General features: G+C 42.3%; 2 protein-coding genes and 1 long non-coding RNA gene across 4 annotated transcripts in view; 2 read left to right on the plus strand and 1 right to left on the minus strand.

Moving 5' to 3' along the window:
* The first annotated feature begins 25,874 nt into the window (after positions 1-25,874).
* On the plus strand, positions 25,875-208,032 carry LOC126335807 (odorant receptor Or2-like). The gene is made up of 7 exons (XM_049999271.1): positions 25,875-26,135; positions 68,430-68,699; positions 98,300-98,496; positions 130,395-130,494; positions 137,165-137,269; positions 170,337-170,492; positions 207,976-208,032. Exons 1-7 carry the CDS (start codon positions 25,875-25,877, stop codon positions 208,030-208,032), a joined length of 1,146 nt encoding a protein of 381 aa, XP_049855228.1.
* Positions 208,033-213,509: 5,477 nt separating this feature from the next.
* Positions 213,510-259,311, minus strand: LOC126323876 (uncharacterized). Its single transcript, XR_007559742.1, has 3 exons — positions 259,251-259,311; positions 259,087-259,138; positions 213,510-213,708 (listed from the first exon to the last, which is right to left on the minus strand). It is a non-coding gene; the product is annotated as an uncharacterized LOC126323876 (long non-coding RNA).
* Positions 259,312-259,400: 89 nt separating this feature from the next.
* The window catches only part of LOC126323887 (nipped-B-like protein A), a 486,440-nt gene continuing 457,482 nt past the window's right edge, over positions 259,401-288,358 (plus strand). For both annotated transcript variants that reach the window (XM_049994805.1, XM_049994812.1), the window contains exons 1-2: positions 259,401-259,602; positions 280,304-280,483. In XM_049994805.1, the coding sequence (XP_049850762.1) occupies positions 280,336-280,483 (148 nt within the window). In that variant the 5' untranslated portion in view covers positions 259,401-259,602; positions 280,304-280,335. The remainder of the gene's footprint in view (positions 259,603-280,303; positions 280,484-288,358) is intronic.

Consider the following 288,358-nt stretch of genomic DNA (forward strand, 5'->3'; position numbering starts at 1 on the left):
TACGTAACAAACGCTATGAAGCAAATTAAGCTAAGAAGAAACACAAAGGAGCCCTATCTAGGGCCTTAAGCTATTTGGTAGACAGTGTGACACCATTTGCACACAATCACAAAGAAACATTGCTTTAATTTAAAAAATTAAACTTACGACTCATCGGGAATGTTAAAATTATTTAAGCTAAGAATAAACGCCGTGGAGAACTATCTAACGCCAAGAGCTATGTGAAAGGCTGTTTGATACCATGTGGGTGCGATTAGATGAAAACTACGGGCTCCTTTATTAAAATTACATTCACAAATCATTGGAAAAGATTTCAAAACGTTATGTAAGCCAATATCGACTATAAGCTGTACATTTGATTATAGAAATTAGAATCGCAAAGGATCGGAAATGATGTTACAGCATCATTTAAGCAAAACTAATTCAGGAAATGTGATGAACCTCCAAACAGCCTTGGCCAGTCTTAGGTTACTGACAAATCTAGACCCACGCGGTCACACCTTATCCCAGCAGCAGGGCTCACTCAAGCTGGTCTGGCACCAGCCATCCCCAGGAACAGAATTTCCCCTTTTCACAGACAACAGATACCCCCACCCCACACTCGTCCCCCCCTCCTCCCACAAGTTTCCTGCCGAAGAGCCAACGGTTCACGTAAACTACGTGACCCAGTACCTACACCCCCCCCCCCCCCAATTAAAGCTGCTTGATTTCTCTGTCCAGCGAACTCCCGTTGTGTTCTTCATTGAGACAGAGATATCGAGTTTATACGCTTTGCAAATTGGGGGGGATTATGAAATTTGCTGGCCGAGTTCAACAACTATGGTCGACAAAATTAGTTCACTTCCTTGTCCGGCTTTCTTTCTTTGATGTGTTTGAATCCAGAATCCTGAGTCTGGTACTTTTATTTCATATTTTATCACACATGATAACCACACCAAAAACAACACACTCTCTCTACACGCATTCTATGCACAATACTAACCAAACACTATTGGATCCCTCAGCACAAGACGCGATTCAGCACCACATCCACAGTTATTATAATCACAGTGATCGGTTTACATTAGATAAGCCTCGAATGACTTGTGTGAAACTGAATTTCTGAGTGCTGCAAGTGGCTGACTAGAATCATAAATACAACTGCTTTCTGAATTGTAATAGCGTAGTGCAGTAGATAGTGTATAAACGAGACATGCGAAAGACTGTAGCTTCGAATCCGGTTAGCAGCAGTGAATTATTTTTCTAAATGTAATTAAAAGACTTTGATTATTACTTTTATTCAATTAACTGGTTTAAACGTAATTTTTTTTTATTTCTAATACTTTTCTGCGTCAATTTCATCATTACGTTGATTGTTTATTTGCTCTTATTTTTTTCTTCCTATTATTTTTTTTTTCATTGGAATCTTTCAGTATTGCCTATAATCAGCAACCGTGTCTCAACCATGGCTGCCCATTGGTTGGTAACTTGGCAACACATGTAGCCAGTCGTAGGGTAGTTTCAGGTAATTAATGACAGCGAGAAATTACAGTTTGCTTTTACCGCTCAAACTGGAATTTTTCTATCTGGAGTTTTCTCGTAGAGACTACCCTTAAACGCCATAAATAAAGTAAGCGTGATTTTAGTTCTGCCGCAGAATGCTAATCAGATGGTTCAAATGGCTCTGAGCACTGTGCAACTTAACTTCTGAGGTCATCAGTCGCCTAGAACTTAGAACTAATTAAACCTAACTAATCTGAGGACATAAAACACATCCATGCTCGAGGCAGGATTCGAACCCGCGACCGTAGCGGTCGCTCCGTTCCCGACTGCAGCGCCTAGATCCGCACGGCCACTCCGGCCCGCAGAATGCTAATCACCGTTTCCTCGGTGTACATCACGAAGGTGTGTTTAGGTTAGGAGATGCGTTTACATTCAGTGCTAGAAAACGTGCCGTCTGCCGCAGTTCAGGCATTGGTCACTTGAAGTAAGCTGTCAACAGAGCGCCTACCATTTCCATCATATCTCACGGCGGTCGCTACCAACCTTGCTCCATCTTACACATTAACAGCATTTGTGAAGCGACTAGCCGTGTTTGTGTGTCGCCTATAACCGAGCAGTAGCCGGTAGTGGATGTGGAAACACTGTAGCAGCAAGTAACGAACGTCTGTTATCAAGTAATTTTAATCGGACTATAGTATTGCAGTTAATAGCAAAGAAAGAGCAGGGAAAACACACCTTCAACCTAAAGACGTTTCTCTCCATATTTCTCATATTTTACTCTTTTAAAGAAAAGTGAGACTTCTTATCTTTCTACTTAATAAAAGAGTTGGCTCAAAATTCAGCCGATACTTTTCACTTTGAGTTGACCATTAGAGGTATACTGTCAGTCTCTATAGTGAACCCAAGCTGCACTGTACCGTTCTCGATTAGAGACACAGAGCTATCTGCAAACTGCACTGAGATACGTAGGTTTAATTTTACTTCTGTAAAACCGGTGACTGCATGTAGTGGATTCCTGTGGTCAAAGACATGTTGGGAGAGGAAATTCTGCTAAAAATGAATAAATAACTGCAAATATCACAGATATGAGATTAGTGCAAAACTATTTTTGAACATTTAAAATGGATATACTCCACTCACTGTCCACTAAAATGCTTAGGACGAATCCTTGACTCCAAACGTAATTGATTTCCCTTGCATCAAAAAATAAAAAGCCTGATCAGGCAAACATTAGGAGCAAGCATTCCTATCGTACAAAACCCTAATACACTACTGGCCATTAAAATGGCTACACAACGAAGATGACGTGCTACAGACGAGAAATTTAACCGACATGAAGAAGATGCTGTGATATGCAAATGATTAGCTTTTCAGAGCATTCACACGAGGTTGGCGCCGGTGGCGACACCTACAACGTGCTGACACGAGGAAAGTTTCTAACCGATTTCTCATACACAATCAACAACTGAACGGCGTTGCCTGGTGGAACGTTGTTGTGATGTGGAGGAGAAAAGCGTACCATCACGTTTCCGACTTTGATAAAGGTCGGATTGTAGCCTATCGCGATTGCGGTTTATGGTATGGCGACATTGCTGCTCGCGTTGGTCGAGATCAAATGACTGTTAGCAGAATATGGAATCGGTGGGTTCAGGAGGCATCCCAATGGCCTCGTATCACTAGCAGTCGAGATGACAGGCATCTTATCCGCATGGCAGTAACGGATCGTGCAGCCACGTCTAGATCCTCGAGCCAACAGATGGGGACGTTTGCAAGACAACAACCATCTGCACGAACAGTTCGACGACGTTTGCAGCAACATGGAGACCATGGCTGCGGTTACCCATGACGCTGCATCACAGACAGGAGCGCCTGCGATGGTGTACTCAGCAACGAACTTGGGTACATGAATGGCAAAACGTCATTTTTTCGGATGAATCCAGGTTCTGTTCACAGCATCATGATGGTCGCATCCGTGTTTCGCGACATCTCGGTGAACGCACATTGGAAGCGTGTATTAGTCATCGCCATACTGGCGTACCACCCGACATAATGGTATGGGGTGCCATTGGTTACACGCCGGTCACCTCTTGTTCGCATTGACAGCACTTTGAACAGTGGACGTTACATTTCAGATGTATTACGACCCGTGGCTCTACCCTTCATTCGATCCTTGCGAAACCCTACATTTCAGCAGGATAATGCACAACATGTTGTAGGTCGTGTACGGGTCTTTCTGGATACAGAAAGTGTTCGACTGCTGCCCTGGCCAGCACATTCTCCAGATCTCTCACCAATTGAAAACGTCTGGTCAATGGTGTCCGAGCAACTGGCTCGTCACAACACGGCAGTGACTACTCTTGATGAACTGTGGTATCGTGTTGAAGCTGCGTGGGCAGCTGTACCTGTACACGCCATCCAAGCTCTGTTTGACTCAATGCCCAGGAGTATCAAGGCCGTTATTATGGCCAGTGGTGGTTGTTCTGGGTACTGATTTCTCAGGATCTATGCACCCAAATTGCGTGAAAATGTAATCACAGGTCCGCAGCGCGTGGTCGTGCGGTACGTTCTCGCTTTCCACGCCCGGGTTCTCGGGTTCGATTCCCGGCGGGGTCAGAGATTTTCTCTGCCTCGTGATGACTAGGTGTGGTGTGCTGTTCTTAGGTTAGTTAGGTTTAAGTAGTTCTAGGGGACTGATGACCATAGATGTTAAGTCCCATAGTGCTCAGAGCCATTTGAACCATTTTTTTGTAATCACATGTCAGTTCTAGTATAATATACACTCCTGGAAATGGAAAAAAGAACACATTGACACCGGTGTGTCAGACCCACCATACTTGCTCCGGACACTGCGAGAGGGCTGTACAAGCAATGATCACACGCACGGCACAGCGGACACACCAGGAACCGCGGTGTTGGCCGTCGAATGGCGCTAGCTGCGCAGCATTTGTGCACCGCCGCCGTCAGTGTCAGCCAGTTTGCCGTGGCATACGGAGCTCCATCGCAGTCTTTAACACTGGTAGCATGCCACGACAGCGTGGACGTGAACCGTATGTGCAGTTGACGGACTTTGAGCGAGGGCGTATAGTGGGCATGCGGGAGGCCGGGTGGACGTACCACCGAATTGCTCCACAATACATCGATGTTGTCGCCAGTGGTCGGCAGGAGTGTATTTTTCCAATGAATACCCGTTTATCATCTGCATTTCTTCTTGGTGTAGCAATTTTAATGGCCATTAGTGTACATCCCTAAGGCACATGAATTTCCTCACCCCCAAAAATTCACTTTTTATTATTTTTGTCCAGGTATTCTACTGCACCTAGTGAGGTTCTGCGGATTTTCTTGGTGGTTGGTTACTTATTGTCCTTCACAGTGTGGGCTGCTTTGTGAGCTTTATCACCTTTGTTGCCTATACATTGTTTCACAGCTTGTGCTTGCAGTTTAACTAAGGCCCTGTTGCAAGTCAAGTGGTAACCCTGGAATGCGGCCAAGATAAGTTAAATATAGTTCACCACTAAGCCAACGGCCTTGGCGCAGTAGTAACACCGGTTTCAGTCAGATTACCGAAGTTAAGCGCTGTCGGCTTGGGCTACCACTTGGATGGGTGACCATCCGGTCTGCAGAGCGCTGTTAGCACGCGGGGTGCACTCAGCCCTTGTGAGGAAAACTGAGGAGCTACTTGACTGAGAAGTGGCGGATCGGTCTCGTAAACTGACATACGGCCGGGAGAGCGGTGTGCTGACCACATGCCCCTCCATATCCGCATCTAGTGACGCCTATGAGCTGAGGATGATACGGCGGCCAGTGGGTCTTCATGGCTTGTTCGGGAGGAGATATGTTAAGCTAACTTAGTTCACTACTACACAGAATGGTTTTGCTGTTCTTTGTGTCTACGTCAGAGCAGCAACTCATCTTTCTTGATCATATATTATCAATTGGTAGTACCTAAATGCTGTAATGACATATACACATCAAAAAGAGGTCTGCATTACCACGGTTCCCAGAACTCCTGAAGATAGACGTCGATTGTGGATATTGTATGACAGACGCAGTCCCTTTGACTGTTCATGGATGTCACTAAACCCGCCCAAAGATATAAACAACCATGCATGAGCACCTCCTATTAGACGGAGGGGGTCCGACAGCCGATCAGTTCGTCATTCCACCAGGAAGGAGGCACACGGCTCGTGTTCTCTGTAGTTATACCATGCCTAGACGGTCAATACCGCGGTTCGATCGTGTTCGCATTGTTACTTTGTGCTAGGAAGGGCTCTCAACAAGGGATGTGAACCAAAGCTATGTTGTTCGGTCGTAGAGGAGATACAGAGAGACAGTAACTGTCGATGACATGCCTATCTCAGGCCGCCCAAGGGCTACTACTGCACTGAATGACCGCTATCTACGGAGTATGGCTCGGAGGAACCCTGACAGCAACGCCATCATATTGAATAATGCTTTTCGTGCAACCACAGGTCGTCGTGTTACGACTCCTACTGTGCGCAGTAGGCTGAATGATGCGCAACTTTACTCCCAACGTCCATGGCAATGTCCATCTTTGCAACTAAGACACTATGCAGCGTGGTGCAGATGGGCCCAACAACATGCCGAATGGAATGCTCAAGATTGGCATCACGTTCTCTTCACTGATGAGTGTCGTATATACCTTCAACCAGACAATTGTTGGAGACGTGTTTGGAGGCAACCCAGTCAGGCTGGACGCCTTGACATACTGTCCAGCAAGTGCAGCAAGGTGGAGGTTCTCTGCTGTTTTGGGGTGGCGTTATGTGGGCCGACGTACACCGCTGGTGGTCATGGAAGGCTCCGTAACGGCTGAACGGTACGTGAATGCTATCCTCCGACCGATAGTGCAACCATATCGGCAGCATATTGGCGAGGCATTCGTCTTCATGGACGACAATTCGCGCCTCCATCTTGCACATCTTGTGTATGGCTTCCTCCAGGATAACGACATCGCTCGACTAGAGTGGCCATCATGTTCTCCAGACATGAACCTATCGAACATGCCTAGGATAGATTGAAAAGGACTGTTTATGGACGACGTGACCCATCAACCACTCTTAGGGATCCACGGCGAATAATCGCCGAGGAGTGGAACAATGTGGACCAACAGTGCCTGGATGAAATTGTGAATAGTACGCCACGACGAATACAGGCATGCATCAATTCAAGAGGACGTGCTGCTGGGTATTAGAGGCATCGGTGTGACAGCAATCTGAACCACCATCTCTGAAGGTCTCTCTGTATAGTGGTACAAGTGCAATATGTGGTGTTCATGAGCAATAACAAGGGTGGAAATGATGTTTATGTTGATCTCTATTCCAATTTTCTGCACATGTTCCGGAACGCTCGGAACCGTGAGGATGCAAAACTTTTTTTGATGTTTGTATTTTTCGTATCATGAGGTACAGTTAACATCAATTTACACATAAACAAATTTATCACTACTTACTGGCAAAAACAACTTAGAATTAGTACCACATGCCAAGGAACTTGTACTTAACTGCATGATTTTAAACTGAGGCAGTTGGCAATTGCCTTCTTAAACATGGCTCTCCCTTTAATAGGACTCTTAAATTTTTGAAATTTATTATCGCTTCATCTGTTCATTGTGCTAATAATTTATAATTAAGGATTCATTATTTCGCACCATAGTATGTACCATATGTTTCTCTATTCATTCTCGAGGAATTTGTGGGTAGGGTCTGGGGGGGGGGGGGGGGGGGGGGGGGGGGGGCTTGTAGTGACAGGAGAGCGGGAGATGGTAAACGAGACTACCATTCTGCAATGACTCCTTCGACGGCAAATACACTTCGTCTGTGTTGGAATGTGTTTCGTAAGGGGTATAGGTTGACAGAGCGCCCCCCCCCCCTCCCCCCCCCCTTTTCAGTCACTCCTCCCTGATGCCAGACCAGCCAAGGATTGTAGTTTTCTTGCAAACAGTTGCCATTTTGTTATCTTACACCATATATCTAAACAACCGTGTCTCTTCCCTCCCCCCCCCCCCCCCTCTCCGCTCCCTACCTTGTCCGCTCCCTACCTTGCCCTGAATGGAATGCACCCTCCCTCAGTTTCACGCACTCATCCTCTCCGTAATCTCTCTGAATGGTAATTAGGTCACGTCCCTCTAACATACCATAAAATTCAATCTAATATCTACCAAACAGTAGATCTCATTCTCCACATCAGATCACGACCCTTCTAATTACTTCCCTATTACAGTTAATTAAATATGAGATCATACATACCATATCATGCAGTACAGACTACATGCTGGGGTGGAAGTAAATGTTTACCCGTATCTAAGCTCCTATTATGGGAACTAGGAGGTTTTAACTTCTACAGTGTTGATTCCCATTCAGGAAGTAGTATGAGAGTGAAAGATGCAGTTTACTGCCAAGACATTCCAGTACTTGACATAAAAATTAAGTCTGGAAACAAGTAAGGGTTAAGAGCATGCACTTACAATGTTTATTTATTTATTTTTTGTGCTTAACAGCGTTGTGGGACATTGCTGTGGATACTTTTGTACATGGTGAACTTTTGCAAAATACACTGTTGTCCAAAATTAAAGCCACAAATGGAAATTTTGCAAGATTTCGCTTATTTTACTACAAAACAATATAAACAGGCGATAGCAAAGTAGAAAAAAACTTAAATAATACAGAACGTAAACAACTGCAATGCACGTAACAGTAGATGAAAATGTTCTTCGTCTTTTCCAACTTAACAGATTTGCACACACATTGTGACAACTGGTTAATGTGCTCATTATGGGTTGTGTCTACCTCTGGCAGCGATACAGCCCTGACAATAACGAAGCATGCTGTGAATAACGTCATCAATGTCATGTTGAGGCAATAACGCCCATTCCTCCACCAAAGCTGGAGAGTGGTTGGTGGATGTTGACGTGATGCAGCCCATCTCCCTAGTGCAACCCAAACATGCTCTACGGAATTCAAATCGGAAGAGCGAGCAGGCTGCTCCATGGGTATACTATCTTCCATTTCCAATAAAACATCAACCACTCTCGTTCTGCATGAGGGCGAGCACTATCGTCTACCAATACGAAGTCTGGACGCAAGCACCTCGCAACTATCGTACCTGAGGCCCAAGGCCTCGTCATGGTACCTGACAGCAGTTAACCCTTTCCAATTTATCCGTAAATTTTAAGAAAAGGTGTTCGAGCGGTTAACATAACCCATGCTCCTCGATTCTGATGTTCAGGTCTCGAAATCGTGTTCCACATTCCCTTCAGATGCGAATCCGTCGAGAATCACACTCCAGACCGAATCGGAATTCATCTATCAAAACAACATTTGCTCACTCTTCGACTGTCCACGTGGCATGTTGACAACTCCACTCTAATCTTTCCCTTCTGCGAAGAAGCGTCAGAGGCACACATACAGCAGGTCTCCAACAATAAAGGCCACTCTGCCGAAGCTTTCTCTACACCGTTTGCCTCGATACATGTCCAGTGCACGCTGCGTGGTCCGGTGCCATTTGCTGTGCAGTACTAAGGAGGGATCGTCGTGCCTTACAGCCAAATAATGGTCCTCTCTTTCTGATTTCAGTCGTGGTCGGCACTGCCCTGGCCTTCGGGATACAGTTGTGGTCTCTATAAACTGTCGCCATATCCAAGAAGCAACAGAACGATTCGCTTTAAGCCATGGGGCCATATGAGTTTGCGACTGTCCTACTTCCATTCTTCTTATGGCCCACCAGCGCAGAGACTTTGGTAAGTGTCTTCTCTGTACCTTACAGCCCGTCTGTGACTGTCCACAGCGACTGTGCATGTGGGACAACCCAACAACCAACAAACACTACTCCGTTTGATAGGTTCCCTGACGTCATCGCTGACGTTGTTTTCCGTTGACCGTGAAGAATACGGTCGTACGGACATATTTTGACAGTTTGCATGAGTATATCATGAATCAAACACAGGACGGGGAAACAGCTGTTTGTTGCTTTAATTTTGGTCACCAGTATATGTGTGCTACACTGATTGGTTGAAAACATTTTCCATCAGGCTATCTTATACTGTGATCGATTGGAAAAATATTCTTCACCATCTTTGATTTTTAAATTTCCCATCATTGCCATCTTAATTTTTTAAATTTCGCACAGTCTTGACGAAATCGTGCCTTCAAGGTTCTTGATGTCAATGAACCTGACATGTAGGCTATCTTTGCTAGAACTTACACTTTCCATGGTCAAGTGTCTGCCATCTTGGGTTGTGATGTCAGTGTTATTGCATGCTTCAGTACCACATTTAAATTGGACCAGAATCAGTTTAGCATTCCTACCACTAGCCAGTTAATAACGTCAGATATATAGTTCTATTGTAAAACATGTTGGTTATCTCCCCCCGCCCCCTCAAAAAGGTGCTTGGTGATGTGATGAAAGTGCCATCTTTGAACCGCCAGCAATATAGCCTCATTAAGGCCTAAGGGTAACTGTCAACTCTTTGTGTCTTGCCTCTGAACATATTGCTTTTAGTCACATTTTTTTTGTATTCTTATAGAACAAAAATACATGTAATTTAGCCATGGAAATAGCATTCTGACACTTCATTTGAGAATCCACGGTCATGGTTTAGGTGCCAAGTGTATCTTAATGTGTAATTTTTACGATAAATGCAATCTTTCAGTAGCTGATACCCACTGTCAGTTTATGGCACATATATTGCCAACTTCTGGTATTAAAATACAATTTGAGCTGTGAATTCCAATAGCTGATACCTACTGTCAGGTACTGGCACATACACTGTCAGCATCTAGTGTTAAAATATCTAGTGTTAGAATAATGATGGAATTCAGAATGTCTGTCTGTTTGTTTGGGACTGTCAGTTACCATTGCATTGCCTTCTTAGCAATTATTTTAGCCACATATGTTCTGTACTGTTACATAACAGTAATGCAGACAATTTAGATGTGGACATAGCATAATGGCACTTAATGTGAAGATCTGCTGTCATGTTTCAGGTACCAAATTGTACCATAATCAGTAAGTTACATCAGTAGTGCCAATAAGTAAGTCATGTGTGTTTTTTGCTGTTATAGAACAGTTTACACGTGGAAATAACTTGATGATATTTAATTTGAGGGGCTGTTCTGTCTTGCACCATATGTAGTAAAAAGATAGAACTTTACGCATTACCAAATGCACCTTAACCTGTAAATTAGATCATAGCACCAATAAGTGAGTAATTTGGGTTTCAGTGTACAGAAGAAATCTTTAAATATTTTGACAAATAATGCAGAGAATTTATTTTTGGAATGAGGAACAAAAATTGAACATTGCTTGTTGCCAAGAGGAGTACAGAGAACAAGATGGTAGAGTCTTGGGGCACATACTGATTGGCTGTTGCTGTTAAAATACTAGGCCGTGATTGGCTGTTTCGTTTTAATAGCACGTAAAGAATGAGAAATTAAATGTGTGTGTGTGTGTATGTGTGTGTGTGTGTGTGTGTGTGTGTGTGTGTGTTTGTTCTGCTGATGATACTGTGTCAGTTTTCTGCTGCAAAGCACCCTCTGCTTCAGGGCATTAGTACAAGGCACCCTCTGCAACGTAACATCAGCATGGAGTGCCCTCTGACACACACAATTGGTATGAAGTACCCTCTGTCATGCAACGTGGTATGAAGCAACCTCTGTCACGGAACATAGATATGGTACGTCTTCTGCCACGTAACATCAGTAGGCTGCTTCCTCTACCATGAAAAATTTGTATGAAGCAGTCTTTGCCATAAAACTTCGGTATGAAGTAAGCTGTGCCATGCAACATCGCTAGGAAGCGCACTTGTCGAGTACTAAGAACGGTGTGGAGCATTTTATGCCATGCTTTCAAGGTTAATCCGACGGTTTAACGTCACTGAACCCATTTGTTCAATCTAAACCAAAACTTCAAATGTCGCCTTGCCCCTGCATGTAGGTAAACTAGAGATCAAAGGTTACTTTGTGTCCCAAATGTCTGTTGTCCTTCTACTCATAATGTTTGATATTAGCTTATGCTCTACGATCTTGAAAGAGAGTGAACAGGAGATCTGGATCCATATATTGACTTTATACAAGACCAGAACAACCTAAGATTTTCTGATATATCTTTCATGAGGTTCTGACTGCGAAAATTTCTATAGGCTTCTCGCATATTCATTCGTATGGATTTTGAAGTTGAAGGGTCTCTGTTGGATTCCTTTCATGTTAATTTCTTGAATCTGTTGTCATTTACGGCATAAATTCCTCTTCTAAATTTACTGTGGCGTTTCTGACTATCTGCGAGGAGACTGAGAAGTGGAACGTGTTACTTTTACAGATAAACAAGAACGATCTGTCACACTACTACACTTTAAAACACAGTTTATATGCAATTCATGTCACACAGTCTCATACGGAACCTACATCCGCTTTCTTTTATGTACTGTATATGATAAGATACTGTCATCCCCCTTCCCTTCTGTGTGAGAGGATGAATTAACAAGTGTATTTCTAGTTGCATGCTCTGGGTGGTAGCAGACAAGCCTGTCTGCTAGAGAACAGAAGGAAAAACGTCGGAACAGGTAGCTACGCTTTCTAAAAGCAAAGAAGTTTGCATCCTTAGTATTGTCCTGTCCGTCCCTTGTCATGTTGGTATAGGAAGCTGCCTCTCTGGTCACTTCCGGTTTGTATACGGAAGCACCCTTGGTAGGAGCGCAGGTCAGTCTGTCCGCGGCGAGCGTCTGAAGTGGTAAATCTCCGGCTAAGCGCGTGTCTGCTAAATCCGCAGGACAATGGATTTCTTAAGTTCAGCCTAACTGAAAATTTAATCACCTTTATTTCAGGTTTTAGCTCTAAAATATCTAATGTTGCCTTAAATTGCAACGCAGTGTGTTTCGAGTGTCAACTTCAGAATAACTTCCAGTAATTGCTTTGTCACTACTTTGTGAGTAAAGTGGAACCACGTGTTGATCAGTAACTCCAACTAAGATCATCAATCTTAAATGCGAATGTGCGTGAGATTATAACGTCTCGTCTTAACAATATTTTTCCATATAGCAACTTTTCTTTATGTTCAACCCACTTGGGGTGTACTTTGTGAGACCAGTAACACGTGCTTATACAATTGTTTGACCTATCAGGTTAATAGTAAGACGATAGTAACCAGTTCGAGGTTTTTGTTTTGTAAATTGCTTTTCGATCTAATTTATTTTAATTATCAAAATTATTGTGGAGTTGCACTATTTGTGTAAACCAAGTTGACCACGTGAAGCATGCGGTGTAATCATCAAAGTAGCCCTCAGCTATTCTTTTCGGGAAGATTTCACAGAGAGTTAGTATGAATTTAGTATACCAGTGTGTGGTAATTACATGACAGACAGGATTGCGCTATGAACGTAACTTCTTTGGGTGAAAATTGAATCGGTTGGTTGTGGTTAATTTCCTCTCGCATATGTTTCAACGTTCTTCGTGTGTTATTTTATGAATGCAGTGTTGTATGCAGTCTCCCAATCTTGGCTCCATATTTGATGTGTTCCGTAAGATTACAAACTCACATTTTCACAATCCTAAATAAAGCACCAGCTTAGTTATGACTCAAGTTTAATATGCTGAAATTGCAATGATCAATGTTAAAATAAATTTCCAAACATAAACTAATTTATTTCTTTTTATTTAAATTCTTTTATATATATATATATATATATATAACACCGGTTTTCGTATGACTATTAAAAGATTATAATTAATGTTAGTCTGGTTGGGAATTTGGTAAGCTAGACTGGATACCTGGTGAAACAGTTGCGCAGTAATGCAAGGCTAACTTCCTCAGATAGCTCACAGTTTTTAAACCGCTCTATTGTCTATCAGCACCGCTTTACACCTCAAATTAATGCAACAACATTACACAGATGACTCTGAGAAGGGTAAACAAATTTTTTATCCTACAGGTTATATTACATTTTCTTACCCATTTTGATCCAATTTCGTTCCTTCTTTAAGTTACCTTTCGCTTCCAAATCAGTTATTTCGCCTGTGGTGGTTATTCTGGATAAATTTCTCATGAATGGCAAAATTGTGGTCTCCTCTATTCTGTAAAACAGTTTCATCTTAACATATTGAACTTACAACAGACACAAAAGATCCGAATCCTCCTGTAGTTTAAATGACAAATGTTTTTCTTCATCCTTATTACATTAAACCAAGCTTTAATTCGGTCCCATAATCAAAATTATTTAATCTTCCTCTACCTTCAAGAGGGAAATTTCCTCAGTACAAATCATATAGGCTGCAGTGCATCCCGCACCAGCGAAAACAGTAAGCTGTAATGCTCACAGCATCAGCAAAACATATAAATATCTCTTTTCTAGGACAAATATTAACGCAGAATAATTTTTCAGGCTCTGGCTCAACATTAATCAAGACTACAGAAAGGATCCATATTTCTGTTCCATTCTCCATTTGCTGAAAAATTGCTCGTATTTGACTACCACAATAGTATTTCAGGGCCACGTAAATTACACAAACCACAATTCTTCTTTCACCTTGAAGGGAATCAATATACTGACGAAATCCACAGACAGCACTTTACATACTCAGCTATAAAGAACAAAAAAGACATTTATCATCAATATTAACATATCATCCCACATTGGGAAGCCAATGGTTAAACAATCGTATTATTGCATGCTGTTTTCAAGATTCTAAACTTACTCATTCCTTTCTCAGAGTTCTCTTATCTTAAAATATTCATACAGCACGCATACTATAGTAAGAGATCCTCATTTATACTGACAGATATAGAATAGTAATAGGTAGATAGTAGCACTGAAAGCAGAAAATCGGAAACAAGGCTACTAACAGCTGGGGACCTGGGTTTGCCAGACCCATAATACCCAAAGATCGGATATTCCCCTGAGTTTTGCATTAATTCAACATAGATCTTGCTTCTCTCAGGAGCGACTCCTTTCAATTTACACAAAATAAAACCATAAACAGCATTTCACGCGTTCACAAATAAACCTTTTATCTTCACATTTGAACTAACCTAAATCCTAATTGCACAAGAAAAGAAAAAAAAACTAAAAACATCACTTCAATCAATCTCATAGAAACATCTTTATCATTATTTCTACCAACATATTATTCAAAATGCATACGTCACAAATTTAAACTAATCAATTCTTTCTCCTCAACGTCCTCTCTACTTCTCACTGTCCTTTCTACTCATTTACCAGGTCGCTCATTTGTTCCGATTGGGTGCCTTCTGCGCTGATCGTTTGTCATTGTCGGTTTTGTTCATTTCCATTTGCTGGATTATGTCTAGGGTTAGGCGGCCGAATTTCAACATCATGAGGTGCTCCGCCTACAGTCCTATTCCCACCGTATTCATCGTAGTATCGATTCTGGTTGCCGTACCTGTAGCGTTCACGATCTTGTCCACGTCCTCGATCATTTCCGTTGTTCCACCTGTGTTCGCGACTGTTACCCCAGTTTCTATACGGCCGGTCCCGATTACTGTTCCGTTCGCGTTGCGACGACCAGTCACGCCGTTGATTAGTACTACGGCCACGACTGTGATCGCGCTGCTGTGCCCCGTTATAACTTTGTGCCTGATTAGGCGGGCATTCTGCTGTATTTTATTGTAACTCTTGGAGAAATGTCTTAAACGTTTCCACGTCCTCTTTGCATCATCCCGCAAGAATGACGAAAACCGGTGATATATATATATATATATAAAAGAGAATTTAAATAAAAAGAAATAAATCAGTTTATGTTTGGAAATTTATTTTAACATTGATCATTGAAATTTCAGCATATTAAACTTGAGTCATAACTAAGCTGGTGCTTTATTTAGGATTGTGAAAATGCGAGTTTGTAATCTTACGGAACACATCAAATATGGAGCCAAGATTGGGAGACTGCATACAACACTGCATTCATAAAATAACACAAGAAGAACGTTGAAACATATGCGAGAGGAAATTAACCACAACCAACCGATTCAATTTTCACCCAAAGAAGTTACGTTCATAGCGCAATCCTGTCTGTCATGTAATTACCACACACTGGTATACTAAATTCATACTAACTCTCTGTGAAATCTTCCCGAAAAGAATAGCTGAGGGCTACTTTGATGATTACACCGCATGCTTCACGTGGTCAACTTGGTTTACACAAATAGTGCAACTCCACAATAATTTTGATAATTAAAATAAATTAGATCGAAAAGCAATTTACAAAACAAAAACCTCGAACTGGTTACTATCGTCTTACTATTAACCTGATAGGTCAAACAATTGTATAAGCACGTGTTACTGGTCTCACAAAGTACACCCCAAGTGGGTTGAACATAAAGAAAAGTTGCTATATGGAAAAATATTGTTAAGACGAGACGTTATAATCTCACGCACATTCGCATTTAAGATTGATGATCTTAGTTGGAGTTACTGATCAACACGTGGTTCCACTTTACTCACAAAGTAGTGACAAAGCAATTACTGGAAGTTATTCTGAAGTTGACACTCGAAACACACTGCGTTGCAATTTAAGGCAACATTAGATATTTTAGAGCTAAAACCTGAAATAAAGGTGATTAAATTTTCAGTTAGGCTGAACTTAAGAAATCCATTGTCCTGCGGATTTAGCAGACACGCGCTTAGCCGGAGATTTACCACTTCAGACGCTCGCCGCGGACAGACTGACCTGCGCTCCTACCAAGGGTGCTTCCGTATACAAACCGGAAGTGACCAGAGGCAGCTTCCTATACCAACATGACAAGGGACGGACAGGACAATACTAAGGATGCAAACTTCTTTGCTTTTAGAAAGCGTAGCTACCTGTTCCGACGTTTTTCCTTCTGTTCTCTAGCAGACAGGCTTGTCTGCTACCACCCAGAGCATGCAACTAGAAATACACTTGATAATTCATCCTCTCACACAGAAGGGAAGGGGGATGACAGTATCTTATCATATACAGTACATAAAAGAAAGCGGATGTAGGTTCTGTATGAGACTGTGTGACATGAATTGCATATAAACTGTGTTTTAAAGTGTAGTAGTGTGACAGATCGTTCTTGTTTATCTGTAAAAGTAACACGTTCCACTTCTCAGTCTCCTCGCAGATAGTCAGAAACGCCACAGTAAATTTAGAAGAGGAATTTATGCCGTAAATGACAACAGATTCAAGAAATTAACATGAAAGGAATCCAACAGAGACCTTTCAAAGTTGCTTTTAAATTTTCTCAATCAGATTCCTTTTTTAGCAAGAGTTTAATAGTCTCAGTTTTACTACCTTTCTCCGAATGTTACCGTTTATCCAAGTGTAGCCTCTTCCGTCTTTTATTACTCTTTACGTGGAACTTACTTATCTAAGGTGCAGTTTATATATTTTTAAGCTTTAATTACAGTTGTTGACGTTTGTCATATCATTAATTAAATGTTCACAGTTCATCTTTTAAGTAATCTGATAGTAGCTATCAACTTGCAAACCATACTCTCGTGGCTTTCTTAGCGCCCATTGCACCTTCGTGACCGTCGTTCCTGTAATAGCATTATGCTCGCCAATCCCTATCTCGTAAATGACACTTTCGAAAAGATCGTCCCTGTTTATAGCCAGAAGGTCTAAAACATGTTCAGTGTTTGTGGATTGGCAGACTAATGGTCGAATGCAATTATGAGCCAGTGTTTTGAGTATTACTTTGCAAGACTGTCTCTCCATTTCGCTAATAGCATATATATGTTTTCCCATACGATGATGCTCAGATTATACTCACCACCTAATACTATTGTATGCTCGGGAAAATTGAATGGTATCGAGTTTTGGTTATGAATTGGTGTGTCTGGATCTGGTGGTCGTTGGAAACAACCAATTGTTAAACTAAGTCCATCTACCTCAGCTACACTTGTTCATATTAGTTCGCAGTGGGATTCATTTAGACCCTGCTAGATCATTGGTTTCTCTTTGTCTCTTCAAACTCTCCTCCTCTGGAAAGTCTTATCTGTTTCTCATATACTATCTAAAGAAGATGCAATAGATCGGAAAAAGTGGAACTTAAAGATCCAAAGAATACAGATCTGTCACAGAATGTGGGAGAAGTCTGCGCATTTTTGGTGCAAATAGGAGAGTGCAGTTTCCTACCCAAAGCCTTACCTGTACTGTGGTTGCACCACGAGGAGTCCGTTGCCAGAGGGGCGATGGGCACTACGAACGTTTCTGTAGTTAGATTCTCATTACAACCTTTCCTGTTCCCCATGTGTTGTTTGTTGTTGTTGTCTTCAGTCCTGAGTCTGGTTTGATGCAGCTCTCCATGCTACTCTATCCTGTGCAAGCTTCTTCATCTCCCAGTACCTACTGCAACCTACATCCTTCTGAATCTGCTTACTGTATTTATCTCTTGGTCTCCCTCTACGATTTTTACCCTCCACGCTGCCCTCCAATGCTAAATTTGTGATCCCTTGATGCCTCAAAACATGTCCTACAAACCGATCCCTTCTTCTAGTCAAGTTGTGCCAAAAGCTCCTTTTCTCCCCAATTCTATTCAATGCCTCCTCATTAGTTATGTGATCTACCAATCTAATCTTCAGCATTCTCCTGTAGCACCACATTTCGAAAGCTTCTATTCTCTTCTTGTCCAAACTAGTTATCGTCCATGTTTCACTTCCATACATGGCTACACTCCAAACAAATACTTTCAGAAACGACTTCCTGATACATAAATCTATATTCGATGTTAACAAATTTCTCTTCTTCAGAAACGCTTTCCTTGCCATTGCCAGTCTACATTTTATATCCTCTCTACTTCGACCATCATCAGTTATTTTACTTCCTAAATATCAAAACTCCTTTACTACTTTAAGCGTCTCATTTCCTAATCTAATTCCCTTACCATCACCCGATTTATTTTGACTACATTCCATTATCCTCGTTTTGCTTTTGTTGATGTTCATCTTATATCCTCCTTTCAAGACACTGTCCATTCCATTCAACTGCTCTACCAAGTCCTTTGCTGTCTCTGACAGAATTACAATGTCATCGGCGAACCTCAAAGTTTTTACTTCTTCTCCATGAATTTAATTACCTACTCCGAATTTTTCTTTTGTTTCCTTTAGTGCTTGCTCAATATAAAGACTGAATAACATCGGGGAGAGACTACAACCCTGTCTCACTCCCTTCCCAACCACTGCTTCCCTTTCATCCCCCTCAACTCTTATGACTGCCATCTGGTTTCTGTACAAATTGTAAATAGCCTTTCGCTCCCTGTATTTTACCCCTGCCACCTTCAGAATTTGAAATAGAGTATTCCAGTCAACATTGTCAAAAGCTTTCTGTACGTCTACAAATGCTAGAAACGTAGGTTCGCCTTTTCTTAGTATTTCTTCTAAGATAAGTCGTAAGGTCAGTATTGCCTCACGTGTTCCAACATTTCTACGGAATCCAAACTGATCCTCCCCGAGGTCCCCATCTACCAGTTTTTCCATTCGTCTGTAAAGAATTCGTGTTAGTATTTTGCAGCTGTGACTTATTAAACTGATAGTTTGGTAATTTTCACTTCTTTCAGCACCTGCTGTCTTTGGGATTGGAATTATTATATTCTTCTTGAAGTCTGAGGGTATTTCGCCTGTCTCATACATCTTGCTCACAAGCTGGTAGAGTCTTGTCATGACTGGCTCTCCCAAGGTCGTCAGTAGTTCTAATGGAATGTTGTCTACTCCGGGGGCCTTGTTTCGACTCAGGTCTTTCAGTGCTCTGTCAAACTCTTCACGCAGTATCTTATCTCCCATTTCGTCTTCATCTACATCCTCTTCCATTTCCATAATATTGTCCTCAAGTACATCGCCCTTGTATAAACCTGCTATATACTCCTTCCACCTTTCTGCCTTCCCTTCTTTGCTTAGAACTGGGTTGCCATCTGAGCTCTTGATATTCATACACGTGGTTCTCTTCTCTCCAAAGGTCTCTCTAATTTTCCTGTAGGCAGTATCTATCTTACCTCTAGTGAGATAAGCCTCTACATCCTTACATTTGTCCTCTAGCCATCCCTGCTTAGCCATTTTGCACTTCCTGTCGATCTCATTTTTGAAACGTTTGTATTCCTTTTTGCCTGCTTCATTTACTGCATTTTTATATTTTCTCCTTTCATCAATTAAATTCAATATTTCTTCTGTTATCCAAGGATTTCTAGCAGCCCTCGGCTTTTTACCTACTTTATACTCTGCTGCCTTCACTACTTCATCCCTCAGAGCTACCCATTCTTCTTCTACTGTGTTTCTTTCCCCCATTCCTGTCAATTGTTCCCTTATGCTCTCCTTGAAACTCTGTACAACCTCTGGTTCTTTCAGCTTATCCAGTAAAAAATTAAAAACCACCGTTTTGGGATTTGCTCATATTCTTAACTCTGCAGTCTTTCTCATTCAATTTTGAGAAAACTATTCGGTAAAAACACTGTTTTTTATAACTTATAGTCTAATATCATAGCTTGATAATTAAATGAGTCTATTTCACTGTTGACTGTAATTATTGTGATACTTCAAAATTAAGTGAAACACAGCACATGTTTTGAAAAGTTTGCGTAAACCGTGAAGTCACTGGTCAGTCCACGTTTGGTGCATGTTAGGTCATATTCTGCGTTCCAAATTGTGGGTAACAAGCCGAGTTTGTTTTTAACACTGAAAGGAGAGCAATACCTCTTTCATGTCTCGAGTGAATACGTTATATGTACTGCCGTGCCGGAAAAAATAGTACACCTGGAAAGACGACGTCCATTTGGATCTGATGATAGCATACGCCAAATGAGGGATAGGAGCTGTACTGATAGTGATTTCAGCGTCGTCCGCCAACAGATAGCATAGTACCATGTCTACCAGAGCGCCATCTGTGTCTACTTTAATTCGGAATGCTCACAGCCAGAAGGATCAGTGTGATGCAGAAGTGTGAAGCAAGCAGGCAATCATGCCATGGAGACCCGCACGTGTTTCCTAGAGCCAACTGAGCGAGTCTGAAAAGGGTCAAATTGTGACCTTCCGAGTGGCAGAATGGTCCTTCTGGAAAACTGCCATACAAGGTGGACTTTGGAGTCAGTTGTGCTGTAATGCTGGCATCAGTGGTCACATGAACATTCTGAGAAAAAAAATGGTTCAAATGGCTCTAAGCACTATGTGACTTAACATCTGAGGTCACCAGTGCCCTAGACTTAGAACTACTTAAACCTAACTAACCTTAGGACATCAGACACATCCATGCCGTAGACAGGATTCGAACCTGCGACGGTAGCAGCAGCGAGGTTCCGCATTGAAGCGCCTAGAACCGCTCGCCCACAGCGGCCGGCAAGATTCTCACACCCGTAGACAAGTTTCAGGGCGTCCACGCAATACAGACGCCAGCCAGGATCGTCGTATTGTAAGAGCAGCAGTGGCAGATCGTACAGCTACCACAGTTCAGATTCGAGGGCTTGTGAGCCCAGAGGTGTCAGCACGACTACTGCAGCTGGTGGGACTACAGGCACACCTGCAGCCTGTCTTCCATCCACACCAGAGCTTCGACGTGCATGACTGGACTGGTGCCGTCCAATGCTGGATGCAGTGCCGCGATCTCCAACAGTGAAAGCAGATTCTGCTTGAGTTCAAGTGACGATCGTTTGCGCCTACAACCCTGATCTGGAGAGTGCTGTCTCGTAAAGTGGACTCGTCCAAGTCACACTGACCCAAGCTTAGATCTTATGGCCTGGAATACGATAAGCTACGACTCTCGTTCACCTTTGGTGTGTCTGGGGGGTCGCTGACTAGCGCCCAGTACAAGCAAAATGTTGCCAGACCCTTTATTTTGCTGTCCTTCCAACAGGAATGCGACGTGTTGTTCCGACGAGACACTGCCCATGAAACTCAATGTGGTCTGCAATACGTGCAGCTACTTCCCTGGCCATAACAATCTTCAGGCTTATCTCCAATCGAGCACGTGATGGGGCTAGAAGTGACTCTTACAGAACCAAGTGAACAGCTCGCGCAAATGTCGCATAATGTATCCCAGGAGAGTATTCGCCATCTACAAGAGCGATTGGATGCCAGAGTCAGTGTTTCCCTTGCCGCCTGTGGAGGCTAGACCACGTGCTACATCTACATCTACGTGATTACTCTGTTATTCACAATAAAGTGCCTGGAAGAGGGTTCAATGAAGCACCAATATGGGTTTTCAAACATGGGTCGACACATAGTACCTCAGCACCGCTTTTGCTATTGATGTAAATGTAATCGTCTCATAAACTCCATATGCACTTGTAAGTGGGCTGTTTAGGTTCGTATGTTGGTAACGCCACGTAGCGCCCTGTATGAAAATCATTGATGTGCTGTATGCAGTCTGTGGCTGGTTGGCATTGTTGGAATTTCGCTATTGTAGTGTTGGGCAGTTGGATGTGAACAGCGCGTAGTGTTGTGCAGTTGGAGGTGAGCTACCAGCAGTGGTGGATGTGGGGAGAGAGATGGCGCAGTTTTGAGAGCGGACGATCTGGACGTGTGTCCGTCAGGAAAAGGAAATTTGTAAGACTGGATGTCATGAACTGATATACATATATTGACTTTTGAACACTATTAAGGTAAATACATTGTTTGTTCTCCATCAAAATCTTTAATTTGCTAACTATGCCTATCAGTAGTTAGTGCCTTCAGCAGTTAGAATCTTTTATTTAGCTGGCAGTATTGGCGCTCGCTGTATTGCAGGAGTGTAAGTAACGAAGATTTTTGTTAGGTAATTGATTGATGAAAGTTGTAGGTTATTGTTAGTCAGGCCCATTCTTTTGTAGGCATTACTGGAAGTCAGATTGCGTTGCTCTAAAAAAATATTGTGTGTCAGTTTAGTGTTGATCAGAATATGTAAAGACAGAAATGTCTGAGTACGTTCAGTTTTGCTCAGCTGTTTGAAAATCAATTAACGTAGCCGGCCGTGGTGTCCGAGCGGTTCTAGGCGCTTCAGCCCGGAACCGCGCGACTGCTACGGTCGCAGATTCGAATCCTGCCTCGGGCATGGATGTGTGTTAGTTAGGTTTAAGTAGTTCTACGTTCTAGGGGACTGATGACCTCAGATGTTAAGTCCCATAGTGCTCAGAGCCATTTGAACCATTTTTGGAACCAATTAACGTATAAGTTTACGAGCACAGTCGTTCATATTTTTTTTCTAAGGGGATGTTTCACACTGTTGCAACAATAAATATTGAGTGAACTGGGTGCACAAATTTTTTTCCCAGCAGTGTATTTGGAGGTTTCCCGTGTCGAGACATGCATCTACAAGGCATATGCGAGGCTGCTGTGTCTTATTGCTTATCGCATCGTTCCTTTGGGAACGCAAGCGCGTCGTGTGACCTTTACTGCAACTTATCACTTATCGTATCACCCCAGTAGAGCTGCGTCTGATGGGAATAGTGCCTCATGTGCATGTGCAACAAAGCAGTGAAGTTATAACAGTAAAAATCAGCCGTCTCACTGTTTGCTTGATAAGAGGGGCAAAGTTGGCAGGCCGGCCTTAAGTCGTCGCCACACGGACCGTGCATCCGAACGTTAAGCGTTGAACGTGCAGAGTTTCTGACGTTACAGCATGGAATAGCACGCTCGGGAGTCTTTCTGTACGTGCAGAGCAATATCTGGCATGTCAGATATTCTGAGCGTGCGTCTGAGCGTTGACCAATGAGATGGCACAACACCACCTACGTCACACACACGCCGTGTGCCTTCAGTACAGAGTTTTGAGGCGCCATATTGGCATTCATTTCAAGCCTATATGTATATATGCCGTTCCGAACACCAGCAAATTGAGAATCACTGCAAAATCCGTTGTTAACTGTGTGATTCGTTCCAATAAAATAATGAGAAACATCATATTCGTGGCAAAAGAATTATTGTAACTTGCGTATTATGAGAGTAGACTATTTGAAGGCAGTGACACACTGAAGATCCACCCAAAACGCATTGTTATTGGTACAATTTGTTATAATTAAATTTCAGTTAGTAACGTATTTACGATTAAGGTTTTTAGCAAGTGGTAAGATACTATGATTAGAGGCGAAAGGTTTGATGTTGGTTTAGCGTGTAGCCGGCATGGTAGCTCAGCGTGTTCGGTCAGAGGGATAGCAGCCCTCTGTAATACAAAAACTGAGCTAATCGATCAACAACGAACTTCAAACGGATGTCTTACAACGTCCGCCCCGAGCAGATGCAACGAAAGAAAGCGAACAAAACGAGGAAAAAAAAAAAAAAGCGTAATGAATAGCTTCAGCGTCCTACTAAGAGATTTTTTGTTGGGGGTGGTGGTTCGCATCCTGACACAACCAATTTTTTTTGCTAACATTCGCGTTTTTATTAGGTTCTGATACTTTATTATTAGTTAAATATAAGTATAGACTATAATATTTGATGTTACCTAAATACAAATTCACGTTTTTTTGAGGGGTGGCTTTGTTCGATTGGCTTAATCTAAAGGACAGCTTGCGCTACTTGTATAAAGATATTTTGCTCCTTCCTCTTTTACGCTTCGTAATTCACATGTTGCAAAGATTCTGCTACTGGGTAGTAACAGTGATCAAGTAAGACTGACCTTGGGGTTTTACTAAAATGTGGGAATGGTGAAATAATGTTTATATTATGCGGAGAAGTATTCCAAATTTGTTACGCACCGTTTGTAGTGGAACTTTTGTAAGCCTGTGTCCTTATTGATTGGACATGGTTCTCTCCTCTTCGTGGACGATGGAAGAAATGTACTAACGTGGGAATTTTACGCGCGCCCTTTGAGTCAACAGCGTGTTTTACGAACTAGAAACATCCCTCCACTGTCGCTGGAGTGCGTTGCCATCGCGTATACCACGTTGGGGCCCACGTACCGTATGCACAAGTCGCATCGTTCCTGAGCGTTCAGCAGCACGTTGGACTTGGCACGCTCAACGTTAACGTTCGAAAGCACGGTCCGTGTGCTGACGGCTTTAGCGTCAGCGATAGTTGCCACATGTACAATCTATCGCGATAACTCCTCGAGCAGGGTTAACCCTAGGACGACTAAGGGGGGGGGGGGGGGGGGGGTTCGTCGAACCCACAATTTTTTCATGTCCCCTGCTTTTGCCCAAGTAACTTTCATACTACATATTCGCTCTGAGTTATTTTTTGTTGGCTATTTTATGAAACGCTAGTGTCAATATATTTTATAGAAAATTCCTGCTTTGAAAGAAAAAATAAATAAACTTATTACAGGTCCAACAAACCCCCCTCTTAGGCTTCCATGTTATAGAAAATTTCCCTTATTAGGATTTCGTATTTCTCATTTCTATAACAATACAAGTTAGTTTCTTGTTGGTTGATATTCTTGATATTCACAACAATCAGTTTACTTTCAGAGGAAGTGATTGTTGATTTCAGTCAGCTGTTATTTATCTTGTAAACTTGCAGTGAGTTAGTGCAGTTCTCAACACGTAGGCCTCCAGTAACTTTAGTGTCCTACACAGCAAAAACGAAACCAAGTAAAAACTTGCTGATGTTGTCACTGATGCACCAAGATAAAGGCAATGTTGGAGGAGAGAAGAATAAAACCGATATAAATGCATATTATAATTCCACTAAAGGTGGAATTGATACCATTGATCAAATAGTGCGTATGTACACCTGCAAGAGGGGAACAAAGAGATGGCCTCTATCTCTATTTTACTATCTCATCGACATTTGTGCTATCAATGCAACCACCATATTCATCCAGCATCATCCAAGATGGAATGAAAAGAAACACAACAAACGGAAACTTTATCTTCTGCAAGCTGGGATGGAACTAGTGAAATGGCAGGTAGAATAAAGAAGTGCCAATGCAAGAGGGTTATCTAACCAAATTGTTCAATCAATGAAGACTATTCTACAGAATAAAATCAAAGAAGTGACAACAGAAGCACGTCAGCCTCCTGCAGGGAAGGGTCGGGACCATAATTGTGTAAGAAAAGCTGAAACAAGGAAGCAGAAGTACAACAATCTAAGTAAACCAAAACAGTATTGTAGACAGTGTCATAAACATGTGTGTACACACATTCAGAAAAAATTGTGAAGTTTGTCTCTTGCCTTGAAGGTGAGGACTCACAGTAGTCTATTGTATATGAACACATCTGTATTTTGTATTGTAATATGTCAATTTTTTATTCACTCACTGCAATATTTATAACAATTAACAACATTTATAAACCGATGCCGTAGTTAAAATACATAAACCATTTTGAAAGTTGCAATTTTTCGTCAGTGAACTTATTTAATACCTGTGGGCTCGTCGAACCCCCCCCCCCCCCCCCCCCTCTCTTAGGCATCCAAGATAGAAAAAAGGCTTGGGCGTCCTACCTAGGGTTAATACTGTGAGTCGTCCAGCGTGAACTGAGTCCTGTGTTGACAAGTGTTGCAGATGTGCGCCGTGGAGGGAGGGTGTGCGCCGCTGGCGCTGGGACGGGAGGAGTTCCTGCGGCTGAACGTGTGGCTGGTGCGGCTGCTGGGGCTCTGGTGGGAGGGGCGGCCGCCGTGGGCGCGCGCGGCGCTGCTGCTGCTCTGCCTGGCCGCGCTCGTCTCGCTGCAGGCCGCCGAGATGGCCAGCATCGGCCTGGGGGACATCGGCGCACTCACCGAGGTCGGCACCCTCACGCTCGCCTCCGTCAACGTCGGCTTCCAGGTCGGCACTCTCACCTTTCAGTCCAAAAGACTGTCCAGGTAGAGCTGTATCAGCTACAGGAACAAGGAGAGGTTGTGGCACTCTGCTGAGCACCTAGTCTAGTGGCAATACGTCTTGGAGCTTGCGCAAAATGAGGTGGCCCTTATGCAGAAATGCATTTCCATCCCAAACGCCGGTCGAACCCCAACTCTAGGTTCTGAAGAGTGATTCCTTCACTTGTCTGTCGCCTACCGAGCTGCACATCTACATCTACATCCATACTCCGCAAGCCATCTGACGGTGTGTGGCGGAGGGTACCTTGAGTACCTCTATCGGTTCTCCCTTCTATTCCAGTGTCGTACTGTTTGTAGAAAGAAAGATTGTCGGTATGCCTCTGCGTCGGCTCTGATTTTATCCTCATGGTCTCTTCGCGAGATATACGTAGGAGGGAGCAATATACTACTTGACTCCTCGGTGAAGGTATGTTTTCGAAACTTTAACAAAAGCCCGTACCGAGCTACTGAGCGTCTCTCCTGCAGAGTCTTCCACTGGAGTTTATCTATCATCTCCGTAACGCTTTCGCGATTACTAAGTGATCCTGTAACGAAGCGCGCTGCTCTCCGTTGGATCTTCTCTATTTCTTCTATCAACCCTATCTCGTACGGATCCCACATTGCTAACCAGTATTCAAGCAGTGGGCGAACAAGCGTACGGTAGTAATTCTTCATACTTTCCCGGCGATCTGTTGACATCTTGGATATTCGGGAATCCAGCCGGATGTTCGCGTCGTTATCGCACGATATTTCAACAGCGTGCCTCGCTGTCTTCTTCAGGTGCTACCTGAGACTGGTCCTTGGGTCGATCGAGTCCAGTATTTATGCCTGGGAGAAGCTGGGCGTTCCCTAATCGGTCCGCGCCGAGTCGAGTGTTCCATCTGCGGTCCTCGCCCGCCAGACTCGGCTTCAACGGACCCCTCCAGTCGCGGATGTTCCGACTGCCGTCGGCGCCGGTTTTGGCCGTCCTCAACGGTTGTGGTTGTCATTTGAGGTGTGTCAGACCCGATATGAGTTTCGATGTGGTGTCTCTCTTTACACGTGTACCACTGAAGGAGTCACTTGAGCTTATTGGAGAGAAGTTCGATGGGGCTCTCCTTGACCTGTTCAGGCATGTACTGACATCGACATACTTCCTATATGGGGGTCAATTTTATGAACAAACAGAAGGGGTGGCGATGGGTAGCCCTCTATCACCAGTGGTGGCCAACCTATTTATGGAAAGGTTTGAAGAGGAAGCACTCTCTTCAGCCAGATATCAACCCAAGTGCTTTTTTTTAGGTATGTGGATGATACCTTTGTCATCTGGCCCCATGGTAGAAGGAAGTTAGATGAGTTCCTGCTACATCTGAACTCTTGCCATCCGAACATTAATTTCACAATGGAAATGGAGAAGGATGGAATACTTCCATCTTTGGATGTTCTGGTGAAGAGAAAGGGAGATGGCACATTTGGACACAGTGTGTACCGCAAACCTACGCACACTGACTTATACCTTCAAGCCAGCAGTTGCCACCATCCGGCACAGAAGAATGGAGTGCTCAAAACACTGGTCCATAGAGCACAAACTCTGTCAGATCCTGATAGTCTGGCCACAGAAATAGAACACTTACAATCAGTGTTCAGCAGGAATGGGTACTCCTCTAGAGATATCCAGAAGGCACTTCAACCTGCCAACCGGCCAAAGGATCCAGAAGAAGAACCAGAAGAGGCAAAGAAGATGGCATACTTGCCATATGCCGTACCTACCTCTACCAAGATGAGCAGGGTTCTCCAGAAATATGACATCAGGAGCATATTTTGCCCACCCACAAAAATTGGGGCTATGCTGGGGACTGTAAAAGATGACCTGGGGCTACGTAAGCCAGGTATTTACAACATAACATGCCAGTGTGGGATGTCATACATTGGCCAGACCACCAGAACTGTGGACATCAGGTGTAAAGAACACCAGAGACATACCAGACTCAGGCAGGCAACTAAATGAGCCATAGCAGAGCATTGTCTGGAACTTGGTCATTCAATGGATTACAATGACACCAAGATTGTGACACAGACCTCAAGATATTGGGACAGTGTCATTAAAGAAGCAATTGAGGTTAAGGTCACAGACAATCTAATCAACCGTGACTCGGGATACCAAATCAGCACTGCCTGGAATCCAGCGCTTGAGCTTGTGAAAACTCAACGCAGGACACTCCAGGATTCAGCAAGAAATATAAGTGGGGACCGAGGGAACAGCCGTGAGACAAGATGTTGGACATTAGAGACCAGATCTGACACACCCCAGGTCATTAACTCGACTTCAGAAGACGGCCAGGCCGGGCGCGGACGGTGGAGGGAACACCGGCCACCAGAGAGGGACAATGTAGCCGCGTCTGGCGGGCGCGGACCTCAGATGGAACACACGACGCGGCGCGGACCGATTAGGGAGCGCCCAGCACGCAACAGAAGTGGAAACCGTAGTGACAGTCATGAGATAGAGTACCTAACATCTCATATGACACACCTCAAATGACAACCACAACCGTTGAGGACGGCCAAAACCGGCGCCGACGGCAGTCGGAACATCCGCGACTGGAGGGGTCCGTTGAAGCCGAATCTGGCGGGCGAGGACCGCAGATAGAACACTCGACTCGGCGCGGACCGATTAGGGAACGCCCAGCTCCTCCCAGGCATAAATACTGGACTCGATCGACCCAAGGACCAGTCTCAGGTAGCACCTGAAGAAGACAGCGAGGCACGCTGTTGAAATATCGTGCGAGAACGACGCGAACATCCGGCTGCATTCTCGAATATCCAAGATGTCAAGCGTACTGTAACTTACTTCCTTTGTTTTCGGATTGCATTTCCTTAGGATTCTTCCAATGAATCTCAGCCTGGCATTTGCTTCACCGACGATCAGTTTTATATGATCATTCCATTCTAAATCACTCCTAATGCGTACTCCCAGATAATTTATGGAATTAACTGCTTCCACTTGCAGACCTGCTATTTTGTAGCTAAATGATAAGCGATCTATCTTTCTATGCATTCATAGCACATTACACTTTTCTACATTGAGATTGAATTGCCATTCCCTGCACCATGCGTCAATTCGCTGCAGATCCTCCTGCATTTTAGTACAATTGTTACAACCTCACGATACTCCACAGCATCATCTGCAAAAAGCCTCAGTGAACTTCCGATGTCATCCACAAGGTCATTTATGTATATTGTGAATAGCAACGGTCCTACGACACTCCCCTGCGGCACACCTGAAATCACTCTTACTTCGGAAGACTTCTCTCCATTGAGAATGACATGCTGCGTTCTGTTATCTAGGAACTCTTCAATCCAATCACACAATTGGTCTGATAGTCCATATGCTCTTACTTGGTTCATTAAACGACTGTGAGGAACTGTATCGAACGCCTTGCGGAAGTCAAGAAACACGGCATCTACCTGTGAACCCGTGTCTATGGCCGTCTGAGTCTCGTGGACGAATAGCGCGAGCTGGGTCTCACACGACCATCTTTTTCGAAACCCATGCTGATTCCTACAGAGTAGGTTTCTAGTCTCCAAAAAAGTCATTATACTCGAACACAATACGTGTTCCAAAATTCTGCAACTGATCTACGTTAGAGATATAGGTCTATAGTTCTGCACATCTGTTCGACGTCCCTTCTTGAAAACGGGGATGACCTGTGGCCTTTTCCATCCTTTGGAACGCTACGCTCTTCTAGAGACCTACGGTACACCGCTGCAAAAAGGGGGTCAAGTTCCTTCGCGTACTCTGTGTAAAATCGAACTGGTATCCCATCAGGTCCAGCGGCCTTTCCTCTTTTGAGCGATTTTAATTGTTTCTCTATCCCTCTGTCGTCTATTTCGATATCTACCATTTTGTCATCTGTGCGACAATCTAGAGAAGGAACTACAGTGCAGTCTTCCTCTGTGAAACAGAGCACTCTCGTTGAAAGGTTACAGTACTGCCCGAAATAGAAAATTGTACGACAACATACTTTATTGTTCTTGTCAGAACGTTTTTTTAGAATAACACCATTTTATTTAATACACCGAAGCCGGATGCCAATGTAGGAAAGAAGGGTAATTTGTATGTTTAATTATTCAGATGTGCACTTCCTTAAATTAGATCCCTGAATCCAGTTTGCTAATGTTTGTGAGCTGAATGAATGGCTGGTCGTCTGCTGACCACAGTTGCTGAAGGTAGATTACATAATCGTCTTTGAGGTAGTTGTCTGGTCATCAGAGGGCCTGGAATGTGGCTGACCAATACGGTGGCAAGGGCCTCCCTCACTTCTACAGGAGCCGGCCGAAGTGGGCGAGCGGTTCTAGGCGCTTCAATCTGGAACCGCGCGACCGGTGCGGTCGCAGGTTCGAATCCTGCCTCGGGCATGGATGTGTGTGTTGTCCTTAGGTTAGTTAGGTTTAAGTAGTTCTAAGTTCTAGGGGACTGATGACCTCAGCTGTTAAGTCCCATAGTTCTCAGAGCCATTTGAACCATTTTGTAAATCTAAGTAGAAAATAATTAAGATTTCCCTGTGAAGAACTTGAATGAGAGACAAGCACTTCCACGTGGTGAGTATAGTGTGAGTCTCAACCAGACTATGAGACAATAAAAAGAATTAGAAGTGCTTGTCCTAGCATTCAATTGAGGATCCGTGTGTAAAACAAATAAAATACCAAAACTTCTATTATGAGGTACATTCGTGTGACGGCAGCATGATATTCAGATACTCTGAGAGTGAATTAAGATGAGTCAGCTATCTACCCGGCAACTCCATGAGGGTTGCATTGCACAGGGAAATGTGCATAAATCCTCCAGAGTTTGTGGTAGGAAAATTATTACTTCGGTCAGTGACGTGTGAATCTGGGGTGTCTATTGTTTGATGCGGGAAAGTAGATAGAGTAGAAAGCCAAACGTTTTGTTTTTAGAGATGTGTTTTATACTGTCAGTGTGATTTATTATGTGTATTTAATCTGTGTGATTTGCATGAGACAGTAGCGAATTTAGTGGGTCAAGCATGATTTTTCCCAGTATAGCACGAAGGTCAGTAAATTCGTTATGTTGCTAATGAATGAGATTACGAGAGTGTGGGAGAGAATAAATTAGCAAAAGATTCCTTAACAATCCAGAAAGTGCACAGTAGCAATAGACAGAAACATTACGAGAGCATAGAATAGTAAAATGTTTATGTTATATCATGCCCACTGGGTGGAGAATCACTCGTTTTACTGTTGTTTTTAAATGTAATGCAAGAAATTTTGCAACATTAGCATGAAAGAAATTATTGTAATAAAAGAGGACATATATGAGACAAGTAATGGTCTTGATTATTGAGTTGTGGGTAGCCATTTTGTTGAGGTATTTTAACATAACCTCCATTTTCTTGCTGGGTTGTCCATGCTTTGGATAAAATATATACGACAGGAAGGAAATGTGGTCTTGTCAGGGTGGAGTAAATCCATCAGAAATGTGCAATAGCTCTTAGTCAGCTGCGTTATCCATTCCGTTGCATTAAAAAGTAAGGACGAGTTTAAATTATAGCTTAACTGAAAGGCACTAGGGCTCATATTTCAGGCATTGTTGCAGTGGGTATGATAATCATGAAAATATTTCTGATGTGCAAATAATAATTGCACTCGCTTGGCAAGCCACTCATCTAGTAGGCCTGACTATTAGATGCCACAGAATGGGGTAGGAACCTTCCATCGTTAATGTCTCTATACAACACTGACTGATAAAACGTGAAGCACCCAGAGAGGACAGAGCAAACGAAATGGAACTTCAAAGGCTGAGATGTTATTTCAGTGATAATAAAATCGAATCAAATTTACAAAGAACCTGGCAGTGTGGGCCCATTTATCATTATGACGTTGAACCCCATTAGGCCTGTATGGATGCGCTGATTTGGGAACGGTGTTATAAAGCTGTCCCACAGCTGCTCTAACTGATTCTTGATATCCCGTATGCTGTCTCTAGGACGATGTCTGAGCTGGTGCCACATGTGTTCTCTCAATGACATGTGTGAGGATCTTACTGGCCACTGGAGTATTTCAATATAGCGCAGACGATTCACAGAGACATGTGCCACGTGTCGACGAGCATTGATCTGTTGAAAAATGGCAGCAAATGAGAGTTAACGCATGACGATGCAGGGCATCTGTGACTAACCGCTCTGCTGCCATCAGTCACTACCAGCCGTGACCTGAAGCCATAGCAGTGGCTCCGCACACCATGATGCCCGGAGTAACGCTGCTGTGCCTCTCCGAAACGTGGGACCTCTCTGCAGGTCACAACCGTACTCGCTGACGGTTGTCATCTGGGCTGGCGCAGTACTGCGATTAATCGCTGAATACAGTGCGATGCTTCTTGGTCATGGCATCACTCCAAATGCGGCCGTTTTTGTTGCGGAGCTGACTGCAGCCTATGCATGGGGAGGAAATTTCATAATCCAGCCGCTGCTAGTCTCCAGCCAGTGGTGTGAAATGACACAGTATCTTGCAAGGAGTCCTTTATCTGTTCTCAGATAGCAGGCATAGATGTTAAGCCGTTACGATACGCTTGGTGCACAGTACAGCGATCCTCCTTTGTGATAGTCAGAACCTTGACGAAGAGTCTGCCTGCCATCACGTTTCCATGCAGTCCAACATCGGGCCACTGTCATATCCGGGTGCTCCACAAACCTGAATATTGCACGATTCGACGAGCCGGCCAAATAGAGACCCACAACGAGGCCCTTTCAAATAGTGTCAGATGCTGATAACGGTGTCTCACACAAGCGACGGGAACATCCATGTCCTTCACAGTGATCACTCAACATCCGACTCTGTTCTAGCCTCTCATATACCCAACCAGGGCTGGCAGTAAAACTAAATACCAACAACACCAAAGCACCCTGGTGGCCCCTCTACATGTTGCAGAGAATTGCAACTCCAATCATTTAATATTTTCTTCATCTGGCTATCAGCAATAGTGGCATGTTTAGAAAAATAAGTACACAGATCTCTACTGCATTCATTATTTTACCATTACTAACGGTTGCAGTCGTAAAACATTCTATTGGTATGGAAGAATAAACAATAACACTCACATGTTACACAAATTGAGATGTAGAAACACATTTACTGGTATATTCATTGCAATTGCGCACATCTAGCAAATCGAAAATTCGTAAATATGAAGCCAAGCCCCATTCAGTAGCTTTCATACCATGATGACGGTGTGTAATTATAAAGGAATAGGCCATGTATTTTTCAAAATGTAATTCACTTAGCCGCGCGGGATTAGCCGAGCGGTCTATGGCGCTGCAGTCATGGACTGTGCGGCTGATCCCGGCGGAGGTTCGAGTCCTCCCTCGGGCATGGGTGTGTGTGTGTGTTTGTCCTTAAGATAATTTAGGTTACGTAGTGTGTAAGCTTAGGGACTGATGACCTTGGCAATTATGTCCCATAGGATTCCCCACACATTTGAACATTTTTTAAATTCACTTATATACCAGCCGATGGTGTGTATGAGTGTACAAAGTTACGCTGACATACAATGATATCTTCCAGCTGTTTTGTCAGCCAATGAACATGGGATGGCACAACAGTCTTCCCGCAGTTTAGCTCCATGGAAAGTTCTTTATAATCAGGCACGCCTTTAAATTCATGGCGGAAAAGACAAACGGGGAAGCAAACACCTCATTAAAAAGCGTGGAGGATGGGGTGGGGTGGGGGACACAGGAACCACCAGCAATTTCAGTCGTGCAGTAAAGAGAATGGAGCACCTAAAAGTTTTTCCCAAAGCTTCATTACTTAAGCAAGCATGTGAAAGAAGGAGAAGGAAAAGTTGTACACTATCCAGCCACATTAATGCGACAGCCTGCCAAAAGCCTAAGTAACGTCGTGCAGGAAGAGAGTCAATGACTGTACTAGTTATCTTGGCTGTGGATCCATAGTGCGAACAGTCCGATCGAGGTAGTCCCATAGGTCCCATAGGGTTCAAATCAGGGGACTTAAGTGGCCTTGGGAGTACAGTACACGCAGATTGATTCTCTTTGAACCACGAACATACATTGCGTTCTGTGTGACACGTTGTATTGTCCTGCATCTAGGTGTGGACATGGTCACCAAAGATGGACGCATACTTGTGTTGATCCGTTGTGCCTTCCAGAATGACGACATCAGCCAAGGTATGCTGAGAAACATTCACCAGAACATAATGCTCCATCTGGGTTGCAGACCGAGTGAGGTGGCGCAGTGGTTAGCACACTGGACTCGCATTCGAGAGGATGACGTTCAAACCCGCGACGAACCATCCTGACTTATGTTTTCCGTGACTTCTCTAAATCGCTTCAGGCGAATGCCGTGGTGCATGGCCGACTTTCCTCTCAATCTTTCCCTAGACCGATGGGACCGATGACCTCGCTGTTTGGTCCCCTCCCCCTCCCCCAATTCAACAAACCAACCGGGTTACAGGGTTTGCTTTCCGACATTTCACGACGTACACGCCAACGGCCATCTATCCGATGGAGCATAAAACGTGATTCAGCCTGAAACGCCACCTATCACCACTCAGTGGATGTCCAGTTGCGGTACTGGTGTGGGTTGCCTTTGTCGCCGATGAACGTTAGTCACCATGGATGCATCAAACAGTTACGGAGGCCCATACACAGCAATTTCGCTGAACGCATTGTTCGTTGAGGCGACATTGCTGGTAACCGCTTGCTTGGTTCATCTTGGCTGTCAATTGCTGAACAGTTGCACGTCTATTCACCAGTACACGTCTCAGCAGCCGCCGCTCACCTCCGTCATGTATGGCCCGTGGTTGCCTCGCACCGGTTTTGTATAGCACTATTTTGCCAAGAAAATGGTTCAAATGGCTCTGAGCACTATGGGACTCAACATCTTAGGTCATAAGTCCCCTAGAACTTAGAACTACTTAAACCTAACTAACCTAAGGACACCACACACACCCATGTCCGAGGTAGGATTCGAACCTGCGACCGTAGCAGTCCCGCGGTTCCGGACTGCAGCGCCAGAACCGCACGGCCACCGCGGCCGGCTATTTTGCCATGAATGGCATGCAAATAGTTTACGAAGTTAGCCGTTTCGTAAATGCTTCCATCCTTGGTCCGAGGGCCAATGATCATACTCTTTTGGACATAAGACAAATCGTTCCGTTTGCGCTGTACGACATCTGCACTGTTTACCGATTCCCTCCGACAACTTTATAAACACTCCGCTGCTAGTACTGCCACCTCGCCTGTGTGCTTGGTTATTTCACGTTGACGTCGGATATTGGCGGTGGTCAGATTTATGTGACTCGACAGTGTATTTAGATAATGTGCGTAACAGAGAGACTTGCTCTTGAAATCCAGAGAAAACACTTTTGGGGAAGAGTTGGACAACGTACTATTTCCACCCGCATACATCACGCGGATACACCACAATGAGAAAATTCGTGGAATTTGAGCAAATCAGTGGCTTACCGACAATCATTCTTCCCACGCGCCATTGCTAAGTGGAACAGGGAAAGGGGGTTCAGATAGCGGCTGACGCGCGGAGTGGCCTTGCGGTTTTAGGCGCTATGTCACGGGCTGCGCACTCCTCCCGTCAGAGGTTCGAGTCCTCCCTCGGGCATGTTCTCAGCGTAAGACAGTTTAAGTAGTGTGTAAGTCTAGGCACCGATGACCTCAGCAGTTTGGTCGCTTAGGAAGTCACACAGATAGCGGTACGAGAAGTATCCTCCGCCACAGGTCGTTAGTTTGCTTTCGGAGCATGGAGGTAGATGTCATTGAAGCTCAGGTTGTTGTTTGCACATAATATTTGCATGACACATGTCCTCTTTTTTTACATTGCCAGTAGCGTACTATATGTTGCAACGTTCTTGTTTATTCGATTTCCTTCTGACAAATCTGGTGAGACTCGTTATGCTTTGGCTGATGCCTTGTTTATGCGACTATTTTTTTTCAGTACTTCTGTAAGAAACTACTGACTTCGTTGTACATATTTTTCGAATTATTGGTTGACTGGCATAATCTGTTATTCAATCATTTGCAGACTAGCTAATCGTAGCTTACAAATTATGAGAGAGGTATGTTAGTGCCTAGGCTTCAGCTGCCGAATTCCAACTGCGCTACCGTACGGAGGTCGTACACAACAGTACCCCCACCACTGTAATTATTCTCCCTTCTAAAGTGAAGTCTACACACATACAAGTGAAATTATTTGGAGCCCAATCTACTATGATGGGTGCTCAAAATTTTTAATTTTCACCTCAAATTTTTTTTTCTTTTTGCTGCTAGAATTCTGCAGCCTTGGTACACACAGAAATCCCCGCGTCAGAATACCATAGCACGCCACCAAGGGAGCTAATACAACATGACACAGTCTTTGATAATGTAGAGTATAGTATGTAGCAACAATCCATGCACAGTAGATGGAAGTGTATGGCAGCTCTCCACCATCATATCACGCACAAGTGACGGAGCGAGGTGGCGCAGTGATTAGCACACTGGACTCGCATTCGGTAGGACGACGGTTCAATCCCGAATCCGGCCATCCTGATTTAGGTGTTCTGTGATTTCCCTAAATCGCTTCAGGAAAATGCCGGAATGGTTCCTTTGAAAGGGCACGGCCAACTTCCTCCCCCATCCTTCCCTAATCCGATGAGATCGATGACCTAGCTGTTTGGTCTCCTCCCCCAAATCAATCCAACCCAACCAATTGTCCATCGGAATCATTGCAAGTTAGGTAGCGCAGACAGGCTAGTGTGGTCAAATAGTCTGAATGGCGAAGAACGAAGTGGTAGATATCTCTCAGTGAAGAACTGGAAAACGCATGTATAGTGGAGGCTCTGGTGCCAAAAGAACGGAGTATGTTAAACGGGACAATAGCAGTAAAAGTAAAAATCAGCCACAGAACAGTTTTCAGCATCTAGCACCACATTTCTCCGCCCGCTGGGTTCCGCGTTTGATCACACCAATTCATAACAGCACACCGAAGCAAGGCAACAGCGGAAATGTTGCAACTCTATCACGCCAAACCAGAGGACTTCTTCAGTCGTCTGATTACCACGTATGAGTGCTGGGTATATCACTATGATCCCGAGACAAAGGAGCAAATGAAAGAGTGGATACATCTGGAATCATCACCACTGAAAATTTCTAAGACCCAATCATCGTTGGTGATGCGAATAACTTGGGACTACCATAGTGTGGTGATAACAGATAATGATCTTAAGGTGCAAAACATCACAGGAACATGCTTTCGAAATCTTCTAACGAAGTTAGTGAAGGCTGTCAAGACGAAGTGTCGCGAAAAGCTGCCCAAAGGGGTCTTTTTACTTCAGAAGAACGTTCTAGATCATTCCGCAGGGGATACAGTCTAAGACGCTGTTCCACTGGGCTATCAAATTTTGTCTCCACTCCCTCTCCCCCTCCACCCTCCGATCTCCTGCCATGGCTCTCTCCTCATATGAAAAGAAACCATTGGGCGTCACCCATTTCCAGAATGATGACAATGTAATTTTCGAGGAGGAACGTTTTCTGAACAGCCAAATTGCAGACTTTTACAACCAAGGCTTCCGCCAAGTCATCTATCGCCTGGGAAAACATGTCACATGGAAGGGTAAATATGCAGGGAAAGACTAACGGCACCTCCAGTTTTTATGATCACAGCTTGGTTTTTTGGAGGTGTCAATTAAAACTTTATGGCTACCCTTGGTAAGTAGCAGACATAGAGGCAAAGAAGAGCTGTAGAGATTGGAGTATGAAATAATGTTCCCTTTTGAAGATCTCGCCTATTTTTTGCAGCAATTTTTTCCACTTAGTTTCTTCAACTTTTTGACTATTAGTTAGAACTAAATTTGAAGTAACGTGGTCCAACATGCACTCATGTTCAGAAAAAAACAAAACATCTTGGTCGACTAGAGATAGCGCGTTCGTATTCACAAGAGATGTATATTAGCATGTTCCGCAGAAGTGATTAGCAGTTGAACGATATTGGTCCGCGGGTTCAAAGTCAATATCAATATTGCAGGACAACACACCTACCGAAAAAATGTCCTTACAGCGCTCGTTGTCGCTATAAAACGAAGATAACGAATCGTGTGACTTGTGCAGATGTGCAGGATGCCTCGCAAATATATGCACGAACCGTACCGTCAAATCAATGAGTTTGAAAGAGGGCGTATTACTGGATGAGAGAAAGTGTTGCATCCATCCAGGAAACTGCTTCTCGTGTGAGATAAAGTGTTTCGGCAGTGCAGTGGGTGTGTGCAGACTGTGGTTCGCGGAATGCAATAGAACACGGTGAGGTGGGTCAGGTCGCACCACACAGACCACACCCGCCCGTGACGATCGACATATCATCCGAATGGTCCGCAGTTCGTGGCCTAGTGGCTAGTGTTGCTGCTTCTGGATCACAGGGTCCCGGGTTCGATTCTCGGCTGGGTTGGGGATTTTCTGTGCCCGAGGAATGGGTGTTTGTGTTGTCCTCATCATTTCATTATCATCATCATCATCATCATTCGTGACAGTGGCTAGACTGGAGTGTGTAGAAATTGGACTGTATACAAATTGGGACTTTGTACCGGCGCTAACCCATACCGTAATAAACGGCGACCGACTTTCACAGTTTATTACGGCATGAGTTACGGCGCGCCGTCTACTTCGCCTACCTTTGACGAACGTGCATCAGATAGGTTTTTGGAACGAATCCAGGTTCTGTTTGTTTGAAAATGATGGCCGCGTTTTGGTTCGCTGTAGACAGGGGGAATGGCATCACAGTGTCTGCATTCGCACAAGACATTTAGCGCCAGTTCATAGCCTTATGGTGTGGAGTGCTATTAGGTACAACCACAAATCACAGTTGGTGTGTGTCCAGGGCACTGTGACCAGAGTGACCTACGCGAATGCGACCTGAAGTGAAACTCTTTCTGCACAACACGCCAGGTGCCATTTTTCAACAAGACAATTCCTTGGTGTAAGGGGATGTCAGCCACGTGGCCCGCAGCTTGGGGCATTGTTTGGGTTTTCGCGTACTACGCAAAAACTATGTAACTTACGGTGAAGAGCGATGTGACAGTGGATTGTGGTCAGCAATATGCACCTTCTGAAAGTTCGATCTTTATTTTAAGTCACGAGACGGAAAAATTATAGTAACTTGAAAATTGTTTAATATCACGGATACTGAAAGATCAATAAAAATAGTAAATAACAACTTATAGGGATGAGCGAGCGCTCATTAAAAACGTCTCGTCATAGCGGATCGAGTGTCGCAGTCATATGTTAAGATTCATAAATAATTAAGCTCATAAAGAGCAATAAACAAAGTTTGTTGGGAAATTGTTTATAAAATTCAATAGAAAATTCATGACATCATGGCATCACACGTATTTTAAACTAGTTAAGTTATACTATACACTTCATTGTTTGCAAATTATTATTAACATTTCTCGCCAATAATTAATTAATTATTATAGATATGAAGATTTTGAGCAGCGCAATGTGTAGATCGCTATAGATTACGTCTAAAACAGTGCTATATACAGTTCTATGTTAAAGCTTTGCAACACAGATGTAATCAAACAAATTTGCACTAAGTGGCGAAGTTTTGCAAATACTAAAACTTGATTTATGGGCGATAGAATAATCCCAGAAATTAATGCAAAACGCTAGATAACATGTACTTTTCAGCGCGGTTCCGATTGTGTACTTATTTCTGTTGAGAGATGTATGTGTCAAAATTTGTAACCTTAACTGGTGAGATTGGTACTTGCATAACGAAAGGGGGGGGGGGGGGGGGGTTGACATCGGAGCCTATGTAGGTGAGCGGCCATCTTGCCATTTTGACCAGGGGTCAGTCGTTCGGCAGTCGGTGAGGGTGAGGGTGGCGGAGTTGGCCGGTGTGTGGCCCATGTGGTCGTTTGAGTAAGAATTTTTCGCGCCGATTTATTTTGACAAAGAGTATTGCTTAATAGTGCAAGTGTGCAAGCATATATTTGGTGAACTGAAAGTGCTACGATTATTTGTATGAGTACGAGGTTCGGCGTAAGTGAACATGTGGCGATCTGTGATTTCGCGCCAAAACTGTTAGAACAAAGAGGACAGTGGGACATGTGGTTCTGTTCGAGCTGATTGAGTAACTTTCGATTATAGCAGCCTATATTACTGCTATTCGCGGCTCGGAGTCAAATTATTATTAAAGTAAAACTGTAAACCGTCCCACCAGTGCTAATTTCATTGAGTGAAAGAAAAGGACGACGCCTATAAATAGTCATCATTAAAACCTGATTGAACTGTGTAATGGAAAATGATTTTTGTTCCCTGGCATAAAATGTACTCATGCATGAGTGAATATTAATTCAAAAACTATAACTAATGCGCGGGTATGGAACAGTGTGCTAATGCACCAAGTGTGGAAATCATCCCCTGAGACTTACGTAAGAGCCAACATTTGCACTAACATTTTTTAACAAACATTTGTATATGCCTATTCGTGTGAACTCTCCAACCGCACTTACGTTCTGCCCCGTCGCAATATTACAGTCGTACCTCTAGTAGTTCAAGATGTTCTGTTTTTCATGAATACGAGTGCGCTTTGTGAGCAGCACTAATGTAAGATAGGCTCTTCATAAATTATCCTTACAACTTAAGACTTTAATCTTGAAGACTACTGTATATATTAACAATGGCAATCAAAAACTTTCGGCATAAGAATTTACCCTCAGTCAGCCACAGGCCTTGCCAAAGGGAAAAAAAGGAGCGGACAGAGTTTCGGACCATTCTCTTGCCCTTATGGTGGGAGAATCAGTAATGATCAACAGCATGAGGATGCAGAAAGCAATGGACCACTGCATTAAAGACACGTAATTTGTATCCACAAAATAATGTGGCCTATAATTCAAAAAGTGTCGTCATGATCTCTCCGATGGCCAAAGATTTTGTACTAGCCCCGCATTCGGTTCTCTGGGAGGAGACTGTCAAGGAGGAGATGGCCATGAGAAATGGATTGAATTACCAAAGAAAAGACAACGTTCTACGAGTGCGGGCGTGAATGTCGAAAGTTTGATCGAGGTAGGGAAGCTAGAAAACTTGAAAAGGGAAAAGCTGAGGTTCAATCTAGATATAGTGGGGATCAGTGAAGTGAAATGGAAAGAAGACGTGCGTTTCTCGTCAGATGAGTACAGGGTAACAGCAGCAGCAGAAAAGGACTGACTCAGCACATGGAAAAGTGAAAACAACATTCGGTGAAATTAAAAGCAAGGGTGGTAATATTATGAGTGCAACGGTAATTCCATTGTTAAATGCAGAGGAGAGAGCGGATAGGCGGAAACAGTACATTGAAGGCCTCTAAGAGAAGAAAATTTTATGTGATAGAAGAATAAACAAGAGTCCATATAGAAGAGATAGGGGATACAGTATTAGAATGAGAATTTTGAATAGCTTTACAAGACTTAGGATCAAACAAGGTAGAAGGGATGAATAACATTTCATCAGAATTTCTAAAATCATTGAGGGAAATGGCAACACAATGGCTATTGACGTTCTTGTGTAGTGTGTGTAATCCTGGCGACATACCATCTGATCTTCTGAACAATATCATCCACACAATTCCGAATGCTGCAAGACTGACAAGTGTGAAAATTTTCACGCTATCAGCTTAACAGCTCTTGCATCCAAGTTGCTGAAAAGAATAATATACAGAATAATAAAAATTGAGAATTTGTTAGACGACGATCAGTTTGGAGTTAAGAAGGGTAAAATCACGGAAAAGTAAGTTCTGGCGTTGCTTCCGACAGGCAGGACTAAAGAGAAATCAAGACATGGATTTGTCGATGTGGAAAAAGCGTTCGGCAATGTCAAATGGTGCAAGATATTCAAAATTCTGAAAAAATGGGGCTAAGCTTTAGGGAGAAACAGGCAATATGCAATATGTATAACAGCCCAGCCGCAAATCGTTTTCAACATGTTACAAAATGACTCATAAATGTTTGTTTCCTCATTCATGCACATCGATGCGTGTACCCTTAATGGCGCGCATAATCTCTGGTCGAATTTCATTTCTTTCCACGTATGATTCAAGATCGCTACAGTGAAATGTTGAAATGCATTTCGTCTCATCAAGTCCTGTAGGTCTAACCTTTGTCCGACGTACCAATTCCCTTTTTTTTTAAAAAAAAAGAAGAAAGAAACAGGAAAAAGCAGGAAAAAGTCTACTGGCGTGAAGTCAGGGAATCGTGGAGCCTATCGAAGTGGAGCATCTCGTCCAATCCACCTATCCAGAAACTTTTCATATAGAAATTGATGGAAATTTAGGGATCAATGGGGTGGTTCTACATCTTGCTGGAACATGTCATCAGCCTGCAGGTGTTCCAGTTGTGGGACGGCTAACTCTTGTAACATGTCCAGGTAAACGCTGTCATTGACAGCAGACTCGGCGATAAAGAATGAACCAATGATATATTTGTACATCATTGACCTTAGGAGTGAGTGTCTATTTCTATTTTACATGTTACAGGAGGAGATGTGAACTCATTTATGAAAATTTTGATGAACTGATGGGTGTCCCGCCCCGTTTTATGCAGAACACTACCTGTTTCCATAAATAACATACGTCAAGTACAAATAGTTGGTCGGGACGGTGATTGCCCGGTCGGACGTTTCGTTGCACTTGAGTATCGGACGTCTTCTGTATGAACCAGGCCACACACATAGTTTTATTCTATGGCGTCCACATTTTTTCAGTTTTTCAAGTACAGTTATCTGACCAAATTGTGTCACCTGAGGAAGGTTAAAAAACTTTATGAGTTATCTCTCACTCGATGAAAACCATTTGTTAATATGCAGTATAGTTTCAACGATATTAAAGTCTTAATTTGTAATTTATGGACGTCCTGAACTAAGGCCTTCAACCATGTTGCACGCGCTTGCACTGTTGTTGTTTGAATCTGGTTTAAAAAATAGGAGTGAGTTACTGAAAAATGTGATAGTCGGAATTTAATTTAAGGAATAATTTACATTTTTATTCAAATCACAAGGTAATCAACCGGGTGATTCAGAAAGAAAGCACAGATTTCAGTTATTTATTACAGACAAATTATAAAAGAAACACATTCCACACATCCCTGGATGGAGGAAGATTCCAAATTTTGACAAAACTGCGCTGTTTTTTGTTTGTAGCAAACTGGCGACTATACCGCAAGAGAAATCAATCCGTTGTCCAAGGGCATCGTCTATTCCGTCGTCGATTCAGCAAGAAGCCGCCTCTGCACAAGCTGATTTACGACTGGCATTAAAAAAATTCTTGGAAGCTCGTTGCGTGTAAAAGGGAAGAGCACTGATCGGCCACGCACGTTTCATGGAAATGTCGAACGTATCCGAGATGCGTTCACATTGTTCCCTTGAAAGCCCAGAAGACGGGCATGCCGAGAACATCAACTTCCTCAAACAACGGTGCGGCGTGTTCTGAAACGACGCCTGCGTACGAAGCCTTACAAGTTGCTGTTACTGCAGCAATTGTGTCCAGGCGACCATTACACAAGTAACGAATTTTGTGTTTCAGTTCCCCAGGATAAGGCAGAGGACACTTTTTCCGAATGACTCTTCTTTTTGGACGAATCAACGTTTCATCTATTGGGTAAAGTTAACCGTCGTAATGTGAGAATTAAGGAGTCACAAAGTCCTGGCGTCTTTGTCTCAAAGAAGCTCATCGAAATTGATAATGTTTAGTGCTGTTTCTGTTCACAAAGTTTATTATCTTTTCTTTTCTGCATGAGTAACTGTGACAGGAATGCCATATCTGGGCATGCTTCAGAATTGGCTGTTTCCTCAACCTCACAAAACGTCCAATGATTTTATTTTTGTGCATGACGGCGCCCGCTTCACTTTCACCCTGTGGTGCTGCGTTATCTTAACAACACCGTCCACATTGTTGGATAAGAAGAGGTGGACAAGATCTTGTTCATTGCTTTTAGCCTCGTCATTCACCAAACTACATGCCTTGCGAGACTTAAAAGACAGACTCTTTGTCCCATCTAAGGCAGCCAGTCTTCAGAACCTGGTAAGTCGAATTGTTGAAACTGTCTATTCAATAAACAGGGACCTGTTGATTCCTGTGTGGAATGAAATGGACTACTGTTCAGATGTTTCTCGAGCAATGCGTGATGCTTATGTTGAGTGTAGGTCATAGAGTCTGTGCGAACATAAACTTCGAACGTTCCTCTATTCAGTAACATGAGCAATGTGTTTCTATCTTCCGTAGTTTGTTTGTAGTAAACCATTGAAATATTTCTTTCTTTTTGACTCGCCCTGTACATGACCGCTACTGGTTGGTAGGAGCCGGCTTAGTGCGTATCGAGATAGGATCGGCTCCGAGCTGGAGTGTCTTGCGATTGTTTGACAGCCTTGGAAATAGATGTGACGTTGTGGGAAACTTCAGACGAACAAACGCTGAACAAAAACCGTTCTTTATTTATCCGTTAAACTTGAACAGTTACTCGTGTGCGCTCTCGTCTCTGTCGTGGTTTGGGATCGACCCGGGATATTTCGTCTCGTCGCGGAGGGCGAAGAAGGTTTGTTGGTTGGTTGGTCAGGAGGAGGGGCCCAAACAGCGAGGCGATCGGTCCCACTGGATTAGGGAAGGATGGGGAAGGTAGTCAGCCGTGCGCTTTCAAAGGAACCATCCCGGCATTTGCCTGAAGCGATTTAGCGAAATCACGGGAAACCGAAATTAGGATGGCCGGACGCGGGTTTGAAATGCCGCCCTCCCGAATGCTAGTCCAGTGAGCTAACCACTGCGGCACTTCCCTCGGTGGCGAAGAAAGCGGAACAGACAGCCTGTGAGTTACACGTGTTCCTTGGAAAGTGACGTCCTGGCTTGGAGTAGCTGGCAGGTTGGGCACCGAGTCAGTGGTGGCATTTATGGGTCTTGGCACTGATGTGGGTATGGAGTAGCAAGTGGGATTTTCTAACTTTCGGCAGCTCTCAGCGCCACTCAGAGTCTCACACTGGACCAGTGGCTGGATAGGATTGGTGGGAGGTGGCGGATTTCGGCATCATGGAGCTGGGTGGAAGACCATTCTGCACCAGCCATGAGATGGCTGCAGTATTCCAGTTGTGAAGTCTCATGGAGGAGGCAGAATGCACAGCTGCCAAGTGCCAGGACGGTTGGGTAGTATTGATGGTACAAAGCCTGGTAGTGGTGTTGGCAGCTGTGACATAGTTACGGTATGGATACAAGGCTGCGACTGACAGAGGTTACAGAGATTGGGTGCAGCAGCATTGCCCAGCTGATCGATAACTGTGACGGGAGGGACCCTGAATTTTAAATGCAGCTATTCTGCACTCACTGCTTGGACGTGGGTGCCTTTACATGTCATACAGAAATGTCTGGAACACGACCTAGCGAGGTGGCGCAGTGGTTAGCACACTGAACTCGCATTCTGGAGGACGACAGTTCAAACCCATGTCTGTCCATCCTGATTTAGGTTTCCCGTGATTTCCGTAAATCGCTTCACGCAAATGCGGGGATGGTTCGTTTCAAAGGGCACGGCCGAGTTCCTTCTCCATCCTTTCCTAATTTGATGGGGCCTATGACCTCGCTGTTTGGCCCCTCCCCCCAAATCAACTAACCAACCATCTGGAACACGGTCAGCGACCAAAATCTGTCTGTTGTCACGCAGTACTGGGTTGAACTGCAGAATCTTCTTGAAGGTTGGTGAGTGTCCAGGTCATTGACATCTGGAAGTGTGACGACTTGGAACCAACTCGTTGTTGCTGAAGATGCCGAACAAGCAGTGTTGACAGGTAGCAGTCTGTGCTCGGGCTCCAGTGCCCTGTGTAAGGTACTGAGCACAGCTGTGGCCAATCCTGTTCCACTTTCTTCGTCCTAAGAAAAATCCAGCCCTTCGGATTCATGTAGTATATACACTGATACATTTACAGATATTTACGTATTGTGTCCTCCACTTCAATCACGGTGACAATTCCTCCTTCTATTATTTACCTTATTTCACAAGCTCTGAGTCTCTATGTCCCTGTTTGTACTTTCGTCACTTCAGCTCTCGCTTTTAGATTTGTAAGCATCTACATCATGCTACAGCCTGCTATTTGCATGCTAAACTTCTCATTTCCCACATTCTCATATCACTTACATGACATACTTCTAATAACTCGAATACAAATTCATACCCCGCATTTAAGGAAACAACAATACACGGTCTCTGGTGCTAACATCCTCACATCAATAAACGAACATAATACCTCGCACCGTAGTCCTTCTGATAATCGATAAGAAACATCTATATCAAAACTCACAAGTACCTCGCAGTCTGAGAGAATACATGTTGGCCAGTGGCCCTTCATCACTAACTCTCTGATACAATGGACATACTTCCTGGGTCACAACGGCTTTTCATCTACTCTCCTGTGTCCAATATTCACCTTTACCTCTCACTCCAAGAGCCTACGTCCTGGGTCACAGTGGCAATTAAACAACACTTTTGTGCCCATAATACATCACTGAAAAACTTCTCCTAGTACCCAATACGTTCTTCCATAATGTCAAACCTACACAGATCTAATTCTCTGATTTTCTGCTATCAAGTGCACTCTGTCCCAGCACACCTGAGCGGTTGAATTGACGCTATAGGGCCAATGACTCGTCTCACATCCATGTGGTGCGTCTGCTTTGGAAATGCGTCGCGTACTGTAAAGGCAGGATATCAAAACTGTCCGATTTCATTGCGACTGTTGGACCACTCTTTGATTGGTCAGTGCTGAGCAACCACTAGTGAATCTACATTATTACTAAATAAGGTTTGTTGTTGTGACTCTTCAGGTTTTCCCGGCGGATATGTTGTAAATAGTCTTCACGGGTGTGCCGCCGGATGACTTTGTGCAAATCCCAAAATATTTCTTCGGAGCAACTGTCCGATATCATCAGGTGGTTGATCCTGGCTGGTAGCTAGGTACGACTGACAAGATCCGCATGTCGATGCCGCTGTATATAGAGGACGCGCGTGAAGATTGCGCAGGCGCGGAAATCACGCATGCGCAAAAATTTGCAGATAGATGGCGCCAGACGCCAGACGCAGAGCGGCCGCTGTGTTTGCTAACATGCTGCCTGAGCTATGACGGGTCTGTTATCGAAAGCTCTTTGCTTTCTCGTCTTGATTTAACAGCAGCCAATGCAGGGATCCAGGCTGTACTCAATTGAAATCCCGCATCCCTATTCATAAGGTTATCAGCTGTACGTATATGTATTGCCTCCTTAATGACGCAATCCCAGAGAGAGGATGCTGGGGATAAAACTTCCGTCTTTTCATAAATCATGTGATGTCCTGTGTTCAGACAGTGTTTTGCAATTGCCGACTTCTCCGGTTGGCGTAGGCGTGTATGACGCTGATGTTCATCGCAACGTTCTTGTACTGTGCGACATGTCTGACCTATACAGGTGAGTCACCTAACATTACCGCTGGATATATTTCGTAAACCACATCAAATACTGACGAATCGATTCCACAGACCAAACGTGAGGAGAGGGGCTAGTGTAATTGGTCAATACAAACCATAAAAAAATGCACGGAAGTATGTTTTTTAACACAAACCTACGTTTTTTTAAATGGAACCCCGTTAGTTTTGTTAGCACATCTGAACATATAAACAAATACGTAATCAGTGCCATTTGTTGCATTGTAAAATGTTAATTACATCCGGAGATATTGTAACCTAAAGTTGACGCTTGAGTACCACTCCTCCGCTGTTCGATCGTGTGTATCGGAGAGCACCGAATTACGTAGGGATCCAAAGGGAACGGTGATGGACCTTAGGTACAGAAGAGACTGGAACGGCACATTACGTCCACATGGTAACACCTTTTTATTGGTCTTTTTCACTGACGCACATGTACTTTACCATGAGGGTTGAGGTACACGTACACACGTGGTTTCCGTTTTCAATTACCGAGCGGAATAGAGTGTGTCCCGACATGTCAGGCCAATAGATGTTCAATGTGGAGGCCATCATTTGCTGCACACAATTGCAATCTCTGGCGAAATGAATGTCGTACACGCCGCAGCACATCTGGTGTAATGTCGCCGCAGGCTGCCACAATACGTTGTTTCATATCCTCTGGGGTTGTAGGCACATCACGGTACACATTCTCCTTTAACGTACCCCACAGAAAGAAGTCCTGAGGTGTAAGATCAGGAGAACGTGCTGGCCAATTTATGAGTCCTCCACGTCCTATGAAACGCTCGTCGAACATCCTGTCAAGGGCCAGCCTAGTGTTAACTGCGGAATGTGCAGGTGCACCATCATGCTGATACCACATACGTCGACGCGTTTCCAGTGGGACATTTTCGAGCAACGTTGGAAGATTATTCTGTAGAAACGCGATGTATGTTGCAGCTGTTTGGGCCCCTGCAATGAAGTGAGGACCAATGAGGTGGTCGCCAATGATTCCGCACCATACATTTACAGTCCACGGTCGCTGTTGCTCTACCTGTCTGAGCCAGCGAGGATTGTCCACGGATCAATAATGCATGTTCCGTAGATTCGCTGCCCCGTGGTTTGTGAAACCCGCTTCATTGGTAAACAGGTAGAACTGCAACGCATTCCCTGTTAATGCCCATTGACAAAATTGCACTCGATGATGAAAGTCATCACCATGTAATTGCTGATGTAGCGACACATGAAACGGGTGAAAGCGGTGACGATGCAGTATACGCATGACACTACTTTGACTCAGTCCACCGGCTCTCGCAATATTCCGTGTACTCATTTGTGGATTCATGACAACAGCAGCTAACACACCAGCTGCACCCGCTTCTCCTGTGACGGGCCTGTTACGGACCCGTTTGCGTGCTACGACCATACCTGTTGCATACAGTTGGCGGTAGATGTTTTGCAATGTGCGGCACGTTGGATGCTCTCTGTCCGGGTACCGTTCTGCATACACCCTGCAGGCTTCAGCTGCATTTCGTCGACACTCGCCATAGATGAGTATTATCTCCGCCTTTTCAGAGTTCGAATACACCATGGTCACAGTTCCTACAACACTACACTGTCACAGACGTCTGGTAACACGGTGTACTACGTGCGGAGACGAATGCAGAATAACAATAGCAGCAAGCGCTAGATGCGGACACTGCGACGGCTAGACCAAACCACAACAGTGCACAACAGCCACACTCGTAAGCACGGTCGTCATCATAAACATGTCCCTGCAGATGCTGCTCGCCGACCGTGGCCCGTGTTTGTTACAACACGCAACTGTACGTCGGAGGTTTCAAGCGTGACCTGTAGGTTACAATATCTTCGGATGTAATTAACAATTTACAATGCAACAAATGGCACTGATTACGTATTTGTTTATATGTTCAGATGTGCTAACAAAACTAACGTGGTTCCATTTAAAAAAACGTAGGTTTGTGTTAAAAAAACATGCTTGCGTGCATTTTTGTATGATTTGTATTAAACAATTACACTAGCCCCTCTCCTCACGTTCGGTCTGTGGAATCGGTTCGTCAGAATTTGGTGTGGTTTACGAAATACATCCAGCGGTAACGTTAGGTGACTCACCCTGTATATGCCACCTCACAGTGACAAGGAATCTTGTACACACCACGTTTCCTCAGACCGAGATCATCCTTAACCGAACCTAACAGGTTCCTCAGTTTCGCAGATTGTCGGAAAACACACTTGATGTCATATCTTTCGAGGACTCTTCCGTTTCTTGCCGACATGGCACCAAAGTACGGCAAGAAGGCCAAGGTGGTGGGTATCTTCGTATCTTCATTCTGCTCCGTAGATTGTAGTCGCTTGGGCCTGAATGCATTACGTATTTGTCTCTCAGAATAACCGTTTTGACGGAAGACTGTCTTCAACTGTTGCATCTCACTCGGCAGGCTTTCAGAGTCAGACATCACACGCGCTCTATGAACTAGCGTACGTAATGCACTGCCGGATTGTGCTGGATGATGGCAGCTTGTGGCCTGCAAATATAGATCTGTATACGTTGGCTTGCGGTATACGCTGTGTCCCAAGGTTCCGTCTGCTTTCCTTCGTACCAAAACATCAAGAAAAGGTAGAGTGCCATCTTTTCCCACTTCCATAGTCAAGTTAATATTAGGATGGAGCAAATTTAGATGTTGGAGAAACGTAGGTAGAGTATCCAGTCCATGTGGCCACACCACAAACGTATCGTCAACATACGGCAGAAAACAAGATGGTTTGAGAGTGGCTGACTGTAGTGCTTTATCTTCAAAGTCCTCCATAAAATAATTGACCACCACAGGAGCAAGAGGGCTGCCCATGGCGACACCGTCCACTTGTTCAAAATATTGGCCTTGAAATAAGAAGTATGTTGAAGTAAGCACATGTTTAAATAGTGGCACTATATCCTCCTGAAACGTGTTACTAATGAGCTCTAAAGGGTCCTGCAAGGGCACCTTTGTAAGTAAAGACACAACATCGAAACTTACTAACAGATCCGATGATTGCAGTCTAAGAGTTTTCAAGCGACCTATGAAATCCTCAGAGTTGCGAATATGATAGTCGCACGTGCCTACGAGAGGTCCCAATAGTGGCGTCAGATGTTTGGCAACAAAATAAGTAGGTGCTCCAATGTTGCTCACGATAGGGCGCAGAGGCACCCCATTCTTATGGATCTTGGGTAGGCCATAGAGTCTAGGAGGAACTGCAGCTTGTTGAGGTAAACCCTTAGCAACTTGCGCTGGGATCGAGCTCTTCTTGATGAGTTCCAAAGTCTTCCTCTGGATCCTACCCGTCGGATCACTTTTTAATTTACTGTATGCAGGATCGTCGAGTAGTTTGTGCATCTTGCTGTTATATTCTGTGCGTGAGAGGAGAACAGTAGCGTTACCTTTGTCAGCAGGTAAGATGACGATGTCTTGGTCTCTTCTCAGATCTTGTAGTGCAGTTCTTTCAGCTGCGGTAATGTTAAAGCTGGTCTTCTTAGGTGGCGCACGAGTCAGGATGCGGCATGAATCACGCCTAATCTCTTCGGCAGCTTCCTTAGGAAGTTTCAAAACAGCCTCTTCTATTCCACTAATCACGTCTCGGATAGGAATGGTCCCAGGTGTAGGAGCAAAATTCAGACCTTTCTCTAGCAACGAAACTGCAGCGTCGTCAGGTGGCCTTTTCCGTGAGATTAAACACGGTGCGTCTTCTTGGCATGTTTTCTTGCGTTCGGGCTTCGAGTCGATCGTATTTTGACATTTGACGATCCTTGGTTTGCTGTTCAGTCCAATCAGCTAGCGCCCAAGCGGCGCTGTCTACCCAGTTCCAGGATACCGCTGAAAGGTTCGCTGAGATTTTCAGGTGGAGTGATAGTAATCGTCTGGACACCAAGCACAATTCCTGACGTGTATAGCGTACCCTTTTTCTCACAAGTGCTGCACTCGCCCGTCGTTTGATTCTAACGGCAGCATCAGAGTTTATGTGGTGTTTAAATTTAGGGAACGCAGGGATGGTTTGTTTGTGACGGCATCGGCATACACGCCTACGCCGACCGGAGAAGTCGGCAATTGCAGAACACTGTCTGAACACAGAACATCACATGATTTATGAAAAGACGGAAGTCTTATCCCCAGCATCCTCTTTCTGGGATTGCGTCATTAAGGAGGCAATACATATACGTACAGCTGATAACCTTATCAACAGGGATGCGGGATTTCAATTGAGTACAGCCTGGAACCCTGCACTGGCTGCTGTTAAATCACGACTAGAAAACAAAGAGCTTTCGGTAATAGACCCGTCATAACTCTGGCAGCATGTTAGTAAAAACAGCGGCCATACATGGGTTCATTCCATACAAATACTTTCAGAAACGACTTCCTGACACTTAAATATATACTCGATGCAACAAATTTCTCTTCTTTAGAAACGCTTTCCTTGCCATTGCCAATCTACATTTTATATCCTCTCTACTTCTACCATTATCAGTTATTTTGCTCCCCAAATAGCAAAACTCCTTTACTACTTTAAGTGTCTCATTTCCTAATCTAATTCCCTCAGCATCACCCGAATTAATTCGACTATATTCCATTATCCTCGTTTTGCTTCTGTTGATGTTCATCGTATATCCTCCTTTTAAGACACTGTCCAATTCCGTTCAACTGCTCTTCCAAGTCCTTTGCTGTCTCTGACTGAATTACAATGTCATAGGCAAACCTCAAAGTTTTTATTTCTTCTCTGTGGAATTTAATACCTACTCCGATTTTTTTTTTCCTTTACTGCTTGCTCAATATAGAGTTTGAATAACATCAGAGAGAGGCTAAAACCCTGTCTCACTCTCCTCCCAACCACTGCTTCCCTTTCATGCCCCTCGACTCTTATAACTGCCACCTGGTTTCTGTACAAATTGTATAAAGGCTTTCGCTCCCTGTGTTTTACCCCTGCCACCTTTAGAATTTGAAAGAGAATATTCCAGTAAACATTGTCGAAAGCTTTCTCTAAGTCTACAAACGCTGGAAACGTAGCTTTCCCTTACCTTAATCTATTTTCAGCCGGAGAGCCAGTATTGCCTCACGTGTTCCAACATTTCTAAGGAATCCAAACTGATCTTCCCCGAGGTCGGCTTCTACCAGTTTTCTATTCGTCTGTAATGAATTCTTGTTAGTCTATTGCAGCCGTGGCTTATTGAACTGGTAGTTCGGTTATTTTCACATCTGTCAACATCTGTTTTCTTTGGGATTGGAATTATTGTATTCTTCTTGAAGTCTGAGGGTATTTCACCTGTATCATACATCCTGCTCACTAGATAGTAGAATTTTGTTAGGCCTGGCTCTCCCACGGTTGTCACTAGTTCTAATGGAATGTTGTCTATTCCCGGGCCTTGTTTCGACTCTGTTTAACTCTGCACGCAGTATCATATCTCCCATTTCATCTTCATCTAAATCCTCTTCCATTTCCATAATATTGTCCTCAAGTACATAGCCCTTGTATAGACCCTCCATATACTCCTTCCACCTTTCTGCTTTCCCTTCTTTGCTTAGAACTGGGTTTCCATCTGAGCTTCCGATACTCATACATGTGGCTCTCTTTTCCCCAAAGGTCTCTTTAATTTTCCTGTAGGCAGTATCTATCTTACCCCTAGTGTAATAAGCCTCTACATCCTTACATTTGTCCTATAGCCATCCCTGCTTAGCCATTTTGCACTTCCTGTCAGTCTCTTTATGAGACGTTTGTATTTCTTTTTGCCTGCTTCATTTACTGAATTTTTATATTTTCTCCTTTCATCAATTAAATCCAGTTCCCTTATGATCTCTTCGAAACTCTGTACAACCTCTGGTTTAGTCAGTTTATCCAGGTCCCATCTCCTTAAATTCCCACCTTTTTCTAGTTTCTTCAGTTACAATCTACAGTTCATAACCAATAGATTGTGGTTAGAGTCCACATTTGCCCCTGGAAATGTCTTACAATTTCAAACCTGGTTCCTAAATCTCTGTCTTACCATTATATAACCTATCTGATAGCTTGTAGTATCTCCAGGATTCTTCCATGTACGCAACCTTCTTTTATGATTCTTGAACCAAGTGTTAGTTATGATTAATTTATGCTGTGTGAAAAATTCTACCAGATGGCTTCCTCTTTCATTTCTTACCCCCAATCCATATTCACCTACTATGTTTCCTTCTCTCCCTTTTCCTACTCTCAATTACGTCACCCATAACTATTAAATTTTCGTCTCCCTTTACTACCTGAATAATTTCTTTTATCTCCTCATACATTTCATCAATTTCTTCATCATCTGTAGAGCTAGTTGGCATATAAACTTGTACTATTGTAGTGGGCATGGGCTTCGTGTCTTTCTTGGCCACAACAATGCGTTCACTGTACTGTTTATAATAGCTTACCCGCGCCCATATTATTTATTATTAAACCTACTCCTGCATTACCCCTATTTGATTTTGTATTTATAACCCTGTATTCACCTGACCAAAAGTCTTGTTCCTAAATAAGGTAACTTCTAATTATTCACAAGTACCAGGTAATTTAAGTCTAACCTGAAAGTTTCTCTGGCCTGTTACCTAGACTTTAGTATTTACAATACTCATTCTACGTTGCAAAATTCCTATTCCCAAGAAAAACCTACGGCTATTTTGGCCTATACCTAAGTCGTCTCGGTACTCATGGTTTTCCATGGTTAAGGCAGGAGCACTTCCGGCACTGGCTTACGTAATCCTCTTTTTGGTGGTACGCCCGAAAATTACATTATGCGACATGGGACTATGTGATCTGGTAAGTATCCACCAAATATAACTAAGTGAAAAACAGGGATGCAAACGTATACGATAGAGGGATATAAAGATAACACAATATACGAATGCCACCAGTGAAAACCGAAAGTCTTCGCTGTTACTCAAAGATGTTGTAGTCCCAGTTGAATCACCAATGAAGTCTTCTGTCATCAGAATGAAGTGTAACTTCTTCTACGTTCCCAAACTGTGCCACCGCTGCCACCACTTTGTCATGGGCGCAACGTGCAAAGACCGCGACTAGCTGGTGGGAGCCATCTTGGTGTGTGTGGTGGGAGCCATTTTGGTGTGTGTCACGATAGGCTCGTCTCATACCTGGGACGTCCTAGGTTCTTTTGATGTCTTTGGAGACACCTGTGACGTTGTGGGAAGTTGCAGACCAACAAGCACTGAACAAAAACAGTTCTTTGTTAATATATCAAGCCTTAACAGTCACTTGGGTGCACCCTCGACTCTGGCATGCTCTGGCACCAGCTTGTGGTATTTCCTTTTGTAGCAGGAGGCGAGGAAAGCAAACCAAACGATCTGTTGGATAGAGGCGTAGTTCGAGAGATGCCGAACTGAATTTGGCGTAGCTGGCTCTGAGTAGCAAATGGTAGCCACGCACTGGTCTTGGCACTTGAGCATGGGGTAGCCCGCGGCGTTCACAAACTTTCGGCAGGTTGCGGTGCTGCACAGAGTCTAACCCTGGACTAATGGTTGGAGAGCACAGATGAGCGCACGCGGATTCTGGCGGCATGGAGCTGGGTGGCAGCCGATCGTGCCCTGCTCATGACACAGCAGCGGGATCTCGGTGGCGATATCTCGTGGAGGCAGCAGAGTGCACAGCTGCCAAGTGGTTCAGAGCCTGGCAGTGGTGTTGGCGGCTGTGACGTATTTATGCTGTGGCATTAAGGCTTCGACCACCAAAGGCTGGATGCATCAGCATTGCTCAGTTCGTCGACCTCCAAGACGGCCTGTACCCAGGGATTCAAATGCTCCGGCCCTCCACTGACTCGACAGAAGTGGCTGCGTTTCTGTGTGATACAGAAATGTCTGGAACAGGGTCGGTGATTGAGGTCTACCTGTTCTCATGTGGCAATGAGTCGAACTGTAGAAGCTTCTTAAAGGTTGATCAGTTTCCACGCCGTTGACATGAGGAAGTCTGATGGCACAAGAGCGGCTCATTGTTGCTGAAGTTGCTCAAAACGCACGGCGTTGTCCAGCGGCTGTTGGTGTTCGGGTCCCACGCACTGAGCATTACTGTGGTCTATCCCATTAGAATATTACCAAACGGATGAAACACTGCATGATGCGTGGTCTTAGTTGGAGCTTCCTGGGACATACATATTTGAATTTCAGTACTTGATACAAATATTACCGAATCTAAAAATTTAATTTGCTGCGGTAATCTACGTATGAAGAGGTAGGGTGTTAAGGAAAACTATTTAAAACAATAAGTCAAGCATTAAAGGTAGAAACTGGATATAAGTCTGGAGGCAGTGAACTCACGGCGCCCAAGTTACCAAGATTACATTCAGACAGTATTTGAGAATGAGAGCTCTTAGTGAACTCCAACGAACTTAACTCTTCGAGCCTCAGTGGTTCTTTTTTTTTTAAGCACTTAGCATGGACCACCAGTGCCATGAATCAAGGTTCAAAAATGGCTCTGAGCAGTATGGGACTTAACTGCTGCGGTCATCACTCCCCTAGAACTACTTAAACCTAACTAATCTACGGACATCACACACACCATACCCGAGGCACGATTCGAACCTGCGACCGTAGCGGTCGCGCAGTTCCAGACTGTAGCGTCTAGAACCACTAGGACACTCCGGCCGGCAAGAATCTAGGATTTTGTAGCATCGGTGGTCTGTGCTAAAGGCATGGATACTTCAAAACAAAATGAATAAAACTCAGATTTAAGAGAGAAACCTCAGGGGCTCAAAGTGTTAACACAAAATTTAAAAACTTTTTCTCGGTTACATTCCATGCAAAATAACTTTGTGTTGTCACTGTGCCAGGGCATATAACATTAAAATAGAAAAAAACGTAATATCGACATAAAGGTGAATTGAATACCACAGGTTGAAGATGATATGTTCTGTCACTCCTCCGACTTCTGAATTGAATTACTCACCAGGGGACCACCTACAGCTTAACTGAACTCGCAACTATGGTGCAGTTCAGCATTTTTTGCAATGAATATTTGTAGAGGTGAAAGAAATGGTAAGTCACGACTAAATATCTTAGGGACAACTGGGGGTACAATCCGAGACCTTTAGATGTGTAGTCTGGCACTCAGCTATCGAGTGACGTTAAAATACGTTACAAAAACCACTAAAGCAAAAATACACAAGATGTGGTGAATTCCTTTAAGGGGACTACGTACGTCCTATACCTACAGTATTAAATTTTCAATATTGATGTCCCATTATTTCATAACTTTTGAGAGATAGAGATCTGAAATTTTCAGGAAGTATGGTTTCGCTCCTTTTCTGATTACTGAATCAGGATCAGAAGATACAGGCAAATAAATAGTTAGTTATGATTTTTCAAAAATTATGTTCAATTTCTTTTTTAAAAAAGTCCCCCGTTCTTTCTCTACGTAAAAACCGTTACAAGTAGAGATGTTTTGGTGGTTCAGCAGATGCAGTATACTAAGAGGTAACATAGTATAAAATAAGACCTATGTATCTGTAATAGTTCCTGAGATAATGGGTCAAATATTTAAAGTAATGTCATTTCCGGGAAATCAAGTTTAAACATTTTAATTATTAATTCACATATAGAGCCATGCCAGCTCCTAGAAACAGCCAGGCCCATAATCAGCATTATCTGGATCATGTACTTGATCATCCTGCAACCTAGAAGCTTCCGTATTTTCTGCCTCTTGCTTCTTTCGTCATTTCCTCTTCTGCACGCCGCGCTTTCATGATTCTGAGTCGATCCATTTGCTGGAAGGCTTGCAGTGTGTTGGCTCCTGTAGTGATAACAAGTTCCTGTAGTACACTAATTCTTCCCTTATTGCCATCATTAAACATTGCCACAGCATCAAAATACCCAAGCATACAGTTTTCATGCCTTTGGGTTTTGCGTTCGACCGTGGAAACATTTGGAAAGAAGATCAGGACGACCTAACTATCTGTATATTGGTTTAATTACCTCGATCACTGCAGATGGTATTCTGTTTTTGTGCCTAAATTGTTCCTCTTTATCCACTGCAAGAGCTTTGCGGTACTTGCACCGTGAATCAGCACCAGGTGGGCAAAGACCATGTATAGGTAGCCCACACTACTCTTTTCAATCCTTGTAGATCATGTGTGTTGTTCCTTATGGCCATTCCATAATATTGCTGGAGTTCATTAATGATTTTGTCTGCAAGTCTTCCTTGACCATTTAGAGTCTTTCCATCTGGTAAATTCTCTTTTCCTTTCGTCTGCTTCAGTTTTCGAAGGCGTGTTCCCGGTCCGTTTTTGAACGTGGCCCACACATTAAATCTTTAAAATATGCTTTTCACCATAAGGTTGACTTTCCACGACTGGTCTGAAGGCCTTCGAATCACCATCCCCCAAGTACTCAGTGTAGCACACGCCTCTTTCTTGCTGTGTGGTCTGAACATAGAAACAACTGCAGCAGACTCCATATCCCCGTTAGCTCCCTCATAATTCTTGCCACAATTTGTTTTATGACTTTCACTTGTTTCATTGTCAACTGATTTACAATGATGGAAGTATTTAGTTAGCACTTCGATGTCTAAAATTTTACTTCTGTCTACACTAGTGACAGCTGCAACGGCATTTTTATATGTGTGGCCTCTCTTCTGCCATGTACCATCAACTGCCACAGATAAGTCGTCTTATTTAATTCTACTGATTCTTTAGCAGCGGCTTTCATAGAAGCAACAGAAACAGTTTTGACACATTCACCTATTACTTCAGTGTAATTACTTGATCTGGTTGATGCATCTGACAAGTTCAGCGTCACACGTAATACTTGAGCTGCACCTCATTCCACACAAGAATCGGGTCTAGTGAAGCATGGGATACAACCCGTCGGCTTTGACCAATGACGTCAGAATTGGCCAGAGAACATTTATTACACAGTTGAAGGTGCTGACAAGATTGTTCAGAAACAAAGGAATACGAGAGACGAAAAATGTAGTTGACATATATCAAGGCAGGTAGTATTTTCACGTTAAGGATATCGCGTATTTGTATCGTATTATTTCTGTGGAAAATGAAGGGAAAAAATGGATGGGAATATGGGTAGTATAGAATACCTCACGTCACATATATGTGGGTTGTATCTCAAACCTCATTTGAACTGTATTGGTTAACTGCAGTACGGGATACAAATATAGCATTCGTCGATTTCTTCGTTTTCATTAGCATTAATATCCTGTTGTTCAGTTGAACTATATAGGTCAACTGAAGCACAGGAGACAAACTTTACATGTGTTGTACTACCGATGGCAGAAGGAGCTACGTACGTAATATATGTATGCTATACTTCATATATATATATATATATATATATATATATATATATATATATATATATATATATATATATATATATATATACTGCTAACTAAAACGTGGAAATTGACGTACGTTACATTTGCAACCTGTAACTCAGTTGAACTACGCGAAGAGGCAGTAAGATGACACTTATTCAATTTGTACGGGATGCAAATTTTAGTTGTGTCGGGTGTCTCGCCTTTAATATTGCTAGTACAGATTCGAAAAAATCGTACTGATTCTAGTTATGGGAAACGAAAGAAGAACGACAGCTGTGAAATTTCTATTACGTACTGGAGTACACGAAAACATACGTAATGGTGTACTAAAACAATGAAATACGTCAAAATAGTCAAATGCAGTTAAAGGAGAAAATGGAAAACTGAACTTACCACACAGGAACTTCTTAAAGGAACCGAAGCTCGCCTAGAAAGACATCAACAAAAATCACATACCCACATACACAACAAATAAAACATTACACACACAGACACACATACACGCACAGACACACACATTCACCCCCCAACCCCTCATCCTAATGTGAAATTAGCTAACATATTTCGGACGGTACATTTGCCCAACACGTTTAACAAAACATTTAAACGGGTGATATGTTTGGGGGATACTATGCCTCCATGAATATTCGTCTAAGTGACTTTGAAGTGTGGAAATCCAGCGTTTCCCCTTTCCTACAAGAGATTTCACAGTTGACCAGTAAACCTCTATGCTATTTATGCAAGCCCCTGTGGATAATGATCTGAACTCAATATTGTGATTAACTACGAGATGCTGAAACCCCTTTCCCTGAAATCCCCATATGAATAAAAACCATCTGAAATTACAATGGAACCCTCTGCAACGTGATCTTCAATTAAGCTGACCATAACTTCCTTCCTTCGATTGGGTAGTACCTTAAACACTACATCGTCACACTCTTGACCTGAATCTACAGCCCCTCAAACCCATAATCCCACCCGAGGCTCCCCCCTGCTGTACTTACTTTTGCCAAAATGCGACTCGTCAATTTCGACCATAACCCCCCCCCCCCCCCCCCCCAAAACCCCCAACGGCCCACTATATTTCATGTATTCGGCACAAGCCTCGCCACAAAAAGTGTACCAATACACAACTGTAAATTTACCCACACGGCATGCGTGGACACACAGCCAAACAGGATATCTCAAAAACCAACAGTACGTGATTTTCATAATGTGTCTCAAAGCGAGCTTAGATTTTTCGAACCACGTCCCTCGTCTAATGGATCACCACAGCCGATCTTTGCTCAAGCGCCATACGAATAAGTCGTGAGTACGGCGACAAGACACACTTGTGAGGCGCATATGTTTGCCGCACTCACGACATCGAACATACACGGCAACGAGACCACACTTTTGTAAAAAAACGAATCGTGGCCAATTTGTCTACGCCCATAGCCTCTCTCAAATCATCCAGGTTCATCGGAACAGATAAATCCATACCTACAAACGAAAATTAGATACTAAAAACTGTCCTAAAATAAGAAACTAATTGACAAATTACCTCAATGTCTGTAAGAATGAAATTAAGTGCCGAATGAATTGGAAACAAACAATTCTTAAAAAAAAAGCACACGAAGAATATTTTGAGCAATATGTAGCGATCTCTTTTAAAATAACATTCAATTATTTTAATGTACAATGATAGCGCGTATCCGGAACACAGAACTGTTTTATTATCTATGGCTGAAAGTGAAGACATTATAGTCTATGAGTAATGTATGACGTCATTGGTCAAAGCCGACGGGTTGTATCCCCTACTTCACTAGATACCAAGAATCTAAAATTGCTCTCAAACATATCATTCTTGCACTTTTGAGAAGTTGAAAATGACGTAGAGAGCCTGCAAACTTTGCACTGAACAACAAGTTTGTTAGCTAGTCCAGTACTTGCAGATGTGTCCTCAAAGATGCTAATTTGCCCACCACAAACCTTACATGATATAGCATCTTGTAAAACTTGTCCTAACACACTCAAAGCTAATAAAATATAACCTAAACTATTCACATGATCTCCTTTGTCAATAAATAAATCCTCATTGTTTCCAAGTTTTCTCCTCGAACCACTAGTAGGCGTGTCCTTTTCGTGTGTCTGTGAAACATCTATTTCAGGATCAGCACTAGATTGAGATCCAGTCGCATGCTGATTTCCATGGAAACGTCGCTTAACGAACTCTTTCTTTTCGTCATGCTGAAAAGAAGTATTAGAACGTTTTGTAGTACACCAAACCACTATGTTTACAGCTCAACACCTATAAAACACTACACCCACAAAGTAAATCCACAAGATGCATCTACAATACTGTCCTTTCTGTTTACACAGTGCATCCAATCTCTTAACCTTAATTCAAGGAATAAATAGCTGAGAACCACAGCCTTGTAGATTGAATAGTTCCAGAGACAACAAGTCAATGCAGAAAGACCGGATTTTTTTACTCTTGGACTATTAACTTTGAAATGATAAAAAGTACGCTTCCAATTGGAATTAATCGACAAATGACGCATCAAATTATTCAGGAGAGATCAAATATTCTTACGAGATAATAATAAGAAAATGTCACTTTTTGACGAATTTCACCCTCCCAAAAATTAATTTTTTTCTGCATTTCCGATTTCAACCGAATTTTAGAATTATGTCTATCATGTAAAGCTGTAGCGACAATCTTTGAAATCCAAAACTTCTTTGTCGTTTGAGTTTTCAATTTTTAATATTATTTTAATGGTATTTTTGAAAACCAATTTTGGTACTCAGACCTCCATGTTCACCTTTTATATTTTTAATGTACCTTTACATTGTTCAATAGTCCTATCCATTAATTTTATGATAAATTTTATTAATCTACTTTGTTTTTTTTTTTTTCAAGCTTCAATCTCAAATTTTGTTTATTTTTCGGTATATAAAAATGATAATAAAACAGACAATTTACATTTTCGATAACACTAATGCATGGAAGTATGCAAATACCTCAAGACCACTTCCTGCAAAATTTTTATTGAGATTAGCTATTTTTAGGATAAAAAAATTGGCATTGAACCTAGAAAAACAGAGTTACGGGAAACTCGATTTAAAAATTTTATTAAAAATTAACTCCAGTACTAGATAAATACCCGTTTTAATTCACTGTCATCACACGTTTTCTCTGGCTGCTCCTGTAAGGCTTCTTCTTGTATCATCAAGATCAGGGTATCCTGTTTCTTAAATTTTTCCTTCTTCCGGCAGCATGTTGTGGACTGCTTGATCTCCCGTTTTTTCTCTCCACATAAGCAGGGTGATAAAGGAGCGCAGAGACTTCCACTTTCTTCAGTCTTCAAAGATCCCATACTAAACTGAGAAACAGCTCCTACAGCAATTTATCTTTTTTCTTTGGGACACTTGGACCAATGGCGCCGTGGAAACTTTCATTTACATTTGTTGTCTTGAACACTCTAGCAAGTGTCAGTGTGCCTCGGCCCTCCGCTCAGTCCATGTTTAAAATATTTTTTAGATGTTTTTGTAATTGGAATACACCAAATCGTTTTGTGATATTAGAATAAGCACTTGAAAGATGTGAAAGAGTTTTTTTTTTTAAAAAAAGGTTTAAAATTTTTGGGTAGGGTTCCTTTAAGCAATTTACAGTGGTTGTGAATCCATACATACGAGGATCATTTCAAAAATCCTGCACATTGCGTTGGCGTCATCAGGTTGAAATTCATGTCGGTCGTCAGCGAGCTTTTAGGTGTGTCGTTCATATGTTTGCGTGTCGTGAGTAACTCATTTTTAAAACGGAAGCTGAAACCTAGTCACGTCAGATTACACGTAGTCACAGTGACACCAGCATTCCTACATCACAATCGAATCCCTAAGTGGAAGGAACCCAACGGAAATTTACAAGGCTTTGAGAGAGGTGTGACGCAATAGTGTAGTGGATTGCCTCTGCTCGTTTCTATGGAGGTCGGGTAAACACAGAGGACAACCCAAGAAGCGGAAGGTCAGCAACTACAACAACCTACACTTCTCTGGTTACTGTTAATGACATTTCAAGAGACGTTCGGCAAAGACAATGCAGGGACATTGCGTATGAGATCATACTGTCTGTCACTTCACTGTAGAGAACCGTAACCGAAAAGTAAAAGATGAAAAAAGTTATTGTCAGATGGTTTCCGCATGATCTGTGAGAAGAGCAGAAAGCGGGTCGCAAGAGAATCGCAGAAGAATTGCTTCAACGGTACAGAACAGAAGGAGAAAAGTTTCTGAAAAGGAATACCTAGGTACGAGATTTTGAGCCAGAACTGATGTCTCAGTCATCACAGAGGAAAAGTTGCGAGTCTCCACGCAGGAAAACATTCCGACGCCAACAATCAAAAATGAAAATGATGATCTTTGCGTATGACATGAGTGGAGTAACAGCTGCAAATAGTGTGTCCTAAGGTTAGTCTATAACGGGCGCGTACTAGAAGCTGTTTCTGCAAAATGTTACGCTCCTTAAAATTCTTGAAAGAAGGCCTGACTTATTTGCAATTGTTGTTGTCATTTCGTACGATAATGCAAGAGCGCTTACTGCCAAACTAGTGAGAGAAACGCTCGAGAAATATGGATGGGAAATACTTCCCTACCCACCATACAGTCCTGCCTAATATGAACCCACCAAACTTTGATGCGTTTCGCTAATTGAAGGGACAACTCCGTGGAAAATGTTTTGATACAATTGAAGAAGCTTCCAGTGAGATAACGCCAATAACCAGACAGCTCAACAACGAAAGTGCCCTCGCAGGAATGCAGAAGTTGCTAAAACGTTGGGAAGCTTTCATAAGCACGAATGGAGATTGTATTGAAGGTATTTTGTAAACTAAATTGTTTTCTTCAGTTCTACAGTACAGTGTGCAGAACACCTGAAGAGACCCTCGTAAAAAAGTCTAGAGGAGGCTTGTACGGCGTAGAATTACGTGGATATTTGTATCGAACCGGCATTCGGACTGAAGGCCACAGTAACACATGAAGTCTACATCTACATCTACATAAATATCCCGCAATCCACCATACGGTGCGTGGGGAGGGTACCTCATACCACAACTAGCATCTTCTCTCCGTGTTCCACTCCCAAATAGAACGAGGGAAAAATGACAGCCTATGAGCCTCTGTACGAGCCCTAATCTCTCTTATCTTATCTTTGTGGTCTTTCCGCGAAATGTAAGTTGGAGGCAATAAAATTGTACTGCAGTCAGCCTCCAATCCTGGTTGTCTAAATTTCCTCAGTAGCGATTCACGAAAAGAATGCCTCCTTTCCTCTAGAGACTGAAGCATTTCCATAACACTCGCGTGATGATCAAACCTACCAGTAACAAATCTAGCAGCCCGCCTCTGAATTGCTTCTACACTCCTGGAAATTGAAATAAGAACACCGTGAATTCATTGTCCCAAGAAGGGGAAACTTTATTGACACATTCCTGGGGTCGGATACATCACATGATCACGCTGACAGAACCACAGGCACATAGACACAGGCAACGGAGCATGCACACTGTCGGCACTAGTACAGTGTATATCCACCTTTCGCAGCAATGCAGGCTGCTATTCTCCTATGGAGACGATCGTAGAGATGCTGGATGTAGTCCTGTGGAACGGCTTGCCATGCCATTTCCACCTGGTGCCTCAGTTGGACCAACGTTCGTGCTGGACGTGCAGACCGCGTGAGTCGACGCTTCATCCAGTCCCAAACATGCTCAATGGGGGACAGATCTGGAGATCTTGCTGGCCAGGGTAGTTGACTTACACCTTCTAGAGCACGTTGGGTGGCACGGGATACATGCGGACGTGCATTGTCCTGTTGGAACAGCAAGTTCCCTTGCCGGTCTAGGAATGGTAGAACGATGGGTTCGATGACGGTTTGGATGTACCGTGCACTATTCAGTGTCCCCTCGACGATCACCAGAGGTGTACGGCCAGTGTAGGAGATCGCTCCCCTCACCATGATGCCGGGTGTTGGCCCTGTGTGCCACGGTCATATGCAGTCCTGATTGTGGCGCTCACCTGCACGGTGCCAAACACGCATACGACCATCATGGGCACCAAGGCAGAAGCGACTCTCATCGCTGAAGACGACACGTCTCCATTCGTCCCTCGATTCACGCCTGTCGCGACACCACTGGAGGCGGGCTGCACGATGTTGGGGCGTGAACGGAAGACGGCCTAACGGTGTGCGGGACCGTAGCCCAGCTTCATGGAGACGGTTGCGAATGGTCCTCGCCGATACCCCAAGAGCAACAGTGTCCCTAATTTGCTGGGAAGTGGCGGTGCGGTCCCCTACGGCACTGCGTAGGATCCTACGGTCTTGGCGTGCATCCGTGTGTCGCTGCGGTCCGGTCCCAGGTCGACGGGCACGTGCACCTTCCGCCGACCACTGGCGACAACATCGATGTACTGTGGAGACCTCACGCCCCACGTGTTGAGCAATTCGGCGGTACGTCCACCCGGCCTCCCGCATGCCCACTATACGCCCTCGCTCAAAGTCCGTGAACTGCACATACGGTTCACATCCACGCTGTCGCGGCATGCTACCAGTGTTAAAGACTGCGATGGAGCTCCGTATGCCACGGCAAACTGGCCGACACTGACGGCGGCGGTGCACAAATGCTGCGCAGCTAGCGCCATTCGACGGCCAACACCGCGGTTCCTGGTGTGTCCGCTGTGCCGTGCGTGTGATCATTGCTTGTACAGCCCTCTCGCAGTGTCAGGAGCAAGTATGATGGGTCTGACACACCGGTGTCAATGTGTTCTTTTTTCCATTTCCAGGAGTGTATATCCTCCCTCAATCCGACCTGATAGGGATACCAAACGTTCGAGCAGTGCTCAAGAATAGGTCGTATTAGTGTTTCATAAAAGGTCTCCTTTACAGATGAACCACATCTTCTCAAAATTCTACCAATGAACCGAAGACGACCATCCACCTTCCCCACAACTGCCATTACATGCTTGTCCCACTTCATATCGCTCTGCAATGTTACGCCCAAATACTTAATCGACGTGACTGTGTCAAGCGCTACACTACTAATGGAGTATTCAAACATTACAGGATTCTTTTTCCTACTCATCTACATTAATTTACATTTATCTATATTTAGAGTTAGCTGCCATTCTTTACACCAATCACAAATCTTGTCCAAGTTATCTTGTATCCTCCTACAGTCACTCATCGACGACACCTTCCCGTACACCACAGCATCATCATCAATCAGCCCCACATTGCTATCTACCCTATCCAAAAGATCATTTATGTAGATAGAGAACAACAGCGGACCTACCACACTTCCCTGGGGCACTCCAGATGATACCCTCACCTCCGCTGAACACTCACCATCGAGAACAACGTACTGGGTTCTATTACTTAACAAGTCTTCGAGCCACTCACATATTTGGGAACCAATCCCATATGCTCGCACCTTAGTTAGGTGTCTGCAGTGGAGCACCGAGTCAAACGCTATCCGGAAGTCAAGGAATATCCATCCGTCTCACACCCTTCATCCATGGTTCGCAAGATATCATGTGAAAAAAGGGCGAGTTGCGTTTCGCAGGAGCGATGCTTTCTAAAGCCGTGCTGATGCATGTGCAGCAACTTCTCTGTCTCAAGGAAATTCATTATATTCGAACTGAGAATATGTTCGAGAATCCTGCAACAAACCGATGTTAAGGATATTGGTCTGGAATTTTGAGGATCCGTCCTACCCTTCTCATATACAGGCGTCACCTGCGCTTTTTTCCAGTCGCTCGGGACTTTACGTTGGGCAAGAGATTCGCGATAACTGCAAGCTAAGTAAGGAGCCAATGCAGTACGAGGTGCATTCAAGTTCTAAGGCCTCCGATTTTTTTTCTCCGGAATGGAAAGAGATAGAAACATGCGCATTGTCAATACGTCCCAGAGAGGGCAGCATTGTACGGCAGATGGAATTTTACCGCCAGCGGCGAGAATGAGAACTGTTTTAAATACTTAAAATGGCGATGTTTTCCTTACTCGAAAAACGTCCAATCATTCATCTTCTGAATTTGCGTGGTGTGAAACCAATTGAAATTCATCGACAGTTGAAGGAGACATGTGGTGATGGAGTTATGGATGTGTCGAAAGTGCGTTCGTGGGTGCGACAGTTTAATGAAGGCAGAACATCGTGTGACAACAAACCGAAACACTCTCGGGCTCGCAAAAGCCGGTCTGACGACATGATCGAGAAAGTGGAGAGAATTGTTTTGGGGGATCGCCGAATGACTGTTGAACAGATCACCTCCAGAGTTGGCATTTCTGTGAGTTCTGTGCACACAATCCTGCATGGCGACCCGAAAATGTGAAGCGTGTCATCCAGGTGGGCGCCACGAATGCTGCCGGACGACCACATGGCTGTCTGTGTGGTATGTTGCCAAGCAATGTTGACACGCAACGACAGCATGAATGGGACTTTCTTTCGTCGGTTGTGACAATGGATGAGACGTGGATGCCATTTTTCAATCCAGAACCAAAGCGACAGTCAGCTAAATGGAAGCACACACATTCACCGCCACCAAACAAATTTCGGGTAACCACAAGTGCTGAAAAAATGACGGTGTCCATGTTCTGGGACAGCGAGGGCGTAATCCTTACCCATTGCGTTCCAAAGGGCACTACGGTAACAGGTACATCCTACGAAAATGTTTTGAAGAACAAATTCCTTCCTGCACTGCAACAAAAATGTCTGGGAAGGGCTGCGCGTGTGCTGTTTCACCAAGACAACGCACCCGCACATCGAGTTAACGTTACGCAACAGTTTCTTCGTGATAACAACTTTGAAGTGATTCCTCTTGCTCCCTACTCACCTGACCTGGCTCCTAGTGACTTTTGGCTTTTTCCAACAATGAAAGAGACTCTCCGTGGCCGCACATTCACCAGCCGTGCTGCTATTGCCTCAGCGATTTTCCAGTGGTCGAAACAGACTCCTAAAGAAGCCTTCGCCGTTGCCATGGAATCATGGCGTCAGCGTTGTGAGAAATGTGTACGTCTGCAGGGCGATTACGTCGAGAAGTAACGCCAGTTTCATCGATTTCGGGTGAGTAGTTAATTAGAAAAAAATCGGAGGCCTTAGAACTTGAATGCACCTCGTAGAGTACTCTCTGTAAAACCGAATTGGAATCCCATCAGGACCTGGCGATTTATTTATTTTCAACCCATTCAGCTGTTTCACAACCCCAGGGATGTCTATCACTATGTCCTCCATACGGGAATCCGTACGAGACTCAAACGGCGGTATTTTTGTACGATCCTCCTGCGTGAAAGATTTCTCAAAAGCTAAATTCAAAATTTCAGCTTTCGTTTTGCTGTCTTCCGTTGCCAGGCCAGACTGATCAGTGAGTGTCTGGATGGAAGCCTTCGACGTCTCTTGCTGTTTAATCCCAGTGCTGGCACTATGACAATGGGTTGTGCTGTGAGAGTGTAACAGGTGGACGGTGCGCAGGTGGCGTACCTGATGCGCAGCCAGCGGCGTGTGGCGCGCCTGGTTCAGCAGACGCGCGAAGCGTGCGCGCGCCTGGGGGACGGACGCGCCGCGGCGGCCGAGCTGCGCCTGCGCCAACTGACGCTGGGCTGCGTCGCGTGCTGCAGCGGCGTCGGCTGCGTGTGGGCGGCGGGCCCGCTGCTCGCCGACGGCGACGCCCTGCCCTACCGCCTCTGGTCGCCCCTGGACGTCACCGCCGCGCCCGGTTACCACATCACCTACCTCCTCTCGGTCAGTATCTGCCGCACTGCACACGCGCATTCCTACTTGTCGCGTGTAGGGACTCCGTAGTACCAATTCATTCTTGAGAAAAAAACATCTCATCTGACAAAGCACTTAAAATCCTTAGTATAGCTACATCAATGTACCACCAACTGCGACATGGTCGCGTATACAGTGATCCAATACTGTCAAAAGTTTTTTATTATAGTCTTTGATCACAATATCACAGAAAGACCTGAGTCCAAACAAGGCCCCCGGAGTAGACAACATTCCATTGGAAGTACTGACGGCATTGGGAGAGCCAGTCCTGACAAAACTCTACCATCTGGTGAGCAAGATGTATGAAACAGGCGAAATACCCTCAGGCTTCAAGAAGAGTATAATAATTCCAATCCCAAAGAAAGCAGGTGTTGACGGATGTGAAAATTACCGAACCATCAGTTTAATAAGCCACACCTGCAAAATACTAACGCGAATTCTTTACAGAAGAATGGAAAAACTAGTACCAGCCGGCCACGGGGAAGATCAGTTTGGATTCCGTAGAAATGTTGGAACACATGAGGCAATACTGACCCTACGACTCATCGTAGAAGCTAGATTAAAGAAGGGCAAATCTACGTTTCTAGCATGTGTAGACTTAGAGAAAGCTTTTGACAATGTTGACTGGAATACTCTCTTTCAAATTCCGAAGGTGCCAGGGGTAAAATACAGGGAGCGAAAGGCTATTTACAATGTGTACAGAAACCAGATGGCAGTTATAAGAGTCGAGGGGCATGAAAATGAAGCAGTGGTTGGGAAGGGAGTGAGACAGGGTTGTAGCCTATCCCCGATGTTATTCAATCTGTATATTGAGCAAGCAGTAAAGGAAACAAAAGAAAATATCGGAGTAGGTATTAAAATCCATGGAGAAGAAATAAAAACTTTGAGGTTCGCCGGCGACATTGTAATTCTGTCAGAGACAGCAAAGGACTTGGAAGAGCAGTTGAACGGAATGGATAGTGTCTTGAAAGGAGGATATAAAATGAACATCAACAAAAGCAAAACGAGGATAATGGAATGTTGTCGAATTAAGTCGGGTGATGCTGAGGGAATTAGATTAGGAAATGAGACACTTAAAGTAGTAAAGGAGTTTTTCTATTTGGGGAGCAAAGTAAGTGATGATGGTCGTAGTAGAGAGGATATCAAATGTAGACTGGCAATGGCAAGGAAAGCATTTCTGAAGAAGAGAAATTTGTTAACATCGAGTATAGATTTAAGTCTCAGGAAGTCATTTCTGAAAGTATTTGTGCGGAGTGTAGCCATGTATGGAAGTGAAACATGGACGATAAATAGTTTGGATAAGAAGAGACTAGTAGCTTTTGAAATGTGGTGCTACAGAAGAATGCTGAAGATTAGATGGGTAGATCACATAACTAATGAGGAGGTATTGAATAGGATTGGGGAGAAGAGAAGTTTGTGGCAAAACTTGACTAGAAGAAGGGATAGGTTGATAGGACATGTTCTGAGGCATCAAGGGATCACCAATTTAGTATTGGAGGGCTGCGTGGAGGGTAAAAATCGTAGAGGGAGACCAAGAGATGAATACACTAAGCAGATTCAGAAGGATGTAGGTTGCGGTAGGTACTGGCTGGTGAAGAGGCTTGCACAGGATAGAGTAGTATGGAGAGCTGCATCAAACCAGTCTGAGGACTGAAGGCCACAATAACAACAACATCAATCCTTTAGACGATGACCGGTTTCAGTCCGTAATGACCATCCTCAGATCTTTTTTACACCATGTCCTAAAGTGATAAGGCCATAATGGCATCGTCAAAAGCTATATATGTTTTGACGATGCCATTATGGCCTTATCACTTTAGGACATGGCGTAAAAAAGATCTGAGGATGGTCATTACGGACTGAAACCGGTCATCGTCTAAAGAACTGATATTCTGACCAAAGACTGGAATAAAAAAAATTGACATTAGTGTACCTTAAAATTATGGATATGGCAGGTATGAGGGCAATTCCAAGAGTAAGGTCGCCTATTTTTTTTATAAGTACAGAACTCTGTGTGGCAGTTGGTCACACTGTTATGAAGAGTGCTTCACGCGCTGTATGTAAACATGCGCTCGCCGCGCTGAGGCGCTGAGTCTTGGTTTGGCAGCCGTTGAGAATGGAGCTCCCGTTCGATGTTACCGCCAAGTGCGAATTGCGCGCCATTATTCGCTTTTTGAACGCAAAGGGCACTGCGCCGATTGAAATGCATCGCCAATTGACAGAAGTGTATGGTGAGTCTTGCACTGGTGTCAAAAATGTTCGTAAGTGGTGTAGAGAATTTGCAGCTGGTCGGACCGAAATTCACGACGTACAAAGGAGCAGGAGACAGTCAATTTCTGAGGAGACAGTGTTGAAGGTTGAGCAAATCTTGCGAGAAGAGCGGCGGATCACCCTGTATGATCTCTGCACGTTGGTTCCTGAGGTTTCCCAAAGCACCGCTCACAGAATTTCAACGGAAGCATTGAACTACCGGAAGATGTGCGCAAGATGGCTGCCATATATCCTCAGTGCTTCACGCGCTATGTGTAAGCATGCGCACGCCGCGCTGAGGCGCTCAGTCTTGGTGTGGCAGCCGTTGAGAACGGAGCTCCTGCTGGATGCGGCAACGAGTTGATGCTTCCCGCACATTTATTCACCACCTTGCAGTCGAACAGGACAACTTTCTGGACTCAATTGTCACGGGTGACGAAACCTGGGCATTCCACTTTACACCTGAGACCAAGCAACAATCACGCCAGTGGTGGCATCCTTCTTCGCCAAAGCCTCGAAGCTGGCTGCGAGCTGGTATGACATGGGCATACAAAAACTGCCACAGCGTCTACAAAAATGCATCGACAGAAATGGTAATTATATCGAAAAATAGCTAAATGTTCAAGCTCTAAACTGATGTAAACCATTGTAGAAATAAACAGGTCTGTGTACCTATAAAAACATTGGAGACCTTTCGTTTGCGATTACCCTCGTAGGTTCAGATGCAAGGTGATTCAGGCAAGCTATTCACCTAAAAAACGCTGTTCACAAGAATTAGAGGAACACCTGTATGAATGTCAGGTATCTTAAATCTACACTCAGAAACCAAGGAAAATGGTACACCTACCTAACATCGTGAAGGGCCCTCGCTAGCACGCAGAGATGCCGAAACACGACATGGCATGGACTCGACTAATGTCTGAAGTAGTGCTGAAGGGAAATGGCGCCATGAATCTTGAAGAGCTGTCCGTAAATCCGCAAAAGTATGAGGGGATTGATATCTCTCCTGAATAGCAGATTGCAAGGAATCCTCGATATGCACAAAAATGTTCATGTCTGGGGAGTTTGATGGTCAGTGGAAGTGTTTAAACTCACAAGGGTGTTCCTGGAGCCACTCTGTACCAATTCTGGACGTTTGGGGTGTCGCATTGTCCTCCTGGAATTGATCAAGTCCGTCGGAATGCACAATGGAAATGAATGTATGCACGCGATCGGACAGGATGCTTACGTACGTGTCACCTGTCAGAGTCGTATCTGGACGTATCAGGAGTCCTATATGAATCCATCTGCGCACGCCCCACACCATTACAGAGCCTCCACCAGCTTGAACAGTCCCCTGCTGACATGCAGGATCCATGGATTCATGAGATCGTCTGCATATTCGTACTCCGCTCGAGACAATTTGAAACGAGACTCATCAGACGACGCAACATGTTTCCAGTCGTCAACAGTCCAATGTCAGTGTTGATGGACCCAGGCGAAGGAAAAAGCTTCATGTCATGCAGTCATCAAGGGTGCACGGGTGGGATTTCGGCTCCAAATGGACATATAGATGATGTTTCATTGAATGGTTGGCAGCCTGACGCTTTTTGATGGCCCAGAATTGAAATGTGCAGCTATTTGCGGAAGGGCTGCACCACTGTTACGTTGAACGATTCTCTTCAATCGTCATTGATCCCAATTTTGCAGCCGGCCGGAGTGGCTGAGAGGTTCTAGGCGCTACAGTCTGGAACCGCGCGACCGCTACGTCGCAGGTTCGAATCCTGCCTCGGGCATGGATGTGTGTGATGTCCTTAGGTTAGTTAGGTTTAAGTAGTTCTAAGTTCTAGGGAACTAATGACCTCAGATGTTAAGTCCCATAGTGCTCAGAGCCATTTGAAACAATTCTACATCTACATTTATACTCCGTAAGCCACCCAACGGTGTGTGGCGGAGGACACTTTATGTGCCACTGTCATTACCTCCCTTTTCTGTTCCAGTCGCGTACGGTTCGCGGGAAGAACGACTGTCTGAAAGCCTCCGTCCGGGCTCGAATCTCTCTAATTTTACATTCGAGATCTCCTCGGGAGGTATAAGTAGGCGTAAGCAATATATTCGATACCTCATCCAGAAAAGCACCCTCTCGAAACCTGGCGAGCAAGCTACAACGCTATGCAGAGCGCCTCTCTTGCAGAGTCTGCCACTTGAGTTTGCTAAACATCTCCTAACGGTATCACGGTGACGAAACGCGCCGCTCTTCTTTGGATATTCTCTATCTCATCCGTCAACCCGATCTGGTACGGATCCACCAATGATGAGCAATACTCAAGTATAGGTCGAACGAGTGTTTTGTAAGCCACCTCCTTTGTTGATGGACTACATTTTCTAAGGACTCTCCCAATGAATCTCAACTCGGTACCCGTCTTACCAACAATTAATTTTATGTGATCATTTCTCTTCAAATCGTTCCGCACGTATACTCCCAGATATTTTACAGAAGAAACTGCTACCAGTGTTTGTTCTGCAATCATATAATCCTACAGTAAAGGATCCATCTTTCTATGTATTCGCAATACATTACATTTGTCTATGTTAAGGGTCAGTTGCCACTCCCTGCACCAAGTGCCTATCCGTTGCAGATCTTCCTGCATGTCGCTGCAATTTTCTATTGCTGCAACCTCTCTGTATACTACAGCATCATCCGCGAAACGCCGCATGGAACTTCCGACACTATCTACTAGGTCATCTACATACATTGTGAAAAGCAATGGTCCCATAACACTCCCTTGTGGCACGCCAGAGGTTACTTTAACGTCTGTAGACGTCTCTCCATTGATAAGAACATGCTGTGTTCTGTTTGCTAAAAACTCTTCAATCCAGCCACACAGTTGGTCTGATATTCCGTAGGCTCTTACTTTGTTTATCAGGCGACAGTGCGGAACTGTATCGAACGCCTTCCGGAAGTCTAGGAAAATAGCATCTACCTGGGAGCCTGTATCTAATAATTTCTGGGCCTCATGAACAAATAAAGCGAGTTGGGTCACAGACACTCGCCGTTTCCGGAATCCATGTTGATTCCTACAGAGTAGATTCTGAGTTTCCAAAAACGACATGATACGCGAGCAAAAAACATGTTCTAAAATTCTACAACAGATCGACGTCGGAGATATAGGTCTATAGTTTTGCGCATCTACTCGACGACCCTTCTTGAAGACTGGGACTACCTGTGCTCTTTTCCAATTATTCGGAACCTTTCGTTCCTCTATAGACTTGCGGTACACGGCTGTTAGAAGGGGGGCAAGTTCTTTCGCGTACTCTGTGTAGAATCGAATTGGTATCCCGTCAGGTCCAGTGGACTTTCCTCTGTTGACTGATTTCAGTTGCTTTTCTATTCCTTGGACACTTATTTCGATGTCAGCCATTTTTTCGTTTGTGCGAGGATTTAGAGAAGGAACTGCAGTGCGGTCTTCCTCTGTGAAACAGCTTTGGAAAAAGATGTTTAGTATTTTACCTTTACACGTGTCGTCCTCTGTTTCTATGCCATCACCATCCCGGAGTGTTTGGATATGCTGTTTCGAGCCACTTACTGATTTAACGTAAGACCAGAGCTTCCTAGGATTTTCTGTCAAGTCGGTACATAGAATTTTATTTTCGAATTCACTGAACGCTTCACGCATAGCCCTCCTTACTCTGACTTTCACATCGTTTAGCTTCTGTTTGTATGAGAGGTCTTGGCTGCGTTTAAATCTGCTGTGAAGCAATCTTTGCTTTCGCAGTAGTTTCCTGACTTTGTTGTTGAACGACGCGGGGTTTTTCCCGTCCCTCACAGTTTTACTCGGCACGTACCTGTCTAAAACGCATTTTACGATTGCCTTGAACTTTTTCCATAAACACTCAACATTGTCAGTGTCGGAAGAGAAATTTTCGTTTTGATCTGTTAGGTAGTCTGAAATCGGCCTTCTATTACTCTTGCTAAAGAGATAAACCTCCCCCCCTTTTTTGTATTTCTATTAACTTCCATATTAAGGGATGCTACAACGGCCTTATGATCACTGAGTCCCTGCTCTGCACTTACAGAGTCGCAAAGTTCGGGTCTGTTTGTTTTCAGTAGGTCCAAGATGTTATCTCCACGAGTCGGTTCTCTGTTTAATTGCTCGAGGTAATTATCGGATAGTGCACTCAGTATAATGTCACTCGATGCTCTGTCCCTACCACCCGTTCTAAACATCTGAGTGTCCCAGTATATATCTGGTAAACTGAAATCTCCACCTAAGACTATAACATGCTGACAAAATTTATGTGAAATGTATTCCAAATTTTCTCTCAGTTGTTCTGCCACTAATGCTGCTGGGTCTGGAGGTCGGTAAAAGGAGCCAACTATTAACCTAGCTCGGTTGTTGAGTGTAACCTCCACCCATAATAATTCACAGGAACTATCCACTTCTACTTCACTACAGGATAAACTACTACTAATAACGACAAACACGCCACCACCGGTTGCATGCAATCTATCCTTTCTAAACACCGTCTGTGCCTTTGTAAAAATTTCGGCAGAATTTATCTCTGGCTTCAGCCAGCTTTCTGTACCTATAACGATTTCAGCTTCGGTGCCTTCTATCAGCGCTTGAAGTTCCGGTACTTTACCAATGGAGCTTCGAGAGTTTAAAATTACAATACCGATTGCTGCTTGGTCCCCATGTGTCCTGACTTTACCCCGTACCCTTTGAGGCTGTTGGCATTTCTGTACTTGAAACTTCCTGGCAGATTAAAACTGTGTGCCCGACCGAGACTCGAACTCGGGACCTTTGCCTTTCGCGGGCAAGTGCTGCGCACACTCCGCTGCAGAGTGAAAATCTCATTCTGGATTTCTGTACTTGCCCGAGGCTACCTAACCTAAAAAACCGCCCAGTCCACGCCACACAACCCCTGCTACCCGTGTAGCCGCTTGCTGCGTTTAGTGGACCCATGACCTATCCAGCGGAACCCGAAACCCCACCACCCTCTGGCACAAGTCGAGGAATCTGCAGCCCACACGGTCGCAGAACTGTCTCAGCCTCTGATCCAGACCCTCCACTCGGCTCTGTACCAAAGGTCCGCAGTCAGTCCTGTCGACGATGCTGCAGATGGTGAGCTCTGCTTTCATCCCACTGGCGAAACTGGCAGTCTTCACCAAATAAGATAGCCGCCGGAAGCCAGAGAGGATTTCCTCCGATCCTTAGCAACACACATCATTGGTGCCGACATGTGCGACCACCTGCAGATGGTTGCACCCTGTACCCTTCATGACATCCGGAAGGACCCTTTCCTCATCTGGAATGACTCCCCCCGGTATGCACACGGAGGGCACGTTGGTTTTCTTTCCCTCTCTTGCTGCCATATCCCTAAGGGGCCCCATTAAGCGCCAGACGTTGGTGCTCCCAACTACCAGTAAGCCCACCCTCTGCGACCGCTCGGATCTTGCAGACTGAGGGGCAACCTGTGGAACAGATCAAGCAGCCATATCTGGCCATGTCAACCTGAGACAGAGCCTGAAACCGGTTCGTCAGACAAACAGGAGAGGCCTTCCATTCAGTCCTCCGGAATGTCTTTCGCCCCCTGCCACACCTCGAGACGACCTCCCACTCTACCACAGGTACTAAAACGCGATGCTACACTCTCAAATACTATAATACGCCCGAAATTTATGAATTAAACAATGGAAGTACCAAAAACACGCAAAGAAATTAAGAATTAAACTACGTAACAAATAAGTGAGCTAAGAGTATACGACTTGCTGCTGCAGCTGCTTATCCAACGGCGGCAGGTAGAACCCAATCTTGCAGGATCTTTTTCCAGCAACAGCGATGTCGCAGATTTGATGTTTTTCTGGATTCCTGATATTCATGTTACACTCATGAAATGATCGTACGGGAAAGCCCGCACTTCATCGCTACCTTAGAAACGCTGCAACCCATTGCTTGTGCTCTGGCTATAACACCACGTTCAAACTCACTTAAATCTTGATAACGTTGCATTGTAGCAGCAGTAACCGATCTACCAACTGGGATAGACACTTCTTGCTTTATATAGGCATTGCCGACCGCGGCACCCTATTCTACCTGTTTACTTATCTCTGTATTTGAATACGCATACCTGTACCAGTTTCTTTGGCGCTTCAGTGTGTTTTGATACAAGCAGTACCTTGGTCTTACGGCATGGCTTGATATCTTCGTTTTCAATATAGACATCAATTAATATCATTCGCCATTGGCTGTACTATGCATTACATTGTTAGGTGACCCCTCAGAACAAAGTCAATATCGGTGTCCCTGTGTTTTCTAGTGATGTACACAGATGTCATTTGTGGACGTTGTATTCAACCAAGCACATGCAGTGCGACGTCTTAATGCAGGCACGTTGCAACGGCAGTCTGTTTGATCAAAAGAGGATGAACTTCCGGCCGCCTTGTTGCAGATGCCAACGCCACTCGATGTGTCATGTGTAGGTTGTGGACACCGTACAGAGAGACAGGTTGGACAAGGTTGCTGAGGCATTATAACCCCACTTGAAGACCGATATTTGGCCATCTTTGCGTTGTGGCGTCTTGCGGATGCCGCCAGAGAACTGCAAGATGACCTCAGTAGGGACATTGGAGCCGCTGCATTGTGTCTGATCATATTATAATGGACAAGTTATGAGAAAATACCTGGCGACCCAGATTCCCTGTTCGAGTACCCCACTTGACACGACAACATCTTGCATCTCGCCTTCAGTTCTGCCATTCCCATCTAAACTGGCAACTTCGTCACTTGCAAAATATGTTATTAACGGAGCAGTGCAGATATTCTGTGATGCAAGGTGATCGCCGTGTTCGTGTGCGGAGACTCGTGGTGAGCGGTACGAGCCAAATGTTGTCCAGGTGAAACGTCCCCTTTGAAAATTTATAAATGACTGTACTGGTAAACTTTTACATTATTTGATTTTCAAACAGCTGAACAAAACTGAATGTACTCAGACATTTGTCTCTCTCTACTTCTTCTGATCATCACTAAACTGACACACAATATGTTTAACGAAACGCAATCTGACTTTCAATAATCCCTGCAAAAGAATGGCCCTGACTAACAATAACCTATACCTTTCATGAATCACTTACCTCACAAAAATCTTCGTTACTCGAACTACTGCAATACAGCGAGCGCCAATACTGAAAGCTAAATAAATTATTCTAACTACTGAAGGCACTAACTACTGATTGGCATAGTTAGCAAATGAAAGATTTTGATAGAGAACAAACAGTGCGTTTACCTTAATAGTGTTCGAAAGTCATTATATATATATATATATATATATATATATATATATATATATATATATATATATATATATATCAGTTCATGACATCCAGCCTTACAAATTTCCTTTTTCTGACAGGCACACATCATTCGCTCATAATAACCTCTCAAAACTCTGGCATCTCTCTCTCCACATCCACCACTGCTGGTTGCTCACATCCAACTGCGCAACACTATGCGCTGTTCACATCCAACTGCCCAACAGTACAATAGCGAATATTCCAACAATGGAACCAGCCACAGACTGCACACAGAACAGTCAGTGATTCTCATACAGAGCGCTACGTGGCGTTACCAATAAAAAAACCTAAACAGCCTACTTACATAGCCCCCATGCTCCCCACAAAAATTTTTTTACAAATTGTTTAGGTCAGTGGCCAAAACAAATTTGCTATTTTTTTTACACTAATGCTAATAAATATATCAAATGCACACACTTATTAATACACTGTTGGTCGAAAGCAAAAATTGCCCACTGTCCATAAAGACGGTTTTGATCATTCATCACAGTTGTAATTACATTGCACAAAGTCTGATCAGTAAAAGAAAATATACATGGAAGTAGTGGATTTCCATGCAATCTTGAAGAAGTAGTGTTGTCCTTCCAATGGAAAGACAGTGCTAACTCTTGACATGCAGATAGGTAATGGGCCACAACAGAGCAAACCCACAGCAGAGACAGTCGAAGTTTTGATGAATATTGGTAGGTAGGTCATCATAGAGCAGACCCACTGTAGTCCTGGTAGAGATTATGGTATTGGTGGGCCACCAAAGGTGCAGACCCACTGCAGTCCTTATACAGGTAATGATATTGGTGGGCCACCAAAGGAGCAGGCCCGCAGTAGTCCTTGTAGAGATGGCCAGCAGCCATCTGCTACGACTGTGCGGCTGCACAATCGCCATCGAAGGGTCTTGCGAATAATATAACAAATCCATGAACCACCACTTGTGCAATCACAAAAAATTTTCAAAAGTATTTAAAACCAGCAATGCTGTTAACAAGTCCCTTTCTGAATTATCAACACACTTGCCAGCACTAACAGACACTTTTTTCCCTCGCACATTGTGCATATCCTATGACCAACAGAAATGTGTGCACTGAAATGAATCCCAACAAGTTGCTTAACTTGATAAATGGTGTTAATTACAATTTTATGATATGAGAATACAATTACAAGAGTACAGAAAACATCACTAAGGAACATAATAATACAGATATCATTTGCAGTAATACAGGTTTTACAAAAGAATAGGAATAAATATATACATAAGTGTTGCAGGAATTATAACATAAGTAAATAAATACAAAAATGAGAAGAGCTTTCGGAACATTAACTTCACACATGAACATTAAAACAGAACAGAATAAATAATGCCTAAACATCTTTACAAAGTAAATAACATATTATTAATGGAAATTAAATTTGAGGATAACAGTATTCGTAATGTAGCTTAGTATTAGAAAAATTGTACAATATAACTCTTGACATGTGGAATAATCGTGTCTACTGCCAGATGTTTGTGTCGCTCTGGCACAATATTTCGGCCACGTAACTCGTTGCCTTCTTCAGGTGCTACCTGAGACCGCCATATTGGAGATTTTGTGCAGTATTTATGCCCAGAGAGCTCTGGGTGCTCTCTTTGCCGCCCGCACCCGCCTGGCGTTGCTTGTAATGTGTTCTCTCTTCCCCGGTGTTCCCTCGACTTGGTCGCCATCTGTGGCAGCTCTCTGAGGCCCGTCCGGTGTCGGGCGTTCCGTTCGCGGTCCACACCCGCCTGGTGCTGCTCCTCAGGTTTCGGCCCTTCCCTGGTGCTCCCACGGACGTCCGCGCTCGGCTCGTCCATCATCTGCGGTCGTGGCGGCTGTAAGTGGCCCGTCCTGCGTCAGGAGTTGCGTTCGCGGTCCGCACCCGCCTGGTGCTGCTCCTGTGGTGTTACTGCTTCTTGAGGAGCTTCTTGGTTCCTTTCGTTGGAACCTGATAAGCTCCAGACCTGGACTCCACGCCGAGCTGAGCTGGTAACTGCTGTCTCGGTTTATTAGGTTTCTGTGACCTTGATCTCGATGGCCTCCTTTATGACACTGTCCCAAAATCTTGGTGTCTGTGTCACAATTTTGGTGTTGTTGTAGTCCATTGAGTGACCGAGCTTCAGACAGTCCTCCGCTATGGCAGATTCGATTGCCTGTCCACGTCTGGTGTGCCCCTCGTGTTCTTTGCACCTGACATCCACCGTCCCGGTGTGGCCAATGTATGACTTTCCACACTGGCATGGGATGTTGTAAATGCCTGGTTTACATAGCTCCAGATCGTCCTTCAAGCTCCCTAGCATTGTCCCAATTTTGGAGGGTGGGCAGAAGATTCTCTTTATATAATATTTTGAAAGAATTCTGCCGATCTTTGCAGAAATAGGTCCAGCATATGGCAGGTATGCCATCTTATTCGCCTCTTCTGGCTCCTCTTCTGTACCCTGTGGTTGGCTGATAACACGAAGTGCCCTTTGGATGTCTGTGGAGGAGTATCCATTTCTGCTGAACACCAGCTGTAGATGTACTATCTCTGTGGCACGAATTTCCGTATCTGACAGAGCCCGAGCCCTGTGAACTAATGTTTTCAAGACACCATTCTTTTGTTCCGGGTGATGGCAGCTACTGGCTTGAAGGTATAAGTCAGTGTGGGTGGACGTACGATACACGCTGTGCCCCAGAGTGCCATCTGCCTTCCTCTTGACTAGGACATCCAAGAATGGGACCTGTCCATTCTTCTCTAGCTCCATAGTAAATTTTATACTTGGGTGGCATGAATTTAGATGTTCCAAAAAGTCATCTAGCTTCTCCCTGCCATGGGGCCAAATGACAAAATTGTCATCGACATACTTAAGAAAGCACTTGGGTTGGTAAGTGGCTGATGCAAGTGCCTCCTCTTCGTACCTTTCCAGGAAAAGGTTGGCTACCACTGGTGATAAAGAGCTGTCCATTGCCACTCCTTCCATTTGCTTATAAATTTGACCCTTGTAAATTATTCCACATGTCAAGATCTCGCTGGGAAAATCTGAAGAGTTACAACATAACTCTTATCAGATAAACACATAAAGACAGGAAGAACACAAATACGCAAGAGTACACAAACACAAAGCGGAATAACACAGGACAGGGTTTGTTTTCAGTGTAACATTTGGTACTGCAGTCCAACCCAAAACTTCATTCCATAGATCTTTCTTCTTATTTCAACATTTGCTCCCGCAAAAGAAAAATCCTATCTAAACCTGTTGTCCCTGAAGCCTACTGTTTTGTTCATATCCTCTTCCAAAATAATTATTCTTCATTGTACACTATTTGTCTGGCCAAACATTTTTCATATAGCTTCTCAATGCATTTCTTCCAATTCATCACAATTTATTCTCTTATATAGCCTACCCACTCTTAAGCTAACTTAAATCTACTGAGCTCAGATATATATACTAGAGAACTAGGCAATGCAAAACAATTAACACAAACAGCTATGACAAAAAAATGCAAATTGGCAAAGCAAGCAGCAATATATCTAAATTAGCAAAGCAAATGCAACATTACCACTAATATGAGCCAATATGCAGCAACAAGAAAAATAAATCAGTAGTAAATCTGGCTTAATACAATGTAAAATTGAGTAGGACTATGCCTGACAAATGCAATAACTTATACCTAAACATGATAAAGCTCAAGCAGAAAAAATACTACAGTAAAGATAGGAAATGTTTAATACCTATTTCACATCTTAACACATCACGAAAACTTACAGTACCAGACAAGCTACCAAGTCGTTGAAAAAATTACGTATGCCATTCCTGTGAAGGGAAATGTCTATTTGTGCTCCTTTTTTAAAGAAAATAAATCATAAAATTAATATTTACTAGATCTGTAGGCATAAAATATCTATATTAGTACATCTATTAAATTTTATTTTAACCAATGCTGCAGTGCAGCTAGAAACTAGATATTAAACAAAATAAGCAAATATATACATAAAGCAAGACATGAAACGTCATTCACTAACCATATGGCATTTCATGAGGCAAAAAAAATCTCTCAACTAGACAGACAGTAGAGGTAAATGTTTCTCATCATTTCATTAGGCACTTCAGTAAATATAAGAAATTACGAGCTCCAAACGGTGATCATATGTCTTCAAGAATGAGCGTGTTGTATTTGCGATGCTTTCTACAAAGAAATGTCAATAGCGAGGTTAATGGCCTCTTTTTTCTCCACCTCATGGCTTTTTTCCAGGCGACTGTCACGCAGCTGGGCGCCTACAGCACATTACATCAAGATCACTTACCTTTCTTACCGAAATATTTATGACAGCAGTTTCTGCTACAGTGACAGTCTAATATAAAATTTAAAAAATTTCACAGGTTGAAAAATCTCATGAACAGCAATGTTGTGATACATTCATGCATGTACACACATTTCATAACTCTTAAAATACGATTCTTGGTTTCCAACATCCTTTTCACAAATCAGTCCCTAACCACTACTCATTACTCATATGTATAAACACATAATCACATTCCTCATATAGCATCATTTTATTGACCATAACCATATCTCACCAGCATAATTCACATCGTTGTCGTAATAACATCATCATAACAGATCAATCACATCTCAAAATCGTCGCAGTTTCTTTCAATAATTTTGCCGGCCGGAGTGGCCATGCGTTTCTAGGCGCTACAGTCTGGAGCCGAACGACCGCTACTTTCGCAGGTTTGAATCCTGCCTCGGGCATGGATGTGTGTAATGTCCTTAGATTAGTTAGGTTTAATTAGTCCTAAGTTCTAGGCGACTGATGACCTCAGAAGTTACGTCGCATAGTGCTCAGAGCAATTTGAATTTGATTTGATCTTTCAATAATTTGGAAACCTTAACAAAAAATATGCTCTCTGCTTATTTCAATAGTGTCAACTACCTCAAACGTACTTAAAAAATCATGATCTCATACCAAATAAATCATTCAAAACTCTCATAGTATTACAATGGTTCCAAAAAGATATGAACAGTTTACAAAGTACAGACAAATTACAATTTCATAAGTGTGAAGTTATCCAACTATGTAATTACGTAAACATGTGTCACTGACATAGTAAAAATATATATATTTGTTTCTCTGTTAAATAATCAGATAGCTGTGTATTTCTGTGTTAGAGAAATTTGGGACCGATGTGCAAAGTTGTATAAGCAAATACCATATTAGCTAGGGCTCCTTGTACTTGCCACACGCTTAGTACACAAAGTAGGATTGTACCCCCTGAGGATAAATGTAATTATACCCTCAGATGTTGCAGATTACAGTAATGGAATGAAATGTATCACCAAAAACCTTCTTTGTAATTCAAAAATCTTTAAAGATAAATGTTTTATGTACAAAAATTAATAATTCAAATGCGTGTCCTGTAGCGCTAAACTGTGCGTCTTGCTGTAAGATAATGTCTGTCATTACTTGACAGTAAAAATGTGCCAAGTGTCGTAGTTATCGTCCTCCATAAGTAAACTTCTGCAAAAGTCAATGTACTTACCTCTTCATAAACAAAAGTGAAATGCTTTGCATATAGATATCGTAGTTATTAAGCTTATTGTCGTGACCAAGAAAGTACTGTACTGTAACGTATTGTTGAGCTATGGAAAAGGCTGGCTCATTGTAACTATACCATAAAAGTTACTACTAAAACATGTTTTACTTTTCATAAGAACGTAGAAAAACTGTGCAGATGTAAAACAGATACAGCGCAAAAGTAATAATGTAAATTGTGTCGCTAATAAGTAGCATCGTGATATAATCGTGCAGCTGCCAAACAAACCAAATACTAAGTCATCTGTAATCTCACAGAAAGTACTTTAGATCCAGAATGTATTTTCAAGTAAACCAAAATGTTGCATTAAAATCTCATTAGCAGTATATGTTAAAAATGTGTAAGCCTTATAGTCGTTACGTAATCGTGCAACTAACAAGCAAGAATGTAAACACAATAATACTGTGTCGTCTGTTCACTATAAAAATGCATTCGTAATTATTGTCTAAATTAGTTCCCTAGGTTCTTGCCTGGATAGTTGACTTTAAAACCATATTAACAGTTTTAAGTGTGACAAAGCGTCCTAGTAATGTAAAAATTTTATGGCGAAGACCAAGTTAAAAAGCTGATTATCTCCCAATAAACGGTTTTACATATGAATTGTGTTGTAAACCTTTACTCTTCCTAGTTCGCAGAGTTTCAACTTCAACACAATAATCATGTGGTATATGTTGGATTCGGTAAGGTCCACTGTGAATCAGAAAGAATTTGTGACTCAAGTGTATCTTCTTATGTGACAATGAATGAGCTTTAATGAGAACTTTCTTACCAATATATAGTTTCTTTGCATTTGCTTTACCATGTAGTTTTCTCCTTTTCTCTGGAGCAGAATTTATATTTTTAATAGCCAAATCAATTATGTCTTTGTGTTGAAGTTTATGCGTATTCGGAAAAGGTACAATCTCTCAGATTCTGTTTGGTGGTTCTTCATTTTCAGTACAAGAATAGGTGGTAAAGCAGTGGAGTCATGAGGCATTTCATTGAGCACTTTTTGAAATAGGTGTAAATATCTGTCCCAATACTGTTGTTTTCTGTAACAATAAAGTCTGCAAAGCTTATTGATTTCTTTCATAATCAGTTCAGACAGGTTATAATGTGATGATTATAACGATTTTACGATTCCGAAGCATGCGTGACCAAATAGCACATCTGAATTGCGGTCCGTTATCTGAAATGACTTTACTAACGTGTCCAACTTCACATAAGAAATTTTTAACAAATGCGTTGGATACATACCGTCCAGTAGATTTATGTAACGGTGTAAAAGAAACAAATTTTGAAGTAAGTTCAACAGCGACTAAAACGTACGAAAATCCATTCGATGTTCTGACAAGAGGTCGCAGGAGATCAACAGCAGCAAATTTAGAAGGAATGATAGGAAACAACGGAGCACGATCTGAGATGGTAGACAAACTTTTGACAAAGTTTACAAATGGACAAAACTCTTCGAATTCTCTTTTCCATATTGTTAAAATAACAAGTCGTCCAAAGAATATGATAACATTTTCGTTGACCAAAATGTACGTAGCTGACATGAATGGACCAAATGAGCTTATTAACAAAATCGTCAGGAATACAAAGTACCCATAGTTTGTCATCAGCAGTGCAGCGTTTGAAGGGTATGTTGTTTCGAACCAGATAGTAATGCCGAATCTGCATGCCATTTACTTTTGATGTCTTTCCAAATAGGATCCTTATCTCGTTCATAAGCAATGTCTTTTAAAGATGTAGTGATGAAGTTTTCAAAGGCTACTTTCTGAATGTAAAGAATAGCTTCTGTGTTGGTTTTCTCAAGTCCAGCCGGTGCACGTGACAATGCATCCACAACAATGTTCTCCTTGCCTGGAATGTAGACTATTGTGAATTGGAATTCTTGCAGAAACAATGCCCAACGTTTTAATCTGTAATGATTTAATTATGAAGACGTAAGAAATTGTAATGCACGATGATAAGTGTATACTTTTACGTGTTTACCAGAAAGAAAGAAACGGAATTTGTTAAATGCCCGAACGATAGCTAAAACATCTAATTCAATAAGGAATAATTTTTTTCAGATTTTGTTAGCACTCGGCTAGCAAAAGCAATGGTTTTCTGAACAGTAGTGTCATTTTCTATTGCTTCTTGAAATAAATCTGTACTAAGGCAGAAATCTTGTGGCAGATCTGGATGAGCTAGTATTGGCGCTTTAAGTAGCGCTTCTTTCAAAGAACTGAATTCCAATTGTGTCCGTTCGTCCCAGTTCCAAATAGTATTTTTTCCAGTGAGAGAACAAAGTTTTAGTGTAACTAGAATTTGCAGATTCAGAAAACGACGGTAAAAATTTACGAGTCCTAGATAATGCGGACTTGTTTTTTTGTAGATGGAACTGGAATGGCTGTGATTGCTTTTAACTTTTCAGTATCCGGCTGAATGCCTTCAGAAGAAATAATGTGTCCCAAAAACGTCACCTTTGTCCTGCCAAATTCAGACTTTTCCAAGTTAACTGTAATTCCAGATTCTGCAAAAATACGTAACACACTGTTGAGGATGCGATTATGTTGTTCCCATAAGGCTTCTGGTATTAGAATATCGTCCACATATAAGGTGATGTGACGTTTTAAGAACTCAGGTAATATGGAATTTAGCTCAAGAATGAATGCTGCCGAAGAAATGTTCAAACCAAAAGGAAGTTTCCGAAATTGATAACAAACGCCGAAACAATGAAACGCTTTCAAACCAAAAGGAAGTTACTGAAATTGATAACAAACGCCGAAACAATGAAACGCTGTGTATTTTATACATTCTGGATGAAGCTCGATCTGATAAAGGCTGGATCTAAGATCAATAGAAGACACCATTAGAATTTTGCAGTAGTTCTTCCAACGTTTGCGTCCTGTCTATTTCAGGAATGATGATAGTGTTGATTTGTCTCGAATCTAATACAAGCCGGATCGACCCATTTTTCTTCTCAACAATATGTAATGGATTGTTGTATGAGCTTATTGCAGGCTCAATAATGCCCTCGTGAAGCATAGATTGTATTTTTGTTCTAACATGGTCCCTATAATGTGCCGGAATTACGTATGGTCTAACACAAAATTTAGTATGCTCACGAACACTAAATTGGTACTGGAATCCCTTGATTGTTCCTGTTTTGTGAGTAAAAACTGTGGAATGTGCTTGTAAAATCTAAAAAAGGTCCTGCCTATCAGTGCCATTACAATTTTCAATTGTTTGAATTTTATTCTGAATTAACTCGCTAGTACCAAATACGCCGTCGATGTCATCCCCATCAATACTTGCAGAGTGATTGTTAGTGTCAAGTTCCGTCGAAAGTTCCGAACTGTTGTCTAACAACAGGTAAGGCCGATTAATTTCCTCGTCATGGTCCGAGAGCCAATCTTCAAATTTCAAAGCTATTGACTTATCTTCTTTATCCAAACTTATTTCAGCATCGTGAAAGTTTAAGATTGCTTTGTATTCATTCAAAAAGTCTACCCCCAATATAATTTATGTCGACGATACTGGTACTACAAGAAAGTTCATAGTGAGTTTGTGGTTTTGACAAAAGAATTCTAAGTTGGTTTGTTGGCGTACATCTACACTTTTTCCAAATAGTGCACCTTGTAATTTAATCTTACAGAAAGGAAGTGTGGGGCAATAGTTCGATTTATTGCATTTACTAAAAGCTGTTTTACTAATTACTGAAATGGGACTGCCAGAGTCAAGTACTGCCGTAAATTTTACATTTACTATAATGTGAATTACAGGATATGCAATGTTGTTATGCTTTCCGTCGTGTTCTGGAGTAAGACGTCCCTAATGTCTTCCATTTTTACATAATTAATAGCCACGGCAGCTGCGCCGTCAGCTTCGTAAGTACGTTTTGTGGCTGCCAGCAGTGTGAGTCATTGGCTACTGCTTACTTTTTGTCGAGCGTTGTCATTGGGATTTGGAAATCTAACCCTACAATTTCAGCTTGTCGAGAGGGCCCTGCTCTGTTTTAATCCCACCAGTTCTTATTAAATTCTGGTCTATTGTTAAAATTATATCGTCTGTCGTCATGTCGGTAGTTTCTGTAATTTCTTTCTTGTCGGTCATGTGGTGGAGCATTTCTCCATGAGTCGTAACTGCGCGGTGGACCGTTGCGTCTGAAGTTATTCTGTCTCCCTTGATAATAAGTATTTTTGTTCCCATATTGTCTGTTTATCTGATTGTCTGTCATAGTAATTACAGCAGAGAGGTGAGTTTTCCCTGTAATTATTATTACTGTGGCAACGGTTGTCATACGGGTGGTGTCTGTTTTCGTCACGATTTGCATTGTAAGAATAGCCTTGTCGTGTCCAGTTATTATTTCTGTCATCACGCTATTGTGACGGATGTGACCAGCAATTGTTGTTCTCCTGGTTTCGCGTCCCAGGATTGTCAGTGTCAATTTCCAATTCTTGTAGGGAGTCCCTGAAAAGATTCAATGTCGTCTTTGCAACTTCCTGCCAAAATAATATACTCCTCGAAATTGAAATAAGAACACCGTGAATTCATTGTCCCAGGAAGGGGAAACTTTATTGACACATTCCTGGGGTCAGATACATCACATGATCACACTGACAGAACCACAGGCACATAGACACAGTCAACAGAGCATGCACAATGTCGGCACTAGTACAGTGTATATCCAACTTTCGCAGCAATGCAGGCTGCTATTCTCCCATGGAGACGATCGTAGAGATGCTGGATGTAGTCCTGTGGAACGGCTTGCCATGCCATTTCCACCTGGCGCCTCAGTTGGACCAGCGTTCGTGCTGGACGTGCAGACCGCGTGAGACGACGCTTCATCCAGTCCCAAACATGCTCAATGGGGGACAGATCCGGAGATCTTGCTGGCCAGGATAGTTGACTTACACCTTCTAGAGCACGTTGGGTGGCACGGGATACATGCGGACGTGCATTGTCCTGTTGGAACAGCAAGTTCCCTTGCCGGTCTAGGAATGGTAGAACGATAGGTTCGATGACGGTTTGGATGTACCGTGCACTATTCAGTGTCCCCTCGACGATCACCAGAGGTGTACGGCCAGTGTAGGAGATCGCTCCCCACACCATGATGCCGGGTGTTGGCCCTGTGTGCCTCGGTCGTATGCAGTCCTGATTGTGGCTCTCACCTACACGGCGCAAAACACGCATACGACCATCATTGGCACCAAGGCAGAAGCGACTCTCATCGCTGAAGACGACACGTCTCCATTCGTCCCTCCATTCACGCCTGTCGCGACACCACTGGAGGCGGGCTGCACGATGTTGGGGCGTGAGCGGAAGACGGCCTAACGGTGTGCGGGACCGTAGCCCAGCTTCATGGAGACGGTTGCGAATGGTCCTCGCCGATACCCCAGGAGCAACAGTGTCCCTAATTTGCTGGGAAGTGGCAGTGCGGTCCCCTACGGCACTGCGTAGGATCCTACGGTCTTGGCGTGCATCCGTGCGTCGCTGCGGTCCGGTCCCAGGTCGACGGGCACGTGCACCTTCCGCCGACAACTGGCGACAACATCGATGTACTGTGGAGACCTCATGCCCCACGTGTTGAGCAATTCGGCGGCACGTCCACCCGGCCTCCCGCAATCCCACTATACGCCCTCGCTCAAAGTCCGTCAACTGCACATACGGTTCACGTCCACGCTGTCGTGGCATGCTACCAGTGTTAAAGACTGCGATGGAGCTCCGTATGCCACGGCAAACTGGCTGACACTGACGGCGGCGGTGCACAAATGCTGCGCAGCTAGCGCCATTCGACGGCCAACACCGCGGTTCCTGGTGTGTCCGCTGTGCCGTGCGTGTGATCATTGCTTGTACAGCCCTCTCGCAGTGTCCAGAGCAAGTATGGTGGGTCTGACACACCGGTGTCAATGTGTTCTTTTTTCCATTTCCAGGAGTGTATGTCATAAATGTTCAGGCAATTTGATTAAGCAAATGCGAATAAATTTTAAGAATGAATGGCTCCGAGCACTATGGGACTCAACTGCTGTGGTCATTAGTCCCCTAGAACTTAGAACTACTTAAACCTAACTAACCTAAGGACATCACACACATCCATGCCCGAGGCAGGATTCGAACCTGCGACCGTAGCAGTCGCACGGTTCCGGACTGCGCGCCTAGAACCGCGAGACCACCGCGGCCGGCAAATTCTAAGAGGCTGTATGGGTTTGACAGGTACTGATTCTACATCTACATCTACATTTATACTCCGCAAGCCACCCAACGGTGTGTGGCGGAGGGCACTTTATGTGCCACTGTCATTACCTCCGTTTCCTGTTCCAGTCGTGCATGGTTCGCGGGAAGACCGACTGCCGGAAAGCCTCCGTGCGAACTCGAATCTCTTTAATTTTACATTCGTGATCTCCTCGGGAGGTATTAAGTAGGGGGAAGCAATATATTCGATACCTCATCTTGTGCAACATGTCTTCAAAATATTTGAAAAGATTGGAAAATTCAAATTGTTCGAAATGTTTTATCATTATGATGACCAATACGCTGTGAAAAAGGCATGATAAAATTCTCCTTCACTGTGACAGTAGCGAATGACTGATGGCATTCTTACAGCTGGTTCATTCTCTAAGTAATCACACATAAATTCCAATCTGTGCTATAATGAGCAGTTGAGAGGAAAACAATGAGAGAATTGATGAAGCCACGCTTGTGGATGAATGTCGTTGCCAGAATTCTTAAATGTTTTGAATCTACGTGCAGTAATGAACAGCTTCTAGCCAAAGTCATCATGACGGCGAGTCGCATATCGGTCATTGTTACGTCGCTTCGACTGTTCCACCTCAAAATTCGTTGCACTTTGCCAATTTCTTTCATAATTTCCGATTTGCCCTGTGTTATTATTATGTGGGTTTTCCGTATATCTATGTCCCTCTTCCCGTTTTCGAGCGCGAGTGTCCTCTGAAATATGTAATTCTTGTATTACCTGTGTCGGCTGATCTTGTACTTCCCGGATTTATCTTCTGTACTGTGTATTGATTTGATTCTGATTTTGTTTAAAATTCTTAATTTGTTCATACTCTTCCGTGTCAGTGAAGGCTACCGGTCTTGTGTCATTCAGATCATCATCTACCTTTGTAGATAAGTTAGTGAACTGATCCGAAAGTTCAGCTACTTTCTCCAATAATGAACTGATTTTCTCCCTGTGTTTTTCTGAACCAAGTTTTAGAGCATCTGCTGTGTCCTTTACGTTTTCCTGAGTTTTTGTAAGTTGCGTGACCGAATCGGTAGATGCAACTGAGTCAGTTTTAATTTGCAAGATGTCGTGATTTTCATGAAGAATAATTTACAGTTTTTTTATAGCTGCTTCGTGATTCTGTAATGCATTTTCGTGGCGTAAGAAATAGGTTAAAATGCTCACAAATTTGTGTTTTTACGTTATTACAGACTTTTTGACATTCAGATTCAATTTTTAGTAACTCTGCAGTTAAATCTTCGCGCGTTTGTTCAAGCGTTTGTTCCACTGAGTCTAACTTTTGAAGCTGTTTTTGTGTTTGTATCTGATTTTGTTTCATTTGTTGCATTAATTGCAATAATAAGGTACTAGTCTATGGAATCTTCCCCTACGCTTTTCGGTAGTGCATATGCATTGGCAACATTCACATTTTGAAAAGCAGAAAATGTGTCTTGACGTAACTGAGAAAAAGGTGAGGCCGCAGAACCTGGTATTTGCAAGATTGTGTCCTGTCATTTCGAGTTCCTGGAGCGAGCTCTTGCCGACAGATCGATCGACAATACTACCCTGTTCACTAATTGTTTCACTGTCTACACCATTATTTGCCGTCTGGTCCACTTCCCTATGCACAATTACCAAATTACTACTTTGAGTGTCTGTTAATTCATTACACAGTGGTGGTGATAAGCTGCGCTCGTCACTATCATTTCTCAGTTTACTTTATAGCCTAGTGTTACGTTTTTCACACGCCATACTTATCACGTATTTCACACGATAACAAGAAAACCACAACTTGAAGAGCAAAGATAAGAAAACACATTAACATAGCACTGAAAATAGTATGTAATTAATCGCAAGCACGGCTGCGAAATACTTGGTGCAAATCTACATGCATGTTACAATTGTTTTACGGTACAACAATGAAAAACTACAACTACAAAGGAAATTCTCTCTACAATTACGCGCGAGCAATAAACAATAACTACACTACTTACTGAAATTACAAGAAAAAATCAGAAGATTCCAGTGAGGTATCCTCGGCTAAGGGTCGACATATGAAACGTCCCCTTAAAAAAGTTATGAATGACTGCGCTAGTAAACGTCTACGTTATTTGATTTTCAAACAGCTGAACGAAACTGAATGTACTCAGACATTTCTTTCTTTACTTATTCTGATCATCACTAAACTGACACACAATACTTTTAGCGGAACAAAATCTGACTTTCAATAATCCCTGTAAAAGAATGGCCCTGACTAACAATAACCTATACCTTTCATGAATCACTTACCCTACAAAAATCTTCGCTACTCGAACTACTGCTATACTGCTACTGCTATACAGCGAACGCCAATACTGCCGGCTAAATAAAAGATTCTAACTACTGAAGGCACTAACTACTGATTGGCATAGTTAGCAAATGAAAGATTTTAATAGAGAACAAACAGTGTATTTACCTTAATAGTATTCGAAAGTCATAAAATATATGTAAGTCAGTTCATGACATCCAGTCTTACAAATTTCCTTTTTCTGACAGGCACACGTCCAGATCATTCACTCATAACAACCTCTCAAAACTCTGGCATCTCTCTCTCCACATCCACCACTGCTGGCGGCTCACATCCAACTCCACAACGCTACGCGCTGTTCACATCCAACTGCCCAACTGTACAATAGCGAATATTCCAACAATGGTAACCAGCCACAGACTGCACACAACACAGTCAGCGATTTTCATACAGCGCGCTACGTGTCGTTTCCAACATAAAAACCTAAACAGCCTACTTACACAGGAATCTGAAAGATTGTTCTTTAATGTTGTGGCCAGGCTACGGTATTGTCTGCCATATAGATCTTGCCTTTGTCCCTGGTCGCCTTACCGCCAGGCCGTAAATCCAACCGATCCTGATGGACCACGTTGTGGCTGCTGCATGTATAGTCGTGACTTCTCCAGGACCTCTTATGGGGTCTTATTCAAGAATGGGAATGGATACCACAGGATGACCTCCGTAGAATTATACAGAGAACTCCATGTAGGTCTGAGGAAGTGATGTATGTTCACAGAGGGCGTACACGTTACTGAAGGATGTCAGCATGAATTTTTCCACTTAGTTTTCGACACCTGTCGGACATTTCAGTTATTTTTGGGTAATGATGTTTTTTTGTGTACTTAATTTGTGAAATATCATCGATATGGCCTTTCAGAGCCGAAGGCCCACTCGTGCATCCTTGATGACTGCACGAAACAAAACCTTATGCCTTGTCTGGGCCCCTCAACACCGTCATTTGACTGTTGGTGACTGGAAATATGTTGCCTGGTTGGACGAGTCTCGCTCAAATTGTATCGAGCCGATGGTCGTGTAGGGGTATGGAGACAATCTCATGAATCCACGGACCCTGCATGTCAACAGGAGACTGTTCAAACTGGTGGAGGCTCTGTAATGGTGTAGGGTGTGAGTGGTTCAAGTGATGTGGGCCCCCTGATATGTCTAGATACGACTCTGACAGGTGACACGTACTTAAACATCTTGTTTGATCGCGTGCATCCATTCGTGTCCATTGTGCATTCCGACGGACTTTGGCAATTCCAGAGAACAATGCGACACCCCATCGGTCCAGAGTTGTTTTGGAGTGGTTCCAGGAACATTGTCCGCCTCCTTAGCCGAGTGGTAACGTGCTCGCCTCCCATGCAAGCGGGCCCTGGTTCGATTGCCGGCCAGGTTGGAGATTTTCTCAGCTCGTGGATTAGGTATTGTGTTGTCCTCATCATCATATCATTCTCATCACCGGCACGCAAGTCGCCCAATGTGGCGTCGACTGAAATAAGACTTGTACTCGGCGGCCGCACTTCTCCGGATGGGGCCTCCCGGTGAACAATGCCACACGTTCATCTCAAATGGTCCAGGAACATTCTTCTGAGTTTAAACACTTCCGCTGGCCATCAAATTCTCCAGACAAGGACATTATGGAGCACATCTAGGTTACCTTCCAATGTGCTGTTCATAAGAGATCTCCACCCCCTCGTCCTCTTACGGGTTTATGGACAGACCTGTAAGATTCATTGTATCAGTTAACTCCAACACTACTTCAGACATTAGTCGAGTCCATTTCACGCCGTGTTACGCCACTTCTGCGTGCTCTTGTGGCCCTACACGATATTAGGCAGGTATAATAGTTTCTTTGGCTCTTTAGTGTATATGGAAGGTAATGCCAATGTAAACAGTTGGGGCTTCGGTGCTGTTGAAGTAGAACATCGGCCAAGTGTCGCAACAATATCGCATGCTTAGAATTTCTTGGCTTTGCACTAAGCGACACTGAGTCAAAGCAGCGATAAGTTCAGACACCACACGCATGCTAGATGATGCGCGATGGACGTCACGAGATCATAAAACCGCTCCAGGTCCCCCAAGATAACGTGAGAATCATAGCACAAAATTTACGTACGGTATCTGTCCAGGCTAGAGATTTGACATTACAGGATAACGATTCAGGTATTACGAAAGATTATGAAGTATCAGGGAACAGGAGGGTAGCTGAAAAGTAGCTGTGACCCAGAAACTAAGTCAGTAGTATCGGACAGCTCATGAAAAGGAGCCAGTGGATTAGTCTTTCGGGGTGAGAGGTAAGTGGGAGCTGAGGCGTTAAAGTTTTTTATAGGATGAATTGAGTATTTCTCACGACTAGATGATGTTATGATGAATTAGGGTTTTGATTGTATTTTCTCATGGGACACGATGTAGCGTTGTGTGCATTATTCAAGTATTCTAAAGATTAAGTTTGTTTTTGGTTCTTTGTCATGACCGAGGGAGGTGGCGCAGTGGTTAGCACACTGGACTCGCATTCGGGAGGACGACGGTTCAATCCCGTCTCCGGCCATCCTGATTTAGGTTTTCCGTGATTTCCCTAAATCGCTTCAGGCAAATGCCGGGATGGTTCCTTTGAAAGGGCACTGCCGATTTCCATCCCCATCCTTCCCTAACCCGAGCTTCCGCTCCGTCTCTAATGACCTCGTTGTCGACGGGACGTTAAACACTAAGCTCCTCCTCCTCTTTGTCATGAAGATGTAATAGATTATGTTCATTGAGTCATAGAACAATGATATTTTCCCAGTCAATATGTTTGAGAATGTGACCAATAGCAATGCTACGACTGACTCTTTTTCTCTTGTAAATTGGTTTCGTTATTTGCAGTATCGTAGTGATAAGGTGACAGTATAGTGTACATGTGGATAAACGTAAATGAGTTTGTACAGGTCAAGAAGTTTTTTTTATTTTGAGCACCGGAGAGTCCGTGGTACTGCTTTTGTAGGTTAACTCGACCCGTGATGTAACGATATACACGAAATTTTTATTCGGTGTCTTCATAACACGTCTTCGAGATATGTGGTGTGTAAGGGGCAGTCAAACGAAAGCGAGACTGTTAATTACTTCAGGAGTAATCACCATAACTGGTAATACATTTATTTCAATGCGAGATACGAAAAACAGTGTCTTCATGGAATAATGGTTGCAGTTACGTACGGTGCCTGCACCAGGCGTGCATCGCTTGGTCTAAAACCAGACAATAGCCACCAGTGTTTTTCTTCAGCGCACCAAAAATATAGAAGTGGAGAGATCGGGGCTGTATGGAGGATGTTAAAGGCCTGCCCAACAAAACTTATGCAGCGTATTACAATCAAAGGTGGCGTACATGTTGTTTCACTACGTTGCAGAAGCTTCGCTCAGAAGTCCTTAGACTTCATCCATGCAGTCCCGCTCTATCCACGTGATTTCTATACTTTTGGAGTCCTGAAGAAAGACATCCGTGACCGTTGGTCTTGCTTCGGAGGAAGTGGTGCACGTCTGATACAGTCATGATTCCGTAGGTAACAATCATTTTTCCGTGAAGGTATTGACTGTCTTGTCTCACAGTGGGCTAAATATACTATTACCGTGGCTATTTTTTTAAAAAATCTCTCATTTTCATTTGACTTCCCCTTGTACGAACTACTGCCACAATACGATGCCTTACTTTGTGGTTTATGTGTCCCAGAGGTTCGCTGCACCTATCGCAGAAACGCGGGTTGATTTCTTGACGGAAGTCCAAACTGATGGCACTGGGTGCTATTCAGACCCTCAGCTTCCAAAGGAAACCGTCGACAGACGAATTTGGCACTACTTGTTATGGCCCACCTAACAGTCTTTGGAACAGGGTTAGAAGGATGACTCTGGGCCGTTAAACTGCCAGTCTTCTAACGTCCAGCTACATCTTGCAGGTGTATCCTAACACGCGAAACCATCCAAATTCATATGAAGATTAGGTTTCCGCGGAAATCTTCAACTTGGTGATATTCAGTCAATTTTTAATGCAAGTGGGTAATAACTCGCAGGAATCGAGGAAAAGGAATATTTATCAGCATCGTCAATTTCTTATCTTCGGGTGCCCTCACATTATACATAAAACTGATATGCAGATTTGCACATTCATTAGTTACAAAATTTTCTGAATTAATATTTAATCTCCGAAATATTTTCTGATTTACAGAGAGCGTGTATAAGGAATTGAAAGAACAGCCAGAAGTAGATTCTCATTTTTTGTCGAAAAGATAGGCAAGGAGACCTGCCGTCATGGATACGAGCCAGAAATCAAGCAAAGATGTGGGTCATGATAGTGAAGAGGTGTTAATGTGCCAGGCGGTAGTATAGAATTACTGCACTAGTATACGACAACATAAGGACGTGACAAAACTCCTTTCTGCTGAAAGGAGTTATCACATCTGGACGTTCCCCTGATCACACCGTAAATGAAAATTGTCTGATATGTCTACGACTGAAGAAAGTGAACCAGATGAGAACTACTGCGACGACGATGATGGTTTGCTTTTTCATCATGAATTTGTTCCACAAGGTATCACCTTTATCCGGTATTACTAACTTCAACTGCTAAAACGAATGTCTGCACTTGAATGACCGCCAACATACTTCTCTACCACGACAGGCTTCCAGTCACACACTGATTAGAGTCGGGCTGGTTTTGATCAAAACCAAAATGACAACGTTTTCACAGCCATTCTAAGCATTAAATCTATCCACGTATGACTGATGTTCCCTGGAATGAATTGGGTCCCGAGACGAAAGCGCGCTCTAAGAATGGAATGGAGTGAAACAGAAATTGATCGATATGCCATGAAGTTTGGACAACTTTGAAAGCTATTTCCATCAGTGAGTGTCACTGGAAAGAAGTGCGTTATGTTTGATTTCCAATGTTTCGAATGTTATACATTTTTGTAAATTTACTGTGAAATACGATAAGTGTAACTGGATAATTGTCTTCTCTGTAGAGCCACACACTTCATCAGACCCTCCTCTGCTGATGTGAACCGTGTAGTGAAGAGGTGTTTTCGTGCCACAGGATGATAAGGAATTAGTGCAGCAAGATGCAACAACATGAAGGCTGACAGAATAGGAGGAAGGAGTTATCTATCACGTTTGGACGTGGCCGCGATCACACCGTAAATGAAAATTGCCCTATCTTTTAGTGTATTAAAGTCGACTGTCCAGCGTAGCTACAGGGAATTGTATACTACTCGAGCCCATGTATTACGGCATACGAACAATGATCTTAGAGAGATTCCTACCAACAGGGACTGGAGACGAGTGTCACACATTGTCAATGACAATCGGGTTTAAAACTGACGAATCGCCGCTGTCGTTGAACGTAGATCCATCCGAAACAGTTTCCGAGCGAGCGTTATCAAGGGAACTGCATGTAGTGGGTGTTTGGAGTCGCATACCTCGCAAAAGGCCGCCGTACCTCTTCAGTGGGCCGGACAGCTTAGAAACTGAACGGTAGTTGGCTGGAGGCGCTTAGTGTGGTCGAAAATTTGCCTCGTTTCAAACAATCTAAGGCACTCAGTGCACCGATAGCTAAGGGAGGATTTTGACACACTGTGTGTGGAGGCTGCATTTCAGGCCAGAGGTGGTTTTGTGATGTTTTCGGCGTGTTGCTTGCTCAATACTGTCTGTGACAAAGCTTTTCCTTTTCTTCTACATTTCGTTCGACGGGCTTAACGAATTTTGTAGCTATGTCAGCTATGACTTCTCTGCTGTTTGCTACTGGCCGTATTTCATTCATTTGGTTGCCCTTTTATTTCTTGTGGTGTCGTCCCATCCCTAGTGTTGAACGAAACAAAACAAACGTGCGCCGATCTGAACTTGGTCACTTCCTCTCTTGCAGGTGACTATCCTGGCACCGCTGGTGGAGGCCTTCGTCAACCTGAACGCGTTGTACCTGGGCCTGATGGTGCTGACGAGTGCGCGCTTCTCCAGCCTCAATTCGCGATTCGCTGCCATCTCTAAAGAGAAGGACGGTAGTGGCCGTCTTGCCACCGCAGAGCTGGCGCGCTGTGTGGCGCTGCACGTAGACCTGCTACGGTTAGTACTGTCTCGCTGTACATATCATTACTGTCCCCTTATAACCCTCTCACTGCGGGCAAATCAAATTCCATTAATATGTACGACATAAAACAACGAAATTTTGTGCTTGTACAGGACAGTCTATTCCATCAGCCATGCACCTTACCGAGTAGGGTGGCTTGCATGCCTCAGTGATACATATAGCCGTATATACACTCCTGGAAATGGAAAAAAGAACACATTGACACCATACTTGCTCCGGACACTGCGAGAGGGCTGTACAAGCAATGATCACACGCACGGCACAGCGGACACTCCAGGAACCGCGGTGTTGGCCGTCGAATGGCGCTAGCTGCGCAGCATTTGTGCACCGCCGCCGTCAGTGTCAGCCAGTTTGCCGTGGCATACGGAGCTCCATCGCAGTCTTTAACACTGGTAGCACGCCGCGACAGCGTGGACGTGAACCGTATGTGCAGTTGACGGACTTTGAGCGAGGGCGTATAGTGGGCATGCGGGAGGCCGGGTGGACGTACCGCTGAATTGCTCAACACGTGGGGCGTGAGGTCTCCACAGTACATCGATGTTGTCGCCAGTGGTCGGCGGAAGGTGCACGTGCCCGTCGACCTGGGACCGGACCGCAGCGACGCACGGATGCACGCCAAGACCGTAGGATCCTACGCAGTGCCGTAGGGGACAGCACCGCCACTTCCCAGCAAATTAGGGACACTGTTCCTCCTGGGGTATCGGCGAGGACCATTCGCAACCGTCTCCATGAAGCTGGGCTACGGTCCCGCACACCGTTAGGCCGTCTTCCGCTCACGCCCCAACATCGTGCACGGTGTTCTTATTTCAATTACCAGGAGTGTATGTGCAAACCGTAACGGACGGGGTGTGAGTGGAAAGGCCAGGCTAACCTATGGTTCCTGAGGAGCGGCAGAAATCTTTTCAGTCGTTGGAGGGCAACGGTCTGAACGACTGACTGACCACATCTTGTAATACTAGGCAATATGGACTCGATATGATACTAATGCGACTGGATGAAATCAAGTGGAAGCTACATAGATTATTTTTCCCAAGGGACTGCAGCTGTGCTATATGGTTACATGATGACGACATCGTCTTTGCTAAAATATTCTGGAGGTAAAATTGCCCCCCATAGGAATCTGCAGGTGGCAACTGCTTCGCATGATGTCATCATCAGGAAAAACTGCGGTGGCAGGAAGAACAGAACTTCTAGTCAAAAGAGAGCACAATTGTAAACCGAGAATCAAATAGGATAATGCAGCAGTGGGTCTAATAATGAAGAAGAAAGTAGGAGCATGGGTAACTGAATACATTATCGCAGCCAAGATAGATACAGTTTTGCACAGGGCATAATTATAGCTAAATCTTGGTATGAAAGTCATGTAAGACCTCGATACACAGGGAGATAGGAAACTGACAAGATGAGGCCTAGATAAGTTGAAAGAACCAGAGGTTGTTGAGAATTTCACTGAATGAATTAGCCAATCGTTGACCGAAATAAGAGTAAGGGGTAGGTAGTCTTGACAGAAGAAATAATGGAGGCAACAGAGTATCAAACAGGGAAAAAGATAAAGCCGCAGATTACTGAAAGAAGAAAATTAAAAAATAAATCAAATGAAGCAAGCAGAGTAGAGAAATCTAGACCATAAGATTGACAGGAAATGCAAAATGCCGAAGCAGAAATAGCTACTCGAGGACCAGAGGATGGGAGAAGCTGCTTACAGAAAAATTAAATAGCTGTTTGGAGAAACGAGAAGTAACTGTACGTATATTAAGAACTCAGACTGCAGGCCCGTATTAACCAAAGAAGGGAAACCCAAAGGATGGAATAAATACGAAGAAAGGCTGTACAAGCGAAATGAATTGAACGTAATAGTATGGAAAGTAAAGAGAAAATAGATGAACATGAGATGGGAGGTACTAAAGTGCGAGAAAAATTTGACAGAGCACTGAAACAACGCCCCTGGATATATAATGTTTTCTCAGAAGTATTGAAATCATTGAGAGATCCAACCATGACAAAACCAAGATACGTGAAACTTGCGAAATACTTTAAAACTCCAAGAGGAACTTAATAATTCCGATTTCAAAAAAGATAGTTGCTGATCGGTGTGAATATTACCAAACTATCAGTTTAATAAGTCATGCTTGCAAAATACTGCATGAAATGGAAAATCTGGTAAACTCCGACATCAGGTAAGATTAGTTTGGACTCAGGCGGAATGTATGAACACATGAGGAAGTATGACGCTACGACTTACCTTGGAAAACAGATTAAAGAAACGCAAATCTACGTTTATAACGTCTGTATTGACTGGGACACAGTCTTTAAAATTTTGAACGCTACAGGGATAAAATTTGGACGGAAGCCAGGCTCCATTTATAAGAATCGAAGGGAATGAGAGGAAAGAAGTAGTTGAGTAGGGAATGAGATATGGCTGTAGCGTATTAGTGATGCTATTCAATCTGCACATTCGGCAAGGAGTGTAAGAAACCAAGCAGAAATTTGGAGAGAGACTTAAAGTTCAGCGAGAAGGAATAAAATCTTTGGGGTATGCCAATTACATTGCAATTCTGTTAGAGACAGCAAAGAACTTGGAAGAATAGTTAAACGAATTGGACAGTGTCTTGAAAGGAGGATATAACATAAACATTAACAAGAGTAAAGGAAGCGTACTGGAATGTAACCAAATTTATTCAGGCGATACTGAGGGAGTTCGAGTACGAAATGAGACACTAAAAGTTGTAGATGAGTTTTGCTGTTCGAACAGTAAAATAATGGGTGATGGCCAAAGTGGAAAGGATATAAAATGCAGGTTGGCTACAGCACGAAATCATTCCTGAAAAAGAGAAATTTGGTAACATCTACACTACTGGCCATTAAAATTGCTACACCACAAAGATGTCACGCTACAGACGCGAAATTTAACCGACAGGAAGAAGATGCTGTGATATGCAAATTATTAGCTTTTCAGAGCATTCACACAAGGCTGGCGCCGGTGGCGACATCTGCAACGTGATGACATGAGGAAAGTTTCCAACCGCTTTCTCATACACAAACAGCAGTTGACCGGCGTTGCCTGGTGAAACGTTGTTGTGATGCCTCTTATGAGGAGGAAAAATGCTTACCGTCACGTTACCGACTTTGATAAAGGTCGGATTGTAGCCTATCGCGAATGCGGTTTATCGTATCGCGACATTTCTGCTCGCGTTGGTCGCGATCCAATGAGTGTTAGCAGAATATGGAATCGGTGGGTTCAGGACGGTAATACGGAACGTCCTGCTGGATCCCAACGGCCTCGTATCACTAGCAGTCGAGATGACAGGCATCTTATCCGCACGGCTGTAACGGATCGTGCATCCACGTCTCGATCCCTGAGTCAGCAGATGGGGACGTTTGCAAGACAACAACCATCCGCACGAACAGTTCGACGACGTTTGCAGGAGCATGGAGACCATGGCTGCGGTTACCCTTGACGCTGCATCACAGACAGGAGCGCCTGCGATGGTGTACTCAAAGACGAACCTGGGTGCACGAATGGCAAAACGTCATTTTTTCGGATGAATCCAGGTTCTCTTTCTGCATCATGATGGTCGCACCCGTGTTTGGCGACATCGCGGTGAACGCACATTGGATGCGTGTATTCGTCATCACCATACTAGCGTATCTCCCGGCGTGATGTGATGGGGTGCCATTGGTTACACGTCTCGGTCACCTCTTGTTCGCATTGACGGCACTCTGAACAATGGTCGTTACATTTCAGATGTGTTACGACCCTTGGCTCTACCGTTCATTCGATCCCTGCGAAACCCTACATTTCAGCAGGATAATGCACGACCGCATGTTGTAGGTCCTGTACGGGCCTTTCTAGATACAGGAAATGTTTGATTGCTGCCCTGGCCAGCACATTCTCCAGATTTCTCACCAATTGAAACGTCTGGTCAATGGTGGCCGAGCAAGTGGCTCGTCACAATACGCCAGTCGCTACTCTTGATGAACTGTGGTATCGTCTTGAAGCTGCATGGGCAGCTCTGTTTGACTCAATGCCCAGGCGTGTCAAGGCCGTTATTACGGCCAGAGGTGGTTGTTCTGGGTACTAATTTCTCAGTATCTATGCATCCAAATTGCGTGTAAATGTAATCACATGTCAGTTATAGTATTAAATTTTTGTCCAATGAATACCCGTTTATCATCTGCATTTCTTTTTGGTGTAGCAATTTTAATGGCCAGTAGTGTATTTTGTTATCAGTAATGATTAGTTTGCGTAGTAACTGCAACAGATATAGTTTCATAAACATGTAGAAAAAGTCATGTATTAAAGATCCGCTTTTTTTTCCATGCAATTCTGGCAAAGTCAATTTGCCTTGGCAGCTACTAAATAACTTTCTTTAATTTTGTTTACAAATTGTGACATCTAAACTTTTCGCGCTAATTAAGACCATAGAGGCGTGGCCTTTGCGGAACGTACTTTGACCAAAAAGCGATTCTGGTTTCTGGAGTCGGAGGATTCTGTTAATCCTGTATTCTGAGCTCTTGAGGTGATATTTCCCTAGAAACCTTCATCTCCTAATACACATTTATTTCTAACCGAGAAGTCTGTTACCAATGTTCGTACATTTAACTTTAAAAGATGCTTTCATAATGAAACATTTCCATAAAAACTGACATCCCCTATAGCGTCCCTTTAGAGAATGAATTTGCAAAAACACAGGGACACGTATTTCCTTAGTTCTAATCGAGAAGTCGAACACCAGTTTTCATAGTTGTAGTTTTAGAAATGCCTTAGTAGTTCTTTAATAGTGATCTGCTTAAAAAATCTTTCACGCCCATTGTGGATGAACTTCCGAAACTGCTGCAACATGTATTTTCTGACTGAGAAAACAAATAACAATTTGTGAAAAAACTGAGTTGTGTAAAATGAAGGAAGAACTGTAATAGCAACAAATTTTAAGACTTTAAGAATGTCTTAATTTAAACAATATAAAATCTTAGTGCACAGTCAGCATTATCAGTTCTTAACTGAGTGCTACGACTGTTAACACGGGTCTGTGGAGTGGGGCTTTGGGAGACTGGGAGTGAGCCGCATGCTGTCCCTTTCAGTCTTTTCTACATGCGTTCGGTAGGTCAAGTCTTATTTATTTCTAAGTGGAGGCTCTCCCCATTTCATTCTTACCTGCGCTTTGCCACTTACATCTGCACGCTAACGACCCGTCTCCTCAGACTTGTCCCGCTGTGACCGTGAGCTCCTCCGTAGCTGGAACGTTCCCTGTGAGCAACCAGGCCACAAGCCTATCCTCGAGGTCAGGCTCTCACTCAAGTAACTGTGTTAAACATAGCTTGAAATTTCTAGAATCATTCGCTAATTTCTAAACTTACATTTCGCCCTAAAAAAATTTTATCCTGGAAGGAGCAGATCGCTTCCCCCCCCCCCCCTCTCTCTCTCTCCCCTCCCCCCCGCCCCAGCAAAAGAGACGGAGAATACATAGAGAGAGAGAGAGAGAGAGACTGTTGTACGTTATTCAGTGCTCCCTGTGCTACTACGCCGTACTAGTAGTTAGTATTTCGTGAAGTCATTCTGCGGTTGTTTTCTAAGGTAGAGAGTTCTTGTATGGTTCTGTAACGTACACAGTTGCTCAGTTTCTTTTCGGAATCGTGGCTGTTGTCCGCTCAGAATATAAATGTACCCACTTGCCTAGAAGAAAGATTAAAGAGCGGTGTAAATATGTTTACATAAAGTGTGCTGTAATTGTGCTTTGTGTGCCGTGATGTATTTATTTACTTGTGTAATAAATGACTGAAACATACAGTCGAAATTAACGTAATCTTTCTGTGGAACGTTCGTTTCTGAAACGATTGTTATTATTCGAAAGTTTTCTGTAGAAAAGGATGTACTAGCCACACGAAGATGCGTCCTAAAATGAATTTTAGAGACCTGCTTCCCTGGTACTTTAAATATGACGCTGGAAACAATCAGAGCAAAATGCCTCGGACCTTTGGAGGTGACAGAGTCCCACCTCTAACTGACAAACCAGGGACTCCTAAGATACGACTTGGCAAACAAATGGTAATGAGATGGGGAGCTATTAATATCAATGGGGGCTACCCTGGGAAGAAGGTAGAACTGGCAGAGGCTGCAAGTAAGATGGGGCTGGACGTTTCAGCTGTTAGGGACATTCGGGAAAGGCGTGAGAAAGAAGAGGAAGTGGGAGAATACAAGGTCTACCCGTCAGGAGTCAAAGCAGGAATAGCACAATGGGGTGTAGGACTTCACATCAGAAAAGAAATGGAACCCAGCGTAGTTGTAGTAAGGTATGTAAACGAACGACTGATGTGGATAGATTTGACAGTGTCTAGCATGAAAATTAGGATTGTGTCAGTATATTCGCATTGTGAAGGGACAGATCAAGATAAGATGGATAGTTTTTATGAGGCACTCAGTGATGTAGTTGTTAGAGTAAAGGACAAGGACAGTGTTCTGCTCATGGGAGATTTTAACGCCAGGATTGGAAGTCGATCAGAAGGGTATGAAAGGGTTATGGGTAAATTTGGAGAGGATATGGAGGCCAACAGGAACAGGAAACAACTCTTGGATTTCTGTGCCACTATGGGCTTAGTAATCACAAACTCCTTTTTTAAACATAAGAACATTCACCGGTATACTTGGAAAGGCAGGGGAACCAGATCTGTCATTGACTATATAATAACAGATCAGGAATTCAGGAAGGCTGTGAGGGACACACGTGTATTCAGAGGATTCTTTGATGACACTGATCATTATTTAATCTGCAGTGAAATTGGGATTGTGAGGCCGAAAGTGCAGGAGGTCAGGTCCATATGTAGGAGGATAAGAGTGGAGAAACTTCAGGATAAGGAAATCAGGCACAAGTAAATAACAGCGATTTCAGAAAGGAACCAGTTAATTGAATGTAGTCAATTACAGTCATTGGAAAAGGAATGGACAAGGTACAGGGACACAGTACTAGAAGTGGCTAAAGAATGTCTTGGAACAGTAGTGTGTAAAAGTAGGATGAAGCAAACAGCTTGGTGGAATGACACAGTCAAGGCAGCCTGTAAAAGGAAAAAGAAGGCATATCAAAAATGGCTACATACTAGAACTCAGGTAGACAGAGAAAATTATGTTGAAGAAAGAAACAAAGCCAAACAGATAATTGCAGCATCCAAGAAGAAATCTTGGGAAGACTTTGGAAATAGGTTGGAGACTATGGGTCAAGCTGCTGGAAAACCATTTTGGAGTGTAATTAGCAGTCTTCGAAAGGGAGGTAAGAAGGAAATGACAAGTATTTTGGACAGGTCAGGAAAACTGTTGGTGAATCCTGCGGATGCCTTGGGCAGATGGAGGGAATATTTTGAAGAGTTGCTCTATGTAGGTGAAAATGCGATCAGTAATGTTTCAGATTTCGAGGTAGAATTGGATAGGAATGATGATGGAAGTAGGATCACATTTGAAGAAGTGGAGAAAATGGTCAATAGATTGTAGTGCAATAAAGCAGCTGGGTTGGATGAAATTAAGTCGGAACTCATCAAATACAGTGGAATGTCAGGTCTTAAATGGCTACATAGGATAATTGAAATGGGCTGGGAAACGGGACAGGTTCCATCAGACTGGACAAAAGCAGTAATCACACCAATCTTTAAACATGGGAACAGAAAAGATTGTAACAATTACAGAGGTATCTCTTTAATCAGCGTTGTGGGTAAAATCTTCTCAGGTATTGTTGAAAGGAAAGTGCGAGTATTAGTTGGGACCAATTAGATGAAAATCAGTGTGGGTTTAGGCCTCTTAGAGTCAGGACCAGATCTTTAGCTTGCGGCAAATAATGGAGAAGTGTTATGAGTGGAACAGGGAATTGTATCTATGCTTTATAGATCTAGAAAAGGTGTATGACCGGGTCCCTAGGAGTAAGTTATTGTCTATTCTACGAGATTATGGAATAGGAGGCAAACTTTTGCAAGCAATTATAGGTCTTTACATGGACAGGCAGGCAGCAGAGTTGACGGTAAATTGAGTTCATGGTTCAGAGTAGTTTCAGGAGTAAGACAAGGCTGCAACCTGTCTCCACTGTTGTTCATATTATTTATGGCTCATATGTTGAAAACAATAGACTGGCTGGGTGAGATTAAGATATGTGAACACAAAATAAGCAGTCTTGCATATGAGGATGACTTAGTTGTGATGGCAGATTCGATTGAAAATTTGCAAAGTAATATTTCAGAGCTAGATCAAAAATGTAAGAACTATGATATGAAGATTATCATCTCCAAAACGAAAGTAATGTCAGTGGGAAAGAAATATAAACGGATTGAGTGCCAAATAGGAGGAACAAAGTTATAACAGGTGGGCGGTTTCAAGTACTTAGGATGCATATTGTCACAGGATGGCAACATAGTGAAAGAACTGGAAGCGAGGTGTAGCAAAGCTAATGCAGTGAGCGCTCAGCTACGATCTACTCTCTTCTGCAAGAAGGAAGTCAGTACCAAGACTAAGTTATCTGTGCACCGTTCAATCTTTCGACCAACTTTGTTCTATGGGAGCGAAAGATGGGTGGATTCAGGTTACCTTATCAACAAGGATGAGGTTACAGATATGAAAGTAGCTAGGATGATTGCAGGTACTAGTAGATGGGAACAATGGCAGGAGGGTGTCCACAATGAGGAAATCAAAGAAAAACTGCGAATGAACTCTATAGATGTAGTAGTCAGGGCGAACAGGCTTAGATGGTGGGGTCATGTTACACGCATGGGAGAAGCAAGGTTACCCAAGAGACTCATGGGTTCAGCAGTAGAGCGTAGGAGGAATCGGGGAAGACCAAGGAGAAGGTATCTGGATTCGGTTAAGAATGATTTTGAAGTAATAGGCTTAACATCAGAAGAGGCACCAAAGTTAGCACTGAATAGGGGATCATGGAGGAATTTTATAAGGGGGACTATACTCCAGACTGAACGCTGAAAGGCATAATCTTAAATGATGATGATGATATCTTTTACTTGGAAATGCTCTGCTAGTGACAATGTCGGTTTAAAATATTTAAATGAAAGATACTGACACTGTCAAGAGATGATATGTATAAAGTATTGGTGCGCTATACTCAGAGGTAATGTTGTTAATAAACACTAACAGTTGAAATTTTGTAATTTCCCATCAGCACTGTTACATACCACGTTCCTTTCTTTTTACTTCCGAAAACATGTCAGAGGCTCGTTCAGTTTTCTTCGCTCTGGTCGCTCTGTTGCCTCTCTATGGTGCTCTTATCTATTTATTCCCCCTCCCCTCCTCCTACACCCGTTCGCCCTTCTTGGATCCACGCCTGCCCTGAAGCCTGTAGACAATGGACATGATAGTTTCTTACTGTTCTCGTATGGCATCCAATTCCTTTTGTGCCTACACACCATGTACATGGTCTTTACCGATTTCCTACTAGACGGAATTATTCAACACACGGATGAATGTACTAATTCAATGGCCCAGTTGCAGTTGCTGTCAAATGTGTGAAGAGAACACATGCTCTTTAAGTTCAAATAGCTACGGAACCAGATACTTGAAAAAATGGCTTCAAATGGCTCTGAGCACTATGGGACTTAAATTCTGTGGTCATCGGTGCCCTAGAACTTAGAACTACTTAAACCTAACTAACCTAAAGACATTACACACATCCATGCCCGAGGCAGCATTCGAACCTGCGACCGTAGCGGTCACGCGGTTCCAGACTGAAGCGCCTAGAACCGCACGGCCACACCGGCCGGCAGATACTTACACTGGTTCCTTGCCTTATATATGCTCGAGTGGTTCTTGAGAGTTGTAGAATCGCATTTTAGTACCTGAATAATGTAAATTCGCGTAGTCGTCAGTCATCTACATCTACATCCATACTCCGCAAGCCACCTGACGGTGTGTGGCGGAGGGTATCTTGAGTACCTCTGTCGGTTCTCCCTTCTATTCCAGTCTCGTACTGTTTGTAGAAAAAAAGATTGTCGGTATGCCTCTGCGTCGGCTCTGATTTTATCCTCATGGTCTCTTCGCAAGATATCCGTAGGAGGGAGCAATATACTGCTTGACTCCTCGGTTGAGGTATGTACTCGGAACTTCAACTAAAGCCTGCACCGAGCTACTGAGCGTCTCTCTTGCAGAGTCTTCCACTGGAGTTTATCTATCATCTCCGTAACGCTTTCATGATTACTAAATGATCCTGTAACGAAGCGCGCTGCTCTCCGTGGGATCTTCTCTATCTCCTCTATCAACTCTACATCCAATATTTCCTTTGAACGGCTTGTGAGATAAAAGAGAGGCAAAAAAATTGTTAGGGGTGGACAGGGACTGAACCTGTTGTGTATGGATTCAGGGGAATTGGCCACCGTCCGTAAACAGCTGGAAGCTGTATTGGCCACCGTCCGTAAACAGCTGGAAGCTGTATTGGCCGTGGTCGACAGGCTCCAGGCTGTTGCCCTGGGCCGCGGTGACACTGGAACACCCTAGACGAGCGTTTTGGCGCCTCTGGAACCTGTAGCATCGTCTGGGATCTCTGATGCCACTGCGCCCTCGGATTCGGACGTCCCTGCCGGTCGACACTTGCCTGATCGTGATTGGCGAACTGTGGCGGGGTCGCGAATCTCTGGGCGGAAGGCGAAAGTTGGTGCTGGCCACAAGGCTGTACGCTTAAGCCTCCGTAACAGGTTTGAGGTCCTGCCCACTGCTGAAAGTACTTCTGAGCGAGCAAGGGCGACCTCTCCTGATGCGGCAGTGGCCGTTCTTCCTGAGAGGTCCGGGTCAGCACAGAGGGTGAGATTGCTTGTCATTGGGAGCACCAATGCTAGGTGGGTGATGGAGCCCCTTAGGGATATGGCAGCTAAGGACGGGAAGAAAGCCAATGTGCACTCCGTGTGCATATCGGGGGAGTGGGGGGGGGGGGGGGGGGGGCGTCATCCAAGATGTGGAAAGAGTCCTTCTGTATGCCATGAAGGGTACAGGGTGAAGCCAACTGCAGATGGTGGCTCATGTCGGCACTAATGACGTGTGTCGCTATGGATCGGAAGAGATTCTCTCTGTTTTCCGGCTGCTACCTGAGTTGCTGAAGACTGCCAACCTGCTACCGAGATGAAAGCAGAGCTCACCATCTGCAGCGTCGTTGAGAGAATCGATTGCGGACCTTTGGTACAGAGCCGAATGGAGGGTCTGAATCAAAGGCTCAGACGGTTCTGCGACCGTGTAGGCTGCAGATTTCTCGACTTGCGCCATAGGGTGGTGGGATTTCGGGTTCCGCTAAATAGGTCAGATGTCCACTACACACAGGAGGCTGCTACACGGCTAGCAGAGGTTGTGTGGCTTGGACTGGGCGGTTTTTTATGTTGGACTGTCTCGGCTCAAATGGCTCAAATGGCTCTGAGCACTATGGGACTTAACATCTGTGGTCATCAGTCCCCTAGAACTTAGAACCAGTTAAACCTAACTGACCTCAGAACATCCCACACCTCCATGCCTGAGGCAGGATTCGAACCTGTGACCGAAGCAGTCGCACGGTTCCGGACTGAAGCGCCTAGAACCGCTCGGCCACCACGGTCGGCTAGACAGTCTCGGGAAAGATCAAAAAGGGCTCCAGTCTCAAAGGGTACAGGGCAAACAGACGACAGAAATTGACCAAGCAACAGTCGGTATTGTAGTTGTAAATTGAAGTACCTGTGTTGGAAAAGTACCAGAGCTTCAAGCGCTGATCGAAACCAATGAAGCTGAAATCGTTATAGGAACAGGAAGCTGGCTAAAGCCGGAGATTCTGCCGAAATTTTTACAGAGGCACAAACCGTGTTCAGAAAGGGCACATTAAATAAAGTAGGTGGTGGTGCATTTGTGTCTGTTGGTAGTAGTTTATCTTGTAGTGAGGTTGAAATAGGTAGTTCCTGCGGATTACTATGGGTAGCGGTTATACTCAACAGCCGTACCAAAATAATAATTGGCTCCTTCTACCGACCACCGACTCAGATGATATAATAGCTGAACGATTCAAAGAAAACTTAAATATCATAACAAATAAGTACCCAACTCAAACAATTATAATTGGTGGTGACTTCAATCTACCCTCATTTGTTGGCGAAAATACATGTTCAAAGCCGGTTGTAGACAGAAAACATCTTCCGAAATTGTACCAAATGCTTTCTCTGAGAATTACTTTGAACAATTAGTTCATGAGCTCACACGAATTGTAAACGGTTGCGAAAACACACTTGACCTCTTAGCCACAAATAATCCTGATCTAATAGAGAGCGTCATGACGGATACAGGGGTTAGTGAACACAAGGTCATTGTAGCGAGGCTCAAAACCATATCAACCGAAACCATTAAAAATAAACGCAAAATATGTCTTCTTAAATCAGCGGATAAAAATTATTTTGATGCCTTCCTAAGAGAGAGTCTCCATTCCTTAGAAGCTAATTATGTAAGTGTAGACCAGATATGGCTCAAATTCAAAGATACAGTAACGACAGCAATAGATAGATTCATACCGTAGAAGTTAATAAGAGACGGGACTGATTCACCATGGTACAGAAAAACGTCATAACACTGTTGCAGAAGCAACGAAAAAAGCATCACAAATTCAGAAGAACGCAAAATCCCCAAGACTAGCTAAGTTTCACAGAAGCTCGAAATTTAGTGCGGACGTCAATGCGAGATGCTTTTAGTAGTTTCCACAATGAAACATTGTCTCGAAATATGGTAGAAAACCCAAAGAGATTCACGTCTTATGTAAAGTACACCAGTGGCAAAAAAACAGTCAATACCGTCACTGCGTGATAGCGATGGAAATGTTACCGATGATGGTGCCACTAAAGCGGAGTTACTAAATACAGTTTTCCGTAATTCCTTCATGGAAGAAGACGAAGTAAATATTTCAGAATTAGAAACCAAAACAGCTGTTAGCATGCGTGACATAAAAGTAGATATTTCAGATGTTGCGAAACAACTCGAATCACTTAAGAAAGGCAAGTCTTCTGGTCCAGATGGTATACCAATCAGGTTCCTTTCAGAGTATGCAGACACAATAGCGCCTTTATTAGCAATCATACACATTCGCTCACTAGACGAAAGGTCTGTTCCTAAAGAATGGAAAGTAGCACAGGTCGCACAAGTATTAAAAAAAGGAAATAGGACCAACCCATAGAATTACAGACCCATCGAAAAAGTGCAAAGAAGGGCAGATCGTTTCGTGTTATCGCGCAATAGAAGTGAGAGTATTACTGATACGATACGCGAGTTGGGGTGGCAGTCACTAAAACAAAGGCAGTTTTCTTTGCTGCGCGATCTGTTCACGAAATTTCAATCACAAACTTTCTCTTCTGAATGCGAAAATATTTTGTTGATACCCACCTATGCAGGGAGAAATGATCATCATAATAAAGTAAGAGAAATCAGAGCTCTAACGGAAATATTTAGGTGTTCCTTTTTCCCACGCGCCATCCGAGAGTGGAATGGCAGAGAAGCAGTATCAAAATGGTTGAATGAACCATCTGCCAGGCACTCAAGTGTGAACTGCAGAGTAACCATGTAGATGTAGATGTAGATGTAGATGTAAGTGCCATTCAAGCGTCAGGCGTGAAGACGACGTGATTAGAACGTCTAAACTGATTGCCTAATAAAACAATATCAATATAACTGCTATTAGTATAGAATTATTATATTTAATAGCCCAATCTGTCGCAAACCAAAGGGATATCCAGTGAAGGGCAATGTAGGGGCGTCGCTCTGCCCGCACTCACCCAGTCCCAACTCACCCTACCCCCATTTTCCACCCTGCCACAAAAACATCTACATCTACATTTATACTCCGCAAGCCACCCAACGGTGTGTGGCGGAGGGCACTTAACATGCCACTGTCATTACCTCCCTTTCCTGTTCCAGTCGCGTATGGTTCGCGGGAAGAACGACTGTCTGAAAGCCTCCGTGCGCGCTCGAATCTCTCTAATTTTACATTCGAGATCTCCTCGGGAGGTAGGCGTAAGCAATATATTCGATACCTCATCCAGAAAAGCACCCTCTCGAAACCTGGCGAGCAAGCTACAACGCTATGCAGAGCACCACTCTTGCAGAGTCTGCCACTTGAGTTTGCGAAACATCTCCGTAACGCTGTCACGGTTACCAAATAACCCTGTGAGGAAACGCGCCGCTCTTCTTTAGATCTTCTCTATCTCCTCCGCCAACCCGATCTGGTACGGATCCCCCACTGATGAGCAATACTCAAGTATAGGTCGAACGAGTGTTTTGTAAGCCACCTCCTTTGTTGATGGACTACATTTTCTAAGGACTCTCCCAACGAAACACAAACTGGAACCCGCCTTACCAACAATTAATTTTATATGAACATTCCACTTCAAATCGTTCCGCACGCATGCATACTCCCTGATATTTTACAGAAGGAATGCTACCAATGTTTGTTCCGCTATCATATAATCATACAATAAAGGATCCTTCTTGCTATGTATTCGCAATAGATTACATTTGTCTACGTTAAGGGTCAGTTGCCACTCCCTGCACCAAGTGCCTATCCGCTGCAGATCTTCCTGCATTTCGCTACAATTTTCTAATGCTGCAACTTCTCTGTATACTACAGCATCATCCGCGAAAAGCCGCATGAAACTTCCGACACTATCTACTAGGTCATTTATATATATTGTGAAAAGCAATGGTCCCATAACACTCCCTTGTGGCACGCCAGAGGTTACTTATTTCGATGTCAGCCATTTTTTCGTTTGTGCGAGGATTTAGAGAAGGAACTGCAGTGCGGTCTTCCTCTGTGAAACAGCTTTGGAAAAAGGTGTTTAGTATTTTAGCTTTTCGGGTGTCATCCTCTGTTTCAGTGCCATCATCATCCCGGTGTGCCTCGATATGCTGTTTCGAGCCATTTACTGATTTAACTTCCTAGGATTTTCTGTCAAGTCGGTACATAGATTTTTACTTTCTAATTCACTGAACGCTTCACGAATAGCCCTCCTTACGCTAACTTTCACATCGTTTAGCTTCTGTTTGTCTGAGAGGTTTTGGCTGCGTTTAAATCTGCTGTGAACCAATCTTTGCTTTCGCAGTAGTTTCCTAACTTTGTTGTTGAACGACGGGCGGTTTTCCCGTCCCTCACAGTTTTACTCTCCACGTACCTGCGTAAAACGCATTTTACGATTGCCTTGAACTTTTTCCATAAACACTCAACATTTTGCTTTCGCAGTAGTTTCCTAACTTTGTTGTTGAACGACGGGCGGTTTTCCCGTCCCTCACAGTTTTACTCTCCACGTACCTGCGTAAAACGCATTTTACGATTGCCTTGAACTTTTTCCATAAACACTCAACATTGTCAGTGTAGGGACACAAATTTTCGTTTTGATCTGTTAGGTAGTCTGAAATCGGCCTTCTATTACTCTTGCTAAACAGATAAACTTTCCTCCCTTTTTTATATTCCTATTAACTTTCATATTCAGTGATGCTGCAACGGCCTTATGATCACTGATTCCCTGTTCTGCACTTATAGTGTGGAAAAGTTCGGGTCTGTTTGTTATCAGTAGGTCCAAGATGTTATCTCCACGAGTCGGTTCTCTGTTTAATTGCTCGAGGTAATTTTCGGATAGTGCACTCAGTATAATGTCACTCGATGCTCTGTCCCTACCACCTGTCCTAAACATCTGAGTGTCCCAGTCTATATCTGGTAAATTGATATCTCCACCTAAGACTATAACATGCTGACAAAATTTATGTGAAATGTATTCCAAATTTTCTCTCAGTTGTTCTGCCACTAATGCTGCTGAGTCGGGAGGTCGGTAAAAGGAGCCAACTATTAACCTAGCTCGGTTGTTGAGTGTAACCTCCACCCATAATATTTCACAGGAACTATCCACTTCTACTTCACTACAGAATAAACTACTACAGACAACGACAAATACGCCACCACCGGTTGCATGCAATCTATCCTTTCTAAACACCGTAAACACCGTCTGTGCCTTTGTAAAAATTTCGGCAGAATTTATCTCTGGCTTCAGCCAGCTTTCTGTACCTATAACGATTTCAGCTTCGGTGCTTTCTATCAGTGCTTGAAGTTCCGGTACTTTACCAATGCATCTTCGACAGTTTAAAATTACAATACCGATTGCTGCTTGGTCCCCATGTCTCTTGACTTTGCCACGTATCCTATGAGGCTGTTGCCATTTCTGTACTTGCCCGAGGCTACCTAACCTAAAAAACCGTCCAGTCCACGCTACACAACCCCTGTCCCCGCTTGCTGCGCGTAGTTGACCTATCCAGCGGAACCCGAAACCCCACCACCCTATGGCGCAAGTCGAGGAATCTGCAGCCCACACGGTTTCAGCCTCTGATTCAGATCCTCCACTCGGCTCTGTACCAAAGGTCCGCAGTCAGTCCTGTCGACGATGCTGCAGATGGTGAGCTATGCTGTTATCCTGCTAGCGAGACTGATAGTCTTCACCAAAACAGATAGCCGCCGGAAGCCAGAGAGGATTTCCTCCGATCCATAACGACACGCATCATTGGTGTCGACATGAGCGACCACCTGCAGATGGGTGCACCCTGTACCCTTCATGGCATCCGGAAGGACCTTTTCCTCATCTGGAATGACTCCCCCCAGTATGCACACGGAGTGCACATTTGTTCAGCAGTATGTCGAAGGAAGGAGAAAAGACTGACTAGTAGCAAGAGGTGCACTTAGAACCGTTTGAACACCTCAGCTATAAACAGTGATAAAGGGCACACTGGTTGTTTCGAGAAACTACGCAGTATTTTTCAATAAAATCTCATAAATTTTTCAAGCAACTTTTTAAATTCATATAAGAGTTTTCACAATATATCTACAGTAACGACGTATTCTACCCTAAATTTTATTCTTAAAAATCCGTCAGCGAGTACTTACCATTGTTCGCTTGCAAACAGAGAGCACGTAGCATGATTTAGCATCGACTTCTTAGTTGCCAGGCGAATTAAAGAAACATTACTGTGAGACCACACAAAAATAACAATTTAAAAGCTACATATTGTTGGCATTGAGATCTGCATTAACAATTTTTACCATAATAAAGTATAACAACCTGAAAAATTAATCCAATATTCTGCACAATATAAAGTTAACTGATATCAAGGATCTGACTACAGCAAGTAAAATACATTAAGAATGTCCCTTAATATTTCTATCAGCACCTTGTCACGTAAATTCACGCAAACTTTCTTAAGGGATACAACATTGCTTTCTTGTTTAAATGAATATTTGCGTTTATCCGATTAGCGATAACTTTTGAAGCATGATTGACCTCGCACGAACACTGCATGCCTCATTGCTACCGGCAGCCATGTTATTGCATTTTCCACTGTTTACATGCTCACATCCTTACAAAGTTGCCATCAGTAAGAATCTCAAATCAGAGATAGAGCTGCAATGTTCGGTTTATCGTGAAACTATAACTCGATATGTGTAAAGCGCATCACTTACCATCTTTTACATGCAATAAATCGGTGTCTCATCGGCTGTCCTCTAGCATTTGCAGTCACATCTCAAACTATTTCGACGTTCGCTGCTATTCTCTTTGTAACTGAAAATGGCAGGTGGCTCTAAGTTGTAAAAATTTCAAGTGCAGTTGTACCTTCAATTGGCGATGAATTTCCCCACTTTACCAGCCAGTGTTGAAACCTGTTCAGATGAGAATATATAAAATATTGTAACATAACTGTACGTTACCTGTCTGACAGCAAAATAATAGCCACATACCTCATAAAATGCAGTTAAAATGTTTTTAGGCAACAGGTATCCATTAAACAATACTTTTTGCTTAATAAATGCGGTTTCTGAATAATGTTGAGTTTTATTTTGTGAAAAATTGTTCTTTGTATGCTCCATCCTTTGCAACCCCATATAATTAATGTGAATTGCACCGTCTCCTTCCACCTAAGATCCTGGGTACTTTTTCTTGAAGGGTAACGATATTCCGTTTGAACTGTTGATAGTATTGGGAGAGGAAGCCATGAAAATTTCTTCCATCCGATTTCCAAGATGTATCCCTGAGGCAGGGGCCGGCCGCGGTGGTCTCGCGGTTCTAGGCGCTCAGTCCGGAACCGCGCGACTGCTACGGTCGAAGGTTCGAATCCTGCCTCGGGCATGGATGTGTGTGATGTCCTTAGGTTAGTTAGGTTTAAGTAGTTCTAAGTTCTAGGGGACTTATGACCTCAGCAGTTAAGTCCCATAGTGCTCAGAGCCATTTGAACCATTTGAACCCTGAGGCAGGATTCGAACCTGCGACCGTAGCAGCATCGCAGTTCGGGACTGAAGCGCCTAGAACCACTCAGCCACAGCGGCCGGCGAAGAAAAACACTCGACAGTCAATACACATCTAAATTATCATAAAATTTTAACAATTAAAAAGTCAAGAATGATGAAATGTTTCCAAAAGCCACATAGCTACAGGAAGGTGCTTATTTGCAACTACCAAATTCACATCAGTACAGATGCATCTTCAGGCTCATCTGTCAAAGAATAAAAATCACAATGCGAAATTTTTGAAATATATAAATACAGAATCATAGTGCTGGCATTAAATAAAACAATAACGAGTACCCACGCTGGTTATTTTCCCATAATCTAGATGGACAATTACGGATCCCAACTTTCGGGAAGTTATCCACGTTCTGAGTCAAACCACACTGATTTGATACAGTTGATAGTGGTAGGATAAAGAGAGCACCAGCGTGTTCTGTTAGTACAGGCTGCACACATTCAGGAGCAGCCCCCAAATCCCCATCCTCAGACGATGTCATGGGTTTCTCCCATCTGGCACATGGATCCCCTCCCTTCCCCTTCCCATCCCTTCCCTTTCCTCTTCCAGCTCTCCACACTCCATCCCACCCTACCCTATCTCACACTCCCCTTCAGCCCGTCCCTCCACTCCCTCCTCTACCCCCTCTCCCTCCCTTCCTCTCCTCTTCCCTCACCACAACTCCTATCCCATCCCCTCCATAGCCATCCCTGAAACTGGTGGGGAATTGAAAGTTTGCCAGAACATTAAAAAAATGCTGAAAAATTCAAAAAATGGAGGGAAATTCAAGTTTATTTGTGGGAATCTCATATCTTGTGTGTTCACCTTGAGTTTCAGAGACCAAATAACCTAGTTCACAACACCACAACCAATGGTTTGTTTATTTAAACAATTTGAGTTGCCATTGATCGAGCAATCGAGCACTAGACAGTAGCTCTGTCAAGTTTTGTCAATAATTGTTGGGTGTGAGTGGATATTTTCGTTATTAATGTGGCACTGGAGAGTTGCACCAGCCATTCTTGCTGATAGCCTTATATGGATGGGATGGGTGGTTGGTAATAATAATAATAATAATAATAATAATAATAATAATAATAATAATAACAATAATACAGCAAACTATCAATAAAGCACAAAGGAGTAGCCTCCTGTCGATCTACAAGTAAATACCTGCTGGATCTGAAGAGTTTATTTTCGCCATTAATCAAGCACTAGAGAGTCGCTTCAGCCAATCTAGCCAATAGCTTTATATCAGAAGGATGGATAGTAATGATAGGAAAGTAAGTTCAAACTGAAGTACAGGGGAGTAACCTCTGCCGATCTACTAGTGAATAGGTGCTGATTGGAGGAACATAAGGATGGATAATAATAATATTAGAACAGTGACCTACTGTCCCACTGTACCTGTACCTTCTTCTTCATTGTAATCACATTCCCTGGGCCCATATGGGCAGGGAAAATCTGTCAGCACCACAATCCGCCGCTCTTCAGTTGAGAGACAACACAGTTATTAAGAAAGATGAAGAAAAAGTGTAAAAAGGCGATAAGATGGGTAACAAAAGAACATAATAAGATGAAAAACAATGCCACTTAATATACAGGCTTACATGGAGACATATATTGTGTGACACACTTAAAAAACGTCCACATAAAGATAAAATACAATGAAGTCAGCATCACAAAATAAAAGTTTGCCACATTACCAAAAAGCCACACCAGAACAATGACACTTCAAAACCACTGCACGAGACAGAGCACACACGTCAAAGATTAAAAATTGCCAGGAGGGACCTGCCGAGGCAGAGGAGGCCTGAGAGAAGGGGAGAGGAGAGGAGAGGAGAGGAGAGGGCAGCGGGGGAGGGGGCCTGGAGAGGATGGGATGAAAAAATGCGGTCAAGTGGCGCACCAAGGGGCAGGAGACAGGCGGGGTGGGAGGGGGAATGCAAGCCAGGAGGGAGTGCAAGAGTCCTGAAAGGGATTCGCTGGAAAGGTAGTGTGCATAGTATGGAGGAAATACCTGCTCAGGCGAAGAGAAAAGGAGGGAAGAGGGAGCCCTGAGGAGGGGGAATGTTGGGGTTACGTTTGGCAGGAGGGATAGATACCAGAGCGAAGCTCATCACCTGTGAGGGGTAAAGGAGGTGGAGAGTGTGGAGAGGAGACAGGGCAGGCAATAGGTAGTGGGTAGGGGATAGGAGACACCAAGGGGTGAAGGAGATCGAGTCTGTGGATGATGTACAGGGTCCAGATGTGGGAAGAGGAAGATGTGGGAAGGGGACAAGGTCATTTAGGATCCATGTGGGGGATGAGTGGCAGATATGGAAAGTGAGGACGAGTGCATGGCATTTGCGGATTTTGAGGACTTTGTAGAATCTGGGTAAGGTGGAAATCCAGGTGATACTGGCATAGCAAAGGATGGGACAGATCAGGGATTTGTAGGTGTGAAGGAGGATGGAAGGGTGCAGTCCCCATGTCCGGCTGGACAGGAGTTTCCGTAGGCAGAGTCTATTGTGGACTTTGTGTTGGATCATGCAGAGATGGGGAGTCCAGATGAGGTGATGGTCAAGGGGGAGGCCAAGGTATTTCAGAGTAGGAGTGACTTTGATAGGACGACTATTAATGGTAAGGTAAAAGTTTTGGAGCTGGAATGAGGGAGTGGTTTGTCCTATGATAACTGCTTGGGTCTTGGAAGGGTTGATACAAAGGAGCCACTGGTGCACCACACTGTGAATTGGTCTAGGTGGGTTTGAAGGGTACATTGGGATCATTGAAGTGTAGGACAGGGTGCCATGGAGATGGTGTCATCAGCAAATTGGAGGAGGTGAACAGGTGGAGGAGGTCTGGGCATATCTGCAGTATCAGGAGATAGGGGAGAGGGGGAAGAGACACAACCTTGGGGCACATCCACAGTGGGATATCACATATGGGAGTTGGTATTGTGGAGAGTGACATAGGAGGGATTACAGGAGAGTAAGTAAGCAATGAGATAGACAAAATTCATAGGAAGGTCAAGGGAAACAAAGATAGCGGAATGATGGGATTTAAGTTTGAAGGAAAGAAGACTGATAAAGTTAAGGTGGAGAAGAAGGGCTGGAAGCCACAAGGTGGAGAAGGAGTGCTGGAAGCCACAGTGGGTAAGGGGAAGGAGGCAGTGTTGGCTGAGGTGGTGATGAATATATCAGGAGAGATAGACTTGAAGACTTTACTGAACACAGAGATGAGGCAAATGGGATGATAGGGAGAGGTGTCAGAGGGGGTTTGTTGAGTTTAAGGGACAGCAGGATGTGGGAAATTTTCTGCAGTTCAGGCTAAAAGCTGGCGGGGAGGATGACGGTATACAAGGTAGCAAGAACAGCCAGGAAAGAGTGGGGGAGTAGGTAGTAGGTGGCACAGTCATGACCAGGAGTGGTGTTGTGTTTGGAGTGGAGTATAAGTTTGACATCATATGCTGTAATGGGAGTGTTTAAATCTGAGGGGGGGGGCAACTGATCCAAGTACTGGAAACTAGGGGCGAGTGGCACAACACAGGTATCGGTGTGTTGAAGGACTGTGGGAAGAAGGGAGTAGTCAAAATGGGGATTGTCAGATATGGAGAACACCTCAGAGAGGTGGCAAGGAAAATAATTAGCTTTACTGAGGTTGTTAGGGAAGGGGCAGTCGTCGTGGCAAAGGGCAGGATGACTACAAGTAATGTGATGGAAGACAGACTAGTACTTGGAGAAATTTACAGGGAGGGTGGTGTTGTGTGGTGTATGTGCCTGGCGCCAGTCCCAGCATTTCTTCACTGTTAAGAGGTTGCGTACATGCTTGTGGCAGAGAAGTGTATCCCAGTCATGGGTGCAGAGGAAGGAGCGGTAGAGCCTATGGGATTTGTGGAAAAAGACGGCCTGTGGAGGAAGAGTAGGATGGTGAGGGTGGATAAGTTTGGTGGGAACATCGGCTCCACAGCATCAGTGATCGTCTTCTGAAGGATGGATGAGGCATGGGTAATATCAACAGGTGGCTTTCGAACTGGGTGACAATGGATTCCGAGTTGGCATCCCAGTTGGCTTGGCAGTAGTCATGGACGAACTTCAGAGGAGCAGCAGGATGGAGTGCAGAAGGTGGGTGATGGGTTGAGGAGTTGGTAAGAACTGGGAGGTGGTCACTGCCAATAGGGTCTCTGACGTCCATGGCAATATGATGAAGGAGCTTGGGGGAAGTGAGGACGACATCGAGGGTGGCTTTCGGATTGGGTGTGGCATGGGAGGGAAAGAAGGTCACCTTGGAGGGTAGCAAGGAATTGATGCCACCACCAAAGGGTGGCAGGAACACAGCTATGAATGTTGAGATCTCAGGAAGTCACATAGGTGGAAGAAGGTGTGGTCAACATGGGAGATGAATTTGTAGGGGAGAGCAGCTGCTGGACATACATGGATTGCGGCTCAGGTGACAGTGAGGGAGGGGAAAAACGCTGAGGATGAGGTGTTCAGTCAGGTCATTAAGCAGGGGTTGTGGCCAGACAGGGATATGCTTGAGGTGGCCAATAGTGACCCCACCTCGTGCTACAGGAAAGTGATCGTCTGTGCAGTGAAGAAGGTAGGGAGAGGTGCAGACACATGGAGAGGTTGGAGGAAGGTTTCATTAAAGATGAAGGAGGTGGCAGGACAGGGTATGCATGAAGAGGTATTTGTTGGCAGGGAGGGAGTGAATATATTGGTATAGGAGGCGATGCTGTTGGCACACCAGTTTGGGGAGGGGGTAAGGGAGTGGAGGGAGGAGGAGAGATGCTTAAATGAGGGTGTTGAGATGGATGAAAGTGAAGTGGGCCTGGCTGTGGAAGCATGTGGTGTAAACATTCAAATGAAAGATGGAGTGGATGACAAGGAAGAGCTCCTGGGAGGTGTGGGGACGTTAGAAGCAGTGGATGTTCTTTAGGGCGATGATGAGGAAACGGATGGTGTCTTTGACCATAGGAGGAGAGCAGAGGAATTTGTTAGGTTGGGTGGGCTGATCGATGGGCCAAATGGCAACGATAAGCTCTGTGTCGATGAGAGTGGGTTTGGCCTTGCATTTGGAGGAGTAGGTGGGATGGGATTCATTGCAGATGTTGCAGGAGGAGGAGAGGCGAGGTTAGAACACTGTTTTAGGAAGTGGGAGGCTTTAGCCACGCAGTATTAGCCAAGCAGTCTAAGGTGCTGCAGTCATGGATTGTGCAGCTGGGCCCAGCGAACATTCGAGTCCTCCCTGGGGTATGGGTGTGTGTGTTTGTCCTTAGGATAATGTAGGTTAAGTAGTGTGTACACTTAGGGACTGATGACCTTAACAGTTAATTCCCATAATATTTCACACACATTTGAACATTTGGGAGGCTTTACAATGTGGCAGGTGGGGGTTTTTGTAGTTTCCAGTCAGGAGGCAGCAATGGAAGTGGCAGGATTGATACGATTAATGGGAGGGGTGCACAGGGTGGCGACAGTTAACAAGCAGGGCTCCCTAAATGAGGAGGTGATCAATATAGGTGGACTCTATGAACATGCACATCAGTTAGGTAGGGCTGAAGTTGTTCCCTGCTGGTGAACATTGGGTACGACACCTTTATTAGCTTCTGTCCTTTTTGGGTGACATATTCTGATGATGTATTCTGGATGTTGATGGAAGAGCAGTTTTTATCATCCAGACACCTAGATATTTGGTATCATGGGACCATGGGACCTGGACGCCTGCAATAGCGATATTTTAGCGGAAGATGGGACGCTGATTAGTGAAATAGACTGCCAAACTTTTGGTGGCGTTGAGGGTAATCTTGCTTGAACGACACCAGGTCACAGTCATGTCCACCTGCCTTTGGAGATGAGCAATGGGCTGGTCCTTGTTGCAGCCCATTGTCATCAGTGTATTGCGCCAGGTGGCAGTGTGGGAGCACCGGCATATCGTTAACATAAATGTTAAAGAGGATGGGAGACAACACAAAGCCTTGAGGGGTACCCATCGACATGTGATGTAAGCTGGAGTGGTGACCATAACCAAGAAGATCCTATCATGGAGGAAGTTATCCATGATCTTGACATTGATGTAGAGGATGGTCGTCTCAGTCAGTAATTTGTAAACAAGATTGTCCTGCCAAATCTTGTCACATGCATTTTATAGCTTCAGGAAAACCACTGGCGCCAACATGGAGGAGTTAAAGTCCTTGCTGACATTTTCCATGATCCTAAGGACTTGGAGTTTGGCCAACATGTGGGAAGTGAATCCAAACTGTTCTGGATGGACTGTCCCAGCCTCTGGCAGAGGCTGGGAAATGCTGTGGAGGTTCAAATATTCTAGAACCTTTGCAATGGTATTCAGAAGAGTAATGGGCCTGTTGTTAGTAGAGACCATAGAATCCTTCAAGGGCTTGGGGATGGCAATCATTTTGGCCTACTTCCACTGTGGGAAGAAAAGGCCAGTTGTGAGACAGCAGGTCAGGATGCTGGTAAATAAAATCAGTGGCTTGCATAGGAGCCAGTAGATGTGTTCATTTAAGATGTCATCCAAACCTGGAACCAACTGCCCACGTTTCTGCTGGAGGATCTGTTGCATTTCCAGCGGGAATGTATGGTGAGGGGCAATCAGAGGTGGTCTTTGTCTTGAAGTGGCAGCAGCCGACAGAATATTGCATTCATCTTGGAGTTCATCAGGTGTGAGGTCCTCAATGAGCAATTGCTTCTGGGCTTCAAACACATTGGCCTGAGTTTCTATCAAATGGAGGGCATCATAAGTTAAGCCATCCCCTGTGCAGACGGGATGGTCGGTCTTGCACTATGGAGCACTGCAGGGCTCAGAGAAAGGCCCATTCAGATTTATGTTGGAGGGAATTCACACTGGAGACACTTCATGTGATGCTTGTCCAATGCATCACAAAACTGCTTCTACTGCCTGCAGTAGCAGTTCTTCTGGACACAAAATAAAAAAAAGTAATAAAAGAAGTTCATGCAAAAGGGAAGGCAAGTCATCTAGTGGGGTTAAAGCCCTTAGGACAATGGAAGTAGAGGTCTTCATCGCCTTCTGGATTTTTGTGGTTAGGTAATCAACTGCACTAATCAGATTGGCAGGTGTTGTCAGATCGAGATATTGCTGAGTAGTGTTATTGAGGATCCTGGAAAGTTTGTCCCTATTCATGATGGTCAAGACAGAACAGACGTCTAAAGACAGAGCAATATCGGTATGGTGCAGGAGCATGGGTTTGTGGTTAGAAGCCAGTTTGTGGAGTGTTTCCAACGAAAAGTACACCGCAAATGTTCTTGAAAATGACCCATCCAAAATGTCTGGCTTGCAGTTGGCGTGGACTGGTATACAGGCGGGAGTGTGTGGGCCATAGACCGACAGCGTTAGAGCATGTTCCAGATCAAGGAGGAGTCTGCTTTTGTGATTAGCAATGCAAGAATGCTAACCCTGATGCTTGGCATTAAGATCCATCCCAACAATGAATATGTCAAATGATGTAAATGATGTCAAGGTATGGAGATCTGCTTCAAGATGTTGTCCAAAAATAGTTCAAATGGCTCTGAGCACTATGGGACTTAAATTCTGTGGTCATCAGTCCCCTAGAACTTAGAACTACTTAAACCTAACTAACCTAAGGACATCAGACACATCCATGCCCAAGGCAGGATTCGAATCTGCGACCATGGCGGTCGCGCGGTTCCAGACTGTAACGCCTAGAACTGCTCGGCCACCCTGGCTGGCCAAGATATCGTAGGTTAGGGTTCAAATACAATGTAGCAAAAGTTACAACATCAAATCAGGTCGAAAAAGTGACTGCTGTAGCCTCTATATGTTCGAGGGGTTGGAGAACCTCGTGATTACGGACGAATGTCTTATACAGAAACACTGCCATGCCCACACAATGGTGATGGAGTCGGTCAGTGCGATAGCAAACCATGTTGCAGAGACGAAAATAGTCGGTGGGTTTCAGGTGGGTTTCTGAGACAAGTAAAATGTCCACACTGTGTTCGTAGAAGAAACTGTTGAGTTCAGTCTTCATAAATTTAAGGCCATTAGCATTAAACAAAACATAGCATTGGAGGGCAGCGTGGAGGGTAAAAATCGTAGAGGGAGACCGAGAGATGAGTACACTAATCAGATTCAGAAGGATGTAGGTTGCAGTAGGTACTGGGAGATGAAGCAGCTTGCACAGGATAGAGTAGCACGGAGAGCTGCATCAAACCAGTCTCAGGACTGAAGACAACAACAACAACAACATACCACCTCTGATATGTGCCCACAATCCTGTCAGGCCACCAACAGAATATAGCTTTTGGGTACTTATTCTTGTTATCACCTTCATTAGTTGACAGTATGTGGATTTGCAAGTAACATCTCTGGCCTTAAGAGTTTTCATTATCTACCTACATACAGACTGCATCACCGCAGCAACGTCATTTATAGACGACCAGTTAGCAAGCTATGTGTCTGAACTGCAACCATCCACTGCTGACAGCTCTCTACACATACACACAGAGACTCTGCACCCATGTTACCAATTACGATGTCTCGATTTCAAACACTTGTACATTATTTTCCACAGTGTTACAGCTCTGCAAATAGCGAAATACTCTTCACAAAACGGTTCTGCTAAGCACATTTAAATTCATCCTGCTAAAAAGCATAACATTTTCGATAATACACTCCTGGAAATTGAAATAAGAACACCGTGAATTCATTGTCCCAGGAAGGGGAAACTTTATTGACACATTCCTGGGGTCAGATACATCACATGATCACACTGACAGAACCACAGGCACATAGACACAGGCAACAGAGCATGCACAATGTCGGCACTAGTACAGTGTATATCCACCTTTCGCAGCAATGCAGGCTGCTATTCTCCCATGGAGACGATCGTAGAGATGCTGGATATAGTCCTGTGGAACGGCTTGCCATGCCATTTCCACCTGGCGCCTCAGTTGGACCAGCGTTCGTGCTGGACGTGCAGACCGCGTGAGACGACGCTTCATCCAGCCCAAACATGCTCAATGGGGGACAGATCTGGAGATCTTGCTGGCCAGGGTAGTTGACTTACACCTTCTAGAGCACGTTGGGTGGCACGGGATACATGCGGACGTGCATTGTCCTGTTGGAACAGCAAGTTCCCTTGCCGGTCTAGGAATGGTAGAACGATGGGGTCGATGGCGGTTTGGATGTACCGTGCACTATTCAGTGTCCCCTCGACGATCACCAGAGGTGTACGGCCAGTGTAGGAGATCGCTCCCCACACCATGATGCCGGGTGTTGGCCCTGTGTGCCTCGGTCGTATGCAGTCCTCATTGTGCGCTCACCTGCACGGCGCCAAACACGCATACGACCATCATTGGCACCAAGGCAGAAGCGACTCTCATCGCTGAAGACGACACGTCTCCATTCGTCCCTCCATTCACGCCTGTCGCGACACCACTGGAGGCGGGCTGCACGATGTTGGGGCGTGAGCGGAAGACGGCCTAACGGTGTGCGGGACCGTAGCCCAGCTTCATGGAGACGGTTGCGAATGGTCCTCGCCGATACCCCAGGAGCAACAGTGTCCCTAATTTGCTGGGAAGTGGCGGTGCGGTCCCCTACGGCACTGCGTAGGATCCTACGGTCTTGGCGTGCATCCATGCGTCGCTGCGGTCCGATCCCAGGTCGACGGGCACGTGCACCTTCCGCCGACCACTGGCGACAACATCGATGTACTGTGGAGACCTCACGCCCCACGTGTTGAGCAATTCGGCGGTACGTCCACCCGGCCTCCCGCATGCCCACTATATGCCCTCGCTCAAAGTCCGTCAACTGCACATACGGTTCACGTCCACACTGTCGCGGCATGCTACCAGTGTTAAAGACTGCGATGGAGCTCCGTATGCCACGGCAAACTGGCTGACACTGACGGCGGCGGTGCACAAATGCTGCGCAGCTAGCGCCATTCGACGGCCAACACCACGGTTCCTGGTGTGTCCGCTGTGCCGTGCGTGTGATCATTGCTTGTACAGCCCTCTCGCAGTGTTTGGAGCAAGTATGGTGGGTCTGACACACCGGTGTCAATGTGTTCTTTTTTCCATTTCCAGGAGTGTATTTATATTACCACTATTTGTAACAATATTGTCTACATTCTTCAGTAATAACAACCATCCAAGGCGCTTTACTGCAAATATCCTTTTATTCTCTAAAATCCATGATGATGGCACATTATCACCCTAATCACGCTATTTTGTGTGCTATACGTCCATTGGATGGAGGGAGATAATCCTTAGAATTATTCTTATGTACGAGACAGAACAGCACATTAGTCTGGTGGTATAGATAGCACTGTACTCGAATGCATCTAGTCACTTCTAACCAGATATTTTACATTTGCATTGCATTTGCTCTATTTCCTGTATGTCTCCATCTCAGACAGCTCTCATGACCCAGAGTAGACCTGAGTTAGGGTTCAAGTATGGATCCACCATGCATTATATCTGGAGCAATGTTTGGAGCACGATGCCAAATCTACTGCATCCAGGATAGGGTATTAAGTTGTATCTTCTGTGTGTTATATGTGGAGAACGAGGAGGAGATTAATGCTTAATGTCCTGTCGACATGAGAGGTTATTGGAGACAGAACACAAGCTCAGATTAGGAAAAAATGGAGAAGGAAAGCGGCTGTGCACTTTCAGAGGAACCATACCGAGATTTGCATTAAGCAATGTTGGGAAATCACGGAAAACCTAAAGCCAGAAGGTCGGACACAGGTTTGAACCATTGTCCTTCTGAATTTGTCCACTGTGTAACCACACTGATCAGTGTTATATCTAGAACCATGTATAGAGATGGACACACAATCCGTTATATGTGGAAAAGGTTACAAAGGAGGGTCCATCATGCCTTATGTCCACAGATACATTGTGTGTCCAAACATGGATCAACCAGCAGGTGGACAGGGTTATGGGAGCCATCCATGATGCAGACATACAGAAAATAGAGCAAATGCAATGCAGCTGTAGAATATGTGGTTGTAAATGACTGGATACATTCGAGTATATTGATATACTGTAATGTACCATAAACATGCTGTTCTATCTCGTACATAAGAATGATACTCACTGAGGACTGTCTCCCTCCATCCAGTGGACATCTAGCACATAAAATAGTGTTACTGGAGTGATCACATGGCGTCATCATAGACTTTTAGAGCATAAAATGAGATGTGATAGATGCAACAGAGCACATTGGATGGTTGTTGTTACTGAAGTAGCTGACACAGGCCTCAAAGTCATAATAAATAGGGTGAGTTGTGGAGGGTTTTAGGGTGGGGTAGGTTGGGTTGGGTTAGAATACTGAGGGAGTGGGGATCCACATGCTGGATTGGGAGAACTCATTATGTCATCAAGGGTGGTGGGGTGAGGGGTGGTGTGGCGAGGGATGGTAGGGTGAGGGGTGAGTGGTGGTGGGTGAGGTGTGGGGGCGAAGGGTGAAGTATGGGGAGTGGGAGAAGAGTGTTTGTGGGGGTTCCTGTATGTATGCAACCCAAACTAACAAAATGTGCTGATGCTGTCTTTGTCCTACTACTGCTGGTGTCTAGATCTTACATCCTATGGGCTGTTATGCAGTATGCTGTTTTTCAGATTTTTTCCATTCTCGATATTTGGTTCCACATGAGGGTATTACTTTTTGGATGAAATTTCCTGTGTGCTAATAGTACTTTACCTAGACATTAGTTATGTTTTAGACATTTTATCCCCGTTGAGTGTGCCATTCATTATTAGTTTTGCCATCACTGTTTTCTAGCCCTCCTTCGTTCGACTGTCATCCTTTGTACATTCATAACAAGCATTTTATTATGACAACCCACTCTTGTGGTTTGACTCTTAACATGGATAGCTTCCCCGAAGCTGTGACTCCATAATTGTCCCTCTACATTTTGGAAATATAACCATTGTGAGTACTTGTCAATGTTTTTCGTTGAATGTCAACACTATGGTCCTATATTTCTACCATTTCAAAAAATTCTACACAGTGGTTTGTATTCTTGACAGATGAACTTGTAGATGCGTCTATACTGATGTGAAACCAGTAGTTGCAAATAAAGCACTTGCATACAGCTATGCGGTTTTGGAAACACCTGATCATTTTTGACTTTTTAATTGTTATATTTTTTATCATTATTTGTATTGTTAGTTAATTTTGAGTTTGTTAGTTTTACTCATTATTTTTGAAATTCTGAAGGTAGCAGGGTAAAATACAGGTAGCGAAAGGCTTTTTTCAACTTCTACAGAAATCAGACGGCAGTTATAAGAGTCGAGGGACATGAAAAGGCAACAGTGGTTGAAGAGGGATTGAGACAGGTTATTAGCCTGTCCTCGATATTATTCAGCACATACAATGAACAAGCAGTAAGGGAAACCAAATAAGAATTTGAAGTAGGAATTAAAGTTCATAGAGAAGAAATAAAAACTTTGAGGTTTGTCGATGACGTTTGTAATTCTGTCAGAGACAACAAATGACTTGGAAGAGCAGTCGAACGGAATGGGCAGTATATTGAAAGGAGAATATATGATGAACATCATCAGAAGTGAAACAGCGATAATGAAATGTAGTCGAATTAAATCAAGTGATGCCAACGGAATTAGATTAGTAAACGAGACTCTTAAACTAGTAGATGAGTTTTGATTTGGGTCATCAAAATAACTGTTGATGGTTGAAGTAGAGAGAATATAAATTGTAGACTGGCAATGGCAAGAAAACCATTTATGAAGAAGAGATATTTGTTAGTATATAATATAGATTTAAGTATTAGGAAATCTTTTCTGGAGGTTTGTGTCTCGAATGTAGCCATGCACAGAAGTGAAATATGGACGGTAAGCAGTTCAGACAAAAAGAGAATAGAAGATTTTGAAATGTTGGGCTACAGAAGAATGTAGAAACTATTTGGGTAGGTCATGTAACTGATGAGGAGGTACTGAACAGAGTGGAGGAGACAAGAAATTTATGGCACATTTTGACCAAAACAATTAATCGATTGATGGCACACATTCTTAGACAACAAAGGATCAGCAGTTTAGTATTGGAAGAAAGAGTGAACGGTAAAAGTCATAAAGGGAGACCAAGAGCTGAATACAATCAGCAGATTCAGAAGGGTGTAAGTTGCAGGAATTATTTGGAGGTGAAGCGGCTCGCACAGTACAGAGTAACGTGGAGAGCTGTATCAAACCAGTATTTGGACTGAAGACCACAACAAAAGCAGCAATAACATCTGAGAAACTACGAAGAAGCTGGTGATTAAACTATACGATTTCTGCTCTGTTGTCGGCGTATAACTCCACTATTAGAGTTAAGACAAACACTAGTAACTTTTAGTCGGCCGTAACTGCGATATCACTTAAGATTTCCACAAAAAAAAAAAAAGCGCATCCTCCTGTATGGCCACCGACAACGGGATTAAAGCACTACACGCTAGCAGATAGTGAAGACTGCAATCAAGAGACTTGCTAGAACACAGTCGTAGGATGAACTCAGAACAGCTTCAACTGGAAAAGCGCAGCAATGTCTCGGATATTTGTGATGGAGGACTGTATTGAAACAATCTGCTTTGTTTTAATTCTCGGTTTTGGCGTGACAGGTTCTGCAACGAACTGTCTGATGTTCTGAGTCCAGTGCTTCTCTCGCAGTTCGGCTTCACCATCGTCATCATCTGCCAAACTGCGCTGCAAACAACCATGGTAAGTGCTTCAAAAGAGGGCAAACTTTTAGTTAAAAGATCTTTTAAAATTTTTTTGGTTAAAACATCTCAAAAATTGTAGTCTGTTTATAGCTGCTAATCCGCATTTATTGTGGGATCAAAGTACAACCGTTTTTGCAATGATGAATCGCTTCCTCAGGTTAATTTGGCTGTATCAGCCATCTTTCTAATAGGCACATACCCTGGCAACATAAAATGCAGTGGTTGTTGAAAGGTGCATTGGTAATCTTAGGTAATTACGGTTCATCACTAAGGAACCTATTAATTTGGACCGGTGTTGAATTCCTGATAGTACTTAAAAAACAGCTATCTTGGCTGCGATGAGGAAATGATGCCATCGTGTGCAAACGCAGCCGCTAGCAAGTCTTAGCGGACGGGCAACGGGTGATTCTGCAATTTTTAGAAGATTTTACTACAAAATTGTTTAAAATATCTTTTAACTATGTATAGATTAAGCTCCGGATGGCCACATATAAAACTTATAAGCAAACTTTTAGCTTGTATTACTATAACTACTTATCAAATCAAGCGCTACAGTGCAAGTCTTTGGGTTCAGACCAGCTAGGTGAAATGCTGTCCAGTCGGTAACAGTTGTGTAAACCACAGAGGTGAAGGTATTAGTTCTAAAGTCTTGTTTGCCATATGTAAACCAAATGGAACAGCAAGGGATATACATACAGCAATGTGTAACGTACGAAAATTAATTAAGGTGAATCTAGAAGTGTGTTTTTCGTCCGAAATATGCTGTGTGAAGTAGGACTGCAAGTCCTATTTAGTCATTAGTTCGAACCTCAAAGTGTGGCAGCTGTGTAGAACATCTCTCAAGTCCATCTGAAAAGAAACCAGCTAGTTTTGTGCATACTTTTACAACTTTGAAAGGGACGTGAGACTACGAAATCATGTCAGATACGAATCAGCAATCAAAACATGGTGGGGGGGGGGGGGGAGGAGGGGAGGGAGGGAGGGAGGGAAATCAGTGACACTGAATTAAAGTGTAGGAGATGATTTGACCTGTCGACAGTATTTGATAGTATGCTTGAGGTTATCTTGTCAATCGTTGTATCTTCTGGTTTAAATGGATGAAAAAATGCGCGGTGGAAAACCTGGATTGCAAAAGAAGCGAAATCATCTTTCACCAGGCCATTGCACCTGCCCAGAAGTGTGTTATGGTAATGAGTGAACTGAGGGGTTGTACAAAACCTTGGATCATCTTTCCTGTTCGCCAGACGCTACTTTTTCCTTCAATTGGAGCATTTAAAGAAATGTGGGGCCGAAAGACGTCTTGAGCCCAATGAAAATGCTGTGGCAGGGGATTCTGCAGACCTTCCAGAATCGAAATTTATGGATGGACTCTGCTCACCAGAAACATATTGATCGAAGGGCTTTGATATCAAGGGTGGCTAAATCGAAGCATAGGTACGCTTTTGACCTGAAAATCACAATTTTTCACTCCCAATACGAGAAGTTTTCACTTCTCCCTAGAAACTAGAGAGACACTGTACCGCTTCACAGCTTGTGTGTCAAGCACGTATCCGTGTCGATGAAAATGATGAGTCGTTGACTAGGGTACTGCCATCCTTGTGCTGTTAACGACTGTTGTGGAGACAAACAGAACGCTCTGAAACATGTCCGCGTGTCGGCTAATCCTCTCGAACAGAATTAAGGATCACGCCGAGTTTACCAGCCTCATTCTACATATGGACCACTGTGAACCTAAGGAGCAAAAGTTTAGGATTTTAGAGATCTCACATGTAACGATTAGGAACGCTACGCCATTAAGGATCCTTCTCTCGTTAGTGAAAAACTGGAGGGGGGGAGGGGTTAATGATGCTCAACGCTTTGATAAATCATTTTCTTAGCTGTCTGCAATAGCCTCACACAGCTGTGATGTTTCTGCTGCTGCCGATGAATTTATGAGCTGTCCCGCTTTCTTCTGGATCCTCTAGTGGAGTGCTACGGTACTGTGATGCAGGCATTACAGAGAGTAGCCGGACATCAAACATGTAACTCCTAAAATATAAAACATTAATTACATGACTTTATTTTTTCGATGTTGTAATCGAAACTTTAAAGAGCACTCTGCTTACATTCCTACAGTCTTGTAACTTCGTAACTGTACTTTGGCAGGGCAACTGGAGTTCATTTTCAAGCGTCTACCAGTTGACATACTCTTGTGTGAACTGCACAAACTCTTCGCCATCCCTGCTGCCAGTCGTTCTTGCAATATCTCGTGTTACTTCTATTGATATGAGTCTCACACATTTGAGTAATATTTTAGTAAAAGTCACAAGAGTTTTGTAAGCACTCTCCTTTGTAGACAGATTGCATTTGCCTGGTATCCTATCAATGAACAGCAGTCTGCTACGCCCTTCACCCATGACTTAGTCTATGTGTTCATTCTACTTCCTACAACAACACAGATTGTTACACCTTCGGTTTACATGAGTTCACTGTTTCCAGCTGTGGCTCATTAATATTTTACTTTAGGATACTACATTTTCGCTGCTGTGAAGTGCATCATTTTACATTTAAGAAGGTTTAAAGAAAGTTGACAATCTTTACAGAGCTTTGAAATATTATTAAGATATGATTATTACTGCAACTTTTTCACATACTATTTCATCTGAAAAAAAGAATGAGGTTACTATTACTGTTGCGTACCGTGTTACTAATTTGCAACAGGAACAGCAAGAGTTTCAACGCAGCTCCCTGAGGCATTCCTAAAACAGGGTCAGCTCTTTGCCATATCATTTTGGGATTTAAGACGCTGGTCGAACGGTTCTAGGCGCTACAGTCTGGAACCGCGCGACCTCTACGGTCGCAGGTTCGAATCCTGCCTCGGGCATGGATGTGTGTGATGTCCTTAGGTTAGTTAGGTTTAAGTAGTTCTAAGTTCTAGGGGACTCATGACTTGAGATGTTAAGTCCCATAGGGCTCAGAGCCATTTGAACCATTTGAACTTACCAGCTCTGTAAACCAGGATAACGAGCCATCTGCGGACAAGTATTTTGGAGAACACCGTTCAGCATGCAGCGTTGAACACAGAACTCCGCAGCCAGCAACTCTACGTGGTGCTATGTTGATCCAACGACATCATCAGTTACGATTACAGTTGGTAAGGGATCGTAGAGATTGCACCGTGGACCAATGGAAACGTGTCGCTGGTTGGTTAGGTTACGAACTTTGTTACACCAAATAGACTGTCGTGTCCAGATACTCCGTCAATGAGATGTAGAGCTGCTCGAGAACTGCTCCGCGCCAAGGATGCAGGCCAATGAGTGCGTTATTATGCTGTGGGGGGAGATACACCTGAAGTTGCATGAGACCCGTGGTAGTAACAGCTGTGTACTATACGTCAACATTACTGCAGTCCCCTGCGTCCCTGTTTGAGGTCCTCCATGACGGTGATGGCGTCTTTCAACAGGATAACTGTCTGTCACAAGGCCAGAATCGTGCTACAGTGTTTCAACGAGCGTGGTAGTGAAATCACGTTGACGTCTTGTCAGCCAAATTCACTTGATCTGAACGAGATGGAACACGTCTGGGATGATATCAGTCGCCAACCATCTTGTGCCCACAACCCAAAAACCACTAGCCGGTAATTTACAGGAATTGCTTATCGTGCGCGTAGACATACGGCGCCACACGCCTCTAGCATACTGCCAAGTGCTGCTTGTCAAATCCATGCCACGCAGAATCGCCGTTGTATTGCGTTCTAGAGGTTGACCCCCGAGACATTATTAAGCAGTTGATCATAATGTTTTGTCTCATGAGTATGTACTCACCGAGAAGAAGAAATAAATAAAGCAACAGAAAAGAACAGTTGCAGTCAGAAGTAGCTACTTAAGAGACACGATTAATTTGTATATAACACTGGTATAGGCAACTGTGGCACCGATACAGTTCTGGAAGAAGGAAGCATGCAAATATTTAACGTCCCGTCGACGACTAGGTCATTGTAGACGGAGTACAAGGTCGGGCTAGACAAGGATGAAGAACAGTATCGACCGCACGTATACTTTCCACGTGAATCATCGCGTTATTCGGCTTACCAGACTTAGAGAAGCCACGGAGAATCTAAATCTGAACGCATAGTCGGGAATTTGCCGTTGGCTCTCGCCGATGCGAGTCCAATGTCTTAACCACTGCGAACTTCCCTTTCGGAACAGTGTTGAAAACAGCTGCTTGCACCGAGGGGCCACTAGAGGCTTCATTGTTACTTCACGATAAATAATTCGAAACAGAAGAGCACATTACGTCAGCAGTAATGCAACGACCCAGATTAAAGGTGAGTAAGCACGCTGTGTACAGTCCGACTGTGGCAGAAAACCTTATAGACAGGCCAGCCACAGCTGTGACATAATCTTAGGAGTTCAGAAGCCATTTCGGCTATATTTAATATTTTTACTATCAGCTCACAACCGGTTTCGTGATACTGAAAACCACATCATCAGATGATGAGTAACTAAGCCGTAATTCAACACTCGTTGTCAGACCAAACTTAGTGGAGCTACGTAAGTGAATCAAAATCATCCGGACTTAGGGATACAAATCCAGAATTATCGGTGGACGCTAAACAAATTACATCATGGTAATCCTCTGATAACACGAAGACGCAAAAGAACCATATAAAGACGAGAGACCAGTTTAAAGAACAGAGGGTGGGGAAAAAACACTAGACACTGTGCGCCACACATGGGGCTTATTAACAAAGAAGTAGATATGAATTAAAGGAACATATACCACAACTTCAATCTACGCACATTCCTGGACGCGACCACGTACTGTGAAATATTGACACCGCGAAAGTAAACAGCCAGCTTTAAACTAACCGCTCATCAGATCTTTGTAACGTTTTTTATGTATCTTTACACTATCAGGTGATTACTGTCATCTAATTTGTTTAGGCTCTACCGACCATTTTGGTCTTGGATCCTTACGTTCTGCTGACTTTGATTCACTGACTTACTGACGTTTAGCGGTTTATTGGTTTGGTCTGACAACGAATGTTGAGTTCCATGTTTTGGGCTGTTCAGCCCTTATGACTTAGTTACATGTGATTTTCGGTGCCGCGAAACCGCCTGTGATCTGATAATAAAAAAATTAAATACGGATAAACCAGCGTCTTAATCAAATGGTTCAAATTGTTCTGAGCACTATGAAACTTAACTTCTGAGGTCATCAGTCCCCTAGAACTTAGAGCTACTTAAACGTAACTAACCTAAGGACATCACACACATCCATGCCCGAGGCAGGATTCAAACCTGCGTCCGTAGCTGTTGCACGGTTCCAGACTGAAGCGCCTAGAACTGCTCGGCCACCATGGGCGACAGCTGGTAAGTCTCCGACCTACACATACTTTGATGCGTCGTGGATGTCCAACATCTGGGTCGCCTGCTCATGGATTTCACTGTCTTTCAAATAATTCCCATAGGTACTCACGACAGCAGCATCGGTCAGCCGGCCAGCTTCACCATTTCCGAGTCTTTTTCCTGGTGCTCGACTATCACAATCTGGATTTTTCCCAAATACACCCTATCGTAGCTAGAATGTTTCCTCATACGTCTTTGTGCTGATTACATACTTCCTTCACCGTGTAAACGTGCCCGAAATGCCATGAGATGTCGTATAGTCTCGCAGTGGAGATTTGACATAATGTTGTGCTTCGTAAGAGTACGACCCAATCCTCGCAGTAGACACAGAAATAGAGTTGCGTATGTAGTCTACTAAGTGATGGTCTAAATTGACAACAGGCAGTTAATGCACCATGAAAATAACTTCCATGGTCATCAGAGAGGATCATCTTATTAAAGCATCAAGATAAAAACAAAAATGAAAATTTCGCAGGTTGTCGTGGGAAGAAGAGAATAGTGTCAAGATTTAGCCCAAATAAACGTAATATTGGGGCAAAATAACTCGATGTGAGTATAAAATTATGGTTTTAGACAGAGCATAAATGCATTTAATCTTTCTCAGAATATGTATTAATTTATTTACTATATTTCTTCTAGTTGTTGTTGTTAGAATTTCCCGGAAATAGAAAAAATGTCTAAATGAGTTGAAATAATAGGTTAAATAAATTGTCCTTTTATTTTACTGGAACCTACTGACAGGTAATATTTATAGATGTGAATAATTTTATTTTACAGAACGTCAATGCTCATAAGAAGAGTATAATTAAATATATCTGAATACGTAAATTTTATGAACTGCACATGGTAGTAGAAACATGGGTAAAATATTTATTTTCAATCTAGGTACAAATTAATTCGTAATTTCCTAATACGATACTACTATCTCAACATCATATTTCGAAATATGTTGTAAAATGCGTACACAAATATTCAGTTTCTCCTGCAAAAATTTTAACTGCAGTGGCTACACAAATACTTCTACAATGTAACTGCATTTCATTGTTACTCAAATTTTTAATTAAATTATCTTTGCAATTAATAATTGATGCGTTTACAGGTACTTTACTTGCTTACATGTATTATGCTTCCACTGTTAGCTTATTGTTCTTCCTGGGGTTGTTCGTACTGTTGACAATATAAAAGTTATTTTAAAATATATTTTTTCATATTAAAAATTGATTCCTGAATTCCATAGGGAAATAATGTATAGCGTTACTGTTACATACTATGTTGCAGGAGCTGGAACTGAGCCCAAGGACAATGAAGTTCATGGGACTTCTATGGCTGGGAATTTCGGAGCTTTTCTTGTACTCCTACATGGGGCACAAAATAATGTCACAGGTGAGGTGCAGGATATGGCTTTTTTGTATGAGACACGGAGGCAACGAACAACTTAGGTTCCTTTATCTACAGTCTGCATCCCATATGAGAACGATAAATAGTGGTTGTTGTGTATTCTCTGGATCATCATTCAAAGCCAGTTCCAGAAACTTCGTAAGCAGGCTCTCTCAGGATAGTTTATGTCTGTCTTTTAATCAGTACTGTCTAAAAGTGCTACTTTGTTGCTGTACGCTCTTGATATCTGGAACACGTAAGTTGCTTTGTAAAAATAACTCATTTTCTCAGCTTTCGAGTTACTGATGAAAGTTGACTTCAGCAGCTTTCCAGTTACAACACAACAACTTCACTTATGGCTGCACCCGTTTGAGTCATTGTATCGTAGATGGTATTGTGTTGACAGAGAGACTTGTTTACATTCGTCTGTCTTCAGCGTGTCCATTGCTTACATGTGCTACGGGTATTCAGGACATCCTCCAAGACCTACTAGAAGACGTGCCGCTGAAAATAAGAAGAAACATTTGGGCTATGCGTGACGGAGCTTCTCCACGTTCACGTCTCAATGTTCGAGGTGTACCGCCTGGTATATACAATGGCAGATCGATAGGTAGAGGAGCACCAGTTCCAAGGTCTGCACGTCCCCCCCCCCCCTCCCCAACCTCAGTTCTTTGGATTATTATCCCTGGGGTCTCATTGAACAATAGGTCTAAGCAGCAGACAACCTGGATCCAGAAACTCTTCGTTGATGTGTAGCCTGTGAAACAAATTGAAACCCTTAAGGAGTATTATAAAGGTGTGCGATGGGCCAGAGGTTAGAGGCAAGAGGAGGACCTTTGGAGCATTAAGCATTTATTACGAGTTTATGTAATGATGAGCTCCAACCACCCAAATTTTAAACTTCCATTAATAGCTTGAAGACGAATGTTGTGTCGCTAGTATGATCGAAGTCTCCAGTGTCTGAGGGACGAGCCGATTTTTTTCTCCTTCAGTTGTATCCAAAAATACACTACTGGCTATTAAAATTGCTACACCACGAAGATGACATGTTGCAGACGCGAAATTTAACCGACAGGAAGAAGATGCTATTATGTGCAAATGATTAGCTTTTCAGAGCATACACACAAGGTTGGCGCCGGTGGTGACACCTACAACGTGATGACATGAGGAAAGTTTCCAACCGATTTCTTATACACAAACAGATGTTGACCGGCGTTGCCTGGTGAAACGTTGTTGTGGTGCCTAGTGTAAGGAGCAGAAATGCGTACCATCACGTTTCCGACTTTGATAAAGGTCGGATTGCAGCCTATCGCGATTGCGGTTTATCGTATAGCGACATTACTACTCACGTTGGTCGAGTTCCAATGACTGTTAGCAGAATATGGAATCGGTGGGTTCAGGAGAGTAATACGGAACACCATGCTGGATCCCAACGGCCTCGTATCACTAGCAGTCGAGATGACAGGCATCTTATCCGCATGGCTGTAACGGATCGTGCAGCCACGTCTCGATCCCTGAGTCAACAGATGGGGACGTTTGCAAGACAACAACCATTTGCACGAACAGTTCGACGACGTTTGCAGCAGCATGGACTATCAGCTCGGAGACCATGGCTGCGGTTACCCTTCACGCAGCATCACAGACAGCCGCGCGTGCGATGGTGTACTCAGCGACGAACCTGGATACACGAATGGGAAAACGTTATTTTTACGGCATCATGATGGTCGCATCTGTGTTTGGCGACATTACGGTGAACGCACATTGGAAGCGTGTATTCGTCATCGCCATACTGGCGCATCACCCGGCATGATGGTATGGGGTGCCATTCGTTACACGTTTCCGTCACCTCCTGTTCGCATTGACGGCACTCTGAACAGTGAACGTTACATTTCAGATGTGTTACGATCCGTGGCTCTACCCTTCATTCGATCCCTGCGAAAGCCTGCATTTCAACAGGATAATGCACGACCGCATGTTGCAGGTCCTGTACGGGCCTTTCTGGGTACAGAAAATGTTCGACTGGTGCCCTGGCCAGCACATTCTCCAGATCTCTCACCAATTAAAAACGTCTGGTCAATGGTGCCCGACCAACTGGCTCGTCACAATACGCCAGTCACTACTCTTGATGAACTGTGGTATCGTGTTGAAGCTACATGAGCAGCTGTACCTGTACACGCCATTCAAACTCTGTTTGACTCAATGGCCAGGCGATCAAGGCCGTTATTACGGCTCTCAGGATCTATGCACCCAATTTGCGTGAAAATGTAATCACATGTCAGTTCTAGTATAATATACAGTATTTGTCCAATGAATACCTGTTTATCATCTGCATTTCTTCTTGGTGTAGCAGTTTTAATTATCAGTAGTGTATTTTCATATTTCCCTACCATTTTAACTTGGGTCACATGGGCCGAGATGCCTGGGGGTTGTGGAAGTGCCTGCAGTGCCGCCACAAATAGTGTACGAGTAGTAATGGCTGAAATAGGAACTACTATCCTGCACTTCACATTAGGCAGAGAAATCAGCAGTATGCTACATGTGGCACCTCTGTGTAGTCTCCGCATTTTGTCTGCGTGACCCTCCAGTGGCGACAGTGATTCTGGTGAATTGGCTACATTGGGCCCAACGAGAGACCTGGGAGGGGGGGGGGGGGGGGGGGGGAGCAGGGTTCTGAGTGGCATTCGGGGCTCATCCCGGTGTGGTATTTGTTTAAGTAAAGATCTAAAAAGTCCTGTCCTATCCCTACTATGCAGCACAAGTGGACTTAAACTTCAGGCAAATCAGCCACAAACTTAGGGTGAAAATTGTTAAGCTGTAACGTCAGAGAGGCAGAGGAATTGTTTAAACTTAGCACTACGATCATGTTGTTGTTGTGGTCTTCAGTCCTGAGACTGGTTTGATGCAGCTCTCCATGCTACTCTATCCTGTGCAAGCTTCTTCATCTCCCAGTACCCACTGCAACACACATCCTTCTGAATATGCTTAGTGTAGTCATCTCTTGGTCTCCCTCTACGATTTTTACCCTCTGCGCTGCCCACCAATACTAAATTGGTGATCCCTTGATGCCTCAGAACATGTCCTACCAACCGATCCCTTCTTCTAGTCAAGTTGTGCCACAAACTCCTATTCTCCCCAATTCTATTCAATACTTCCTCATTCGTTATGTGATCTACCCATCTAATCTTCAGCATTCTTCTGCAGCACCACGTTTCGAAAGCTTCTATTCTCTTCTTGTCCAAACTATTTATCGTCCATGTTTCACTTCCATAGATGGCTACACTCCATACAAATACTTTCAGAAATGACTTCCTGACACTTAAATCTATACTTGATGTTAACATATTTCTCTTCTTCAGAAACGCTTTCCTTGCCATTGCCAGTCTACATTTTATATCCTCTCTACTTCGACCATCATCAGTTATTTTGCTCCCCAAATAGCAAAACTCCTTTACTACTTTAAGTGTCTCATTTCCTAATCTAATTCCTTCAGCATCACCCGACTTAATTCGACTACATTCCATTATCCTCGTTTTACTTTTGTTGATGTTGATTTTATATCCTCCTTTCAAGACACTATCCATTCCGTTCAACTGCTCTTCCAAGTCCTTTGCTGTCTCTGACAGAATTACGATGTCATCGGCGAACCTCAAAGTTTTTATTTCTTCTCCGTGGATTTTAATACCTACTCCAAATTTTTCTTTTGTTTCCTTTACTGCTTGCTCAATATACAGATTGAGTAACATCGGGGAGAGACTACAACTCTGTCTCGCTCCCTTCCCAACCACTGCTTCCCTTTCATGTCCCTCGACTCTTATAACTGCCATCTGGTTTCTGTACAAATTGTAAATAGCCTTTCGCTCCCTGTATTTTACCCCTGCCACCTTCAGAATTTGAAAGAGAGTATTCCAGTCAACATTGTCAAAAGCTTTCTCTAAGTCTACACATGCTAGAAACGTAGGTTTGCCCTTCCTTAATCTAGCTTCGAAGATAAGTCGTAGGGTCAGTATTGCCTCACGTGTTCCAACATTTCTGCGGAATCAAAACTGATCTTCCCCGAGGTCGGCTTCTACTAGTTTTTCCATTCTTCTGTAAAGAATTCGCGTTAGTATTTTGCAGCTGTGACTTATTAAACTGATTGTTCGGTAATTTTCACATCTGTCAACCCATGCTTTCTTTGGAATTGGAATTATTATATTCTTCTTGAAGTCTGAGGGTATTTCGCCTGTCTCATACATCTTGCCCACCAGATGGTAGAGTTTTGTCAGGACTGGCTCTCCCAAGGCCGTCAGTAGTTCCAATGGAATGTTGTCCACTCTGGGGGCCTCAGCTTCTGACATCATAGATAAATTAGAGACTTAAATGTCTCAGGGAAAATTTAATTTAAGAAATGAAAGTGGCTAGTAACGGGACAGGATACCTTCCGCCAACCACCATACGGTGGCTTGCAGAATATGCATGTCGATGTGGATGTAGATGTAGAATTTTAACTCTGATCTGATGATATGCACAATTCTCCCCCCAACACACCACTGCGGTATTACAGAGCTTGCTAACAGTTGGAGCCAGTATGAAGCCAACAGCTAGTAGAAACGGTAACTAAATTGACGATCCTGCATAGTTTGTGGTTCATAGTGTAATATTGTTTCTGAAGGCAAAAAGAAGGTGTGCCCTATCGAAATTCGCAGATAGATAAGCATAGTGATGAATGAAGTTTCTGTTCGAAAATGGTGCGTCATGCTGAAAGCTGTACGAAAGAATATTCATGATGAACGATCAGGATGGCCATCAATCGTCACTGACGAACTCAAGAATTAAGTAGAAATGAAACAGGACAGTTGTTTCGCTTTTGATAGAATGAGCTAGTACGTTCCTGAAATTTCATGATCAATTGTTTATCAAATTGTTAGTGGTGTTCTGGACTACAAAATAGTGTGTCAGGTGGGTTCGTCGACTTTTAACATATGACTGTTAGTTGCACTCACTTTTCTCACTCCGTACAATGTTGGCAGGGAGTTTTTGAACCAGAACACTACTGGCGATGAAACGTAGGTTTCGTATAAAGCGAAGAAATAAAGTGGCGGTGGATGGAATGTAATCATTAACGACCTCTAATAAAATCAAAAGAGCCGAATTCTTTCCCATTAATGGTTTATGGATACAGTGTTTTCTAATCGAAAGGGTGTTCCCTTGACGGTGCTGTTCCTTCAAAACAACCGGTGTGGACTGTGGTCCAGCGAAATTGTGCTTCTTCACTGTGACGCTCTTTCGCATTCTGCTGCATTGACAGAGTATTTGCCTTAGCAGGTCTTTCCGTGCTCTGTCAAACTCTACACGCAGTATCCTATCTCCCATTTCATCTTCATCTACACCCTCTTTCATTTCCATAATATTGCCCTCAAGTACATCGCCCTTGTATAGACCCTCTATATACACCTTCCATCTTTCTGCTTTTCCTTCTTTGCTTAGAACTGGGTTTCCATCTGAGCTCTTGATGTTCATACAAGTGGTTCTCTTATCTCCATAGGTCTCTTTAATTTTCCTGTAGACAGTATCTATCTTACCCCTAGTGAGATAAGCCTCTACATCCTTACATTTGTCCTCTAGCCATCCCTGCTTAGCCATTTTGCACTTCCTGCTGATCTCATTTTTGAGACGTCTGTATTCCTTTCTTCCTGCTTCATTTACTGCATTTTTATATTTTCTCCTTTCATCAATTAAGTTCAATATTTCTTCTGTACCCAAGGAGTTCTACTAGCCCTCGTCTTTTTACCTACTTGATCCTCTGCTGCCTTCACTACTTCATCCCTCAAAGCTACCCATTCTACTTCTACTGTATTTCTTTCCCCCATTCCTGTCAATTGCTCCCTTATGCTCTTCCTGAAACTCTGTACAACCTCTGGTTCTTTTAGTTTATCCATGTTCCATCTCCTTAAATTTCCACCTTTTTGCAGTTTCTTTAATTTTAATCTACAGGTCATAACCAATAGATTGTGGTCAGAGTCCACATCTGCCCCTGGAAATGTCCTACAATTTAAAACCTGGTTCCTAAATCTCTGTCTTACCATTATATAATCTATCTGATACCTTTTAGTATCTCCAGGATTCTTCCATGTATACAACCTTCTTTTATGATTCTTAAACCAAGTGTTAGCTATAATTAAGTTATGCTCTGTGCAAAATTCTACCAGACGGCTTCCTCTTCCATTTCTTAGCCCCAATCCATATTCATCTACTATGTTACCTTCTCTCCATTTTCCTACTGTCGAATTCCAGTCACCCATGACAATCAAATTTTCGTCTCCCTTCACTACCTGAATAATTTCTTTTATCTCATCATACATTTCTTCAATTTCTTCATCATCTGCAGAGCTAGTTGGCATATGAACTTGTACTACTGTAGTAGGCCTGGGCTTCGTGTCTATCTTGGCCACAATAATATGTTCGCTATGCTGTTTGTAGTAGCTTACCCGCACTCCTATTTTTTATTCATTATTAAACCTACTCCGCATTACCCCTATTTGATTTTGTGTTTATAAGCCTGTATTCACCTGACCAGAAGTCTGGTTCCTCCTGCCAACGAACTTCACTAATTCCCACTATATCTAACTTTAACCTATCCATTTCCCTTTCTAAATTTTCTAACCTACCTGCCCGATTAAGGGATCTGACATTTCATGCGCCGATCTGTAGAATGCCAGTTTTCTTTCTCCCGATAACGACATCCTCCTGAGTAGTCCCCGTCTGGAGATCCGAATGGGGGACTATTTTACCTCCGGAATATTTTACCCAACAGGACGCCATCATCATTTTATCATACAGTAAAGCTGCATGCCCTCGGGAAAAATTACGGCCGTAGTTTCCCCTTGCTCTCAGCCGTTCGCAGTACCAGCACAGCAAGGCCGTTTTGGTTATTGTTACAAGGCCAGATCAGTCAATCATCCAGACTGTTGCCTCTGCAACTACTGAAAAGGCTGCTGCCCCTCTTCAGGAACCACACGTTTGTCTGGCCTCTCAACAGATACCCCACCGTTGTGGTTGCACCTACGGTACGACTATCTGTATCGCTGAGGCACGCAAGCCTCCCCACCAACGGCAAGGTCCATGGTTCATGGGGGGAGGACGATCATATTGAACTTAAGATAAGTGATCTGGCAACTACAGTGGCTATAATCGTATGCTGAGGTACACTACCTTGAATTCATTTTTAATACAAGTGATCTGGCTACCATACTCATATTTATTTCTTGAATTTGATGTTATAGAGCTCCACCCATGTTCACATGTCCGTCATCTTGGAACGCCATATTGAATTTTTATTTCAAAGTGATGCGCTGGTATTCCAAGGTAAGACATCTTAAATTGTGACATAAAAGGGCTGTGTTGTTATTGTCAGGTCATCTGTTTTGGATTGCTATTTTCAAGTGTGATGTCATAGAGGTGTGCTCATATTCCCAGGACCACCATCTGACAACCAAGCAGGCTGTGCTTGTATTTCCAGATCCACCATCTTGGAACATCTGTAATATCATAGAGCAGTGCTCATATCAGGTCAGTCATCTTTAACTGTGATGTCCTCGGGCTGTGCTCATATTTCCAAGTCAGACGTCTTGGATATTCACCCAATAGGGCAATGGTTCATATTGGATATCCTGCCACTTTACATTTAAGACAATTGAGCTCTGACCTGTGACATTGTAGGAGTGGAGGGCTACCCTCTAGTACAACCGTACTATTTTGAATTTCCTGCCAAATTTTGAATTTCCCACAATGGCCTATGAGGTCATAGGAGAGGGGTCAGGTAAACCTCACCAGCATGGATGATGTCATTACCGACATCATAGGGGGAAGATGGGGGGTGAAATCTGAAACAATGCAGGCGGTGCCCGAACGCCTTTAGCTACACTAGTTATGTACTGAGGCCGTGTACTCATGGCATGTGGCGTAAAAATCACCCATATAATATCCACCCGCTATTTGAGAATGACAGCGATTACTGGCTTCCAACAAGCTTTACATATAATTTCATATCTTTGAGGAACTATTTTTTGCTGTCACCACCATAAAATGATGAAAGGTAAAAAGTATCACTTACTACATTTTCGCTGTTCATGCAAAAAATTTAGCATGATGCATTGCGTTTTAATTTATTTATTGGTCAGCACTAACTCTATTTGCAACACATTTTCCAGAAATATAAACATGTATCAATGAAAGTACCTACAGATGGTTGGTTGATTTGGGGAAGGAGACCAGACAGCGTGGTCATCGGTCTCATCGAATTAGGAAAGGATGGGGAAGGAAGTCGGCCGTACCCTTTCAGAGGAACCATCCCGGCATTTGCCTATAGTGTTTTAGGGAAATCACGGAAAAACCTAAATCAGCATGGCCGGACGCAGGATTGAACAGTCGTCCTTCCGAATGCGAGTCCAGTGTCTAAACACTGCACCACCTCACTCGGTCAGTACCTACAGAGTTATGTAATTGTACGATATGTAGTTAAAGAGATATAACATCATAAACACTGAGATGAGGGAAAAATTAGCTTTTGCCCGATACTGAACGCAAAATTCCTGGACTATGATCATAAAGTGTTTGGTGATGAGAGCACTTAGCTACTTTAAAAATAATTTCAAAGCTTTTCCAACCTGTTTCTCCTTTACATGTTTAAAGTCTAACGTTTAACACATTAACTCCGTTTGCAAAGTAATCAGACGTTTGAAGCTTTTCTATACATGGCAGTGGTGGGTTTGCTGGTTTTCACGAAATGCGTTAATACTCAACGACATTAATAAATAATATAACTAACGCAAGAAACGCAAATGAACAGATCCAACATAAATCACAGTACGCAGACCTGCACTGCTAGATGGGAAATATATCTTAGTCATCCAGGAGGGAAAAAGTTATGAGGTTCTTCCAGGAAAGGCCATCTACAGTCCCCTTTCCACTGCGCTGACGGCACCTCAGTTACGTGCTTCACCCGTGTGTTCCATTCCCATTGCCGAACACATCGTCTATATGTAATTCAATTGTTCATGACTGTACAGTTATTCTTGACACACACAGTGATGAGGCAAAACATTGTAAGCACTGTCCATCTCGAGACTGAATGCCACCAGGTGGCGTTGCGAGTATACAAGTAGAACAGAGACGAATGGCGCATCATTCAAGCGACGAAAAGAGGCGCAAATGGAGGAAATCAACTGTCATAAACGACTATGACAAAGGGAAGATTGATATGATACGGCGCCCGACTGCGAGCATGATTGGCTGTTCGCATGCATCGTCGTGCTATCAGAGGGAGCAATAAAGGCACCATGACAGCTGTGGACTACTTGAATATTATTGCGTTGTACCTGCATACCTTCATGTTTGATGTCTTCCTCTATGACAGTGACATCTTCCAGCAGGATAACTACCCGTATTACAAGGCTAGAATGATGCTACAGCGGTTCGAGGAGCTCGACAGTGAACTCACGTTGATGGGAACAAACTTAGACTGATCTGAATCCGATGGAACACATCTCGGATACTATCAGGCGCCAAATACGTGGCCACAGACCACTGTGTCTCAATTTTCAGGACCTACGTGACTTCTTTACGTCCGTAGGTGACTGGTCAGCGTAGGACCCTGTACTGCCAGAGGTTTTTCCTTGGTGAGAGGACAAGAACAGGCTTTACTCAAGGCTAGTGATGCCAACTGAGGAGCTACCTGGACGAGAAGTAGCGGCTCCAAGGTCTGCAGAGCCGACAAGGGTCGGGAGAGCGGTGTGTTGACACCACGGCCCGCCATACACCCAAGTGACGCCGTTGGATAGGGCTGACACGACGGTCGGTCGGTCGGTCCGGATTGGTTAGTCTGAATCCAGAACGGTGGAACTTTGCTTTGCTTTGCGTTGCACCTGTACCCAGGCATCTGGTGTCATTTAGCTTCAGAAACCCACCAAAGACTTTTCGAATTCATACCACAGAGGATCTCTTCTGTACTGTGTTCCAAAGGTGGACCAAAGCGCAGTGAAGAATGTTCTCATAATGGTTTGGTTCATCAATGTACGTATATCCACTGAACGTACACGGATTACAGTAATGTTATGCTTAAAACTAATTCCACTAAAAGGTTCTCCCTACCTCTTTTATTCTTTTTCTAGCGCATTGGGCTTTTAACACCCCCATCATCTCTTTTCTCTCGCACCCCTGTCGTGCCCTCCTCCTTTCCGGTTGCGAGAATTAAAATCAGGCTCTTAGGTTAAATGGTTTGAGCGCACCCTGTACATTTGTGTTTCCGTAGGGAGACAGGAGATCGCAAAGTGACGAAGAATTTTCAGTCCCAGTTTTCCTCAAAGTCGCTTCTCAAAGACAGAGTTTGTTTCAGAATAAATCAAAAGTTCTGAATGTGTCACGTTGCACTCAATCAACAGTAAAGTCATCCTCATATGGCGCAACACAGTCGGATGCAAGTCAGGCTGAATTTAATTTTAAGCTGCCTGTTATTGTTTTGACGTTACGTACAGAGGCGGCAGGTGAAGCGAAAGTGTGAGCTACGTACTGTTGTCGCACTTACTAAACGAATTCGTGGCAAAAACCGCCGCTCCTCATTGGATCATCCCTATCTTCTGTATTAATTCTACCCTGTAAGGCAGATGGGTTTGAAACACGTAACGATGCGTAATTACGACTGAAGTTGCAATACATGCACCACACACCATCAGACGATCTTTTCCCTCAAAAAATCAAAATAAATAAGGATTGTACGTACCTCTCCAGCAGCAAAGCACAGACTGGGTTTTTTCCTGCCATTTCACAAGTGGCAAACTGGGCGAGGGGAGAAGGGAAGTGGGAGAGGGGGAGGTTCAACAACGCCCTCTGCTAGTGGTATGGCATTGTGAACTAGGAATCCAAAGTTTTAAATTCTCACCATTTTGAATTTCCGCCATTTTTTACAATTACTGCCGTTTTTGAATTTTCCACCATTTTTAAATTTAATGAATTTGCATAATTAATCTAATTAATTTGCACATTAATTTAAGTGTGGTGTTGGTGCATCTACAAACCAGGGAGAGGAGGCGACAGGGACCAGCAAAGAAGAGCCGCCATCTTCAATAAATTTGGCAACAATGCAGAGTGCCCAAGGGCAAACTTTGCTCCCCTACTTATATAGAGATGTTGCATAAAAATATGGAATCACTGCAAAAACTGTGTGCTTGAACAGAAATCCAGTTGCAGGGTTTTCTGTAATATTTGACCAAGAACAGCATCTATGTGTGGTGTCACCGCCAGACACCACACTTGCTAGGTGGTAGCCTTTAAATCGGCCGCGGTCCGTTAGTATACGTCGGACCCACGTGTCGCCACTATCAGTGATTGCAGACCGAGCGCCGCCACACGGCAGGTCTAGTCTAGAGAGACTCCCTAGCACTCGCCTCAGTTGTACAGCCGCCTTTGCTAGTGATGGTTCACTGTGTACAGACGCTCTCAATTGCAGAGACGACAGTTTAGCATAGCCTTCAGCTACGTCATTTGCTACGACCTAGCAAGGCGCCATATTCAGTTACTATGTCTTCTGAACAGATTAAAGTGTGACTCATGCACCGTCAAGAGCGACGTTCATCATTAATGGATTAAAATTAAGCATCGAACTAATTACACCCGCTTTCTGAATTCTAATCCCTTCTCATGTTCCAGACCTCACGTCAGTATTGTTCTTCCCTCCTCACGCCAGCCTGCGTGAGCTAAAGCCTGTGCATTTCGGCCTCCACTAGTAACACGGTGTTGGCTCTTCTGCCAACCACAACAATGTGTCATGTCCTCAATACACTGCAATTCTTAGTCGTGGTAATAACGGTGTTCTGTTTAGTTGTGAGTACTTTGTGTCAGGCCTAAGTCACCAAAGTGTTGGTGCTTATAAGATGCTCGCTTCCACAACCAAAGTAGCTGAAGTGTTTATGGCGGTTCAAGAGGCGCTGTATAGAGGGAAAGCAGAAAAACATCATACTCTGTGTCACAACGCGGACGAAATAGTGCAATGAGTGATGATTATGGACTGCAAAAGTCACTGCAGAGGTGAATGTTGCACTCGCGAACCCTGTCAGGCCGGCCGCTATGGCGGAGCGGTTCTAGGCGCTTCAGTCCAGAACCACACGGCTGCTACGGTCGCAGGTTCCAATCCTGCCTCGGGCATGGATGTGTGTGATGTCCTTAGGTTAGTTAGGTTTAAGTAGTTCTAAATCTAGGGGACAAGTCCCGTAGTGGTTAGAGCCATTTTAGAGCTCTTTTTTTTTTTTTTTTTTTTTTTTTTTGGAACCTGGCAGAACCAAAACAACACGAAGGGTGCTCCATAAGCAAGGAATTGCAGGGCAAGCTCGAATTCCAAAACCACTCATCAGTGACGGAAATGCCTGTAGCAGGAAAACATGGTGCCGAAGCCATACAACCTGGACTATAGAAGAATGTCATTTGGTCTTGTTTCACACTGTTTCCAACTTATGGCTGAATTTACCTCAAGACTGAAACACTGTGTGGGTTTGGCGATGATTCTGGCAGTCATACAGTAGTATTTCATGAGCCCTGTTGTTACTCTGGAAGGTCACAATACTGTCAATGAACATTTCGGCTGGTAAGATCCATCCCGTGGTACAATGTTTGTTCCCCATTGGTCATGCTGTGTTCCAAGACGACAGTAAACTTGTTCACACAGCTCTCATCACCCAAAACTGAGTTTTTGAGCATGAGGATGAACTGTCGCAACCTCTTGGCCACCACATACGCCAGATCTCAATATTAGTAAGCCTTTGTGGTCTACTTTGAAGAGGAGAGTGCGTGATCACTGTCCACCTGCGCATCGTTGCCTGAACTTGCAACTATTGTGCGGGAAGAATGACTTAAGATTTTTTGACAAAGCCTATTTTGAAAGCCAATCGGTTTCCTACATCGTATTAGGTACAGTAACGTGTTGTGTTTTTGGTGCCTCTATATTTTAGTCCACTCCCTGTAGTTCACTGTAATGAGTCTAATACATACAGTCTAGATGCTGCTGCTATCCACTATATTAACTGTATGCTTTGGAGAATATGCGTGCCAGTTATGTACAAATGCATTATAGCGATTGTCTCACTGTGGAAATCTACATGAAACTCCTTAAAGAATTGTCTGCTTCACATGTGCTATATTTACAAGTAGTCCGGATATTAAATTAGTAGTTCAGTTTCACAGCTGTAGCTGTAGCTGTTCAAGGCAATCGTAAAATGCGTTTTAGACAGGTAAGTGCCGAGTAAAGCTGTGAGGGACAGGAAACACCCACCATGGTTCAACAACAAAGTTAGGAAACTACTGCGAAAGCAAAGAGAGCTTCACTATAAATTTAAACGCAGCCAAAACCTCTCAGACAAACAGAAGCTAAACGATGTCAAAGTTAGCATAAGGAGGGCTCTGCGTGAAGCGTTCAGTGAATTCGAAAGTAAAATTCTGTGTACTGACTTGACAGAAAATCCTAGGAAGCTCTGGTCTTACGTTAAATCAGTAAGTGGCTCGAAACAGCATATCCAGACACTCTGGGATGATGATGGCATTGAAACAGAGGATGACACGAGTAAAACTGAAACACTAAACACCTTTTTCCAAAGCTGTTTCACAGAGGAAGACCGCACTGCAGTTCCTTCTCAAAATCCTCGGACGAACGAAAAAATGGCTGACATCGAAATAAGTGTCCAAGGAATAGAAAAGCAACTGAAATCAGTCAACAGAGGAAAGTCCACTGGACCTGACGGGATACCAATTCGATTCTACGCAGAGTACGTGAAAGAGCTTGCCCCCCTTCTAACAGCCGTGTACCGCAAGTCTCTAGAGAAAAGGAAGGTTCCAAATGATTGGAAAAGAGCATACAGTTCCGCACTGTCGCCTGATAAACAAAGTAAGAGCATACGGAATATCAGACCAGTTGTGTGGCTGGATTGAAGAGTTTTTCGCAAACAGAACACAGCATGTTGTTCTCAATGGAGAGACGTTTACACGCGTTAAAGTAACCTCTGGCGTGCCACGGGGGAGTGTTATGGGACCATTGCTTTTAACAATATATACAAATGACCTAGTAGATAGTGTTGGAAGTTCCATGCGGCCTTTCGCGGATGATGCTGTAGTATACAGAGAGGTTGCAGCATTAGAAAATTGCAGCGAAATGCAGGAAGACCTGCAGCGGATAGGCACTTGGTGCAGGGAGTGGCAACTGACCCTTAACATAGGCAAATATAATGCATTGCGAATACATAGAAAGAAGGATCCTTTATTGTATGATTATATGATAGCGGAACAAGCTCTGGTATCAGTAACTCCTGTAAAATACCTGAGAGTATGCGTACGGAACGATTTGAAGTGGAATGATCATATAAAATTAATTGTTGGTAAGGTGGGTGCCAGGTTGAGATTCATTGGGAGAGTCCCTAGAAAATGTAGTCCATCAACAAAGGAGGTGGCTTATAAAACATTCGTTCGACCTATGCTTGAGTATTGCTCATCAGTGTGGGATCCGTACCAGGTCGCGTTGATAGAGAAAATCCAAAGAAGAGCGGCGCGTTTCATCACAGGGTTATTTGGTCAGCGTGATAGCGTTACGGAGATGTTTAGCAAACTCAAGTGGTAGATTCTGCAAGAGAGGCGCTCTGCAACGAGGTGGAGCTTGCTGTCCATGTTTCGTGAGGGTGCGTTTCTAGATGTATCGAATATATTGCTTCCCCCTACTTATACCACCCGAGGAGATCACGAATGTAAAATTAGAGAGATTCGAGCGCGCATGGAGGCTTTCCGGCAGGAGTTCTTCCCGCGAATCATACGCGACTGGAACAGGAAAGGGAGGTAATGACAGTGGCACGTAAAGTGCCCTCCGCCACACACCTTTGGGTGGCTTGCGCAGTATAAATGTAGATGTAGATGTACTATACGTCTTTGTTGTTGTTGTTATTGTTATTTACAGGAAACCTATCGCATTTGTATATATAAAGGATATGCAGGAGACAAGTGACATTAGTTTTGAAAGCGAGTACTATTAAGGGGCTGAAGTTTAAGATGGAGAAAAACGAAATATATGTAATGGTTGTATGAGACTATGCCTATCGTTTGGCATGTGTTTCGTTGTGGGAGCAAGCGGCACTTGATCATGTTTGCTTCCAGTGACATGTTGCAAACATCTCTAACGTTATATCTCCTGTGCTTGAGGAGAACAATAGACGTTGTATCCAGGTAAACTTACATACTAACAAAGTCTCAAAGAAATAAAGTACACAAATTGTGAGGTAAAAATCCATTAATTTTTCACCCAATTTAAAAGGAGTTTTACGTTTTCATAAGTAGACACAGCAAGACCAGATTCTTCTTCTTGAGTTGGTGAAGAGCAGGATATCCATTGAATTCTAGGTTTTGAATATCACCAGACTTTAAGGTTCGAGGCATCCATGTGATCTTCTCTTCGCCTTTAACGTATATGATGGTATCCATGTGGACAAATAATCGAAGTGATATCATCATGGCTTTATAGATTATACGAGGATCATCCCAGTGAATTCCACTGTAGAAATGTGTTAACCACTTTGCACTCCTTTGTGTTTTAGCACACTTCCTTGAAAGATCTTGGCGGATGCAATGCATACTGAGAATGTCTCTGTTATACCTGCAGCTTCTGTGTATGCAACGTATGTAAATATGAACTGTCCATGCTCTGTCGTAGGTCTGTGAGTAGTGGATTACGGTGTAGGATTTGTTCAAAGTATTTTCTTTGGGGGGAATGCAGTGGGGAAGCCAGTGGTCATTTTAAGGAGATCCTCTCCTGGGAATGTAGAATCTGTAGTAGAAACAAGTTAATAGAGGAGCAGGAGCGTAAGATCTGTGCCCTTCAGGTGCAGTTACAATGCGCAAAGGAGGAACTAGATAGGTTGAGGAGGGTGAAGGGTGGTGGGGAATAGGAACTGGCAGTTGGCAAGAAGGTAGCTCGGAAGAGGAGGTACTCAGACAGTTTCACTTTGCATACATGCAACAGATACGACCAACTGTCAGAGTTGAGTGGAGAGGAGCCTCGTGTAGCCGTAGATGTAGGTAACTTGCAGCAGTCCTCAGCAATTAGGAGGCCTAGCTTAGTTGCAAAGTCTAGCAGAAAGAAGGTTCTGCTGCTAGGTAGTTCCCACGGTAGAGGTGTGGGCCAGCAGTTGCAGGAAGTGTTGGGGAGTGAATAACAGGTCACCAGCATTGTGAAGCCTAGTGCAGGGTTGGCTCAGTTGACTGAAAGCATAGGGGAGTTAGGTAATAATTTTACGAAAGAGGATCAGGTAGTGATAGTGGGTGGAGCAGGGAACAGTCTCGATAGGGATGTCAGTGGTGACTTGGTTAAGATAGCTACTCAAACTAGTGGTACTAATGTGCATTTCGTGCAAACTGCTTCAGCGTCATGATCGGCCTCACCTTAATGCGGCTGTTAGGCGCGTTAATGTTAATGGTGGTGGTAGTGGTATCACTCATGGAAAAATTCCTATAGTAGTTGGTGTTAGAGGTGCACCACTGTTGGACTGAAGTCAGCTGATAGGTATACCTTCTTAAAGGAAGTGTTTCTAACTAAGAGCTCACCTCCAGAGGATGTAATGTTTCCAAGTAGAGAAGGAATTAGCATATTTCATCAAAATACACTCCTGGAAATGGAAAAAAGAACACATTGACACCGGTGTGTCAGACACACCATACTTGCTCCGGACACTGCGAGAGGGCTGTACAAGCAATTATCACACGCACAGCACAGCGGACACACCAGGAACCGCGGTGTTGGCCGTCGAATGGCGCTAGCTGCGCAGCATTTGTGCACCGCCGCCGTCAGTGTCAGCCAGTTTGCCGTGGCATACGGAGCTCCATCGCAGTCTTTAACACTGGTAGCATGCCGCGACAGCGTGGACGTGAACCGTATGTGCAGCTGACGGACTTTGAGCGAGGGCGTATAGTGGGCATGCGGGAGCCTGGGTGGACGTACCGCCGAATTGCTCAACACGTGGGGCGTGAGGTCTCCACAGTACATCGATGTTATCGCCAGTGGTCGGCGGAAGGTGCACGTACCCGTCGACTTGGGACCGGACCGCAGCGACGCACGGATGCACGCCAAGACCGTAGGATCCTACGCAGTGCCGTAGGGGACCGCACCGCCACTTCCCAGCAAATTAGGGACACTGCTGCTCCTGGGGTATCGGCGAGGACCATTCGCAACCGTCTCCATGAAGCTGGGCTACGGTCCCGCACACCGTTAGGCCGTCTTCCGCTCACGCCCCAACATCGTGCAGCCCGCCTCCAGTGGTGTCGCGACAGGCGTGAATGGAGGGATGAATGGAGACGTGTCGTCTTCAGCGATGAGAGTCGCTTCTGCCTTGGTGCCAATGATTGTCGTATGCGTGTTTGGCGCCGTGTAGGTGAGCGCCACAATCAGGACTGCATACGACCGAGGCACACAGGGCCAACACCCGGCATCATGGTGTGCGGAGCGATCTCCTACACTGGCCGTACACCTCTGGTGATCGTCGAGGGGACACTGAATACTGCACGGTACATCCAAACCGTCATCGAACCCATCGTTTTACCATTCCTAGACCGGCAAGGGAACTTGCTGTTCCAACAGGACAATGCACGTCCGCATGTATCCCGTGCCACCCAACGTGCTCTAGAAGGTGTAAGTCAACTACCCTGGCCAGCAAGATCTCCGGATCTGTCCCCCATTGAGCATGTTTGGGACTGGATGAAGCGTCTTCTCACGCGGTCTGCACGTCCAGCACGAACGCTGGTCCAACTGAGGCGCCAGGTGGAAATGGCATGGCAAGCCGTTCCACAGGACTACATCCAGCATCTCTACGATCGTCTCCATGGGAGAATAGCAGCCTGCATTGCTGCGAAAGGTGGATATACACTGTACTAGTGCCGACATTGTGCATGCTCTGTTGCCTGTGTCTATGTGCCTATGGTTCTGTCAGTGTGATCATGTGATGTATCTGACCCCAGGAATGTGTCAATAAAGTTTCCCCTTCCTGGGACAATGAATTCACGGTGTTCTTATTTCAATTTCCAGGAGTGTATAAGAGGTATTAGAGATAAAGTTAGTGAACTGCTAATAGATGCTAACTCTGAAATTATTGGTATATCAGAGCACCACTTAAATAATTTGATAATTCAGAGGGTTCCTTTACCAGGCTACAGATTAGCTGGCTGTTTCTCAAGGAGTTCCTCTTGCGGGGTGGGGGGGGGGGGGTGTGGCTCTGTACGTAAAAAAACAGTATTTCATTTGAGTCCATAGACGTATCACGACGCTGCACAGAACAGATATTTGAAAGTTGTGCAGCATTAGTTGAATTTAGTGAAACTAAACTTCTAATTGCTGTTGTTTATAGGTCCCCTAACTTCGACTTCAGAGCATTTTTGCTTAAGCTAGAGAGGATTCTTGATTCACTTTGTAGGAAGTACCAGAAAGTAGTTCTATGTGATGACTTAAATATTAATTTTGTACATGACTGTGCAAGAAAAAGGATGTTGGTAGGTCTCCTAAATTCATATGATCTGATGCAAACTGTGTTTTTTCCAACTAGGGTGCAGGGGAACAGTAGCACAGTCATAGACAATATTTTTATTCATTCTTCATTACTAGATGGGCATTCTGTTAGTAGAAGGGTGAATGGCCTTTCAGACCATGATGCGCAAATTTTAACACTAAAAGGTTTTTGTACTCTAACCAATGTCGTATTTAATTGCAAACTACGTAGGAAAGTTAATCCATCAGCAATAGAGAGTTTTTCAAAACTTGTCAAGGAACAAGAGTGGCAAGATGTTTATAGTGCCGATAATATAGATGATAAATACAATGCTTTCCATAACACATTTCTCATGTTCTTTGAGAGTTGCTTTCCATTAGAACATTCTAAACGGGGTACTAGCAGTAACGGTCAGCCCGGTTGGCTGACTAGTGGGATAAGGATATCATGTAGAACAAAGCGGGTATTATATCAAAATGTTAGAAGTAGTCACAATCAAGCTACAGTAGCCCATTACAAACAGTATTGTAAGGTGCTTAAAAATGTTATTAGCAAGACAAAAAGTATGTGGTATGCATATAGAATAGCTAATTCACAGGTTAAAATTAAAGCCATATGGTCAGTTGTGAAGGAAGTGTCTGGTCAGCAGCACAAGGTTGACGATATAAAGTCAGCTTGCAGTAATAATATTTCTGTTACTGATAAATCAGATATATGTACAGTATTTAACAACCATTTTCTGAGCATTGCTGGTGAATTAAATAAAAATTTAGTATCTACAGGAAATCATATAAATTTCTTAGCAAATGTCTTTCCGAGATTGATGTCTGAAATACTCCTCTGTGATACAGACAAGAGGGAGATTGAGACAATAATCAAATCACTGAAGACTAAGGACTCTCATGGTTATGATGGAGTGTCTAGTAGAATATTAAATTACTGTGCTGCACACGTTAGCCCTGTATTTAGCCATATTTGTAATTTTTCCTTTAGGAATAGTCAGTTTCCTGAGCGATTAAAGTACTCAGTAGTAAACCCGCTTTATAAAAAGGGAGAAAGGGATAATGTAGATAATTTTAGACCTATCTCTATGACATCAGTGTTTGCAAAAGTTATCGAAAAGGCTGTGTACGTAAGGTTAATTGATCATTTTATATCACGCGATTTGCTATCAAATGTGCAGTTCGCTTTAGAAGTCGTTTGACAACTGAAAATGCTATATTCTCTTTTATCTGTGAGGTACTGGATGGGCTAAACAAAAAGTTTTGAACGCTTGGCGTGTTTTTTGATTTAACAAAGGCATTTGACTGTGTTGATCACACAATATTTCTCCAGAAGTTGTACCATTACGGAATAAGGGGAGTAGCTCACAATTGGTTCACCTTTTACTTTAGCAACAGGCAGCAAAAGGTCATTATTCACAATGTTGATAACGGCTGTGATGTGGGATCTGAGTGGGTTACTGTTAAGTGGGGGGTGCCCCAGGGATCAGTGTTGGGGCCGCTCCCGTTCCTTATTTTTATAAATGATATGCCCTCTAGTATTATGGGTAACTCTAAAATATTTCTGTTTGCTGATGACACTAGCTTGGTAGTAAAGGATGTTGTGTGCAACATTGGCTCGGTTTCAAGTAGAGCAGTACATGACCTCAGTTGATGGCTTGTAGAAAATAAACTAACGTTAAATCACAGTAAGACTCAGTTTTTACAGTTCCTAACATACAATTCAACAAAACCTGACGTTTTAATCTCACAGAACGGGCATATGATTAGTGAAACTGAACAGTTCAAATTCCTAGGTGTTCAGATAGATAGTAAGCTGTCGTGGAAAGCCCACGTCCAGGATCTTGTTCAAAGACTTAATACTGCCATTTTCACTATTCGAACGATATCGAAAGTGAGTGATATTTCGACACGTAAATTAGTCTACTTTGCTTATTTTCATTCACTAATGTCGTATGGTATTATCTTTTGGGGTAACTCTTCCCATCTAGAAGGATATTTTTGGCTCAGAAACGGGCGGTTCGGGCAATAAGTGGTGAGAGTTCACGAACCTCTTGTCGACCTCTTTTCACGAGTCTGGGTATTTTGACATTGGCCTCTCAGTATGTATATTCCTTATTGTCGTTTCTTGTTACCAATATTAGTTTATTTCCAACAATAAGCAGCTTTCACTCGGTTAATACTCGGCAGAAATCAAATCTCCATTTGGATCGGACTTCCTTAACTCTTGTGCAAAAAGGTGTGCAGTATACTACTGCATCCATTTTCAATAAGCTGCCACTCGAATTCAAAAATCTTAGCAGTAATCCACGCGCTTTCAAATCGAAACTGAAGAGTTTCCTCATGGGTCACTCCTTCTATTCTGTCGAGGAGGTTCTTGAAAAATTAAGAAGATTCTCATTGTATTGCAGATAGCGTTTGCTTAAACGTATGGACTGATTTTCTTTCAGGTTCATGAACATTTATTTTTATCTGTTATTACTTTTTATGTTGTAAGTTCATGTACTGACACGTTCCATGACCTTGGAGATTTGCTCCTCAATTTGGTCCTACTTGACATTTAAATAAATAAATAAATAAATAAATAAATAAATAAATCATCATGGAAACCCTTAACGTCTGCAATGATGTTCACACCTTGAGATGCCGTTATGAAATGCTTTGGGTATGGCACTGCACTTGTTCATTTATACAGCTCGCTGCACAACACGAGTGAGCGAGCAACAGTTAATCACATGGTCATGTAGAACTAGAGCATACGCTGCAGTGTGTTGTGGGAAATTCTCAGGAGATTCAAATTCAATTCGCACATCTACAGGTCTAGACTTCATTATCTCGTTCTGTTTTGAACAATCTATTATGATGATCGGTGCGAGCTACTTGGATTCCTGTGGACAGAGAAGACATCCTTTCTCTTCATAGTAAGAAGCACAGAACCCTCATACATGTCAAGTGCCAAACTGTACACATTTTCATCGCGCTTTAGCTGTAAATTATCATACGGAGATAATTCTGAGTTCAGGTAGATCCTGACATTAGTTAACTTGCAATTCTCAAATTCTGTGGAATCAATTGCTATATTCCCTCTAGTATTAATTTGAAACGCAAATATTATGAATCTGAATGTCTCTAATTGAGCAGAAGTTTTAATAGCCCACATTTGTCTGCTTGCCGTCAGCAGCACCGGGTACTGGGAAAGCTGCCTTGACCGGGAAGTTAATATTAGAAATACACCTTGGTTCAGTACTTTTAAAAGCTTCAAACGCTGCTCATCAGATACAGTGACGCGCGGCATTTTCCATGTTATTTTATTAATGGTGATCTCTTTGTCCTTATTAGCTCCTTTTATGTGTGAGGTGTTATCCGTTGCACCCTTACCACGATAAGTTTCTGTTTAGCGTTCGTAATAATTCTCTGCATATCCTCAAAGTAATACATGAACAGTTTTAGAGGTATACATGCAGTAAATCTCCTGTACTCTTCAGCAGTTCTGCCTCCTCGTTCGTGAATGAACCATCCGAGGGAGAAGCAGAGACTTGTGTTTTAAGAGTTGATGTTATACCCACGTTACGTGTCGACCTCGTCACTTTAGATGAAGAGCTACAATGATTTCCTCACCACAGAAGTGAACAAGTTGATTATCCTTATCCACAATACGCAGTTCCAAATACTCCAATGTCTGAACTGTTACTGGGAGGTTTATGGCGTTGGTAGGGGTCTCAACGAACTTATACCCAGTTATCGTATTTATACCCAGTTTCAACTGATGGGAAGAATACGCAAATTGTGTGAATCCGTCTGTTCTTGAGATAGGAATATTTTGCAGCATCACACTCGACACGGATTGTGCTGACAGGACGTATACCCACTGCCTCATCTGAACTTTAAAATTTATTAGGCTCCCTCTTCAAACTATGTCTTGTTGGGAAACGCAGTTTCTGTCCTACTGAACCTTTCTGCTCAAAGTAAATAGTTGCATTCGAAGTATTTATTTAAGATTTAAGTATATTTATATTTCTATGTAGCACAATTCCTTTCACAGCCTAACATTATTTAAATCGTTAGTGTCGTATGCACCACGTTCCATTTCCACAATTTCTTTCTACCATTATTTTCCAGATGAACTTTATTTTTAGCCTCTGTGATATCTGGAATGCTGTTGGACGTTTCACGTCTAGTCAGTGCAATACACCACTCTCTGTTGCTTAAATCAATCGACGAGAAGTAATTCGCGTGTAGTGCTGACAATCGTTCTTTTCAAGTCAGAGTCAGCAACGCTGCATCTGAACCTCGACTGACGAGTGGGTGCTCAGTTCACCTCCTTAGATACGTGTTTCTTCATAAACATTAGTGGGAGCTTGATGCCCAGATGTCCACTCATGTAAGTATTAACGTCTTGATAGCCATGAGAATTGTAGATCACACGTCTTCTGCCAGCGAAGTATCGCTGTAACACTTCTGTTGGTTGCTAGTCTTCGAATGAATCGAAATAGTAGACATTTTTTCCTTCTTAAGATGTGTCATCCAGTGGGTTCTGAGTCCTCGAGAAACATCTAAATTGACGATTCTACATTCTCTGGATTTCTACATGGTCTTCGGTAATGTATCCCGCACAAAGACACCTCGGAATCCTGGAATGCTGAATTTTCCCCTAACAAACTTTAGTGGATCTGTATTTGTAAGTAGTCTATCCGGTAGTATGTTTAATGGGCTTTTTTGTTTATGAAGAGATCAAGTCCTTTCTTGTATGGTTTCAGGTATAGTCCTTTTCCAATGGCTACTGCTCCCATCATGTGGTTTTGTCTTCTTGCTTCCTCTAGCTGCTCCTGAGAGTTCTGGACGTTCCTCGCTGTTCTGGTAATAACCGCTGCGCTATCAGTCTGTGAACACGTCGCTGATAGACTTGCAAGGGCAGGAATAAGAAAGGGGATAATTTCACATGATGTCTTGGGTACCGGCAGAACCAGGGCTGCTTTCAACTGTCTTTAATGTTTCATAGGGCTTTAAGCCGCATACATCACTTCAGGATACAGTTTTTTAAACCCGCTTGCTCTGGCTTCTTCTTTTTCAATGTTGTCATATTCTTCTTCTTCTTCAATGCACGACATGTGGCGTTCGTAATTTGCTTGAAATTCACATCCAAGCCCAACTTAATTTTATCACACATGGTTTTATCAACTATGAATGCTGCAAAAGGCGCTGCCCTACACCGATATCCTTTCTCGCACATACTGCCTTGACTTTTTCAGCCAAAATTCGATCTTCCTGAGAGCTTCTTGTTTTTTGTATGCGATGTCAAGCAGGTCAACCCTCTTATCACTACGAGCCAATCGTTTTTGAATCTTTGTAACAGGTTCACTATAGTTATAGGCCAGGAATGCGCAATTCACCAGGAAGTTTGTCGAGAATACCAGCACCTCCTATAATGTGTCTCCTGTCATGCATGCTTTGCTACTGTGCTGCATGTGCTCTGTGCACCCCATTATACAGCAAATTGTCAGCGTCAATCCAGCTGTTTTGTGCTGCAGGAAAACCAAGTCATTTAACTAGTGCTTTGTTCCCTCAACGTCTTACGACACTCTGTATGAGAAACACGTGTGGTTCTTCTGCAATTCCTTTGTGTAAAAGGATTCGGAAGTTTCAGTGCCACTGTTATCCTTTAAGATGTAAGTTCCAGAATATGTTCTCGGCACTTTGGAAACCGTGATTATCTCACTCGACCAGTTGGGTATGTATGACTTACCAAATGCTATCTTGTGTTCTGAGATATGTCGCAAATCACATACATTAAATTTCTGTTTACTTGGATCCGGACGATAGTATACCTTATACATGAGTCCATTATTACAATCATCGATTGTCCTTATTTTTATTGTGCTATGTTTGGCTCGATTATACTGTGCAGGTATTCCCGGAAGGATGACTCCATTTGTGTGAACCATGGAGCTCGTCTTCAGGCGGGTGAATGTTGAGTAGTGATGTATTCCATACCTCTGTATCACGGTCTTGAAATACCTGTTGTAAAACGGTCCACCATGATCAGTTTGATGGTTGTCAGGACATCCGTTAGTCCCTGTCTACAACAACGCTCAAAAACACCTGTGCAAAAGCCCTCCCTGTTTTTGTTTTAAGAGGTAACGCCCAGGTGAATTTAGAGTATGTATCAATGGCCATTAAAACATATTCGAATCCTTTATTCGCACGTGAATATTACTTCATATTTAAAAGATCAGCCTGCCATAAATCATCCAAAACTTCAATCACAACATGCTTTTGAAGGTATGTTTTGTGTGCTGGTTTGCGCAGTTCTAGAACTCTTGTCTCCATTCTTATTCGATGATGCCTCTCTCTCTAAGCTCGGAAATTACTGAAACAATCTCGTTAGAATGAGCAGTATTACCTACAACAGTTGATGCGATAAGCAGTCACAAGTTATCTATTAACTCGGGATCGTCATAGTATATACGTTGTGGGGATCGATTACTGACTCTTTTATGCTGGTTGCCAATACCATCATCGAGCATCCAATAAAGGTTTTATAATGGTTCTGTATTTTGTATTGCGTCAGTTTTCCACTTAATTATGTACACCGGTCATTTGCAGTATTTCACCATATATCTCCAGATCCGTGGGTGAATAATTTACAAAGTTTGAGGGATTTGGAACATGAGACTCTTTAGGCCAGCTGTTCTTTGAAATTCCCATCATCTGTCTGTATTGGTTTTTCTTTTAAACTTACAGGCTGCGTGACCAACTTGTATGGTTTTTCACCAAATATTTTGTGTATTCTATGATCGCTGTGGTGATTAATGAAGTCAGCGACTTCGTCATTATTGCATAATTTTGCCGTGAGTTCATCAAAAGATTCAGTAACTGATTTAAAGGTTTCTCTTGGTGTTTGCTCTAGATTCAAATGTCCTAACTTTGACAGACGTAGCTTTTTCTGAGCAGCCTTCTGTGTCACAGTGACCTTATGCTTAGTCGACATCTTGTTGTATAATAAGCGAACTCCTTCACAGGATGTACCTTATTTATATCACGCCAAACTCTATCAACCTTTGCATGAAACTCCTCTACTTCCTGTTCAGTTCTGTCAACCTTTACAGTTAAGTCTTTTATTTTTCTTTTCCAGCAGGATAACCGTAGCACCCTTACTTAAATACACCATCAAACCAATGTAATACTATTCAGCCCTTATATCACAGACGTCCACCCCGCTGCAAGTATAGTACATTCTTGAACATAAAGCGAATTTCACTGTTTGTCCTACATAACTGCTATGGTTTTGTAGAAAACTCTCAAAAACAGGCTATTATCAATATGCAGAACAGCAACATTTGAAGTCTGAACTTAGCTTTATGCAATCACATTACCCGTTCGCTTACTGGTTTGATGGGCTCCAACATCAATGGTGAATGCAACTTATTTTTAAATTTTGTTTCGTTATCAAGAAATTTAACATTGAGAAAACTTTCTAGCAATTTGTATCCAACCTAAAGCAATCACAGTCAATATACTCGCACTTCTACGGTCTCAGTTTGTAGCTTAGTAGAAGAAGTGTGAAAGTCTCATACTAATACAAATGGAAATAATACTAGACGTGACAGAGTAGCCCTTTAGATCGGTGAAAGTCCTGTCTTGCTGCATACTTGATGGACGTTCATAACTGTCATAGGTTCCCAATTGGAGAAGATCGCAGAAGCAGATTGGTGGCATTTGTCGATCAAGACATACATATGTCATAGAAACACCAGTGTGCTCAGCGAAGAGTGATGTCAGAAGGCAAAGTCTAACACCATGTAGGTGAATGTGGCTGATGGAGACGTCTTCTGTCTCTGGAAGGATGTAGCCACATTATAGATGCTAGAGCAATTGTCAAACATGTCAGTTTAATGAAATTGTGAGCTGCTAAACCTTACACGAGGCTGTAAGAAATCTTAGGGTGTAGTCTGAAAGACCCATACGCTATTATCCTTTTTTGTGCAGCATATGGAATGAGTTTGAGGCATTCTGAAATCATCCTATTTGAAACATTTTAAGTCTTTAGTTGAGGAATATTTAACTAATAGAATACAGAGGGGTTATAACAGTGGACTATAGTTGCCCTCTTTTCTGGAGTGTAATTTCCGAATATAAGCGAGGCACAGACTCGATCCTACAGCTCTCAGTGGATCTGCTGTCATTAAAAATCTGTAATACCAAACCTATCGGATTGAAACGTTGGGAGAAATGGGAGCCAATCATCACAAATCCCTCAGAGACATGTAGAGGTACTTCACGGTATAATGTAATATATATAATATAAATATAATATATATAATATAAGTAGTTCATTGGGTATCTTCATATGTTAAATGTACTATAGGATGTGTAACTAAGAACCAGAAATAGTACATAGATGCACTCCCTGATGTATTGGGCCAGCATGTGGAACTGTTTCCAGACAAACTCCATGATACACTGAAGCAGAACACACAAAATTGCTCCCAGACTTTGGAGTTTTCACTATCTCCACTGTCAACACAACTAGCATTCCACAATGCCCCAATGAATGTGGTGTTACTCTCTGCAATTTTAAACTTGTTGTTATAAGATTGTAATCAGATCAAAAGTTAATGTACTCTTATTTTTTAAATAATCCACAATTTGATGACATGAAGGAAGTGCTGTCAGATTATAATTGATATCAATAATATCAGATTACAGCACAAAAAACTGCAATGTTCAACTCTCAAATGTTGACAGTGTTTCTGGATTGCCATTCAGTATGTTTGAGGAACACCCAAGAACAGTGAAAATATACATCAACAATGGCAATACCATGTAATTCACTCACATTCAGAAACTTGATTAATGTCAGGAAACCCATCCAGTGTGTGACTTTTTATATGTACAGACTTCATGGACTTGTCTGGTGATGTCAAGCCTTTGCTATAAATTTTGCTGATGTTATTCACTTTATAGGAATGTGACATTCCAACACAGTAAACCACATAGATGACATATTTGACGTCCAGTATACATTCCTTTAAACCATTAAGTTGCAGGTAGTAACCTGCATGGACATGTCTAAACGAGAATAACATACCCTCAGTTAGTTGATCTACTTTCCCCATACTGTTTCGAGCCTATATGCACATTATTCATTTGCTAAGAATGTAACACAGTAAACTACTTAGCAGGTAATGGAATTTAGACCATAAGCAGCAAATTCTGGGTTGTTGACCGATTTCCTGTCTCCCACTGAGTTTCTCCTGACGCTAGGGGAAAACAGATTACATGTGCTAAGTTTAGAATTCAAGATGACCACTGATATTATGTATGTTCATGATAGCTCTAAGATAGAGATTTTCTGGTACAGTTTCATGCTGTTTTTTCCAACATATGACTATTAGGTGGTCTGTGACACGTTCAACTGTGGGGAGGATAAGATTTCCAATGAGGTATCAAATAGAAATTTCAAATTTTAAGCAAAAGAGATGCAGGCTACAGGAGAAGAGTTGTAATAAAAGCATGCAGAAGCACCTGTAGAGAATCATAAGAAAGTAAGTTCAAGGGAGAGATGCTTTTATTGAGAATATGTAAGACAAGCTTGCAGTCCTACTACCCAACAATACATCCTGTATATCGAAGAAGAACTGAGATGCAATACTGCAGACGGTTGTTCCATCACAACAACCATTTTAACGTCGGCCAGTTCCACGTTATGTGGTATGATTGCAAATATTTTAGATTCTTTCTTGCCGATTATTACCAAGTATTCCTCTTGCTATCACACTGTTAGCCAATGCAAGAAAAATGCTGTTTCTCTCTTGTCACTGTCTCTCATAGATATGAACTTAAAGAATTTACCATGTAAACAGTTGTTACATGCACCATATACATTCCAAAGCGTTTATCGGTTGGACTAGTCTTCCTGCCAAGAATTTGAGGGCCGTTAGGCATTTTACAGCGCAACACTCATACAAGATTTTGTGGCATGGAGACAGAGGGTGCTCTGGCCAGCAAGTTCTCCAAATCTCTCAGCCACTGGAAACTTATGGTCAAGGATTACCAAAAAACTGGTAAACCACCACTCACAACTCACTATGATTGATGAACTGCTGGGCAGAGCTGAAGAAGAGATAGGATGATGCACCTGAACCCTAAGTTTAGTTGACCCAGTGCCCAGCCATGTTGTAGCCAGTGGGGCAGCTCAGTGTACTAAAGTCCGCACCCTGCTTATCCCAAATCACATATAAACTGAACCGCTTACCTTACTACTATACTGTAGAGCTTGTAATAAGTGAAATTTCGTATTCGTCGTCTGGCGAGTCGGTTTCAATGGCTAGGAGCATATATAATTTGAAATATCGCCAAGATGAATATTACAATTTTCCTGTCAATATTTACAGTATATTCCGTTGTAGAAGGTATATTTTCTATGATAAATTCCCCCTCAAGCAAGTTTTCTAATTCTGAGGTCGACAGGACTGTCTGAGATCCATTTTGGTAGTCGTATCTGTAGGCTACAAAGATAGGCACAGGACGTAAAATAACCGCTCTGAAATAAAGGTTTTAGTGATATGCTCCTAGTTAGTAATTGTTGCAAAAGTTTTCGTTGTAAAGAGTGACAGACATTGTCCACCCGACGCTAAAGAATAATTTTCTTGAGTTTATGTGGAGTTCTCCTGACGAAAAAAACTGTGTATTTTATAGGAAATACTGAACCTGCCCATACCACCTGCCGACTTTTACCCTTGACGTCATCTAAACGGTGCATTCAACGCACTTACCGAAATCCAGTATGAGTAAAATACGCCAGCATAAAGTATTATAGTTCTCTAATGTGTCATGTTTCTTGTCTTATATTTTCGCCAGTTCTTCTGCCACCTTTCATTATATTTTGTTCAGTGGCCACGCCGCTGGTCAGTATATGCTACAACTAACAATAAAGATTTCACATTCAACTCTAACTTAAATCAAAACTAATTACCTTCTAGGGGCTGTTTGAAAATGTGAGGGGTGTGCGGCACTGCTGAATTGTGTGATGCCTCTTTACCAATATGTACCTATATTTTTAAAAATCTGTAACTTCCTTTTAAAAATGATAACTTTATGATTATGTTGAATGAAGTATGAACAGAAGAATGGATACGGAACTAGAGTTGTCGTGTTGCGTGTTGTAAGTGGAAGTGGTGTGCTTACTCTGTCTTATTGTTAGCAAAACGTCACGAATCAATTGGGCAATTCAACTCCAAATACCAATAAAGACATGTAGTCACTGCAAAATACATTCAGACTCTTAAGCACTGAATCCTAAGGCCCTGTCCAAAACTAACTACTTTGGTCCCTGAGCACATAACAAATAAATTAAATTGTCCTACCTCTAAAGCAGCAACGGTGGAACGCGATATATTCTGGTCTCTCATAAAAAAAGTAAATGCTAGGTACAGGCTCAGCAGTGTGCAATTCTGGCCACAATACTTGAAATGCACATGAAATTCTTTTGGCTGATAAACGAGAACATTTAAGAAAATCCAACTTCTTTAAAAAATATGTGACTTGGAGGCTGTACTGATTATGGTGAATTACTGAGTTTTCTTATCAAAATTATGCTGCAAGTTAGGTTTGTATTTTCAAAAACATCTGACAATTGAAGCTACATTACTCACAATCAATTCACAAACAACGAAATTTAAACACCAAGTATTATCTTACTTCATTAATCCAACATAAGTGCAAATCATCAAATTACACAAAGCTCTGTTAATAAATCTTAAAAGCATTACAATAATGAAATATCTAACTAGTCTTTTACTCAAAACAGTTTATGTACATTCTGAGATTACTCAAAAATTACAAATTATCAGCCAATTCATTTGTGTCAACCCACTGGCAAAAACAGAAGTCATAATTATTTAAATCTTTACCTTATTTGCAAGAAGACTTCTGCTTCCAAGTTCAACAATATTGACATACCTAAATCAGTCTAACTCTTGGTGGCTTCACACAGCACACCCCAAAGCCTCCCTACTCCATCGTCTTTCCCTCACAGACCTACGACTGAGAGCCAAGGGCTCTAACTCCAACAAAGCAGTACAGTATCTTTGGCTCTGTGATAGCGCACACTCAGTGACCCACATTATCGAGCCTATCAGAGACATTCATCGTTTGTAGTATCCTAGTTTCATTTTAACTGATTAATATTCTTATTCTAGTGTCACATAGAAGTGTGCCCCAATATACTCTTTCCAAATCATAAAACCCATATGATATGTGAAATTAACTTTCCATGAAATTTTGTTTCACTAATTTGCTGCACACCTTGAGCTGTCATCTGAGCAATGTAATCAACATGCCTCCATTTACATAGCAAAGAAAAATCATAATAATAAAGTAAAATTTTTGAACCACAGTCTGTTTAAGCCAGGCGTACTGCAAAAGCGACCATGTGTCCATGGAACTCTTACTCTTGTTTTCACTAAATGAAAAGAGTAGCTAACTAGTGTCACATTTTGTAATCATTGATTGAATTACCACCAAACAGAAGTATCAGCTGTTCGTCATTGCAGGCACTGACTGTCATGACATTGATTATAATCTACTGCAGTTCACGTTAAAAAGTAAAACACATAGTATTACACAGTTAGTTGTATAGACGTATGGAGAGAACAAAGTATCACGGCACATATCAGTTCCATGGTACACAGTAAAACGTCACGGTTCATCTGTTGGGAAAGCAGAATCTAAATTGTGCTAAGAAGTGGAAGGTGGAAACCTAACACTAGGACATATGGCGGGGAAGATTGAGAGCACTAGCGTATCTTAATGGGTTAAACATGAAAGAATGCATGAAAACGAAACGTAAATGTATTGAAACATGATAGGCAGAGATACTGTAATGATAAACTGTGCTTGAACACAAAATTAGTAAAGCAAATATAAAAGACAATCGCAAAATCAGTACTAAATGAGCTAGATTACCATTAAAGTTCACTCAAAAACAGGTATAAGGCTTTGGGATTATTCTGCCTAGCCCACTGTTTCGTTGAGCCGCTTAAATCATTTGGCGCGATAGTATAACAACAATAATCCAGAACGAAATTTCCACCATGCAGCGGAGTGTGCGCTGATGTGAAACTTCCTGGCTGATTAAAACTGTGTGCCGGACGGAGACTCGAATTCGGAACCCTTACCTTTAGCGAGAAAGTGCTGTACCGACTGTGCTACCCAAGCACCCCTCACGTCCTCTTCTCAGAGCTTTACAGCACTTACCCGCGAAAGACAGAGGTTCCGAGTTCGAGTCTCGGTCCAGCACACAGTTTTAAGCTGCCAGGAAGTTTCATATCAGCGCACACTGAGGTGCACAGTAAAAATTTCATTCTGGAAACGTCCCCCAGGTTGTGGCTAAGCCACATCTCCTTAAATCCTTACTTCCAGGAGCGCTAGTCTTGCAAATTTCGTAGGAGAGCTGGGAGCTTCTGTGAAGTTTGTAGGGTAGGAGAGGAGGTACCGGTGGAAGTAAAGCTGTGAGGAGGAGTCGTGAGTCGCACTTGGGTAGCTCAGTCGGTAGACGACTTGGCGACCAAAGGCATAGTTCCGAGTTCGAGTTTTGGTCCGGCACACAGCGTTAATCTACTAGGAAGTTTCAAACTAATAATGCTTCCCTTCAATTTGTATTGTGGTGCAAGTTAGTAACAAATCACAGTTGATCACAACGAAATGAAAAATTGAATTAAATTTTTATGCCATATTGCAATACGTAAAGCCGGCCAGTGTGGCCGAGCGGTTCTAGGCGCTTCAGTCTGGAACCGCGCGACCCCTAAGGTCGCAGGTTCGAATCCTACCTCGGGCATAGCTGTGTGTGTTGTCCTTAGGTTAGTTGGGTTTAAGTAGGTCTACGTTCTAGGGGACTGATGACCTCAGATGTTAAGTCCCATAGTGCTCAGAGCCATTTGAACCATTCTGCAATATGTGAAGTTTGGTTTAATGAAATATAATTATATGGTGTGTATCATTCAAACATTCGATTTTATGTCAATGACCTATAATATCCAGTGCTAGTGGTTAATTCCCCTCCCCCCCCCCCCCCCCTCCTTTCCAACAAAAGTAGCTATACGTTACGGGACCCCTGAAACCTTGCGACCTGCAGCATGTGCTGCATTGAAGAATTGCCTCTGCAGCTTACAGAGTAACGTAGATCCACAGCTACGCTGCAGTTACTTCGTATTCACATTCGTTGGCTTCGTCAAATCAGAACCAAACTATAACCTACCAACCAAACCTGGACATCTAAATATGTTAAAGATCAGTCTGTTTTCACATCCTACACACACACAAAAAAAACCAGTTCTGTTCTATCCAATACCGAGGGGTTCAACCAACGTCTTTGCATGAGAGTAGCGTGTTTATTGAATTGGATCCAGACATGTTGTTCGGCATGTGTATTCATTTGAAGGAATGTAAATTCTACTAGAAGGTTTAAATATACAATGTTTTTTTTCGGACAGTCGGTCCTTTTTGTATAAAGTAGCCACGTGTACTGTGGGTTGACAGGCGAGCGACGTGCAGCTGTCGGCGTACAGCTGTGGTTGGCCGGACTTGGACAGCAGCTTCAAGAAGAGCGTCAGCTTCATCATCCAGCGCGCCCAGAAGCCTCTGCACTTCTCCATTGGCAAGATGTACGTCCTGTCGCTGCGGACATTTGTGGAGGTAAGTCTAATAAACTCTCAGCGGTGCACATTGCTGGGTGCTTGAAATCTATCTACGATTCATTAAGGCATATAAGGCGATTCTCAAATCCAAATCTCCCATGGTCCAAACAGAACAACCTCCTACAAAAGTGAGTAGAATGAAACAGTGGACGAGCATTGAAATACTGCTCGTGTTATGAGTAGTTTGCACAACGTAGTAGACTGACTCTGTATGCCTTGCAAAGTCTATCGGTAAAGATCGATACGCCATCTGATAAAAAGAATCTTGACATCTATTGTGGATTTTGTATGGAGTGTGTCCACCCTTCGCCTTTATGATGGATTTGAACTCTGCTGGAGACACATTCAGCGAGGGGTCTGAATGTCTGTGGAGGAATGGCAGCCCATTCTTCCTGAAGAGGTGAAACCGGAGAAGGTAATGATGTTAGACGCTGGGGTCTCGAGTGGAATTGACGTTCTAACTGATGCCAGATGTGCTCCATTAAGTTTATGTCAGGATTCTGGCCGGGCCAGTCAATTCTAGGAATATTATTGTCCACAAACCATCGTCTTGAAAATGCTGCTTTATAACAGCGTTCACTGTCATGTTGATACAAAGTCAATTACCTCCATACCATAACACCACCTCCTCCATACTTCACTGATGGCCCTATACATAATAGCAGATGCCGGTCTCCAGGCATTCATCAAACCCAAACTTTTACATGAGGCTGGCACAGGGCATAGCGTAATTCACCACTCCAAATGACTATTTTCCAGTCATCCATTGTTCAGAGTTGTCGTTCTTCACACCACCTCAAGGGTCGCTTAGCACTGACTGCAGAAATGTGTGGCTTTTGAGGTGCTGCTCGTCCAGTGTACCCCACTCTTTTTAAGTCCCTCCACACAGTCATTGTGATAGCTGGACTTCTGGTAGCACTTTGTAACTCACGAATGGTTCCTTCAGCTGATTTCGAGAGATTTTTTAACAACCAGCTTCCGAAATGCTCGATATGCCCTGTCTGTCAGTAAATGAGGTCTGACTGGTGCCTGTTTAGCTGTGGTTCTTCCTTTGCATTTGCAATTGACGGTATTAGTAAGGCAATAGGGGTGAGAGCACGCTTTTGATATCAAATTAATATGCAAATTAATTAAATTGTGACAACTGACTGATTTACGACGTTAACTTATTGTTCTGGTAAGTGGTTTTCTGTGTAACCGCCCCCCATCCCCTCCACTTAACATATTGTTCTGCTACCTGGTTTACGACCCACTGAGGGTTGATTTATGACCCCCTGATGACAGTCCGTCCTTCTGAGAAGTCCCTATCACTCCTCCTTCCTCTCCTCCCACCCCACCCCTCAGGGAAACTCCCAACCCTCTTCCCCCCCCCCCCCCCAACAAATACAAGCACACTCTGCATATAAAATTAATTTAATAATTAAATTGATCAATTAATTAACCCCTCCACCACTGGGAAAACTCTCAGCCCTCTCCTCATATCACCCACTCCCACTCCCCTCACCCATTTGAAAACTGGCGGGAAAAGGACTCAATCTGTGCTGCAGAGAAAGAATCTCATGATACAAAATTGAAGTTAATGTCAATTACATATCAGAGGATGTACTGTTTACTTATAAAGTTAAATTTTTAGGGGTTATATCTCTTCATTTGGCGGGAAAAGTTCACATTCAGAAGCTATATGGCTTAATTACATAATTGCACTGCTGCAGATTCGAGGTTTTGTCTTGTAAAATGTTTGTGTCTGTGCTCACCTTGTCATGCATTGATCTATTGAGCTAGTGCACAATGCCACCACCAGAGGACGTCTCATCCCCCACCCCTCATTCCCCCCACCCCTCGTCTGCTCCTTCCCCACCCATCCCACAAAAAATTGGCATGAAAAAGGGTCACTCTGTGCTGGAGAGGATGGATCTCACGACACAAAATTCAAATCAATGTCAATCCCACAATGATGCATATTCTTTATTTAATCAGTTTGTGGCGGGTAGGGATTCCTCACTTGGGTAGAGCTCATGTCTGCACCCCCATCCACGCTTTCCATGACGTACCTGTAATAACTGTAAGCACGTCGATATGGAAAGGCCAGCCGATGTGGCCGAGCGGTTCTAGGCGCTTCAGTTCGGAGCCTCGCTGCTGCTACGGTCGCAGGTTTGAATCCTGCCTCGAGTATGGATGTGTGCGATGTCCTTAGGTTAGTGAGGTTTAAGTAGTTCTAAGTCTAGGGGACTGATGGCCTCAAATCTTAAGTCCCATAGTGCATAGAGCCATTTGAACCAATTTTCGAAGATATGGAATGAAACGTGGTATAGTAGCCACCATTTGGGATAGCCCACACTTGTGTCTGGGTCCGATTGCCGCCACGGAGATCAAAATCCACCCAATATCCTAATTGCCGATCATGATACTAAAAACCACTGACCACGGATCGGATGTCAGCCTCATTTGATCTCGTGATACCGAACAAAACTTCAGGTGGCAGCAACTCTTTGACGTTGTTACCCGAGAAATTCCTGTCGAAACACGTGCTCTCTCTCTCTCTCTCTCTCTCTCTCTCTCTCTTTCTCTCACTGTCTCTCTCTCTCTCTCTCTCTCTCTCTCTCTCTCTCTCCCTGTCTCTCAAGTGGTTACTTCCTGTCCAGTCAGCGACTGCCATGTGTCACACTAACGCTTCTTTTGTCCTGAACAATATAGTGGATACCTGGTAAATCACCAGCTGAGGGTATCTTGGAAATATTTCTTCATACTATCAGACTGATGACTAATTAATTAAATCGATTCCCTCTGTGTGGGACAGTTTTTCCTTGTATCTTATTGGTGGATACTAGGACTGCTACATTTGGCAGTATTCGATCCCTTCTGGATTTTCCCCCTTGCCTGATATTGGTGGACACTAGCAAAGTTACATCGTTTGCTAGGAATTCCATTGCATTGGTGGTAGCTGCGAATTTCAAGTTTCAGCTCAATTGCGTGCTATGTCCTTAAACAATCTGCAGAGGGGTTGGGCTGATATGTGTGTAGGCATCACCACTATTGGAAATAATAAACTGACCAATCGGGATTCTGACGTCTCAATTGGAAGTGGTGCCATATAAAATGACATTTGGAATTTCAAATTTCAGTGTCTATTTACACCGTCACGGTTTGTGGAATTTTCGATGACTACAAACCTGCCAAGTGTATTTTATAAAGCATCATAGAATTTCTAATTTTGTTCTCTCAGCTACACCAGGATGAAGAATGGGGAGGAAAGGGTCTACGCGAGGTAGGATAGTAAGACAACAACTACCATTACAAGACAGAGTGCACTGTAATGTATTGAGAAACACTAAACCACTATCGCCGTAGATGCCTGAGACTGCTGAAAACACTCGTACATGCAGCACACTCACCTCTTAGACGTCCACATCCAGCACATCCACCACTCGTACACTACCAGCGCCGACTCTCACAGGCCAGAGAAAACTGATACAATGACTGCAACCACAGTTATGGACATGCGTGTCTGCCAGCGTGCACCACCATGACCATAGAGTGCGTCCGGCGATAACTGTAGTGATAGAAATCCCCCTGTTGTCAACATGTCCAGCGCCAAGACTTGGCAGTGGTCGATACTCAATTGCTCAGTTTTCCACGGGTAGTACATGCATATAGCCGTGATCTAGAGCACAGTTGGCTCTCAGCCGTGGCAGCGTGCGGACGGCCCCGCGCGCCGGGCCCGTGCTCCACTGCAGGTTTGTTTACTTCCGCGTCGTAGCTTTAAGGTTTGTGTCCGTCCACCGTGAACAACATGTCGAGCGCTTACCGCCGTGCGACCCTTAAAGTTTCCTTCCCAGCTGAACATGTGCGACCTCGTGCACATGAAGTTGAAACGTTCCTACGTGAAGAAGTTCGTTTAGATCCTAACCACGTTATCGGAATCCATTTTTCGATCACGAGTAGTGTCGTTCATATTAAAATGACAAGCACCGAGGTGTGTGAAGATGTTATTCGCCGCCATACCAATGGACTTAAGTTCAAATACTCTGATGGTCACGTCGGAGCAGTAACACTTGAACTCGCAGAGTACGGTCAACGCACGATTAGGGTGTTTGAACTACCATTTGAAGTGCCGAAGGACGTAGTTGTCTCTGCGTTACAACCATACGGTAACGTCATCGGTTACGTAGAGGAAAAATGGCAAACCTTCACGACCTACCATGTCCTTAATGGTGTGCGTCAGGTAAAAATTGAACTGAAAAAACATATACCACCATACCCGACAATTGGCGGTGTGCGAGCCATTGTCATGTACGACGCCCAACCCCGAACATGTGCGGGTTGTGGACAAGAAGGCCACGTCAGATCCGCCTGCATGCGACGCCGCCTGATGCAGACACCGGTCGGCGAGGAAGCGTCCCCAGCGGTGATCACTCAGATCCCTGTCACATATGCCAAGCTTGCCCAGGAAGGTAGCACCTCTACACAGGGTCTTCCTGCTCTGTTGACGTCGTCTGATCAAGCAGATGCAACCGCTACTGAGATTCCTTCTGAGGTGCCACAGACGCCAGATCCTGACCTGCCACATCATCGCAGCACTGTGACTGAAAATGCTGCTGAGATGGACGTTGATCCGGGAGTGGTACCTACTTCTGCTTTCCTTCAGACTGGTCCGGAGTCAGACGAAGGCCACCCGCAATCAGACTCGGAACGACCTGTTCGAAAACAAGGGTCGACACGAAAGAGAAAGAAACGTAGCCGTACACCCCCTGATGAATCCATTCTACGGATGGATGCCAGAGATGCAGAACCGAAGATGGACGACAAACCGCTCTATGATGTCCAAACGTCTGATGCGAACGACCCGCCACAGGCGACCACTGGCAACGATCACCCCTCCTTACTGGCGCCGTCGCCCCCATAAGTCGACGTTGAAGAAAGTCTACATGCTGAGCCGAAAACTACGTCTCCTCTCCACATGGATGATGTAAACAATTGGTACCATACCGCAGTATCAGTATCCTGGGCAGACGACGTGGAGATCGAAGGGACTGGGGTGGACGGTGCTGATGATGGGGCGCCCCCATCGGTTGCGCCCGCGCCCGCAAACTCTCCACAATAGCAACCTCTTCAGTGGACCGGCAAGATCGACGACCTCTCGCTCCTGAAGAAGCAGCCCCACCTGTGCCTGTGGGACTCCAACACCAGCATTATCGTGTCGCAACGATTAACCTCGCGACCATTCGTGCGCCCCACAAACTAGCGCTGCTCCGCGATATGATTTATGATGCGGACATTGATATTGCGCTTTTTCAGGAAGTGCATGTCGCCGATTTTTCACCACCACATGGCTTCACGGCGCATCTTTCTCCCGCTTCGGACACCGGTAGTGGTGTTGCCATCATCTTACGAGAAGGTCTTCCTGCCGAAGATGTCCTATACCTCCCCAACGGCAGAGGTATGGCCCTTACTCTCTTCGGTGTACGCATCGTCAACATTTATGCGCCGTCGAGCTCCAGCTACCGTCGTGAACGCAATGCCTTCTTCGCAGATGAAGTTACACCCCTTTTTATGGGACCACACGACGACTGGGTCATGGGTGGAGACTTCAACTGCACCCAGCGACCTCAGGATCATTTGCCGCGTCACTCACCATGCGCAGCTCTGGAAACAGTCGTGACGCGGCTACAATTTGTCGACACGTGGAGACATGTTCACGGTGATCGTTTGGGCTTTATGTACTACGCACTCCTCTAGCCCACTGGATCGCATCTACATCTCGCGATCCCTAATTCAACACACACGACAGGCTGAAATCTGGCCTATTGCTTTCTCAGATCACGAGGCTTACTTCTGTGACGTTGTTCTCACAAGACAGGCAGTATGGCACGGACGTGGTTTATGGAAACTGAACACGGCACTTCTTAATTCACCTGACTGTCGACTTCTAATAGAAGACACTTGGATCACATGTAATAGACGCCGTCCCACGTATCCGTCTACCATATCCTGGTGGATCCAGTGTGCAAAACCTGCTTTTCGAAAAACTTTGATCCGATATGGCAAAGATGTTGTCGCCTGGAGGAAGAGCACTATGGACTTTTACTACAGGATCCTACGAGAATGCTCCACGATGCCAGCCTCCCCTGAGCGCCATACAAGAATGAACCATGCTAAGGCCCAAATCTCCGATCTCATGCGAAGGCATTTGGAAGGAGCGATAGTACGATCTCGTACTGCTGATCGCATGCCTCATGAACATCCATCTATGTACCATATCATCCAAGAACGCCAACATCGTCGCCGAAAATTTATTCCCGTCCTAACAGACCAAGAAGGGCGTCGCTACGTAACCCAATCTGCAATAGGGAATGTGCTTCACGCCCACTACCAGCAGCTCTACACCGCAATTCCACATTCCCCAGAGTTGATCGAGGAAGTCTCACAGCTCAACTTCGGTGGTCTCCCAGGAGATGCGGCGATTGACTTGGTGTCAGAGGTGACTGATGATGAAGTCCGCGATGCGATCCGAGCAGGAACCATCAATCGCTCCCCAGGACCCGACGGTCTTCCCCTCGAATTTTATCGCACCTTCCGTGATTTGTTAGAGTCCACCTTCACCTCAATATGTCGGGAACTGATGTCTCCGGAAATACCTGTGCCGGACTCTTTCATGGAAGGAATTATTATTCCTGTACATAAACCGTATGGTGGCAACAATATCAGTGATTATCGGCCCCTCACCCTCCTTAACAGTGATATGAAAATCTTCACGCGCCTTTTGGCGGCACGACTTAAAACCGTTGCCCGATATGTTGTGTCGCCAGACGAAGCATCTTTGGGAGGGGATAATAATATCCGCACGGCTTTATGCCGCTACAGGGATATGATCGCAGTTACCCAGGCACAAAGCCTCTCTGGGGCACTTGCGTCTTTGGACTTTAGTCAAGCTTTTGGTAGGGTTGACCATTCGTTCCTTACGGCCGTTCTCCACCATATGGGTTTCCCATTCGCCGTTATCACGGTAGTGATGCGCCTTCTGTGGGGTGCCTCTTCCAGGATTATGTACAATGGCAGACCCACTCCTCCGATAAAAATAGGTCGATCCGTACGTCAAGGTTGCCCTCTATCAGCGATATTGTACGCCTTTTCCTTGGAATCCTTGCTATGTGGGCTCAGACAACGTTTGGTAGGGTTGTCCATAGATCGATACCGATTCTGTTGAACGGCCTATGCTGACGATGTAGTCATCTGTTTACGTAATGCCGACGAGGTTCGAGCTGTTTTGACTTGGGTAGCGACTTATGGTGAGGCGTCAGGTAGCTCTTTAAACGTACGTAAGTCACAAGTTACGTTCATTGGCACGGGACTCCCTGTGGAGTGTGTTACACCTCTCACCACCGTTGATACCATTCGCTGTTTGGGAATAGACTTTTCATCTGATCTCCGGCGTTCAGCCGCCATCAACTGCCGAGGCCTCCTTTTAATGATCAGAGCAGGTCTTATGGACCATCGCCTTCGATCCCTAGATATTCTCCAACGAGCTCGATATGTCAATATATATATCGCATTCCGAGTGCCCCATGTAGCACAAGTTCTACCTTTCCCGCTTACTGTGGCACGTCGCATGTTGGCAGCGATGGCATCTTTCGTCAGCTCTGGGCTGTTGTTCAAAGTTAACTATGCAACTCTTACTCTTCCCCGTGAACGAGGTGGGATAGGTCTGTTTCACATGCCGGATAGAGCTCGCGCCCTATTTGTCAGCTCGCAGATGACGGTATGGACACGATGCCCAACGAGCCTCACTGGTCTCCTCCTGACGACATATACGCCGGTCTCACTGTCAGCCCCAGTGATGATCTCGGACGTACCGGTCCATTTCCATTATATACGACACTTCTTTCTTGAACTCAGTTATCTACGCCTCACCTTACCAAGACAGCTTTTACTCAAGACAAAGGCAGTATACAATGTCCTCCAATTAGGTCGTCCACCTAACCCGATTGAACAAAAGTTCCCCCAGGTAGACTGGCGTCATGTATGGCGCGCGGTTTTCGCCCGTTACCTTGACACGAATGTTCAATGTGTCTGGTACCTAACTGTCAATGGTAAGCAAATCAATCAATCTCGCCTTCATCGTATCCACCTCGCCCAATCACCTCTCTGTTCCACGTGTGGAGTCCCAGACAATGATGAACATCGGTTTGTTTGCGGACCGGCGGCGGAGGTTTGGCACTTGATTCGTCTTATTGTCGCTTTTCTAACGCGGGACATTCCGGATCGGATTACTCCCCTTTCATTATTATTTCCGGATCGTGAATATTTTCCTCGGAGAAAGACCAGTGCTGTGAATTGGATTCGCGGACATGCCATTCACTTCCTATTTGGACAAACTGTAGACTCTGTACTCGATTTTTGGACATACCTCAATGACCGTCATTATGTCGTTGTCCGTCACCCAAAATACAGACAATTTTTCTCGAACTTCCTTGGGAGTGCTTTCCACGACCTGCCTCGCAGCTGGAATGTGTTAAGCCAAGAGAGAAGAACGTTTCCTGTTTGAACCAATGAACATTTCTGAACAATTGAACAGAACACATCAATTTCGAGAAGACGTGACTCAACATATTACCAGCGGGGCGCAGAAGGCCTCTGATCAATGACACAACAAAACTAAACAAAAACAAAAAAAATAATAACATAACAACATAACACCAAAAAAATAAAAATAAAATTCAGAAAAAGAAGATTTTGTTTTGTTTGTAAGGATAGCCCTAACCTTGATTTCCTATATTTACCCTGGTAGATAGGCAGCTCTCTGGGGTAGGTTTAGTCAGGAGCCAACGCCTGAAGTGGAACAGATTTTTTTTTCTTTTTTTTAGGATGAAAAGTGGCGGTGGCACTTGGTTCTTTTTTAGTTCCATTTTATAAAAGGGTTAACTATTAAAAAAAGAAAGAGGTAGCGTCTTTGATTCATAATCAAAATGTCTTCGGTCCCGGGTTCGATCCCCGCCACTGCTTAAATTTTGATAAATAATCAGCATTGGCGGCCGAAGACTTCCGGCATAAGAAGTCAGCCTCATTCTGCCAACGGCCTTGTCAAAGAGGGCGGAGGAGCGGATAGAGGTTCAGGGCACTCTCTTGTCCTAGGGGTGAGAAATTGCCCCTAAAGGCGGAAGAATCAGCAATGATCAACGACATGAGGATGCAGAAGACAATGGAAACCACTGCATTAAAGACATGTAACGTGTATCCACAGGACATGTGGCCTGTAGTTGAAGAAGTGTCATGATGATGTCTCCATTGGCAAAAGATTCCGGAATAGTCCCCCATTCGGATCTCCGGGAGGGGACTGCCAAGGGGGAGGTTACCATGAGAAAAAGACTGAATAATCAACGAAAGGACAATGTTCTACGAGTCGGGGCGTGGAATGTCAGAAGCTTGAACGTGGTAGGGAAACTAGAAAATCTGAAAAGGGAACTGCAAAGGCTCAATCTAGATATAGTAGGGGTCAGTGAAGTGAAGTGGAAGGAAGACAAGGATTTCTGGTCATATGAGTATCGGGTAATATCAACAGCAGCAGAAAGTGGTATAACAGGTGTAGGATTCGTTATGAATAGGAAGGTAGGGCAGAGGGTGTGTTACTGTGAACAGTTCAGTGACCGGGTTGTTCTAATCAGAATCGACAGCAGACCAACACCGACAACGATAGTTCAGGTATACATGCCGACGTCGCAAGCTGAAGATGAATGGATAGAGAAAGTGTATGAGGATATTGAAAGGGCAATGCAGTATGTAAAGGGGGACGAAAATCTAATAGTCATGGGCGACTGGAATGCAGTTGTAGGGGAAGGAGTAGAAGAAAAGTTTACAGGAGAATATGGGCTTGGGACAAGGAATGAAAGAGGAGAAAGACTAATTGAGTTCTGTAACAAGTTTCAGATAGTAATAGCGAATAACCTGTTCAAGAATCACAAGAGGAGGAGGTATACTTGGTAAAGGCCGGGAGATACGGGAAGATTTCAATTAGATTACATCATGGCCAGACAGAGATTCCGAAATCAGATACTGGATTGTAAGGCGTACCCAGGAGCAGATATAGACTCAGATCACAATATAGTAGTGATGAAGAGTAGGCTGAAGTTCAAGACATTAATCAGGAAGAATCAATACGCAAAGAAGTGGGATACGGAAGTTCTAAGGAATGACGAGATACGTTTAAAGTTCTCCAACGCTATAGATACAGCAATAAGGAATAGCGCAGTAGGCAACACAGTTGAAAAGGAATGGACCTCTCTAAAAAGGGCCATCACAGAAGTTGGGAAGAAAAAAAAAAGGTACAAAGAAGGTAGCTGCGAAGAAACCATGGGTAACGGAAGAAATACTTCAGCTGATTGATGAAAGGAGGAAGTACAAACATGTTCCGGGAAAATAAGGAATACAGAAATACAAGTCGCTGAGGAATGAAATAAATAGGAAGTGCAGGGAAGCTAAGACGAAATGGCTGCAGGAAAAATGTGAAGACATCGAAAAAGATATGATTGTCGGAAGGACAGACTCAGCATACAGGAAAGTCAAAACAACCTTTGGTGACATTAAAAGCAACAGTGGTAACATTAAGAGTGCAACGGGAATTCCACTGTTAAATGCAGAGGAGAGATCAGATAGGTAGAAAGAATACATTGAAAGCCTCTATGAGGGGGAAGATTTGTCTGATGTGATAGAAGAAGAAACAGGAGTCGATTTAGAAGAGATAGGGGATCCAGTATTAGAATCGGACTTTAAAAGAGCTTTGGAGGACTTACGGTAAAATAAAGCAGAAGGGATAGATAACATTCCATCAGAATTTCTAAAATCATTAGGGGAAGTGGCAACAAAACGACTATTCACGTTGGTGTGTAGAATATATGAGTCTGGCGACATACCATCTGACTTTCGGAAAAGCATCATCCACACAATTCCGAAGACGGCAAGAGCTGACAAGTGCGAGAATTATCGCACAATCAGCTTAACAGCTCATGCATCGAAGCTGCTTACAAGAATAATATACAGAAGAATGGAAAAGAAAATTGAGAATGCGCTAGGTGACGATGAGTTTGGCTTTAGGAAAAGTAAAGGCACGAGAGAGGCAATTCTGACGTTACGGCTAATAATGGAAGCAAGGCTAAAGAAAAATCAAGACACGTTCATAGGATTTGTCGACCTGGAAAAAGCGTTTGACAATATAAAATGGTGCAAGCTGTTCGAGATTCTGAAAAAAGTAGGGGTAAGTTATAGGGAGAGACGGGTCATATACAATATGTACAACAACCAAGAGGGAATAATAAGACTGGACGATCAAGAACGAAGTGCTCGTATTAAGAAGGGTGTAAGACAAGACTGTAGCCTTTCGCCCCTACTCTTCAATCTGTACATCGAGGAAGCAATGATGGAAATAAAAGAAAGGTTCAGGAGTGGAATTAAAATACAAGGTGAAAGGATATCAATGATACGATTCGCTGATGACATTGCTATCCTGAGTGAAAGTGAAGAAGAATTAAATGATCTGCGGAACGGAATGAACAGTCTAATGAGTACACTATCGTTTGAGAGTAAATCGGGGAAAGACGAAGGCAATGAGAAGTAGTAGAAATGAGAACAGCGAGAAACTTAACATCAGGATTGATGGTCCGAAGTCAATGAAGTTAAGGAATTCTGCTACCTAGACAGTAAAATAACCAATGACGGACGGAGCAAGGAGGACATCAAAAGCAGACTCGCTATGGCAAAAAAGACATTTCTGGCCAAGAGAAGTCTACTAATATCAAATACCGGCCTTAATTTGAGGAAGAAATTTCTGAGGATGTACGTCTGGAGTACAGCATTGTATGGTAGTGAAACATGGAATGTGGGAAAACCGGATCAGAAGAGAATCGAAGCATTTGAGATGTGGTGCTATAGACGAATGTTGAAAATTAGGTGGACGATAAGGTAAGGAATGAGGAGATTCTACACAGAATCGGAGAAGAAAGGCATATGTGGAAAACACTGATAAGGAGAAGGGACAGGATGATAGGACATCTGCTAAGACATGAGGCAATGACTTCCATGGTACTAGAGGGAGCTGTAGAGGGCAAAAACTGTAGAGGAAGACAGAGATTGGAATACGTCTAGCAAATAATTGAGGACGTAGGTTGCAAGTGCTACTCTGAGATGAAGAGGTTAGCACAGGAAAGGAATTCGTGGCGGGCCGCATCAAACCAGTCAGTAGACTGATGACCGAAAAAAAAAAAGTACGTGCAACACATCTGACTGCAGAGACAGCCCAACACATACTGAATATTAGTTCACTATTCACCTATCCAGAGGGTGTTGTGGAGACCGCTGCTGGAACTTATCCCCTTGGCTGCGTTCAGAACCAACTATCTGGCTGGCTAGAACTTTTCTGTGTACCCACCGCTCACAACAGCCGTAAGTCAGAAGTGTCAATTCCTTCTAGTCACTGGCTACCTTGGCCATGCACCTTTATGGGCAGCAGAGTGGTCCTAGGAAACCAGCCACATATTTATCGCTGTAATTATAATTAAATATTACGATTGCATCCTCAGTATGGTGGCATTTGACAATAAGCGAAGTATCATAAATACCTCCTTCTGACAGCTGTGTCTCTCGGATGAATCTCACGTTGAAATATCAATATGTCCTTAGAGTACACATAATTCCATGTAAAATCTTTCATCCTTCTTACGGCTATAAATGCGTTGAAATCGCAATTTTCCACATCAAATCCATACCTCCTTACCAATGGACATATTCATTTTCATTGGACATTTCGGAAAACTGACCACAGTAAATTTACGCCGCAACACGTACTTTATAAACACACTGATCATAACACTGAGCGAAAATCCGCTATGAATGGACATGCTCCATTTGTTTTTCCTGCGAGTGGTACCAGCATGCCTGAGGAAGAAAGCCGTAATCGTCTTATAAGAAGCCAACTATTAAAAACACAATCGCAATGACTATGTTGCTGTCACTTTGTAAAAAGCACACAGGTACAGATAACGATATCCATTTTAAAAATTATACCTGCTTTATAAATCGAGGTATGGTATTGCTTCCTAAAGAAGTGGTCTTTCTCACAAATACTGCGACATTGAACACATATGGTGATTGCAGGGGTGTGTATTAACAGATCTAGAGTGCGGGTGCATGTCGCCAGCGGTGTAAGCTCGTAATAAATCACTCTTCTCACCGAATTCAGAAAGTGATTCGACTAAGGAACGTGGTATTAAGCCAATATTTGCAACTCTCTCATGCAGCTGCTAGATATTTCTCATGCTAACAAACACTATTTTTCACACATTCTATATTGATGCTATGTTGATAGTGTAAACGAAGATCTGTGACATACCCATGGGGTTATAGGTGAGGAAGGATGATGCTTGATTGAAAATGATCACATACAGTATATGGTGCGCTAACTGAGGAATCATTGAAAAATCCAACGCTAGACTGAAATGTACAAAATCCTGTGACCAATACACTGGCTTCTCAGATCTAAAGTGTTACTCTTTCTGGTAGAAATGCTGTCTGCCATTTGGAATCAAGCTTCTCCATTCAACCACACATTTACGTTGCGTCCTATGGGGTTATCTTTCAATGATTACAGCCACTGATAAACATATTCGTGGCGCTCTCATATCCCGAAACGAGTCAACTTTTTCGAACCTATCTGCTAAGGACCCCACACAGCAAACCTCTAGCATAGTTTTATTCAGTCTCTCTCTCTACATCTTGTAACTGTTACTCAGTCTCCGTCCCACCCACCCTGCAGCTTTGTCCTTGTGTTAGTTCCAATTTAAGTTGGAACTGAGTGGAAGTCGGAGAACGCTATATCTACCACCTTCTGCATCTCGTGGAGAAACAGGGTGATCTGAGTTAATGTGTTAGTGTTTTTTGACTACTCGGTCGTAGCTCCGCCAACCATTCACAATGTGTAAGGTCAGCGCTAAACGAATTTATCTCCTGCAACACAAAGTAGTAGAGAAGACAGTTCAAATAGTTATGGTGGTGTTTCTTATTGGAGAGATTAGGAATACTTCATATCAAATGGGTATTGGAAGAAGGATGAGGATTTTGTTACTGCAGGCTGTATTCCAATCTGTTACCCAAACATCTCTCTCTCTCTCTCTCTCTCTCTCTCTCTCTCTCTCTCTCTCCTCGTTATTTTGTACCATCCAACAAAGAAACATTACGAACTATACGCAATTAAACTTTCGATCTCCATACTATGCACTGTAATAACACTCCGCTAACGTCGCCTAGTAGAGAACTTGAGGAGATTTCACTATGTCTGTCTCTTCCGATGTATTGAAAACAAATGCAGTCTGCATATCAGTATTGAGCATATGTTGCAATCCCACTAAACATACACATATTGATTTACTGGAACAGGTGGCGAATGATCAAAGCCGCTGCCTCAGACCTGTGTAAGAAGAAAACCATATCCCACAGACTATCATTTGCAATAGAGGTTTCTTGTGTTATAGCGTCATTAGCAGTTTCACTTTTTTTTTTTTTTCGCCGTAACACCGCCACGCAGTGTATGACAACAGCTGTGTACAGCGCCATACAGTTTGTTTTTGTTTTCTTTTCTAACGTGAGTTCGAGGTCTGCGTCAGGTGCTAAACCGACATTAACATGTTTTGATCCATTGGCTATCACAGAAAACTAAAAATCGCAAACGTAAGGTAAGCTGCGCCCACAACAAACACAAGATGGTAGGAAAAAGAGATAGAGCCGACGTTTCTTAATGTGGAGACATTGCAACGTCTGCAATCTGGAAGAGGTAATAAATGCAGTCCAATATTCTGCTTTTGAGAAAGCATAAGAAGTGTTCCGCACTGGCACAGTTACCAATACCAGTGTTACAGATCGATTTTCCCTTCCCAGCATCGTAACTACCATTCAGCGAAGACTGTTCCTTACCAATCTTACTCACGGCACCCATCGAGTACACTTGATCTCTCTAGACGCGTGCTTACTGAGGAGGTTAGTACTCCTTATTGGTGTAGAACAGAATGGGTAATGGGGCTCCAGATGGATGGAGTTTGATACACTTTACGTAAATCATTTATCTTATAAATTCCGAGTATTGTGGTTAGTGTCTGGAGTCCATACCAAGAACGTGTTGGAAAGGGAGAAATGATCTTTGAACATAAACACACATATTCCTAAGGCTATAGAGTTCTGCATTTAAATACGCTGTAATGCTAGAGCTCTGCTGTTTTTCGACCTATTAGCTGTGTGGAATGCAACACTGTTAATGTTCCAGTGTAAGAAATATGTTTCCAGCACATGACATACATTGTCCCTTCACGTTTCTCTCCGGTAAATTATGGTGATAAAACAATTATCTTACACACCAAAAAGACATCGATTCTTTGCAACACAAACATTTTATAGATTTTTGGAGGTGTGTGACACCTACTGTTTGTGGCGTTCAAGCCTGATTATGGTTCGGACCTTATTATACATTCACAACAGTCATATAAAATGATCTTCAGCAACTGAAAACGCATACAAAGAAGCAGCGACATCTTACAAGAAATTAAAGACCACAATCAGTAGCCAGAGGAGCTGTAACAGTCTTATTGCAATCATCGTGGGTCTTCAGAGTATAAAAGGATGTTTGAGTGTTTAGAGAGAAGTCCAGAGAGACCAGTCTCCTCTCGTTTGGACAGGTGGGATGCTGTCCCACACCCACTATTGTGGTTTTAGAGCGTCTCCAGACTATTTATAGTGGGACATCGAAAATTCGCAGAAAATTCCAGCCATTTCTCTCGTCTGTAGAATAGTGCTTCGAATTCTGTCTGTGGTTTCTTCACAATCTGCTGTGGATTTAGAAATATGCCATGAAATTTTAGATATGTAATTATTTCCATTTTCCCGTCTGTGCTTCGAAATGTGAGGAAAATAAAAAATAAGAGCCTCAACATCACGATTCCAGCAGCAAATATAAACTAAGCCCACTCAGAGTTCCCGAAAAGTTCAAAATGGTTCAAATGGCTCTGAGCACTATGGGACTCAACTGCTGTGGCCATTAGTCCCCTAGAACTTAGAACTACTTAAACCTAACTAACCTAAGAACATCACACACATCCATGCCCGAGGCAGGATTCGAACCTGCGACCGTAGCAGTCGCACGGTTCCGGACTGCGCGCCTAGAACCGCGAGACCACCGCGGCCGGCTTCCGAAAAGTGATGAACACCCTGACAGTGCCTTCAAATATGCAGGTAAAACTCGAAAAGTTGTGAGCGTCCTACTTAGAGTTAGAGAGATATTTATTTAATTACTCCGAGTTATAGATAAAAGGGCACTATATGTAAAGTTTGAGTCAATCTACTATTAGTTTCGAGCAGTACTACGATATTTTTTTTTTACATCAGCTGTGTGACATCGTCAGTTTCAAACTGTACTGTGATCTTTAGAAAGAAAGAAATAAACTGTATGAAATCTAATCCTGCAAACTGGTCCAACAAACAATATTCTGCACTGACGTCTTTCCTGCAAATCGTTTAACCAATATTCCAATGCCTTAAATTGTTTAATTCAATGTTATTGACGGTATATTAGCCCACTGTATCTTTCCAGCACAACACTGATTGAGCGATATTCCCGCCAGGTGTTTCTTTTTTTTTTTTTTGGACATGGTCCCAAATTCCTAATTGTTTAAATAAATAAATAAACATGGTGAAATTGTTTACACAAATACTATATTGATACTCCCAGTCTGGCAGCTCAGACTGAGCGAGATTCCCACTATTTCCAGGTTTGGGGAGTTGGGGCAGGGGAAGAGAAAGAGGCAAAGAGGGAACAGATGGGTGAGGGATTGTGGGGGAAGAAGGGACCCACGCGCCAGCTGGGGAAAACCCATGATGCCATCAGGCACTGATTATCAATTAATTATTTTGCATTAATTTGATATCAGAAGTGGTCAGAACTCGATTTGCCGTACTACTGAAAATGTATTGGTCTGCCATTTCAAAGTGATAAATAGCATTGATTCCTCACATTGCAACCATGTGCATGATCACTGTTTCGATTCTCGCCATTCCCGGAAGGCTTTGTTCCTACGAAGACTGTCTCCATCTTGAACAAGTGGTGTCAGGAACTCAATATATGGTAATCAACAGTGTACCAGAGGATGGATAGGATAGAAAAGACCCCATCGATGTTGGACGATGTACTGTAATAAGCACCACAGTTGATAGCATTATCAATTTTAGCAATTTTACCAGATTTACTGTAATTTCAACACCAGCAAATGACATGGCAGCACGATTCTCATTTTCTGTCCCATCGCCAAACCACCCCACCACTACTTTGCGAGTTCCATATACTAGACTGAGAATGTAGGTAGGCGACTGTGCAGTACGTTCATTCATTGTTAATTCTCCGACATATGGGGCAAAGTATACCAGACAGCGGCCCAAGCCGAAACAATTAGGTTATCTGCATGTTTGTAGGACATCGATCATATTGTGTGAAATTTACGATTATGATTGTTGTCCATCTTTCCCTATGTGGATGGGAGTCAAAGAGTATTCTCGAATTCATAATAGAAAGTTAGAAACTGAAAGATCTACCCGCATTTTCTTCGACCAACACTCCCTCCAACACTGTCACGATTTAATTTACAGTTGTCCAGAAATAGGAGGGTATTATAACCACTACATTCCACGGTTCACGAAAGAACAGAGTCCATAATCGCTGTTCAACGAAGCCTATTCCACATCAATTTTACTCACGACACCCACTGAAGTGCACAAGATCTCTCCAGATTTGTGCATGTCGAAGAGGTTAGTACCCCTTAGCAGTGTACAGTAGATATGACTGTGTTCTCGTAATATAACAGACGGCTGGGAAGAAATGTACACTTTACGCATTTTGGAGCTTCAGATGGACATAGTTTGAAGCGTTTTATGTAGATCGACAGTGCTATCAGTTCTAGTGTGCTCTTCTAGAGTCTGAGTTCAGTACCAAGAAGGTATCGGCAAGAGATAAATGACCGTAGAACATAGAAACACGCTCTCCTAAGGCTACACGTACCTGATTTTAAGCACGCTGTCATGTTTAGCCATGTGTTTTCTGAAACACTAGTCATGCAGTGTGCAATGCTCTAAACACTATCTAATGCAGAACGTACATATCTAAGATCTGACACGTATCCACCCTGCAGGTTTTCTGTCCCACTCATTACAATGACAAACTTTAACATGATAAAGCTACTTGCTTCTACACCAAACAGAAATATAGATTCTGTGTGAAATGTGCACAATATAGCTTTCCAGAGGTGTCAGTACCCACCATTCACATCTGATTACAATGCAGAAATTGTGCTATGCTTCCATCAGTCCTATGAAATGATCGCAAGAAATGAAAAATGCATCTTCTGAGGAAATACACAAATGCATAGCAGTGGTATTCTATGAGTGAAATTACACACTGTGCTGCACTAACTCCGTGAAGAGGACAACTGTCAAGCAAATGTACACACCGTACACACCAAATTTGCAGTACTTCACAAACCTCTGTCAGTGACTTAGAATAAAGGAGTTATGGAATTGACGTCTAGATTAATGTCCAGAAAGTGACTAGGAATTGTGTACATCGTATGCATCTTTGTTCGTCTAAAGGAGGGGGCTGAAATAGGTTTTCCGTAGGTTTGGTGGACATGCTGCACTAACTCAGTTACCAGAACACCCTCTCTTCCACCCACCCACCCACACACACACACACACACACACACACACACACACACACAAACACACGCACACACACAAACAAACAAACAAACAATTGTCAAGCAAATGCATACACAGTACCTCACAAACCTCTGTCTGTGACGTAGGCCAAAGAAGCTATGAGACTGCACACTCAATTGATGTCCAAAATGTGACTAGAAAACGATGGACTTTACAGGCATCTTCATTCATCTAAAGGAGGGTTTCGTAACAGTATTGCGTCAGTTTCGTGGATATGATTCGTCACACATAAGTTGGAAGACCTCCGTTGGCTGTGGTATGGGGAGGTTTGCTCTTAACAATGGGAGGTAGATAGCGCTGTAACTCATACCCAGAATAACTTTCTAGCAACTCTTCCAAGACAGCAGAAACTTGTAGGTATTTCTACCATCTTAGCAGACATACTGAAGGATGTTGTTAAAAAAATACATTCAACAACTGTTCTGCAAGGTAATCGTTTGTGGGACCACATGGTTGTGATTGGTAGAGAGTACAGAGAAGCACATTGCAAATAATGTTTTTAGATTTTAAAACACTTAGGCTGTATTGCGCATGGTCAAACACGCGATCCATTCAGTAGTTGTGTGTTGCATCCCCAAACTTACCTTTTACCTAAGGAGAATGTAAAAGTTTTTTCGTAGTCACATGTTCAGGCACTTTGCAAAAATCTGTAAGGTGGGTGGTTACAAATAACTTTGTGGTCGCACCTGAGCTTGTGATCTGACATATAGGAATTTATTACTCTACATTTGTAGGTCGTCCACGTTAAACAGTCTATTCCATTCGTCTTATCGTTGTCCATGATTACATTATTTTTTCTCTGGGGCCCAGTGCTTCTGTTTCGATATTTTTGTGGTGTGCATACTATAAGATCTTCGGTACACACACCATCAGATTATTTGACTTGTCGCTCTAATGAAGTAGGCGAGTGTCAGCAATATGTCTCGTGGTCTTATTGTTTATCTTCTGCCGTTAGGTTAGACTATAGAAATGCCACTTGCACGCTTAGAGTAGCAGATTGACGGTGACCAACTTTAAACAGAACTTGATTAATTTTTACACACATTTATTAAAATAATAAAAAGCATAAACCTTACGTAACTTGATTCTGGCTGCTATTTACAATTGACAATCTGAAGTTCCTTTGGTCTTGGTACGTTAATCTTATTCTCACATATCTCTGATACTTGACAAAGTGTCTATACATTTCTCTTCATGGCTATGTACAGGAATATGACAATCTTATTAGGCGCAGACTGAAACTTGACTATAGACTGGTACAGACTAATGTAGACTTGTACAGACTAATGCAGACAAATGCAGACTGACTAGTCGGAGGTCTGTACACTCGTTATAATACCTCGCGCGTTCAGGTATCAATGCACGAGTGTGAGCCCCGAGGAGAAAAGGTTCTACATTAGCAGCAATCTCATTGGTTGCGTTACTTATTAATACGCGGATCGACGGAAGCAGAATTTGGTTCGTCTCTAAGGAAGGGCCATCACGTAGTGCGGAGGCGGACGAGCGCTGCGTCTGCGCAGTTGTGCTTAGCGGAACTATGTACACAAAAATTTTTTTCTTATATTTCTCTTGCTGTCACACACCCGTTCCCATGTAGAAAAAATTTCCTGCACTAAGCAGACAAGTAAGCACTCTCTCATTCTCCATGAATTTTCCCGCATTTTGTCGTATCTCCCCTCAACTTATATGTAATTTTCGTAATTTTTTACCGATTTTTATTTCTTTTTTCCACATTTTTTCGATATTTCTATGCTAATACCGCTAACACAACCAGGTGTAGTTTGATTTTATACATGTGATATCCACCAACCTCCAAAACATCCTAAGCACTTCCCTCATTCCAATGATCTACAAGAATGCATTTCAGATGGGACCAGCATGAAAATAATCGAACTGTTCTGTTGAAAGTATAGTAACCCTCATTTTGTAGCTATATGAAACTCTACAAATAAAGTATGCGAAGTATATACTGGAAGTTCGATGTCTGAAAACAATTCAATATCTCACACCAATGTATCAGAGAATGTGTCTGCAGACTCGTTTAGTGGTGCAGTTGATGAAAACTCGAAGTCTGGAAACATCTCTGCATGTGGACTTGATTCCCACTCCAACTTGTAGGTGAAATAATCCAACTATTCAGTTGAAAAGTGTAGTAACCCTCATTTGGTAGCTATATGAAACTCTACGAATACAGAATGCGAAGTATATACTAGAACTTCGATGTCTGGAAACAGTTCAATATCTCACACCAATGCATCGGAAACAGCTCTGCATGTGGACTTGATTACCGCTACAACTTCTAGGTGAAATGATTGATGTTATTCTGTTGTAACCACACACAACGTAATTACGCTATTTCATGTACAGGATTCTCAGGCTGAACCTCTATTCTCTCTCCCTCTCGCTCCATCGACACCGAATGATGTGCTTCCTATGATGTCAGTTGGTTGGTTGTTTTGGGGAAGGAGACCAGACATCGAGGTCATCGGTCTCATCGGATTAGGGAAGGACGGGGAAGGAAGTCGGAAGTGCCCTTTGAAAGGAACCATCCCGGCATTTGCCTGGAGCGATTTAGGGAATTCACGGAAAATCTAAATCAGGATGGCTGGACGCAGGATTGAACCGTCGTCCTCCCGAATGCGACTCGCAGCCACTGCGCCACCTCGCTCGGTTATGATGTCAGTACTCCAGGGCAGTTTCTGATGTGCATACAGGGGTGAATCCACGTGCACTCTTGAGTAGGACATCAATAATACTGGATCCACATTGTGCAGCGGCCGGGAATGTTATTAGATATGGATCTAGCTCACTTCCTTACGGGGGCATCTCCACCCACACAGTGGATGGCGTGGATTTGTCGATCTAAGAATTCCTGGACTATGTTCATAATCGATCCACCCCACAGATGGCCTTAGGCAGCATCTGAAAGGTGGATCCGCCTGTAACAACTCCAGGAATATTGTTCAGAATCGATCGAGCATGTTGTATTCATGGAATACTGTTCCCCTGGATCCAAGAATAGATAATATTTTTCGCGACGGATCCACTAACGCTAAAGCACGGGTATTGATTGGAGTGGATCCATGTGTATAATGATTTCCACATAACGAGGTCCTCCTATGTTAGGTTCGGCACTACCACCGTATAGAGCACATTTGGTGTTAGTGGCGTGAGGGAAGGGGGGCGTTGGGGTACAGCCTAGGAACCATGCAAATGAAATAGGATAATTACGTTGTGTGTGTTTGCAACAGTTTAACGTCGGTCTAAAAGGCCCTAACATCGAATTTGTACGCTGTTTTAGCGACGGATTATGGATACCTTGTCTGAGTTTTGGGGCATGTATTAGGGTTGGATGGTATAAATAGAAACAGCATACCAAATGAGGTAAGTAATTGGCGCATATTCTTATGGAAAATCGAAGCAGCAGCAGGCGAGATTAGCTTCTTGCACTGTTCATCTCCCAGTTACAGCTACCTACAAGTTGGAGTGGGAATCAAGTGAACATGGAGAAATGTTTCCAGACTTTTAGCTTTCATCCACTCCACCACTACACAAGTATGCAGACACATTCTCTGATGCATTCATTTGAAACACTGAATTGTTTCAAGACTTCGAGTTTCCTCTTACATCTTTCGCATACTGCACTTGTAGTCTCATATAGCTGCAAAGTGAGGATTCCTGTACCTTCAACTAAATAGTTCGATTGCTTTCATGATCGTCCCACCTGCAATGCATGAGGCAAGTCATCAGAAAAAGGGAAATCCTTAAGATTTTTAGTAGGTTGATGGATATCACACATATATTAGCATACAAATAAAGAAAAAATGTGGAAAAAAGATCTAAAATCGGTAAATAATTACGAAAATTGACAGAAATTGCATATAAGTTGAGGAGAGATACGACAAAATGAGGGAAAATTCAGGGAGAATAGAGTGTGCTTACTTGTGTGCTTAGTGCAGGAAAATTTTTGGACATGGCGACGAGTGTGCGACAGCAAGAGAAATATGAGAGTTAGAGTAATAAATACCTATATGACAGATCACAAGCTCAGGTGCGACCACAAAGTTATTTGTAGCCACCCACCTCACAGATTTTTACAAAGTGCCCGAATATGTGACTACGAAAAAACTATTACATCCTCCTTGGGTAAAGAGTATTGAATTACCAAGTTTGGGGCTGCAACATACAACTACTGAAAGAATCGCATGTTTGACCATGCGCAATACAGCCTAAGTGTTTTAAACCATAACAAACATTATTTACAATGTACTTCTCTGTACTCCCTACCAATCACAACCATATTGTCCCGCAAACTTTTACCTTGCAAAACAGCTGCTGCATGGTTTTTTTAACAACATTCTGCGGTAAGTCTACTGATGTGGCAGGAACACGTATAAGGTGACTGCTGTCTTGGAAGATGTCCTAGAAAGTTGTTCTGGGTATGAGTTAGAGCACTATCTATCTTCCACTGTTAAAAGCTAACCTCTTCATACCACAGCCAATGAAGGGCTTCCAACGCATGTGTGACGAATCATATCCACCAAACTGTTGCAAAACCTATTTTGGGACTCTACTTTATACAAACGAAGATGCATGTAAAGTACATTATTTTCTGGTGACATTTTGGCCATGAACTGAGTGGCCAGTCTCATAGCTTCTTTGACTCTAAGTCACAGACAGAGGTTTGCTAGGTACTGCGAACCCTGTGTATGCATTTACTTGACAATTATTTGTTTGTTGTGTGTGTGTGTGTGTGTGTGTGTGTGTGTGTGTGTGTGTGTGCATGTGCGTGGGTGGTAAAAGGGTGTCCTGTTAAATGAGTTAGTGCAGCATGTCCACCAAACCTACGGAAAACATATTTCAGTGCTCTCCTTTAGATGAACGAAGATGCATACGAAGTACACAATTCCTAGTCACTTTCTGGACATGAATGGAGACGTCAGTTTCATAACTACTTTGATTCTAAGTCAATGACAGAGGTTTGTGAGGTACTGAAAATCCGGTGTGCACATTTGCTTGACAGTTGTACTCTTCACGGAGTTAGTGCAGTGCAGTGTGTAATTGGACACATATAATACCATTGCTATGCATTTGTGTATTTCCTCATAAGATGCATTTTCCATTTCTGGTGATCATTTCCTAGGACTGATGGAAGCGTAGCACAGTTTCTGAACAGGGTGGATGTATGTCTTGTCTTGCATTAGCCTGTTAAGAGCGTTGCACCCTGCATAACTAATATTTCGGAAAACACATGGCTTTAAGATTATAGTGTGATTAAGGTCAGGAATGTGTAGCCTTAGGAGAGGGTGTGTCTATGTTGTATGATCATTTTTCTCTAGCAAGTACCTTCTTGTTACTGATACCAGACATTACAACATTACTCTAGAATCCATAGCACAGTTTGAAGCGTCCCCTTGGAAAAATTATACATGACTGTGCTTAAACTGACAGACAATATTTTTTGAGCGCCACTGCTGCCAGCTAAATAAAAGATTCAAACTACTGAAGGCGCTAACTACTGATAGGCATAGTTAGCAAAAGAAAGATTTTGAAAGATTTTGATAGAGAACAAACAATGTATTTAGTATTTACCTTAATAGTGTTCAAAAGTCATTATATATATATATATATATATATATATATATATATATATATATATATATATATATATATATATATATATATATATATCAGTCCATGATTCCATGATATCCAATATTACAAATTTACTCTTTTTGATGGACACACGTAAAGATCGTCAACTCTCAAAATTCCGCCATCTCTCTCCCTACATCTACCACTGCTGGCGGCTCACCTCCAACTGCGCAACGCTACGCACTGTTAACATCCAACTGCCCAACGCTACAATGGCGACTATTGCAACAATGCCGACCAGCCACAGACTGCACACAGCACAGTCAGTGATTTTCATATAGAGCGCTACGTGGCGTTACCAATAAAAAAACCTAAACAGCCTACTTACATAGCCCCCATGCTCTCCACAAAAAATTTTACAAATTTTTTTGTGCAGTGGCCAATACAGATTTGAAAAAAAGTTTCATAGTTACAATAACAAAGATATCAAATGCACACACTTACTGATACACTATTGGTCAAAAGCAAAAATTGTTCTCGTAAAGACAGTCCTGATCATTTATCACAAAAGTAATTACAGTTTTTTACACAAAGTCTCATTAGTAAAAGAAATTGCGCACAGAAGTAGTGGAGTTCCATGCAGTCTTGAAGAAGTAGTGTTGTCCTTCCAACAGAAAGACAGTGCTGACTCTTGACATGCAAACAGGTAATGGGCCAGAACAGAGCAAACCCACAGCAGAGTCAGTCGAAGTTGAAGAATATTGGTAGGTAGGTCAACACAGAGCAGACCACTGTAGTCTTGTTAGAGATTACAGTACTGGTGGGCCACCAGAGGTGCAGACCCACTGCAGTCCTTCTAGAAATACTGGTATTGGTGGGCCATCAAAGATGCAGACCCACTGTAGTCCTTGTAGAAATAATAGTGTTGGTGGGCCATCAAAGATGCAGACCAACTGTGGTCCTTGTAGAGACGGACAGCAGCCATCTGTTTCGACTGTGCAGGTGCACAATCACCATCGAAGAGTCTTGCGGACAATATAGCAAGTCCATAAACCACCACTTATGCACTCACATAGTTTTTGGAATTGTCCTTAGAACCAGCAATGCTGTTAACCAGTCCCTTGCTGAATTATCAACACACGTGCAAACACTAACGGTCCCAACTTCTCAAATATTGTGCATATACTATGACCAACAGAAATGTATGCATTGAAATGAATGCTTACAAGTTACTTAATTTGTTGAAGAGGTGTCCATTACAATTTTATAACATGAGAATACAATTACAAAGATACAGAAAACATCATTAAAAACATAATAATACAGATAACATTTGTAGTAATACAGGCTTTACAAAAGAATAGAAATAAACGTATACATCAGTGTTACAGGAATTATGACATAAGTAAATATATAAAATAATGAGAATAGTACGTAGGTCATCACAGAGCAAACCCACTGTAGTCCTGGCAGAGATTATGGTATTGGTGGACCACCAGAGGTGCAGACCCATTGCAGTCCTTGTAGAAATATGGCCCTGACTAAATTAACCTATACGTTAAACAATGTATTTACCTTAATAGCGTTCAAAAGTCAATATATATGTATATATATATATATATATCAGTCCATGATATCCAATTTTACAAATTTACTCTTTCTGATGGACACACGTCCAGATCGTCCATTCTCAAAATTCCGCCATCTCTCTCCCTGCATCCACCACAGCTGGCGGCTCACCTCCAACTGCGCAACGCTACGCACTGTTAACAGCCAACTGCCCAAGACTACAATAGCGACTATTGCAACAATGCCGACCAGCCTCAGGCTGCACACAGCACAGTCAGTGATTTTCATATAGAGCGCTATGTGGCGTTACCAATAAAAAAAACCTAAACAGCCTACTTACAAGTTGATTTAAGTAAAGTGTTACAAACGCTGTATCTCTGGAGCTCCATCATGTTGTAAGGTGGCAGACTGAATGACTGTCAATTTCGCACATCTCATGAGAGATTTTATACATCATAACAAGACATATTTCGGCGAAAACGAGCAATTTTTCTATTAAAATGTACAGTGTGCAAAGCAATTTGATGACTCTCAGTTCGACAGTATTAACACACAGAACCCAAATACTGCATGTCACTGAACAAAAGGTGAAAAATGCTACTGGAGGAAATGTTTTAGTTTGGGAGCAGACAAGTTATGCTGTCATGTCCCAAGTACAATGGAACGCTTTTAAAAAGGAGTTCGGCACCCATAATGACAGGGACAACGAACGCTCCAGGCGACACTTTGAGGGGAGCAGGTAGCTGGCCAGCTCTGCATGCTACAGAGAAATGCTTTAGTAAACTGCATTGGGGAATTTCCGGATGGATACAAACAGACCGGCAACGCAGGTGATCAAGTGAAATGCTCGCGGTATGCTCGTGATGTATGTGTGTAACTTTTGGGCGTCTGGAGCGGGCATAAAATGTCCGATTGGCTGAAATGAACTAGGAAGAAGTAAAGTGCCGAAATTTCGACGCAGTTTGAAGGTAGGCTCTTTGCTATTGGCAGAGGTAGTTTCCACGAGGTGAAATAAATGCTGCTATTGGTTGGAAAAAGCCGTGACGTGAAGCACGAAAGAACCCAGATGGGGGACAGTTTGCTACGAGAGACACAAGACCGAAAACTTTGGGGACTCTCCCCTGAACCAGCGTCAAGTGCAGAACAGGGCGCATCACGCTCTGTACGACGCCAAAAGAAGAATTTTGTGTGAACACTGCTTTCACTTCAGCTGATATTCAGCTGGATATTAGCTGACGAGTTGTTGAGCTCCACAGTGGAGAAACGAAACAGCCACGTAGTCCATTGTCCTTGTCAGGACTGAGAGAGCATTGTGCTGCTATATCTATGCACGTGTATATTGCCATATTTCAGACTAGGGATGAGTACATGTTTTCTTGCCTGACGAGAAACATAGGACAGTTTCTGCTGATGAAATCAGCAAATATTTTGATTAGCTTTTATGGGATTTTCAGAGGATGACAGCAGCAATACAGCCGACTGCTCATCGCAGCTAAGGTAAATACCCCTAACGGAGGCGTAAACTTGTTGGTTCACCAGCTTGCGTCCTCTGTGAACTCGAGCAGGCTTGATAATCTTTTGCTCAGCTTGTCACCAAAAACTAACCATCCTCCGTAGACTTGCTTGTCATCCTAAATAGTACCGAACTTAGAATCGGAATCAGATGATTTGTCGCAATATTGGCCAGCTTCACGATGCAGAAGTTGTAGTAATTTTGTAGAGAACCTTCTGGTTAAAACTTGATATTATTATGTTCAGTGTTATTTCGATTAAACAGGACGTAATGCATTAGATTGATAACTGTCCTAACATTCTCATGCTACAACCTATTTAAATTCGTGTACTTCTTTGACAATTATCCTGAATTAAAAACAGTTTGTGTACAGCTAAACACCGATGTGCTCTGTCATAGAATAAGGCTCCACTCCTAACCCCAGTTATTTATTCTATAGATGCTTGCTCACTCACAGGGTGTTCTAGCTGATGTCTGACGATAGAGAAAAGAAGTGGAGTGTCAGAATACATAAGACACACATTTCTACTTAACTGTCTGTTATATCACGATAATACTATCATTTCTATAATACACCTTCAAAGCGTGCTAATTTTCTCGTCATGTATGAATCTCGAGAGATATCATGCATTCCAATAGATACGGAACAGTCTTCACTGAACATCAGTTATGGACTCAACTTGCTCTGTTCCTTAAACGAGTCAAGGATTGTAGCGGGTATAGTACTCTCCCACTTCTAGTCAGTTGCAAAGTAAACCGAGACAGTGTTACAGTGAGAGTTAGAGACAAAGCAGGTAGATCTCTCAGTCTTCAACTCTATCCTATGAATGGGAAATACTCTGTGACTCCCATCCACATAGGGTAATATGGCCAATCGTAACTGTAGTTTCCGCTTTATGATCAATGTGCTGGAAAAATGTACATAACCTAATTGCATCAGTATAGAAGGCTGCCTGGTATACTTTGGTGTGCATGTCCGAGAATTAACAATGAATTGATGTACTGTACAATTATCTATCTACATTCACAAATCTAGTGTATGCTACTAGCAAAGTTGTGGGGTGTTGGTTTAGCCATGATACAGAAATTGGGAATCATGCTGTCATGTCATTGGCTTTCGTTGAAATTGCGGAAAATCTGGTAAAATTACTAAAATTCATTCCACTATCAATTGTGGTGCTTATTGCATTATATCTTCTCCATTCCTTCCGTCCACTGGTATGATGTTGATTACCACGTATTGACTGACAGACGCCACTTTTCGGGATAGAGAGAGTCTTGGTGGATTGCTAGACTGAAAGAGTGATCATGTACATGGCTGAAATATGAGGAATCAAAGCTCTTGGTCTCCTTGAAATGGAACACTGAGACATCTGCTTCCCCAGGTCATTAGGTTCAGAAACCTGTTTGCAGCTGCTCCACAATGATGCAAACTCTTCCAGTTGCCATATGTTGCGATGTCTTCCACATTTTGTCAATAACAAACACCGCCTCTGTCTTTCTATTTCAGCCGTCCTGTGTGTTGTGAGAGCGGTGTAGTTTACACCACTTGATGTCCAACTTTTTGTGAAAGCCAATGGACTGAAACGTATTAACATTGGTTTAGCACCTGTCAGAAACTTTGAAGTCGTGGTAGAAAAACAAAATGTATGCCTGTGTACACAGCTGTAGTAATACACTGCTTCGATGTATTACAACAAAAACAATGAATCAAACTGCTTATGAAATAGCAACACAAGAACCCTCTCCTTGTGATTAATAGTCTGTGGGATATAGTCCCCCTCCAATAAGGCAACAAAACTTTACACTGGTTCATAGAAGCGACATCGATCACTGGCCGCGTGCTCCAGTGGACCATTACATGTATATTTAATGGGAACACTGCATATGGTCGATGTCAACAAGCAGACGGAATTTGTTTCCGAGATATCAGAAGAGAGATACATGGTAAAATCTACCAGATGACATCAGTGAAGTTTTTATAGATCGTAGTTTCACTCCATTGGATGTTACAAAAATAACCAGTAGAGAGGGTGGGTGGAGGAAGAGGGAGAGGCTGTGCTGTCAACGAAGACCTTTACACCACTACGCTGTTGTATTTGTATCATAGTAATCATAGGAATGCTATAAAGGAGATTAGGACATGTACAGGGGAATATTTATAGATTGTCGTTCGATACTGTCAGAACGTGGTGTGATTTTGAGAGAATCAGCTGGGTTTATCTCGTCCAGATCAGGTGGATTCAAATGCTATACAGGGTGTTACATAAAGGTACTGCCAAACTTTCAGGAAACATTCCTCATACACAAAGAAAGAAAATATGTTATGCTTTGGCAGTTTGCCAGTGCTAGGAAGCTTTTAATGATTCTGGTATTAAAAAGACATTGCTGTGATGAGCACTCATTTTTCCAGTATACCTACAAGTGTTAAAAGTCTTGACACTCAAGGTTTGGTGCTGAATGAATCTATTCAATTAATTAATAAAATTATTCCCATGAACTCCTCATTGTTGGAGGTATTCCCAATAAAATTTAAAGAAAAGTTTGAAAACATTTTAAAGAATAACCCAAGCTTTGAACCCTTGTGCCAAATTGATAGTTATATTAATGAGACAGCTGAATGTTTACCAGAAACAATAAGTGCCAACATAGCACCCAATTTCAAATACTGCCCACCTACCTCAGTTGATGTAGAATGATCCTTTCCTGCTTATAAAAGAATTTTGAGTGATCAAACATACAATCTTACTACCAAACATTTGCAACAGTATTTGGTCGTTTATGTTTACAATAGTAGAAAAATGTAAAATAAATTGCAAGTGATGCTTTGGTCCAATGGTATTAATTAAAAGTTAATTCTACTCAAAAACTTCATGACTGTATGTTGTTTTTTAAATAAAATATGGAGTTTTTGATCATGCACCTCTGCATGTGATATATCTTGAAGTTAGTCTTATATATATCGACTGCTTTGCTGTTACTCACTCATGTCGCATCTGCTTGTTACCGACAATGGTAGCAAAGAAGGAACAATTTGTAAAGTATGGTATGCATCCCCATTTTGAAAATTTTTAGAAAATAATCCCAGAAAAGCCCCCTTCCTGACCTCTACCAGAAAGTATTCATTAAATGATATCAGCGTTCTAAATGTACTGTTTTTTCTTGTATTTGGCGCTATTCCTCATAAATGATATCCACAGGTTCCACTTTGAGATATAGTGTATGCAGTAACTACCATGTTTTTTCTATTATTCGATATTGCATATTTCGACACTTTTGCGCATTTTTAAGCATTTTTCATGCATATTTGCATGAGTATTTGAAGGTTTTTATGCTGCTTATAATCTGTTACGTACTAATGAGAATAATGAAGTAAGTTTAATTTTTTATTTTTTACACTCCAAATTAAATTTCTTTTTGATTCCACTCTCAAATGGTCACACCTACTGACTGACTAACAACGACATAATACCAAAGAAGTTTGTCAATAGGTTTTTGTAAATATCATTTGAGCTCAGTGAGGAATTTATAAGTTGGTCAGTGTTGATCATAATTAGTAATCACTGCATTACAGGAAGAGATGTTTAGTGATGAGGATTACAGCACTAAATTTAATGTAACGAAAAATTTGATCAAATCTATTGGTACATTGAGAAAGTTTCATTAAAATCTTTACAGGTACACTGCCAGATGCAAATACAAAACACTTAAATCTGTTAAGGATGTGATTATATTAAATTTACATGATTATGTACAACTCAAAAGTATGATAATCATTAATTCCTGCCATTAATATTTTTGTCCTTGAAATAGACTGTATAGTTATTTGGCTAAAAATGGCTCTGAGCACTATGCGACTTAACTTCTGAGGTCATCAGTCGCCTAGAACTTAGAACTAATTAAACCTAACTAACCTAAGGACATCACACACATCCATGCCCGAGGCAGGATTTTAATCTGTGACTGTAGTGGTCGCTCGGCTCCAGACTGTAGCACCTAGAACTGCACGGCCACTCAGGACTGCGGTATAGTTGATTATAATTTATCAGTTTATATTGATAAGTTTCCATTATTTCTACAAAATCTCGAAATTTTACTGTCATGTCTGTTCGTTAATGTGATTCTCTTAATTTTGTTCTTCAGATTTTCGAATACATACACACATAATTGTCTTTTTGGCAGTTCCCTTAATTAATTTGTGTCACATACAGATAAAAAAAATTGAACTTTGCATGAATGTGCACTGCTACAGCTGAAGTCAGCTAAACAAATCACTAGAATCAAGTAGAATTCACATGAGTTCTTAACGGGTTTGATGAGTAATTATTTCTTTCCACAGTTCATTGTCAGTCTATTCAAATATGACGCTATAGATTTCAATTCGTAAGAAAGATGCCATAACAGATAGTATTAAAGTCTGTACCACTCCTGACCATCTGCCATGTTCCTGATGTCCAATGCAGCAGACTTCCTTGAGAAGGAAAGTTTTGCTTCCAGACATATTGGAATCTTCACTACGAAGACGCCCCCGCCCCTCCCTTCTTTTACCAAAAGCACTCCAGGGCATTCTTACTCTTCTGTTCCTTCATCTTATTGTGCCCATCCAGTTGGTGTATTCAGTAACCTAAATACAAAAACCCATCGACTCATTCAATTAATTTATTGTTAATCTCTGATTTCATCATGGTTTTATTGTAATATATGCATTTCTTCGTTTTTCCAGTTTATGAACCCAAAACGTTTCTCTAGAAAGTGAAAGAAGTGAACTAAAAGTTGATTATTTAGAGCAGCATGTGGTACATAGCCTCACTTCTGGGTTGTAGTTTATTGGCAACCAGTTTCATACATCAAGCAACCATTATCAAGTTTGAAATAGTCATGCGATTATCATCCTGTCTCTGTATAACAAAGTGATACTTCATCAGTATTTGAAACTTGATAATAGATACTTTCCATCTGAAGTTAGCTGACAATAAATAGTAACACAAACCACCTACTACATGTTGACCACTTGATACTGATCCATGCCAACATGGCCAATATTACCAAGATTATTTAGTCTAGTTTAGATAAATTGATACTTAAGCAGACAAAAATTTTAAAGAGTGTAATTTGGTTGTAATTTATTCTCTAAAACACAATAGATGAAGCAATGCAATCACCTATAATGTTAATTAATAATCTATAAGCTTTCTTCCATGTAGTCAAATAAATTTAAAGTTTTTGTATTTAATTTGCAAGCTTTGGTCCATCAGTTTGAACTCTACTGCACTGATATTGCCTCAACATGTCAACAGTCGAAGGTTTTAATATACACTCCTGGAAATGGAAAAAAGAACACAATGACACCGGTGCGTCAGACCCACCATACTTGCTCCGGACACTGCGAGAGGGCTGTACAAGCAATGATCACACGCACGGCACAGTGGACACACCAGGAACCGCGGTGTTGGCCGTCGAATGGCGCTAGCTGCGCAGCATTTGTGCACCGCCGCCGTCAGTGTCAGCCAGTTTGCCGTGGCATACGGAGCTCCATCGCAGTCTTTAACACTGGTAGCATGCCGCGACAGCGTGGACGTGAACCGTATGTGCAGTTGATGGACTTTGAGCGAGGGCGTATAGTGGGCATGCGGGTGGCTGGGTGGACGTACCGCCGAATTGCTCAACACGTGGGGCGTGAGGTCTCCACTGTACATCGATGTTGTCGCCAGTGGTCGGCGGAAGGTGCACGTGCCCGTCGACCTGGGACCGGACCGCAGCGACGCACGGATGCACGCCAAGACCGTAGGATCCTACGCAGTGCCTTAGGGGACCGCACCGCCACTTCCCAGCAAATTAGGGACACTGTTGCTCCTGGGGTATCGGCGAGGACCATTCGCAACCGTCTCCATGAAGCTGGGCTACGGTCCCGCACACCGTTAGGCCGTCTCCCGCCACGCCCCGCCTCCAGTGGTGTCGCGACAGGCGTGAATGGAGGGACGAATGGAGACGTGTCGTTTTCAGCGATGAGAGTCGCTTCTGCCTTGGTGCCAATGATGGTCGTATGCGTGTTTCGCGCCGTGCAGGTGAGCGCCACAATCATGAGTGCATACGACCGAGGCACACATTGCCAACACCCGGCATCAAGGTGTGGGGAGCGATCTCCTACACTGGCCGTACACCTCTGGTGATCGTCGAGGGGACACTGAATAGTGCACAGTACATCCAAACCGTCATCGGACCCATCGTTCTACCATTCCTAGACCGGCAAGGGAACTTGCTGTTCCAACAGGACAATGCACGTCCGCATGTATCCCGTGCCACCCAACGTGCTCTAGAAGGTGTAAGTCAACTACCCTGGCCAGCAAGATCTCCGGATCTGTCCCCCATTGAGCATGTTTGGGACTGGATGAAGCGTCGTCTCACGCTTTCTGCACGTCCAGCACGAACCCTGGTCCAACTGAGGCGCCAGGTGGAAATGGCATGGCAAGCCGTTCCACAGGACTACATCCAGCATCTCTACGATCGTCTCCATGGGAGAATAGCAGCCTGCATTGCTGCGAAAGGTGGATATACACTGTACTAGTGCCGACATTGTGCATGCTCTGTAGCCTGTGTCTATGTGTCTGTGGTTCTGTCAGTGTGATCATGTGATGTATCTGACCCCAGGGATCTGTCAATAAAGTTTCCCCTTCCTGGGACAATGAATTCACGGTGTTCTTATTTCAATTTCCAGGAGTGTATTTATAACTCTCTTCTCTGAACTCATACAACCAATATCCATCGCTATTTCCCAATAGTAACTAGCATTCCTTGAGCAGTCAATTATGACTGAATGCACACTTCTGATACGATTACATAAAGATAATGGTGACTGATGGCACCCAGTACTCTCAAATTTCTCCATAGATTGCATTTATAGCCATTAATAAAATAAATAATAGTTATTTCTCTTTAAGGAAATTTGAACATTTTACAGCATTTCAGTTAACCAAAAGTAATAGACACACGCAATAAAATTCATATGTAGAAACGTTTCACACAGAAGAAAACTAAAGATTTACTGCAGTTTCATGTTATATAGTTGCCTCCTAAATATGTGACCAGAACTAAAACTTTTCAGCAGGCACAACCCCTTGCACTACAGTAGACAATGTATTTATTTGAGAAGAAGAAATCGAATGAGCCACTTATTTACATAATCTGCACAGACAACATTCAAAAGGTGGAGAAAATAATAAGAACATTTGACATTTACAGAATATTTATTAATTAATAAGGAGTTAGGTCACCATTGTCTTTAAGAACAACTGCAGTTGCTCATGGAAAAGATTCTTAGGGAGTGTCAGAATAGTTTCCTATGGAATATTCTCCCATTCTTTTACCAAAACATCTGCCAGTTCCTTCAACGATGTTGGAGCTGAAATCTGCTCCCCACCCTTCGCTCTCAAACACCCATAATAATTAAATGTTGTTGAGATCTGGCGATTGTGCTGCCCAGGGGAGTTGTCTGATGATATTCTGATACTCCACAATCTACACATGAACCTTTTTGGCTGTATGTATGGGATCATTATCATCTTGCAACATGGCAGTGTTTGGCAGCAATATGCTGAACATAGTAAGCACTTCATTATCATGGAAGTCGAAATATTCATTCGCAGAAATCGCATCAGAGAGGATAATGATAGGACCAGCTAAATACCACGATATAACCAACCAAATCATAATAAATTCTCTGCCATGCTTGACTAGAGTAAGCAGTCAAGGCATATTGTAGACTTCTTTTGGGGTTCTCCATATAAATACGGCCTTTTCTAGGAAAGAGTGTAAACGATGATTCATCAGCGCATGCCACATTCATCCAGGCATCATGTGTTCAGGTTTTATCATCATGGAACTACTTCTTTCTCAGCATTGTGTAAATTTCCATTATTAAGAGGTTCGCAATTGCAGCTCTTCCATAAATGTTAGCCTTGTGAAGCTCCCCCCATACTGTTTTTGTCGCCATGGTATTACTCAAGTGACTGTTGAGTTCTGCAGTCATCTTTGCCATGGTAGTTTTATGTTGACTGGCCACAGTCTTATTTAATGCTCCTCTGTCTCTGTCAGTTAACTTCTGCTTTCGCCCACTATACTACTTCGCCTTTGAATTTTACAATGTTTTGTGTGTGGATTCATTATCTTGGATACTGTCGCTCATAAAAGGTTAAACACTTCAACCATTTGTGTCACAAGTGCTCCCACTAGCCATGCTCCAATGACTTGCCCTTTATGGAAGTCCGAGGAATCACACATTCCACCAGTTGCTTTTATTAATCGTCCCAGAGCAAATTAGATACTCCACTGAAAGATAACATCCTAGACTTGGCACATCAACTGTGCACTGCAGCTATATCCAGTGGCACGAGTTTGCGACAATATGTATTATATTGCACTGTATTTAATTATATTTATATTATTTTGCCCACCCCTGGGTCAACCTGACTGAAGACATATCTCACATTAAATGCAGCTCATTTGCAATGAACAGCAGCTCAACTTTACTATTAGATAAATATACTCATTATATTCATGTAAGCAAGCTAAAGATACCCCTGGAAGCACATACTTCTATCAAATATCTGTTGATGACCAATGAACTCTTAAAAATCTGGAATGAGATTATGAAATCAGGTCCATAAGTCGAATCCCCTTCAAAGAGAGAATCCTGGTAAAGGCATGTAAAATCTTCTATCACAACCTATTCCTGAATAAGGTACTTACATTTGGAATCCCTATGAGAGTCACGTGAAGGAGACAGATTAGATATGAAAAATGTTGTCAGGTATGTGGCTAGTCAGTATACAGCAACTTGATTGTTTCCTGAGAGAAACAATAGAAGAGAGGATTTCACTGACAAGGAACTAGTAGCAAAGTATCTGTAGCCAAGTTGTAAGACAGACTGTAAAATAACACATCTGCTTTCAACAAACCACAACCTGAAGACAAGATACACAAAATGAAACTGCAAGTGCTGCCTTGTATCATTCGAGACATTTTCAAATGGAATAGAACTGAAGGTGGCGATAACTAAGAACATTACGGGGTATTAAAGGTGCTGAATTATGAGCATATATTCTGAACTGCACGAAAAGAGTGACTGAATGATTAGTAATATTGCTGGAAAGTTTAGAATCTTGACTAAAGAACACACCTTCTCTGACTCATACTGAAGTATAAGTGAATGTAATTAAATGTTATGTAATACGTGTCTGAAATACAATTAATATGATGGAATAAATAGTGATATAGTGAATTGTGGTAAATTGTTCAGCTGACAGCATACAGGTTAAATAAACGTACTGATGATCTACATCTTGAGAACAACAATGAAAAAAATGGAGATCAAATTGTCTTCCACATTCGAGTCTAATTTCCTTCCAGATAATGAATATGGCTTTCGATGCATAGTGTAGACTGGTTCATACAGCGATGGTATGTGAAGAGATGAAATTCTCATTTCACAGAAGAACCCATTTACATAAAAAGAAATTGAACCAGTGAGTTCAGTGGTGGATTAGTACTACATGGCACTAGTCCCATGTCTTAACATATTCAATCTCAATGCAGAAGTAGTATTTTAAAACTAGAAGAAAAATTATCTATGGTATTGCAGATAAAGGGGTTTAGCCTGAAAATTTGGAGTAAAGGACACTATGAGGTAACAGAAGTTTGTAACATTCAGTGGTACTAAAAGGTGTTCCCCTTTGTATAAGGAGAATTATCCTCAGTCTGAAAAAGCAATTGTAACTATAAAACAGAGAAAGTGAAAATTAAATTTGCATGTATTTCCACATTATGAAAATTGATTGCCTTCCTATGCTGGGAAAATAAAACATGTCGTGTGTAGAATTTAGGACACATTTTATAGGAAATGTCTGCTGGCAAGTGGACACTGTATTTAATGAGTTGTTCATTCTAAAGATAGTCATATTTCGTATATAATTGGATTACATAACATCATTTGATATGTAGCATCTATTTCTTGCAGATGATGCGGGTATCATATGCCTTCTTCACACTGCTGCAGCAAGTCAATGGTGATTAAGAAGTGAGGCTAGCCATCAGAATATATGTCTCAGTCAATATGTTCCTGTTCACATGGGCAGTTTCAGTTGTAAGATAAAATACAATTATGAAATGCACAAATTATTTCTTTATTTATCCCTCATTTAAAAACACATTACTTACTTATTTACAATATCTGGAGATAGATGTCATTGTACCTCAGACTTACTTGCTAGTTGCTGAGAACTGTTGCAACAAATTAGTTACTTTTTCTGTGTGCATTTTATGAATGTCTATATGTATTCATGTCAAAGTAATCACTGTAAAACATATTAAAATGGCATAGCTTCATAGCAATTCCGAATTAATAAAAAACAACCAATTTTCACTATGTAAAATTGTAAAGGCCAAGTTACCAGATTGTGGATATATTCAATAAAATTCACATTTGGGTTATGTTTCCTATTTCTCATTAATGTGACATCGTTCACACATTTCATTTGTGGTTTTGGAGATTTCTTAGATATTCTTGGTATCATCTACAGTTACACAAATAGAGACACACTGTTCTGTGAGTGAATTAATCTTATAAATTCGAATGTTGTTCAGCGTCTTGCATTCTTTGTTGGTCATAATCCTATTTTCATATTAGACATGTTTTCATGGTATCATAAGGAATTATAAAATTACACCAAAACAGTCAGAGATTCAAGAAGAATGTGGTTAGTACAAGCAAAACAGTTCTTGAAAAATCTGTACTCTGAAATACATTCTTTTTCAAACAACTTATAGGAATGTTGTCGGGTGATGTCTTTGACAACCACCGATGTTTCAACAGGTGATCGCCCTGTCATTTTCTTCCAGAATTCCTGTAGGTTGTTTGAACATTTTATATGTTGCAAGAAACTCAGATTTCATGTACTCCATTCTTCTTTACTGTTTGTCATTTTTAGAGGTAAAAGTACGATCAAACCTCTGTAAGCTTTGAGAAACGTAGGAACCTACATAATGGTAAAAAGTTACTGCAAATCGATGTAACATTTAAAAAAAAGAATATGAATGAATTGTTGGCTACTGAAGAAAAATAAAAGAATTTACTCACATCTAATTTGAGATATTTTATAGAACAAAAAGAGACATTAAAGATTCATACAATAATGTCAAAAATTTAATTACTCAGATTAATAAACAGCAGAGTAACTGCTATCAATATTCTTAAAGTTTTTGCTCATAATTCATATATTTTAATATGTCAATTTTTCATTAATATACTACTCAGTTAAGTACTGAAATGAATATAAACCAATAATCTGGTCCTCATAATCTCTGATGCTGTCATTATAAGGTGTAGGAATTGGTGAGTGAACAGTATATAAAATTATGGTGAAAATTTTGTGCAATAATTGTCTCTATAACACCTTCACTTTCATGTAATCGAAAATTTTGACAGGGATATTAATTTTGCAAAATTAAAACTTAATTACTGTAGTTCTATCAAAAAGTATCTCTATTAAGGAGACATCATCATGTCTGGCATTATTATGGGCCTATAACAAAATATATTTTTTTAAGATTATAAAAAGTTTCTGTGTCAGAGAGAATGTAGTGAACTTCACGATTATATAAATAAAGTTACAGTCTTACACAGTTCAAATTACTTATATATCCAAATCTGCATGAATCGATATTTCTGTTATTATTTATTTATGTAGTCATATGTTAAGAGTTTTAATTCTGTACAAGTTCTCATTATAAATACACATAACACATATCATTCACATATAATAAAGAATGTAAAATGGAAATATCGAAATTATAAATGATCGACAAGACTCCAACGATGAAAGATACAAGTTTTCCAGTTGTTTAGCTCCACTTGTGAGGTATGGATATGCCATGTTGAGTATAGAGGTGTAGCATTCTTTGGCACTTTCTTGATACATAACTGCAATTTTAAGAATTGTATGTATAATTTAATTGAATTCTAACTATTACTTAATTATTATATTTAAAGACATTTTATATTAATTTATTTCCTTTATATGTTTAATATATTTTAGCAATTCACCTCGTTTTGAATATCCAGGCACAAATAATCACTGTATCTGTCTTGGTACATCATTTTGTATTTTAACTAAAGTTTATTAACGCTGGGTAACTGTTTATGCCATAGTGAGAGCTAAATTGTTAAGAGTTCGAGGGGACGTCCTGCTACCATTTGTCCTCCACTTCGATACCCAAGAATGCAAGGTCTATATCAAATTTTAATTTAACAAAGACTCGAAGTTTTTTAATGTGTTCATAAGTGAATTTTGTACTATGCCTGGTTAGTTAAGTATATGTCAAACATTAATCATTTTGATGTAGTATGATTTGTGAGAAGACATGTTGATTTAGTTTTTTGTACTAATTTTAATACTATAGGGTTTCTAACAGCTACCTCAGAATTTTATCCATTAAAATATGGACAATACATGTTGGTGAATTGTTTAGGATATTAAAGAGCATCATACTGCAGTGACAAAAATTTTTGGCAACAACATCTGCAGGATGGGTTGTATGTCAGTTGTCAGAAAAGTGTTCAGTGCAATAATGCAAAAAATACAAATACAAAATTTACTATCAACACAGTAATACTTGTAAACTTCAATGAAACTACAAAACATGTCCAAAGTGTTTCACTTTTTCAACACTTATTTACAAAATTTGTCGCTATTCATCAAGGTCAGTAGTTTTCCACATTCTTATTGAATTCATTCCTTCAAATGCTCAGAACCACTTTTACTCCATATACCACATTTTTTTAGTATACCACAGACTGAAAAACCATTGGTGCAATGTCTGGGGGAGTATGGAAGTCAGTAGAACCCTGTCTGCATTCCATTCATCAAAGTTTTCATTTAGAAAGTCTCTCATAATAACTCCATAATGTGGGAGTGCTCCATCTGATTGCCATATCAATTTTTCCTTATGTGGCTATAAAAGCTTAAAAATTGACTATTTTTCAGTTCTAACAACACTTCTTCAGGCATAAATGGGATTTATGGAATTTACAGCAATATTAAAACAAATAGATCCAGTCAGCACAGCACTGAAAATCCCTTACCCCTGCAGTCATGCCAAGACAGTTTAATTATGTTTCCATCGTTACATAAAGATTTGTAGAATCCCAATTGAAATAATTTTGTATGTTGATTCTGCCATTCGCCTTAACTCACTTTGTGACTACAAAGAATTCTTTTGTAAAACTTGGGATTGGCTTCTTTTCAAACAGTGCTCAACTGGTCGTTTCCAGAGAGACCTGGAATAAAGTGGTCCCATATTGTATCAATTTCAGCTTTTTCTGCATCCTTTCATAGGCTCGTTCTTGCTATTTCATACTTCATAGACACTTTTGTTTCAGATCTAGTTGGTGATACCACAATGCAGTCTATAACAACGTTTAGGTTCCCTTCCGTAATTACAGGCTTCAGCCTCACTGAACAAGGAAGCTCCACTACTTACTTAAAATCCGCTACTTCTTCAAATCTTATATTTAGCTTACAAACATCTTGACGATGTGTAGATATAGTCAGTGACAACAAACAATATAATCTGAAACTGCTAGTGTCTGTTGACTAATGGGTACTACACAATAGTCAAGTTCATAACTGACTACCTCTATGCTAGGCAAAATAAATTTTATGGTTTACTGGTGACAACTGGCTTATGGTCTGCCCTGTATATCTAGACAAATAAGCATACATCGTTTAGAAGTATATACGTTTCTAGGATGTGGAATTTGGTGGATAAGAGATGTACATCACATTGTGGTATTGAAATATGAATTTTTTTAAAGTATTATGCTGTCATATGTCTAGAATAGAAAATTCAGAATGCTCCTCTTCGCCAAAAGATAACATTACTCCTGGCTTTGATATGATATTGATTTTATGGTACACACTAATTCGTAAGAAGGTAGAATGACATATAAATTTTCGATTTCTGTGCACCAGTATCCCAGTGTTCTCTACAGTAGTGCTTTATAATTTTTCCATAAGTGTAAACCTTTTCAAGGTCCACTTTTATTGTGGAACCACTGACTTGCTTCTCTTCTATGTTTTTAAACATTCTGTAAACTGCTTATTTCAAACAAAAATGATAGTTATTTAGAATAGCATTCATTGTCCTCAAAAAGTTTGTTTGCAAAATTAATTCTAAAGCTCTAAAGTAACATACATTTAGAGTAACATAATCGAACTGGACATTTAAATTAAAATATTAACGACATTAAATTCACTGATATGCTTAAAACTTTTCTTTATGGAAGGATGTTTAATTCCCATAGCAGGACTAAGACCAGGTTTGTTGGTTTATTTATTTTTTTCTTTTTCCAACTCATCATCTGAGAAATCTGTTTCACACACATATGTAGTTGCAAATGCCAATAGTAGTAAAACATTTGGTTGTTCATTTATCTCTTAAAGTGCATCAGAACTCCGCTAACAGTTTCATTTAGATCTTTCTTCCAATAGTTAGTCGGATTTCAGTATTGCCATTTTAATGCTGACATGGTTGAACGTTACACTCTGACAATAAATGGGTTTTTAGCAATTCATTTTGATACTAAATCTGCTGTGTATTTGGAAAATACTTATTAATACATTGTGGCCAGATTTCGAATAGGGCAGTGGCAGGTGGACAGTGCCTGAGTCTGGTTCCTGCTCTGCTTAACATTGCGTTTCCTGTCGCCTGTCGGTAGTCATGCAGACTGCACAGGAAAAGAACTGTACGTTATCCTACCATGTAGTTATACAATTCTGGGCTGCCTGTACTCCACAAAAGCACATTGTATGCTGCTGGACTGTGTTGACTTCTATACTGCTTTTGTCTGCAACCTGTATATTTGTTGGCCCACTGCTCTCACTTCACATAGTTTTGACATTGGTCATTTCGATGGTAGCTACATTTTCAATGACCTGGAAAACGAATCAGGTTTTCCAGTTCATATGGGGAAGCTGATAATACTGATGTTGATCCAGATTTATGAGTAGCTGAATGCTCGGGTAAGTAACAAATGAAAAAAATCTAATGAATGATTTGAAATATTGTATCACTAAATAAACGTTCATAAAACAATTCCTGTAGTAAAAAGTATCATAAAACCGCTCATCCGTACACAACACTAAGAGCCAGAAGGGAAAACTGTGCCAAAAGATAACATCCTGGTAGGGTACAAATTATAATGTAGCTCTTTGTAAGCCAGCATGTTCCAAAACGTACCACACTCAGGAAAATTATGCATAAAAACAGTGAGTATAAGTTTTCCTGTCGAATTCTGTCTAGTCGCAAATGTGGAGTGTCTAGGAAACCTGCTTTCCCAGATCATTAGACAACATACAAACAAATCATATTAATGAGTTTTATTACAAATGGTAAAAATTACAATACTAAATTTTGTTCATTACACAGATGCATTGCAAGCAAATGGCGACATGCAAAATAAGCAATTTTCTTCACAGCTATACAAGTCACTGGTCTTCATGCAAGTGTTGAACTGGCTGTGGCCAGTCGGGTGTGCTGCTTATATCCTCTTGGCATGAAGGCCGCTACTACGCATTGTCACCCTGGAGATGGGTCGATCAGCATGCAACTGGCTGACGCCTTCTTCATAGCGTTTCTGCTCTCTCATCTCCGACTGGCATGCTGGCGCTTGGCTTAACGCTGCAACATTCCCCTTGGGATAAAAACGTGATTAATTATAAACTTTCGTATTTTTGATGATTTTAATACCTCTTGTTATGATTTTTCGGCTTAGATAAAATTGATTTCATAATTTCAAATGAAACATCATGAACATTTATTGTATTCAAAGTTACAAATCTATGATTTTCAAAAAAAGCGTCTAAAACAGCAATACTGCTACACCATCTGTGCCGTCCTAAACCATCTACTGCATACCGACAAGCATAGCGTCGCGAACGGAATCAATAAGGCGCTGGCCTGCACACCAGTGGGAAGAGGGGCCAGCGCTTCTCCTCCAGACAGGCAAAGTTCAGTGCACCCTGTCAACGCTGATTTAACCAGCTACATATCGCTAGTCCGCGCCAGTTCGGTCGCAGATTTGGAGAGCATCAGCGCTGAGTAATAGGAAGACGTGCGTCCTGTGTGTAGTACTAGCATGTCAATGTAACTGCATGTAGGAGGCACAGGAGGTGACTTCATAACGAGAAATTAAGTTTCTTTCCTTTTTGGAAATAAAGTGTTCCATTAATCCACACCTGTTATGTACAGATCATTTTTTATTCCTGTCACCAGTAATCGCAACTTATCTTCATTCTTGTGTCGACATTGACTCCCACCGTAGCCGACACAAGATAACGACTTACGAACATTTTTTGGTTAGATTCATTTAATTTGTTTGGTCTTCGTGTTCAGGACAATGTACTTTCTGTTTCTGCTTTCAGCCCAAAAGACAGTGTTACTCATTTGATTGACAAGTTTCCTGATTTATTTTCTGAAGGACTTGGCAGAGCAAATAATTTTGTGGCGCAACTGTCAATGAATGACCAAGTGTCAGACATCACATTCATCAATATTCATGCCCCAACTGAGGATAAAATAGATGAGGAAAAGGAAGAGTTCTATGACCAACTAGAACAATCAATTGAGAGTACACCAACTAGAAATATCAGGATAGTGCTGGGAGATTTTAATGGAAAAGCAGGTAGCTATCTCAAACAACCTGAGAGTAAGTTCGACTTACTTCGAACACAAGAGAATACATAAGGGAACATGGTGTCCACCAAATGTAAGAATCATCAACCAGATAGATCACATCTTGGTGGACCAGCGCTATAGCCATAGATTCATGTATGTCAGGTCGTATAGAGGAGCTGACTGTGCATGAGACCACTTCCTCATTGTATGCAGGTTTAAACTCATGTTCACCTAAATGCATAAGAAGAAGGGGACAATAGAACCCGCTTTGAATGTTGAGAAACTACGAGAAAGTTCCATTAAAGAACAACATGCTAGAAATCAAAAACCGTTTTGAGGTCGTAGAGGCCCTAGAACCAAGAGAGAACCTGGAGGAAACGTGGAAAGAAATAAAGTCCACGGTACTAAGTGTAGTGGAGAATATATTGGGAAGAAAGAAGACTATGAAGAAGAGGAAATGGTTCTACGAGACATGCCAGAAAGCTACAGAAAAGAGAAGGAAGATGAGAGAGAAGTGGCTAGCTGATAGGGAGTATGAGCAGAAAAGGGAACATTTTATCAGCATCACAAGGGACACAAACCGAATCCTACGAGCAGAGAAGAGAATATATCGAACCAGTTTGCTAGAACAAGTTGAGGCAGAGAGCCAAAACAAGAACTCAAGGCAATTCTTCCAAAACATAAAAAATCGGGAACGTGGATTTCAGAGCCCAACTTTTTCATTAGAGATAAGAACGTCAACTTGCTAAATGACAAGGAAAGAATTGTAGAAAGTTGGAAAGAATACTTCTCAGAACTGCTGAATGGCTCAGACCAAGATGGGATATTACCTGCAAACACTATGGAGGAAAGGAAAGATGAAGAAGAATGGAAAGTTAGTGAAGACGACGTGAAAATCTCAATCAAAGGACTCAGAAACAACAAAGCCCCAGGGTAGGATGGAATAACATCTGAATTAATGAAGGAGGGAGGTGATCCAGTTCATATGGGAAATGGAGACACTGTCAGACGAATGGAAATTGGCTATAATACGCCCAGTATACAAGAAGGGAAGCAAAATGGAATGTGGTAACTACAGAGGAATCAGCTTGTTGAATGTAACGTATAAGGTGCTGTCCATTATTATCCTCAGAAAATTGCAACCATTCATAGACAACAACATACAGAAGTATCAAGCTGGCTTTCGACCAAACCGATCGACAATAGATCCCATTTTCACACTAAGACAATGTTTGAAAAACATTGGGAATATGATAAAGATATCTACAGCCTGTTCGTCGATTTTCAACGTGCATATGACAGCATCCACAGGAATAGCCTAAACAATGCAATGCGGGACTTCAGAATCCCTAAGAAGCAAGTGAGAATGGTGCAAGCTTGTATGGAAGGGTCAAAGACAGCAGTACATTTCCGAGGAGCCACATCAGAAACATTCGAGATTGAGACAGGCCTCAGACATGGGGATGTTCTCTCATGTGTTCTGTTCAATGTCATCTTAGAGAAAGTAATAAAAGAGTGTAGGCAACAGGAGTGGGCTGGGGTAGAGACAGTAACTTCAATTGTCTCGCATATGCAGATAACATAGTACTGTTAAGTGAATCAAAGCACAAGTTTAAAGTAACGTACCAGAAAATGGACAATAAAGCACGGAAGGTAGGGCTCAAAGTAAATCGAGACAAAACAGAGTTTATGCAATTAGGAAGAAGACAAGAGCCGGTAGAATTTCTTGAGATAGATGGCAAGAGGATCAAGAGAATAGACCAGTTCAGATACTTGGGATCTTGGTTTACCACAGACAACAACATAAAAATGGACATAAAGGAAAGAATAGCAGTAGGAACGAAATGCATGAATTCCCTCAGAGAGACGCTTGGCTCTAAATCGATCTCAGTGAACACTAAGATGAAAATCTACAACACAGTGATATGCCCAGCAGTAATGTACGGTTCAGAAACATGGAGCATGACTAAGCGATAATGGGAAAAACTATTAATATTTGAAAGAAGGTTAATGAGGAAGGTATAGGGACCAGTTTTAGATAATGGAGAATGGAGGAGGAGGGAAACGAGGAAATCTACCTTCTGATGCGACAACCAACTATCCTACAGAAGATAAAGAGCAAAAGAATACAATGGGTGGGCCATGTAGCCCGTATGCCAGGTGGAAGACAGGCGAAGATGGCTCTAGCAGAGAAACCAAACACCAAACGCCCCATTGGACGACCAAGGCAGCGCTGGATGGACGACCTGGCGAAGGACCTAGCAGCCCTGGGAATTGAAGACACCTGGAGGAACCGTGCACAAAACAGGAAGGAATGGAGGCAGTTTGTGGAAGCAGAGCGTTGTCTGCAGGGCCTGTGATAGCTGAATATCTGTCTATCTAAGTGACAATGAAGGACAATGCGCAACCTAAGTTTTTTCGGGCGCGTCCCATCCCTCATGCACTTAGAGACAAAGTTGCAAGTGAACCTAAAGAGTGGCAAGACTTGGTGTTATTGCTCCTATCCAGGTTATTCAACGGTATTCTCCCTTAGTAATCTTACCAAAGCCTTCTGAAAGACTTTTGTCTTTGTGTTGACTTTAAATCCACAGTGAATGCACAAAGAATAATTGATAGTTATCCATAGCCTCGCCCTGAAGAATTAATGGACAGATTTGATGGAGGCCGCTATTTTTCAAAAATTGACGCCATGTATATTTGCAAATCGCTTTAGATGAGGAATCTCAGAAAGTGTTTGTGGTGAACACACATTATGGTTGCTCAAATTTTTGCGCTTACCCTTCGGTAGCACTTCTGCGCTTGCTATGTATCGATGCTACTTAGAACAGCTTGTCACAAAAGTTCCATTCTGTTCAAATAATTTGGACGATATTGTGGGGTCAGGACGTATACCACAGAAACATATCAGTAACCTCGTATGCTTTTTCACGTACTTTGAGCTGCCGATTTGAAGTGTTGCCTGGACTAATGTGCCTTTTTCCAGACTAAAATTCAGTACTTAGCCCTTGTTCTTAACAGTCATGGTGTTCACCCCCTTCAACCACACTTCCTTGCCATCCGGGGGGTCTCTGCCCTGTGGAACTTGACGGAATTGCATTCAGTTATCAGGAAAATGATGTATTATATCCGATTTATAACGAACACAGCCCAGATCGCGACTCTGTGGCTTCGTTTGCGCCAGAAGAATGTGCCTTTTGTTCGGACCGAAGAGTGCCAGGAAGCAATCCTGAAACTTAAAAATGCTTTGTTGAGTGACAGATGCCTTGTTCATTTCGATCTCGCTAAGCCTTTGGTTTTAGCAGTGGATGCTCTTTCGTATGGAATTGGAACAGTGCTCTCGCACAGATTTAGTTCAAAGAACAGGCCGATTACTTTCGCTTCCAAGTTATTCTACATCTACGTGATTACTCTGCTATTCACAATAAAGTGCCTGGAAGAGGGTTCAATGAACCCCCTTCTAGCTGTTTCTCTACGGCTCCACTCTAGAACGGCGGGAAAAACGAGCACCTAAATTTTTCTGTGCGAGCCATGATGTCTCTTATTTTATCGTGATTTTCTCCTTATATAGGTGGGTGTCAACAGAATGTTTTCGCAATCGGAGGAGAAAACTGGTTATTGAAATTTCATTAGAAGATTCCGTTGCAACCAAAAACGCCTTTTTTTTAAAAAAAGAAAGATTGCCATTCCAATTTCCGTATTATGTCTGTGGCACCATCTCCCCTGTTTCGAGATAATACAAAACGAGCTGCCCTTCTTTGAGCTTTTTCCGTCAGTCCTACCTGATGTGATTCCCACACCTTCCGGCAATACTCCAGAATAGGGCGGACAAGCGTGGTGTAAGCAGTCTCTTTAGTAGACCTGTTGCACATTCTAAGTGTTCTGCCAATGAATCGCAGTCTTTTGTTTGTTCTACCCATAACATTATCTATGTGATGGTTCCAATTCAAGTTACTTTTAATTGTAATTCCCAAGTATTTAGTTGAATTTACAGCTTTCAGATTTGTGTGATTATCACATAATCGAAATTTAGCTGATTTCTTTTAGTACTCACGTGAATAACTTCACACTTTTCTTTATTCAGCGTCAATGGTCGCTTTTCGCATCATGCTGCGGAACCAACCCCTGAATTCAACTTTTTGTTGCACTACATCTGTACTGCTTGGCCTCTTTCAATGAAAAACATTCAGAATTTCTTTGAGCGCCGATATTTTGCTCATCGGCATAGTCTCTCCATCCAGCACAGGGTGATTTTATTGCAAATTGACTCTGGACAATTTCACGTGGTTATTCCTTAAGTGTTGCAAAAAGATGTGTTGTGATTGCTACACCAAGGACATTGAGGTTCAAATGGCTCTGAGCACTATGGGACTTACCATCTATGGTCATCAGTCACCTAGAACCTAGAACTACTTAGACCTAACTAACCTAAGTACATCACACAACACCCAGTCATCACGAGGCAAAGAAAATCCCTGACCCCGCCGGGAATCGAACCCGGGAACCCAGGTGCGGGAAGCGAAAACGCTACCGCACGACCACGAGCTCCGGACAACTTCTGAGGTCATCAGTCCCCTAGAACTTGGAACTACTTAAACCTAACTAACCTCAGCACATCACACACATCCATGCCCGAGGCAGGATTCGAACCTGCGACCGTAGTAGTGACGCGGTTCCGGACTGAAGCGCCTAGAACCGCAGGGTCACCGCGGTCGGCGGGCATTGAGGAATTATACACACAAAACAGCTTGTGCGTCGGCACTGTACTTGGCCGGGCACAGACGTTCACATTGAACAGATGACTTCCCAATGTCGCACTAGTGCAGAAAATCTATCAGCCCATCCGTAAACGTTTTCAGCTTCGATAAGTCTCAATCAGTCTGGCAACCAGTGCATATTGACTTTGCTTGTCCCTTTTGAGACACTCGTCGGCTCATTGTTGTGGACTCTTTCAGCAAATAGCTGCTTTCAGTGCCCATGAAATCGACTACATCCTGTACTACTATTCAGGCTTTGTAATCTACTTTCTTCTTCGTAGATTTGCCTGAATATTGGTTAAAGACAATGGACCACAGTCTACAGCTCAGGACATTGAACAGTTTTGAGCAGCCAGTGGTATCACTCATGTTACTTGTGATTCGGTCCATCATCAGTCGAATGGAGAAGCTGATAGATTTGTGCATACGTTAAAGCAACAGACGAATAAACCATATGCATGCCTTACATGGGAGAAAGCGCTGCTGCTGCTCTTCCTCGCAACATACCGCTCCCAGCCGCATGACGGTCCATCACCGGCAGAGTTTCTACATGGCTTTCGCCACTGCACGCTGATCCATTTGCTGCACCCACCACAGCGTACGGCACCTCCCAGTCTCAACAATTATCACTTTGCGTCTAATGACTCTCTTCTTTCAGAGTTTTAGGTCGCACCAGACGCTGGGAGAGAGGAACGATTCTTCGAAACTTGGGCACTTGCATGTATTTGAGTCAATGTCCTGCTGGGTTGCGCCATCAGAACAAGTTCGTACTTGTCAGTTGTGAAATTCTTCCGCAAATTTTTTTATCCCCAGCTTTGCCACCCACCAGGATCTTGTGGCTGCCTCTTCAGCACCACCTTCGAAGCCAATGGAGCTGGACCCACCGCCTTCGCCGCCGCAGCAGCGTAACATTCCGGCGCTCATTCCAGCGCCTGCTGTGGATCAGGCGCAGCCATCGTCGTCGTCACCGCCAGCCCTCTTCGTTTTTCGTCGGACTGACTCAGGAAAAGGGTGGGCCCCTTTTGGGGGTTTTCCGACCGACCTTCTCCTTGGAGAGCAGGACGGATGCTGGGTTCGGCAGGGAGCCTGGCGTCGGTTCCAGTTGCGGCTCCCTAAGCCACCCAGCTTCCTGCTTCCTCCCTCCTCCCCCCATTCTTGTTGTCATAAGATGGCTTCCTACACAACAACAGGTGCGGCATTTTGATTGGGGAGGAATGTGCTGTCCTAAAGTATAGACTGCACACCGTCCAGTGAGGTGCCCCAAAATGGCATCATGAAGAAGCTGACCTGCACGCCAGAGGAAAGAGGGGGCAGTGCCCCACCTCCAGGAAGACAGAGTTCAGCACCGTCAACGCTGACTTAACTAGCCGCCCATCGCTGGTCGGCCCCATTTCAGTCGCAGACTTTGGGAGCATCAGTGCTGAGTAATAGGTGGACGACACTTAGACTGCGTTCTGTGATTAGTAACAGTATGTCAATGTAATTGCATGTAAGAGACACAGGAAGTCACTTCATAGCGAGAAGTTACATTTCTTTCCTTTCTAGAAATTAATCCATACATGTTACGTACAGATCATTTTGGATTCCTGCCACCAGTCATCGCAGCTAATCTCCTTCCTGGTTTGTGTAGATGTTGACTCCCACAGTAGCTGACACAGCACCATCAAGGGTGGTTATTGCCAGTCTCGAACGTGTTAAAAGTGTCGTTCCAATATTTCGTATGTTGAATAGTTTTTCAGTCCTTGTCCATAGCTCGTTCGAGGACATTTTTCTGTGGAAGCTCCCACCTCACCAGTCCCTTTTTTCTTGTACATTATCACACGTATCTGTTTTCGCCACTGATTATAATATACTCTGTACACAAATCATGCACTTGATCCACCTTGGTGCCCTTCTCATCTTGTCGCCCCAAGCAGTCGCTGCTAATTGTGAGACGTTCTACATAGGTATCTTTCAGTTGTAGCACCCCAAATGGCGCCTTGTGTAGCTTCGACCTTAAACCCGCCTTGTTTCCGTCACTCCTATTTCAAACCTCCATCTTCGAAACAACTTGGGTAACAGTGGATCTCATTGCACTGCATACAAACTGTCCAAAAATTAATCTTCTTCTTAAAAGTAAGAATTTTTTAGTGAGATAACATTTAATTGTTTGTCTTGAAGGATTGTAATGCTGCTTAAATTGGCAACTGGAAGCAGCCAACTTGTCTAGATAATCGACCTTATATTCAAAATTGTGTTTAAAAAGAAAGCACACACGATGTCCTTGAGCTAATAAATGTGTTAGTATATTTTCTAGAGATAACCATCTGCACTCAGTATGAAAAGAAGATGAAAGTAAACTTTACTTGTCATCACATACTATGATGAACAAATGATTACTTACTGACCAAGACTGAATGAAGTTAATGATTTTTATGACCTCATCAAGGGCATTCTATTTACTGAAGGATAATTTTTTTATAGAAAGAACCTGCCTGTGGATCATACAGTGGTTATAAGAACAGGTTCTGGCAATATAGTTAATAAACTGTAAAACCCCTTTAGTTACGCCACTCGTGGACTTCGCACAGTCAGTGCAGAAGTCAATGCAGGTGATGACGTTTTATACACTTTAAGAAACGAATGTAGGAGAGGAAATATGTAAGTTCTGGTAGTATATGTAGGTAGAGTTTTGCATAAAAAGGTTTTCCAGTAATACGAGTTTATGTTGAACTGAATGGTAAGAAGCCAGAATATGTAACCAAAAGCCTCGAGTTCAACGCGCGGTCAATCCTAGCATTTTCATCTGCCACTTATCGCTTCTTTCACTACTGACAATGTTTGTTGATGAGAAAAATGACGAGTTGCTGTGTGGCTTTTGTTCATGTTCAATTGTAGGCCCCGCTATGACTGGCTGGGTAAGCCACTTCAAAGGTCAGAGGAAGGAAATGACACGACCAAGTGTAGTAAAGTACTTTTGAGTTCCATCTAAACTTCCGATTAATGATAAGTTTACGTTAATTTTACCTAGCTATTAAAATTAATACTGCGAAGTTACGTACATTATTAGATTCATCCCTTTTGTAATGAAAATTTACGAGATTAATGACGAAACTAAGTTCATTCTTTATATTGGTTGCTAAATCTCTGGTGCTTCATTCGAAAATGGAATCTTAGCTATTTATTTCGGTGATTTTTGACCTAACATGCATTTTACCATATCCATAGTGGATGGTTTAATTACACTCCTGGAAATTGAAATAAGAACACCGTGAATTCATTGTCCCAGGAAGAGGAAACTTTATTGACACATTCCTGGGGTCAGATACATCACATGATCACACTGACAGAACCACAGGCAACAGAGCATGCACAATGTCGGCACTAGTACAGTGTATATCCACCTTTCGCAGCAATGCAGGCTGCTATTCTCCTATGGAGAAGATCGTAGAGATGCTGGATGTAGTCCTGTCATGCCATGCCATGCCATGCCATTTCCACCTGGCGCCTCAGTTGGACCACCGTTCGTGCCGAATTGCTCAACACGTGGGGCGTGAGGTCTCCACAGTACATCGATGTTGTCGCCAGTGGTCGGCGGAAGGTGCACGTGCCCGTCGACCTGGGACCGGACCTCAGCGACGCACGGATGCACGCCAAGACCGTAGGATCCTATGCAGTGCCGTAGGGGACCGCACCGCCACTGCCCAGCAATTTAGGGACACTGTTGCTACTGGGGTATCGGCGAGGACCATTCGCAACCGTCTCCATGAAGCTGGGCTACGGTCCCGCACACCGTTAGGCCGTCTTCCGCTCACGCCCCAAAATCGTGCAGCCCTCCTCCAGTGGTGTCGCGACTGGCGTGAATGGAGGGACGAATGGAGACGTGTCGTCTTCAGCGATGAGAGTCGCTTCTGCCTTGGTGCCAATGATGGTCGTATGCGTGTTTGGCGCCGTGCAGGTGAGCGCCACAATCAGGACTGCATACGACCGAGGCACACAGGGCCAACACCCGGCATCATGGTGTGGGGAGCGATCTCCTACACTGGCCGTACACCTCTGGTGATCGTCGAGGGGACACTGAATAGTGCACGGTACTTCCAAACCGTCATCGAACCCATTGTTATACCATTCCTAGACCGGCAAGGGAACTTGCTGTTCCAACAGGACAATGCACGTCCGCATGTATCCCGTGCCACCCAACGTGCTCTAGAAGGTGTAAGTCAACTACCCTGGCCACCAAGATCTCCGGATCTGTCCCCCATTGAGCATGTTTGGGACTGGATGAAGCGTCGTCTCACGCCGTCTGCACGTCCAGCACGAACGCTGGTCCAACTGAGGCGCCAGGTGGAAATGGCATGGCAAGCCGTTCCACAGGACTACATCGAGCATCTCTACGATCGTCTCCATGGGAGAATATCAGCCTGCATTGCTGCGAAAGGTGGATATACACTGTACTAGTGCCGACATTGTGCATGCTCTGTTGCCTGTGTCTATGTGCCTGTGGTTCTGTCAGTGTGATCATGTGATGTATCTGACCCCAGGAATGTGTCAATAAAGTTTCCCCTTCCTGGGACAATGAATTCACGGTGTTCTTATTTCAATTTCCAGGAGTGTACATTACCAAGCTGTCTTCTTAACTGCAAGGACACGATCTGCCGTACCGGAAGCGATGGCTGGTTGCTTCGACGTCCCGTCGTGGTGATGATAATGTCGCGAGTATAGACCGAAACAAATTGTCCTGGTCTCGTTGTTACAGACTAAAGACTTCCTATCAATACAAATGCGCCTCTGAGGGAGACGAAGAAGGCTCGCCACACAATCACTGACGGTACAGTGATTGATTTTAACAAGCGAAGTAACACAGTAACTCCGATACAGTCAACTTTAGCCAAAACTGCCCAAGACAGACAACATAGGCCGCTTGTACACAGAACGCTCAATTGCCAACTGTACTCGGAAAGTTAAGTTGAAGTCGAAACTTCAGCAACTTCATTAAACAGTTACAATCAAATAAAAGTATATTAGACATCCAACGGAAGGTAGGCTGTCCAGAGCAGTGAGAGCTCAGTCTTGTAACCTACTCTGACTGAAAGGCGAGAGCCGACTCCCACAAGAGCACCCGTACAAACCGAACACAGAACATTCCCGCCCCCAGGACAGTGGTCGTGGTTAAACGTTCCAATCAGCAACTCGAAAACAGGCGGAAAATTCCACTCTATTGCCGAAGCCCTACCACTCCACCAATGAAGATTCTTGACGTCAATTTCTGCGCCGATTTTGCTACGTCACGGAGATATGACCTGACCAAGCCAATTACAGTTACTATTTTGCAGAAAACGCGGGAATTTGCCCGCCAAGACTGCATGGGAACACAAGTCATTCCCACGCCTCGCTGGTAGCCCGCCACAAAGTGTTTTGCTAAGTTTCTGCGAAGTAACGGAATCTCTAGCCCAGCCGCTCCTTCAGGACCCTGCGGGCGTGTCTACGCCGCTATTATGACAATATCGGCGTCTGGAAAGCATCACACCCGTCGGCTTAACCCTCTCAAGATCCGCAGAGCCCGCCTGTCACCGGACCACCCGGGTGACGAGAGACGCTGCGTGGGAAGTCCGTGTGTGAAGGAATAGCAACTTTTTACAGCATGCAATTAGAGAGGAAAATCGAATTACTGAGAGTAAGATAGAAACATGAGAGGGGGCTTCTGCCACGTCTCAAAGGTACCATAAATGTTGAATCGTATCTCCCTATGCTGCAAAACATCGGTTTTACCTGCCATTTGAGAGGTGTTTGGAAATGAAAGATTTTACCTTGAACAAGATGGCCCTCCGCCTCACTATCACAGATATGTCAAAGCCTACTAGGATGATAATCTAGTTGGACAATGGATTTCTCGAAGATGAGCTGCTGAGTGCCCATCCCGATATCCAGACCTTACACCTGTTGACTTCTGCCTATGTGGGACCTCGAAAAGTGAAGCTTATCAGCAGAAGCCAGTTACTCCGAGTGAGAAACGAGAAACCATCGAGCCGTCATGTGCGACTACTCGCAACAATGACAGCCGTATTTTGGTCAGCAGTCCAGTGGCATAGAGGTTGTTTGGCTGCTAATGGGGGTCAATTTGAACACACAAAACAACTTTCCCCCTGTGTAAGAATTGTAACTGTATGTCATTTTGTTCCGTTAATACAATGTATCAAAGAGTGTCTACATTTTTCTGGACCCCTCTGTGTACTCGTATATTTTACGTTTTACGTTTGACTTCAAGTACAGCTTATATAACAAATCTCTACTTCCAATTGTACAGCTTATAAAGCAGATCTGTGCTTGCAGTTACTGACTGTAATGACAATAATTGTTTGATGTTTTCAATGTATAAAATTTTTGCAATGTTGTATAGGTTTTTTGTTTCAGTTGCTGTTACAGATAGCATGGCTATACATAATAGATTCTACTTGAAGCTCTAAAATAAGTATGCATTGGACAATGCAGTGGTTTTGTACACTGCTAAGACATTTATAATATTACATGTCATCTGAAGATGGAAGCTAAGCTACCGAAACTGGTCATCACTTAAAAAAAAGTTACATTGGATTGAGACAATACACAGAAAATTTTCGGGAATTTAAAATGTTTTGTAGGAAAGGTTTAATTTTTTCATTTTTACTTTAAGATAAAACTTTAGAACCAGCATGAAAACCGCTCCTATCACAGCACAAAAAAGGGAAACATATCCTTGGTAGAGCTAGGGATGTAAAATAAGGAAACTAGCTTTTCGACTTACCTGCCAGAGACACTTAAATCAAAACATCTTAACATGTCCATGCTTTTTTGCGAGTTAACTCTACTTTCCCAGTACAGCTGGCTCTCTTAGCTGCACAGTGTTGGTACATATGCATATTGCAATTTATAGTCTAAAGTCCCTGATCCTGAGCCCAAAATCCAAAAGATTTGCCAGCCACAGCAAACAACATATAATTCCATATGGCTGAAAAGCATTCATGAAACAGCTCAAAAAATTTTACTGCAGTGACAAAATTTCTGGGGCTGGAGTTGTTCCTGGGGGGGGGGGGGGGGAGGGACAGGGAAGTTAAAACAGTTTTTTGCTATCTGATGGTGATGGGGGGGGGGAATTGCTTTTGGAAAAAATAGATCCAAATTTATGTGCTTCTAGAGAGTGTGGCAGTAGGATGCATCTACAATAGGAAATCTCAGAAACTGGGGCAACATTAATAATAGGAACAGTACCAGAGTGGAGAGACATGCATCCCAATCTTTAATGACATGTTGTCTCATGTTGCATCAAATGACAAATGCCATGTTGGATGACATGATGGCATGTGCCATGTTACACAGCATGACATCTGTATCATCTTAGGTTTATTTGACACAATACATTATACACTCCTGGAAATTGAAATAGGAACACCGTGAATTCATTCTCTCAGGAAGGGGAAACTTTATTGACACATTCCTGGGGTCAGATACATCACATGATCACACTGACAGAACCACAGGCACATAGACACAGGCAACAGAGCATGCACAATGTCGGCACTAGTACAGTGTATATCCACCTTTCGCGGCAATGCAGGCTGCTATTCTCCCATGGAGACGATCGTAGAGATGCTGGATGTAGACCTGTGGAACGGCTTGCCATGCCATTTCCACCTGGCGCCTCAGTTGGACCAGCGTTCGTGCTGGACGTGCAGACCGCGTGAGACGACGCTTCACCCAGTCCCAAACATGCTCAATGGGGGACAGATCCGGAGATCTTGCTGGCCAGAGTAGTTGACTTGCACCTTCTAGAGCACGTTGGGTGGCACGGGATACATGCGGACGTGCATTGTCCTGTTGGAACAGCAAGTTCCCTTGCCGGTCTAGGAATGGTAGAACGATGGGTTCGATGACGGTTTGGATGTACCGTGCACTATTCAGTGTCCCCTCGACGATCACCAGAGGTGTACGGCCAGTGTAGGAGATCGCTCCCCACACCATGATGCCGGGTGTTGGCCCTGTGTGCCTCGGTCGTATGCAGTCCTGATTGTGGCGCTCACCTACACGGCGCCATACACGCATACGACTATCATTGGCACCAAGGCAGAAGCGACTCTCATCGCTGAAGACGACACGTCTCCATTCGTCCCTCCATTCAAGCCAGTCGCGACACCACTGGAGGCGGGCTGCACGATGTTGCGGCGTGAGCGGAAGATGGCCTAACAGTGTGTGGGACCGTAGCCCAGCTTCATGGAGACGGTTGCGAATGGTCCTCGCCGATACCCCAGGAGCAACAGTGTCCCTAATTTGCTGGGAAGTGGCGGTGCGGTCCCCTACGGCACTGCATAGGATCCTACGGTCTTGGCGTGCATCCGTGCGTCGCTGCGGTCCGGTTCCAGGTCGACGGGCACGTGAACCTTCCGCCGACCACTGGCGACAACATCGATGTACTGTGGAGACCTCACGCCCCACGTGTTGAGCAATTCGGCGGTACGTCCACCCGGCCTCCCGCATGCCCACTATACGCCCTCGCTCAAAGTCCGTCAACTGCACATACGGTTCACGTCCACGCTGTCACGGCATGCTACCAGTGTTAAAGACTGCGATGGATCTCCGTATGCCACGGCAAACTGGCTGACACTGACGGCGGCGGTGCACAAATGCTGCGCAGCTAGCGCCATTCGACGGCCAACACCGCAGTTCCTGGTGTGTCCACTGTGCCGTGCGTGTGATCATTGCTTGTACAGTCCTCTCGCAGTGTCCGGAGCAAGTATGGTGGGTCTGACACACCGGTGTCAATGTGTTCTTTTTTCCATTTCCAGGAGTGTATTACATGACATGGATACTAATACCAAAAGTAACAAACGGCAAATACGTCAGAATATTTTGATTTAAATGTCTTTGAAGCTGCCTTATAAGTCGAAAACTTAATTCCCAACTTTCAAGCTCTGCCCAGGACGTATTCGTCTTTTTTGTATTATGATGAGAGCGTTTTCCATTCTGTTTTACAAATGAAAGGTATAGTCGTGTGACCGTTACTAGGAAGGCCAGCTTTGGAATTTCAATATAACGATGAAGTATCACAATATTCTTAGCAAATAAGGAAATTTGCCCTGACCCTACATATTTACACTGCTGAGGCACATAACTAATTAGTAAAGTTTGCAAAATAAAGTCACACAAGAACACTTCACAGCAATTGTTCGAAAGTTTCTTGTTTATAAATATTGACTGTGTTATTACAGAAAGTGAATTTGGGGAAGTAACCCATTATGTGAAACTTACAAAACTGCTCCTCGAGCATTATTTTATCTGCAGATAAATCATTTATTTAATCTAAATCCTTTGAGCAGAGACGTAAAGTTGTAAGACAACTATAAAACAATCTTGTTTTATTTAAAGGTCAGTAAAAAGATGGAAAAAATAGGAGTGTCATTGAAAACTCCAAAAATAGAATGCCAATAAATGTCAATAAATTGTTTCATTGTACTTTAAGTCGTTACTGTTATTGAATTTCTTGTGTTGACTACTTGCAGAGCATATATTTTTTTTAAATAGTGTCATCCATAGTAAACTGGTTTTTGAGGCTGTGGTTGTATGTTTAAAATAAAACATAAATACAGAGTTTCTGCGGCAGCCATCGTTTGTAATAGCTCCACTATGCGTTTCGAAATGTACTAGATAATCTTCAGATAGTACTTGCCAATTTTCATTGATTTACATTCAGTTTGCGAGCAACAAGATGCTTTCATGGGTGGACGAAGATGTTTTGAATTGTCTTTCAGTTATATCTGCATCGAAGAGTTTATTCACACTTTGACTTAAAACTTTACTTGTTGCTGCCAGTATACACAACAATTACTATTGTTTATTGTTTTTTGAGAAAAATAAAGGTAACATAGGCCATCTGAAGTTAGTTAAGGGCATATTCAAGGTGACATAAGCAATCAGACGACGCCATTGACTACAGAAAATATGGCGGATGGGAGTTCAAATTGCTTCAGTCATGGCGGATATATATCTACCCTGTAATATTTTAACTCGTTGGGAAATGCAGCGTGAATGGCTTGAATCACGAAGGTCTAATACCATGGCCTCAAGGACATGATTTTTATCTTGTCTTCGATGCCAAAGATAGGAATAGCTTAAAGTCTGAGGATTGGAATAGGATTTACAGCCACAATCTGGTTTTTGTAACAACAAATGAAGGTAGCATCCATTCAAATTTCCAGAAATGTTCTCAAAGACTTCCCGAAAAGCCAACACTGCCTATTAGTACAGGAAATGGGAAACAGGTTCCTGAAAATAAGATGCTTTTCTAGACTTGGATGGAACTTCTAGGAGACATCTCGATGAATGCCTTGGATGTTTACCCTCCATCCAAAATAACAACAAGCAATTTCGGAGTGGCTCTAATCCCTGCAGAGCTATAATAATAATAATAATTGTTATTATTATAGTGAACACCACATGAAGATATCATAAAGAATACATACCAGGATGGAATAGCAATAGCGAAAATCTTTATCAACAGTTCGTGGGAACTGGAGAACCGGAAATAGCAGATGACCTGCACCTCACACTACATGCTGCAAGAAGACGATAATGGGATGACTGACTAAGAAAATCGACTTCAAGCACTCCTGTAGAAAACCCTGGAGGCTACTAAAGAATCTGAGAGCTAGTCAGCAGATGCAACTGATATACCGAGAAGAACCAGAAGTGAATGTAAATCAAATATCAGCACATATAATATCACCATCAAGACCTCCAAAATACTTATCCCATAGGAGGGATGTTAAAAGAAATATCACAAGAAAATGTGACATGTGCGTCACCTTTTACTACTAAAGAGATATCAGTAGGACTCTACAGCTTAAAAGCGAGCTGCAGTGACCAAGCGGTTCTAGGCGCTTCAGTCCAGAACCGCGTGACTGCTATGGTCGCAGGTTCGAATCCTGCCTCAGACATGGATGTGTGTGATGCCCTTAGGTTAGTTAGGTTTAAGTAGTTCTACGTTCTAGGGGACTGATGACCAGAGATGTTAAACAATTTTCAAATGTGTGAAATCTTAGGGGAGTTAACTGCTAAAGTTATCAGTCCCTAAGCTTACACACTACTTAACCTAAATTATCCTAAGGACAAACACACACCCATGCCTGAGGGAGGACTCGAACCTCCGCTGGGACCAGCCGCACAGTCCATGACTGCAGCGCCTGAGACCGCTAGGCAAATCCCGCGTGGCAGAGATGATAAGTCCCATAGTGCTCAGAGCCAATTGAACCATTTTCTACAGCTTAAAAAGAGGCATATCTCCAGGTTTTGACGGATTCCACGATGAATTCCTTAATAACTTACGTAAACATGTCAGGAAACAGTTAGCCAGCTTCTTCTCTGATATATGGAATCAAGTTGCCTTCCGAACTGCTTCAGGAAAGCGAAAGTGAGAACCATAATAGCCAGGTATACCAAAAGATAAGCTGAGAGTCACAGGACTGTAGCGCTCCTAAGTTCCTGGTAAAATCTGCTGGAGAGATTGATTCTTAACAGATAAACATGTGATAATGGCAGAAGCATTCCAACCAAATAAGCTGAATTTAGACAGGACTGAAACTGTACAGATCAGATACTAAGCCTAAAAATATATATCTACGCTGGTTTCCAGTATGAACAAAAAACATCAGTCATGCTTATAGACCTCACTGTGGCCTATGACGATGTGTAATGAGAAGGTCTCCTGTGTAAATTTCTTCGTGTAATTCCGTGTAGAACACTAACCAGGCTGCTGAAACAAAGACTGATGGCAGGTCCTTCCAAATAATTCTGGGCTGAAAAAAGCCTTACAGAAGATACTGAACAATGGTCTGCCTAAGGGCTTGGTATTGACCCCAACTAGCTTCACACTGTATGTAGCTGACATTCTGGAAACAACAGCCAGAAAATTTGCAGATGGACTACATCGGGCCTCAGTACTGGCCCCAACCATCTTCTACCTATACATAGCCGACATTCTGGAAACAGCGTCCAGCACATTTGCATAAGCAGATGACATGTCAAATGCAACTAGGCATAACTCGAAGTAGGTGGCTGTACAAGTCTTATCAAGTGACCTTGCAAACCTTGAGGAATACTACAGAAAATAGAGACTGGCGCCAAATTCAAGCAAGAAACAATGTTCATTTTTTCAACGAATATCGTAATAGTTACTCACAAACTGCAAAGGAACTTATGTGAGATTACTGGCCATATCGGTAAGTGATATTTTTTCACTTTTTTCCACTATTTGATGATTATTTAATTGTGCATACTTCACATGTGGTTTTGGGAGTATGGCTCTACATTTTTTGCAGTGCACACTTAGTGTGGTATCAGAGTCGTGTTGTTGACAGGAAGCAGTCAATAATCTCATTAGGAGAGAAGAGCCTGCATAGGGAGAATGGCAGTTTTCAAAGAAGTGAGGACAGCAACTGCTTCATGATTTTGTCAACAGACTTGGCATCTCGCTCTTGTTGTGGGCAGAGGATACCATACCATCACTACTGTCCACAGAGAATAATTGGCTATCACATTTTCGCCCTTTCTACATGATATCAGAGGTCGAGACGACAGAACACTGCCTTGCCAGCATGAGAAAAATGTTGCTCCAAAATTTTGGTCATCCATTCAAACTGAGTTTCCCTTCCATAGTGCAACAGAGAGGCTGCCAGGTCGTGCAGACACTGCTTGAGGCCGGTACCAACATTATGTTTGTTAACATGCCTTTTGTATACCAAAAGTGGGAAGTTTCAGCTATGTTCCCTATTTTGTTCATGAAATAGTGATATTCTCACCCATCACATTGGCAATAACATTGAGTCCTCCCCTCAATGTAGAGTTATTAGACAGTAGAAAGTTGAGGACAGAGAACTAAGTTTAGTGGACTTTTCATAACTGAGATTCAGTCACTTAAAATGTTTTGAAAGACATCATGTTTATGCCTATACCTGTTTAACTTTTTATTTCCACTATTGCAATTTCGGCCTAAGGCCATTATCAAGTGCAGCTGAAACACAAAATGTTTGTAAAATATTTTTCAAAAATCGTTGTGTATTTTGACATTCGACCGATTACACAATTTGAAAAATGCAGCCATTTAACCATGTTTACTTACATGTTTTGGCTTTAAGCCATGTCAACTTTATACATGCTGGCACAGTTCTTTTTTTATTTCGTCCTCGTCCTGTGGTAGTGTACATAATCTATGTTTACAAAAGAAACAGAAAATAACAAAAGTATAAATTTACTAGATCTCCAAATCTCGAACTTAAATGGCCAACATACATTTGAAATCTTCCGAAAATGCACGACAACAGACTGAATTATAAGTAATGATTCCTGCCATCCAAAACAACATAAGCAAGCCTACTTCAACTTTATGATACATAGACTATGTGCTCTACCGCTGGACGAGGACGAAATAAAAAAAGAACTACCGATATTACAAAGGGTGGCTTTCAACAACGGATTCGAAGCCAAAATAGTGAAGGATCTACACTCCTGGAAATGGAAAAAAGAACACATTGACACCGGTGTGTCGGACCCACCATACTTGCTCCTGACACTGCGAGAGGGCTGTAAAAGCAATGATCACACGCACGGCACAGCGGACACACCAGGAACCGCGGTGTTGGCCGTCGAATGGCGCTAGCTGCGCAGCATTTGTGCACCGCCGCCGTCAGTGTCAGCCAGTTTGCCGTGGCATACGGAGCTCCATCGCAGTCTTTAACACTGGTAGCATGCCGCGACAGCGTGGACGTGAACCGTATGTGCAGTTTACGGACTTTGAGCGAGGGCGTATAGTGGGCATGCGGGAGGCCTGGTGGACGTACCGCCGAATTGCTCAACACGTGGGGCGTGAGGTCTCCACAGTACATCGATGTTGTCGCCAGTGGTCGGCGGAAGGTGCACGTGCCCGTCGACCTGGGACCGGACCGCAGCGACGCACGGATGCACGCCAAGACCGTAGGATCCTACGCAGTGCCGTAGAGGACCGCACCGCCACTTCCCAGCAAATTAGGGACACTGTTGCTCCTGGGGTATCGGCGAGGACCATTCGCAACCGTCTCCATGAAGCTGAGCTACGGTCCCGCACACCGTTAGGCCGTCTTCCGCTCACGCCCCAACATCGTGTAGCCCGCCCCCAGTGGTGTCGCGACAGGCGTGAATGGAGGGACGAATGGAGACGTGTTGTCTTCAGCGATGAGAGTCGCTTCTGCCTTGGTGCCAATGATAGTCGTATGCGTGTATGGCGCCGTGTAGGTGAGCGCCACAATCAGGACTGCATACGACCGACGCACACAGGGCCAACACCCGGCATCATGGTGTGGGGAGCGATCTCCTACACTGGCCGTACACCTCTGGTGATCGTCGAGGGGACACTGAATAGTGCACGGTACATCCAAACCGTCATCGAACCCATCGTTCTACCATTCCTAGACCGGCAAGGGAACTTGCTGTTCCAACAGGACAATGCACGTCCGCATGTATCCCGTGCCACCCAACGTGCTCTAGAAGGTGTAAGTCAACTACCCTGGCCAGCAAGATCTCCGGATCTGTCCCCCATTGAGCATGTTTGGGACTGGATGAAGCGTCGTCTCACGCGGTCTGCACGTTCAGCACGGATGCTGGTCCAACTGAGGTGCCAGGTGGAAATGGCATGGCAAGCCGTTCCACAGGACTACATCCAGCATCTCTACGATCGTCTCCATGGGAGAATAGCAGCCTGCAGTGGATATACACTGTACTAGTGCCGACATTGTGCATTCTCTGTTGCCTGTGTCTATGTGCCTGTGGTTCTGTCAGTGTGATCATGTGATGTATCTGACACCAGGAATGTGTCAATAAAGTTTCCCCTTCCTGGGACAATGAATTCACGGTGTTCTTATTTCAATTTCCAGGAGTGTATATGAACGTAAAGTTAAAAGAGGAAATACAGGCCTAAATAGCGAAATTACGTTAGAAAGAGAGCATATTTCGAGCTAAGAGAATAACTATGCTACTTTACCATACATAGGCACAGTATCAGATAAAATTGCGCAAGCCTTTAAGAAAATCCCTGTTAAAATCAGTTTCCACACCAATTACACCCTATCTAACAGACTAATACACAACTACAGTAAAACTAACCAATTTACAAAATCTGGGGTTTATAAAATAGAATGTGAGACTTGCAAGAAATGCTACATCGAACAAAAATGGAGAACATTTACAGATAGGTTTAAAGAGCACGCTAGACAAACCGAAAACAGCACCTCTACGTTTAGCAAACACTTAAGTGAAAATAAACACACTGTTATTAACATATAACGTAAAGGGCCCTCCGCCACACACCGTTGGGTGGCTTGCGGAGTATAAACGTAGATGTAGATGTAGTTCTAGATTCAGCCCCGGCAGTACTACACGCTGTACCCAAAGGAAGAGCCATGAGTGTCCTTGAAGACATGCAAATATACAATCACTACAAAAATGACCTTTTAAATCGCCAAACCGACTTGAGAAATAAACCATACCTAGATAATTTTTACTCGATCTTACGATGTACCCACAAATAGTAACTCAGGTAAAAAAATCAGTAATAAGAATGTAAGTAATCATAAAAAACTATTGACATCTGTAGACATATGGCACTAAGTTCCTAACTTTATGCGCCCAATTCTGAATGCAAGAAACACCAGTCTATAGATGAACATAGCCAATATCCACTGCTTAGGCTAACGTAACAAAAAATATTATATTACAGTCATCATAAAACGACGAAATCTCGTCAAAATGACAATGTACACTACTTGTATGATTAATTTAGTTATGTAACGACGATTGCTTTACAGACGAATGGAAAAACTGGTAGAAGCCGACCTCGGTGAAGATCAGTTTGGATTCCGCAGAAATGTTGGAACACGTGAGGTAATACTGACCCTACGACTTATCTTAGAAAATAGAATAAGGAAAGGCAAACCTACATTTCTAGCATTTGTGGACTTAGAGAAAGCTTTTGAAAATGTTGACTGGAATACTCTCTTTCAAATTTTAAAGGCGGAAGGGGTAAAATACAGGCTATTTACAATTTGTACAGAAACCAGATGGCAGTTATAAGAGTCGAGAGGCATGAAAGGGAAGCAGTGGTTGGGAAGGGAGTGAGACAAGGTTGTAGCCTCTCTCCGATGTTATTCAATCTGTATATTTAGCAAGCAGTAAAGGAAACAAAAGAAAAATTCGGAGTAGGAATTAAAGTCCATGGGAAAGAAATAAAAACTCTGAGGTTCGCCGATGACATTGTAATTCTGTCAGAGACAGCAAAGGCCTTGGAAGAGTACCTGAACGGAATGGACAGTGTCTTGAAAGGAGGATATAAGATGAACATCAACAAAACCAAAACGAGGATAATGGGATGTAGTCGATTTAAATTGGGTGATGCTGAGGGAATTAGATTAGGAAATGAGACACTTAAAGTAGTAAAGGAGTTTTGCTATTTGGGGAGCAAAATAACTGATGATTGTCAAAGTAGAGAGGATATAAAATGTAGACTGGCAATGGCAAGGAAAGCGTTTCTGAAGAAGAGAAATTTGTTAACATCGAGTATAGATTTAAGTGTCAGGAAGTCGTTTCTGAAAGTATTTGTATGGAGTGTAGCCGTGTATGGAAGTGAAACATGGATGATAAATAGTCTGGACAGGAAGAAAATAGATGCTTACGAAATGTGGTGCTACAGAAGAATGCTGAAGATTAGATGGATAGATCACATAAATAATGAGGAGGTATTGAATAGAATTGGGAAGAAGAGGAGTTTGTGGCACAACTTGACAAGAAGAAGGGACCGGTTGGTACGACATGTTCTGAGGCATCAAAGGATCACAAATTTAGCATTGTAGGGCAGCGTGGAGGGTAAAAATCTTAAAGGGAGACCAAGAGATGAATACACTAAGAGTAGCATGGAGAGGTGCATCAAACCAGTCTCAGGACTGAAGACAACAACAACAACAACGACGACGACGATTGCCTTTAATACTACATCTTACATGTACCTGATTTTATACCTACGTGTCGATGATCTATCTGTGTGCTTAAAATATGTGTAAAGTTGACAGGGTGTCACGCCAACTGTGTTTTAATTAAACGAAGGTGGCTATATGGGTGTGTGCTGCTGATCAAAAAAGTGGCTGAGCTTGTGTGGGGCAATATGAGGATCTTTGCGATTTTAATTGTGCTGCATTAAAAACCCACGACGAAATAAACAACCTAAACGAATTTAACATTAAGAGTAGGTAACATACAAAATTATACTATGTACAAAGTAATACCTACAGGGATGTAAAACTACGATTTTTTTAAAAAAAAACCTGTAACGAAATAACTTATATCCTGTTCCTACGCCATTCTAACATTAAGAGCAGGTTATATAAGAAATTATAATATGTTCCGTAACTGTTTAACGAGTGCATAATTCCATGCTCGCTAGTACAGTCGTTGAACTGCCATAGCGCTGTACTCAAAACAATAATAATATCTGTAATACTTTTACGCGCCGAAATGGCTACCAGTAGCCTGTAAACAGTCGTTTGCTGCTGTGTTTTAGTGCAAAAGTAATTAGTGATGGTGGTACACACATGTGTATGTACAGACTGTGCTGTTTACGATATACAGACATGTGTGCTCGCACAACTTAGCATAATGTGCATAACAGCAAATGACAATGTATATAAAGTTGATATGGCTTAAAGCCGAAATATATAAATAAATGTGGTTACATAGATGCATTTTTCAAGTTGTGTAATCCGCAAAATGTCAGAATGCACAACGATGTTTGTAAAATATTTTATAAACTTTTAAACTTTTGTATATCAGTTACTCTTGATAATGGCCCAAGGCTGAAACTGCAATAGTGGAAATAAAAAGTTTAAGTCACTGGTGTAAACATGATGTTTTTTAAAAAATAAATTTTGTGTGATTCGTGTTCCAGCCACCATAAAATTCGTTTCCTAAGCCACTGCCTTGTCTTTGGACACACACCTTATTGAGTTTGGGGAAATCTGCAGTAGCACAATCCATATTCTGAACAGCTCTTACCTTACTTTTTATTGCAAGCAACTTGAGTTGTCCATTTGATTATAATTAGTGTTTTGTCTCATTACCATTCAGTTCACAAGCTGGTCATATAAAGATAACTCGTTTTGTCTTCTCTGTGCAGTCTTCTACATAATTATAAACTCCCCCCAATGGTAGCATCATTTTCTGTGAATCCAGTCTACCTTTTGATAAAACGTTGCTCTCTGTTAACTACTTGTGTATTCTGTCCAATAATTACAGTTAATAAAAATCAGTTGTACCCAGAGTTGATTTAAATTGCAAGAACCTTTGAATTGTCCTACAACTTTTCACTGGTTATATAAATATCACTGCTGCACATGTAAGTGTGTTTTCCTCACTGTAATGGTGTTATTGTGCAGTGGCCAAACTCAGTGCTTAGGTTAATGTAACGAGCATTACACACACATCCTGTTTGTTTATAGATCTGTTTATTGACTAGAGAAATCTGTTTTGATTTATCAGAGTACTAAAAGTTTGATATGTGTTGTTTCATGATTGTTTGGCTAATGATTTTGCAATATCAGACTTAATAAGTAGCAACACTGAATAGCAACGTCATAGTATAACACAAATGAATGTAGGCTACACGAATAACTTAGGTTTTATCTTTGATGGTACTCAAATTACATACAATTCTTGCCCAAAACATGTTGCAATGCACAGGACTCTCTCATAAAAACAGAACTTAACCAGTACAGCTGGAAATGTTCCCACAAGAAACAACACAATACAGAAGCTCTAGGGATTGACACGGTGTACGTCAGTGACAACTCTCCACAAGTTTTCGATGTGCAAGTGTGTGTGTGGTGTATAGCACAGCAGAGAATGGCGCACCAGTACGGCTCAACAGGTGTCATGTTAGTAAACTAGATACTAAACATAACAATGAGAATTTTCACAGGCTAGATTAAACCCATCCCTACTGACTGGCTGTCAATACTTACCAATATTTCTTCCCTGTAACTAAGGCCTTCGTCTGTTAATACAAGAATATCAAAAGCGAGCCGCTCCTAACCGTCCATGAAGACGTTGCTAGTACATCCTAAACAAAACTGAAGTCCCGCCATACAATCAGGTTAGCTAACTGTTTGCACTCTACGAATTTTAACCCTTAGCGCTCGACCGGCGGGGCACCACCGACCGCGTAAACATCGCACGAGACTAGAATGTCAGCCGTCGCCCATCACGAACGTCAGTTCACTCCAATTCGTGTGTTGGGCCTCTCACTGCCGTATGTCTTTTAATAAAGTGTTCTGGCATTTATCAAAAACGATGTATTTACGAGGAAACGCCTTTGTCGAACGCATGCCGTTGTTTTTTTTTTTTTTTTCTTCACGTTTCTACTACACTCCAAAGGCTGTGTTGGGAACCATAATAACAGAATGACGAATTTTCTTGAAAATTCTGAAGCAGTATTGGAGATCCCAGAATGAGATTTTCACTCTGCAGCGGAGTGTGCGCTGATATGAAACTTCCTGGCAGATTAAAACTGTGTGCCCGACCGAGACTCGAACTCGGGATCTTTGCCTTTCGCGGGCAAGTGCTCTACCATCTGAGCTACCGAAGCACGACTCATACCCGGTACTCACAACTTTACTTCTGCCAGTATCTCGTTTCCTACATTCCAAACTCTACAGAAGCTCTCCTGCGAACCTTGCAGGAAGTTTCAGTATTGGAGATACTGGATGAAAGTGTGAGTGAGTGATTTGAGCGATGACAGCAGCAACAAAACAGTGGCAGTAGTCAACAGCTTTATTCTGTACAATCTGGATGCTACTTCCAACGAGGAACCCATTTTGAGCCACAAGAGAGACTGAGTGACATTGAAAGGTCTCTGTTGGATTCCTTTCACGTTAATTTTTTTAAAACTGTTGTCATTGGCGGCATACATTCCACTTCTAAATTTACTTTGGTGTTTCTGACTATCTGGGAGGATACTGAGCAGTGGAACGTGCTACTTTTACATATAATCAAGAACGATCTGTCACACTACTACACTTTAAAACACAGTTTATATGTGATTCATGTCACACAGTCTCATACAGAATCTACATCCGCTTTCTTTTATATACTGTATATGATAAGATACAGGAATGTATGCGGTGAATGACAACAATTTTTAAAAAATTGACATGAAAGGAATCCAATAGAGACCTTTCAACATTTTTGAAAGCTCTGGTTGGAAATGTACGGAACACAAGCGGAAGACAGTGGAGAAGACCATCTACTTTCGAAGACAATAAGAGGCTATCAAAGCAGCTACACTTCATTTATTCCAATGAAAAAGGAAGAGTCAAGATTGTGCTGTTTGCAGTAACAGGGAGGTTAAAGCTGGTAGAAGGGAAGTTATTTAAATGTAACAAATGTCTCAGAAAACCCAGGTATCCATCTGGGTGAATGCTCCTAAAAGTACCACACCTTGAAGAAATATACGGCCTAAGCAACGAAATAAATTAAATGAAAGACAAAACATGATTTCTTCAGTATTATAAAGTATGTGTAATTTATTTTATTGTTCAGTTTAAAGTTATCCTTGGCACAGTTTCATTATAAGTTACAGAGATTGTATTCAGTGCAAATATTACGAGTGCAGTGGATACAGGGAGAAAAAATAGAGTGAGAAGGATTAGCATGCAGAGGAAGTGGGCAGGTGTTTGGAGCAACAGAATGCCAGCAACTATTATTAGCCATATTAACTTGACTAATAAACATATCGGCTTTGACTTGCCATGTACAACCTGAAAAACTGCCTACTGAATGGGTACAAACTTTGGCAGAATTGCGGATTTACTGCTTACTGTCTGTGGGGTAACTGCCCACAACCCAATATGACTGTGGGGCAGGACACCAAACCATACTGCTCAAGAGTACCAAAAACAAGACTTTCAAGGCGACATGGTACACCTGCTCAAATCATCCCTAGATGTGATAGAGTACATTTAACAGTTAAATATAAGTATACAGTTTAAAGCTATAATTAATATTTTACCTAAACTTGTTTCTCTTTCATCACCGAAATATTCCTATGTTTATTGTATTTAGCCTTATGTGTGTACATGCTACACAGTACATAAACGATTAGGTTTATGATATTCAACCCTACTTGCCAATGCACATAAATGATATCTTAAATGTAGTGTGTTAAGACACATATTACATTTGATGTTATACAACTTATAAATGTTCAATGTTCATTGTGTTACAACAATAGTCTAAACATTGCCAAGTTAGTGTTTTCACTTCTACCAAATTAAACCATTCTAAAATCATAAATAAAACTCACTGCTAAGATATAGTGTATGGCACCTATGATCATTTATTTAATTTGTACATTTCGATGAAACTTATGGGCTATAGCTCTAAATTTACTCAAAAATTCCATACATGTTTTACATTTATATAATGAATGCGAGTGAAGGTAATGAGACTCCAATTTTGTATAGTGAGGTGCATTTTAATATGCTATTTTATACATCTGAACAGAATTTCCTTCTCTTTATTGCTAACATGGTATCCTAAGTTTAGCTCTTTTACACAAGTCTTAAAAACATGCTTGTGCTGTTGTCCTTCTTATGTCAATCGCAACCAAGGTAGGCAGACATTTAAGGCCACACCAGCATACCTGCCTCAGCCCAGTACAATAGGCAGCATTCAGTCATCTGAGGCTGAATATTCCTGTTTCCCGTCAATCTAGCGCAGATAAGTTTCTGTAAGTCTTTCCTACATGGAAACCACTCCACTCACCTCACTGAGCCTCTTCTAGCTCTACTGAGTGTTCACAGTTAAGTAGCACTGTATGTATATCCTATTGTTGGAAATTCACAGCCTTCTCGAAGCCAAAAGTAGGTGTTCACATTGGTAAATTCTCTTACAGAACAAACTATCCAACAGACGACTATAACATTGTCCTGCACTTTGACTTTAAAACTGGGTTAACTTCCCCTTTCTTAGGACAATATCAGATGGAGTTCTGTCACCTCACAGTGTTACAAGATGAACCAAAACCAAGCAAAGTGGTTTGTTTGTGAAGTACTTTGAAGGAAATTAGCGCTTGTTTCTTTGGTCCCACAACCATTCCTTTGCTTTAGGGACTCAAAGAACAGTTAATGCAGAATGATATCAACAATTTATTTTTCACAGGTCGTCGATGAAGTAAAAGAAAACAAACTAAAATGTGTTGCCGTGATCCATCATGATAACGCCAGCTGTTACACAGCATATCAAAAACATTTATTTGATGACAAAAAGTATCGACTTAATGTCCCATTGTCTGAATTCTTCTGCTTTATATCCTGAAGACTTCATTTTGTTTTCTAATGTCAAACAAAAAATGAGTGGACAGCCAGTTTCATCACTTCAATCAGCTACTGACTCCTTCCAAAACCATATTTATGAGATACCAACATCAGAATGGAAAGAAATATTTCCAGGTCTGGTTAAAATGCATGTTCTTTAAAGGTAATCATTGCTTTTCAAATTATCTTCCTCTTGAATTGTCAAAAAATGCAATTTTTCCCTTTTTCATATGATGCAGGCATAGGAACAAAAAGCAGTACTAATCCTCTTCTCATAAGCACGGCTAACAAAGTAGGTCTTCATGCAGACATCACCAGATTTTTCAAATAAAATGAATGATCACTAAACTCTGACAAGGTTCAGTATTTACAATTCAGTACTTCTTGTAGTATGTCATAAGCCACATGAACAATCTACTCAGGGGAGGAAATTCAGGAAGTATATAGTGCTAAGCTTTTGGGACAATTGAGGTATCACAACCTAATTAAAAAAATTCATACCCTGGAATTAATCAAGTGTCTTAGATTAGCTTCATTTGTGGTATGTATGATGGGCAGTACATGTGACTAAAAAAATTAAAAAACTAAAAAATTATTTCATTTCCATATATCCAGTAAATAATGTCTCTCAGAGTCATTTTAGGAACTCAACTAACAGATTAGATTAGTTTAATACTTGTTCCATAGATCATGAATACGACACTCCGTAATGATGTGGAATGTGTCAGGTTAATAAAAGATGTTTGTACAAGATATTACATTATACAAAATATTGCATGACACTAATGTTTAAGTAGTTGTTTTTTTCTTCCCCCTTAATTTATATCTAAAAATTAAGGCCAATGAGTAGAAGGAGTTGTCATCTAGAAATTCTTTTAATTTATTTTTAAATATTAGTTGGCTGTCTGTCAGGCTTTTGATGCTGTTTGGTAGGTGACCAAAGACTTTCGTGGCAGCATAATTTACCCCTTTCTGTGCCAAAGTCAGATTTAACCCTGCATAGTGAAGATCATCCTTTCTCCTGGTGGTATAGCTATGCACACTGCTATTATTTTTGAACTGGGTTGGATTATTAACAACAAATTTCATAAGTGAATATATATACTGTGAGGATCCCTAGATCCTTAAATAGATGTTGGCAGGATGACCGTGGGTGGGCTCCAGCAATTATTCCGATTACATGATTTTGAGCAATGAATACTTTTCTACTCAATGATGAATTGCCCCACAATATGATGCCATACGGAAGCAGTGAATGAAAGTAGGCATAGTAAGCTAATTTACTGAGATTCTTATCACCAAAATTTGCAATAACCCTAATAGCATAAGTAGCTGAACTCAGACGATTCAGCAGACCATCAATGTGTTGCTTCCAGTTTAACCTCTCATCAATAGACACACCTAAAAATTTTGAAAATTCTACCTTAGCTACAGACTTCTGTTCAAAAGTCAATATTTATTAATAGACTTGTGTAATTTACTGCACGGAACTGTATATACTGTGTTTTATCAAAATTTAAAGAGAGTCTGTTTGCTGAGAACCCCTTAATAATTTTGTGAAAAACATCATTTACAATGACATCACTTAGTTCTTAGTTTTTGGATATTATTACAATACTGTATCATCAGCAAAAAGAACTAACTTTGCATCTTCATCAATGTGTAATGGTAAGTCATTAATGTATGTCAAGAACAGTAAATGACCTAAGACCGAACCCTGTGGGACCCCATACTTGATAGCCCCCAGTTTGAGGAATCAGTTGTTGTTTTAACATTACATGAACCACTTATTTCAACTTTCTGCATTCTTTCAGTTAAGTATGAATTAAACCAATTGTGCACTGCCCCCTCAAACAATAATGATTTAGCTTATCTAAAAGAATTCCATGATTTACACAATCAAAGTCCTTTGAGAGATCACAAAAAATACGAATGGGTGATGTCCAGTTATTCAGAGCATTTAATATTTGATCAGTGAAAGCGTATAAAGCATTTTCTGTTGAAAAGCCTTTCTGAAAACCAAACTGACATTTTGTTAGTAGTTTATTTTTACAAATATGGGAGGCTACTCTTGAATACATTATTTTCTCAAAAATTTTTGATAGAGCAGTCAGAAGAGAGATTGGGCGGTAGTTGTTGACATCCGACAAGGACAGTATTTTAAAAAATCTGAAATATGTTATTAGGGTTGCATATGGTGCTAACTGTAGAATGGCGTGCAAAACATTTTAAATATTTGAGACATATTAAAAAACTAATTACAATTTTAATTTTTGGAAAGAATTTTATTTTTTTATCTACATCGATGTTTTCTATTTCTAAATACTCCTTACTGGCAATTAGACATTTTTACCAGCTCTTTTCTCAATCTATGAAGCACTTCTAGAAGCTTGAAAAGAAAACTATACTCATCAGAAGAACTGCAATGGAAAATAATAAGCTACAAGGTCCAGTCTGCTTGTATACCTAGATGAGAAAATTTTATTTTCAGATGAATCCAGCATTTTGATTACAGGGTTAGGCCAAAAGAACTATCTGTCATCAGTAAACACATCATTAATGCAACTAACAATCTGTTTTGGAATACTTTAAACTTAATAATAATAAAAATTGAAGAAATGATAGCTGTGAATTTTTGATATACCCCACCAAAAGAAACAAATGACTAGACATTGAAAATGAATAACAAATGTTTAAAAATGACTCATGATATGGAATTCCTGGGAATATATCTGCAGTGTGATCTAAACTGGAACACATATTCAAGTTATTACAGCTAAACTATCACCAAACTGTTCCATGCTACAGATACTAACTACAAGCTGTAATAGAGAAACCGTAGTAAAAACATACCATGCACATTTCCACCTGGCAACCTGACCTGCAGTATATTCCTAGGAAATGCAGCCTATAGTTGAACTTCATTCAAAACCCAAACACAAGCTATTAGAACCTCTTGCGACAAAAAGTGGCAAGATTTGAGCTGTCATCTTTTCTCTACAGTAAAGACACTCAAAATTTCATAACTATTTGAAACAAGAGACTTCCTTTAAAAGAGAATACTTAGGAACCTTCAGTGTGTGGCTGAAACCAAACCCTGTGCACCATCATAGAACAAGAAACTGCACTTTTATGTCTCCCATGCCAGAACATACATCTGTCACAAAATTGTTCTTCATGTGACAACAACATTATACACTGAAGAGCCAAAGAAACTGGTACCTCTACCCAATATCGTGTAGGGCCTCCACGAGCATGCAGAACGGCCGCAGAATGACGTGATTTGGACTCAGCTAGTGTCTAAAGTATTGCTGGAGGGTACTGGTGCCATGAATCTTGCAGGGCTGTCCACAAATCCGTAAGAGTACGAGGGGGTGGAGATCTCTTGTGAACAGCACGCTGCAAGGCATCTCAGATATGATCAGTAATGTTCATGTCTGGTGAGTTTGATGACCAGCAGAAGTGTTTAAGCTCAGAAGAATGTTCCTGGAGCCACTCTGAAGCAATTCTGGACATATGGGGTGTCACATTATCCTGCTGCAATTGACCAAGTCTGTCGGAATGCACAATGGATATGAATGGATGCAGGTGATCAGACAGGATGCTTAAGTACGTGCCACCTGTCAGAGTCGTATCTAGACATATCAGGGATCTCATATCACACCAACTGCGCATGCCCCACACCAGTACAGAGCCACCTCTAGCTTGAATAATCCCCAGCTAACATGCAAGGTCTAGGTATTCATGAGGTTGCCTCCATACTTATACACGTCCACCCATTAGATATAATCTGAAACGAGACTCGTCCCACCAGGCAACATGTTTCCATTCTTCAACATTCCAATATCTGTACTGATGGGCCCAGGAGAGGGGTGAAGCTTTGTGTTGTGCAGTCATCATGGATACATGAGTGGGCCTTTGGCTCTGAAAGCCTATATCGATAATGTTTCATTGAATGGATCACATGCTGACACTTGTTGATGGCCTAGCAATGAAATTTGCAGCTATTTGCACAAGGGTTGTACTTCTGTCACGTTGAAAGATTCTCTTCAGTCGTCGTTGCCCCGTTCTTGCAGGATCTTTTTCTGGCTGCAGCGATTTCGGAGATTTGATGTTTTACCGGATACCTGATATTCACAGTACACTCGTGAAATGGTCATATGCGAAAATCCACATTTCATCACTACCTTGGAGATGCTGTGTCTCACCGCTTGTACCCCGATGATAACACCATGTTCAAACCCACCTAAATCTTTATAACCTACCATTGTAGCAGCAGTAACCGATCTAACAACTGCGCCAGGCACTTGTTGTCTTATATATGCGTTGCTGATCTCAGCACCGTATTCTGCCTGTTTACAAATCTCTGTATTTGAATACGCAAGCCTATAGCATCTTCTTTGACGCTTCACTGTATAACCATCTTCCTAACAACATCATATTCATGAAGAAAGAAAAGCTGTTAAAAAGCTGAAGTTATTTCCTATGTAGCACAGTTTCCACATGGTAATGAATTTTTCATCAAATGAAGTGGAATATTATGGGGTAAAATTATTACTCATAATATAGTAATCATCTATTTGATACATTACATTAATTACACACATAAAAAATTACATGTACATTGTTATTGGTAGTTATGCTCCCATTTTCTTAAAAAATGAGTACGAATGCAACTGTTTGAGACTAGGTGAGAAAAGCATCAGATGCATGATTACAACTAGTTAAATAAACTGACAGAGAATGTTAAGTATTTTCTGGTCAAAGTGGATTAGTTTTTGAGAAAATTATAGTAATTTCAATTGAATAACTGTTTTGACTCTAATGAAGACCATTATCAAACAAAATACTAAAATTATTGTTTTAGATTAGTTTACAATTAATAGCTCCATCTACATCTGTAGATCACCTCTAACAGTTATTTATCATAGCTGAAAGAATTAGGTCGTGGATGGAAAAAGGTGGCCTCCTTGTGTTCTGCAACAGCATTGTAGGCCTACATCAAGATGGCTGAAATCAATGTTTTAATCTGTGTTCATTACATAAAACCATTAATTTTCGTCTATAACATAAGTTCAAACTGTATAACATGTTGCAAGCACTCTAAAGTCTGATCTGTGGAATACTGTGGACCTAACTAAATTTGACATCCATAACATAATCTAAAATACTGCTGCAATGAAATCGATTTATCAGCCAGATAAGGTGATTTATTTATTTACTTAAGCAAGTTGTGTAAGTCAACAATTTGGAACGGTAGTCGATCAAAAACCCATTTCAGTGTATTTTATGTGTGTGGTCTGGCCACACGAAGAGTCAAACAGTGCACAGTAATTGTTTGCCTGCTGTTGTGTGTTGTGGGCATTCTCAGTGGAATAAGTTTGATATTGTTTTAAATAAGTTTGATATTATTTTCCCATATTGTCAATTTCTGAAATATGCTTGATATTGGTACTGAACTGGGCGTCCCAAATAGTTGCACTGGGCGTTCCAAATAGTGATGTTAATATGGTGAGCAATTGTCGTTTTGTCAAAAGGAGTAGGCCAGTGACATGGTCTGTGAAGAATGTGAAGTCTCTGGCTTCTAATTGTGGATGAAAGTACTTGATTGTCTCATTAACTGCGAGAAGTTCTCGATCATACACACTACAGTCTTGCTGCGATGGTGACAGCTTATGTGAACAGAAAGCGAGTGGCTGCCATGTGCAATCTTGAAATTGTTGCAACGTTGCACTGGTAGCAGCCTGACCCACGTCAACCACCCACGCAAAGTGTGCATCCAGTTCAGGATGTGCCAGTAGTGTGACATTTGCTATGTTCCGCTTTGCTCCTTCAAAGGCAGAGCTCATAGTGTCTGTCCACTGAAGAGGAGGACTTCCTTCGGTTTTTGTAATAGCAAGTTCTGAAGTCATTGGTCCCTGTAATCCAAGTGAAAGTGGTGACAGCAAAAATTCAACACTTAACAGTGTTTCATCATGCAGTCTCCAGAACGGCTTGTACTTTTTCTAGCAATGGTAGTGAGGTTGAAGAGCAAATTTGGTGACCTAGAACGTTAAATATCAATTGGCCAAACATACGCTTAGCAGTGTTCGGAAACAATCCGTGCTATTCTAAGCATTTAAAGTTTTCAATTACGTGTTACTGGTGCTGTCCCACAGCGGCTCGAGAGACAAGGACGTCGCCTAATAGGCTGCAGTACGTTTGCCATGGATGTGCAGCGTTACACAGCCCGAATGTCATAAAAATACTCTCAAATAAACCACATGGCGCGATGATGGCTGTTTTAGGGGTGTTCTCTTCTACCATCGGAATTTGAGTGATGACCTTGACACACTCAAGTTCACTAAAAATGATTGCACCCCTTAAAGCGCAATTGAAATCCCACAACAGGGGTACCACTGTTCTAGCATTAAATGCATGTTCTAGCATTAAATGCTCGACAGTCACAACACAGGCGCCATGCACTGCGCTTCTTAGGCTCACGGTGGAGTGGCTACGACCATGACCTACTTGATGGGTGAATGATGCCTTCCTTAGCATTGAATGAAATTCTGCTTTCATAACGACCAGGCAGTAGCTAACTAAACTACAAGAGATAGGCGGGCCATCGGTAATCTTAATACGGTGAACAGTGCTGTTTGGTACCTCTTTAAGAGTTCCCTGATGCCATGTCACGGCTGGAAACTGTCACAGTAGATCTGCGTACTCACCACTTGCCACTTGCACAATTTGGCGGTGTGCACTGGTGCATTGCGCCAAAACCCCATAGCTGTCAGGATAGTGATACTCTCGACAAGTGTTGCATTGTCCACAAATGGCGGAAGGTGACAGTATGCCAGGAAGTCGACTACAGTTGTCGATTCTGTGACATCAGCAATCGTAAAGTCCCATGAGAAGGCATGGCTCAGTCCTAAATCTAATTCATTCCACTGTGTGTTGTGTGTTGATACCAAAGAACCGTGTGCCGCAGACAAGCAGAAAAAAAGTTGGTGGTCAATCGTCATGTAACAAGTTAGGTGGAATATACACAAATTTGATCCAGTGTTCATCAAGAATTTCCGACTTGACTTTCAATCACTGATGAATAAGTGCTGCGACTGTGCTCAGCAATCGGATGCTCCTATGCACGACTGCCACTGTCATTTGGGTAGGTGAAAGGTCAGGCGCAGTTGTGGTCCTGATCCTCAAACTTCCTTAGATACTAACAAATGGACTACTGTTCTGCACCAGGTGTCGGAGAGTTTGTTGGAGAACGGCTACTTGTCCTCTTGTGTTAGTGACCACTGTCACTGCTGGAGTTACAACGAGACACGATTCGCTGATATGTTTTGTTAACACATCGACAATGACTGCATGAGAATAACAGTCCACTGAAGCTGATACACTGTTACAAGGCGCTGTTACTGCACTGATATGAAGAGGCGTCATGACATCACGTTTTCTGTCAGCTATATCTGTAATTACTTCTAAAAGCATCTCAGTTTGGTATCCTCTGATAGCTTGGACTTGTACTGGTAGGCAACTACTCCACACAGCACACAGCAAGTCGTCTGGTACAGTGCCAGTATCAATATTACTTCTAAAATGTTTCAGGTGCTGCAATGGTTTCCGGTCGCCAAAGTCTTCCTGTGTCAAAACTTGGCATATGTGCTTTTCCTGTGAGGTTTTCGTAGTAGTTAGTCGCAGATGGCGCCGTTATCACATCCTCAACCTCTGCAGTGAAATGTTGATCGAATTGGCTCACCACTAATGTGAACTTCGTGGAATCTCTAGATATTTCAACATAATGAAAGGTTTCCTATAATTACACCAACCATATTGCAGCGTTGTGCAGCCGAAAGGCGACAATCCCATGGTAAGTCAGGACACTAAAAGTATTGTCGCAGCTAGTAGGTCTGTCATTTTGCGATATTAGTTTTATGGAAGTTCTTGTCTTTTGCGTGTTGTTTATTAAGGTTGATCATGTTAGGGTCAATAGATTTAGAAAGGCTGGATATGGGGGCATCCGAACAACTTAACTTTGCATGTCGCAATATTCATCCAAGCTGGTACGCAAAATGTAATTCTAACGCTCCTTGGAAAATATTTTTATTTAACACAACAAAGAAGAGCTGATTAAGAGACGGTGTACATGTGAGTAAAACCGTCTCTTTCAAAAATAATTCGTAACTACGCTCTCTTAAGTCCAAGAAAGAAAGAACTTGTCGATTCTGATACCCATCGTCTCTGGTGGCACGTGCATAAACACTTTGACAGCTGGGATGAAAAGAAACGTACACAAAACAAATTCAGTGGACACTAGTTTTGATCTACAGTAAACTAAACTCTATCCTAATAGGCTTTAGAAGGCCCAGCAGTAGTGATCTTTTCCCTTGCAGCAATGCGACCTGTTCGCTCAGGTTCCCGACCTTCAGAAATAGTGGTACATTCGAAAAAAGCTGGCCGGCGTGGCCGTGCGGTTCTAGGCGATGCAGTCTGGAACCGAGCTACCGCTACGGTCGCAGGTTCGAATCCTGCCTCGGTCATGGATGTGTATGATGTCCTTAGGTTAGTTAGGTTTAATTAGTTCTAAGTTCTAGGCGACTGATGACCTCAGAAGTTAAGTCGCATAGTGCTCAGAGCCATTTGAACCATTCGAAAAAAAAAAAACAGCTAAATATTTATGAGAATCAAGATTATAAATACGACTGCTACTTGAGTCACTCACAGAAATTTCAGTTGTCACTTAGGTTCCTGCCAAACAACATCCTTGGAAATCTCGACATTTTGGAATAAACAGCATCATTTACATTAGCTACTAAGACAATCACAGATAACACTTATTAACAGGCCACGTACATCATTTGCACCGTAAACTCAGGACATTACACATTACATTACTTGTCAAAGCTGACAGGCCGAATCTACAGACATCTTATTATGAATGATAAGCCTGGTAAAAGAGCAAGAAAAAAGTGTTTGTTTTGTCAACAACTCACCTTACTTCTCGTCAGTGTCTCCTTTGAGAAATGCGCATTTGGTCCAACGGTCATACGTTTTTTCATTCCATTGGGAAAGTAGGTTCTGTAAAGCTCTGCATAATACTCTTCAACTGATGAAAATTTCTTCTCAGCAAGCCAATGTTTCAAGTTAGAGAACAGGAGGAAGGCACTTGGGGCTAAGTCTAATGAATAGCGCGGGTGAGGAACCATTTCGGTGCCCAATTCATGTACTTTCACCATTGTTATACTTGATGTATGGGATGGCGTATTATCCTGGTGAAAGTGCTCTTTTATGCATGCCAACCGTGGACGTTTTTTCAGCCAAAGCAAGTTTTAAACGATTCAGCAATGAAGGATAATACCGACAGTTATGATTCTGCCTTTCCGCAAGAAATCTATGAGAATTATTCCTTGGAAATCCCTAAAAAGAAAAACAATAGTCTTCAACTTATCATCTGACAAAATAGTCTTTGCCGCCGTCTTCTGTACACTTTCATTAGTCTTTGTTCATTGTTGTAACTGCTGTTTTGACTCTCGTGTGTAATGATGGATCTAGGTTTCATCAATAGTCACAAATCGGTGCAAAAAGTCTCGCGGATTGCGTTTAAATATTGGTGGATGCAGTGCTGAAATATAGTGCCAGATGAGCTTTCGGACGGCTGTGAGCAATTGTGGCACTAACATCACACACAGTTTCTTCATAGCTAGTTCTCTGTGCAGGATATTATGCACTCACTCAGCTGAGATGCCTATAGTCGCGCATTCTCACGAATTTTTTTTCGGCCGTCTTGCATTACCGTTTCAGGAATTTTGTCAATGACCTCCTTTGCGGTGACCTCCATTGGATGGCTGGATTGCATTTCACCTTTGATGTTTGCCCAATCATGTTTAAAATCACTAAGTCAAAGGTAAATAGTCTTCAGTGATGGTGCAGAGATCACGTGGATTTCATCCAGTTCCATTTCGATTTGTGCGATAGTCCAACCCTTCAAAAGAAAATGTTTAATAACAATATGAAACTCGGTTTTCTCCATTTTCAATTGTAGCTGACACACTGACCAGACAGCTGTCAACAATGAACTGCACTCTGTATATTTTTTAAATTCTTTGTATGATACTTGGAATATATATATATATATATATATATATATATATATATATATATATATATATATATATATATATATATATATATATATAGGGTGTTTCAGAAATGACCGGTATATTTGCAACGGCAATACAAACTAAACGAGCAGCGATAGAAATACACCGTTTGTTGCAATATGCTTGGGTCAACAGTATATTTTCAGGCAGACAAACTTTAGAAATTACAGTAGTTACAATTGTCAACAACAGATGGCGCTGCGGTCTGGGAAACTCTATAGTACGATATTTTCCACATATCCACCGTGCGTAGCAATAATATGGCGTAGTCTGTGAATGAAATTACCCGAAACCTTTGACAACGTGTCTGGCGGAATGGCTTCACATGCAGATGAGACGTACTGCTTCACAGAAAGAAGTCACAGGGGTTCATGTCTGACGAATAGGGAGGCCAATCCACGCCGCCTCCTGTATGTTTCGGATAGCCTAAAGCAATCACACGATCATCGAAATATTCATTCAGGAAATTAAAGATGTTGGCCGTGCAATGTGGCCGGGCACCATCTTGCATAAAGCACGAGGTGTTCGCAGTGTCGTCTAAGGCAGTTTGTACCGCCACAAATTCACGAAGAATGTCCAGATAGCGTGATGCAGTAATCGTTTCGGATCTGAAAAATGGGCCAATGATTCCTTTGGAAGAAATGGCAGCCCAGACCAGTACTTTTTGAGGATGCAGGGACGATGGGACTGCAACATAGGGCTTTTCGGTTCCCCATATGCGCCATTTCTGTTTATTGACGAAGCCGTCCAAGTAAAAATAAGCTTCGTCAGTAAACCAAATGCTGCCCACATGCATAATGCCGTCATCAATCCTGTGCACTATATCGTTAGCGAATGTCTCTCGTGCAGCAATGGTAGCGGCGCTGAGGGGTTGCCGCGTTTGAATTTTGTATGGGTAGAGGTGTAAACTCTGGCGCATGAGACGATACGTGGACGTTGGCGTCATTTGGACCGCAGCTGCAACACGGCGAACGGAAACCCGAGGCCGCTGTTGCATGACCTGCTGCACTAGGTGCCCGTTGCCCTCTGTGGTTGCCGTACGCGGTCGCCCTACCTTTCCAGCACGTTCATCCGTCACGTTCCCAATCCGTTGAAATTTTGCAAACAGATCCTTTATTGTATCGCTTTTCAGTCCTTTGGTTACATTAAACCGTTGAAAACGTGGTATTGTTGCAACAACACTGTGTTCTAGGCGGTGGAATTCCAACACCAGAAATATCCTCTGTTCTAAGGAATAAACCATGTTGTCCACAGCGCACTTTCACGTTGTGAACAGCACACGCTTACAGCAGAAATACGACGTACAGAATGGCGCACCCACAGACTGCGTTGTCTTCCATATCTTTCACATTACTTGCAGCGCCATCTGTTGTTGAAAATTGTAACTACTGTAATTTCGAAAGTTTGTCCGCCTGAAAATGTACTGTTGTCCCAAGCATATTGCAACAAACGGTGTATTTCTATCGCTGCTCGTTTAGTTTTTATTGCCGTTTCAAATATACCAGTCATTTTTGAAACACCCTGTATATATATATCTGTGTGTGTGTATTGAAGACCAGGCTAATTAGAATAATTCATTAACTGTTAATATCTCAAACCATACTACAGCTATGTATGAAGGACAACTGAGAATTTCAATAGACTCTTCTGTTATACTACATGAGCATCATAAAATTACCTCTATGAACTGAAGCAAATGTGTGGAAAATTCATAAGTTTAACGCATAATCACTTAAGAAAAGATTCATGTACTGAATTTATGGCTCCAGAACATTATTTTAAGGTTATATGTAATGTTTCATTCCAATTCCTTCGGCGAAAGTCGTCTAGACAGCATAGCAGAAAATGTTCATGTAAAGACACTACAGGCATGACAGAATTCTGCACTTACATTTGTGTTTTATCTTCAACTATAGTCATGACTATATGCTGTAATTTTAGCAGAGTCCAGAATGAAACCATAATATTGTAAAGCCAGGTTAAATGGAAGACATAAATGTACACAAATAAACAGTTTGTTTAACTACCATACAGCAACATCCATGCAGTAGGCCTTAATGTAACATTGCTACATTTCAACCCTCCAGTCTCTAATACTGGTGGCCTTTAGTGTAGTTACCTTCCCCACTGTTATCTTTTTTCTCTCTCTATGTTAGAGCATGCTGGTTTCGTGTGTGCCAAGGCATCTGATATACATGCTGCTTACCCGCTTCTAGTATTTGTTTGATAAGTTGGTTATCATATTAAGATTTCATAGTGGATAACGTGGGGGAGGGCTCAAGCAACCAAGTGGGCAAGTAACTAATTGCCACAGTTCTAACATGATCTGTATTCACTTCTTTGTTAATTTTAATTCCTGCCATATTATCATGACTTCAATTTAGTACTAACATTGTTCTCTACACAGGATTGGGGTGTTACGATCAGTCACTGAACCCATGAAATGAAATTCATATGACATTTTTATTATTTACCCAGAACTTTAAAAATGTTATAACCTTTTTTTAACTCACTACTTAAGTGATCTCATAATTGTAATTAAGAAAGCAAAGACGAATAAATTCTATCTTATCTAGCACTGAAGACGCCCATATTATCAGAAATCTAGTCAACACTCTCTCACTTAGAAAGTGCTTATAGTATCGGAAATCTGGTCTCCTTTATAATATTGTGCATTGGGAAAGGGGAGGGATCTATGTTGCTGCATCTGTAGTCCATCTGCTTGGACAGTTATTGAAATTCGTATCCCATGTCATTACTTGGACGAATCATTATGAATTAATGAACTGCACTTCGGTTCCTCAATGATCACACTCTTCATTACTTCTCAGCAACGTTCCCTTAGTCAAAATTATAGAAAAGATCCTTGGTGGGAAAGTGGGGGAATAAAGCAAACACAAACATCTTTCATACACAAAAAAAAAAAAATTTTTTTAAATATAAAACATCCTATAAAATGTGGCACACACAAATCAACAATTTACGGCACATTCAAAGCACCATCACCTTAACTATTTTCAAGAATGAACTGCTAGCTCGCTGGCGATGCAATTTGACATCATGTTGGTGTTCGACACCAATGGCAATTTTTTTTTATATTCAACCCACTGTTCATTCTTGTTTCCTGTCTATACAATTATTCACACACACAACCTATTATTTACCATTTAATTAGAATGTGGAGCTTCGTCTAGGTTGCTGCTTGCAAATGGGGATAGTCATGAATCAAAAGATCTGTGCACAAAATTTTTGAATTTGCCAAAAACTTAAGTCACATGCTTAGAGCCTTAAGTAACTCACACAAAACACATGCATATCCTAGCAGTTTTCAAATGGAAATCGTCTAAATTTCTTATCAGCAGTTATGACCATATATGTTAAGCTAACTAGGTGGGGTGCAGCCTCATTTTACTGTAGCAAGACCAGTAAGAAATTTATAATTGCAAAACGCTACTGCTTAAAGTGGAAATATATGATTTTTTTATACTTTTGGTGCTCTCATGTGCTGAAGGCACCAACTGATTGTATTACTACAAATGGATGACGTGAGCCCCCATGCTTACCCCTGGAAAAGAAACCCTAACTGAAAATTTTAATTTTACAGGCAAAACTTCTCAAAAAATGAATGGTCGTAATGACTTGCCAACTACTTCCAACCTGAAAAAGAGCGGATTAATAACAATATAATAAATTATACCTCATCCAACAAAGAATCTGGCGGCAAAGATGGAGAGCCATTTAACCTGGCTTTGTGATATTATGGTTTCATTCTGGACTCTGCTAAAATTACAACATATAGTCATGACTATAGTTGAAGATAAAACACAAATGTAAGTGCAGAATTCTGTCATGTATGTAGTGTCTTCACAAGAATATTTCCTGCAATGCTGTCCAGACATCTTTCACCAAAGGAACTGGAATAACGCATTATATAGAACCTTAAAATAATGTTTTGAAGCTATAAATTTAGTACCTGAATCTTTTCTTAAGTGATTATGCGTTAATCATATGAATTTTCCACACATTTGCTTCAGTTCATAGAGGTAATTCTGTGATGCTCATGTAGTATAACAGAAGAGTCTACTGAAAAATCTCAGTTCAACAGCTTCCCCCAAAGTGTCCCTATCATGGCGGCCTTCACCGGTCGTTCTCTTCTGCCCTGGAGGGGAGGGGAACCTGTTAGCAACCCTGAACTACTCCTGGCAAACAGGTACATCATTGCTGCCTTTACCCAAATTTATGTTGGCACTAACCGACTTACAGAGTACCACATATCTGCCTTACTACTACCAGCAGGCGAACTCTTAATAGAAACTCAAAGTTAATTAACCCAAGGCAACGTAGAGGGATTAAGGAAAGGAAGTGCATTTATGTAACAGGTGTGCCATTTCTTCTTTTGAGTTCTAACACTTCTTAAATTTGCCTAAGTGATGAAAGTATCTCAAACATCTATAGTATTCAATATAATGTGATGGAACAAGCTAATAATAATGAGATGGAACAAGCTGTTCCCTCTCACTGTCAAGATTCATACTGCCCTTCTTTGTATACATTCAATATCCCCTGCTAGATTCATCTGGTATGGGGCTGTACATTTTAGTAGTTTTCCAGAATGGGCACATGAGTATTTTGTAAATAATCCCCCTTTGTAAACTGACTGTATTTCTATAATATCCTACTAATGAATTATAGTCTAGCAACTTATTTGCCTGTATCTGTATAACCTGTATTACACTAAATCATTTCATCACGTAGTGCTTAGATAAAATGTATATCCTTAACTTCCTTGCTTCCACATCCCAGGAAAACTATGCCACACGATCTGTGAAATACAAGAAGCTAATGTAGTCTTCTTCATGCCGGATGCTACAGAACACAATCTATTACATCAGAAATATTCATTATCTCCATGAACATCTGAAAACCAGTGTACATTAATGTGCAGTTGTCCAATTTCTCTGTAAATACATTGTTACATTTAGTCAAATTCTGTACATATAAAGTCAAACTTTTGTTGTTAGTAATATATGACTATTACTACAAATTGCAGAATTATTTTATATATATATATATATATATATATATATATATAATTCTGCAAAACAAAGATTACAAGACTTACCAAGCGGGAAAGCGTCGGTAGATAGGCACAATGAATAAAACACACACACACAGAATTTCGAGCTTTCGCAACCGGCGGCTGCTTCGTCAGGAAAGAGGGAAGGAAAAGGAAAGATGAAAGGATGTGGGTTTTAAGGGAGAGGATAAGGAGTCATTCCAATCCCGGGAGCGGAAAGACTTACCTTAGGGGGAAAAAAGGATAGGTATATACTCGCGTACACACACATACACACATATCCATCCATACATACACAGACATAAGCGTATGTATGTATGTTCACATCCTATTTCAATGCAGACACTATGAGAAAGGCAGAGTCCAATTTTTACAGGAGCTTTGGAGACTTGGTTACTGAAAGCTGCTTTACACTATTCCAATTCTTAGAGGTACGATCATGGAGCATATTACTATGGCCAGGTTTATAGAACAAGAAGACATCAAAATCTAAAATGAATGATGGCCTCTGAACTTAATACATGAACTGAATTAAATGATTTAATACAAACGAGTAATAAGGTGTCTACTGTATCTAGTAATTTAAGTGAATAAATATAAATTTTCAGTCTGAAGATCAATTTACGAATCTGTGCCATCAAATGTATGTGTGATGTAGGTCAAATGTTATCTTGGTACATTTGCAAATCCTTTTAATCTTTGATGCATAAAATTATGAATGCTACAGCCATAAAAAATTAGAAATATACGTAAATCTAGGGTTTTTCCTAAATCACTTCAGGCAAAAGCCGGGATGCTTCCTTTAACGAGGCCACGGATAATTACCTGTTTCTGCTCATTAACCACTTGTGCATATTCCTGTTCTGTATGCGTCATGTGAAGGTGAGATATCCTATAGTCCTATGGTTGTGAGAGATACTTGAAGAAATACTTTGTGTCTTGAACAATGTGATTGATAGCATCTCACACAATATACTCATTAATAAGCTCAAGTGTTATGGTAGTGAAGATGCGGTCCTAGTTACTCTTCAATCCTATCTAGAAAACCGAAGACAAATAACATCAGTCCATGGAGCAACCTCCCAAGAGGAAAGATTGAAGTATGGTGTACCCAATGTATCCATCATAGGACGTCTCCTGTTCCTTATCTATGTCAATAATTTAGGTTGTATCTACGACATTCTATGGTTTGCTGATACCACACTCTTTGTCTAAGGGAAAACAGCTGAACAATCTCTGCTGACAACAGATGTTCTTTTTGAAAACATTAAGGAGTGGTTCATCGAAAATAAAATGAATCAAGGAAAAACACATGCAATCTCAATCTATGTCAGTTGCCAGGATAATATGGAAACCGTCAAACTACTAGGCTTCGTGATAGACAGCAAACTGACAATGAAGAACCACATAGAGTATGTGTGTTCCAAACTATCTCGTGTTATATACCTGCAAAGAAAACTAAAAGGAGTATTAACTAATCAGTACCTATTAACAGTTTATTGTGCACTCTTTCATAGCCATATTAATTATGGTCTGTTGTTATGGGGACATACTGCAAGTTGTAAGCAGTTGTTAATGCTCGAAAAAAAGCTGTCAGGATAATTACAGCAAGTAAAAAACAGGAGCACTGCAGACCTATATTTACCTGGTTGGGGATAATGACATTACTCAGCCAATGTGTGTTTCTATGCCTCAGCAGTGTAAAGGAAAACCGATGTGATTTCAGCATGAGGCATGACATTCGTAATCACGACACCCGCAACAAGAGAAGCATTGAAGTACCAAGTTGTCGACTGACTGGAATGCAAGACAGTTTTCCAGTGGTAGCCCTAAAAATGTTCAATGCACTGGACCGAGAAGTGCAGTCTCTGCCGCTAGGACATGAGAGAATAGCCATTATATTCTACTGGAGAATTTTTCAATATTGACCTAAGTGAATGGACGAAATAATATTGTCTTAATATGTTATATCTGCCCTTATTATGAATACTTTTCTGTAAGGTGCATAAAATTGTAACTAAATCTTACATCTGTAACTCTGGCGCAGTCTGTCCAGTCACGGTTGGTAGACGACGCAGACCTAGTAATTAAAAAATAACAATAAATTAACACTATTAACTTAGGTTGTTAAGACTACAATTACTAAACTGTAATCTTTTACTATATTGCACAAAAACAGACGTGTGCGGTACCATAGATAAAACAGTACGAAGAACTGCAAGTATTTAACCGTATATTTAACGCACTTCAAAGGAATACTCGGATAAATGTTTGAATAAAAAGCATCAGGCCCAAATAAATATGAAGAATTATAGAACTAACAAAAGCATCCTTTGTAGCACATTGTTTTCAATGCTTATTTTGCAAATTAATGCTGAGATTGTGCTGCATCATGTAACTTCTAATTTTATTGTTTGCGCATCATTTATGGAGCTATTAAACAATTGAGCTGCGTAGAGTTTCGATAAGTGACAAATCCAGCGGAAAGATCTTTGAAGTCGAAGGCGGGAATACGTTCAAGCGGGAGGGTTTGAGTGTAAGAATGTAAGTACATATTGCTTGCGGTTATGAAAAGTGCGTTATTGCGTGACATTTCATTCCGTGTAGTCGTAAGTTCATTAGTTTCGTGTTTATAGATAACAGTTCGTTTCAACTGACATCACATACTTCGTAAAATTGTGAGATCGGATAAAAATTACAAATTGCTAGTTTTCGTGTAAAATCAAGTTTCGTGGGTTCTCTGAAACACTAAGTTTTAAATTAAATAACTCATTAATATTGATGTTAATTGATATACAAAACGCGAACAGGCAATGGAAAAAAAATGTCAATGCCTAACATAACACTTGTTCGCGCTTAGGGCCCACCAAATGCCACAGAACATACAGTAAAACCAAAGTTGGTTCTCAATCTTTGTTTATTATTATTATGTCAGGTTTTTTCATGAAAGAAAGGGAGCCAACAGTTATTGCATCTGATATAGGTGCAGACAGAGAATTTAAAATAATGCATAGCGGAACTATGAAGCAGAGTTAAAGTGTAATCGTGCAAATCACAAACATATTTATAATTTGGTTACATAAAAGTCAAAATTAACACACTGACAGTAGGCCTAAACTCCTAGTCTACAAACACTTTGTTACAGAATTTGCCACGCATCTTTGAGTTATAAACGGCATATAAAAAAACGGTGCTCAAATTTCCATAGTATAACAGTGGTCACTCGATTGCCAAGCCTGCAGCATGGAGAAGGTTACATTTGTTCAGTTTGGAATTTTTTGTACTCTTAGCAATTAATATAGCACTGTGTAAATATTCAATTCATTAGAACAGCTCAGTGAGAAACGTATCAGCAAACCATATTATTAGCAGGCATCCAATTAAGAGGATTTTGCTCCTAAGTGGTACTTAAATACAAGAATTACAGTTGTTAAATAAAATTTTGCACAATTTTAATTTACTTTTAAAGATACATGTCCATTTCTGTGGTTCTTGTATCACTGTTTGATATTGTGGTTTTATTGTATTTGTAAATTTTGTCATATTTTTGAATTTAGTTTATAGCAATTAGCAAGGTAAATGCTACCCAGGAAGTTCTCAGAGGGGCAGAAATCCTAACATGCTAATGATTGAGACACTCAAACCATATTGAATAAAACATTAGATGCTGCTTTGACAACTCGCAACCACATTATCGCCTTGGGCTATGATAGAGGTCAGCACTCATAAGATTTTGTACTCACATCCATTGTCTTTGCCAACTAAAAATCAAAGTATCACATTCAAACCCAACTTAGAATTTAGGCTACACTATGACAACCTACATTCCAAAAACTAACACACACTAAAAATTTTAGTGTTCTGTTCTCTTACTGTCTGTGTACACATGACACCACATGCCTATTTATCATTGTTATAATACGAAGCCAACATCTGGCATTGGCAGGTTCTGTTGACACCACATCTATGGGTATTTAGTATATGATGCACGCAATAGCTAGCTGATCGTTTTCAGAGGAGAGTTGATATAGGCTATTAATGTCATGTTGTAGAACCCCAAAAAAGGGGTCCAGTATTCAGGAACACACATTTCAAATAAATTGCCAAAAACCATTAAAAACATGGTTTCAGATAAAGCACAGTTTAAACAGAGTTTGAACTACTTTTTGATAGGCAACTGTTACTTATAAATGAATATATTAACAGGGACTGTTAGACCAGCTTAAATAAAAATGTGTGTTAGATTTCAGTTTTGAAAGCACTTGGTTACAACAATCTACAGTAGGTATTTTGTGTATGATAAATTTATGAAAAGTGCATCAGCAAGTTTCATTCTGACAGTGTTAATTCTGTAAATATTAGCAGTTCCAACTCACTGTAATGTAGTCACTTATTTTGACAATCAGGGTAGTGAGTATTATATTCAAATGTTTTATGGTTTTTATTTGAGATTTTCCGACTTGTTCCACACCCATGAGAATAATCTCATTTTTGGGTCTATGAAACGAGAAAAGAATCTAATCTAAAAGAGAAGTTAGATTTCTAACCAAGGATGCTTCAGTTATGCTATAAATACCACTCGGAGGTGTCAAACGGGGGGGTTATTGTGTATGTATTGTGTGTTGAACTGGGCCCCTAGACACAATGGAGAAGCTTCATCCCCGCCGTAGCCCATAGTGGGTCTCAGCCCCACAGCAGGCTACAGTAGTCCAGTCACCCACCTGGAAACATCTCATACCAAATGTTATCATGATAGACTAAAATTATGGTGTACGCATACGTGGGAACAGTGTTTGAAGGCAGAAGGCACTTCCCATTGTACTGCATTTTCTTTGTATTTTATTTACACTTGGAGTATATTAAAAATGATTGCTTAAATGCCACTGCATGTGCTGCAACTACTTTTTCTGGTCCCTACAGGAGCCATAGAGAGGGAACTGTGATATATTCTTAGACTGCTACGTAATTGAGGTTCCTTGAACTTTTTAAATGGCCTTTTGCAGGAGGGTTGGTGTCTTGCCACAAAGCATCTGCTGGTTCAGGTTTTTCACCACTTCTGTGATGCCCTCTTGTGTGTCAAACAAACCTGAGACCATTTGTGATTCTGTTCTTTGTTTATGTTTGTTAGATCATAGTGGCTAGAAAGCTTATAATCAGAGGGAAACTGTGGACACTTTCAACATACTTTTTGTGATGTGAATCAATAATTTGTCTCCTAGACTCAAATCATGCAGTAGTTAGTCATACCTGCAAATAGAAATCTTGCTAAAATCTTCCAGCTAATGAGTAAAAAGAAAACAAAGATTAAGAATTTAAAGTGAGACTAGTCTGTGGGCATAGATTTCCAGAACAATGTCTACATGAGCCTATCTTTTTACCTTTTTTTATTTGTATGTGTGTGTGTGTGTCCGTAAGGTATATATATATATATATATATATACTTTTTTTGGGTGCTACTCTTACAATAATAAACTTTATTGGTTAAAAACAGTCTTGGTTGCAATTTTAGTTTGTTGTTTTTTTAGCAACGTGTTATGCCTTACTTAGGCATCTTCAGGTCATCTACACAGAAAACAGAGAGAAAATACATCTATTTAAGAATCGCTATCGCGTTGTGCAGACTTGGATAACCTATAAGCATGTATAAACAGATCACCTATTGAAAGAGCAAATACCTTAATTTGGTATTTCTTAGACGAATCCTTTAGTCAGTGTAGACAAGGGCATCGTCGAATATATCAGGCCACCATCACCTTCATTAAACTCAGTATGTTTGCCTGATATATTAGACGATGCACTTGGCTACCCTGACTAAAGGATTCTTCTAAGAAATACGAAATTAAGGTATTTGCTCTTTCAATAGGTGCTCTGTTTATACATGCTTTTAGATTATCCAGGTCTGCACAACGCGATCGCAATTCTTAAATAGATGTATTTGTTCTCTGTTTTCTATGTAGATAACCAGAAGATGCCTAAGTAAGGCGAAACGTGATGTTAAAAAAATAAAAAAATGAAATTGTAACCAAGACTGTTTTTAACCAATACTGTTAAGCACTGGTTTGCTGTATGCCACATATGGATTGGAAGAGTAATGAATTTGTCATTAATAAAAACAAAACGTTTACAACCTAGGAAATATGGATACCAGAAATTAAAGATAAATGTCATAAAATAAGTCAAATTGTAAAATACACAATATTTCTCGTTACTTGAGTCCATGATAATCATAAGCAGAAAAACATACATTAAAATGTCACGTAGAAGATAAGTTTGTTACTTAAAGGGACTTTGAAAACACGTGCCAGACACCATATAAAAGGTGTCTGCTTATGTCCATTCTGTGCTAAAATATGGTATTTAATTTTGTGGCAGTACAGCATACAGTCAAAACTTTGTGGACGCAGAAGAATGTTAAGATGATGAAAGAGCTAAAAAGGTTAAAAAAAGACCAAATATTCAAGAATAGCATAATGATTTTATACAACTTTGAAGTACCTTTTAAACTTCCTTGCAGCTGAAACTGCTTGTGCATGTAATGGAGGAGATAATGTACTAGGTATAATATAACCCAGAAACTGTTTCTTGTCTTTTAAGGACAAATATGTACCAGAAATATTGTGTGGAAATATGTACTCTTCCATACAATTTTATCAGTGTACTTATCATGTTTGCATATGTACAAAAATGGTGGAAGGGAATCAGTAAAATGAATGTATTATACTTTCAAGCAATAGAACCCCATGGTTATCTCGAGCAGCTTAGATAAATTTCCAAATTGGTGCATCCAGTTATGGGTGCAATGTTTCATATTCCAGTTAAATGATTTGTATAATTGAAATTATGTGATCAGTTTAAATGCTGCTTGCACACAATTCATTTGTTATAGTGATACATACTGCTACTGGAGCATACACAAATCAAACAGTAGAACAGAACTTTTAGTTACCTACAGCACATGTAGTATTTATTTTAATCATTAATTTAAGGAATAGAAATAGTTGTTAAAGACACACAACTTGACTGTAATTATAATTTTTAATTTGCTTTGCCAATGTATTTTACTAAGCATTGTCACAGGCCAAATCATAAATGAGAAAACATACTTGATACAAAATGTCACACATTGAGCTATTAACACAAAACTGTTCCTCACAAGTATGTATGTTAGAAAGTGGCAATATAACTGAATTTCATAAATTTTTAGAAATGTGAAATGACCTTTTCAGACTGTTCCTGTGTGCCAGCATAAACTAGGAGTGAGAAATCTGCAATAGTGCACAACTTAACAGGTGCTGTAGTATCCCATCAACCACTCTTTCCACTTAATAGTTAAATGGTGTGCCATGTGTGGTTCACATGCACTTATACAGTTTCTTGAACTGTTTGAGGCAAAGAGCTTTTTTTACTTGTAAAAGTGCACTTTTTTGATGTTGGTGGTTGTTGCACTGTTTGCAACTTGCGTGATGAATGATGGGAACGGAATACGAAAAATTTTCGGTCTCGAATCAGAATGCCCATTTTGAATTCCCTATCCGTCTTGAAAAAAGTTTGCTGGTGTTTTTTAGTATATAATTTAATCACAATGCCACTAGCATTCATTGGTTTCACCAACTCTCAACCGAACTCTCAGAACCGATCTAACCAAGCCTTGGGTTAAACTATAGGTCAGTCTGTCAGCACATCTAGTTTTCTCTGTACACCAAATAAATGCGAAAATCACTAATTAATCTTAAAATTCATCATAAACTGACTAATGAAAGTCATTGTGGTGCTTTCCATATTGAAAATAGAAGCACTCAATTCGTATCTTCTGCCAAAAGAAGTCAATGGAGTCATTGATTCTCACTGGCCATTGTATACTATCACGCGATTAGCTGTGACCAACATTAATAAATTCACAACATCTTTATGCAATGCAAGAGCCACTGATTCTGTAAGTGCGATTTAGCCATTTTGACCTGTATCTTACCAGCAGTCTTTTATACAAAACAGAATTTTTGTGCATTGCAATAATCTGTGGGAGAGTATTAGAATAAGAAGTTTGTTGTCTTATAACCTGAAAGTTTGTGATTCACAACAGTACTATACTAAAATCTACCTTTAGGATAATTTTTGTTGTGCATTGTAACTACAATATATAGGCCTAATTTAATAACACATACTAAAAGAATGAATGATTATTAAAAAATTTGTAGGTTTACATATTTCAGTTCCTTTTGCTACGTCCTGCTCAATTAACAATTTTATCATTGAAGAACCTGTCTGCTGAATAATAACACTTTTGGACCAGTATGCTGTACAGTTAACATTGTTACTAAGCCATCATATATTTTGCTACTCTGTTTTATTTTTAAAAAAATGCCACAACTTACAGTTCATACACTAGTTAATTAAAATTGTAAGGTCTCTGGTGTTATATCCCATGCAATAAAGTACAAAATATACAGTTTTACACAATATAGTGGCAAATGAGATTGGTGATAACCATGGATTGGCACCATCTGAAATCATAAATTTTGTGGGGGTTTAGTAATTTAGGGTTAAAATAATTTTCTGCTCTGAGAATATTTTCTATTGCCTGAAGTAATGACACTCCTTTTTTTTCTGTCTGTTAGGTATGGCTCAAAATATTATTCAAGTAAACAAAACCAGACAAGTGTGAGTAGCTCTTGTGCTCTGAGGGTTCTGTACAAACTTCATTATGTGTGTAGGTAATAGTAATTATTTTGTGCCGCTCTGTGGCCTGGTACAAGTCTTTCTATTGGACGCCACTTTGGCGTCTTGAGTGTCCCTAACATATCCCAGTTATCCAACCAATAAAAGGGGGACCTACAGTTTAGTATAAAATCTGAACCAAATGTTGCTTCTGGTTACTCCTCACATAGTTAAGAGGTGAAGTTGAGGTGAAAACGAAGACAAAAAAAATCTGTGGCCTGATTGAAATTCAACCCATCTTTTTCCAGGCACATGATTTACCGCAAAACCATGAGGCCCAACGTGTATGTAGGCAGTAAATGGCAAAGAAGTTGTTTTTTCTGTGATATAATTGAACTTCAGATTAACAGTTTTAGGATTTTTTTACTTTATTTATACTATGAAATCTTGCTTTTGCCTAATTTTATGATTCTAGGTCAACGGAAAGGACACTTTACAGTTTGATGAGTGACTGTGTAAGTATCAAAATATGTGACATATCTTGTGTCTGCATTGAATTAGAACCTTAAAATTTTCACTCCTCCAGGGACCATAGACCTTAGTATGTTACATAAATTTCATCGTGATACATCTACCCGTTCTTAAGAAAAAGGGTTTCTGAACAGTCTCCCTCTGCGGGTCCGGGGGTTAGAATAGGCCTGAGGTATTCCTGCCTGTCTTAAGAGGCGACTAAAAGGAGTCCCACATGTTTCGGCCTCTGTGATGGTCCCCTGTAGGGTTTGATCTCCATTTTTCAAAATTTTCCCGAAGAGCGAGCCAATTGGGGAAGGATGCTTTACATGGTGCATCGTGTCCATCATGCACTGAGACCTATTGCGTCATTCATCGATGTGGACCTGAACTTCTGGCTCATTCTCCAACTGTTGGGTGAGGTCACTCTCTTTGGTGTGTATTTTTCAATCAACTGTATGGTATCATTTCCTGCGCTGACGATGGACTTGTTTGCTTTGTTGCACTTAATATCCACCAGCCCATGGTGGTGGGGCCGCCATGCACCATGTTGGTTGTAGCCCCCTGACCATACAGGGATTGCTCTGCTGATGCCTGTGCGTTAACTCCCTACATACGCTAAGGGGTAGATGCCCATCCCCCTGGGGGGCACTGGGACTCCTGGCAATGGCCATAGTGCCAGGTGGTCTTTGCTGCAGCTGGGTGGTGCCCTTGGGAAGGGCCCCTGGTCGGAGTGGGTGGCATCAGGGCGGATGACACGTGATGAAGCATAGTACATCATCTTTTGCTGGTGGTCAAACACCAGCAGTCTCTAAGCATTCATAGGCTCAACGCACATAAGTACGACCCTAAATCATTCCTCTCCCTGGCTGCACCATAGGAGAAATGTCAGGCTAAGGATGGCAGTGTCTCTTACTCACCCCAGTTTCTTGTATGTTCGAGAGCTGATGGGGAATCTTTCATGATGATGAAGCCTCAGTTTTTTGCTGAGCATTTAGAGGACAAGTTATGGAGGTGGAGGGCTTGTCCAAAATGAGATCTGGGTCAGTCTTGATCAACACAGCATCCTCTGCTCAGTCACAGGCTTTACTTACTTGTGACAAGCTGGGGGATGTTTCTGTAACCATCACGCCCCATGTATGTAGTTACAGCATCACATCCCAGTACTCCATGTGCCTCACCTCCCATATTTATCAACTGTGAAGAGCACCATTCGCCTTGCTCGCCAGACTGCAGGATTCACCAGAAAGAAAGGAAAATCGTGGAGTACAAGACCCTGGACTGACTGACCTACACTGAGGCAAAGAGGAAATTTGAACGCCTACATCCTGTAGCATGACATCGTCTTATGCTGCTGCTCAAACAGTTCTAGCCCCATCAGCTCCGCCAACCCAGGTCACCTGTTAGAGCCAGAAGACTACACCTGCCCCCTTGATGGTTGGGGTCACTTCCCTCCCTGTTGCTCCTGCACCACCTACTTCAGGAGCAACACCCTCCCAACCATTGGGGATGTCCATCCCCACTTCTAAGCCGGAGAAGCATACAAGTTCTTCAGCTGCTCTTGCTAGGAAGGGGTCCCTTGGGTCACTCCCTTCCCAGGTTTCTGCTAGTGGGAAAGATGACACCCGCCAGTGGCTGAAGGGCCCAAAAGCAGCTGGTCACAGGGCTTCACACTCATCCTCAGTCCCAGAGACTGAATCAGTGAAGTACTCCCAGCCAGGGAAACCCAAGGAACAGTGATAGAAATTCAAAAAGAAGGTCCCCATGACCAAGGGAATTGCGGTGGCACCCACATCACCACTACCTCCAGGCTCTGCGTCTGTGGATGAGGTGGAGATAGTGGCATCTGTTTAGGAGCTAGATCTCGCTGGACCCTCAGACGATTGGATATAGATGGCTCAGGCAAAAAGTCGGTGGCATCAGGTGACCCTGAGAAGTAAACTGTACCATTGAATGTTCCGTGCCTTCCTAGTCTAACAATGATGTTGTCTTCCAGTGGAATTGTGGCGGCTTTTTCCACTGCCTGACTGAGCTACGGCAACTGTTAAGCTTTACACCTGCTATGTGCATTGCCCTCCAGGAAACCTGGTTCCTGGCTGTGCGGACCTCTGCCCTCCGCCGCTATAAGTGGTATTACAGGAACCATAGTGACTATAATTGAGTCTCAGATGGAGTTTGCATTTATGTCTTAAACCCAGTCTGTAGTGAACATGTGCCCCTTCAAACACCTCTTGAAGCTATGACTGTCAGAATAAGGACGACGCAGGAAATAACTGTCTGCAATGTATATCTTCCTTCAGATGGTATAGTATCCCTGAATGTATTAGCTGCACTCATAGATCAACTCCCTAAACCTTTCCTACTTTTGGGAGATTTTAACACCCATAACCCCTTGTGGGGTGACACTGTGCTTACTGACGAGGCAGAGATGTTTCAGTTCGACCTCTGCCTCTTAAATACTGGGGCCGCCACACATTTAAGTGTGGCTCAGGGTAGTTACTCGGCCATTGATTTATCAATTTGCAGCCCAGGACTTCTCCCATGTATCCACTGGAGAGCACATGACGAACTGTGCGGTAGTGACCACTTCCCGTTCTTCCTGTCACTGCCGTGGCATCAAGCCCCTGTACGCCTGCCCACATCGGCTTTGAACAAGGCAGGCTGGGAAACTTTCACCTCTGCTGACACCATTGAATCTCACCCACTTGGGAATATCGATGTGATGGTTGAACACGTGACTACAACAATCGTTTCTGTGGCAGAAAACATGATCCCTCACTCTTTAGAGAGTCCCCGGTGAAAGACAATCCCTTGGTGGTTGCTGGAAGTCGCTGAAGCAATTAAGGAACATCGGTGAGCTCTACAGCAGCATAGTGGCAACCTTCCCTGGAGCACCTCATAGCCTTTAAAGAGCTCCGTGCTCCTGTTTGCCAACTTATCAAACAACGGAAGCAGGAGTGTTAGGAGAGGTATGTCTCGACCATTGGGTGTCAGGGCAAAGATCAGACGTGTTTTCGGATACCAGACCCCAACAGGTGTTCCCGGTGTTAACATAAATGGCGTGTTATCTACCGATGCAAACATGATTTCTGAACACTTTGCTAAGCTCTATGCTCGACCCTCTGCGTCGGAGAATTCCTCCCTGTCTTTCGCACTCTAAAACAATGGCTGGAAGGGAAAGTCCTCTCGTTTACTACAGGCTACAGTGAATCCTATAATGCTCCATTTACAGAGTAGGAGCTCCTCAGTGCCCTTGCACATTGCCCCGACACAGCTCCTGGACCAGATCGGATCCACAGTAAAATGATTAAACATCTGACTACAAATGACATCTCCTCATTGTCTTCAACCGGATCTAGTGCGTTGGCATTTTTCCATCGCAGTGGTGAGAGAGCACAAGCATTCTGGTGCTCAAACATGGTAAAAAACCCCTTGATGTGGATAGCTATCGGCCCATCAGCCTCACCAACATTCTTTGTAAGCTGCTGGAACGTATGGTGTGTTGGTGGTTGGGTTGGGTCCTAGAGTCACGTGGCCTACTGGCTCCATGTCAGGGCGGCTTCTGCCAGGGCCACTCTACCACTAATAATCTTGTGACCCTAGAGACTGCCATCTGAACAGCCTTTTGCAACACTTGGTTGCCGTCTTTTTTGATTTACGAAAAGTGTATGACACAACCTGGTGACATCATATCATTGCCACATTACACGAGTGCAGTCTCCGAGATTCACTCCCAATTTTTTTATCCAGAATTTCCTGTCGCTTCATACTTTCCATGTTCAAGTTGGTGCCTTCCCTAGTTCCCCCATATCCAGAAGAATGGGGTCCCACAGGACTCTGTATTGAGTGTCTCTATTTTTAGTGACCATTAATGGTCTAGCAGCAGCTGTAGGGCCATCCGTCTCACCTTCTCTGTACGCAGACAACTTCTGCATTTCATACTGCTCCACCAGTACTGCTGTTGCTGAGTGGCGACTACAGGAAGCTATCCACAAGGCACAGTCATGGGCTCTAGCACACGGCTTACAGTTTTTGGCCGCAATGTCGCATGTTATGCACTTCTGTCGGTGTCGTACCGTTCATGCAGAACCAGAACTTTACCTTAATGATGATCCACTCACTGTAGTGGAAACATCTCGATTCTGAAGTCTGGTTTTTGACACCCAATTGACTTCGCTCCTTCACGTTTGCCAGCTTAAGCGGAAGTGCTGGCAGCACCTCAATACCCTTCACTGCCTGAGCAACACCAACTCGGGTGCAGATTGCTCTGCTGCTGCAGCTCTACCGATCCCTTGTTCAATCCTGCCTTGACTATGGGAGTGTGGTTTATGGTTTGGTGGCGCCCTCAGCATTGCATTTACTTGACCCAGTGCACCACTGTGGCGTTTGCCTATCGACAGGAGCTTTTAGGATGAGTCCGGTGACCAGCAAGCATCCCTGTGGAAGCCGGAGCGCCTCCATTGCAGGTTAGGTGTGCACAACTGCTGGCCAGTTACGTAGCACGCATTTAAAGTTCTCCTGCACATCCGAATCACCGTCTCCTTTTCCCACCCACTGTGGTTCACCTACCTCATCGGCGGCCCAGGTCAGGGCTTCCAATTGCAGTTAGTGTCTGATCCCTTCTTTCTGAACTGGAGTCCTTGTCTTTACTCCCTATACTTGAGGTCCATTCATGTACACCTCCATGGTGTACACCTAGGCCGCAGCTTCACCTGGACCTTTCACATGGTTGTAAGGACTCAATTAACCCCGTGGCTCTCCGCTGCCACTTTGTCTCGATTCTTGAAGGGTACTGAGGCCACGAAGTGGTTTACACTGACGGCTCAATGGCTGATGCTCACAGCGGCTACGCGTATGTCCATTCAGGACATATTGTACAGCATTCCTTGCCCGATGGCTGCAGTGTTTTCACTGCCGAGCTGGTGGCTATATTTCGTGCTCTTGAGCACATACTTTCAAGCCCCAAAGAATCGTTTGTTGTGTGTACTAACTCCTTGAGCAGCCTACAAGCTATCAACCAGTGCTACCCTTGTTATCCTTTAATGGCATCCATCTAGGATTCCACCTATACCCTGGACCAGTCTCATTGTTCAGTGGTGTTCGTGTAGACACCAGGACACGTCGGCATCCCAGTTAACACACTTGCCGACACGCTGGCCAAACAGGCTACATGGAAACCACTTCTGGGGATGGGCATCTCTGAACCTGACCTGCACTCTGGCATTAAGCAGCAGTGTTTTTCGGCTTCGGGAGATGGAATGGCTTAACAGTACACACAACAAACTGTGTGTAATTGAGGAGACTACGAATGTGTGGAAGCCTCCCACGCTGGCCTCTTGCAGGGAATCAGTTGCTATCTGCCAGCTCCACATTGGCCACACTTGGGCGACCCACGGTTACCTCTTGTGCCATGAAGACGTGCCTCAATGTCAGTGCGGTGCCCTGTTGACAGTGGCCCATATTCTGGTGCACTGTCCCACTTGAACTTCACAGCGATGAAATCTTGGGTTACGAGATGTGTTGCTGCCCATTTTATCTGACAGTGTCTCATTGGCTGATTTAGTTCCACATTTTATTCGTGAGGGTGGGTTTTATCATTTGATCTAAGTTTTAGCGCATGTCCTTTGTCCGTCTGTGTCCTCCACCCTAGTTCATTTAGGGCGGAGGTTTTGATGTGTTGCAGAGTGGCTGGCTTTTCCTTTTTATTCTCATGATCGGCCAGCCACTGTAATCTGCTTTCTTGTTTTACTCTCTTGTGTTTCTAGCGTCTCTGTTTTCTTGTCATCTTTTGTTCTTTTTAGTGTTCCTTACCATTCATCCGTTCTTGTGGTTTTTCCTTTCTTTCATTTTGTGTTATATGTCTCGTCTATTTTATTGCAACACTTGTGGCATTGTTTTATTAGGAACAAGGGACCGATGACCTCGTAGTTTGGTCCCTTCCCTCCTCTTTTAAACTAACCAACCCACCTGAACAGTCGGACAGACAGATGGACAGACAACATAGTGATGCTACAAGTGTTAAGTTTTTACTGATTGAGGTACAGAACCCTTAAAATGGCCTCAGTTGTATTTATTTAATGTTAATTTTGATAGCTCTTTTGGTCATTAGGCCACCCTAGGACAACACGTAAGGCAGCAGCAATGTAGGCTTTGAGGTAACACCAAATGATATCAGTCACACATTGGGCATGGGACTGACACCACTCAGTACTACCTTGTAACCCTTGTCACTGTTGTCATAAATGTTTTCTGATAGTGGTCTACTGACTGAAGGTGTAAAAATATTGACATTAAATAAGCACAATTGAAACTGTTTTTTATTATAAAGACATAATAGTTGCTGTAGTTCCATAGACATTATGTCTAAAACTGTTAAAACATTTTAACATGCAATCCTCAATTCCAAATCTTGCTAGACTGTGGCAGAAGTAAAGAATGGTTTTAAACTGTTGAGAGCTTTTGATAAGACATAGAAATTCTTACAGTTTTTTGAGACTTGGCTATGCATTAACTAATTCTTTGCACAAAAAGTTGAAAAAAGTAGTGCTTATGTGTTTTTTGATTAAAAGTTAATTTCCTCAGAGATGACATTAAATTTTTAATGGAATATCCCACTTGTCTTGCTACAAACTTTTCAAAGATTTTAGAAAACACTGCAAGAAGAGAGACAAGATAGCAATTTACCATGTCTTCTTTGGAGGCTTTTGTGAATGAGGGCTTGACCTCTCAGATGATAGATTTTTGGTCATGGACAATGGGCCTGCTATTTTACCAAAAGCTGCTTTAAGAATCTTGGTGCTATATCATTTCATCACAAAGAGTTTATATTTATAACTGTAAATATTTTTCACCTATTTACCTTTCACATTATCAGATTTAGTAGAACATTGTCACATGCTTATTAAAAAGCAATACATGTTCATTTTCTAGATAATAAGCTACGCTGCCATAATATTTTGTTATAGTTATGAAGAAATTGTTGAATTGTTTTGGTATTTAAACAGTATTCACAATTATAATATCTTGTATCTTAATTTTGGAAATTTCTTGAATGGTGGCTTTAATCCCAAGGTGGGAAATAAGAAATGCCCAACCTGCCTTTGATTAGAAACTTCTTTTTGGATTAAAAATGTGTGTCAGACTGAGAGTTGGAACTGGGAACTTTGACTTTTGTGGAAACAGGACCTTTGCCTTTTGTGGGCACAAGTGTCTGTGAAATTTGGAAGATTAGAGATGGGACACTGACAGAAGTAAGGCTGTGAAGTTGGGTCATGAGTTGTGCTTGAAGAGCCCAGTCGAAAAGCACTTGCATACAAACCACCAAGGTCCCAGATTTGAGTCTTGGTCTGGCACACAATTTTAATCCATAAGAAAGTTTCAAGTTGGTGAAAATTAATTCTGCCTTTGATTCTTTTGCTTGCTTCCAAATGAATTTATTGTTTGCCAGTTCTTTTCCTGCCTCTGCAACCTTCTTAAATATATTTTTTACATTTATTAACATAATTTATAAAGTCAAGACATATCCAGATCTTGAGGGAATTTAGTTTCTTGTTTGTTCTGACTTAATTAGGGAGACAAAACAAGAGCGCTCTTAGCCCTGTTGCCCACACTGAAACTAAATTTATTGTGTTGCATCTCTACCTGTCATCCTAGTAAAGCCAGCTAATACTCTTAAAGAGTAGTTGGAGACCCTTTACTAGGTCTTTGTTGGATGCAGTCTCTTCATGAATTAGTGACACAAATATTTTGTGTCTTTTGACCTCCAGTGCTTTTATATTAAATGTTCGTCAGTTTTATTCTCCACATCACACAGTCTGCACTAACGAGCTTTTTGTTTTCTTTACACCCATCGTGTGCAGGTGTTTCTGAAGTTCCCATGCCCAGTCACTAGATCTACCATGAGTTTAATCTGCCTCCTGTTCAAGCCCATGATTACGGAACTTCTTGTAAAACATGGCTTTCCATCATTAGCTATCCATGTTTTTGTTTCTGGATCATAGTCCAATATTCTACCTGCTACCTCTTGTGCCATCTACATAGTTAAGATTTTACTGTTTTCTTAGCAATGCTTAAGACAGGTTCTGGTTCAACAGACAGAGCTGTTGCCTCTGTCCTGGCCAGCGTATTAGCTTGTTCATTGCCACTGATTCCTGAGTGACCAGGGACCCTAGCAGGTTTACCCTGATGTTTTCCCCAAGCCTCATAATTCTACAACAATTTTTGATCTCGTTGCTGAGGCTGATAGAGATTTCAAAGCCCTTTGCATAAAATACCATAATTCTTATTGCAGAGGTGTATATCCAGCATAAGCTCATGAGGCTTAGACCCCACATTTTACCACAGGCTCTTCTGATACACATGAATGCACCTTTTGCCTTGTAACTTACGTTCTTAGTATGCAGGGGGATATTAGTTTCACATCCGGTACTTCACTATTCCTTCTACAAGTAGAATTGCGCCAAAGAGCTTGAGATTCCAGTATGTGTCTTGGATATGACTGCTCATGAATGGTACTACAGCAGTTTTACTGGAACTGACCATGATCCTGTTTCCTACACCAGTTTTGCATAGTGCCATAGTACAGCGGTGCAGGTCTCCCACATTGTTACCATACACTCTGTCAAGAATCATGGGGCTTCATTTCATTTCCATTCCATTTCCTCATCTTTTACTGTGCTCCATAAGAAGAAATCCGGCGGCGTGAGGTTTGGAGAGTATGCAGGAAACTCGATTGGTCCCCTGTGTCCTATCCGCTGGCCTGGCACATTGTGATCCAGGTATGCTCGTACGCCCCTATGATAGTGCGACGGGGCGCCATCTTGTTGGAAATAAAACTCATCATTACCATATAATGCATGAATGGCAGGGAATATGGAGTCAGCAAGCATTGTTAGGTACGTTTCTCCAGTAACAGTACCTTCGCAGCGGAAAGGTCCAATGAGTCCCCTTGCAGACAAACCACACCACACATTTACATCAGGCAAATTCACATCCTTTTCAACTGTAATGTGAGGATTATATTCAGCCCAGTACACACAGTTGTGCCTCTTGACAGTTCCATTGAGTTTGAATTGGATTTCATCCGACCTTCGATCTGGATCGTCGTCTCTTAGCTGTTGCAGCAGCCTTGGAATGTACGCACGAAACCTGCCTTTCTTCAGAATGCGTAGCACACTACTAGCACTTACATTACCCTCACGTGCCGCTTGCCTTGAAGATTTTTGAGGCGAACGCTGAAACATTTCCAAGATTGCAGTTGTGGAATCATTACTTGTAGCTGTACGAGGTCACCCTGATCGACCTTTATGCACATCACACACTGTTCCATGAATTTCGAATTTCTCATCGACATGTAATTGTTAACCTTGAAGGTGGTTCTGTACCATACTCACTTCTCCACTGTCTTTGAACCACAGCTACATTCTCAAACTTCCAGTACCACTTAATTATCTGCTTCCGCACTTCAAAGCTCAAACACATGTCTGCCATGTTCCAGTTACTTCCTTGCCACTGCTACCACTTGTTGAAGAAACATAACATTACTTTCTCACAGGTATTTAACCTTGTAAATTGGGAAATAAATTGTCTATGACAATTCAAAGTGTGTATACATTTTTTTGACACACCCTGTATGTAGGGTTCTGAGATCGGGGCCACGTCCACTTTCTTTCGTCCCAGAATGTGACCCAAGATGGGTGTTGCCCACTTACTGTCATGCAGATTTTTCTGCAATACTTCCAGCCACGAGCTTGCCATCATTGTCACTTCTGATGATCTTGATCACTGACTGTAACCTGTGAGAAAAATAGATTTTTAAGTCTTGCTCTGGTATTGCCATCAGGGATTTCTCACCAACTTTTGCCACAAGGTTTGTTCATCAGACGCAGCATTCTAGTTAATTATCCAACAGTCCTCTGTTGAGACTTCCTGGTTCTGCACCCATATTTTCTTGAACAGTGTCTTTGGAGGAACATCCTTAAGTAGACTAAGCACCCAGATTGATATCTTTAGCCTTGAAGAGTTCATCTACTGTCTTGACCAGCAGCTTTGCCTCCACCTGTGGAGATACCTCGAGTACCATCCATCTCCTTCTGCCAGTCTACTGTTCCCATCTCATCGCAGATGAAGTTAAGAGCACCTTTATCCAAACATGACCTTGACTTGTGTTTTCCCCACTATTTTTCACAGAGAGCCATCTGAACTATATCTTCCTGCTGTGCTATGATGTTAACAAGTTGATATACTTGTTGGGTTATCACCATCCTAAAAAAAAAAAAAAAAACAGAAGCACTATAGGTCTGTTTCCCTGTTTCCTGTCTCTGTTTTTTTCTCAATCCAGTTATCCTGGGAATGTATTAAATTGGAGGTATGAAAAAAGTATTAGAACTATGAAAAAAAAAAAAACAATAAAGTTTTCAGAAAAATGAAGGTTATGTTAATTTCATGTTTTATTTCTGTTTATATATAAGAATAAATTATGTCATACAAATTATGAATAAATACAAAGTTAGGATATGATTCTGTTGGATCGTATCATCAATTTAATGCAAGTGTCATATTCTCCAATATATGACAAAAACAGATGCACTGACCAGTTCCATTACTAGGTCTACATTCGAGGCCTTTTAATTCCTCCCACTTGCCCTTACAAAGCCATTCTTTGCTGTCCTTTTCTCTTTGTTCTCTTAGAAGTTTCCTCCTCTGAGCCTCAGGCAAGGCTTAGATCTTGATCTGATCCACTGGAAACAGCTTTCATTGGTTCAGCACCCACCGTTATAGTTTTTGAGATATCGTCAAGTCCTAAAGTTTTAGAAGGCGGCTACATGGGTAGCAGGGGCTGTGTGGTTTGAAATGGGTGGTCATTTAGGTTAGAGGGCATCGGGAAAGAACAAAAAGGTCTACATTATCAAAGGTTGCAGGGAAAATGCAGGATGTGGGTAGATGTAGGAACAATCAGTATTATTGTTGTAAATTTTGATTGCTGTTTCAGGCAAGAACTAGACCTCCAGGTGCTGATAGGAAGCACAGAAGCGTAAATGACACTGAAAGCTGCCTAAAGCCAATTTTGTTTGTTTGTTAGTATTAGAAGTAGTTTATTTTGTAGTGAAATTGAAGTAGGACAGTTCCTGTGAGCTGGTGTGGGTAGAGACTATACTTGATAATAGGAATCCATATATACGTGTGTGTGTGTGTGTGTGTGTGTGTGTGTGTGTGTGTGTGTGTGTGTGTGTGTGTATGTGTGTTTCAGGAGATATGACCTACACAAATACGTTATTGTACAACACACAGTTCAATAGGCGTAACGGAAAGCGTTTCTGAAGAAGAGAAATTTGTTAACATCGAATATAGATTTATGTATCAGGAAGTCGTTTCTGAAAGTATTTGTTTGGAGTGTAGCCATGTATGGAAGTGAAACATGGACGATAACTAGTTTGGACAAGAAGAGAATAGAAGCTTTCGAAATGTGGTGCTACAGAAGAATACTGAAGATAAGGTGGATAGATCACGTAACTAATGAGGAGGTATTGAATAGGATTGGGGAGAAGAGAAGTTTGTGGCACAACTTGACTAGAAGAAGGGATCGGTTGGTAGGACATGTTTTGAGGCATCAAGGGATCACAAATTTAGCATTGGAGGGCAGCGTGGAGGGTAAAAATCGTAGAGGGAGACCGAGAGATGAGTACACTAAGCAGATTCAGAAGGATGTAGGTTGCAGTAGGTACTGGGAGATGAAGCAGCTTGCACAGGATAGAGTAGCATGGAGAGCTGCATCAAACCAGTCTCAGGACTGAAGACAACAACAACAACAACAACAACATCATAAATCCTGAAATGCATGAAAAAAAAGCTGCCTCATGCATGAAATGTTAATACTGTTCCTCACAAGTGACTGCCAATCAAGCTGCGTGCCTATGGAGTATCATCTTAGTTGTGCAAATGGACTAATGATTTCCTGTTGGAAAAGAAACAGTTCATAGTAACCAATGGAAAGTTGTCGAGTAAAACAGAAGTTATATGTGGCATTCCCCAAGGAAATTTTGTAGGCCCTCTGGTATTCCTAATCTATGTAAATGATGTAGGAGACAATCTGTGCAGCTCTCTTGGATTGTTAGCTCCCGATGCTGTCATTTACTGTCTAGACAAGTCATCAGAAGACCAATTCCAAAATGATTTAGACGTGATTATCTGTATGTTGCAAAAAGTGGCAATTGATGACTCCAAATAATGAATGTGTGTGTGCATCCACATGAATATTGAAAGGAATCTTAAATTTCAGTTACATGATAAATAAGACAAATCTAAACACTGTAAATTCAACTAAATTCCTAGGGATTAGAATTATGAACAACTTGAATAGGAACGATCACATAGATAATGCTGTGGGGAAGGTGAACCAAAAAATGTGTGTTGCTAGAATTCATAGAAGACACAACAGGCCTATTAAAAAGACTACCTACACTACACTTGCCCATCCTCTTGTGGAGTATTGTTTCATTGTAAGGTGTCCTTACCAGATAGGGTTGACATAGGACATCAAAGAAGTTCAAAGAAGGGCAGCTCACATTGTATTACCGTGAAATAGTGGAGAGAGTATCACAAATATGACAAGCAAGTTTGGATGGAGTCATTAAAATGAAGGTGTTTTTTGTTACGTCAAGATCATTTCAAGAAATTTGTTGCCAACTTTCTCCACCAAGGGTGAAAATATTGTGTTGACTCCTACCCACAGAGACAGATATGATCATCATAATAAGATGAGAGAAACCAGAAGTCACACAGAAAGACTTAAGTATTCATTTTTCCCATGCATTTTTTGAGACTGGGAGAGTGGAGAAATACTCTGAAGGTGATTCGATGGACCTTCTACCAAGCACTTAATTATGAACTGTGTAGGAGTTATGTAAATGTAGTTATGTTACTGCTAGCATAGCCTTCAGCTTCTTGTAAACATGCAAACTTCTCCATTTGCTTCTTCAGTACTGTGGTAAGGTGGTTTCCACTGGAGAAGAATTTCTTGTTAAATTACTAATATTTTATTTATTTTGGAGGCAATAAGTTAAGGGAAAAAAACGACAGTCTTTTTACTTTTGCATAGCAGCAAGCAATTGTTGGATTATATTTCTTCACTTATGAGCTGTCTTGCCTATAAGTATACAAAAGTTGTCTAGCTTGACGGGTGACAGGTTTTTCTGTTTCAAAAATTATATTAACAATGCAAATGTTTGGTATAGTGAACATAGAAGTGCAGAAGAGTGATACACTAATGGCTCATAATAGTTGTACTGGTTCAACTATCTCTGCCACACACAGTGCACATGCAGCTTGTTTTGATCATTAGTCAAAGAGTAATGATTTTATCACTATGTCTTGTCATAGTAAGATGTTAGTAAATTGAAACATTGTCTGTGAAATAATTGAAATAAAATTACAAAGGAACAAATGTTGCCAGTACTTATCCTCAGTAGCTAAAATTTCCAGTACTGCTGATAGACGTGTAAAAAAGTAGAAAAACTGTTCCTAGTTTTTGGAACTGTTAGCTCCTTTCTAAGGGAGATAAATTAATAACAGCCCTCAAAGCCATGAATAATTTTTTTTTTAGTAGCTGAAATTCCCAATACTGCCAAGAGACAGACAAAGTATACAGCTTTTGTTACTTAATAGGTAGGACAGGTCATAAATAAGAAAATACAATCCAACAACTGCTTGCTGCTAAGCCCAAGTAAAAACCATTATTACTTCTTTTTTTTCGTTTATTGTTCCCAAAATAAAAAAGGTTAGCGATTTAATAAGACACTCCTCTCCAGAGGAAACTTTCTTACCATAATACTGAAAGCATCAATTGGCAATACTGGGAATTTCAGCTACTGAAGATAGAAGCTGGCAAGTCATTGTGTCCTTGTAATTTTAGTTCCTTCAAGTGAATTTTTCTTTTGGTACTACTACTACTACTACTAATAATAATAATAGTAATAATAATACCATTTGTAATGGTTAAATAATGATAGATTAGTAATAAATAATGAAGAGTATTTGCATTGGTACCATACCTAATACTTGAGATGTTCGTTATTTGTTTCAGAAGTGAATTTAAGAATAAAAGAATAGGCTGAAATGAAAAGGTTCATGAGGATATTGACACCAGTAGTTGACAAAATAGATCCTGAGAAAGTGAAGAGAGCGAGGGCTTATCAGAGGTTTACGCAGCTGGTAGATGATATTGCTGATGTGTCTACAGATGTAATCTACAAAACAGATTCAGGTCAGTTGTGTCTGTGAACTTCACATTCCTTTAGAATGTAGTGCTGTTGAATGGATGGGTGTAATAGAAAAATTGCTTTACAAAAGAGAGAGAGAAGCACAGTCATGATTAGAGCCAAACCAGTATTAAAATGTGTAAAATGATTAAGTTGCTGTTAATTCAGACAATAAAATCAGTAGAATAAAATGTGTTGTATAAAACATTTAAACAATGGAAAATCCAGGATGGAATGTAACAATACCAGAGAAGGAAAGTTTCTACTCACCATATAGCAGAGATGCTAAGTCACGATAGGCACAACAAAAAGATTCACACAATTAAAGCTATTGGCCATAAGCTATTGGCCATTGAGGCCTTTGTCAGCAACACACACACACACACACACACACACACACACACACACACACACACACACACACGTAAACACAACTTGCACACACATCTGCAGTCTCAGAGAGCTAAAACCACCAACACAGTGGGTCACTCCACAAATGCTGTTGATGTGTAACCCAGACCGATGTTGGAAGCAGCCGCCTCGACGTATGACGGACATGAGAGATGATCTGTCAACATCTGATTTTGGGGACCTATTACTGAACTGTGGCAGACGATGCATTTTATAGTCCTGAATTTAGACTAAAGTCCTAACCTAACCACAACCTCATAATGTATCCAAGAAAATGGCTATCAGCAGTCTGTGGCAGAACTAAAATCATGGTCACTTTGTTCATGGTGTTTAAGGCTAATGTGTACGAGCAAACTCAAGACAAAAAAAAAAAAAAAGTTTCAGCAATAAAAGCAAACTGTAAATTCTCATTGTCTTTGGTTACCTGAAACTCTTCACAAGGCTACATGGCCTGCCACTTTACCAACGGATGAGCAGTCCTGGTTGGCACTTAGCTGCTGTTTATAGGCGACACAAACAGATCCGAACAAAAAAAGAATGATAGGAAGCTATCATGCTACGCCTGACATGTTTAAAAGTTTCGTCATTCCGACTGTTGATGCTCATGTAAACGTCAGTGTATAGTAATGGCATGTACCTCGTCATGATGTGCTATACCCAAGTGAACTTCTGGCCAAATTAGTCTTCTGAATAATTAATTTCAGAGAGGGTGCAATTGTAGAGGCCCACAAGTTCAGGCATTCTAGCAAAGAGATTTTACTAGTGTCACATGTTTTTGTGATCTGGAAAATTAGAGAAGCTTTACATCTAAGTTTTACTCTGTGAGATCTAAAAAGAAAATTAGATAATGGTGCCTTCCAACTACAAAAGGTACCATATTGGTCAGCTATTAGATACCTTTGTTAGTCATTGCACAGGACTATTGTTGCAACCCAGGATACGAGGACAGTGGGAGAGCAGTTCGTTGAGGGACAATAGGCTTCCATTTTCAGGTCAGCTGTTAGTCAGAAGCCATTGTCTACAAGAATGATTGTGTGATGCAAAAACTTTAAAAACTAAATTAATAAATATCCTGCCACTGCTGTTTGGGACAAAAGAAGAGAGTTTTTTTTAAGAAAAGTCATACTGCAAGATGTGGTAATAAAAAAAAAAGTGCCCATTGCACAGTTTTTGCCTGAGTGTGTTGTAGTGACAGTGAAATTTGGTGTAGGTCTGTTGTTGTTGTTGTTGTTGTTGTTGTTGTGGTCTTCAGTCCTGAGACTGGTTTGATGCCGCTCTCCATGCTACTCTATCCTGTGCAAGCTTCTTCATCTGTGAGTACCTACTGCAGCCTACATCGTTCTGAATCTGCTTTGTGTACTCATTTCTTTGTCTCCCTCTACGATTTTTACCCTCCACGCTGCCCTCCAATACTAAATTGGTCATCCCTGGATGTCTCAGAACATGTCCTACCAACCGATCCCTTCTTCTAGTCAAGTTGTGCCACAAGCTCCTCTTCTCCCCAATTCTATTCAATACCTCCTCATTAGTTATGTGATCTACCCATCTAATCTTCAGCATTTTTCTGTAGCACCACATTTCGAAAGTTTCTGTTCTCTTCTTGTCTAAACTATTTATCGTCCATGTTTCATTTCCATATACGTGTGTTAGGAAAAAGGATTCTTTTCCTGATTTGGGATCATATCACTAGTATTAGTCAATAGCAAAATGAACCTAGATGTTATTGAAAATGTATTAGACAACAGAATGTTCCCTGTGCTGTGATAATAATTTGGAATTTGACCTTTTCTTAACAACATGATCTAATGCTACTGCCCAAAAATCAATGAAGGTCTTCCACTTGAAATCGCTGAAACTGAACAAGGCCTCAGAGCCTGGTGGAATCTTTGTCAGGTTCTGTACAGAATTTGCAATTGAGTTAGCTCTATTCTTAACCATGATATTTTATAGAATCTCCAAACTAAACCTTATGCCCAGTTGTGCACAGTGTAAACATAGCTCTTAAGAAGTTGATTGCTGTTGTATGATTTTGTGTTCTGTATCTACTGTAAGTGTTATATTGTATTACATTTAGCTTCACCTTTCATCGGCAGTATATATTGTCTGTATTTTTTTTGTAAATTCTCACTGTTTTTGAGTGTGTTACATGAGATGTGTTACATGAGATTCCGAGGTTAGTACCTCGGAAAACCTAAACCTTGAGACTTTAAGTTCCAAGTAGCTTCAGAAAGTAGTAAATTTTATGTCGGGGTTCTCTCTTGTTATGAAAGAAATTCCTTTGTTGGATGCTATTGTTTTGTTTCTAAAGAGGGCATGTAATCCTTGTATACTCGTTATGAATACAGAAATTTAAAGGGAATCAACATGTTTCGATTAAAATTATTTATTTGCTGTTCTGTAAAACACTGCACCCAATCACAGTGCAGTCCAACCAGAATACTGTTCTCGGAATGTGATGAATTAGTGGTTGTTCACAACAACTGGAAATCTCCCTAACTGCTGTCAGGCATTTGGAAACTGCTGCAAATGGGAGTATTGGAAAGGCAGCTGAAAGACACATACCAGAAATGTCAAAGTCATCTCTCCATATTCCTAACCAACAAGTCTGATGGGCTGTCTCCCACTGAAACTGAAATGTACCCAATGAGTTAGACTTCACATGTTGAGAAGTGTGATGTGTTCTCTGTCAGGGGGAAGTAAGCATAAAAAGGGTTGAGATCTGTCAGTCATCAATTGTTCAAAAGTACAGTGGGTAATCTATCTTTACTACTGTGATACAATCGAGGATTGTACAAGAAAGTGAAAACTCTAGACACTTAGAACTAACAATGAATACTTGTGTGTGCTACTTCTGCAACAACATCAGTCCTTCATACATGTGGTGAAAGCGGTTGCAGCCAGAAAAATTATGTAGTTACCATACGCTATGTCTACTTCATCAGCTTCTCAGTTTGCATGCACTCTGTTATCTTGCAACAGTCATGGAATGTATGTCATCTTGTCATAATCATATAAGGAAGTCTCATTTGGCCATTGTTCTAGCAGTGCCCATCCATGAAGCAAATATTCACAAACTCTTACTCTGTTGCTGTTTGTCTTTGGAACAAGCTGTCCTTCACTCTGGAAAATTTACACACACACACACACACACACACACACACACACACACAGTTCTCTCAGTCGAACAATAAAGCAAATGCTCCATTCTTCTCCTAGTGATACTTCCTTTCTCTTTCCATTTCTCAGCCAATCGTGTCATTTTCTTTCCGCCTCTTTTCTCCTTCTATTACTTGCATTCTCTTCCATTTCTCCATCACTTCCTTTCTCACGCACTCTGACATCCATGAATGCCAGTGTCCTCACTTTAAATATACCTGTCTGTAATTTGTCTTTGGAGTACAACTTTTAATGAATGAGTATAAACTGACATTTTCGTCTGCGGTAGCTAGTACAGTTTCCACTATTTATGTATACCTATTTCAAAGTGATTGCTTCCATCTTTTAAAGAGGGTGGTGAGAAACAGCATGAAAAACTTGTAAGGGTGTTCCAGTGTAGCTTGTGCTGAGAAATAAAAATTTATACATTGCTCCAATTCCAAGTCAATTAGGATTGAAATTATCCAACCAGGCCATTGTGCACACAGATTCCAGCAGCCTTCCAGATACAATTAATGTCAGCTCTTTTCATAGCATAAATGATAGCACACAAGACTGCTTCACCTTTGACTCAGATGCAATCCTTACTGCCATCCCATGTCCAATTTTTGTATCACTTTCTTTGTTTTGATGACGACGAACAATTCGTCGCCGACGTGAATGACTGATGGCCAGTGCTAAATAGAAACACACAAATCTCTTCTTTGCATATACAGCTGGTTTGTTAGTGTAGTCGATATGGAGCTGACTGCATAGTCTGGGTCTATAATGACTAAAATAATTAGAAGTCGTTGGTAAAAAATAATATATTGTACTTAACTGGTGGTACAGGAGTCTTCATAGTCAGGAGGAATATAATTACAAACAGAGAGCTCTAGAGGCATCACGTAAGCCATACTTTAACTAAGCACCTTGTTAGAGGTTGCTTCCTATCAGCTGAAGGCTATGCTACTTTCCTACTTGACGTCTCGAGCAAGAGTGGCCAAGTGCACGCTAGATACTTGTTGCAAGCCGTGGATTGGTGCTAGTGGTGCCAGTTTCGACTCGCGGGTCCAGCGATACTAGTATGGACCGCGGCTGACAACTGCAATCCCTAACAAGTGCGGTATCGAACGTTGATACCACATTCTCGTTTGGTTCTAGGAAAACAAACAGAGAACATATTTTTCGACACCATCTCTGTAGGCCATCTGAATTTGCATAAGCAATGACTTGATTGTCTACCTTCAGTGGTAATTATCTCAGAAATGGTGCAATATATCAGTTTTATCATAACAATTATTTTTCAGCACAACCTACCCTGCAACACCCTTACAAGCTTTTCACACTGTTCGTGACCACTCTGTATAAGATCTCTTAATGTACCATAATGAATGTAATGTATAATAAGAGGATTGCTTGGTCAGATGAAACAGGGGGCCTGATGGCCCTAATCTTGTCAGAATAAATATTTCCAAATCATGATTTTGTGTTTTGTGTATCTGTGTGTCTGTGTTTACAGCGTGATTATAAATGAAGTTAAACTTTCAAAACACTGTAGAAATAACACCACTGGGCAGAATGACATCAAACTGCAACGGAATATTATTGGAGAAGGGGTAAAACATATGGCAAAAGAAAAAAAATAGCGTGAAAATTGATCAATAGATGGCACTGTATGTGTCAGAATATGTAAATGAAAACACTGGTCATGCGCACGACCCATTGAAGTTGGTATAAACACGCTGGGAACACAGCTTTTCTCCTTTCGTGTTTGCAATGTTCGCCGTGACTGTCTCAATGCAGGATCGTGTTCTGCTTGTAAAGCTGTATTACAAGAATGATGACTGTGCACACGTCGCTCTGTAGAAGTTCCGGACACTGAAGGCTTTGAAAAAGGGCATTGGTCTGATAACTGCCGTGGGTCTGGGGAAAAGATTCAGATATTCGAAAATAAGTGTTCTTTTGGTGTGCAACCTGGTAGAGGGAGGAAACAAATTGATTAAATGTCAGTGGAAGCAGTGGCCACAGCAGTGCAGGAGGAGATGAGTGGTGGTGTACAAATGTGTAGTGCACAGACAATTGCCCGAACATTGGACATACCCACAAGCACGGTGCATAAAATCCTATGAAACATTCTTCTTTGCTATTCTTTCAAAATTACCCATGTGCACGAGTTGCTTCCTGTTGACCTGCCAGCAAGAGAGACCTTTGCTTTAGAATTTCTTGCTCACATGGAAGTGGACAGTGATTGGCCGTGGAAGATTTTGTGGACAGATGAAGCCCACTTCCATCTGACAGGATATGTCAATACACAGAACTGTCGAATATGGAAACGGAAAATCCACACGCATATCAACCAGTACCACTTCATCCTGTAAAGGTCACTGTGTGGTGGGGATTTGTGGCATCATTTATCATCGGGCCATATTTTTTCGAAGAGACAGGTGCTTCCGGTCCTGTTACCTGTACCGTCACTGCTAAGCGCTAAGAGTGTCTTTTGCACAACCACGTCATTCCATCTCTCCAACAGTGTGGATGGAATTATTTTTATGCAAGATGGCGCACCTCCACACGTTGCAAATCCACTTAAGCAGCTGATGAAGCGCCATTTTGGAAATGCTTGGAAATGCTGGAATTATCAGCCGCCATTTCTGTATGGCCTGGCCATCCTGATCACTTGATCTTAATCTGTGTGACTTCTGGCTGTGGGGATATCTGAAAGATGTTGTGTTCAGTGTTCTGATTGCAAACATAGCTGCATTGAAGGCACACATTGTGCAACACATTCTGAATGTGACCTAGGAAACACTTCAATCACTTGTGCAACATGCTATTTCTCGATTTCAACTTGTTGCAAAAAATAGTGGATGGCATATTGAACATGTTTTGCGCCAGTCACATGGAAATTAATAATCCAATTTGATTTTGATTGATGCTTTTTGTGCAGTTTTTGGCCTCAGGACAATAGAAACCTGATGTGATAGATGCTTTTATGTGGTTTTTGGCCTCAGGATAATCAGAAACCAATGTGAGTGATACTCTTTATGTGGTTTTTGACCTCAGGACAATTAAAAACCGTTCTTTCTCATACAATGTGATCTGACCTTGCCGTGGTGGATGGGCTTATATAACTAACAGTATCACACCTGTACACCCTTGCACACTGAGTAGTACAGTTTGTTTAATGTCAAACATACACCTTAGGCATAGTTGTATGATTAATTTGTCATTTGTAGTTGACCACTGTTAAATTATGGTGCTTACAGTGCCATCTAGTGCTACATTTTGTAACTATTTATTTTTCTTTTGCCATATGTTTTCCAAAAAGTAATGGATGAAAATTAAGTAACTAGGGACAGTAATTTGTTACTACTTTCATCAAGAGAAGTTAACTTGGGGTAAGCTGTGAAAAGGTAATTTTAAGTTTTTGTCAAACTTAAATGTGTACAACTTTTTGCAAATTTTTAGAAACATTTTTCCACTTCTTTATGTTCTTAGAAATTGTTAATCTTTCATTACACATTTTGCATGCATATGTATTTCCTCAAGATTTTTTAAATCTCACTCATGTTGGGGAAACTAAAAAGTTGCTTATAGCCAAGTTTTGTATTATATTATTACTACTAAAAATTTGTAAAAATTGTACTTAATAATTTTAGAGACAAAATTATTGCCAGACTCTAACTTCAGGAGGCAAAACTCTTTTAAGTACTGCTGATAGACATATACTATTAGGGAAAAAAATAGAACAGGTAGTTCTGAAAGCTAGTATTATATTTTATAATTTTATGTATGTCTATTGATGGTACTCAGAATTTCACCTCCAGGAGATGTGTACAAGGTAACTTTTGTCACGTTGTGATTCTGTGATTTTTTTCCAAGCAAATTTTTCTTTTGATGAAGTTATGTTATATTTTCTGTTCTATACAAATGATTTGAAACATGCAAATGAAACTACTTTGATTTTCACTTTAGGTGCATTTGATTCTTTTTCCTTCCTAATGGGAAATATGGTTAACTGGGCAACACTGGGTAATAGCTTGTCTAGAAAGAAATAGTTTTCATTATTAGTGCAATGCATGTATGTACTTAATCCATCCTGTTTTGATTCAACTCTTCAATTTAAAATATTCAGTAACAGTGCAGAAGTAAATTTTCTTGTCTTCTGTGGCATTCTTGTCAGTGGCACTTTTGCAGAAATATTATGGCAATTTTAGTTACCAATGCCTGTGATTTAACAAATTTTCCCTCTCTTGATAGAAAATTTGTGTTCTTATAGACCTACCACCAGTGGGATTGACTACTGAGGGGTATAGTGATGACTCCTTGGA

Source organism: Schistocerca gregaria, chromosome 2, assembly GCF_023897955.1.
Source record: "Schistocerca gregaria isolate iqSchGreg1 chromosome 2, iqSchGreg1.2, whole genome shotgun sequence".
Lineage (NCBI taxonomy): Eukaryota > Metazoa > Arthropoda > Insecta > Orthoptera > Acrididae > Schistocerca > Schistocerca gregaria.

What these genes read in the sequence shown, in the direction of transcription:
- LOC126335807 (XM_049999271.1), top strand. Translation starts at nt 25,875, where the DNA reads ATGTGCGCCGTGGAGGGAGGGTGTGCGCCGCTGGCGCTGGGACGGGAG. An exon ending in ACATCACCTACCTCCTCTCG is followed by an intron (nt 68,700 to 98,299) that starts GTCAGTATCTGC and finishes CCTCTCTTGCAG; the next exon opens with GTGACTATCCTGGCACCGCT. An exon ending in CGCTGCGGACATTTGTGGAG is followed by an intron (nt 170,493 to 207,975) that starts GTAAGTCTAATA and finishes TATTTCTTGCAG; the next exon opens with ATGATGCGGGTATCATATGC.